Raw genomic sequence first — 251,103 nt, 5'->3', positions numbered from 1 at the left:
TCAGGTTTGGGGCTACGAAGTGATGCATTGAGAGTTACTGCTAATCAAAAAAGATGGGATATTAAAGCTCTCAGCATAAGCAACAAAGATTGCTTGTCCCACCTCCAATACCAGCAGCTTTGGGTGGCTCACAGCACAAGTCCATCCTGGGTCACATGCAAAGGTTTCTGAGTCCCTGAATCACTTTTTGGAGAGAGGGAGGAAACTTTGACATGTAAGAACAGATTCTGAACCAGCAGAAACAAAACCCCAACCCTTTGTTTTGGGTAATGTTGTAAAATAATGAAATGCAATACAAAAGCATCTCATTGTGACAACCACTGCTGCCAATTAATGTTTCATTAGTTACATTATTTTTCCTCTTGTTAATGGACTTAATTTATCACTTCCTACCAGAATTTACATTGAAAGTCAGATATGTGTTTGTCCAAAAAGCCATATGTTATTTTAACTGGAAATGATTTGCAGGAGGAACTCAGATTTGGAAAGCATCCCAACCCAACCCTCTGCAATCAGACTTGCGAAGAGCTGAGATACAAAATAAAGGGCATTCATTTGTATAATATGAAGCTTCAACTATGAAATTAGGGACGCAGTGTTTAGAATTAGATTGTTTAAAATGTATTTTATACGTGCTCTTCTTGTGTAGGATGTGGTTGTATCCTGTTTGTGTATACTGTCATGGAAATGTTTGATATATCTGATATTATTTGGTGTTTCAGCCTCGACATTCCCCCAGCCAAGGGCATGGAACGCTTCACAGGGGTTATTCCTTGTGCTCCCAGGTGCTCTCCTTTTGGTCTTGGGAATGCTGGCATTGCACCTGGAGTATATGGGAGCACAGAAAGGGGAGTGAGATGACTTCAAAAGTACTCTACCTTGTTTTCCAAGGAAGATTTAAGGGCTGTGGTAAACATATCTGTACAAAAGTCCATTCGTTTACAGGCAGCAGTATTTGTGCTGGGAAACGTATCCCACCCGCATCTTTCATAAGCAAAATGTCTTTATTCTGACACACACACACACACATCACAGATGTCTCTTCTACACAGGAATTTGGCTAAAAGGGGAGAAGAAGAGCATCAGGCAACCTGCTGCCAAGTGCCACAAAACTTTTCTGAATCAGTCAATTTCAAGCTGCGTAGAACCTTTCTTCTTTTAATACACGGAACCCCAACATTTACTCAGAGATAGCACGCTTCTAATATAACACTTCACTTTGGGGGATACCTCATTTTCTGTCTCTAAATGACAAAATAAACCTTACTCCCAAAGCACAGGGGACTCTGGTGCTTCACCACAGACTCCGGTGCTCAGCAGCAATAGATGCTGCAGGTGTGTCAGTCATCCCTGCCCACCTCCCCCGAGGTGCTCCAGAGATGTGGGGATGTGGCACTGAGGGATGTGGGTTGAGCTGGGGGATCTGAGAGGTCTTTTCCAGCCTGAATGACTCTGTGACTCTCTTAAGGGTTATCTTATATAGGAAATGCATACAAAAGCTGTGCAGTGATGGAAACGTGCTGCAGGAATATTCAAGCGTGGGGTATTAAACACAACGATATTTAGCATAATGGTTTTATTTTAATAATGGTATATGCACAAGTAGAACACATGGTGAATGCTTGTTTCTTGACAAACTCCAAAGTTGGGCTTTTAAGAACAGAAATCCAGTTTTCTTCAACGTTTTTCAAAGAGCGAAGGGTCCTTTAGAGCTGTGGTTTAACTTGAAGGAAAGGTGATATAAAATCCTTTTAAAAAGGTGCTGGAAAATTAATTACAGAAACTCAAATTACAGCTAGATATTAAAATAATGTGGTGTCGTTGCGGTTTGGTGATCCTTCATTGTTGCAGGATTCATTCTGTGCCTTTATGGGCAGATATTTGTTGATGTCTGGGTATTTGAATGTTGCATTTAACGATATCTTCTCTCCCAAACTTTAATCTTAACTGCATTGTAACAGAGCACACAGCCTGAGTTCTGCTGCACAAAATGCCCTCTGTGCCTTAACCAACTTTAGGGTCCTTTCACCTCCTTTTATATGGAATTTTAGGCTGGGAGGAACAAAAGGATGCACTTTTTGTGACCCTGGAACCCTGTGACCACTGGGAAATCAAAAGGGTGGTGACATGGAGGAAAACCATTGTCCACAGAAATAAGCTCTTCAAGGGGCACCAGGAATGCACAATAAAATCCCAGTTTCCTTTGTGTGGCTGTTTATGCCGACGTCTTGCATCATCCAAAGGCTCAATACGAGACCTGAACTGAAAGAGAATCTTTTGGTTTCTAAGAAAACTCCGTATTCTCCGTAAAGAAACAAACGTGAAGTAGAATCTTTGAAGGATTCGCCATCTCCTCACAAATTAAAGAACTCCAGGGGAAAGAAATTCCTTTCGTCCGCTCTGTGGGAATCAGAGAGGGAGATTTAAATAGTGATTCTGGCGAATGGGAGCAGATGGGGAAAGAACCTGATTCGTCAGAGCTGCAGGACTGAGTGAATTTGCTGCCTCCAAACTCTGCTGTTACCAGAAAGCAGCAGCCTGAAAGGGCTTGAGTAGAGAATCAGTTCTGATCTGACCTGAAATGTTTCAGGCAAAATAAAGGGGGAAAAAAGAAAAAGGAACAAAAGAAAAAGGAAAAGTGAAAGAGAGGAAATGAGAGGAAGAGGAAAGAGAGAAAAAAAATAAATGAAAATAAAAATAAAACGAAAATAAGAATTTGAAAGGGAAAATAAAGAAAGAGGGAGTGGGAGAGAAAGAAAAAGGAGGAGAAGGAGAAGGAGGAGGAGAAAGAGAAAGAGAAGGAGAAGGAGGAGGAGAAGGAGTAATATGGGAAAGCAGCAATATAAAAGTATATGAAAATTAGATATAAAAAGCCCCGTGTACTCCTCACATGGAGGTATCTCAGTCTGTTATGCCAGATATTGCTATGCAAAATGAGATGAAAAATAAATGTTGTTGTTGAAGTGCTTTTCAAAGACTTCTGATCCCGCTTGAAATCAGTGGAGGCTAAAAAGGGGCACTGATTTTACCCAGCCCTGAGTCAGAGCAGCTCCCAGGAACCAATACAAAACACTGGCACGAGTTTTTCTTCCAGTAACGCCTGTTCCTCTAAATGTATATAGGGAAAACATGCAGTTCTGTGGTGCCATCCCAAACCCACGTTGATCTCTGGAGCCCTGAGGCAGATGTGCACACAAAATCCCACTGCAGGATCTGTTCAGTTTCAGCTCTATGTGGAAACATGCTGTGAACTGAACACATTTATGCATCCTGATCGCACTCTCGTGCTTTGCCTTTAAAATTTTGTCATCCCAGTTGGTGAGTTTTGATGTCCAAAATCTACTGGAGTGGTACATGGCAGAAATATATACTTGGGAGCCCTGAGGAGAGGTCTTTTTGCTGCCTTTTAATGCAACATTCGGGATCTGTTGTAACAAAAGGATGCACTTTGCACGACCTTGAGAGCCTGTGACCACTGGGAAATCAAAAGGGTGCTGACACTGAGGAAAACCATTGTCCGGAAAAATAAGTCTCTCCAAGGGGCACTGGGAATCCACAATAAAATCCTCATTTCCAAGAAAATTCAGGCATTTCCATCAGAAAAGAAGGGTAAGATAAATAGGACGTCCTCATGAGCCACGGATCCTTCCCAGTGCAGAATGTTGAAGTCTGTGGCAAACAAAGCCCTGAGGAGAGCGGCCGTGTCCCACCTTGGGCCATGGGGAGCCGGGCTGCACCCCAGTGCTGTGGCACAGAGCACCTCAATAGAGATGCACTGCATCCTATTAATTCACTTTTCTGTTTTCCCCCAAGATCCTCCCCCCCTCCAATTAATCCAAAGTGAGGCGATGCAAAATCGGGTCTCAATGTGTTTTGCGAGGTTTCACGCACAACCTTCATTTTTCTATTACTTTATTCTGTCTTGAGATCTCTTCAGTACGATCTGATGGTTCTATGGGAGAAGAATATCTGTGCCATCTTCAAATGTCAGACTCAGTATCTGCTGACGGTCATTGGTGGCTGCAGTGCTGAAGTGGTTGTGAGAACGGGATCACATCGAGCCATACAGCGGCAGCTTCACCTTTACCATCTCAGTCCTGCAGGAGGCAGAAGTCAACACTTCTCTATTTCTTCATGGCACGAAGGCATTTCTGCCCCCAAGTGCTGCACCTTGTGGGAGTCAATCCAACAGGGACAGTTGTACCCATCGATTTTTATGGTTGATTTATACTTTCAGAGGCTTATCCTGCAAAGATGGATGTGTGCTTCTAATGTGACCCATGCAACCAAAGCCACCTGTGCGCTCCAGGTGCTCACACAACTTGTCTGCACTTCCCATCAAAAGCAAAGGAAAATAATGCACGATTTCTCTGTCTTTGTTAACCGAAGGCCGTATGTAAGGGCAGGATCTGCAAGACAGATCACTTCTTTATTAACTCCTTTCAGTGCAGATTCTCAGCCTTTGGATATCCCTACGCATCGGCTGTAATTGTGGCTTGTCTCCCCGCAAACATCAGTACGGGATGTGATGAAAGGCACGCTGCAATGCTTCTGTTCCCAGGGCTGAATGGCCAGAATTTGAATGTTTTCACTTATTCCTGCAAAGCCGACAGCGCCGAAATGTAAACTGCAAATTTGCCTCAACCAGTTGCATATGGCTCCTGCTTCACCAGAAAGTAATTGGATGCCATCAGATGTGCAGTAAACCCTAACGAAACGTGCTGTCCTGGGAGGTGTCATTCATCTGAAAAACTGCCCTTTTTCTGCATCGATTCCGTGGGCTCCGTGCTATTTGGCTCAACGAAATCACACCGCAGAAGCACTGCCTTCAAAAGAAATTCTTTCTTTTATACAGCGGGAGGAAAAACTCGCTCAAACGTGGGAAGGGGGCTGCCTTCCCGAGGCCGATAAGCAGGAAAGGGCTGTGTTTGGCCGGCAGGAATTGTGGCGGTGGGAGGGCAGAGGCACCGTCAGTACAGCACGAGCGGTGCTGCAGCGATCTCTGTGCGCCGAGCAGCGCCGCTGAGCGCCGATCGCGGAGCGGCTGCGCACCGCTGAGACGCTGCAAACTCATCGCCCGTAAACGCGTCGTGCGTGGCAGCCCCGTGGCTTCAGCCCGACGTCCTTCTCTTCCCCCCGGTATTTAATGTCGGGCTCTGGGGATACTTTCCTTTTCACTCCTAGCGATGTATTTCGGCCGTTTGAAGCTTGAGGGCAGAGCCACGCCGGCTGCTGGGGGGGGGGGGGGGGGGGGTTACGCTGCTGCTGGAGTTCTTGGCGGGGGGGATCGCAGCTCCCCTCCTCACCCACACACTGGCACCTTATTCTCATAAAGAGTTCCCCTCCTAGAACGGTTTTATTATTATTATTATTATTTAATATTTTCCCCCAAAATGACCATCTCAGATTTTTCTTATGCAAACTCAGCCTCATTTCCAGGCTGGGCTGAATCTGGGTGTTCTGTTCCTCTGGGGAAGCCCCTTATCTCACCATGTTCAGCCCAATCATGCTCTTCTTTGTGCTGGGGGTCCTTCAGCCCATGCCTTGTTTTCAGCCCAGCCTGGTCAGAATGTGGTGGCCACAAACTCTGCTTTGTCATGGACATCTCCTGTTGTGCTCCTCAAGTCCTGCCATGACCTCACATGTGCCACTCTCTGTACCCCTGCCCCTTTGTAGCAGCAGTCCAACAGAACCCATTGCCAGAACCACAGCAGTGTGTCCAGCCAGGAAAGGGGAAGGGGCTGCCTTTAAACAAGAGTAAGCTTTTAGCTGGAGAGTGAGGCTGGGACCAAGTGGCACAGTGGGTACAGAGGGACCTCATGGTCTTTAACTCAGATCTTCGCAATGGGGAAGCAGGGAAAAAAGCAGCCAATGTTGCAGCTTGTCTTACTGTAACAGAGTAACAGCTCAAAAAAGAATTAATTTTAAGTGTAACCTGCAGTGAAACAGTAATTTATTGACTCATTTCTAAAGCGTCAGGGGGTGCAAAGGAAATGTATTTTGGAAATCCACATCTCATCTAGAAATGACTTGAAGTTTATGCGCTGTGCAGAAGTTGAAAGAAGCACCATTCTGCTCCACTGACCCGAGGGAGGAGATGGGCACGTGCACCGAGTTCTGCTCAGTGCTGAGACCGAAGGCTGCACGCTCACTGGGCTGAACCACACCTGGAAGGCACCCATGCTGGGACTGGGCATCTGTCGGACTGCAGCCACAAAGCAGCCCTTGGAACTCGTTTTGGTGGAGAGCTGTCAGGGACTGCAAATTGATGGAGCCTGCAGGAGCTCTGCACGCTGCAGTGAGGGCCTGAGCATGTGCTGAGGAATGGGGTTCATCGTGGGGAATGCTTTCCAGCTCTTACGCCAATAGGGGTTCTTACAGAAGTACAGGTTGACACGAGATCTCACAGTGCATCCTGATGGCCAGCTGTGGGGAAATAATACCTCTGAGGAAGCTCCCAGAGGGAGGAGTTGTGCACTGTTACAAAAGAGAAAACTGCTTTGTGAAGAATCCTTGGGAATGTGTGTGTGACATAACACGTTGTTGTAGATCCCAGCTATTGAATTCTTGGTAATACTTGGTGAAATGGGGAACCTGTCTGGGAGGAATATGCCCGTTTGGAGTGGAAGGAGAGCAGCTGTAATACAACAAACACCGTCTGATGAGAAAGGCCGGTCTCAAATCAGAGAGACTAATAGTATTGTTTGGGGATGGATAACCCACCATCTTACCAACACAGCAGTGTGCCCGAAGCTGTGTGCGTCCAATGGGACTAAGCCTATCTAGTAAGAACCTGAAGGAGAAAATACACAGCCACATTGGCTATGTGTGCAAAACTCCATCTTGAAACAGTAGGTATCGACGTGAAAAAAAGATTCAAAAGCTATTCCTGAGATAGCTAATATGGGAAGCATTTTCAACACAGCCCTTCTATATTGTATGGGGCCCCACCCTGAGCACACAGCTTGGGTCACTGACTCAGGCAAGTAGCTGCACTGTCAGTGAGATGGCTTCTATCCAGCTTTTAGGGCCAGTTTGAGCACTTATCTTCAGATTTCAGGACTTTACCCACCTGGAAGAAATACACAAAGAGCTCCGTGCTGTGAAAGGAGTTCCTTTAACTTTTTCAGTGCCCCAGTGTCAATGAAAGTGGAAGGAAGTGGCAGAAACAAAACATACATTGCAGCAACTGCATGGAATTGCTGCACAGAAGCTGAATTTCAGCCTGCTGGATGCCGAATGCAGGACTCAGCACTTTTACGTATCCACTGAGCTACGGAGGTACACAGGAGACAGAGCAGCTTGTGCTCTATCCCTTTGCATTTTGTTCCAATAAACGTGCCTATCTTAAATTGTCAAAGAGCTCTTAAAACTACATCAGCTCGCGGTGATCCCCCACCGCATATCAGATGCACAGCAAACCTTACATTATTCATTACAGCAATCGATACTGCGAAAGAAAGGAAAATAGACTCAAACTCCTCGCCAGCTCTGTTTTTCTTCTGACCACAACTCATTTCCCATTTCATGCATACACTGGTCTCATTTAGGAGAGGCTTTGTGGATCTTGTAGGTATATTTTGCACACCCAAAAATGCAGAGAAACGAAGGTTATCCATCAGTTGCTCTTCTATAATAAAGTTTCTCCAGTGAAGCAAAGCAACAATTGAACTTAAGAGGTGGTTGTCAGTTTCACATCTGTTTTAGTCCAAAAATGGCAGAGGGGTGAAATCCTTTGTCATAAAAACGTCCTCCACTTTTATTCTCAGCTGCTGCTTAACAGAGAAGTGCAAATGCAGGGGAAGGACTCAGAAAACAAACCTGAGTTGATTTTCTCAGTGACGCTGAGGGGAAAAAAAACTGCATCGATATCTGAAAGTATTTCTGTTTATTCTGTCCTCGCGGGGGGAAAATGATGTTCATCCTCCGTATTAATTAATTAAGTGTATTTCATCCTTTGTATTTTCAGGTCCAGCAGAGACAAGGCAGCAGTGCAGGACATGTGGCTGCAGGTATGTGGGCATCCTGAAGCGGGCAGAGGGTGAAATGAAGGCGAATCCCCCTCAGTAAGCCCAGTCCTGCATGGATGTAGCAGAGCTGTGCTGGGGGAACTGCAGGACAAGTTCTGCTCCAGGTGGGACTGGGAGAGAGAATCCGTGCTGAGTGACTAAATCGCTTCTCTCGGATGTATTCCTCTGCATCTCTTGTTTCTCTTTAAGCCAACCCTGAGATGTGCAATGTTCACTGGCAGAAAGTTCAAGCACTCCACCTGAAGCAAACTGCAGGTGTGGCTGCAGCATCATTTCGGGCTGCCTTCTGGTTGTTGTTTCCTTCCCTTGCTGCATCCAGAGAGCTCTGGGGGGGTGAATGAATCAGTAACCAAATGAGATGCAACAGATTTATCTGCAGTGCTGAGAAGGGCAGCGAAGGAAACAAACACCTTCTTGGTATGTACGCATGCACAGGATTCAGTTATAGGGCAAGAATCCAAACGTTGGCAGGTCTGTAGAAGAGTGAGCTGCATCCCTTATTGGGGAGCTCTTTCCATGCTGTTGTGCACACACGAGTTTCTGGGACACCTTAGGTTTCATTACTGCATTAAAGCACCGTTCCATTTCTGCAGAGGCACCAACAACGCACTAAGTCATCAGCGCTGGGTTTGAGCTCTTTGCTCTGTTTCTCCACTCTCAGCTCAGGACTTCATAAAGGTGCTTTGGCAAAGAGGAGAAAACGTGCCTGCTGAATATCCTTGAGCACCCCGTTACAACCGCACATCCCCGCAGCTCCAGCCCAGCAGCTGTACCACCACACGAAAGTTTGCAAAGAGGGATCCCAAACGTTTCCACCGCTTCGGGAAGAAATAAAGCCGGGATCTGGGAACCCTCCTGCCTGCTGGGAGCCCTTCCATCTCTCAAGGAGCGCTTTGACACGGTTGCTTTGTTTTAGGCCTCACGCACACGCGCATGGGGAGAGGCCGGGCGGCGCGGCCCAACTCTTCCCCAAAACATGGCAGGACTTGGCTGTGGAATGTAAGGGGGAAAAAAAAACCAACTAGAGAGAGAGAAATTAAGCAGTAGTAAATACCGTTGGGACAAAAGCCCCTTTCTCGTGGCGTACCGAACGCGGTACTGATAGATGACTCCCGGTTTCCATGGGGACCTTTTTGTTCCAACTTCAGATCCCGGCGCGCAGGGCGATGCCAGGAACCGCCGAACCCAAGGAGCCGGGGGGACGCGGGGCGAAGCCCTTCGCTATCGATGGAGCCACGCTCCTATTTCCTAAAAGGCGGCTACCCCTAATCCCGGAGGCACGGCGGGGCACAATTAGCACATTTTTAGCATTCCTGCGAAGGCCGCCCGCCAAGGCGCACCGACCCCTCACCCCGGGTTGCGGGCTGCTCGCGGGGCCGGGCTCCAGGGCCACAAAGCCCCGCGCGGGGTCGGCCCGCAGCCCCACGTAACCGCGTGCGGGTCCCCGGCCCCACGCAGGCTCTCGCGGTGAGCCGTGGGGCGGGCGGGCCGGGGTGCCGACGTGGGTCGGGCCGCACGTAGGCCGAGTCAGGCCGGGGCCTCTTTCCTCGCGGGGTTTTCACCCCCGTGGGGCCGCGTGCCGCCCGGCGGGGCCGCGCTCTCAATTAGCGGCGCCCGAGCCACGCGTGGACGCGGGGAAGCGGCGCGGAGCCGGGAGCCGAGGCCGCCGCTTTGGACCGTAAGGCGGGAGCGGCCCCACGTGCGCGGGGACCCCGGGCGCGCGGCCCCACGGTACGCAGCCACGCGTGGACCCCGAGGCCGCGGGTCGCGCTCGGCCCCGCGTGGGGCCGGTCCGGCAGCAGCCCGCAACCCGACCGGCTCGACCCGCACCGGGAGGAAGAGGAGGCCGGGCCGGGGAGCGGCGTCCGCAGCTGCAGGACACAATTAATTATGCTAATGGCGCGGGGAGCGGATGTACTTTTTTCCCCCTTTATTCCTCTCCCTTTTTTTGGCTGGTCGGTGCGGAGGGAGCCGCCCTGGGCTGGGATCACATGATATTGTCTTCGCGCCACTTTCGTAAAACCCTTTTTATTCCAGGGCTCCGCTCCGAGGTACCGTGTTTATCTTCCCGTTCTCTCCCCTTTCTCCGCTCCTTTCTCCTCTCCCTCCCCAAACCCCACCGCGGATCCGCCGGTGCCCCCCGTGTCCTCACACGGTGCTTTTCATCGCTTTAGTTCATTTTTTTTTCTTTTTTTTAATTTTTTTTTTTTCCTTTTTTTTCCTCCTTTCTCTCCCGTCTCCTTTCTCTTTTCTTTTCCCCTCTCCCGAGCTCGGGTTGCACCGCGATCGTTGCGTTCCGGCCTGGGTTGCCGCGTGGGGTCCCGCAGCGCCGGGTTGGGGGGTTGAGGCGGCGTGGGGGGCCGGGGCAGCTCCCCCCACCAGCACCACCTGTAGGAGCGCGCGGGGCTCGGCCGCCCGCGTGGGCCCGCGGCTCTGGGGGGTCGTTGTGTTACCGCCGCGCCCCCCGCGCCCGCACGGCTCCGGGGCTCCAACAATGGACGGGACCACGGGGGGGGGGAGAGCGGAACTTTGGGGCTGTGTGGGCGGGGGGTCTCCGTAGCGGGACGTTGAGATGAGGGGGCGCCGCGCGGACCCCCCCGTCCCATCATGCGGTGCGCGGCTCCGCGTCCAGCAGCCGGCGGGGAGTTGGGGGCCAAGGGGGTTCGCGCGTGGCCGGCGCGTGGGGGAGGGGGCGCGCGCGGCGAGCACATGGCGGCGGCGAGGGGTGGGGGGGGCAGCGGAGCGGCGGGGCGCATGCGCGGCGTGCGGGGGTCGCTGGGAACTGTAGTGCCCGGCGCGGAGGGGGGCGGGGCGGGAAGGGGAGCGCGCCACGAGACAGGCACAGTGCGCGCGCGCGCGCGGAGGGGGCGGGCGGGATCCGGACCACGCGCTCGGTGCCGCCGCCGTCGGGGCGCCGCGATCCGGTCCGCAGCGCTCAGGCAAGAGACGGAGGGGAGGGGGCGGGGGGGGCGGCAGGGGAGGGGAGGGCTGAGGGCTGGGGAGGGGCCGGGAGCGGCGGGGCGGGAGGCGGCCGAGGTGCCCCCGTCGGGCCGGGACAAAGGGGCCGCCCGCGGCCGTGCCGAGCCGCCCTCGTCGCCGGTCGGCGGTGGGGGGGAAGGAGGCGGCGGGGAGCGCGGTGCGGGGCGGGCGGCGGAGCGGCGGTTGTTGGGGGGGGTTGGTTGGTTGGTTGCGGGCGGCTTGGCGCGTTTTTGGGCTTTGAATGGAGGACTGCATTTCCCACACTGCTTTGTTCCTTCGCTCTTTAATCGCGGCGCGCGCGGCTCCCGGACGGGGCGGGCGGCACGTGGCGGGGCGCGGGGCTGAGGAGCCGGGGGGTGCAAACAAGGGGCGGGCGGGAGCGCGTGGGTGCCGCTCCGCTTCGGGGGAGCCGGGGGGGCAGCGTGCACGTGGCTGCCCGCTGCGGCGTGAGCTGAGCCCCCCCCCACCGCGTCCCGCTGCTGACAGCGTGCTGCTGGACAGAGCTTTAAACCGCCCCTGTGCCCTTCTGGCACGTGGTGCTGCGGGGAGAGACCGGCGCTTTGTGCCGCATCATCTGGAGAGCAAAGGGGTCCAGTGTCAGCTCCCCCCTCCCCTCAGAGCTGGGGCTATGGGGAGAGGTCAGGGCTCTGCCCGTGTGCTGGGTCCTTGCCTATGGCCTTTTAACTGCGGTTAAGGCAGTGGAAGAGGCCGTTTGCACCTTAATTTAAGTGGCAATTTGCTGTAAACTCTCCACTGTTAAAGTCTCTGAACCACTTTCTGCATTTGGCCTTCAATGGGCAAAGCTCTGCTGCACGCACCTTCATTCATCCTCCTCTTCTCTCTTGCAGGTACTGCCACACCACGAAGAGAACAGCTTTGCTGCGGGAGCATCCCTCTGCTGATGGGCCTTGAGTTGTGCAAAAGTGCTTACAGTGCAGGTAGAACTCAGCACCTACTGCAGTATAAGCACTTCTGGCATGACCATGGCGATGCAGCGCTGGAGCACGATGGGAGCGGTGCTGCCCTCCTCGTGGTCCTTGTGTTAAGGTGCATCTAGTGCAGTTAGTGACGTAGCGTAGAATCTACTGCCCTAAATGCTCCTTCTGGCACAAGCTGCTGCCTGCACGCCCGGCACCACGCGACCATCCCTCTGCTCAATGCTTACCATCTCACAGCCATTTCGTTTGGTTTCATTGAAGGCCGTTGCTCAGCTGTGTCCTAGCAGTATCAAAGTGCTCATAGTGCAGGTAGCTTGGCATTGGACCTACTGTAATGTGGGCACTTACAGTACTGTTAGATAAAGTGCGTCCCAGCTCAGGGCAGCTTCTGGAGAGAAGATGCCTTCTGGAGAGGTGCTGCTCACAGTCAGTTTTGCAGGTTTGCATCCCAGCTTGCTAAAATTGCTGTGCAAATCCATGCAAAACTGACTGGTGGTGGTGAATCAATGGTGAATGGTGGGGGTTGAAGCTTTCTTTTCCTCTGCCGATCTGAAGATGCCTTGCGCTGGTTCCTCCGTGGGTGGGGATTTGTTGCATTACTTGTAGCTGTGTGTAGAGTATTGCACTTGTCCCGGCCTGTGGAGGAAAGGAGGACTGGTCTTCAGGCTGCACTGCTCGGTGTTTGTTTGTCAGCACGGGAAGCTTTGTTTTGCTGTTGTCGGGTGGATCACGATGCAATTTTGATTAGTTTAGTAGGAGAAAAATTGCACGGTATCCATCTGTAAACCGCAAGACCTTCATCCGCTGACACAGCTTTGTCAGTGGGCAGCTCTCGTGGTGTAATGGCCGACCCAAAGGGATGGGGAAGGAATAAAGCTTCAGATCCTGGGCTTTGTCTGCCTGCATCCTGAGGTTTGTTGTTTAAAAGGGGGAAAACCAGCTGGGACAGCTGCGGACGTGCAGGGAAACCCATTGGGAAAGTGCTTCTGTAATAACGTGGAAATCACTGTGGTGGACTTAATAAAGAGACTGTAAAACAAACCTGGTGTTTCATCGTGTATTCCAGTGCGGTGTGACTGCAACAGGGGAGCACTGAGGTGCAGGAGACCCTTTGGCTCATGGGTTACAGCCGTCTCCTCCCCTTGGTTTTGAAGAAGGTCAATGTATTGCAGAGCTCTTGCTGCTGCTGCTCTGCTGGGGGTGGGGATGTTTGTTCTCCTCGGGGTAGCAGCAGAATGTCCTCAAGTGAATCCTGCTCATCCTGGGGTAAGCGGGTGCTCCTTCCCTTTGTGAGCACGGAGCCTGAGTTGTGCTGGGTGGGCAATTCATCTGGAGGTGGACAGCTGTGCTGCTGGAACCTGCTGTGTTGTGTGGAAAATGAGTTTGGGACTTCACTGGCTAATAGGAACTGTTGAGCATCTCTGGGAGACGTTCACTAGCAGGTTTTCGTGCTTTGCTGCGTTAAAGCAAGGTTCATAGCTCTGTTATGTGGCACAGCTGCCCCAGTGGGCTGTACCAGTGGGTTGGAAGCTCTTCCCCAAGCAAAACACCTGAGACCTCGAAGGGTTGTGTTGGTAGCCTGCATGTGGGCAGGGCAGCAGAGGGGCTGTGCACCATGGGGAGCTGCTGAGGGATGGAGCAGCACCGGTTGGACAGTGAGGGCTGGGAGCATTGGAGTGCTGTAGCTTGGATGCCCAGGAAGGGAACGTGAGTGCTGAGTGCTGCTGCATTGGGGAGGTGTAGAGTGGGGCAGCCCTGCACCGCGTTGGTGCCGTTAGAGTGAGGGTTTCCCCGCAGTGTTTCTCAGTGCTGATGTACCCCAGAACCTGATTTGTGGCTGCGTTGTCATTTTCCTGGTGCTTCTGGGAGCTGGACTTGAAATTCTCAACAAAGAGAGGGGAAAAGGTGCTCCCTGAGTGCAGAGCATTGACCAGGTGTGAGCAGGGCAGTGCTGTGGGTGAATGACTTGGGTAAGGGTGGTGGTTTCTGTTGCAGCCCACAGTTGGCTCTGTTAACAGCTGAGGTGTTTGCATTTCTGAGCACCTCCTCAATCAGTTCTGGGCAGCAGGGTGCTTGCAATTTGGACATTGGAGCTCAGATTGCTGTCATCTCGGAGGCAGCTGGATGCTTCCACAGCTGCAAATCAGTGCTGGCAATTGGAGGGAGTGGGATGCTCTGCTCCACTGGGAGCTGCTTCTGCAAAGCTCCTCTTTGTGGCAGGCTGTTACAGAGGGTTTGGGTGCAACCAGGTGGAGCTCAACCACCTGGGAGGGCTCTTGTAGGACATCCCCACGTCTCCTGCTGCAGGGTTGGGTGCTTGGGAAAAAAAGAAGGAAAGTGGAGAAGTCTCTGTGGAGCACCAAGTTCTTCTGCATGTCAGAGTGCCAGCATAGCATCGGCATGCTGCTTTTAAACCAGGTTTAATTATTTTCCTGCAGGAGGTGTTGCAGCTGCACTGGGGTTGTATCTGGGAGCAGGGTGGTTGTGGGGTTTATAGGCAGGAGGGGCCCGCACAGGGGTGAGGCTTCTTGTGGACACAGGCAGCTCTGCCCTGGGAGCTCCTGGGAGCTTATTTGTGTCAGTTAGGAATGGCTGATATTCTGCCTCCTCCCAGCTGTGCAGTGATTTCTGTTGTTTAACGTGAGCATCCCATGGGCACGCATCTTTTCTCTTCAAGGAAATGCGTTAAAATCATAGGACCTCCCAACTACCGTTTGCTTTTAAAGGATCTTCTGCTTTGGGGGTCTCAGGGTGTTTGTATGGCACACCAACAGTCGTGTCACCGGGCTCAGAGCCTGGGCGAACTCTCGTAACCTTGCTCCCAAGTTACTTTGTTCCAAGTAATCCCAGCAGTTCTGCGGTCTGCTCGGATGGATCTTTTCCCCTCTTCCCGGGCCGTGGCGGTGCCGCAGTGCGGAGCGGGGCGGCCCCGCGGATCCCACCCGGTTCGGTGCGATGCGATGCGGTTTTGCCCACGGCACCGTCGGAGCGCTACGAGAAACCTCGTGCGGAGCGCGCCGGGCTGAGCTCTGCCGCTTCTCCTGCTGTAATAAAAGACGTGAGCGCCATCTAGACTTGACGCTCTTGCATTCCCCCGGCCCGTTGCGTTCATTTTCTAGCGCTGCTCCGAGTCTTGGTGGGTACCTCGGAGTTGCAAAGTGCCACGGGGACTTGATTTGCGCAAGGGTTTCTCGCTTCAGTTTGCGGCCGTGGGATCCTATCGGGACCGTGTCCGCCGTACTCACCCCCCATCCAAAGCCTGGGGTTCCAGCGCTAGGGATGTGCAGCTGTCAGTACTGCACATAACTACGTTATCTTGATGAGTTCTAGAGTTTTGAGGGTGGGAGGCGCTCCGGCACGCCTTGTTTGTGTGTTTGATTATGCTGGAGCCTCCCACTGGCGCTGCATCGTGCCCCTGCGGTGCTCCTCGTTCAGCGCTGTCCTGCTGCACTGCTGCTGCCTTTCAGCGCTCTGCTCTGAAGGATTCGTTCGCATCACTGGTGGGAGAATGGTTTGTCCGGGTGGGGAAATGCTGCTGTGGGAGGTGCCTTGGATCTGTCACTTCTGGCTCATGACTTCGGGTAAAGCTTTCACCACCGGTCACCATAAGCAAATACTGCCCCAGGAGGCTGCCCAGAAGTCCGGCTGTGATGGGAGAGTGGCTGCTTTCCCAAGCCAAGCCAGTGCTCTTTTGGACAGTGTCGTTAGAGATGTTCTGCCCTTCAGCTAACCACAAACAGGGCTGTTCCCCATTTTGGATGCTGGTGATGAGGACTTGCCTTTGCTTTGCGCTGCCTTCCCCAGGCTGGTGCTGTGGGGATGGGGCAGGGCGACATGGCTTTGCTGTGGGGACGGTGCTGTGCTGGGCATCCACGGGCTCTGCCTTGCAGCGTGGAGAGAAGAGAGCTATGGAGGTGGGAGAGGAAGTTCGGTGCTGGAGGTGCAGGAGCTATGAGACTCTGTCCAAAGGCAGCTGGCTGCTCGAGGCTCCTGGTCCCCCCTGCTCATCACACCCATGGCCAAGTATGCTCCCAAATTTCCAGTCTCCTCATTTTCCATTCGCCACATGAGGGCAGGCTGTTTCTAAGTAAAATACAGCAGAAATCTCCTGTTTGCACTGCTGACGTTCCTCAGCACAGCTTCACTCCTGCTCGGGGCAGTCGGGCACCAGCTGGGCTGCGATGAATGGGGACAGAGATGCCCATGTGTGCAGCATCAGCCCCAGCACTGCAGTCAGCTGAAGAAAAGAGGATAAAACCCAAATCCCGTGGTGGAGGGATGTGATTGCTGGTGGGGAAGAACTTATCAGGTGTTATTAACTTCAAAACATCAACCATGAAAGAGGGGCAACATCTGTCCCTTTGCAAACAGCTCATTGCTACCTTCAGCACAGAGTGAAGCCACAGAACTGTACAATTCCTGGCTTATGGGCCAGCAGTGTCATTCTCTCTGTTTCCTGGTGCTAGCTCGGTATGCTGATTTCCTGCACTTCTTTGCTGCTGCTCCAGGAGTCTGAGTCTGACCCAACGGCAGCCCCAAATCCAAGGCAAACCTGAACAAATCTGCTTGCAGAGCTGTGTGAGGTTGGTGCAGGCACAGCAAAGCTTTCGAGGGGAAATGTGGCCTGGGGGCAACGCACAAAGACTGAATGCCAACAGGAAAATCCCCCCCTGGCTGCTGTGGGGCCAGGATGTGGGCTGGGGCTTTAGCACGTTACACCCAATGACTGCTGCGATCGGTGCTTTTCTAGAGCTGAACCTGTGAATGCACAAACCCTCCCAGTATGGTGTAGATTTCCCAAGGAGATGCTCATCTTCTAAATCTGCAGATGCATGGCCATGGAGAAGGGACAAATAGGGCAATCTGTGTCTTTATGGCTGCCAGACAGGCTGGTATTGCCGATGTGCCCCCCTTTGACAACTGGTCCTACACAGCCATAACAGATGCTGACATTTCGCTATTGTCCCCGAATTAAATGTCAGGTTATTCCCATTCAAATCTGGAAGTGAACGTCGGGGATTCCATCTGCAGCAGCACATCCAGCTGCCTGCAAAGCCAGCGCTCCCAAGCAGGTTTTTTGACAGTAGGTTCACGTGTGTGCTTGCTAGCGAGCGGTCTGGGTTAATTAATGCCCCCTCCAGACATTATAACCTGTGCAAGTAGGGCAGCTGAAGGGGGAGGCTTGCTGGAGAGCCTGGGAATGAATGGCATTGAGTAATAAGGAATAATTTGAGGTGGGTGTATTGTTGTTATTACATTTAGTGGTAGGGTTGTTTATTTTAGTGGTTATCCCCCCCCCACTTCCTCACGCTAGATAGGTGAGCTTATGTTACACAGTAAAAAGGGATTGGTTTTCTCAAGAGATTGCTGATTTTCTTTCCAAATCACTAAATTCGGGTTTTATGGGATTGCTCCTTCGTTTGTGCAAAGTCCTGTGCTCAGGCGGTTAGGCAGATCTCATCACACAAGACTATTAAATGACCTAATTGGATGCGTGTTACTCGTGCATTTCCATCGGGGGTGTCTAATAAGTGTGGAAATCCATTTGGGGATGAAGGGGGGAAGTTGGGAATTGGGGGTATTCCAGCCTAAGTTAAGGGGGTGGGAATTGGCTGCATCCCAAAGCCTTTCTGTGAGGGATGAACCCGAGCGTCCCCAGCACTGTGGGAAGTCAGCAGGTGAAGCAGCATCTCTGCAGTGTTAAATGGCCATGAATCCCTTGCGAGATGCTGGACGTCTCTTGTGTGTTCCATGTGGGCTGTCAGTGGTGTGGGTGTGAGGGTGACCCCAGCACTGCAATGGCCCTTCTGTGTACTCAACACTCCACAAAGCAGAGAAAAACTGTGACCCTCACTTTGCTAATGGAGGTGTGTGGGAACACAGCGAGGAAGGAGATCCACCAAACCCAGCAGGGTGCGTACTGCTGCCTTTGGAGAAGGCGCTATGAGAGAAGGGGGGCACAGGGAGGGAGATCCACTTGGCTTTGACTTTGTATTACTTAAATTATTCACTTGCCCCTGAAACAGCCCGTTGAATAATACATTTATTTCTAAATGCTTGCACTTAGCCTGGGATTCAAATGAAGCCCCGAAGTGCCACGGATGCTGGGTTTCCTTCAGAGATGCCCACTGTGCTGCTCTAGCTCCCAACGAGGCTGGTTTAACAACCCAAAGCACCAGCACCAACAACACGGGGTTCACTTTTTGGTTTCTCCAAGCCCCGTCTGTCAACAGCTTCATTTCTTCTTCATTAAAGTGGCGCTCTGATTAATTGCTTTAATCCCTGAGTTTTACAGAAGAGTTCGATGTGCCCTATACCAGAGCTACGCAACAGTGGTGATCCCTTTATTTCCCATTGAAACATGAGCACAAGGAGAGATTTTGGCACTTGAGAACTTCTCTTAGAGGCACCCACGGTCCAGCTGTGGGTCTGAGCTTTCTGGGAAGGACTGGAGGGGTCGGAGGGTTGGGAGAAGCTCAGTAGAAGCTTTGGCAGAGCCTCATAACCACGCAGCTGGGGACGGCCTCTGCATGAGCCTGGCAGAACTGCGCCTCTAATATATCTCTTCACAGACTTTTTGCATGTAATATAGAGCATTAAAATAATTTAATAAGGCATAAATCAGGTTTTACTGCCTCTGCATAGAAAAAAAAAAGAAAAAGAAAAAAAAAAAAGCATTCCTGGAAAGGCACCTGCATACATCGCAGCCTCCTTCGGAGCGGGAGCAATTTATAGATCTAATAGCACTTCTGTTGCTTCTGCTGTAAATCCTACCTGGGAGCATGTGTGCTCTCCACGTTGTGCAACGGGACTTGTTGTACGGTGTCGTGCAGTGGTACAACAGGACTGCTCGCTGCGCTGCCTATTGCATCAGCCACTGAACCCATGCTAAGGAAGCGTGGCCTGACAGCCCTGGGCTGGCAATTGTTAGCAGTGCTTTATTTCCATAGGGGAACTCTCTGTGCTGAGCTCTTCCTTGCCATACACCACAAGAGGGTTCCAGCTCTGAAGAATCTCAGTGAGTTATCAGCTGCTGCTTTTGGGGGTGAGGGAAAGGCTGATGATTTCTGGATCTATCAGCATACCTGTATGGTGCAGATGGTACTAGGTCTCTCCTATGGTACTAGGAGAGTGGTTAGGTCCTGGAAAAGGCTGCCCAGGGAGGTTGTGGATGCCCCATCCTTGGAGGTGTTCAAGACCAGGTTGGACAGGGCTCTGGGCAACCTGATCTAGTAAAGGAGTATGTTTGGTGGCCCTGCCAGGCAGGGGGGTTGGAACTACATGATCCTTGAGGTCCCTTCCAACCCGGGTCATTCTGTGATTCTGTGATTCTGTGTGCAAGGGATACAACACCCCGCCGAGGAGGGTGGGATGTTTGCTGCCTGGCAATCCATCATATTTCCCAGTGCCCCATGACAAATGCGCTTCTCTTTATCCCATCAGCCAACGTGTGAGTACTGTGACATTGCAAAGAGCTTCTCCCTTTTCCTTCTCCATGAATGGCCGTGGAACCCTGACCTCACAGCTCTGCAGGGCACAGAATGAGATGGCAAGGGCCACTTGGGCAGGTTGAGCCACCCGTACCTGCAGCCCTCGTTTCCAGCAGGGCAGGATGCACCTCCAGCACTGCAGCTGGACCAGGGGGAGTGCAGGAACCACATCGATATCCGGTGAGTGCCTGCTGGGGAATGCAGATCCTCTCCTATGTCTCTCCTTGGTGTTTTAATTGATTCAGTGTTTTCCCAGCGGAGCGCTCCGCACGGGTGTTTGATAAAATCAGCTGCAGATGATGCTGCCGCTCATTACTTCCAGGCTCAAGGCAGGTGGATGATTAAGTGACATTTTTACTGTGTGAGCAGTTGTAACAAGGGAAATTATCCTCCTGGATGCGAGACAACGACTTGGCTCCTGCTGCACCTGCTGGCAGCGAACCCACCCGGTGACTTTGCTCTGCTCTTGGAGCAAAGCACATTGCTCAGCTCTAGGGCAAACCCTGGGGGTCGGAAGGATGGATCCCATGGGTGTGCAGGGAGCTCTGGGCTCTCTCTGGTCTCTGGCAGTGCTTTGGAACACAATGGCATTTTGGGGCTATGGATGGGGCGAGCTGTCCTCTAACTCTTCAAGCACTCCGTGATCTGAGCAGACCCCTGAATGCCGCCCATTTAGCACCGTGCAAAGTTGTCTGTGCTAATGGCACGCCTGACTGTGTGCTACCTGGAGCAGCAAAAGCAGCCGTGCTGCAGAGAAATATGCACAGCTTTGGAGATGAATGCAAGACATGCTCGAGTGCTTTTTAGACAACTGTTAGTTGGACCATAAACGGAATATAGATTGCAACAGCGTGGAGATAGGAGGGCTTCAAATGCCGGCCTCCGCGTTTTGCATTGCAGTCTCGTTGATTCCTAAAGCAAAAAGAGCTTCTTTCTGTAGCAGAAATCCAAACAGTTGCAGGAACATTGCAAATCCATCAGGGAGCTGCAAAATGGTGCAGCAACTCGCAGAGCCCCGCAGCTCGCGCGGCCGTGCGTCGTTTAAGGAAGACAGAGCGACGCGAGCAGGGACAGGATGGCTCACAGCGCGGGGTGGGAAGCAAGGCAAGCGGGCTGATCCTGCTCGCTCCGCACCGCAGCAGCACCGGCTGCACGTCGGGCCGGGTTGCGCAGGTGGGAGCGCTCCGTGCAAACAGCCAATGGGCTCCGGGGCGGTGCTGCGAGCGGGGGAAGTTTTGCCGGTACCGGGGCTGGAGCCAATCAGAGCTGGGCGCGGTTCGGCGGGGTCCAATGGGAGCTGGACGGGGCCGCTCCCGGTGCTCGGGGCCGGGCTCCGGTCCGCGCTGCCCCGCTGCCGGGCGGCGGCGCGTAGGGCAGCGCCTGGGCTCCCCGGGAGGATGTCGGGGAGCGGCGGAGCGTCGCCGCTGTTGGTGCTGTTTCTGCTGACCCTGACGGCTCCGGCGTTCGCCCAGCCGGTGGGGGAGGCCGCCTGCCGCCCGGTCAGAGCCGCTTTCCAGGTGCTGCAGCCCGGAGCCAAGTGGGTGCCCGAAAGCCCCGTGCCAGGTGAGGCCGCCCGCTGTTTCCGCTGTGAGCGGGTGGGAAATAGAGCCGCGCCGTCCGCTTTCGGCTCCCGGGGTGCGCCGTGGGCACCGCGCGCGTGGTTCGGCCGCTCCGCAACGAGAAGTTCTGGGGCGTCCGTGGGAGCGCTGCGGTCCCGTCGAGGGGAGCGGCTGTGCTCCTGATTGAAGGCTTCGGTGGGAGGACGGAGCTCCCTGCCTTCAACGGGCTTTTCTCAGCTTTTTGGGAACTGGGGAGCGTCGCTTCCCCAGGTGTGCGGAGATGGGCGCGCTGGGGGAGCTCCGCGCGCATCTGCCCGGTGCCGTGCTGCTGGGATGCTGCCCTGCCCCGGCCTGAGAGCAGACGGAGAGGAGAGCAGAGGCTGACGGAGCTGCGGGAAGGAGCTGCTCCCGGAGCCCCGAGGGACGCTCCGCGCGCGGTGCCGCACCGCCGACACGCCGAGCGGTTCCGCTGCAGCGCACGGGGACGGGAGAAGCGGGGGGACGGAGTGGCATTGAGCCCGCTGTGTTTGCGGGCGCCCATCCACAATGCTTGTGGCTGTAGCGATGCCGCCGGCTGCCAGAGATGGAAATGAGGGCTTCCCCTCGCACCTTCCTGTCCTTACAGCCCCTCCTTACGGTTCTGGGCTCTTTCCCCAACGATCCCAAAACAGCGGCTCTCCCCCTGCATCCCTCGGCCCCTGGCAGCAGAGAGAGAGGAGCGCTGGGAACAGCTCGGGGCGAGGCGTTTGCATGGAGCGCTGCGGGGAGGGAGCTGCCCTTATCACCATTAAAGCGCTGCGTTCTGCTGTCTGTAATCAAATGTTTTCCCCTGCTGCTGTGGAATGTTTGCTTTGATCCCCGGCTAATCTCAGAGCTCGTTTTTACGGGGAATGTGCGGGGTGGGGTCCGGCTTCTGGAATGCTGCGGTGCTCCCCGGGAGCCCTCACTGCTGGTCAGGTTTTTTGGGGGCAAGGAGTTCCCCTCCATCTTCACAGCCCACGGGCAGCGTGGCTGTGTCTGCTTCCAGAGTGCTGCCAGCTTGTTGCAGTGATAAACTTCCCCTGTATCAAAGTGAAAGCGGGTTTTACATTTGCTGAAGTGCATAAACTTGATCATAATTAAAGCAATGACTGCTCGCTGATACCTTGGGTCTGGCCCATCTTGCACGAGTCTGTGCAGTAATTACACTTCAGAGTGCTCGCTTCTCCTGCAAGCAGCTGCATCAATCTCAGTAATGGGGGAACATCACTCAGGCACTATTTCCAGGCTTCTGTTTATTGCTTTATTCCTTTCATGCATCTGTCAATTAAGAAAGAAGTTTTGGAGTTCCTGGTCGCAAATCACCATGGAATCAGTTCTGAGATCCTCTGCCCACAGATCACTGAGGGCTTATACGGTGTATTTAAAATGTGGGTTTGGTTTAGTTTTCTGACACAGAAGGAAAATCGAGGAGTCCCGTCTTGCATGGTGAGCAGCTGAGGTCGAAGCAGAGGAAATGCAGGAGAAATGCCACTGGGATGTGTTATAGGATCAGTGCGTATGGGTGGGGGACGTCGGCACAGCACTCCCATAGGGCAGCCCGGGCCTGCCAGCTCAATGCTTCTAATTAAAATAATAAAATATAATTAAAAAAAACCTAAAGCAACAGAAAACCTGAGCACCTCTGCTAAATGCAAGGGAAGCATCGTGCTGTTTCATGGCTGGGACTGATGCTGTGGGAGTAATTCCAGCTGAAGGCAGCAAGCTCTGCAGCTGCTGGCCTGGGTTCTGCAGCTCAGGGCCGTGCTCTCGGCCATTCACATTGCTCTGCATTCCAGGTGATGCTCTGGCTGTGGAACCACTGCCCGTGGGTTCCCTGGGTGGGTAACTTTCCATGCACTCTTTGTTTCCCTGCTCCAAAGCTGATGGTTTTTAGACTGCCCCTCAGTCGTCCCCTGGCTTTAGGGACTGGGCTGGTGATTGACCTGTGTGGGATAGCTGGGGGCTGCCACCAGGAATATGTCTCAGCAGAAACACCCATGGGTGGGTCTGTTTCCTCCTCTAGGGTGCCGTCCTCTGTGGAGGAAGTGAATATAGATTCTCCCTGTGAAAACAGAGGTGATGAACCTTTTGCTTCTGCACTGGGATACGATGCTGTACCATGGGCTGACCCAAAGAGTCGGGCTCACTTCTCTTTTTCCTCTTCCTAACTCTGGAAGCTGCTGTGTGCCAGCTTAAGGAGCACAGATCTCAGTGATTTCCTTTAGATACAGGGCTCCTGTTGTGCCCCCCCCCTGCTTTCATTCCACTCCTCCTGAGTGGGACTAATGGTCCCCTCCCCGTGCAGCTTTAACATCTTAGCATACTGGATAATTGAGTTTTCTGTTCTTAATTATTTTAGGCCTGCAAGTTGCTCTCTTGATAGTTAAGAGCAGGAGCAGAACCCTAAAATTTAGTAACCTCCTCAGGCAGTGCTTTTATAGTCAGATCATTAATTTATTATTATTATTCTTATTCCAAGGGTTAATTTTAACAACATCCTGAACAGAAAGTCTTTGGGATGACTGTAGGGCTTGTGCACGTGACTGTAACAAATGTGTACAGTACCCATGAATTAATTCCATATTGTTGATGGTGATGGGCTTCATGTATTTTCCTTCCAGTGGGAGGAAGATCTCGCATGGCATCAACTCTCTCTTCTCTCCATAACCTCTCATTTTAAAAGAAGAGATGCTATGGAGTGGTTATGTTGGTGTGGAGCTCATCTGGCCATCCATAAGGATTCAGGAAGAACCCATTTCACAGGCCTGGTGAAAGATGGAGGAGAACAATTAAGCAGAAATAAACACCTCCCTGTTGGACCCACGCTGTTCCAACTGTGATCACCCATCAAAGGGGGTTGGCTTATAATTTGTCTCTCTTTCATTGGGTTCTGAGCAGCCACGTCTCTTTCTCCCCAATGCTGGGCATTAAAAACAGGTGACAGGTGCTTGATTGCTAGTGTCAATTAAAAGCAGAAGGCAGCAATATTCCTATGGGCACGTTATGGATCAGCCCCAATGCTCCCAGCACAGAGTGTGGCATTCACCAGGGACCTGGCGTTCACCAGGGGCTGGTTCTTATTTTGGCAGTACTGGGGGGGGGAATGTTAACCTGGGGATATGACAGGGAAGCACACGGCTTGGCTCTACTTGGTGGCAGGGCTGGAGCCGTCTGGGGGCACTGAAAATCCACTTGGACTCCTTCAGCATCCCTAAGGCACTCACAGTCTCCCACAGATCATCGCTGGGCTTTTTTTTTCCCTTCTTTTTATTTTTGACATTTAATCCACTGAAATGATTTCCGCTGCTGCTGTGCTAACCACCTATCTGCGGGAATAATTGTACATCAAAGTCAAATGTAATGCTTTAAATTCACTCCGCTACAAACCTCCCGTGTTGGAAGGAGGAGGAAGAGTCAGGGTGCTCCTAAAATTGGTTCTGTCAGCCAGGAATGCTTCCAGAAGCAGCAGAGCATTTACGCTGCTGCTCCCCAAGATGGCATAAATGGCACAGGTCTGGTGAGGGGCACGGGGGATAAAACCTGTTGGAGTAATGTGTGGGGTCTTTTTCTTTCCGAAAATGAAATTGTAATGATCTATAGCAAATGGAAGAGGTCATTTGCAAGGGCTGACAGTGGTATTAGGAGGTGTAATGGCTTGAAACTTCAAGAAAAAGGGGTGTATGTAGGTTGGGAGATAAAAGCAATCTTAATGGCAAGGGCCATTAAGCAGCGGAATGGGCTCCGCTATGGTATGGCACAGCCGTCACGGAGGTGTTTGGGTTGGAGGCAGAAGTGGAGGGGTGTGTTGCGAGGCAGGGGCAAGACTTGGTGGCCTGTGGACACTGTGCCATGGGGTGTATGCAGCCCACATCCCAGCAGGCTGTCCCTCATGGCTGATAGGACCCATCCTGCCTGCCTTGCTGTGGTCACCGAGACGCTTCTGCTCACTGGTGTCAGTTGCCTGTCTCTGTAAAAACGTTTTAAGCTGTCAGAGTTAATTCCCAGGTTCTCTCCTCCTCCCCCACGACTGCCCTGCTGCTGCACGTCTGTCTTTTTTACTTACTTCACAAAAATAAAAATCCATTTAAGGGGCGAAATTGGCTTAATTGCCAACAAGAAGGATGGGAGGTGAGCGGTGACCTTGGTGCTTCCTATCCCCGGCTCTCGCTCGCACAGATCTCTTAATTGCCAACTCTCTGATTTCCTATATTGGTATTTCCATTAATCATAGAAAGCTTTTTCTTTTAATTTGAAGCGTGTCCTAATATAATAAATGTAGGAGGAAATAAGCCTTGTATTAACAAGAAATTCATGGCTGTATCATAGTGTTAAAGGGACCACTCGAAGTCTTTTTGTGGTGTAAATGGACTCAAATACCTCTTTAACTCACTGTTCTATAACTGCTTCTTTCATTAAGGCAGTGCCTTGCTGCAAAGTGATTTGATGGGCTCGTATTTGGCCAATGTGGGAAATACCTGTCACCCCCCAACCGCTGAGGTCCGCTCTTTGGTTACCAGCAGGGCTGGCTCTCTTCTATAGCTCTACCATGAAATCTGTGCTGTATGCAGAAGGGGAACCCGAGGCTGTGGTTGGGATGGTGTTGTGCTGCTTCCCAGTGTGAGTCCAGAAGCCCCTTCACCACACATTGCTTTGCTGCAATATTGGCATTGGTATAAGCTCCTCTCCACGTTGCAGACAAAGGGCTTTGTGTCTTCCTTCCCAAAAGGCTGTGTTATGAGGAAGGACGGGGTGCTGCTGCCAGCCCTGACAGCTGCTGCTTCTCTTGACACTGTGCATGATTCTTTTTCAGCAGGTACACGATTGAACTGACATTAATATTAATCCTCTTCTTCTGAAGTACACCGGAAAAGTGACTTTTGACACTTTCCAGTAATTAGTCAGTGAGAATGTGGTAAAAGACTTAAGGAAGGAGAGAGAAGCCTGGAAGGACGCATCATCCTCCCGGAGCAAAGATGAAAATTACCCAACTTGCTCAGCTCCTTTTATAAGGCAAAAAATCTGTAGCAAAGGGGAGGACAGTGAGAGCTGAGGGGCTCTGGGGGCACTCAGCCCTACCTGGGCTGTCTGTCACATAGGACAGACACCTAATGCTGTTTTGGGGCAGTGCTCAGCCTTGTGGGGAGCTCTGGCATGCTTGGGGTGCTGCGATTGGGGTGGCAGTGGCTGAGATGTGAAAGCATCCTGCTGCCATTTGGCCCCTTGTAGCTGTGTCTCGGTGGTGTTTGCATGGAGGTGTTGCTTACTGATGGAGTTTATAACAGTTGCATTGAATTGGTTTTGCATGCTGAGGGCTTTTATTTTTCTCTGGTATGAGCTTGTTATCCCATTTGTGTCTGCTACTGAAAATTGATTGAGAACGGGACTTCTTATTACTGCTGCTTCCAGCTCATCAGCTCTACCTTCTCCTGTTGTCTGAACAACAAATGATTCTCTTTCCTCTGGATTGTATTGATGATGTTTTCTAAAACATAAACAGATGTTGCCTCCCACCTCCAGGCTTTTTAGAATGCTAAACCATACAAGGTGCATCACCTCCCAGTGCTTCGAGTGCAGCCTGGGGTGCTGGAGCAAGCCATGTTCCCTCTGCTGCTGTGTCCTGGTTTTGTTTAGTGCTGATGTCCCCATGGTATGTGGTTGCACATCAGCCTTTGGGAGTGCTCGGTGTGCCTTAGGGGCAGTCCCTGCACAGTGGGACAAGTGTGAGTGAAGCGCTGAGCCATGGCTTTGCCTTTTGCACTGGAGGGAGGGGTTGGATGGGGGAAATGGCTGAGAGTGCTTAGGAGGTGTGTGCGCCTTAGAAGTTTGCATTAAAAACTAACAATAACATTCTTTTGGCTTCCTATTGTTACTGCTGTTGCTGCGGATGCAAAAGGATGGCTATCACAGAGAAGTAGCAGTTGTTTTAAGCTAGTTGTATAAGTCTATGAAAACGATGGGCGTTGTGTGTTGTACTATTTGTTGTAAACCCACAGCTCCAAGCCCTGGCTCCTTCCCCCACCTACCCCTCCATCTCTGCCTCTCCCCGAGGCTCTTGCAGCACACAGGAGGCAGCAGGGCGCTGCTCTGGGTCACTCTGCACCATGCTCCTAGGGAATGCAGTATGTGGGAGCTGCAGCAAGCATTGTGTTGGCATGTGAGCACAGCAAGCTCTCAAGTCTATTGCTCTGCAGTCCTTATCGCCCTTCTCCTTTGGCCAAGCAGCTTGCTCAGGACGAATTCTAGAAACACCATCAAACAATTACTGCAGCAATTAAAATGCATGCAGTTGATTTCCCCTCTGCTTGCATCAATTCCAGCTCCTAACGGGAGTTCCCTGCCCTTGTCTGTCTGCAGGGTCAGACCTGCAGGTATGTACCCCCAAGGGCTCCACGTGCTGCTCGAGGAGGATGGAGGAGAAGTACCAGGCAGTGGCCCGGCAGAACATGGAGCAGCTCCTGCAGTCCGCCAGCATGGAGCTGAAGTTCCTTGTCATCCAGAACGCTGCCGTCTTCCAAGGTGAGCTCTGGGGTGGTCTGGGTGTGCAGTGAGGTGATGTGTTGTCTTTGAAGCGGAGCTAACCTCTGATGGGTATGTTCTATTCTAGATGTGTTCTAGTTTGCAATACTGAGATCTGTAGTAATTATTTAAGGGCCTTTATGCAAGCAAAACTTACTCCATTTGTTGTTAATGTGCATTGAAATGTTTGCTTGTTTGTTGAGTGCTCTCCTATGGGGGTTTCGTCCTTCAGCGTTAATAGCATTTTTGCTTGTATTTCAACCAAAAAAAGTCATGAGCAATGAAGCATTTCCTTCTTCACAATATTTTTGTATAGTAATCAGACTTCTTTTGTTCATGCCTCACAAGCAGCAAGATCCAAAGCTTTCTGAAGTCTGTGGGGTCATGGCAAAGCAAGGGGGGTGACACCCTCTGTTATATGGGTCGCGCTGCTGCTTCTTGAGAAGGCTGACTCTTGCTCTGAGGTTTATTATTATTTTTACAGTGGTTTCCATCCTGGCCATGATAGCCCCTTTCCTGCACAGGGACTGTTCTGAAAAGCCTTGTTGGGTTGCACTGCTGCTCTTCTTGGTGGTGGTGGGGAAAGAGCATTTAATTGCAGAATTCCTTCTAAAAGAAGGGTCAAAACTAATGATGGTATATTTTACAATCCCATTGTAGAAGAGGAGTTTCTAACTGGAGCCCATGTGCTTTTTTCAGCTACATCATATCAAGTGTTTTGAACTTGGAGGGGGATGATTCATTAGGCGTAAAATTGTTGGCTTCTGTTAGCTTCAAATTTAAAGGCACGAAATTTGTTGAATGCTTCTTTTAAAAGAAAAGCGGGTGTTTTGCTGCTTGTTTGTGTTCTGACAGCTGTGCCACAGCTTTAGGAATGGTCTGACCTCAAGAGGTGGCAGTTGGATGCTAAGCCTTTTGGCACCGCTCATGGTACGGGAAAGGTCTCTGCTGTGGGCTGCAGGATCTGAGGCTGTGAGATCAGTGGGGCTCCGAGCAGTGCCAGCTCTTAGCAGGGAGAGCTCTCTCAGCTCCTCTGCACGGATCCTCCTGCTCTGGGGATGAGTAATTGCACCGCTGTCTGGAGCGGGGTGATGTGTTGGTATGGAAACGTATCCCAACCGCTCCTATTAAACACAAACATAAAACCTGTCAGAGTTCATTTAAATATTTTTAGCCTGGCATCCAAGGGGACCGCTGGTCTGACAAGCAAAATCTCACCCAGATGTTATTATTTTGCACTAAATTTGATTTCTTCTTGCTGAAGCCAGAGCTGCATCTCCGCTGATAAAGATCAAGGGAAATTGCCTGGCGTTTACTGAAGACCTCATCCAGGCCTATCTGTTACAGCGCTCGCTTAGCAAAGATTATTAGATTATTAGTTTTAGACCCTTGGGCTTTCTCTTTATTGCAGTTGAGAAGGAAAGATCCCAACAAAGAACCTCTTCCTTCACAAAATGTAAATGGTACAATTAGCGCCTGGCTTCATTTTACAGGCGCTTCTTTGAGTTATGAAGATGATTTAAGTCATGATTTAAGTCATGATTTAATCCTTTGGAAACTTGCTGAGTTTGACAGTGTTACAATTGATTGTATCTGCCTCCACTTCCATGGTGAAAAGTACTTTCTTAAAGAAGGAGCGTGGCACTGTGGAGCGCAGAAGAACCTCACAGGGAAAAGGACATCTGTGCCCACTGTGGTGTATGGGACTGCTGGTGATGTCCCCATCCACCAAGTGTGACAGCTCCCTTGGGAACCCAGTGGGAGCTCGCAGGGGGTATAGAGATTGCAGGGGCTTTTGAGATGCTTGTCTCAGAGCAGTTCCTAGGAAGTCTGCACAAGTCAATGTGGCCAAACCTGCTGGCATCTCTATGGTCGTCTCTTAATCATGGATTCTCTTTGTCCTGACAGAGCAGTGGCGCGAGGAGGACTTCAGCTCCTCTCCCCTCTTGTGTTGCAGAAGGAGAAAGGCAGAGCTGTAATTCTTGGTCCTACCAGACAGCTCTGCAGGCTGTAAATCCTCCGTTAGGCATAAATGCAGCCATTCTGGTTATTTATAGTTATTTACGCTATCCATTCATATCTGTCGGGAACGAAGGCGGTTTTGACGTTGCAAGCTTCTATCAGGTTATCTTTAATCAGTTTAGAGGCACCTAAGCCACAAATATATCAAATAGCCAATCCTAATGTCGGAGTCCTCGAACGCATGACTGAATTATTTATTTTGTTATGATGAAAATGTCTGGGCTTTATTGAGTTTTCTTTGAAGAACTTGATTCTGCTTGAAGTCTGGAAGATAAAAGATCAGCGATTGTCTCTCCAAGTTTCTTATTCCAAATCCTTCAAGGCTTTTCATTTTTCACGAGCTGCTGTTACTACTTTAGAGTCAAGGTGAGGGAACGGAGGTTTCTTTTCTTCTCTTCAACAGGTATAAGTATATAAGAAAACCTTTTTATCTTTACTAATTGTGCCTTGTGTGTGTAAATCCAGAATGTGTGCAGCACTGATTAGGCGAGAAGAGACTGGCTGCGTGGTGGGAGGTATTGCATGGTGATTGTGAAGAAGTGTCCTCTGCTATGAGTGCTGCTGAGCAGGGTGTTGTCTCATATGGAATAGAACAGCAGAATTGTTAAGATTGGAACAGAATGACAAGATCAACAGCCCTACTCCATCCCCACCATTGCCCATCCCCAGGTCCCCCAGTGCCACTGCAGCACCACTCTTTCTGAGAAGAAATTTTTCCTTATACTCAACCTGAACCTACCCTGAGTAGTTTAATGTGTGTTTTAAACCTATGAAATCTAACAGTTTTTAAGGTGTTGGCTGTAGGAAGGGCCTTGAATGGGCTTTTAACATCATGCTAAATGGGGAGGGGATGATACGGAGCTAGGGAACAAGCCTCTATCTATCAACTTCTGAGTGTATATGCAACAGAGGAGTGCTGGGGGCTGGGAAGTCCTGGAGCTGAACCAGCCCTGTACAGGGAGGGTTTGCACTGGGGACAGAGTGGTCCAAGTGTGCCATAGATGTGGTGTATGCATGGGATCTGATGTCCTTCTGAGAAAAAGCATGTAGACGTGATATGTAGGGATGTGGATTAGTGGGCAATATTAGTGGTAGGTTGGACTAGGTGATCTTAGAAGTCTTTTCCCACCTTACTGATTGTGTGAAGTAGGTTTGGGCCACCGGCCAGGCCTTGTGCACTGCTTCTCTAGTGCAGGAGAAAAGGGATTATGGTAAATGGAATCAATGTAAAAAAGATTCTCAGTAGTAGACCCATGTGACATGCGTGGGGGGTCAGCTCTGTGGCTTGAGGTGTGCTGTGTAATGTTGACCCTTGCTTGTGGGCCTCTAGAATGTTCCTCTGTTCTAGAGGGGACTCAGAATGGATTCATTTTTGGGAGAGAATATTAAAATTAGAATTGGACTTTACAAGCAAATAAGTATCACAAACAGATCTCTGCACCATCTGAGAATTCCTCTTCTACTTAGTTCTTTGCTCATTGATACCCTGATGCATCCCTCTTTGCATCTCTGCGGTGATGTTTCTTCTCTTTGGAAACTATTTGCTTTACCCTGCTTTTTAAATATATGTATATCTTTATTGTCATTAATGCGTATTTAAAATAGCAATTGTCTGGCTGGGTTGTCATAGGCCAGTTTTCTGCCTTTGGCAATAGTTCCTTTGATTCTTGCCAGATGCTTTGGAAGCCCAAAGTTTGTAGTGGCAAATGATGATGATATGTTTCCCAGGCTGATACCAGCGCTATAAACTACTGATTACAGGTAGGTGGAAAGAGCTGTCTGCATAATGGGAGATCTCCAGTTGTCGGTATTGGTCTATGGAGGTAATGTTTCCTTTCAAATAACCAGAACTTACTGTTCATAAATCACAGTTAATCTGTTTACTGCAGTACCGCGTGAGGCTGGGAGTCTGAAGTGTGCCATAATGCTTAGCTTTAGGAGCACAGCGGTAATAGGAACAGCCATTTCAAACGATTTGAAATTGGGGGATCAGCAAAACGCAGAACTTTGTGGAAGCTCTGGGCATTAAAAATGACTGCTGAGGATTGATGAGTTTCTTTAACAAATTGTAAAATCCATCATGCAGGAGTTAGGGCATGAAACTGCCCTCCTGAGCCGCATAAACCACGGGTTTGGAAGTACTGCGTGACAGTGCACGCTGCTGGGAAGAGAGGTTTGGAAAGCTGCTTGGTGTTGCTTTTGTTTCTCCCTCTGGCTGCCTGGATTTCAAATGCCAGCACAGCACTGGTGCATGGCTTGCAAAGCTCAGGGTGTGCTGGGTAAGTCCTGCTCCCACCAGGAGCTGGTGGTGCTGGGAGGGTGCAGCCCAGGGGGGAGCTGGGTGGTGATGTGTGGTGTGGCATTCCCCGTGTCCTGTCTCTCTTTAGTTCCCCTGCAATTAAATACTGCTGATGCCCTTTCCCTCTGTGGTGAAATGAGGCCTGGAGGTTAATGGGGGCTTTGCACAGTTGCCTACATGCAGCTTTAGCAGATTTTAAACACTGTGCTGGATGTCTGGGCTGGGGTGGACACCAGTTCAGGGAGTGTGGAGGAATTCCTGTTATCTGTGAGCCTTTCTTCTTCTATGGGATGCCGTCCCCTGCCAGCTTTATGTCCTGTGATGCTCTGCTTCCAGAAGAGATGTAGCCCTTTTGCAGAGCATGAAATGTACAGAGTTTGGGGTGTCTACATCTGCAGGTCTGTCTGCTCCTAATTACGCTCAGAGCTGGGAGTCTCCATCTCCAGGTAGTTCAAGTGTTAGCATTCTCTAAGGGCCTCCTAATGATATGAAGTAGTCAAATTACATCTTCCCCTTTGTCATTCCACTCAGAAATGGGCACACCAGTATCTTCCATCTCTTGGCCTGTAAGGATAAATAGAGGCATTCTTGTTGCACAGAGTACTCAGAATGCAAACGAACCGGTTTGCAAATGCTGGGGAGGGAAGGGAGGAAGAAGCCTGCACCCCACAATGAAGGCAGAGACCCATCTCTAAAGAAAACCTTTTGCTAGATTGCCACCTGTTTTACTTCTAAAGGAGTGTAAGACACAATGATAAGGCAGCCAGTGGTGTGTTTCACCTGGTGGCGATGAAATCGTGCAGTGCCAATTAAACTATCAATATGCTGTGGCTCCACGTTCTCTGCAGTGATGTTGGTCACCTCAGGTGCATTACTCAAGTTGAGTTCACCACTGATGTGAAATCAATTTTAGTGATTTATAAGCTTTTGTTAATCTGTGTTTTCCTTCTTTTCCTTTTCCTTTTCCTTTTCCTTTTCCTTTTCCTTTTCCTTTTCCTTTTCCTTTTCCTTTTCCTTTTCCTTTTCCTTTTCCTTTTCCTTTTCCTTTTCCTTTTCCTTTTCCTTTTCCTTTTCCTTTTCCTTTTCCTTTTCCTTTTCCTTTTCCTTTTCCCCTTTGAAGACAACACGTTGCTCAGATACTGAGGGCAGATGAGAGCTTTCTACATGAGTGGTCCACAGAAGTCTGTAAGTTCTGAGCTCACTTAAGGTGCTGAGAATCCAGTTCTGAAGGTTTGAGCTTTATCCTTCAGCAGATCTGAAATGACAGGAATGTGAGTCTGATCTTTTACTACTCAGTAGCTTGGCATTGACTCGATTCCTTTGGCACAGAAGAGGCACGCCTCTCTGTACTCCTCCCAGTATCAAAGGGCAGCAAGGAAGTGTGTATGTCACTCTACTACTTGGAAACAAAGCAGACACCTCTCATACTAGCAGCAGGGAGACACCTGAGGGCTTGCACTGAGTTCAGACTAATGTGTCTGTGGTTGATGCTACCTGGGGAACCCATAACCCTGGGATGCTGTAGCTGATGCTGGTCTGAAGGGTCTTGGGAACTGTAGTCTCCTACAGCAAGGGTGAGTGCTTATGTAGAGCTTGAGGTATGAGCCTGAGCAGTGTGATTGTCTGACACGTGGCCAACCAAGCTGTGTTGAAAACATCTCTTCCTCTTAGAATAAAACCTCAGCTGCAGCTGTTGGAGGACGTGTGCTGAGTTGTGTGTGGGCAATTCTGTGCACAACAGGGCAGAGGCCGTGTCCCTTCTCCCTCTAACAGTGCTGAGTTTTGGCACTGATGGAAGAATCTCCAGCCCCCTTTTGCACAGATCTGCCATGCTGAGAATCTTTTCAGCTCTATTTCATGCTATAGACCAGATGGATGGCCAGTATGGTGAAATTAGTTCTTCCTCCCTTCCCTTTCTTGTCTTTACTCTCCTCCTAGATGTAGCACCTGGAAGTTGTGTTGGTGCTGCACAGGACGAGTGACAACTGGCACATGGAAGTAAGCGTATTGCTGTGAAGTGATGCATTTATACATCAGTGCATTTTCTCTGCCTGGTGACATGTAGGGAGTACTGCATATTTAATACTTAGAAGAGCAATTGGCCAAGAAATGATCTGAGTTTGCACTTGGAAAAACAAATCATGTAAGCCTGTTGGTTAGAAAGTGAGGTTTGAAAAACCCAACCCTCTGAGACAAGGCAAAACAGACAGCAGTGTAGATCAGTGGTAAAAGAATTCTGTTGCTGATCAGCTCTTCCCAAATTTGTCATCCTCACGTCAGAAAAATCTATGACAGAGTGTCATAAAGAAGCCATTTTTAAAGTGGCAGAGATCAGTAAGGCTGCATCTGGGATTACGGTTCACGGCTTTGGAAATCACTTGTTGAAGGAAATCGATGAGTAACAGGTTGTAGTGATGCAGCGTATTTGTACTGGTCAGATTCTTGTTATGACTGCAGTGAAAAACGATGTTATTTTTTTTAGGGAAAGGAAATTAAAAAGGTCTAGTAATCCACGTGAGGAGATGAGCTTTCACATTCTTTCCTCTTTCTTTAGTGTAAGCCTATCAGATCAACGCGTTCTCTTGAATCTACCTCGTAAAGAAATGAAATCAAATTGCGACTGAATTTCCAAGGAATTATATCAAAAAGGCGTGCGTATTTTACTGCCTTTTAATTATAAAATTATTTCAGTCTGCTTCAGCCTCTCGTGCGAGTGGAGACGGTCTAGCAACTGTTCTTAAATATTGGCTCATAAATTCCACATACTTCTTTAAATGGAAGAAAATAGCATCCCACGGCAGGGTAACAATTAGCACTTGTGCCATTAAAAATCTTTACTGGCTAATTTTGATGCTCAGCTTCTGTCTGGGTGAGGGTTTCAGGAGTGTTATTTATGCCACTGCTTGTCAGGGGAGTGCTTGGTCCCTGATGTCCAACTGCACAGCTGGGATCGACCTCCTTGTGAAACCTTTGGGAGTTACGGGGTACTTAGTGAGCATTAGATGGGGGTCTTTGAGATGGCCTGAGATCTTTTGCTCATGGTGTGAGGCACTGCATCCCTCTGCTCTGCGGAAGAGGGCTGGGATAATACAGCTTGCCTTGTCCTTAGGCTGTTGGTTTAGATAATGGCCTGGAGATGATATGAATAGCCCTGTATGTTGTGTTCTGCTGCCTGCAGAAAAAAAAGATTCATTTTCTATGGGATGTGGTTCAGAATCTACTTTTTGGACTACAGACAGTATAAGATTATTTTGACTAGGTTGCGTAGGCATTTACCTCGAAGATGTAAAGCATGCCGAATTACTAGCATTAAATGAAAGCAAACACTTCACATCAAATGAGAATGCAGTCTTTGAACTGGCAAGAGGTTGGAAACCATCTATTCCTCTGCCTTGTGATGCTTAGCTGTGACATAAGCATGAAAAATAATTAGACTCACCAGTAAGTAAATATTCAGAAATGAACCACATCTTGTAGTTGCAGAGCCAATGGAAGGTCACCTCTTCAGATCCCAGCGGTCCCCTTGGCTTTGGCTCAGTCAACAGCAAGACCACAAACCTGCACTCAGTGAGATGTTTCTGAATGTTATTGAGGATGAAAAGCCTATGAAGTCTGTGAGCAACTCAGGCAATTTCTGCCACGTCCGTTTGGTTTCTTCCGTCCCTGGAATTAGAATACAGCCTTTAATTGTAAGACTATGTTCGCTTTCCCACAAGCTTTCTTCCTTGTGTAAGGGCATGGAACAAACACTGCCCCTTAATGAGCCACCTTCTTTCTTCTCATTGCTTTAGGTCTTTTTCTTAAAATACTGTGAATGTTTCCCTTTTATTTTTGTGGTGTCAGTGCTGTACACCAGGAAACAAAGTGTGTCTTTGTTTCACAGATGGAAAACTTGAAATTCTCAAAAAAGAGCACATTTTTGACCTTTTTTGACTGCACTCACCACAGCGTAGCATTGGGTATTCAAGATGTAGTCTTGACTTGGGGTGCAGCTTCCTTCTCTACTGCTGGCTCTGTGCAGTTCACACCTTACAACTCCTGGAGCTGTCAAGGCTCTGGAGAAGATGTGTCCAGTTTCCAAGCACTTGAACTATGCTTCTTTGTAAGTTAGCAAAAATGAGTAGCAATGCATCAAAATCCAGGCACTCTTTTAAAATGCAGGAGCTTGAAAGCAACAACAATAATATATTTCAACTCTGACTATTCCCCACTCCCCTCTAACGACAAGTGAGTCGGATCTGGACTCACGTCCACAGGTACAGCAAAAACCCAACCCAATCGCATCCCCAAAACTGTGACAGAAGAGTTCATGTCTGTGGGCTCTCGCAAAATGCTGTCGGAACTCAAGTTCTGTTTCTAAGCTTGGGAAATACTTCAGCTAATTAAAGAAAAGGTCACCAGGATTTTGTACTGCCTTGTTCTCAGAAGCAGCTGAACCATTTAGGCTGAAATGAAGATTTGCCCTAAGGCAGACAAGAAGCATGCAAAGTTGCAATCCAGATGGTTGGAGCTAGGAAAAAAAATAATAGGTAAGCAGGAATAGGATCTAAAGATCAGAAGTGTTAGGCAACTGTGATACATGGGGCTACCAGCACTGCCTGCAGTCAGTTCTAATGCTTTCTGCAATAGACGTGTAAATGAAGCTGTTGTACTGCTCTGTGGTGCATTCAGAGATTTGGAGGAGACTCAAAAGCTGCATTTCCAAGTGGCTTTGCAGAACGTTGGGTGGCTTTTTATCCTCTGTAAGTATAGCATTAGGAACGTGTTTCTTCCTGACAGCTAGAACTGTGTGAGCAGAACTGCTCTGTCCATTCCAACCTTTTTAGGTGTCTGTGTAGCCGTTAATTAAGACCATAACAAGTCTTGCTAATAAACAAATCTTTGATAAGCCTAATTTAGGACTGTTCATTGCTGCATCCACAATGCCAGTTCCTGTTCTGGTCCTGTAACTTGCCATGCATTTTGTTTATGAAAGAAACAGCACAAGTGAGTGTGAGCATATAAAACCATGCAAATTTTCTTGCACAGAAAGCATTTCAATACCAGTGTTTGAAGTCTGTGGAGATTAATCCAGCGAGCTAACTTAGTTAATAGTTGAGAGATATCACTCATGCAAGGACTTGAATCTAAGTGCTATGAATGTTCCAAAAATATTCTATGTTATGTAGTGTGTCTGGGAGAAATGGAACAAGAAAAGAAGGAAAATAGATCCTTCCTTGCCTTCCATCCCTCTCTCCCTCCCTGGAGCTGCAGAGTATGCTGCAGAAGCCCAGGTCAAGCCCAGCATCACTGTCTTGTCAATAAAGTGTTCAAATCTGCAGTAACACAGCTGGTTGTGGTTCAGTGGGTGATAGTGGAAGAGCCTCTGGTGGGATGGGGCAAAGCTTCACAGAAGTTGTACCAAAACTGTGCTTTTGAAATGCTCATGGTTGAAATGGGGAGATTGAGTACCAGGTTGCTGCATTAGTGCCAGGTATCAGTGCTACAACCAGCTGTTAACTATGTCAAGTGATGAAAGCAGGCAGTGACCTGAGCCCCCTGATCTGCAATGCTGTAAAACTCCAGTCGAAGTGGCAGCGATGCTTCCTGAGGCCAATGGCTGTCGTTCCTGAGCCTTTTTGCAGTGGCTGTCCTGGCAAGGCAGAGATATATCTCCTCTTTCCTGCACATAAGTGTTTTTGTAGAGGTCTGAAAGTGCACATAACTCACTGTGATATATTGGAAGGTTCCAAGAGGAGGGTTTGTGCCTGTGCTGGAGCTGAGGCTGCAGTAAAGCAGCAGCAGCAGCTAAGCTGAAGGGTAAAAGGGGACAGCAGCAAGACCCTATGTGTTATCCCTGAAGGTGACCTATGCCTTGTTATGGGCAATGTGCTGAAAGGAAGGCCCCGAGGGGTCTCTTTGTTGGACAGGTAGTGCTGATGTCCAGGACTAAAACTTCGGGCTACCCCCACTGCATGCATCAATATGTAGAGAAGGGTCTTAAGACCGGCGTCTGAGGGTCTAATCATGCTTCCCTGCTGACCTCCAGGCTGCGTGCCCTTTTTTTCCCCATAGAGCTGTTCAGCCGGTTCCCGAGGCAGGAGGACTTGGTTCCCTGCTCTCTGTGTTTTTAAATATCCCCTTTATGGCCCACTGATGCCAGCCCCCTCAATGCCTCCCCTGCTCTCTGCGCAGCACCCGGCTTCCCCCTCCCAGGGTGAGATGGCTGAAGAGGTCATGCAGCATTAATAGGGAAGCAGATCTCTGATTTTGTTCCTGCTTATGTACTCTGACATCCCTGACGTTTTGTGAAGTGTGAAACGTTCTGGAGAAAACAACTTGGCTTTTACTGAAAAATTAATTACCTTGGCACTTTCCCCCTTAGCAGTGGGCTTTTGTCAGAGGACAAAGGCACTAACGATGGGGGAACGGATGAGATAGTAAAAGGACAATGGTAACATTAAAGAGAGAAAATCTGCATTAAGATAAAAAGAGCTAATTAAGCGTTGATTATCAGGGAGCAATGTAAACTCTTCAGAAAGCATTACCTTCTGTGCACTTACTCTATAGAGCCAATTTATATACCTGAGTTTATCTGCTTCATAAATTAGTCTTTCCTGTAATTACAGCTAACGGTCTATGACTTGCCATCCTCTTCAGTAGCGTTCTTCTCCTCTTCTCCTTAATGCTCAGATGAACCCAGTACAGCAACGCATGCAGGAGTTACAAGGAGAAGGAAAGTGGATGGGCTTTGTGCATTTCTGAAAAGCTTTTGGAGCTCTCATCTAGCAAAAAGGGGAAGGGGAAGTAAAATACCACAGAGCTGCACTCCTGGTTCTTTCTGACCTTGTCAACAGTGGTTTTCTTTCTGTCCTCTCAAAGGAAGAGCTCATCAAGGAGCTTTGGTTCAGTGATAAGGAGATGATGACGTGGGTTCTTGCTGAAGTTTGGGGCTGCTGTCCACCTGGATGATGGTGGTGTAGCACTGTGTTACAAATACACACAGCCAGAGCATCATGATGAGCTCACGGGGAGCTGTGGTTTCAGTGTTCTGGCACAAAAAAGGTAGGAAGGAAGAACTGGAAATAAGAAATAAGTAACTTTGCCCATGTCTCTGGTGGCCTTTCAGACATAGTAAAGCATGAGAGGCATAGTAGACAGTAGAGCGGAAGAACAGATATTAGTGCATGTGTAGTCAGCCACTATATTCAGATTTTGATCTTCAGTCTTCAAGGAGAAATGGAACAAGAACATGGGCTGATATCATGGAGAAAGAGAATGCTTATTGTAACTTGAAGCTTGCTTGGCCATTAGTACTGTATTAATGTTCCCCTGCTTCTAATGATATGAGGAATACTGGATGCACTTAAAAGAAATGCATGTCATTAAAATGGTATCTGACAACAGTTCTTTCAGTGCCTGTGATGCGTTTGATTGTTAATACATATATAATGTAAATGATCAGAAGATAAAAACTCCCTTTTTGTCTTTCTAATGTTTTCATCTGCCTATTAAACAAATGATATGGGAAAGTGAGTGATCCGTTTCTTAGTACAGTGCTGTGTCACCCACATACTTTGAAAAGCTTAATAGCGTAAAATGAAATGTTCATGGTTTGTTTATTTTCCTACTAACAATGACATTTTAGGCTGAACCGTAGTTACTCCTTTACAATGCAGTTGTGTTGTCCTTACTGCTTCAATGTATTTCTTATACATTACTGTTTTGTTGAGCAGTATGTCGGGATTTTAATAAAGGTTTTGAATCTCTGTGGCAGAGGAAGGATTGCTCTATAGGGCTGAATTCTCCCTTACAGGAAATAGTAGTTGATTTTGCAGAACGATATAGTTGCAGTACTTAAAGGGAGCTGACAAGAAGGAAGGGGACCAACTTTTTACACATTCTGGTAGTGATAGAACAAGAGGGAATGGCTTTAAACACAAAGAGGGGACACTTAGGTTAGTTGTTAAGAAGAAATTTTTTACTTGGAGGGCGGTGAGGACCTGCACTGCTGCCCAGAGAGCTGTGTGTGCCCCATCCCTGGAGGTGTCCAAGGCTGGGTTGGATGGGACCCTGGGCAGCCTGAGCTGGTGGGGGGCACACAGCCCATGGCTTGGAACTAGATGATCTTCATGATCCCCTCCAACTCAAGCTATTCAATGATTCTGTGTGCCCAGCCCTGCTGTGTCTTCCTGCGTGCCATCTAACTTCACAAATTCATACATAATTAGCAGGCCTCTAGTAATAACGTTATTTAAAACCCAAGGTTAATGAATGATTACGATAAGGGTTATGTGATATGATTGCAAGAGCTAAATAATGAAGATTTCAGAAAGCAGTTAGCATGTGTTTGACACACTGCCTGGGGAGGAGGCAAGAATCTTGTTTTAATCACTTAATAGCAATTTAACAAGCAAGGCGGTGCGGTAGATCGGGGGATGTTAGGAAGTGCAGGATGAGCAGTGAGTAGCATGGCGTGGTGAATAGCAAGCAGCAGCTAGGAGCTTTCCTTGCACAGAAAATGTCAGATTTTTCAAACTTGAAAATACTGACTTGAAAGGCAGCCCCCTGTTTCTCCCAGTGCTGGATTTGCCCTTCTTGTTACGGTATTTTTGCATGCAGTTCCCTGAAGCATAGCCCTTTTCTTTTAGGAAAGAAATGCCATCTATTCTTGCAATGCAGAGTCTTGAGCAGATATAATTGGTGGCTGTAAGGCCGGATGCCAGCGCTTCCTTTTGCTTTCATTTCGGTTGCCTCTTTGAGGAAAAACTGCAGAGATGTCCCTGGGTGCATGGGGCAGCTTTTGGGTTTTCTGTTTCCATTTTAATTAGGGTCACATCCAAGAGGAATGAAGCGTTTGCCATTCACCCTCTGCAGGCATTAACAATTCCCACTCTCAGGCAGGAATTTTGCTCTGAGAGCTGACACTGTGTGCTGGCCCAGATAAATGGTCATGGAGAGAGCTCTTTCTCCATTGACATTCATGCAGTATGGAGTCTATGGGACCCAGTGCTGTGTTGCAAGTCGGTGTGGACGCTCAGAGGGAAAGGCTGTTTGTCAGCTGTAGGGCTGCACTGGTGGCTCTTTGCAGTGGTAGAAAGTTGAGGATAGAAAGTCTTGTTGTCTTTCAAATCTTATTTTCAGTGTTTAAGTTTTTTTTTTTTTTACCCCTTGTAAAATGAGTTGAGCAATTGTTCCTGTATTGGCAGCTGGCTTGTAAGTCAGCTGCTTGGTTGCCAGACCAGGAGGACACGGAAATGCCTTATAAGCACTTCTACGTTTTGTGATCATTCTAATTCACCAGTATTTAGAGCCTCATTGCATTGGTGCAGTGCAAAATAAAACACAGTCTGACAGGTGCCAAGACAGGCTCAGGAGGAATTCATTCAGTCAGTCTTGCTAAGCCAGGGGTGTCCCTTATGGCAACTTACTTTTGCTTGGTGTTTTTACGGACCCTGCTGTAGCTGCCATTCATCTTGCTTGGCTTTTGGGCTGGTCTTCCAGTTGCAGCGTTTCTGTGGTTAGTGAAAGGAGGCAGCCCTTTCTCCCCATGTGTGAGGGACAAAACTGTTTTCTGTATACCTCCCTCTCTGCCAAAGTCCTACCCTGAATTAGTTGTGATGCCTTCGTAAATATTTTCAGTGTGTAACACAGCAACAGTGGCACTGTGTAAAGAAGCCAAGAAAAAAAATCAATTCCTGGGAGTTCTGTAGAGCTAGACAGAAAAATGCCTTGTAGCTAAAAACAGATGTTTCAGCAAAAACCAAAATGTCACAGCCTCTATTTTTCATTAAAAAACAACAACCAGGCTGTCGTCTTCCACCCTTCCGATGGTGTCTGCAGAGCTGCCCTTGGCCAGGGCTGGATATATTGGTATGGCTGTGGCATTCAGCAGGAGGGTTGCATTGGGGGGCTGAGCTCTGAGCACGCCTCTCATGCTCCCCACTTGCTCTGTTGGAATGAGTGGCACAGAAACGTGGTCCCTTATGTTGATGTTTCCTTTGAGGGCCAAAGCACGTGGCACTTGGGTGTTACCCTGAATGAGTGGAAGTGGAGCAAGGGTGATGGGGATTTACAATGACAAATCTGTCTTGATGTCTGTGATTATTATTATTGTTTTTTTTCTTACAATGGAAAAGAAGATTGTTGCTTTTATGCTGGACGAATTTCTGGACTCTTGGGAAAGCTTGGAAAGTCTGGCTGGCACACCTGCAGTGTTGCTCCAACATGAGCATCCCTCTGTTCTTTAACACCGCTGTCTCTGCTGGGAAAATCTGTGTCTCTCTTACAAACTAGTGAAGTTTTAAATGAAGAATCTAAGGATTGGATTTTTCAAACAGCTCTGTGTTGTGGTAGGACAGGGATTAGAGAATCGCTGCTCTGTTCTTTGCAGGGCTGGTGCAATGGCATTTCCTCTCCTGTTTGGATTTCCAGGTAGATAAGACGGCAAATGGAACGAACCCAGCATTCTGCTCCTGAGAGCTGGGCTGGGATTTTTATCTCACTGGAGACTGTTGTCTGTGGTGTTGTCTTTCTGCTGGAGCCCCCTAAGTATTTAATAGGTGCGTCGGTTTCTGAGATTGCAAGTGCTTTGCCGGAAAACCATTTTGTATGCTGATATCCCCTGAGGGAAAGCTACGCTCGGGTTTTAAAAAGACTAGATTCTGTTTCACCCACCTTATATTATTATTACAAATCATATTATCTTAATTAAACAGGGATCCACGTAATAAAGAATCCGTTGTGTTGGCAAAAATTAAAGATGTGCAGGAATCGCGATCGTGTTACAATAATTGCCTCAATAGTAGCATTAATGCTTTTTCACTTCAGTTGCTCCTTGTTGATTGAACAACCTTTTCCGTAGGCTATAAATCTCTATGGCTCTGCTAATAAAGAACTAAATAGCCTAATAATGTTTCCAAATGTAGCATTGCTTCACTGTTTTAGGAGAAGGCAATTTCTCATTCAAGCTGAAAGTCCAAACTAGAAAGGATGACTGTATGGGGTCTACACTGAGACTTACAACATTGTCTTCAGTGTTCAACTACTTCTGTAGGAGATAGGGTCAGAAATCTAAAAAACAATCTAGCAATGGAAAAATGGTGTTTGTTCATTTAAAGCAGGAGGTCAGGAATCCCAACTGACTGCGTTTGAAGACGGTGCTCTTTCTGCCAAGTCCCCACTGCAAACAGAAGGGTGCTTCAACGCGCGTGTGGCAACTCTGACATGGAATGAGGGTTTCATACAAGTGAAGCACAGCTTTGCACCCCCTGCTTGCACATATGCAAAGTGCCTGGTAGAGATGTTGGCAAACGAAGGAAAGTGGGTTTGTAATGTTGTTCCAGTTGGTGGGCAGAAACATTTTACCTATTATTTATTTTGTAGCTAGAATCAAAGATCTTATGATTGTTTTATTTTTCTTGTAATTGTGGCCCAAATAAAACCCCCGAGATGCTCAATGCTGCATGAAGGGACCAGGAAGTGTTTAGTCACCTGTAATTGCTTGTCAGGTTGTTAAAGGACTCCTTCTTGGAATCAGAGAGGTGAGGTACTGACACACACAGCTACTGGTAGCATTTACTTTTGGATCCCCTTGACACAGCTCAGCAGCACCGAATGCAACAGTCAGCTTCTTCTCTTTTAAATGGTGTTGCCTGTTGGGTCACGTTTGTCCTATGGCATTTGTTCTTCTGCAGAGTCAGCGAGACATCTCTGTTGATGAAGTCACTTTGTGGTCTGAGAGTTTAGATGACCATAAATTATTGTGAGTTGCTGAATTGAGAATGCGGTGACCCTACAGCATTACCCTCCTGTAGGGAGTACCCTGAACTCATAGCCCTGTGAAAGACATCTCATCTCAAACTTACCCATTCTGCAGCCTTCTTTACAGGAAGGGGACTGTGCAAGTGCACCAGGATCAATGCTGTACCCCGCCATGGGGCAGAGACCCTGGGAATGCAAAAGCTCCTGTTATACAGGGACTACAGTAAGCAGAGTTCTTCTCGTGCTATTTTTCACATAAGGTTAGGGGAGGAAAAAGGTTTGGGGACCTGCAAAAAGATGAACTGAAGCAGCAATGTGCTGCGATCTGTGCTGCCAGGCAGCACGGTGTGGTTTCCCCACAGCAAGCAGCGCTGCAGCCTGTTAGCGCTGCTCCTCTCTCCTTGGAGATGGGCCCCAGCTGCACTCCTTGAACTCGGGTTAATCTGCTGGGTTCCCAGCTTGTTAATGGACTGTGAAGTCTGGCTCCTGAAATCCTTCAAAAGTCTACGTGTGACCTTTGGTGGCTTTTTCTCTCTGCCTCTGGGATGTAGCAGCTTTCTGCCGGCTGGAGGAGGGCTGATGTTTTTGCAGGGAGCCTTTCTGAGGGTTTGCAGGCTGTGCAATGCAGCGCTGCTGAGATTCTGAACGGGGCCAGCAGGTCTGGAGGGCTTAGAGGGATTTTATATGCTTTGTGTTGCAAAAGCAAAGCGCTGGAAATGGGCTTCACCCCCCAGCATAGAGCAGTGGGGAAAGTGGGAGAGCTGCCCGCTGTGCCAGTCTTCCTTTGGAGGGTGTGGGGAAGTTACGAGGATGCAACAGACAAAAACCAAACAGGGCTTAACCTAAGAGAATAGTGTTAAGCTTGTATGTACTTGATCCTTATTTTGCCTGCAGTCCACTTACATTTTAGCCTTGCTGTCAATTTACACATGTTCTGATAAATGCCTCCTTTCGGTGTAAAGCAGCTTGGCAACATGTGCCATTTTGATTAGCTAAAGTGAAGATTTGCTTTGACACGTCATTTCTTTTGTTCCAAAATGTCCTGACAATTCATATCTGTGGCAGCCAAACAAGCTGATTTATGTACCGAGCTATTGTTCATTCCTCAAGTGTCACTGCCAAATGAGCTGGAGTCTAAGCATTTGATTCCTCCCCACTTTGCATGATGGGAGGTCCACTTTGCAATAATGAAAACAGTTTTCTTGCAAAATTCAATTAAACAAAATATCAACCATAAATCAGAACGGAGCTCTCATGGAGTTCCCATATGTGCCTATTGCTGCAGTGATCACACCGGAGAAGAAAGATATTAATTCCTCAAACTATTGTCTTTGTCTGTTGATTTTTTCTTGTCACGCTCACACCTTTCCAGGCTTGTTCTGTTTCTGAGATGTGAGTTCAGAGGAGCATCAATGCCTCCTGTCTGAGCCCAGCCATCTTTGCAGTGTGGCCACGCATTGGGGCTGGTGCTCTTCCTCAAGTCCTGAAAACCTTCTCTGCTAGAAACAACAGTTTTGAAACAAAAAACATCATTACATTTTTCTTTAGAAATTTAAAAGGCTGCCAGTGAAGCTTTTAGCGTGGAAATACTTTTTTTTCCTATGTTAGAATAAGATGATATGAATGGCTAATGAGGAAAGGTAGGTTAAAATAATCCAGATACGTCTTGGAAAATCTATTTCAATTATGTTCAGTGTGCTTTTAGTGGAGACTATAAATTCTAAAGAATTAAGGGAGCCATAAAGATAAGTGTTACAGGAGAGTACGCCTCACATTTCACCTTCAGAAATTAAAATATTCGCTGTGAATTCAGATGTTGTAAGGGTCGCTGCATTGCTTGTGGTCATTAATAGCAGGAGGTGACCGTGGGGAGAGCTACGGGAAACCATTTCCCATAACGTGGAAATTAAACGTGCAATTTACTGAAGATTCCCTTCCTATGAAATGGTGTGTTAATGCCAGATTGTGTGCTGAAGGGAACTTTGCTCTGTGTTTCAAGTTTGCACACGGACGGGCCATCTACACTTCATCTGCTTTGCCTGAAGCAGTGTTTACACCCACAAAGCGTGAGGTCATTTCTTATTAATTTGGTTTTTTTTTTGTTCAGTGTTGCTGGGCAGAGAGGAAGACAAATGAGTAACCAAGGTGTTAATGTGGGGATGTGAGAGTTACACGGTAGGTCACTGGGGAGCACCGTGCCATGGTGTGTGTGTGTGCATCGCTAGGGCTGTATGTGTGCCTGTTAGATGCTGTCTGCTGCTGTTTAGGTAAACTTGGCTTGACGAGTAGCAGTTCATTCAGACACCTTGTTGCATTGCACTCCAAGCCACTCCCAGACTTTCATAGAACAGCACTTCCCACCAGGAAGACAGTAAAACCAATGAGGCAGAGCACGCCCAGCCTCCTCTTCATGCCCATGAATGGGAGGTGTTGCTGTAATGTAATACATTGCATAATGTTTCTGATGGTGAGAGCTAGGGCTGCAGCTGGTTAGGCTGAGCTTTAGGATGCTCTCTTTAGCGCTCCTGGTATTCACTTGCTGACAGGTATCTGTGGGTTGCCCTCCCACTGAACTTATCTATGGGGGCCTGGATTCAGGGGTGCTCTTTGGAGCTGTTTGCTTGTGGCTTCTCTCCTCCTTGTACCAATAGACCCCACACATAGCATTTGGTTCAAGGAGAGAGACTGGGGATGTGGTAATGTCACTTCTTTTTCCTCTCCAAATGGCTGTTGGAAACCAAGCTGTTAGGGGTGAATTGCTCAGAGAAGAAAAGAAGTGCATGCTGCTGATGTGGGGCAAAGAGCAATCAGTTCGGTTTGGTCTAAAGCCACATCTCAATGGAAAGCAGTACAGGGGATGAGGTGAATGGTCTCAATGGATACTACAAATGGAGACCGGACTTGAGTGGAACTGGAGCCCTGTGTGAGCCTTCCTTAACACCTCCGTGTCCAAAGTTGCAGGGTTTATGCTGGGAGATGGGTTGCTGTGGCTTTAATGGATGCTATCAACATGCACGATGCTTTCTCCTATGTATTAAATTAATGTGTGTTGGTAAGCTTACGGGGGTACTGCTCAAACTGACAGAACCAGCCTGGAATGATTACCAGATGCCATGCGCAAAATGTGTCTGTTAACAAGAATGATTTAGGGCGTAGGGCTCACAGGGTGTTATAGCATCCAACAGCACATAACTGTGAAATATTAGCTTCTTCCTGACATCATTAAACGTGATGGATCTCTGCCTCTGACACCATCCTCCAGTGAGCAATGCTGTAAAATGCACGGCTAATGCAGAGGTGTTTGATTTTGGGGGGTGACGTGAGAACTGCAGACACATCTGCTCCATATGCAGGGCACTTCTACCCTGCATCTGCCCTCCTGGTGCTGCCCTGAGCACTGGGATGTTTATGTGCTCAGCTTCTCCTTTGTTAATTATGTACACAAGTGTCAGCAGAGCCTTCCTCTCTGCGTTTGTTATTTCCTCATCACTGACACAGAGGCATGTGTGATAAAGACTCATCAAAGTTATCATTACGGTACACGTAGCTGCACTGAACTGACTGGTTTGTCTGTAAAGCTCTTTTTGACCTGACTCCGTTTCTGGCTCCGTGATTCATTACTTACTTTCCCATAGCACTCCCTGCTGAAGATCGCACTTGTCTTCTCCTCTTGTGTTTAATTCATGATCAAAATAGATTAGTGTTCATACTTGTCTTGCTTTTCAGTGCAGTGCGCATAGCAGCAGCTTAAAAATAAAAAATCCCAACAAACCAACCCCTCTCAGTATTAGAAATAACCTCAATACACTTCAGACTCCAGTGCCTGACAGCTCCCTTCCACTCAGAGCCTTTAGGTCAGTGCCTGTTGGTTGTCCCTGGGCTGATGGGCTTGGGGAGGGGGTTCCCATGATGGCTGTCCATAAATATCACTTAAACCTCCTGATGTGAATCAATTGCTCAGAGCTGGATAGAGGAAGCAGTGGCTTCCCAAAGGCTCTGAGCTCCCCCAAGTCTATCATTCTCACTACTGCTCAGTGCACCTCCTTGCCCTGCTACTGTGTCTACAGGCAGCACTTTGGGGTTCTTGTGTGTGTTGGGTTCTGGGGGAAGGGGCAACTGTAGGGAGCTGTGGTGGGCACGAGATGAGAGTGGGTGTCATCACGCAGAGACCTGGGTGCTGTGTTTCCAGTGCCAGCTGATACTCCAGAGTGAGCTGCCTATGCAGGCTTGTGTATTTTTGTTATGACTTTCTGCATAGAAAAGAAACTTGTGAGATTTAGATGAGGAGGCGATACAACTTAGTGTAACGCCTGGTTTTGGTGATCAAAGGGCTTTGGGCTTGTTCCCATCCCTTCCTTTTATTCTGCAGAGGAGTGGTGGTTTTTAACTGTTTTCAAAGATTAAAACATAAATATATATGTATATGTATGCATGTCAGTGTGCGTGTGTATTCTCTAGCTTCAGTAGGCTGTAAATAAACATAGCAACTGGTTGAGTGCTGCTGAATGCTGTGATAACTACTGAGTACTAAACGACATTGAGATGAAATCCCGTATGAACCTACAACCGCTGCCAAGGTCGGGGTTTAACAAAGCTTGTCGTTCCTGTGGTTTAAAATGCAAATTGCATGCAAGGTCCCCACTGACCCCCTCACAGCGCTGAAGCTTTTTCCAGCACAGAAGTTAGAGCATTTCTCCTGGAATTAGCAAACTCTTCATGTGCTCTTGTGAATTTGGCCATTAAAAAGATCCTTTAATTCCATTTAGACACTTTAAAGCTTAATGGTTAAGAGCACTGGTAACTTTCTGGCAACACGTGGTGTGATGTTAAAGGCAGGTCCTTGCTCCTAGGTTAATGCAGTTAATAAAGTTTGCTTCCTCCCTCTCCATTTGAGAGCCTTGCCTGGTATCCACAGGGAAAACTCAATCTGAACTTGCTCTACAGTCTAAGACGTCAGGAGACAAATAAAATGAGCCTGCCTTGTTTTTATTAATGGCCTTGATTTTTAGGCTGACGACTTATTTACTTAACACAGCTGATGCAGGGAGTGCAGGCTTCGGTACCCATAAATCCTCCCACTCAGAACAGTGTGCCTGCCTGTCCTGAACCCTGCTCTCCTCAGCTGTGGCCTTGCTTCCCTTCCAGGCCCCCATCTCACCATGGCTAGGTGAGGTTCCAGCATGCTATGCTCATTCTGGTCTGCTTTGGGATCAGCTTTTGTCTTCGCTGCTGGTGGGAGGTTTGGGACATGGGAACCCCAGTGCTAAGCGGTAGAAAGGATAAAGTGGAGAAAGTCATTTTATAGCGGAATAGCTCCTGGGAAACCTCGTCAATCTTTGCCTGGATTTGTAAGCAAACATGACTTGTGCTGATGCTCACATGGCTGGTGTAGGGGAGCAGCGTGCAGCCTGTGATTTGGGCTGCAAGCGGCTGCTGTGCGCTGAACCACTGGCCAGATGTCAGCTCCATCAGTATAATAGAATCTATGGAGTTGCAAAGAACCCTTAAAAATCATTTAGTCCAACTCCCCTGCACTGAACAGAGATACCCACAGCTTGATGAGGCTCCTCATATCCTCCTCTTCCTCCTGCTTTTGTTTTTTTTTAGGCATCACAGAATTAATTGTCTGTATTGGATGTGTTTAAATAGTGGCTATTAGAAGGGAGAGGCTGCCCAACTAATGATGGGTCTAAAGTAGAATATTTGTCCAAATGTTGTTGCTTACTCCTTATGCTTAACAGCTTCTGCACCATGTACTGTGCTGCTCAGTGATTATGGAGCTGTGCTGATCCAAAATCACAGCTCTGCTGTTAAAAATACGTTGTTTCACTCCTAAGGACAAGAAGACTTTCCAAATCCAAGCAGGCGTTGTCTGCCTTCAAAAGCGTTCACAAAAATCGGTGCAAGAGGGGAAGTAATAAAATGATCCTTTTTCCTTTTTTTTTGAGTGAAATTAAAATATGGCCTTGCTGCAGATGGCTGACTGCAGTGCAATGCCCCATATGCGTGTGTGCAATTACACATTTCATCTTGATGAGTTTGATGCGTTTATGGAGCTGGCTGTTTGTTTGTCAGTCATCAGCTTAAGCCCCCTTTCCCCCCCCCCACCTTCTCCCCCAGTCCCTGAAAAAAGCAGGGCTGTTTGTAAGGCTTTAGCTCCAATTCCCACTCACCTGACTGACAGATATTAGCATATTCCTTTGGAAATGTGGCTGGGGTGTATGTGTACAGCAAAGAGCAGTTGATAGGGCACTGGCAATCGCAGCTCGTCTGTTAGTCATTAAGCTCAGCAAGAACAAATGTGTCTGCATCAGATAACGAACACAGAGGCAATGCTGGCAGTGGAACCTCTGCTTGAGTCTGAAATCCTTTGTTTCCTAATAAGGCCTCAAATATGAAGTGTGGAAATACCTTGGAGAGGATGTGCCACTGGGACCTCCTTGGTCCCAGTAATGAGGGTTATTGGACTGAATGAGCTGTGCTCTTCCTCAGTGCACTATAGAGAAGTAGAGAAGACGTTTATTTTCTTCCTGAATAACTCCGGGACAGTCACCCTGTCCCACATCTCTTACCTGTTGTTACTGGAGATGGACTCTGGGTGTTTGATGAAAGAAACCTTGTGGAGGGTGAGGTGGACCCACCGTCCAATGGACCCGTCCACTTGGGATGTAGAGAAACACAATGATTCTTATGGGTCCCTTCCAAATCAGGATATTCTCTGATTCTTTAGGGAAAAGCAGCAGAATGCCAGATAGCATCCGAGTACACACTGGGAACAGTTCTAGTCCATCAGCTGCAAAAACGATCTTGTTAAGTAAATACCTCTTTTCTACACACAGCATCTATTTCAGTCTTCATGCATGTGCCTGCATTGAGGGCTGAGCTATTGAAATAACTGTAAGCAGTGCATGCGTGTGCCGTGGGTGAAGGCAGTCGGTGCCTCATGGTGTGCAGGAGGGAGCTCTGCTCTGCCCGGCGTGGCTGGGTGCTCCCTGCAGAGTCACTCTTGATGCTTTGCAGACCTGGAGGCATTGCTGTCAGGTGGGGCTACAGGCAGAAATGAATAACCCCCATGTAAAAGCTCCCACTTGCAGCAGAGAAAAGACACTGTGTCTGTCCTTGCTCCCCGTCCTTTGTGGTCCCGTAGGTGTACCAGGGCTGGGGACCACTATGGGACAAACATGCTCCAGAGCACGCGTGTCTTTGTGACCTTCAGACAGGGAGAACAGCAGGAGCTTTAATTCAGGATTGTGAATTCAGCTTGTTCAGCATTTCCTTGGGTGTCTTCCAAGCAATCGGGCTCAGAAATTATTTTAAAAAATATATACATTTTTTAATATATTGCCCCAGTGAGAACAATAACTGAGTAATGATTGCTGGCTTGCTGCTTTTACCCCACTGTACTCAGCCTCGGGGGTGATCTCAAGCAGCCCTGGCCTTGCTTTGGTGGCATTGTGCCTTCCTCTGCTGTCCTGCCCACTGCAGGACCTGATGCAGCTGTGGGATGGGGCTTTGGGGCAGCCCCTGCTGGGGTGGTTGCTGCATCCCTGCAGCAGCTCTGTGTTGTATAGGGAGCTGTAAGCTTATCTGCTTCAAGGTCCCTTTTGCAGCCAGAAGGGTATCTCTCTGCATGATACTGCTGCCATTTGATCCATGGGATTTTATTTTGTGGAGAGAAGAGGAAGACATTCCTGCCGGGGTGAGTTTCCAGTTGTTCTCTTGGCAGCTTATTAGCCCTGGGCATTCTTCAGCATGTTGGTGACACAATCACCACAACTCTTCTCTGCAAGGCTGCAAAATGCTTGTTTCTAAATGCAGCAGATCTACAGTTGCTGTCTCACAGTGCTACATTTGCCATCCCAGTCGGAAGGTCCCAGTGATGGTGCAGCCAAGCAAACAGGGTGGGCAATGCTTCAAACCTTTGGCAACACAGAAGAAAGAGAGGAAGGAAGGAAGGAAGGAAGGAAGGAAGGAAGGAAGGAAGGAAGGAAGGAAGGAAGGAAGGAAGGAAGGAAGGAAGGAAGGAAGGAAGGAAGGAAGGAAGGAAGGAAGGAAGGAAGGAAGGAAGGAAGGGAGGGAGGGAGGGAGGGAGGGAGGAATGAAGGAAGGAAGGAAGGAAGGAAGGAAGGAAGGAAGGAAGGAAGGAAGGAAGGAAGGAAGGAAGGAAGGAAGGAAGGAAGGAAGGAAGGAAGGGAGGGAGGGAGGGAGGAATGAAGGAAGGAAGGAAGGAAGGAAGGAAGGAAGGAAGGAAGGAAGGAAGGAAGGAAGGAAGGAAGGAAGGAAGGCAGGAAGGAAGGAAGGAAGGAAGGAAGGGAGGGAGGGAGGGAGGGAGGGAGGAGATCTCTGCACAGGAGCGATAACTTCTTGCTGTCTCCCATGCTTGGATCACTGCACCCCACGATTGATGCGTTAATGAAGAGGTCAGGAGTTGGAGTCTGAGTGTAATGGGCCAATATCCTCTGCTGGAAAACAAGCAGTGATGGATCCGAGCTCCTGCTTTACTCCATGCAGCTGTCCCAACTTGCACTTTGTGGCATCGTTCTGAAACCCTCCATACTTGATTGTTCAAAATTATTTTAAATCATGATTAGGCAGCTAGGAGTTCTGCAAAATGCTGGTAGTTACCATTAATGCCATTTTATTCGTTAATAAACACTTCTAGATGCAACTTTCATCTTTAATACTCAAGCATCAGAAGTGCCTGAAGAGGAAAGGAAGAATCCAGAGATCTGATAAAAGCTTTTAATAAACGCTTTCTGTTCTGCACATAGCGAAGGTGTTCTTATCCCCATTCTCTGAATGCACTGCACTGGGGCAGCAGTGTCCAAAGCTGGGATGGGGCTGGATGTGCTGACACCAGAGGAATGAGATCGGAATAGCTCCATCACTGTGCCATTTGCCAGGGACTGCTCTCATTAGAAGTTGACTTTATTTTCTCATGGGGGGGAGGGGAGGAGTTAATGACCACCCTCATTTTTGCTGCTGCCCTGCAGATATGGAATAACCAGCAACTCCTTCATGTTAGTGCGGGCTTTCAAAAACAGTGTTTCGAAATGTCAAGTTAATGTGCTCTGGGAACAATGAGATTCAAGGACCCAGCGTGAGCATCAAATTGCATCTGTTGCCACAAGGACTTTTGGGATCCTCAGATGGAAACACACTGGGGAGGTTTTGGGTGGGTTGTTGGTTGTTTCGGTTTGGTTTTTTTTTGCAGTCTTTCTTCTCAAAGCAAAGTTTCCTTTTTCTCATGCCTGTCCTCACCACGAGACGCGGACCAAACCTGTCTGAGACGGCAGATTAAAAACGAAACCCTCATGAATGAGCAATGCAGCCTGCATTTTTTATGACAGAGGAAAAGCAAACCCATTTTAAAATGTGCATATTTTCTTTTTAGATAGAGGGGAAAAAAGTGCCTAAATAGGCGGGCTGTGGGTGTCGATAAATATTTATTCCAAAGAAACAATCTCTGAGCGGAATGCCTTATGCTTTTAGGCAATTAGAAAGCAGCGTTTGTTTTTCAGAGTGGAAGCAGTGTTTTCCAGGAGCTCTTGGAACGTGGCCACTGCCAACGGAAAAGCTCTGCAAGGGGTTTTTTGCCAAGTAATTGCACCAAAAGGACACTCTGATTTATAGGAGGGATTGTAATGATCCTGAAATGAAGGGGAGGAGAAAATGGAGTATCAGCCCAAAGGCTGCATGTGTTATAGTGAAATCATAGAATCACAGAATAGCCTGGGTTAAAAAGGACCACAATGCTCATCCAGTTCCAACCCCCTGCTGTGTGCAGGGACGCCAACCACCAGCCCAGGCTGCCCAGAGCCACATCCAGCCTGACCTTGAATACCTCCAGAGATGGGGCATCCACAACCTCCTTGGGCAACCTGTTCCAGTGTGTCACCACCCTCTGGGTGAAAAACTTCCTCCTAATATCTCACCTAAACCTTTCCTGCCTCAATTAAAATCATTCCCCCTTGTCCTATCACTATCCATCCTTGTAATCAGCTGTTCCCTTTGCTGTTTATACGGTCCCTCCAAGTATTGGAAGGCCACAGGGAGGTCTCCCCAGAGCCTTCCCTTCTCCAAGCTAAACAAGCCCAGTTCTCTCAACCTTTCCTCAGAGGGGGACAATCACCTCCCACTCCTTTTTTTAATGCAGCCCAGCACACAGTTGGCCTTCCGGGCTGCAAGCACGCACTGCTGGCTCATGCCCAGCTTCTCATCCACCAGGACCCCCAAGTCCTTCTCTGCAGGGCTGCTTTCAAGGAGATCTTCCCCCAGTTTGTATAAGAGCCTGGGATTACCTCCAAACCAAGTGCATCACCCTGCAGTCCTCTGAAGAAGCTCAGGAGCTGTGTGAGCCCATGACACTGGAAGGCTGCAGCCGTGAGCAGAGTGGGGCAGTGAGTTGTACATGAGCAACCAGCAAGTCACTTCCTTCCAGCTTCCCTTTCCTGATGTTTTCTTGTTCATAGTTCATGGGCACTCATACCTTGGTTAAACATGCTTTGACACCAGCTGTTCTAAATGAATTTGAAAGAGCTACGAGGAATGCATACACACCAAGGCCGTATAAATTAATAATTATCAAAGTGCTTTTGCCCTTTTCTGCCTCCAGAAAAGAAGCGAGGAAAACTTTAATCTGCTTTTTCCTCTTTTGAAGTCTCCCATACAGGATTTTGCAGATAATTTCAGGGTCTGTTGTTTTGATGGCAGCTGGGAGCTGAGTTGGTCTCCCTCATCTCTACATGTGAATGTTCATTTCCAAGTGTGTTTGGGCTTATAATTAGGACGGTGCAAATAGTGTAATCATGAGATGCTCAGAACCTGTAATTATCAAAACTTGGTGTATGGGGGATGTAGAAATCATGACAGCGCTGCTGTCTGGCTGCCAACTAAGAATGGGAATTCAAGCTGCATAAATACAGAGCGTTTAGGCTGGAAGGTTCTGCTACCATCATTGCAAGGGAAATGAAGAAAGTGCTCACCCATAACTTTTCATTAAATAACAACTGAACTTATGAAATGTTGGCACCACTGGAACAATTGATGTTTTCTGTTATTGATGAGCTGGACTTTATAAGAAAGCTATCTCTAAGAGTCCAGATCAAAGAGGCTTTACAGTTGGAAAATACCTCTAAGATCAAGCCCAACCCCAAATCACTCCCACCGTGACCAAGACTATGTCCTTCACTGTTACGTCTCTACAGTTCTTGACCATCTCCAGGGAAGGTGAACCCACCACCTCCCTGTGCAACCTGTGCCAGTGCCTCACCACTCTTTCAGGGAAGAAATGTTCCCTCATATCCAACCTGAGCCTCCCATGGTACAATGTGAAGTGATCAGCTCTCATTCTGTTACTGCTACCTGGGAGAAGAGGCCAACCCCTCCCTCCTTACCACCTCCTTTCAGGCTGTTGTAGAGACCCCCAAGGCTGTGCTCTGTGCTGTGTGCCATGGTGGCTGGAAGGAGGAGAACCCAACCTGTCTGTCATGGTGCCTCAGGCCGTGAAGACATCAGGCAGCCTTGTAAGTCCATTGTAATTTTAAACCATTTTGATAATGCTCCCCTCAGCTTTAATGTTACACATCCCTGTGTATGTACCTCAGTAATTGAAAGGGATATTGGGCAAATTTGATCTGTCTGGCTTTGACTTATGCTGTCCTTATCTTGGCCTTCGTGTCATTAAGAAAAAAATTGGTATTGATCTCATACTATACCACTACATTGTGCTGCAATTTTTCTTCCTTACTAGTAGAATATAAATCGATAGAAGGCAGCTGCTTGAGACGTGGGCCAGAGATGGTGCTGTCATTTATATATTGTAAATTCAATGATAGCTGATCAAATCAGTGCGTCTACTGTTCCAAACCTGACATGATTGAATTGTCAATAAAAAAGATTTTACAGTAAGGGAAGGAGAGCTGGTGGTGTAAATGCCTGGAAGCCTCACAAAGTTTGATATGAAATGAACCAATAAGGTAGGCTATTACAGTACAATTCCAACCACTGAAATATTTGGATACTCGTGTTCTCACTTGGAAATGGAGCTCTCTATGGGGGAAGCCTTTCATTACAGCTTGTTTGAAAAGTAATTACTTGGCGACTGTGAAAAAACGGATGGCTTCTTCTGAAATGAAGATAGCTCGTGTGTAGGGAAGAACTAACAGAAGCAGGGTAGGACTTGTCTGAACAAAACGTGTGTAGTTCCACTGTCTTGGGTGGAAGGTCTGTTTGCTCAGAAACAAATGGTGCGGCAAGGAGTGTGGTTGGTAGATTTTAGATTGATCCATAGGTGAGGCTGGCTCTGCTCTTCTGTAGAGCCTCTGTGAATGTGAAACCAGAATATGGTCCAATTATTTCCTGGACTAGCAAAGAACAGCCTGTGACAAACCTTCTTCTGAATCTTTTTGTGGGAATTGGGCTGGAAAAGTGGCCTTTTTTCCAATTTCTTGGTGTGTGACACCGCTGCCATGTAGAATCAGGCAGTTCAAGCCTTCTCTCCATGCACATCATCCCTCCATCTGAGCTGTGTTCTGCTCCCCTTTTTCTGTCCTCAGCTGTTATTCGGACCTTGCTGGTGGTTGGCAGCTTCCCGAGGATGCACTAACTCAATGACTTGTGATTGACCACACGCTTAATCTCTTTATTGTGTTGCACCAATTTAGCTAAATCCTAAATCCATTAGGTGCTCTCAAATTACTTTACAAGTGTCCGGAGGAGGTGTTTGCAATAAATCCGGTCTAATTCTCCCTGCAGACAGGGTTTTAAGGCTTCAGTTCTGGGCTATTAGGGGAGCAGAGTGCTGCAGGAGTGGGTTTGCACAGGAATGTGAAGGGTGAGAAGCAGTTAAGCCTTTCTGTTTGCTTTCTGCTGCCTTCCACTTGGTGTTGCTGCCTAGTTCATTTTCTAGATGGAGAGAGCAAGCCAGAGAGTGGAAATGTGGGCTGAAAAACCCGCTCTGCTTTGGTATGGAAGTGATGTTCTGTTTGTTTACATGGTTTAAAAAGCACCCAAAATCTGACAAACCTACCAATACTTTGTCTTATTTCTCCCCTCTGTCTTTTACCCTCTCTAAGTACAAATAAATAAGGTGTGTTAGTGCAATGAGCCTTTCTCTGTCTGACTCCTGCACGGGCACAGAAGTGGGAGCACAGGGGCAGAGCTGAGCTGAGAGGCCTTGGCACGAGCTGGAGGGCAGCAAATTGCACCCACTTCAAGTACAGCTGCCACAAGGCTGGTTATTTGAGCCAGACCTTATAAAAATAAAAGACTAGATTATGTTTGCAACGGAGGAAGACCATGTGCAGTCAAATCCGCATCAAAGTACCATTGGAAATGCTCACCTCCTGCAGTGTCACTGACACCTCTATTTATTCGGTCCATGATTTTGATTTCTTTCTGCTTAGAGCTGCAGATACACCTCCCTGCTCAGGGTGTTTGCATGGGGACAAAGTGGAGCAGAGTCCCGTTGCTCTGGGAATAGCGGTGCACACACACATGAGGGATTTTTGGCTTTTAGTGGCAGTTGTTCACATTAACTGAAGCTTGCAAGTCCCAGGGAGATGCTGGTAACATTCTGCCTTAGCGGGGGGGTAAAGATGAGGGGTGAAACATGAGCGTTCTTCCTAGGAAAGATGAATTTGCAGAATGTTTTGCTGTCTCATTTCAGTGCAAGCATGTGGTTTTCGGTTCCCATAACCTCGGGGCATTATGAAATCGTGATTAAAGTCCTGAGAACAATGCGATCAGCATTAAAATTGGCAGTTCTGAAAAATGATACGTTGTGAGGTTTCACTTAATTTGCCTTTCTTGTCTCCCAGCACTGAGGGTCACATTTTCAAGCTTTTTCCCACAGCGTCGAGAACCCGGTTTGTTTTGGTTTTAAATTCTCAACAGAGATCCTACCTTATCCCGTTTGCAAATCTCTTACAGCAGATTCTGCAAGCAGTGAGAGCAGTTCTAGCACTTGGCAATAGGCTCAGCTTCTATTGAAGGTGAAGTTTTCCTGCAGGTCTCATTTGCTGGAGTGAGGAATGCTCTGGTTTTAATCCTGCCTGTATTTCCGTACTCATAAGGTGACGAAGTATGGAAACATGTGCCATGAAAAGAGCAGACTTGCTTGGTAAAGGCCTGTGTAACATGTATCTCCGTTTGAGCTCTTTAGGGAGAAAATAGCAGAGGGGTTGAAACTAGATGATTATTATGGTCCTTGTCAAACCAGGCCATTCTGTGATTCTATGATCTGCTGTATATACAAACTGAGCAGTAAGGAGATAGTGCTCTATGATGGGAAATCAGAAACATAGCAGCTAACTCTGGGCAGCAGATGTAGGTGGCACTAGTAGCTTTGGATGTTGCTACCTGTGTTATTTCATTACTTTTGCACTCTCTTTACCTAGATAGTTGATTTATTCGTATACATCTAAAGAATAAATCACTGTGCAGACTTCACGGAGACTGCACACAGAACAGAGCGGCTCAGCAGGGCACGAGAGATGCATCTGGGTGCCTGGAATACAGAGGTTCTTTGGTTTGGTTTGTGTCTAAGTGCTCTTTGTTTAACTGATAGCTGCTCACTTTGTTTAACCGATAACACATGTTGTGCTGTTACTGGTCTTGACCTTTTCCAGTTAAACTGGCTTAAAGTGGAAGTGTTTATGAGGAGGCTCTGCAGCCCTGGCGTCCGTGGGCTCTTTGTCTGACCCAAGGGGGGACTCAGTGTCTGCCAGGAGTTTGCACAGAGCTGCAAGTTTGCAAACTTTTAATGGCTTTTGCTACAGATGACTTCTAACATTCCCCCCCCCCCACCCCTCCTACCCTCCCCCACACTGTTGCTCTGAGCAGGAGCTGCTTTTTCCATTGCTAGTTTTATTTTTGTCACTGGGGTTTTATTGCAGTTTCAGATATCTTGTGTATATAAAATGCCATCCAGTTGGCAGCAAGTGAAAAGGAAAGAGGCTTTTCAGCACGAATTCAGGCTTAGTGAGCGCAGAAGAAGGATGCTATTTCCTCCTATCAGGATACGCTTTCCTATTTTAAGAATGGGATGCAGTTTGCACAGGGGATGCTCACCCCTCTTTGTGGCAAGAGCCAGATTGGTTCCTGGTGCTGGTCTCAAGCATGCAGGTCTTTCACTCAGAGAGCTTTCACCTCGAAGTGATTAAGCTGTATAGGCGTGGGCATGGCTCCGGGCTGCCAGGCTTTAATTTCTCCTTCCTTCCCCCCACCTCTTCCATATTGCTGTTGTGGGAGGCTCTGCAGCAGTGGATGCTGATGGGAAGATGCAAGCTCCCCTCTCTCGGTGCCATCAGAGGAGCAGCAGCAAACAATCAGCTCTGATAGCAGAAAATGGGCCGGCAGAGCACCTTCTCCACGGGCTGTAACAACTCCCATTACTCTGTTATCAAGAAGGATCCGTCTCTGACATGCCTGAGCCAGTCGGTTTAAGTGCAGACCTCACAGGAAATGAATCTTGTTGATTCTTGACAAGAAAACACGAAGATCTTTTTGAGGGAGAAAGTTTTTCCTGGAAATCATGGGTGGGCTTGGAGCAGGGAGCAGGATCGGGTCAGGAATCTCTGAATTTGACCCTGAGCTTCTTTCCTTTGAATACTCTCCTCTCCATGAATATAAAATATAAACACAGTCAGGTCCTGAGTTGTACATCTGCTGTTGTTACCCCTCAGAGATGGCAGCGCTTCCATTGGGACGGTCTGGAAATCTGCCCTTTTATTTGGTGGTGAATGTGCAGGAAAGTGTGCAAGCACCTACCACTAACACGTTAAACACCCTAACCCTAGTCCTGTTTGGCCAGCTTGTGGAGCCGTGTGTCTTTGAAATGACCCTCACGGGCTCATGCCCTCCCTGTCCAGCAATAAACTCATTCCCAGGACTAATGGTAAAATTCTGCAAGGTGTGAAATTCCTGGCTAGAATAGATTTACAGTAAGTTAATAGGTTTTGCAGCATATCTCTTGCAACCTATTTGTGGTAGCATCGTTTTAACATGCAGAGTAATTGAAAACATTGTCAGGCGATGGGATTTATTATCCTCTTCAGCCTCTTCTTCATGCCTTGGAAAGGCTTCATAATAAACAGTGCTGGCAGTAAGGAAATATCTTGTGTGGAGATGTTCAGAGGGGAAGTGACTCTGTTAATTTTTCTTCAGAAGAACAGATTCCATAGTTAGAAGTGTATGCTTAGCAAACACTGCCATGGGGTCATTTCCTAGGGGAGGGAACCACTTTTCCCACCTCCCTGCTGCCCACAGTCACAACTCATGCTGGTAGATACTACTGTGCTCTTAGCGCATCGCTGGTGTCCATCTGTGCGGGATGTGTGCCTTCAGGAGGCACCGAGCTGCAGAACACACGTGTCTGAATGTGGCAGTGCCGGGGATGAATATTTCATGGCATCAGACAATGTGTTCTGTGTCATTTCCACACACAGCCCTTGAAATATGCAGTCTTTACTCCGAGAGGTTGATGCTGGAAGCATCCTTTGGAGAAAGTGTTTACTTTTTGCAAGCGTTATTTGTCCTTGCTACTTTTGTTATCATTATTTATAAATCAAAACTTATATTGATCCGGGGATTATGCGCTTAACCACCTCTGAGAGCGGTTGCTCTATTACTGAGCAAACCAGCTGCCATCTTAACTTTTGGTAAATTTATCGATCCGTGCTCTTTGTGTTTCTCTTTAGAAAAAGAACGAGATGAATTTTAATTTACTAGGAAGGCAGCTGAGCACGTGGCCCCTTCTTCAGCAAAGGATTTACTCCTGTGAGGATCTTTGGAGAGATGAACAGTACCGTTACCTTGCAGGGGATTATTCACGATCATGGAGGAAAGTCTGTTCAGAGAGAGCGGTGCAGCCTTGGATTGATTTCTGGCATCGGTGTCTGAGTTGCCTTCTTGAAAGCCAAATTCGAATCCTGCACTCCAGTTATAATGAGAAGGAGTAAGAGAGCAATAAAACGTTTCTTTTGGGGAAAGGAGCGTTATATCAAATCCGGTCTCAATCGTGGGTCCTGCCCATGCATCACTCCAAAATGAATGAATAAAAAATCTAATGTGGGAGGTTGACTCAAGTTAGTTCACAGGTAGAGTCTAGTTTTTGGAAAGGGCCAAGTCTGGGAGCTGGGGTCTGGAGGTGGAGATGGTGCCTGGGATTGGTGTGTCTGGGGCATGTTGGGAGTGACAGCGCTTGGGCTCCTGAAATGATCCACACTCTCATCTCCATGCGGGAAATCCCCATCCTCCTGAGATGTCTTTAGACAAAATCATCCTGACATCACTAAATTGCTTTTGAGAGCCTTGTCACTGCTCTGTCTTAGGAAGAGCCACTCTTTAGGGGAAGAAAATTACACCGATATTCGTTGCTGTTAACTCTGTTGCTGAGCAAATGCTTTTCCTGAGTTCTGAGAGGACAGGTAGGAAGCAAAACCAGAAATAAAGGGTTTGAGAATGAAGTGCTTTAAAAACACCCAACAGGTGCCCTCAAAGAGGTGCGAGCCCTTCATGTTACTATAGGGATCAAGAAGTGATTTTCTACCATTTGCTTTTCATCAGACAGTTGAGATAACTTTAAAGAGAATTTGGCCAGGAGAGATTAGAAAGGAAGGAATTTGCTTCTTAAATAAATAGTCTGCTCTCCATTGTTGGAGACTTAACTGGCTGATAAAAGCATGCTGAAATGAAAGGGAGCCTGGAAAACCTGCCTCAGATCTGCCTTGCTCTGAACTGAAGGAGACCAATGCACTTCCACAAATCTTTTTTCAGGTTTTTCCAAGTCAACTTAACCCAGTGGCTTGACTTATCTTCATTTATTCTGATGAATAAAGGAATTTTCTAGTTAGGCAGTGCTGGAAATAGCTTCTACATCTTAGTTTAAAATAAATGGAGGAGGCACGCATGTTGGTGTCCTGTGTTTTAGGAAGAGCTGGCTGCTAGATACTTGCCTTGTAAATTTGAGAGGGAATTTATAGAATCACTTGTCCTCTGTTTCAAACACATTTTGTCCATTTAAGTGGCAAGCTTTTGTATTTGCTGTCATTATAACACCGTTATTTTGGATGTTGGAGCCTCCAATTAGTAGAAGTGTGGCTAGGGGTTGACCAAGAGCTGGTTTCTGGGGCACTTTACCTTTATTTTTTCCCACTGGTGGGTGGAGATTGTCATCTCTGCAACAAAATGGAGAGAGAACAGTGATGTGAATTGGAGTGTAAATATTTGCAGTAACAACGGTGAAGGTGAGAGTTCCCCAGTGATGTGACATTAGCTCTGAGCACATTATTGATATAATTACAACCCAACAAAAGCTTGGTGCTTTCAGTGATTTATTTTGTCCTCTTGGATTGGTTTAATTAACTTTTTCCCTTTACAGGGAAAGAGGAAGATATGAAATATTGGGAGTGTGCATATTTCTGTGTACAGCCAAAAGAGAAATGCTCCTCCCTGGCCCTGAGCCCTGCCAACTCTGTGCTCCCACTGCCCTCTGCACAAGTGGATGGTGCAGATTATCATCTTCTCAAAGCAAGAGTCTCCAAATAGAATCACAGAGTCATTAAAAGGTTGAAAAAGCCATCCAAGATCATCCAGTCCAACCCCAATCCACCAAGCCCACTCTGCCATCCATCTGCTGCCCCTAAAAAGAGAGCCACTTTCTTGCTGCAGAAGGCATCCCTCTCTGCCTTTCCTTCTTGTGCTTTCTCAGCTTCAGCTGAGCCCGCCCTTATTCCCTCCGCTCCCCTTGGCTTTGATAAAGAATCATGTTCATCCTCCCCTCGTGCCAGCCTTGACTGTTTGCATTTTTAACTTTGTCTTTATTAAATTTTCAAGAATCTCTTAAGCATTCGCACATCTGTCAAGGCACAAAGCAGAATATTACTTGATGCTCCGAAAAACAAATTATACAATAGATGTGCAACCCATATTTAATCAACAGGGCTGCAGATGCATGTTCAGGCACAAAGCTCAGGAAAGACATCTCCTGTGCGGAGTTATTTGTCAAGTGGTCTTTCCTGGGAATCCTTCTTGGGAAGCCCACATGGAGAATGGCACCTCAGAGCCCTGACATGAAGTGTTTTGTGTGCAGGATAGAAATAATAAACGCGTGAGCTCGGTGTGACTCATTGCTCAGCAGTCGGACAGCTACCTAGAGTGTAATGGGAGCGTGTCCTCGAGGCATTTCGAGTGGGTCTAATGAGGAGTTAGCATGCAGTATTTTTGTGAAAAACTTCAGGGAGTGTATTTCCAAATGCCGGGGCACTAAATAAGCCATACAATTAAAATAAATGGGTTTCGAGCCTGGCTTTTTGATGGGCACAGGTAATTAGGAGAAGATGCTGATGAGCAAAATGGTACGGCTTTGGCTGGCGAGCAGCTCTGCCTTTGGAAACCTCCTGGGGGGAGCACGGAAGGAAGGAGATCCCTCTGATCTGGAGAATGGACACAGACCTCTCCTCTTTGCTCTAACGGTGATGGAGCAGTGGGAGAAAATGTGAGCCCTGATGGCTTAAATGTGGGAAGACAGAATAATTAAACTGTTTTAATTTCAGTTACAAATGCTTTGAAGCTGATCTCATAATCCTTGGGAGCTCGAGTCCATAAATTTGATCATGACAGCATTGCAAAAGTAATCCAAAAGGCTGTCTCATAGTTGAGGGGCAAAAAACCCATTTCCTAAGCTTCAAATGTGTTCAGAGAAACAAACCTTGTAAGAGCAGCAGTGGCACCATCAGATGGGCTTTGTAATGCTACAGACAAAAGTAATTGTGCTGCCTAGAAGAGGTTTTGTCTCCAGATAATGTTGTTAAAAAACTCGCACAGTAGTGTAAATCATAAAGGAACAAATCTGGAGTCTGCTCTTATTGCTGCCAGGGGAAAAACTCTTGGGTTTTGTTTCCTTTCTGCTCGATATACTGTGAACCTTTTCCAAGTTTGTAAATAAATATTACCTGCTGTTTGAAAAATGACTCGCAGTTCGTCTCCCCAGCAGTGCCTGTGGCAGCCAGGCCATTATTGCAAACAGTTGTTTCTCTCTTGGTGAGCTCCTTTGTGTGTCTTTCAGGAATACAGGCTGCCATGAGGTATTAAAAGTATTTCCCTCTCCAGACCTCACTCACACATGGATGCCTATGCCTGCTTTCTCAGTTTCCCAGCAGTACCACAGCAATTGCCATGTCAGAAAATGTCTTGGTGAGCTTACAAAAAAGCAAAAGTTGGGGGATTTTCTTGATGAACATTGGAATTTCCATCTGTGAATGCTGAAGTGTATGTGGTATGGGTTTGGTTTTTTTTGTGGCTGAGCATTTATTTTAAACGTATGGGACTCTTGATCATCTGAAGCCCTGGACCCAAAGTTAGGGACTTAACCTGATTGAATTAGGAATATATGAATTCACGTACCACAGAATCCTGGTGGAGATGGCACCCGCCCATATGTGCCAATGTGATGGTGACACAACATTGTCCTTCCTTCTTGACCATTGCAATTCGCCCCCAGGTGCTTGAGGGGAGCCCTGCTGAAACAATGAGAAGAGCTCAGACTTTTCAGTTGTTACTTGATAAATGCATTCTGGAGTAAAGGTTTCACTGTTTTATGCGTCCTTTGTGAGCCCTAATAAACCACCCTTGCCAGAGCTCGTCACCAGATGTACAGCACAGCTATGGAGGTTTGCAGCTGGGGGTGCTCTGCCTCATGTCCTGCACCATTAGTTTCACCTGGCAATGAGCTGCTAGAATAATTAGGTTAGAAAAGACCTCCAGGCTCATCTAATCCAACCATCCATCTATCACCTGTATTGCCCACTGATCATGTCCCTCAGTGCCACATCCCTGCTGTTCTGGAAAACCTCCAGGGTTGGTGACTCCCTGGGCAGCCTGTGACAATGTCTCACCACTCTTTCAGAGAAGAAATTGTTCCTACTATCCAACCTGCACCTCTCCTGGTGCAACTTGAGTCCGTTGCCTCCCACCCTGGGACAGAACAGTGTGGCTGAGCTCTGTTGTGTGTGCACGGCTACAGTGATGGAGGCAGAAACATGTAAACTGTGTGCTGCCCTGAAGATGGGTTCAAGTCTGCCAATGCGCCCCATCACTGCTGCCAGGATATTTGCTCTGCTTCAGCAAGAGCTGAGGGCCAGCTTCTTTAAATGGCTGGGTTTGAACATATCCTTGAAATGAAAAAGAAAGAAGAAGAAATAAAAACCAGAATTGTCCCCCAGCAATCGGGGCTGCAGGAGTGCCGTGCTATGAGTTTTTCCCAGTAGCAAAGCCCTGAGCATGGGGGCTGACCCACACACTTCCCTGCTTTGAAGTGCTTACAGCACAGCCCTGGATTGTGCCCGGTACCTGGGTTTTAGTGCCCTTGTAGCAAACACCAGAGGATTTGAGGGTGAGATATTTTGGATCTGGGAGACTTTTAGGGGGGACCAAGTTGTATTATTTCTCACATCTATTAGCAGGGCAGCAGGAAGCTCTGTGTGCCTTTGTTGTGCCTGTTGCGCTCTCTAATGGGTATATATGCAAAGGCTCTGAGGCTCATGAAATAGGCACTCTCAGGCAGCTTGATGAGAAAAACGATGTGTGTGTCATGACCCTTGAAGCAGTGGGACTGTGTGTGCGTGCTGCTCTGATGCACACTGCTCTTGGTTCCTTTCTGCAGCATCCCTCGCTGTAGGAGCCTTGAATTGGAGCCTGGAATATTTTTCTAATCAGCGAAGGGTCTCTCAGCTCTGATGCTAACTTGCAAAGCACAGAGGAGCGAGGAGTGGGAAGAGGGGATGACTTTTTCTTAGGGAACTCACAGAGAGGAGGTTAAAGTCGAGCCGTGAGCACAGCATGAGAATCCCAGCACTGTTAAAAACGCTGCCCCAGAAAGTGCTTTGTGCTCTTTGTTCAGGCAAAAGCTATTCTGGTGCTCTTGAGGATAAAGGAGAAAAAAAGTTTCATAATCCCTGTGTCCTATTTAAAGAAACTTTTTATTTTATTTTTTTATTTTTTTTGGCTTTAAATCTTTCTATAGTGGAGCAGCCAGAATCTGCATTCCTACTGTTGCTTTGGTTGGGTTGCTGGAACCAGGAGGGTGGAAATGTGGTCTGAATGGCAGTGTTTGGTCATTTGTGTTCCAATCGGTGCTCACAGCGTAGCTTTCTGCACGCTGGTATGGGAGACAGTGGGGAGCATCAGATCCCTGTGTGCATGGTGTGTGCCTGGCAGAAGCAGCCTGGAGTCCTGGGGGTGGTCTGGGAGCTGTTGGGGATCCAGCACTGCCTGTAGCTGTACTGATCCTGGGCCCCTGTGTGGAGGAGTCAGACCACGCACAGCTGCATCTCTGACTTTACAAAGAGAAAAAAAAATAATGAAACTTATGGCTTTAAAAATTAAACACGCCCTTTAATTATTGAACATGGATAATTTCCATGCAAATCGAGCCTGGGTGCATGTTTCCACAGTGACATGGCTGAGAGCAGCTGCAATGTGGGGTGTCGGCGACCTGTGGGCTCGGAGTTTCAGCACTGCTATGGGCCACAGAGCTGCTGTGCCCAGGGTGGGTAAAATGTGGATTCAGGAGAGCTGAAGAGCTGCAGAAGCCTTTCAAGTGGCATGAGGACATGTGGTGCTATCAGCTGGGTCCAGATCTCCTTTGTGATTAAACTCCTACATGTTTTACTTTTCGTAATGGAACATGGGTGTTTACTCTTTCCTGATTTTGAACACCGTGTAGATTGTCAAACATTTATCTCTGTCTTAAATTGTCTGAAGATAGAATTCCCGTTAATTTCAAATCAATATGGAAGAGGGAGGGAGCGAGATTGCAGTCTAGCCCTTTTCTTGGATCAATATTTTCTTTAAAAACTGAAATGTTAACTAGATCCTTGTTTTTGCAGTTTTGAAATGCAGCTCATGCTTAAAGGATGTGGGCATTCCCCTGGAAATCGTAGGATCATGGAATCATTAAGGCTGGAAAAAGACCTCCAGGATCCCCAAGTCCAACCCCAACCATGCCCATCCCCGCATCCCTCAGTGTCACATCCCCACAGTTCTGGAACACCTCCAGGAATGGTGACCCCAGCACTCCCTGGGCAGCTGTGCCACTGCAGCACCACTCTTTCTGAGAATGAATGTTTCCTAATATCCAAATGGCTGGTGATGATCAGTATTGCAGCAGGCATGGCTGACCCACACTGGTCAGGATGGGAGCAGCCTCTGCAGCAGCGATGGGACCTGAAGTTATCCTTCCTGTTTCCAAGCTCATTTTCTAATCACCTCTTTCATTTTGTTTTGCAGAAGCCTTTGAGATCGTAGTGCGGCACGCGAGGAACTTCACCAACAGCATGTTTAGGAACCACTACAAGAGCATGGGGCCCAGAGCTCTTAAGTTTGTTGGAGAACTTTTCACAGATGTCTCACTGTACATATTGGGCTCTGACATCAGCGTTAATGACATGATAAATGAATTTTTTGATAGTTTATTTCCTTTGGTCTACTCCCACTTGATCAATCCTGGCTTCCCGGATCCCACGGTGGAAATGACTGAATGCTTGCGGGCAGCCAGGAGAGACCTCAAGGCCTTTGGTAACTACCCGAAGATGATGATGACGCAGGTGTCCAAGTCGCTGCAGGCCACGCGGGTCTTTCTGCAGGCACTCAACCTGGGAATTGAGGTGATAAACACCACTGACCACCTGAAGCTCAGCAAGGAGTGTGGACGGGCGCTGCTCAAGATGTGGTACTGTTCACACTGCCAAGGGCTGCTCCTGGCCAAGCCCTGCGCCGGGTACTGCGGTGCGGTGACGTATGGGTGCCTGGCAGGGGTTGGTGAGATTGACCGTCACTGGAGAGATTACATCAGCTCCTTGGAGGGGTTGACCAAGGGCATGCGTGGTGTCTATGACATGGAGCACGTCCTCCTGAACCTCTTCTCCCTGGTGCGGGATGCCGTCATCTACATGCAGAAGAATGGAGGAAAGATCTCAGCAACCGTGAGTTGGTTTTCTGTGCTTCTGGCTGTAGCAGGGCTCGGTTGTGTACTGAAACCAAGCTACCCCTTTCCTGCAGCCAACAATCCCCAAGGGCTCACATTTCCAGCTCCTTTCTCCTTTCATCTCAATTCTCTGTTTTAAAACGTTTCAGAGCACTTCAAACTGGTGTCTGAGGGAACTGGGCATCATAATCACAGAATCAGTAAGACTGGAAAGGTCAGCTGTGGGGAAACTATTAGGTCAGGGCTTGAACTGGTGATTGAACACCTGGTGAAGTTGTGTGATTGGCCCGGGGAGCACAGGCAAAGTGTTTGCACCTGTGCTCCCCACTTGAGCAGAAGGGATGGACCCAGGGTTCAGTCCCCCTGGGCTCAGATAAGGGCCAGCCACTGAAGGGAGAGCGTCTTTTGGACCTGGTCTGCTTCTTGAGGAGTGCTGAATGGTCAGAGAGCCCATACATTGGTTGGGTGAGTTCAGCTCTTTTATCTGTTTGTGACATGGCTCAGAACTGAAATTCTGGATTCACCCTGGCATTAGCCTTGTACGTGGGATGGGAGATCAGGACCTGAGATGTTTCAGAGTCTTTTTTCTTATTGAGATACTTTGGGTAGCTCTTAGAGGACCTGCTTTCCAACTGTCCTCAGACTCCCTGGTGCTCCAGGGGCTGCCCTGATAACTAGCAGGGAATGGAAAACCCTCAGTCATTCAATTAAAAACTTGTGTATTTTCTTTGAGTAAATAATGCCGCAGGAGCCAGAGTTGCACTGCCAAGTGACTGCTTTGTCCCAGCATCCTGGGAGGTGGATGGAGGCCATCTATGTTTCGAGGGTTGTGGGTTGGGGTAGGGAAGAAAACAACTTCTTCCTCTTCTAACGTTCCTGAAATCTACCTCTGAGTAGATGCCAAGTGTAGGCATATGCCTAGAATCAGAATGATTAAGGTTGGAGAACTCCTCTCAGCTCATCTAGTCCAACCACCAACCATGTGTCTCATCTGTGCTTGAGTGCTTTTCACTGTACTCAAGGAGGCCTGGTTTTCCTCATTTGGGTAACTGGTTCTGGTCACGGGCTGTGTTTAATCCCAGGGTTGAAGTTATTTACTACTCATTAGGAAAGACCTGATGCTTTAAAAGCACGCCGTGTGAATTTCTGAACCTCCTCTGAAAGTGAGGCTTTCTTGTTTAGGAAATACTGCTGTTCTGGTTGAACACCAAGGACAAAAGGAACATGGTAACATAATGTTTATTTTGCAGAGGAGGCTTTCTTGAGAGATATAGTTGATTGATCTGTGCAGGTAATGTGGAGCTGGGGATGGGGGCAAAGGTGTTATGCTTTGCTTAAAGCCAGTGATGATTAAAATCTATCATGTTTCCCTGTTAGCTGCTTGTTCCTGTCATTCTTGGCTCCTGTTTACAAAAGATCTGTGTTTATGTAGGTCATCATAGTACTTGCACTGTAAATAACTCTTATCTTTTTAGGGCTTTGGGAATGTATTGGATTATGGATTTTGAGCTCTGTGGCATTCAGCCAGCAGCTCTTTTCTGCTGTTTTCTGTGCCACTTTTGCTTGGTGGTTGCCTGAGATGTGTCACCACGTTATTTCACAACCCATAGATTTTTGTGGTGGCACCTGGGTGGTTTCACAGGGACCAAATCTCTGGGGAGTTGCACCTGTGTGTGTGCTCCAGCAGTCTGTGTTGTTGTGTGATCCTAGAGTGATTACAGTGTTTCCTCTCTTGTACTTCTAGTGGCACAATGTTAAGCATGCATTTTTTGGCATGGCAGTCCCTTACATTGCCAAACACTGAGACCTTGATCTGTCGGCTGAGGATGTGTTTGTGGGAGGATGAGTACACAGTGCACTGCTAAATTCATAGCAAGCAATGGCAGTGGAGGCAGTACATGTCCATGCTTTGCCAAATCAGTATATAAACTGTCTGACTTTATGATTAAAAAAAGCAACAGCACAAAGCCACTGAGCACTGCAATACCATTCATTGCTTTCATATTTGATTGATAGAGCAGTTTGAATTCTATACTAACTATAGTTAGGTACTTAAATGTAGCTCCTCTTGATTATTTAATACTTGTGGTGATCCTGTCATTTCTTCTAGAGATGTTTCTGAGTTATAACAGAGCAGAGGAAAAACTTCAAGGCAAGCAAGTCAAGTGTCTAGCAATTGTCACTTAAAGAGAATGGTCACTGGGGTTTTTAAAGCCTGAAGTACTGCTGTGGCTCAGCTAAAACTCTTGTGTCAACCAGAGCCTGGAGTGACTTCTTACAATTGAGCTATGAGCTGCTCAGTGAGGAACGGGGTAGTGATGGAGGAGCTGGCAGTTATAACACAGCTCAGTTGGGATCTGAGACATACATCTCTGCCCTTAAGTGATAGAATGCAATTTCTTGTAGCTGTGCTGGAATGAAAGTTTCTCTGTTAAACTTATTGGTACATATTGAGTTTCAAAGAATATACCTGGAAGCAAACAGTTGTATTTACTGTTATCCTGTAAATATGATTGGCTTTAGACACCACTGTCATATCAAAGCCTAAAATGCCACAGGAATTTTCTTTGAAAACACGGGCTTTGCTCTTGTGCTGGCTTGTTGTTTCAGCTCACTTTATTTCTGACCTTGGCATGAAAGTTCCTGTAGGCAGAGTTGAACTTGCTGTATGTTATGAACCATAAGGGCAGGTTATTTGTCACAAAATTCCTCTGGAATTATGGAAAACTTATCTTCCATGCCCATAGGAATGATAGCCTAAACATAAGCATTGGTTCCCTTGTCTGTCTTTTGGGCTTTTAGTATGGTTCTTATGGCACCACTTCTTTCCAATGTTTTGGGTCTGTGTTGAAAACGTGCCTGGTGCTTCTCTGTCTTGTTGCTGTTTTAACCATGAGTGTGATCACTGTCAGCTTCCTACCACAAACAAAGACAATCCAACACAGCACAAATAAACTTCATGAAATATCCAACAGCCACACCTGCATCAGAGACAGTAAGTCTGGGTGTCACACAGCTGACATCCTCTGGAGACCTCTGCCTGAAGCCAGCATTGCAGTTTTATTTTGTAAGGTTGCAGAGCTGAGGTGAAGATTATTGACTCAACACAGACAGACTAAGTCAATATTTTTCCCCAGTGCTTTTTCTCCTTCCTGTAACTTATTGGGGTTTTGGACCCATTGTAGCAGAGTGGGCAATAGGCAGATTGTACCCTGGTGAGACCCCTGTGGAAATAGGTGGGTGGCTGGGGGTGAGACTCCATCTCCTACACCCTGAGCTGAGGATGCTCTGCAGGTGTAAGTCATCAGAGAGAAGGATTTGGATTTCAGCTTTGCTATCTGCATTACACTGTACATCTGGGAGATTTACCTGCTGGTGTAATTGATGTTGGATGTGAACGCAGTAATGTTTGTAGCACAACTGAATCTAGGAATGGGAGCAGGTTGCAAAGGAACATGAGTTCTTTCTGGTTAGTTCTACAAGCTCACAGCAAATCATGTAAAACACCAGCAAACCTACCACTCAGATATCTATCAGATTGCATTTCTGGGTGCAAGTACAAATCCATGAGCTGATACTGCTGCTGAGTCTCTGCTGCTCCCCTCACAGTCACCACAGCTCTGTCAGAAGCACATGCCCATGCACAGGAGTGAAGTTCAAGGCTATGTAAGTAAAGGAGCTTTTGACAGGGGTGGGAATGCCCTGTCTCCATACACAGTTATTAAGTTCCCATTGGTGTGGGTACAGTGTGTGCTTCTGTTGGAGGCAACTGACTGGAGGCTGCACTGGCGAGGTGGCAGCAGGGAGCCTTGAGATGTTTTCCTATCTTCTAATGGATTTCTTTCTGTGCTGGGGCTGGGAAGAGGCTTCAGAGGGAAGCTTTGAAATGGCAGTGTGGTTTGCAGAGTCATCCCCTTTGAGACGCTGAGATGGGTTTCTTTGTACTTTTAATGCAGCACAGCTATGGGATGGGCAGCTGGCTGCACTGCCTCTGCGTTTTCAGTTTCGTTATCAGAAAAGTTTAATCCTCTGGCTGCTCGCCTAATGCTGGTGGCCAGCTTCCTTTTTTGGCTTAAAGCTAAATACAATGAGGCATGGATTTCATTAAGCCCAGAGCATCTCAGCTATCCCAAGGTACGTTCATTGCATGCTTTTGTTACCCATCTTGTGATACGCAGTATGATGTGCCTGATAAGGGGCCAAGCAGGTGTCTGTTCTGCTGCAGGGTGGAAGTGAACCCAGTCATCAAGGACTGTATCAGCAAAAAGATCCTCTGAAAATTCCTTGGGTGTATTATTTTGAGGAGATTCAGATAGTGGAGATTTTCTGATAGCTGGGGGAGCGTATGGCAATGCACTGACCTGATTTGGATCTATGCATCCCCATGTTGCTGGTGGCTTGGCTGGTGCTAAACGAGTAACGACAAGAATTGAGTTATGAGTCTGTATCTTGCTCATGGGAGTGACTTTGGTGCAGGTGCTCTTGGCCACCACTTGCCCCTTGGCAGGAGTGAAGCTCAGAGGTTATTCTCAACCCATTGAAAACTGCATGCCTTGCCTGCTAGGGAAGAAGCTCATTACAGCTATGCTGTTAATTAACTTGCTGCTAACAAAGCTTTGCCTCTAGAGGATGCAGGGTGCCTCACATTGGTCAGCCTTGCCTATGTTCTCATGGGCACAGCAGTGTGCTGCTGTACCTCCTGCCCATGCTGAGGGCAAAGTGAGGCTCTGGGGGAGTTTATCACCTAATTGGGTCTATCCATGGTGGGTGGAGCTGTGCTGAGCCGCTAGGTGGATGCAGCACACATGACCATAGTGCAGTAGGAGGAGGAGATGCCATTAGATGTCAACATGGCTTTAATTTAAAGTAGTGTTTGATTTTTTGCTCCTATTTGTAAGCTTTTCTATTTTTTTTTCTTTTTATTGCTTTTTCCTCTGTTCTTTTAACTGGATGTGTTCTAGCCTCTGGCGTGCTGTGGCATTTCAATGGAATTTGCAGTGAAGCTTTTTTTAATTAAAAGTAGAAGGTGGCTGCTGGCAGTGCCCCCTGCCCCCTATCTCCCCCCCGCCCCCTCAGCATAGGGAGCATCCTTTGACAATGTGTTTGATGCCAAACCCAACCTCACACCGAAGCTCACACGAATCTTCTCATTGACTTCAGTCAGAGGCAGATCACACACAGCTGGTGGCAACTTTATGGTCTGCACTGTGAAAAGAGCTTGCTAAGGCTGCTGCATTTTATGGGAGGGGATAGCACAGGGCACCCACTGAGCCTGGCTTGACTTCATTTCAGATGCTGTGTTGGGCATGGCATGAACACGATGCGCGTGGTGGGACACCCTGCATCTTTTCTCAGCTTAAGTCAGGAGCGCACAGATTTGTGCAGGTTAATTAACATCTCTGTGTACCTGTTTGTGCATACTGGGACTTGGCCTGCTTCTTGTTTGAGTGGAGGGGATGCTTTGTTGCTGTGCAACTTGTTTTCCCCAAATGTTTAGATGTCTATTTAGTTCTGCCATGCCCTGACATCAGTGCTAAGAGCTGGCAGAGGAAAGCTGTCCTAACCATTGGAAGTGATGGTATGCAGCTGTGCAGTGTTACACTGCTTTCTTCACTGCACGGAGCCCTGTTTCTCACTCCTCTTTCCTGGTTATGGGATGCTTGGGATGTCGGAAAGGAGAGAGCTGGTGCTCAAGTCATCCAAGCCAGAGTGTATTGTGGGGGGGGAGGGGGATGTTGAGTATCTGTGCTGCTTGAGTTCTGGGCTTTAGGCTTTGAAGTTTCAAGCTCTCATTTTACAATAAATGGTAATAGTCAAGGACATAATGCAAGGTCTTGAAATAATTGGATTTGAGGTGGGGAAAAAAATGAGTTTCAGGCTGAACTGAAGATCACAGTGTCAGAAAAACCCCTCTGGGTGTCTTGAGGCTTCTGCCACCTGTGAGAAGCACTGGCTGTGGGAACTGCCTCCTCCCCATGGTCTGGAGCACTGGAGATGAGGTCCCAGCTTGAGTGTTACGCTGAACCTCCTCACTGCCCCTTCTCAGTCAAGCCAGCTTTGTGCTTGGAACTCTTTCTGAGATCCAGATTTAGTTTACCAGAAGGATGCTTGTGCTGGAGCATGGCAAAATGGGCTGGCCCTCAGGAAATCTGCTTCTACAGCGTGAGTTGCATCGCTTCGCATTTAGCTCTGTCAGAAACATCCCTATGGACAAGACTGCGCCTTCTGTGCTAAATGGGGAATCAGGGAGCTGTCTGAGTCTTTGTCAAAGGTGGTTGGATGTCTTTGTTTACTCTGAGTTTACTTCCAGTGACAGTAACTCCTGTGAGTGCTGCTGCCTTATGACTGTAACCAACTCCCCCATTAGCAATGCTGATGAATGTGCCAAGAACAAAACAGAAACTTAAAAGTGGTCCTCTGCAGAGCAGAAATAGCGCCCGGAGCCACCCATGCAGAGCAGCAGCATTTTATTTTGCAATGCAGAAAATGAGGTTCTGGGTTGCGATGAATACTCTGCTTCATTTTGAATTCTCTGCCAGCGTGCAGTATGTGCTCAGAGCAGTGCGTTGTATCATTTTTACATCTTATTATAAAGTAGCTTTGAGGTACTGGGCACGGAAGATACCATCTACCAATATGTTTAACTGGAAGAAAATTGCAAAGAGATGAGGCCAATATTTCAGCTGTCCACTGCTGTCCAAGCTGTCCTGTTGGCCTCTTTGCGTTGCTGCAGAGCAAGCCAGAGCCCTTCTCCATCTCTTCCTGTTGGGTTCCCCCACTAATAAGTCCCTGAGGGTGCAGGTCCTGCTCTCAGATGTATGCATGAGGGTGAAGTTTGCTGCTAACTGCATTATTCTGTGAAAGGCTCATTTGAGTGAGAGGCTGCAGAAAGCTGCCTGCAGCCACTGGGGCAGAGTTATTTCTGTTTGAAGAGGAGAAAAAAGGAAAATCCAACCAGCAGCTGGTGAATGTAGCAATTCTTTATGCAGGTATATCTTTCCAACCTAATCAATTTTCACACCTAATTCTCTCTCTCTGTGGTAGAGACGATGCTCTCAGGCACTGACTTGAGAGGGATGAAGTGAGTGAGCCTACTGGTTTCTGATGATAATTTGGGGACGACTGAGTTACTTCTCTCTGAAACTTATTAAGTCTTGGATAGCACATATTGATCTGTGTCATGGTACAAATCAACCTCATGCAACTGCCCTCCAGAGCATCAGAAAGCAGCTACTTCTTCTACTGTTTCAGTGGTCTGCCCTGGGTTTTTGTGTTATCCTTCCTCTGTCTGAGCAGCTCAGGAGGCAGGGAGCTGCCTGAGGGTGGTGGGGACTGAGGGCTGTGACACTGGGGTGTCTGACTATCAGCAGTTGCAAGATGGTGCCAGGAGCTCAGAACAGATGGGACCAAAAGTTTTTGCACTGCAGAAATTGCTCTGAATTAAAGAATCGTGCATATTGGAAAAGACTTCTAGCATCCCCAAGTCCAACCACAGCCCACCCCACCATGCCCATAGGCACATCCCTCAGTGCCACATCTCCATGGTTTTGGAGCACCTCTGGGGACAGTGATCCCACCATTCCCTGCACAGCTGTGCCACTGCAGCACCACTCTTTCTCATAAGAGATTTTTCTTGCTATCCAATGTGAGCCCATTGCTCATTGTACGTCACTGCTTAAAAACCAGAAAGCACTTCAGGAGCACTTTCTACTGGGAGTCTGTTGCAGAGTTTGTATCTCTGAGTTGTGAAAGCTTGCAATGTAAGTAAAAAGTGAAGATGACATGCAGAAATGCAGTGAAATTATTTGATCTGTTCCAATCCAGTGCTTTTTTTCCTCCCTTGTTTTGGAATCACTGGATATGAGCTGATTGGAATTTGCTTCTGGTGATCGAATTCCAGCCATTGGTTCATCAACATCAGTAAAGGTGATGTGATAAGAATCAGATTCATCCCACTTGTCTGCAAACAGCCTATTGCGGAATGAGCCACTTTAATATATTAATCAGACATATAAGGCAGCATTGTAACAAGGTTAAAAGTGCACACCGATTTCCATTATAAAGATATTCTCAATCAAGCAGAACCTAATCTACTGCTGTAAGTCACTCTGTAATTCAATTGTACTAACCACAGTGCATGTAAGAGCAAGATGTGTTACAACAAAGTCTACGAAAAAGCCCTGAAGATATTTTCTATAAAGATGTTTATAATGATTTACATTTTCAATAAGCCTGATTTGTCTTCAGGAAGAGCGTAATTCCTTTATCATGGGTAAAAATCTAATAGGAGTCTTTTTACCTTGTCTGCCGTGTTTTGGGTAAATTATCTTGTGCTGACCTTTAATTGGATTAGACAGAACTTGCTGTCAGGAAAAGGGGAAAAGAAAAAAAAGGAAAAATTAATATGGATCCAGTAGCTCCAAAACTAAGAAATCAAAAGATGAATAACAAGCTCTTGGTGAGGGATGAAAGAACACAGGGCCTTCCTGAGCACTTCATTGGCCTTGGATGGATTAATGTTACCGCAACGCATCCCTGCTGTGCTGAGTGATTTTTACCACTTTCTGCCATTAACAATTAGTGCATCTCTGTTGTAGGCTTTGCCCCAGGAGGCTGCACTGTGGCTGTGGGCACAGCCTTGTGCACCCCTGGGCTGGGAGGTGCTCTTGGGGAGGCTCCTATGCCCCCATAGCACATCCTGGTGGTGCTCTGAGCTTAGCTGAAAATCCAGTGCTTGTTATTACTTAGCAGGAGATGCTGCTGAGCAGCTGAAAAACCTCTGGTGAGCTTTGGTGCATCCAGCCTGGTTGTTTTAGCAGAAGGAGGTATTGAGAATGGGAGAGGTGGCTGCTGGGGTCCTTCCTATGGGAGAGTTACAGGCAGTGGGGTTATGGTCCTCAGTTAGGGATGGCTGGGGGGCACTGGGGGGCTTTGGGGTTGGAAGGGTTTTCTGCACAGCTCCACTGCCCCTTCACAGAGTGGTGTTTCATAGCAAAAAGCGCACCCAGAACCTTTTGGGATTTGGTGCAAGAGTTCATTGAAGTACAGATCTAAGAAGCTGCGTATACCAGAGAGCACAGACCCTCCTGGATTACAGAGTGGCTGTTCTTTGTTACCTGCTTTGATATCACCAGTTAAAGCAGCGATAGCAGTAAGCCTGGTGTGCTCTGTTTTATATAAATATTATACTTGCTATTGGATTCCTGATAGAAAGAGAACTAATTAAGGAGATGGGATATCATCAGTAGATTTTTCTTCCCTGAGATTTTATGAGCTGTAATTTGAAAAGAGCCATATTAAAGTCATTGAGAAACAAGTTAATGCTGCGTTTCTGAGAATATTACCCTTCTACCCAAAGATTATATTCAAGAACAAACAGTGTACAGTAGCTAATTGCTAGCTGACACATTATAATGGCTTTATACTTCCCCAAATTGAATCAGTCTGGTTAAAGAAAAAATGCCATGCAGTAACTTTTTAATTATTCAACAATGTATTTCTCAAAGAATAATTGAATTGCTGCTCGAGGCTGTAGGGAGCAAGTTGGACCAGTGGATATTGACCACATTTGCAACCCAGCTGACACTGATGCTCTTAAATAACCTCTGCCAGGCTGTCTCCAGGTTGTTGCCTTATGTTCCAGGCTGATGGCAGATATCTGTTTTTCCTCTCTAGATTAAGCTGCTAGGAATTAATTTCTCTGATTGTTCCTTTCTGTAGTGCTGCAGGCAAAAAACCAAACAAAATAAAACCCCCAAAACCCAGTGCAATATTAAAATCCACAGAAATCTGCAAAGGAAACCTATTAATGGAGTGAAGGAAAACAGCAAATGCACCTTCCATGCCTTGAGCCCTCATCTTGCAGGAAGTGTGGAGATATGGCTCTGAGGGACATGGTTATGGGCATGGTAGGATGGGTTGGGTTGGACATGGTGATCTTAGATCTGCCTTTTCCACCCTTAATGATTCTGTTTGTGCCTTGTGCTGTTTCTCACCAGTGTTGGTGGCCATGCAACAGGCAGAGAAGCAGAAAGAAACTTGGGATGTTCTTGGTGGAAACTGGCCATCCCTCAAACCACTTCCTTGCTTTGCCTCTCAACCTGTTGAGTTGGAGAAAGTAACCCTCTCTGCAACAGGACGGCCTTGCTGGGTCATGCAACAGAGGTGGAAGGGGTGTAATAGTGTGTACATTGAGTTTTGTTCCTCAGCATGACTTTGGTTGGCCTGGCTCGCTCCTCTCTGTTTTCTCTTTGCTGTGTTCTCATCATTCAGGCAATTCTGCTCCTCTTTCCAGGAATAAAACTGAGGCTTGGTTGTCTAAGAAACATCATATTGCATGGATCTAACTCAAAAACATAACGGGTACGTTAGTGTGCAATGGGGCCCTGTTCCAGGAAATGTCTCCGCTTGGGGAAACTGCATCAGTGTGTGCTGCAAATGAAGCCAATGTGTTTTGTGCTTGACTGGTTCCTACTGTTAGCTGTGCTGGGACTCCAGTGCGTGCCCTGTGGTCTGCTGCCCAGGTCTGTCCAGAAGAAACAAATACTCTGTTTTGTGTTAAACATGGAATGAACAAAACACTGGAGGGAAATGCTGACTTCAAAAGTTGTGCTTTAATTGCATGTCATAGATTATAAATGCAGAAAGAACAACTGTGATCATTTAGTCCAACTTCCTCTCTACCTATAAATAACAATAAACAGCCTTTTGCTTAAACACAAAGCAGCTTTCTCTGGTGGATTAAATGCTGCATACTGGCGGTGCTAGAAAGGAAGAACATCTTGTTTGCGTTATTTTATGCACATTTGTAAGGCTCTGCTCCAACGGAGGTCATGGCTCCTTTGAGCAAAAGGGCATCGGTGCAGCAGAGGAGTTGGGTCAGTGAGGGTGGGAGTTGGGTCAGTTGTGCTGGTTTATGTATGTTGGGTGCTGCTGGGAATAGGGTGCCATGCTGCAATGGGAATGCCTTGGCAGCCCTCTGTTTGAGCCTGGGTGCAGGTGGGTCCTCCCAAACACCTACACTCCAGATGCAGCACTGAGTCTCTGCAAAGCATCTTGTGGCACTCTGCTCCGACTGGAGGATGCAGTGAAAACTGAATTGTGTGGCTCTGTTTCCTTCTTACCAATCCATCCTCAATGCCCCTGAGGTCCACGGGGCTTTAGTGGTGACAGCCCCCTGGTAATGCACTGCAGGGGTCCTCCAGCACTGCCCGACCTGGTGTGACAGGCACTGTTATTCTAAGCATTAGTGTTTGTGTGCATCTTACACGTTATAGTACTGCATTATTTAAAGGCAATGCATTATTGAACAGTGCTCTGCTCAGCGTGGAGGGCAGGTCGCTCCCTGCCACCCCTGCTGCTCTGGCTGCTTGGTCAGAAGGCTGTTTTATGTAATCCCTGCAAAGTGATGTCTGAATCGTGGATCGTAATGCAACAGGGTTGATTAACAGCAGCGCTCTATTAATGGGGAACGTTAGAGAAATGTGTGCAGAAGACATCTATGTTGTCACACTGCATTCCTGCTCAAGCGTGTGAAACCACGATGGTCATTACTTACTTCATAACGATGTGCTTCTGAAAATGAAGGGCTGTAGATTCATCGTTATGCCCATAATCATATCTTTTGCTGTGCAGAGAGTGAAGGAGTGGGGAATTCTCTTTCTCATCCTCCTGACAAGATGTATATAACAATGACAGGCATAGAATAAGGACGTTTGTCCGAGCTAAATGTTTATTCACTTCTGTTTAATCAGAATGGGTTTGAGAGTGGGCCACAGTCCGTGGAAGCAGTGCAATCACTCCAGCACTGTGGCAGATTTAAATCAGTAATAAAAGCCCTGGGGAAATTAACAAGACAAAACATTAACCACAGACTAAACATTAACATATATTAGCATTTTTATTACACCTGTAGAAATGGCAAACGGGCTTGGTTACTACTATTAAAAAGTTTATGTTCTATCCCCCATCATCACAATGTATATTTTGTTTTAAGCCCTTTAGAATTTAATTAAGCTGATTTCTGTCGCAGCGCTTGAGTAATAGACTTCAGGTTCACTTTTATGGTGACTTTGAAGATAAAGAATGCCTTTGCCTCCTGTTTATTGTGCTAATGATACGTATGTGACATTTAGCAGAGCGGGCTGTGAAAAAGCCACAAGGAGAGGGGAGGCATCGCCAGGGCATGGAGCTGCTGTTCTCACAGTGAGTGGCTCAAATGGGATCCTGCGTAGGATGATGCTCAGGGCTTTGTGGGTTCTCCAAAGGCAGTGTGTATTCTTGAGGTCTTTGATGGTCTGTTCTGAGCAAAGCTGCCTACTGTGGCAGATCGCCCTTTCCGAGGCTGTGTTCAAATCACTTACAGTAGTTAATCGCTTCTCGGTTAAATGTGCGGTGTCTCCCGAAGGGAACTCAGAAATAGGTATAAAATGACATACGTGAACTGCAGAGAGTGGAGAAGATTGCAGGAGGAAGCCTTTAAAAATGAGGCCATCCCCTTGAGGGAGAGGAAAAAAAAGGAGGGGAAAAAAAAGTTCTGTCTCTTCCCAGAGAATGAATCTATAAGCAGAAGAGTTCACAGAGAAGACAAATGGAAACGCAAAGTTTAAGCAGAGGTCAAATATGGGAAGCTGTCCTTTGGAGCAGAGCTTGTGGTCTGGATGGGAAGCTACTGCAGCAGGTACCCAACTTGTCTGGTGCACTCTCATCTTCCAAGAGAGAGATGATAAACTTTTTAATCTTTCCAGAAAGCTTGTAGGAAATTACCTTCAGAATGCTCACACCTCCAAGAGGTGGTGCTCAGATTGGTGTGGAGCATCACATGTGTGCTGCTTCCTAGCTGTGGGTGCCCAAGGCTGGGTTGCATGGGGCCCTGGGCAGCCTGAGCTGGTGGGAGGCATGCAGCCCACAGCAGGGGTTGGAACAAGCAGGGCTTTAAGTTCCAGCCCGTCTTCTGTGATTCCCGTGTCTCTATTGCAAGTCAAGTCCTCTGGCACCTCTAAATTAATGGAGGAGTGCTGAGATAGGCGGATGGTGCTCCATTAGGGTTTTCCCTGTGCTCCTCTCAGATCAATGCTCCTTCCCAGGCAGAGCCATTACCCAGCCCCTGGGGAATGAGAGACAGCTGCCCACTGCCCGTGGGAACATCCCTAGGCTGGGCTGCCCTGAGGCTGTGGGGCAGATTTAGGGGTGTGTGGTGGTCAATAGGAGGTGGTGTGATGCTGCATTGTGTTTGCTTGGAAAATGCTAATGAAATCAAGGAATTAGCAAGTTTATTAACGAGATGGTGCAGGGAAACCTAGCTTAGGCTGTTGAAATAGTGGTGGTGTTGGGCGCTTGTGAAAGTTTGGGGCTCTGGGAAGGTGTGGTGTTGTGTGCCTTGGCAGCCATTTTTAATTCTCATAAAAACTAACCCAAAAGCCCTACCCATTTTGCCTAAAAATCACCCTGCCATTTTATTATTCATTTCCTGTAGTGCAATGCTTCAAGCTGAAGCCTATTCTGGGACATGAAATAAGACCGTAACGTTCTCACACTGAATATGCTTCTGATAAGGACTCGTGTGTTTGTGATGCCTCTGACAACAATCAAGCCACAGATCCATTGGCTTCATTTTGTGGGTGTGCTTTGCATTCCATGTCTGTCCCTTCGTCCCATCTCAGACTGTCATTTTCTGGCCTCTAAAAATTTCAAGCTTGCGTTAGAATAGTAATAACGATCAGGAAGAGCTTGGGGAACAGAGTCCACGTGTTTTATTTGCAGTAGGGATGCAAAGAAGGGAAAGAATGGAAACAGACTTGCTGAGATGCCGTCCCAGGACCACTGGTGGCCCAGCAGGCTGCAGCAGATGGCTCGTGAACGCCTTTCCCCCCTCCAACGCGCACACGATCCTGCCCCTGCAAATGAGCAGGCAATCTGTTACTTCTACATCTCTCACTTTGCTTAACGTTCAAATCCCAGCTGGATTTTTGACTGAAAAGTGACAATCATTTGGCTGCGACTTCGCAAGATGAGCTACACATTGGTGTGGTATTTTACTGAGAAGGTCAATTGGTCCTTGAATAAATAACTAAGTAAGAACTTGCAGCACATGCTGGCCAAACTTTCCAACTTCATGCTTGCCAAGATTACATCTGCTGCCCTGTTTTGGGGCCGTGTTTGTGAGAGGGCTGCAATTTGGGGCTCTATCCCTTGCACTCTCCTGCAAAGCTGCAGTGCTGCCTGGGCTCAGCTCTGAGGCTCAGCCCAAATTGCAGTGGGGTTGCGTGGCCCCATCCACCCGGGTGCTTTGCTTTTTGAAGTGGTGCCTCAGATGGTGTCATTGTTCCTGCTGTCACTTGGGCCCTCCTCTCCCATTCAGCATGCTTCAGCATCCTTGGGGAAAAAAAAGCCTTGATCCTGGCCTTGCTCTTCTCTCAGAGTTCAATGGGCTTTGCCAGCTGAAAGGCCACTTTCAAAGAGGGAAGGGGGGCTTTTCAGAGCTGAGGGGAAATCAAAGGGAATCATCACAAATGGCTGCTTAAAATAACCAACCTTTTCCAGCGTCTCTCCTCTGCTTTGCATTCCTATGTGGAATGTGGGTGTGATGGTGAAGCCTTTGTTGCTGCTCATTTTGTGCCCTCTGTCTCTCAGTGTCTGCATGCCCTGTCTTTCTCCTTTGGGGTTTGAAGCAGATCCCATCTCTGACCCCTCTACTGTCTCAGAGGGCACCGTTTGGGATGAGATGTGCAGCACCCTGTACATCCTCATAGAATCGTTGGAAGGGACCCTTAAAGGCCATCTGGTTCAACTTCCCTGCACCGAGCAGGGCTGCCCACAGTGCTTAAAGCCCATCCACCCTGACCTTGGGTGTCTGCAGGGGCACCCACTGCCTCTTTGGGCAACCTGTGCCAGTTCCTCACCACTCCTGTTGGAAAAAGCTTCTTCTTTTTTTTTGGTATAAATCTCCCATCTTTTAGTTTGAAACTCTTTCTGCATGTCCAATTGCAACAGACAGAAACTGCAGTGCCAGGTTTCCTGTGTGGCTTCGCTTTTACTTTGCACCCTATGGCATCCTGAGCAAGGAAACGGCCACTCTTGATAACGAAACAGGTGACACTTCTAATTTATTTGCCCACCCAAATGCAGGGTGTAATTGAATGGAATTAATCTCTTCTTGCACATCAGATGCTCTTAGCTTTGGGCAGTGGGTGTGCTTTTAATCTGCGTGCTTCTCAGGGCTGTTCAGCTGGTTGCCTTGCTGTGATGTGGAGCTCAATGAGGTGCTGTTGGGGTTGTATTGTAGGTACGTGGTTCCAAGCCTGGATATGGGAGGTGGGATGAGGCTTAAAGAAAGTGGAATCAAAGTTGGCTGTGAAGTCTTTGTGGTCTCTGAGCCTTCCCTAAGCGTGCCCAAGTCCTGCAGAAATGTCAATAGGTTTGATGGGTTGATAGCTATACTTGGACAATCTTAGTAGTCTTTTTCCAATCTCAGTGATTCTGATTCTAAGCAGTTTAGAAGGCATTTCCTAGCGTTGTGTCGGCTTGGTGGTGCCATGGTGGGGTAGCTGTCCATTGTCAGCATCCTGCAGAAGGAGATGGGCACAGACCCGCCTGCAGTGGTATTGCAGCAGCAGTGCCAAGAAGCTGGCAGGGAGTCACGGGGCAGAGGCCATGTGGGAGAACTTTAATAAGGTCTTTTGGATTCCTGCCACTGCAGCCACTTACCGAATCATCATCTGTATGCTAATGACCTAATTTGTGTCATTAACGGAGACCTGTTAATCAAGACCTCCCATGGCATGACTCAGCTGGAGCTGCAATGCTTGCTGTATTTTAGGCCATGATTTTCTTTCAATTAGCAATGATACGTATGATGCTCATCCCTGGGTACCAGCAGCATGAGCTCTGCAGATGCGGAGCTGCTTTGAGCTGCAGAATGGAGGGCTCAGGATTTGCCTTTTGAAGGGAGGTGTTTCCTAAGAGCCTGGCTGGAGAGGTGGAGCGTGGTACCCTGAGGTGCTGTGAATCTGGGGGAGCACCTTGAACATCGTCCTGCCAGCGTGAGCTTAACCCAACAGAAGGGTGCTCGTTCAGGAGTTAAACTGCATCCTTATGACAACAGTTTGGTTTTGGGCACTGGGATGTGCTTGGGAGGGAGTCCATCATGCATCACTTTGGTCTACAGACTGGGTGTGTACATCCTTGTTGGGACGGTGCCGTCACCTTCCAGGGCAAGATGTGCGACATCTTTAAAAAGCCTTATAGTCAGACTCAAGTGGGTCTGTGCTCACAGGGAAATCAAGTGCGTTTGTGTGTTTCACTTCATTTTTGTTTTTTCCCCTTGGAGTGGGACATTGTAAGTGAAGTTAGAATTAACATAGAGTCCTAAATTCATGGTGAGAGTGATTTGGGAACTCGGGGGTTGCTGGAGGGAGGCGGTGTAGTGCAAAGTTCCTAACCCTCCAGGCAGCAGTGTACATTTGTTGTCTTCCTTCAGTACTTAAGGCCCTGAAATTCCCTCAGGCTGTGGTGTTTATGTGTTCCAGGTCAGCCGGCTCTGCGGTCACGCTCAGCAGAGGCAGTATCGATCCACTAATTACCCCGAAGACCTCTTCATTGACAAAAGAGTCCTGAAGGTGACTCACATAGAGCAGGAAGAAACGCTGTCGAGCAGGAGGAGGTGAGTGCACAAAATGCCATTTCTGGGTTTCCTGAGCATCGCTGTCGTGCCAAATACACCCCCAGGTAGAGCTGTAGGTAGAAATGGTGGCTGTCAACTGAAACATTGCATGAAGCAACATGCAGGCCAGTGGCCTTATTTCACTCCTGTGCAGTCTTTCATAGTAGTTCAGAAATACATACAGCCTTCCACTGCATATTACGAAGCGAAGCAGGTGCTGTGCCTTTACTGCTGTTGTAAATACAATAAAAATCTGTGCAGAAAAGGGCATATTCAGTCCTTCTTGTACCTTGGGGATGGACCAGCTTGGAGCAACAGAGCCACATTCCTGGTATGGTTCCCATGAGATAGCAGCAGGACTCGCATTCCTCCCTTGTCTCGACACGTTGGATATGCTGTTTGAGGACTACGTAGCCTAATGAGATCTGCTGCAACAAATCACACCAGCTCTTACCTGCAGACATGGAGGAGTTTCTCTTCTCCCTTCCCTGCTCGGAGCTCTAGGTGGTGGGAAGGCTTTCTTCTTTCTGTTCTCCCTGATGCTGCTTGGGTGTGCAGGATGTGTGGAGCTGGGCATGATGTGAATTAGCTTAAGGTTGGTGGGACAGCAGACCGTGTCTTATTTTGTTGTGCTTGGTATAAGGGGCTGGACTTCTCACAGTGCAATATGTGACTGCAGGAGGTGGCTGCCCAAAGATCTGTGCAGGGAGGTTGCTCCTGAGCTCCCACCCAGTGTAAGGGCTTTGGGTTCCCCAGTTAAACTCTTGTCTATTAGAGTGGACCGGGGAAGATGGGCTGCGGTAGGCTGGCAGGCTGCGCTGCACTCGGCCAGGGGAGGGCTCGAGTTCCCCCTGCTTCTGCTTCCACCTCCGCCTGCAAAACCCAGCGCAGGGCTTTCCCTTGTTTCGTCTGCCCCCAGCTGGCAGCCGGGAGCTTGGGCTGGAGAGTAGACGCCGAGTCCGTAGGAACCTCAGCAAATCCTTGCTCCGGGAGGAATAAATATACTGAAGTGCAGCCAGGAGGTCGTGGGGCCAAGTCTGACCTCCTCCAGTTCCCTGATGCTCATATTCCTATGCTTTGTACAACATTTTCCTAATCAGACTTGCTGTCGTTTCCCAGTGACAGCTGTTGAGTGCCCCCAGGTTGCCTCTTCCATTGCAAGCTGCAAAGACAGCTGCATCCCATGCCTCATTTCTGGCTGCTGTCAGAGCCCTGTGGTTGACCCATGCCCTGGCCCCTCTGGACCTCTGCTGGAAGGGGTCTGCCTGGGCCAGGTGACCCTGGTGCTGCAGAGGGCTGAGGTCCTGCTGCATCCCCTCTATAGAGACAGTTCTGCCCTGAAAAGCATAGATTCATCCCTTGACTGAATATCAGTGATGTATGATGCTGTTTGAGGTCACAGAGAAGGCTGATGCTTTGTGGCCTGTTTGTACCCTGCTGTCCTCTTGTTGTATTCGTCTGTGTTGACTGCCTTCACTGGTTAAATGCCATCAACCCCATATTTTCTTTTTGTGACTGAGAACCAATTTTTTTCCTCTTTCTTCCAGAGAACTGATTATGAAGCTGAAGTCTCACAGTGATTTTTACAGCAGCTTGTCAGAGTACATCTGCAACCACAGCTCTGCTGTTCAGAATGACACTGTTTGCTGGAATGGGCAAGAAGTCGTGGAGAGGTGAATCATTTCTTCCTTCCTTTTCCCCAGCACTTCTCATCATTTTTTATCCAGATCAGGACACTGCTTATTGCCTTAAGAAACCTTTGGCAGAACTGGCATCTGCTCGTGTTGCAGCTCAGGTTGATGTGCAAAGCATGGAGGGGAGAAGTGGTCGTGTGCCGCCCTCCACTGAGCTATCTGTGCTCTGCTGTGAAATCCCTGTGGCCACAGGCAGGTTTCATTGCAGTGAGCCAGAGAGAGGGAAGAGCTCAGCACAGCCATGCACATAGATTATGGGGTGGGTATATGGAGGGGCATGTGCAGGCTGCGCTTACTGTGACGGTGGTAACAGAGAAGACAAGAGTGGGATTAACAGCATAAAATGGAGGGGGGAGGAGGGGAAGGTTAATAAAAATGGAGCATTTTTGTGCAAAGAACGTCTCTTAGAATGTGGAAATAGAACTTGGAAATGCTTTTTTTTAATTATTATTATTACATTTATATCTTCTTTAATAACCCTAATTTGGAATGCATCTTTTGCTGTTAAGTCATTTGCATAAGGGAAGAAATAGAAATAAAATCAGGAAGCTGTGGGTTGTTGAGGTATTAATTATAACTTCTTGATTCGGTAACCTCCGGTGGTGATTAACCTGCACTTGCAATACTGGCCTGAAACAGTGAAGGGACCAAAATAGCATCAAAATGTATTTTTATAAGAATTATTTGAACATCTAAGATTGTGACCTTAGCCAAATGGTGCTGCTTCACGTGGAGCTGAGCCTGCCAAAATGGAGTGCTGAGGGTGCTTGGGGCTTCCCGGCTGGGGATCTCATTCAGGGAATCTGAGAGCATTCCTGATAATCAGGTGCATTCCAGGTAACCCCAGCCACCAGTGTGTTCATTCAGCCTTTTCCCCCAGAGGGAGCCAAGCAGCTGTTTGCTGCATAGAAGTGATTTTGCAAGCTACTCTTAGAATACTGTGATGTGCCTGAATTTCTGGTGCGGTTACAGCTGTTCTGCTGGGCTGATGTGCAACTGTTGGGCCTCATTCAGAGTCCAGCTTGCTGCTTTTCATGAGGAACGTTGTGCTTTTTGTATCCTTGGTTTCAGTTTCAGGCAGTTGAGATGACAGTTTGTTCTGTGTGTGTTACTGCTCTCACAAAGGGGTTGGAATTTCTGGGGTAAGTGTGTGACACAAGAGCCCTTTGGGTGCCTGGGACAGCATAGGGATGGATGGGTGTGTGCTGTGCTATTGTATGTGGTGCTTTGCAGATGATGGACAAAGCTGGTTGAGCATTGCTATGTCAGTGAGGTCTGTGTGGACCCATTGGGGCTTTGCTGGTGCTCTTGTAGGGCTTGTGGCCATTTACCTCTCACATCCTTGATGTAGTTCCTAAGTGTTAATGAATTTAGAGAGAAACCATGGGCCAGACGTGTTCCGTGCCTTTCTGCTGTGTCCCATTTCCCATGCTAAGCCCTGAACCACCCTGTTTCCTCCTTGCCCTTATCTCCCTCTGCCCCGATGGAGCACAGCATGTGCCTTTGGGACTCCAGATGCAATGTGCTCTGCTGATAGCTCAGTACTCACCCTGCTTTCTGTATTTTAGCTTTTAAGTGATGCCTCCCAGATTTTCTCTTATGTTATTTTACCTTGTGGACCTTTGTCCGTCTAATTTACTTCTCCTGGTTGGCCAACTTAATAGCAAGAATTTGTCCTCCTTCGTGGATTATTAGCATGTTAACTTTCCCTTTTGGGGTTTTAAGGTGTGATGCCTTGGCCTGTCAGAAGGAATAGCTTGCCAGCTGTACGAGGACAACAGATTCCCCTGCTCATGCCCTGAGCAGTGCCTGTGTTCTTGCTGTGCTGAACAGAAGCCAAAGCGGGAAGGAAAGAGAAAAGGCAACGAGCTGCTGTTATTCAAACTTTTCAGTGTATAAAAGAACATCCCATGCTGTGATTCCCACAGCTGATGGTCCAGCTGGATAATTAACTCATGTAAAGCCTTCAACTTAAGCCAAGTGGGTGCTGAGATATTGAACTCAGCTCAGTTTCTCTGGGAGTTTGAATCTCGGAGGTGATTTGAGCCTTACATATAGCACCGGGTTTTTACAGCATTTAATACTAAAAGCCTATTAAAATCTAGATTCTCAGAGTTCAATAATCTGCTTACTCTGGTATATTCCTTCCAAGCTGTTCAGAATAGAATGACAGCAACATGTGCCCGCTGCAGAACTTGTAAGTGCTTTAAGTATTACTGTTAGATATTACCATTTCCAAATTGCTTCAGACAAACTGGTGCGTTAATCTAAATCTAAATCACCCGCATAACTCTTGTTCTCCTTATTCCAATTCCAAATTAATATATTTTTAGCACCTTGCCAGATCCTCTTCTTCAGGCGAGGAGTCTCAGATTTCCCTGTTTTTGCCAGCATGCTGTGGTTTGTTTTAATCATACGAATCATAAACAATGAAAGCACAATTGGAAGCAAGGGAGAAAAATGAGATTCTGTAATTGGAACAAAGGAAATTCCATGCCAGCAATAACCCTTCAGCTTATGAAGGGTTTGGTTATTTCTGGCAGCGCCGCAAAATATCTGATACAATGGAGTCCCCAAAGAGGGAGGCTGCATAACTTTTCAAGCACATAAAACACAGCTTTGTAGCAAATGTAAGCTATAATGAAAGGATAGTAGGCAAATTCAGTGGGTTATTGAGTGGCCATAATTGTTTCCAGAGTATTTCAGAAATGAAGACCATGAATCTTCCTATATTAAGCCTGCTGCTTGGTCTCAGGTTTAACCAATCCTTCCAGAATCTATTTGTCTTGAACTGTACTGAGCTGATGTAAGAATGGAGGGAGGCTTCGGGCTGTCCTTTTACACTTCAATCTCCCGTTGTTTGGCAATGAATAATGCAGTATTTGCTGTTCTTACCTGAGACTTCACGTTTTAATAAAAGCTAACATCTGCAGCACGCTTACCGCCTGCAGTGCAGCGTATCGAGTGGGTTGGAAGAGGCAACGCTGTTCTTTGGCAGGGAAATAACACAGCCAAAACCTCAGAGGGTTCTCACGGCAGTGAGACCGGGCTGAGAGGAAGGTGGAATCTGGAAACCCACCAGAAGATGTCTCTCTGATTTAGGTCTGAGTGCTCCCTGCTGAGAGAGCTGTTCCCTTCTGGCTGCTTTTGAAGAAACTTGCTCAGAGTGGCTGGTGGTGTAAATTGGCTGTGACTTTTGGTATGTGCCCTTTTAAGGACTCCTGCCCTCCAAAGAAGCAAGATTTGGCCATTGAGCTGGGGCCCTGTTCTGTAGCAGTCTGTGTTGCGTAGATCTGGTAGAGGAAGAGCCTGCAAAGGATGCTTGCTAGTAAATCGTGCAGCTGAATTTGAGAAAGTACTGTGCAAGTGGAAGGCAAGCAGAAATTGGTACTTGGATTAAAAAAGAAAAAGCTTACTTTTCTGTTTCTAAAGGGTGTAATTCTTTGTTAGGCTTAGAAGATTACTTTCTCCAAATCATACATCAGGCTTTGCAGTAACTCATCTCTAATCCTAGCATGGCCAAGAAGGATGAACACACATATTACTTTTATTGCCATAATTTTAAATTACGTTTGTCACCTTGTCTACCTTGCTCTAAAATGAAAGCCAAGGAAGAGCTGCGTTTAGACTTGAATAACCAAATATTCACAGAGATGTTTGTGGGTGGTGGGGAAGAATGGAGAAAATCCCTTAATGTGACTTCACCCTTTGGCACTTATATCTGGGGGATGAGAAGGAGAACAAAGGGTCCATTGCTGTGCTATCCTTACAGAAGACTTGAGCTCATCAATGTTTTCATCAGGTGGTTGTCATTTAAGTTGTTTTTAGCAAGGACTACATGACATTTGTCTTTGGAGAGTACCGTGATCCCAGCAAGAGCCCATCCCCAGGGAACCTGGGCAAGCAGCTGCTGCTGACTGACATAGAGGCACATCAAAAAGCAGGGTACTTTGAGCTTTGCTTATGAAGTGGAAGCCTAGCCATGCTCACATTGCAACACTGATATCCCTTCAGTGCAAGGCTCCCATGACCATGGGGTGGACTTTACCCACTGTGTTTGCTCTCCGGTGCTGTTGTCCCCATGGCAGAGGTGTATGATGGGGTTGGTGGAGCTGCACAAGCAGAAGGGGCTGTGCTTTTGGCATATGTTAAAAGTGACTCAGGATAGCTCAGATCTCTTTTTTTTTCCTTAACTGTGGCTGGGGAACGCTGGAGGAAGTGAGCCCACAGAGGAACTATGTGCTAGGAGACCCTCATCCTCCAGCTCTGTGGTGTCTCCAAAAGCATCTCCCTGTCTTATTAAGGTCCTCAAGGGCCTGACTGCTTGGCCCAGGCTGCAAAGTGAGATGCCAGCTGCCCTTTGTGGCATTTCAGGAATGCTTGTCCCTCGCTGAAACTGAATCTCAGGGTCCTTAAGTCTTGGTCTGGCAGCATCCTGCGTGCCTGAATGCATGGCAGGCTGCTCCTCTCTCATACAAGCTTGGTACCTTGCTGTAGCTTCCTTCCTTCTTTCCTTATACGTGACCTCATATAGGTATAGAAATCCTTTCTAGCAATGCTGCTTGAATTTCAGAAGGGCTTGCACCCACTCAAAACTGAGCTATTGAGTTTCTTCGCGTAAAGCTTCTTAGGAGAGAGACTGTAATAATTCAGGTATGCACCAAACAGTGGCTCAGTTCTGCTCTTACTAAAAACCTGTGGGAGATTTATCCAGCTCGTTAAATCACTTAAACCACAGGAGATTTTTCCACTTTAAAGTGTTTCTAAATTCAGTTCACAGCGATGTGAAAAACAGTAATTCCTTTGGCACTGTGACAGCCCCGCGTTGGTACAGACGATTGTGTTCAGCCACCAGATGCGTTCCTCGGGTTGGCACAGTGGCACGGAGTGACTCTGAGACAAATAAGGAGCAGGTTGAGTGGTTCGCTGCTTCCAGTGCTTTGTTCCCCTGCAGGGGGTTAAATGCACTTCTGCGGAGCAGGGCCGCTCTGTGCTTGCGGCAGCGCTGGCTTCCCACGAGATGGAGCTCAGAGCACGCGGTCCCAACTGGCTTTTGGCCGGGGGCTGTGAGCTCAGCCTGGAAGAAACCTCGGTCTGAGTGGGGAAATGCCATCGTGAGCTGGCAGCTGTTATGTCTTGGGTGTATCTGTACTTGGTGTGAGGGGAGTGCTTGGTATGGCGGGATGCTGATGGGGATGTTGAGCGCTTGTGAACGGGTAACCCCTGCTTGGGAAAAGCTTTGGTTGGTGAGGAAATCAACTTCAGCACTGTATTTGTAAATGATGTGAATACTTCAGCCTGGAGAAGAGAATCTGTTGGGGAGACCCAGTAGCAGCCTGTCTAAAGGGGCTGTTAGAAGGGAGGGGACAGACTTTGCAGCAGGGTCTGTTGTGATAGGACAAGAGGAAATGATTTCAAACTAAAAGAGGGGAGATTTAAATTGGATATTGGAAGTCTTTATATTTTTTCCATTAAAGGCAGTGAGGCACTGGCACAGGTTGCCCAGGGTGGTGCTCCATCCCTGCAGACAACCAAGGTCAGGCTGGATGGGCTCTGAGCACTGATGGAGCTGTGGGTGCCTCTGTTCATTGCAAGGGAGTTGGACTAGGTGGCCTTTAAGGTGTCCTTCCAATTCTCCCTGGCAGCGTGGGGTGAAGCACTGATGTGTGCACATGGGATAGGAGCTGGCAGATGGAAGCAGTCACTATAGTGGTTGGAAGCTGGGTATGGATGCAACAAACAGGAGATGAGGCATAAAAATACTCCTCAGGTTTACCCACAGCATCGGGAAAACAGACATACAGTAAGGCAGACTATGCTTGGTGTTATCTTGGCAATCTTGCTTTCGTAGGCTGCGCTGGGTTCTGGCAGCGTGTGCTTGGGTTGTCAGCTCTGGGAGATGAGGGCTTGTTTTGTGTTTGTACAGTGCCGGGGCCGTAACTGGGGCTGCAGGGAATGCAAACAACCCACAGCTCAGGAAGGCAACAGTGTGCTGCAGTGAGTGGTGCTGGCCTCTTACTGAGCTCCTGGAGCCCAGGCTGAGGTCAGTGTAGGTGTGCTTGCCTCACATCCCAAGTGTCACAAGCTGTTACCCCAGTACCTGGAGTGCTTTTCTGCAAAGAAAGGCATGCTCTGATTCCTGTGATTTCAATTTGTTTGCTAATTGCTGATGAAAAAGCTGAGAGCTGGCTTGGCCATGCTGTTCTGCAGATCATCCCTGTGACCTGCCAAGGGAGGCTGCACCTGGGGGTCTCCCAGCTGCTCTCAATCTGCTTCCCGTGTGCTTTACTGGCATGCATCATGCCCATGTAAATCCAGGATACTGTGTGGTGCAGAGCCCAGCATCACACCAAGTCAGGTTACGTTCTGCCTAAGCAGTTACTTTGATCCCCCAAGGCTGGATCTCATCAAAGACTGAAATCAGTTTTGTTTGACAACACCTATTTTCCATTAGCGATGTTGACAGCATTAATTATATTCTGATGCTTTAATTCTTTATTATTGAAATCACACATCAGCGATAGTCATTATTTTGCAAGGGGTTGATGTTATGCTAATCAGCTCGCAGCTAACTGGGTCATCCCACTCATTTTTTTTGGCTGTGGGCACACTACCACTCTTGTACTGGAGTCTCTGTGGTCTGCCAAGACTTATTTTAAACAAACATGAGCAAGCCAGAATTTCTCAGCCAGCTCTCTGAGGACTCTTGGGTGCAAGCTATGTGATAATATTTATCCCTTTTGTATATTGTTTAATGTCTTCCTTGGTTACTAATGGACTGGAAAGGAGTTCATTGTCCTCAAGTGATGCAAGTACATCATCTTGCTTCTTTGCAAGGGCAGAACAGATATTTATGGGAAACTTTTGCTTTTTTTTCTGTGTCATTATTAACTGTTCTATTCTCTCCCTTTTTGAAGGGACTGGTACTTAGTTTTGTTTGTACTGATCTCTGAAGATCTCTTCTGTGTTAGCCCATTGGATCACAGTCTCTTTTGTTCTCGCCCCTGCAGGTACAGTCCCCAGATCCCAAGGAATGGAGCAAAAGCTCAGCCTGGCAACCACGAGGGGAAGATGAAAGGTCCTGAGCCAGTGATCAGCCAGATCATTGACAAGCTGAAACACATCAACCAGGTTTGTTGCAGGCCTGCCAGCAGGGATGGCTCCAGAGTGGGTGGTTTCCAAATCAGTCTGACTTCCCCTATGCTGTCTTTGGGCTCAGCCAAACAACCCCGGGCAGCTTTGGGTGCAGAGCTGGTGCCACTTTAGCCCCACTTGTTGGCAGCACATGTGGCAGATCCTCCTTCAAGCCCTTGGGCTAACTATAGGTGCATTTGGGATCAGCCTGTGCCTAGGTGCTGGTTGCATCCCTGTGTTGCACCTCTGCTGGGTGTTCATGCCTGGCACAGTGCGAGATGGTTCTGTTGTGGTGTCCCTGAGCATATGGTGCTGGTGCACATCAATGTGGCACGTGCCCAACATCAACTCTGTTTGAAGTCCCCTTTTACATTGCAGACAGAGAGGGTCACTTTCTTCTTTGCTATATGTCCTTGCAAGTCCTTTCCTTGTCACCGCAGGAACAAGCGACCACTAAATAGGGATGTGGCAGAGCTGGGTGAGATCCTTTCTGCCATGCTGGGAGCTTCCTTCCCACGGTCTCAGACCTGGTGTCGTTGCAGAGAGACAAGCAGTATCTTGTCTCTACCTATTATGCCAGCCCAGGTGAAGTTTGTGAACAAGCCCCACTGCTGCCAAGGGGTTAGGGGGCAGCTCTGCACTGTGTTCAAGTGATGAAGGCTGAGAGCTCTGCAGAGGAAATCACCTTCCACACAGTGCAGCTGCTGCGGGGAGAGAGTTTAACTTCCCAAAGCTCTCCTGCAGCATTGCCTGGAGCCAGCCCTGCCTTCACCATGAGCTAGACTGGGATCTGGCTCTGCAGCCTTTGTCACTGTGTCACTCTCAGAGGGGATCCTACAGGCTGACAGCTTGGACTTCTGTGCTCTCTGATAGCAGCCAGGCAAACACTTGGGTAGTAATTCTGTCTTCCAACATGACTGAGCTTCCCACTCTCCCCCAGGAGAGCTTTTCCTGGTGAGGACATTGCCCACAATGGCCCCGATGTGATGCTTTTAGCAGTGGCAGCTTCCTGGGGTTCAGCCCAGCTGCACCAGGGCCGGTGGGTCGGGAGGGCTAAGCTGCCTGAAGTTGCTGGCATAGCGACTTTTCTGCTAACCTCTGCTTTCCTGCTCCCATGGCTGCTGGAGACTGTTGTGACAGCAGCTCATGCTAGGGGCCCTGCAATGCCAGCACGCCTCGTTAGCTGCTGCCTGGGAGTGGGGTGCTTGGGGTCCTCAGCACACAGTGATGGCAATGCAGCCATCATGTGTGGAGCTGTGCCATCTGCCAACAGCACTTAATAATTAAGGGAAGGGGGAGAGGCGAAAATAGCATAATCAGCTCCCTAGTAAATGGGGTAGAGGGCAGGCTTCAACCTGCAGGTGATAATGATATTTTGCCGTTCGCAGTGAGAAAGTCGCACCGAACAAAACATGGTTATTAGTGTACTTGAAACTGCTGACATAAAGTAGTTGTGAAATGCTGGCTGCCAGATTAGGTCAAGTTAGGTCTTTGCTGAGCAGTTCAGGCTGCCAAGGAGCTGAGATTTGTGGAACGAGAGACCCTGGGTAAACACAGCTCGGCTGGGTACAGCTGTGTGCAGCCCTGTCCTATGAAAAACAGGGGTAAGTGGGTGAACATGGGCAGCCTCTGGGCTCTTATGGGACCTTCTCTTGTTTGTTCTCCTGCAGTATCAGGTTGGAAAGTTGTAGTGTTGTGGGGAACGGGTGAATTGTTTTGCTTTGAGCAGCAGAAGTTGTAGAATTAGAAGAAATCCCCTTGGAAAGCTGTGTTTGAGAAAGAGGGAAAATAAAATAGGGAGAAAATGGAAAGTGGTTTGTGAAAATTGTTTATAAGCATAGATATTGGCACTGAGGATTGATGGTAAGTGACTTATATCCTTGTAAAGTATCATGGAATCATAGAATTGGAGTTGGAAAGAACCCATAGGGATCACGCAGTGGATGTTACTTAAATTTGGGATTTTGGGTGTCAGAGCTCACCATCACACTTATTTTCTTGGCCTACTGAAGTTTTGTGATCTCCTTCACATCTGGAACACATCTTGAAAACCAAAGAAATAGGAAATGTGGAAGGAGCAGCTCTGGATGAATTACAGTTGTTTTTCAGGTGTTGGCTCCGGATCTGGGAAGCAGTGTGGGCTCCTGGGGTGGGGAGGGCTGAGAAATGGTGCATTGACCCAACACGATGGGCGGTGGTTTCTGAGGGCTTTCAAACATCTGGAGCCTTGAAGAGAAAAGAGCATTCATAGTGCTCAGAGCTCTATCCTGGATTCCTGTGTGATGGTGGGTATATTATGGGACAGTTACGATTCAATGGAATCCTCCTCATTTTTTTGTGTTGGAGGGTGCAGTTCCTGAGTCCATGCAGGTGGAGAGCCATGCCAGTTGGTGCAGTTCTCGTTAACTTCAACCTGCCCATGTCATTGAGATAACATGGATGTTTTCAGTGGGGCACCAACTGGAGATGGGTGAGCTTGTTTGGTGAACGTGTTGCTCAAGGAAATCCTTAGTTCACATCTCCTCAAACGGAATCTGGTTGAGTGTAGGCAGACAGCAGGAATTCTCTTCAGACTTCTCCAGTTTGAAATGAGTGTTGTTGGTGCACCAGAACCAAATGCAGAGAGACTGAAAAGAGTGCAGAAAAGTGCACCCAGAGAGAAAAGGAAGCCAACAAGTTTTCCAGCTCGCATTAGTGTGGCCTGAGCACCTTTTATCACATGAAAATGAATGAGTGAATGAAGTGTGGCCATCTGAGCCATGCGTTGCCTCAGGTCGGTTCCTTCTGGATGAGTCACGCTTGGTGCCCACTCATCACATTGTAACTCCAGACCATTTCTGTTTGGTTTGAATGTGAGATTGTGGGTGGTGCTATTTTTTTTGCACATTGGTGGGTGAGATAGTTTATTATGGCTGTGTTGGATGTCAGGATTTCTTTTCGGTTCTGTTAGAGGTCTACCAAGTTGTGATTTGAGTTATTTTTGCTCTGTGCCCACAGGCACGAATGGCCCATCCATAAATATTAGCGTTGTTATCTCAGCTGGGAGGCCAAGGGTCACCTTCAGGAAAATGAGTTGGAATCAGTTCCTAACTTTTATTTCCCAGAGCGAAGGGGGTCTGTTTCTGTCTAGAAGGTTTTTCACTCATCCCACACGTGAGAATATATTGAAGTGGAAAGGTTATTCATTGTCAGCATGAGGTCTTGCTCCACTTTTTTTGTGACTTGGTAGCATCCCTAGGCAAAAAGCAGTGTGCAAATGAGTTATTTCCTCTGCTCGCTCAATTCTCTCCCCACCGTGGGGATGGGCTGACAGATGGGAGCTTGGTTTGAGCTTTAACTTACCTGCAAAACAGCACGGTGAGCTGGGACAGTGGCTGTTCCTGTTCTGCAGGTGGGCAGATGTAGCAGAGACATCTCATATGAAGTCTGGGGCAGAGCAGCATCTCCCAAAGCTTAAGCTTCTGCCCATTTCTGATCTCTCCCTATGCTTGGACCAATCCTGTTGTTTATCGCAGGACCATCTCTAGGAGGAAGAACGTAGTTTTAGAAGAGAATGGGGGGAAAGAAATTCCCTAAAAATGAAGAATAAAACCCATAAAAGGAAAATTAAGTGAGAGAGATGTGCCTTTACAAGACTGAAGGGCCTGTAAATGTATTGTACGTTTCCAGACACTGGAGTTAAGGGCTCATTTAGAATATTTCAGATATACTGGAGTCTGACAGTTCTTTGGTTTCCACATCAAACAATCTGTAATTTATTGCCCCGTATAGGGACTGTGTTTTTATCATATTGCAAATTCTCTAGCCAGAAATGTAACTACCACATAAGCCCTTGAAAAAAAACAAAAAACAACCCTTTGGGGATCAGAATCCAGGCAGCGTGTTTTCACAGACCCTGAGAAACCAACTTTGATTTATCTCCTTGGCAATAAGGGGAGCGCAGGGTTTCGTGGAGCGTTACGGCTGGGCAGGATCCCGCTGCCTCTCCACATCCATGGCTCAGCCCTGCAGTGGGAGCCGTGTGAACAGACCCTGTGCTGCTCTTCGTGGGCTTTAGGGGAGGATGAGAGCAACGTTTCCAAGTTTTATGAGGCTGTAAAGCACAGAGCTCTAGATGGAGGGGAAGGAAAAAGAAAAGTGGGCAAAGAGGGGTGAATGGCTGAAGACAAAATATACTTAGTTTGCGAAAACATGTGCCAGAGGTTAAATAGCTGCGTTTGAAGCAGGTTTGATCCACCAGTATATCTGATATTTGTTTGTGGGTTTAATGGCCTGTTTCTCGGAGGCCTGGCTGCTGGGAGAGGGCACGGCAGAGGTCACCCAGAAGTTAATTTGGAAGGAGGCCAAAAGGCCACAACTTGATTGAATCAAATGTAAACAAAACAGGCCTGGGAACAGCGCGGTACATCCGAGGGATGGGGATGGGAGTGGCAGAGGGTCAGATCTGGTCCTTGCGTGGCGAGACCCACACATGGGCTGTTATGGGGCAGGAGATGGCTGTGCTCCCAGGGAGGTGACAGGGGCTTGGGAACAGCCTTGTGGGTGCTGTCTCTGGTGGTTCAAAGTGGGGAAGTCCATTGGGTGTGTGGTGGTAGAATGATGAGCTTTCAAGGCTGTATTGCTCCTTCACATTCGGCAGAATCATGGCTGTGTCCTGCCAGGCTCAATGAGCTTCATTGCTCCCACCCTCTTTCAATTCCCTGGCCAGATGAAGCAGCGTAATGATTAGAAGAATGCACAAGCTCCCATATTGCTGAATGAAGTGATGCACGGTGCTTGTCTCTTGAAAATACACCATTTAACTTGCACCAAAAATGGCTGATTTTCCACTTTTAAGCTAAAAAAGTTAACGCTACGATATCTGAAGTGCTGTATATGTGTAATATAATTTATCAAGTCCTCAAAAGAAAAGTTAATAAACACAATAATTGCTTGGACACGCCTTTTGTTCAACATTATTAAACAGTTTGTAACAATTAAAATATTAAAACCACATGTTGTTGAAAGCAACCAGACGTTGCAATTATTTTTTACTGAGGCCATTAAACAAGACGACAGAAGATTTTTATTTTAATGATAAACGCATTTTGGATCAGCTAATTCCTCCTTTACTGCACAAAATACTGCATAGCTCCACCAAGTCTAGGCCTGGTATTTAAGGAGCAAAAGTGCTGTCCTCTCGAGCTTTGCCTCCACTCTTGTTAACGCACCGCTGTAAATGCTCTCATTGGAAGCAGCAAGTAGAGGATTTAGTAAATCAGGGGAAGGGTGACCCTCTGGAAGCAGAACATAATTAAATTGGAACGTATCTTATTGTTTGGTGACGTTTTAAATCCAAAACCATTCTTCCTTTCCTTGCTTCCAGCACGCCAGCTATCACGTGTCAGGGGCGTATCTGCAAACATCCCTATGTTATCGGCGTGGCTGTGGGAACGCTGTACCCGCAGGTCACCCTCAGTGGGTTTTCCTTAACAGCCTGAGATTAATTGAGCTCGGTGTGTTTGTGCGGGTGGTTTTAAACAGATGGCGACTGGCTAACATGTAATCTGGGCTGCGTCTGCTGAAGTTCCTTGCCGGTTTTGCATGTGGTCTTGCCATGACATGGAGAAGCGTAACGAGTACACTGTTGAGCCCCACGTTTTTACTTCTTGTGGCAGTTAAATATGCTGAGGAATGCGAGGTATTTCCCGTTTTAAGTAAGGAAAGGGAGGTAAATAGCTGTGTTTCTGGCAGTGCTTGGTGACGCTGGGACATGGTGGTGCTGAGCATCTCCTGGCTTCTGGCTGCCACTGACCCATTGCTTTTATCAGAAGTGGTGGCAGAAATCCTGTCACTATGCAAGGGACCAATTTTTGGAGGAAATGTCTGACAAAGGAAAGACTCGGCCGTACCTTCTTTTTGTTAGTGCCGCTTTCCTGTCCAGTGGTCATTAACAGTGTTCCACCTCTTACCACTGTCAGATGACTGTGGAGCTTGGCAGTGACCAGGAGCAGCCAACCCTTCCCATGCAGTGACACTCTGCTCCTGGCTTTTCTCAGCAGGGCCAGGAAGCTGAGGTGGCTGAGCTTGGGTCAGGATTTTGGGTTGCTTCCACACCACTTTGTTGTTCAGAGTGTTTACGTAACGTAAATAGCATTTTATTGCTCTCCTTCCCTGAAATTCCCTGGTTGCTGCAGTCTTATGCAAGAAGAGGGATTCAACTTTGCCCTTGTGGCTTCAGCCCCGGGGGGACCGTGCGAGGAGGCAGGTGCCTGGTGTGTGTCCTCCGAACAATGCGGTGGAAATCAGCTGGGAAAAAATACCTTTCGTTTTCTTTTGTGTCCAAAACAAGCAGCTGATACACAGCAGTGCTGTAAGACAAACACCAGATATCCTGTACCAGCACCGGGGTTTATCCTGTTGTGGAGGAAACAAACCTGGAGGAATCGTTGTGCAGCAAGATGCAGTGGATCTGTTGATAAGAAATTAATGCTCAATTAATGTTATCGTGTGCCTCATTAACTGTATCGAGTACCACCATGTGCTGTGGCTCAGACTGAGAAGTAAGATCAGTAGGTGGGTCCAAGGTGGGTATCTTCCCTGTGCCCTATGCATGGGACAGCAGCATCCCTGGTTCTGTCAAAAGGCCTCTCTGGTACGGTTCTTATTTGGGGCATTTCTCCCCAAAATTTGGCTTAACAGCAAGAGTTTAAAATGTGATCCAGACTGAGGTCATGGGAGTTAATGTTCCTCTTCATGAGCAGGCGTGGAGGTTCACCCCGGTCTCCTTGGCCACAGAGCAAATCTGATCACTTTTTTTCTTTACAAAAAGACTTTGCTAACAAAAACAGTGCTTTTAATTCCAACTTGATGGTGCACAACTTTACAGCAACAAGAAGGGAGGAAAGAGCAGCAATGTTGGATCTGCTGTGGGGCAGCACTGTCCTGCTGTCCTCCTGCCCCAGCCTTCAGGTGGCTTTGCTGAGAGCTGCCCTGGGCTGTGCATGAGGCATTTGTTGTGCAGTACAACTTGCTCTCTCCCGGGAGCTCTCCCTGTGCTCTGCCCCATGTCCATGGAGCAACTGGTTACTGCACAGCCCTGAGAGCCAACCATGACGCTGTCAGAAAGTGTATGACACTTTATATGGTTTAAGGGATGAATAATTTGTCATCTTGCTTCTTTTGTTGCAGCTGCTGATAATTAGGCTGGCCTGGTGCTGGCACTGCACTCCCCTCCTCGATGTGGCTGCTGTAACCTGTGTGTGTCACTACACCTGTAACTAACCCTCATTCTCAGGAGGGCTCTGTCAGTTAATGCTGACGCTCGTTAAACTTCTTAGCTTGCTTTTGACACGTAACTAACTGCAAAGGCCAGGTGATATTTTAGTGCTCTTGCTGTTGTACCGCGTGCTACCAAGGATGGCCTTTGCAGCACATAAAACTTAAGAGCAAACACAGGAGGTTGGATTGCAGTGATATTTATTGCTTATGGCCTTGGCTGGCTGTATTGTGAGGGAACTATATTAAAAGGAAGAAAATGTGCCTGGCTGTTCTTCCTGGGGACACGTGTAAGGAGATGCTGCCTGGTGGAGCACTGTCAGTGGGAGGAACTGAGGACAGCTGGCTGCAGGTGGGTGTCCAGTAACCAAGGGCTGTCACGATGGGCAGGAAATGACTTTGTATTCTTGGCAGGACCCATAGAGTGCCTCCTGCCTGTGAGCATGGAAGGAGCGAGTTGACCTTTTTCGGCAGCGCATCACTCCTAAATGTGGAGGGTGAGATTTGGGGAGGTGAGTATCAGGCCTTCCTCTGCCAGTGTCGGGTCTCTCTGGGGGAGGATATAAAGTGACCAGAGTTGAGCCTAATTTAGCTGGTGAGCTGTGACAGCTGGTGGCCGTGCGTTTGGTGGGGGAAGAACCACCCCAAGGCATCTCCCTAGATGCTGAGCCTTGAGGGTTATGTTTTTGATAGAAAATAATGGTGATGATTTGCACCCTGATGTTTCAGCAGTGTTCATGTTGGTCCTTGTCTTATTCGTAGGCCTATCCTAGGAGGCACCCTTAACACTTGAAAAGTTGTGTCCTCAAAATTAGATTTTCTCCTCTGACTCTCAGCAAGCAGCAGCCGTGCTCTGAGTGCAGAGGAGAGCGATGACCTTGCCCAGAAGGCAGCCCAGCCATCAGCCATTAATTAGGGACCAAGGAGGCTGGAAAGACCCCATTCCTGGGATTACTTTTGGTCTGGTTTGTCTCAGTTGAGTGCCTGTTTAATGTGAACTACATAAATACTTGTGGCAGTGGTGCTGGGGGCCCTGGGCTCCCCGTTCCAGCTGAGTGCCTTCCTCAGCACTGCCAGCATTGTGTCCCTGTTCTGCCTCCACGATGGGGCTGGGGTATGGAATGGTGCTGCTGGAGGGAGCCCACAGCTCCCAGGTGCTCAGCCAGACACCACCTGCCCCTATGCACCCTCAGGTAGGCAGGCTGGCTGCTCTTTCTTCTTCTCTTCAGTGCTGATGAGTTTAGGGATGTTTGCTATGAAGCCTTCCTCCTTCTGCAGGGATTAAATCTCTGCTGAGATCAACAGCTCTCTAATTAACCTTGCATTGGGGTTGCCTCATCAGGCAGTAGCTAACTGCCACATGGGGTGCTTGTACAGCTCTGTGGGACTAACAGGGGACTATCTGAAGTTATTTTCTGGCCTTTGGGACAAAACAAATGCAAAAGTGAGGCTAAAGAGAGCAATGCCTTGTGGGCAGTGGCACCCTCAGGGTGGCACTGTGGGGCTAGGGGTGCATGTTCTGGCAGCAGGTCAGTGCTGTGTACAGAAATATGAGATCTGGGGAGTCCCTCTCTGCTGGGAGCTCCTAGGGAGAAGGGGATGCTGCCGGGAAAGAGGTTTGTTTGCAGAGTGGCAGGATGAAAACGGGGGGGGATAAATCCTTCCGGCACAGCTCCAGGCTCACCACTTCCTACCTGGTGCCAAGGATGAGCTGTTTGCTCACAGGCAGCCCCAACAGACGCTGCTGACAGCTGGTGAGTGGCTGTGTGTGCTGGAGCCTGAGCCAAAAGGAAATCTCCCAGCTGTGTCACTGTGGGTTGGACTGGGGGGTGGGAGAAGGTGGTGGAGACCCCTCCAAAAATATTACTAACAGAGCTCAGAGAGTGTTGGTGGTACAGCACCTGTCTGTCCTTCCAGGTGCTGTAGTGTGGGATTATGTTGCACTGAAGCTGTGAAGTGTGCATGGTTGAGAGGCAAAAGCACCATGCTCCTAAGCTAGGCATGTGCATCTGCCTTGTGCTTTTAGTACCCATCCCTTAAACTGAATATAGCATCCTGATCCAAGCACCCACAGGCTGAGGGCACTTTCCCTTTGTCCATCTCTGCCTTGGCACTGGAATGAGAGGATGGGGATGAGGTGGTTGGTAGCTCCATCTCTACTTGTTCTCTTGTTCCTTGTGCTCCTGCCTTTAGAATCATAGCCTCTGTATGCTACCATTCTGCTGGTATCATAGAACATCCCAAGTTGGAAAGAACCCATAAGGATTGTCAAGTGCAGCTCCTTGTTGCTGCTTGCTGTCTGGTGTTTTATCTTCTGGTGATGTGTGCTTTATGCTTTCCTGGATGCCTTTTGGATGGCACAGCAGGGCTGTGCTCAAACACAACCAAACAAAATATGGAAAATATGGATAACAGCGATAGGTCCTGGCCCGTGTAGGTTCCCACACCTCTCCTTTGCTCAGCTGCCAAGCTCCTGAAGGGTGGCTGCTTGGAACAGAGAGAAATGGGTCCATGTCCTTCTGCCTAGTGATGCCGAGCAGAGAGGAAGGAGATGGAAAGGCAAATGGCACAACTGGCTCCTGGGTTGAGCACCAGAAGCTCTCACCATACCTGCAATGGGGCACGAGGTGCTTTGGCTTAAGTGATGCCAAATCTCCAGCAGTTTTGTGTCCTGTGGCAGAGACTGAGGAAATGATGCAGGTCAGCTAGAAAAAGTTAAGAGCAGCTGCAGTGGAACTTTTGCACAAAAAGTTGTGTTTCTACTTTAGCTTCAGTGACTTGGTAGCTTGTAGGAGCCCGATCCTGGCAGGAAAAGATCCAGACAGACTTCTAGAAAGTGATGAAACATTACCTCCCTAATGCAACAGTGTGTTGGAGTTAATGATTGATTTTGGAGTCTGAAGGAGACCTCTGTTTAATGGAGGTGGGCAGAGGTGTGTAGGAAAGGATGATGAAGTACCAGTGGTAATTTGCAATGAAATGCAAAGGAGCTGCTCCTCATCTCCAAGAAGATGAGCAGCATCTGCAGCACTGGCACTGATGTGGCCGCAGGACTGGGCAGGGCTGGACCCTGCTCAGCACTGCACTGTTCTGCTCCTTCCTATTGATGCCATAAATAGCTGTGGGGTGGAAGGGGAAGGAACTGCCTACAAGGCGAATGAGCTGATCATAAAGCCCAAGTAATCTTTTTCCCACGTGCCCTGTGATGAATGAGCATTTGTTCGGGTCGGGGAAGTAATACTTTCTGCAGTAGGGAAAGCAGACAGAGGCCAGTCCCTCTGCCCATCCTGGTGCCAGTAGGGTTTAACTTCCACATCCATGGGCACATCCTACCCCAGACATCAGCCAGCAGTCACCAAACTGCAGTGATTCATAGTGGCTTGGTAGCCTTTTCTGATGCCAACAGAGATTTACTGTCCAGTGTGGACTCATTTACTGCCAACATTTAGGGGTCTTTATCTGTCTTGCTTTACCCATAGGGATGTTGTCAGATTTGATAGCTAATCTGGAGTTAAGCTGATGATCCATAACATAGGGCCACCCTTTGGCCAGTAACTCACTGCTGTCACTGGCTTTTTCAGGCTATCAAAAGTAACCAGACAAACTGCTTTATGGAAGCTGAGAGCATCTCCTTGGAGTCTGCACAGCAGTACAGGGGGCTCTGCTATGCCAGTGGTACAAGGTGGGCGCAGCAGAGGTTTCTCCTATTCCGGGAAACAGCATTTTGAGAGAGACAGAGTAAAACACTTCTTGTTTTTGGTCGAAGAGCGCAATATATTACCCAGTATAGCTTCAGCAGTGTACAAATATGAAATGGTTTGAAGTGTGGGGACGTGCAGAATTTGCTTTTTGAGCAGCTGATAAAACTGCTGACGTGCCCAATTCATTGTTTTTTCAAGCACTGAAAATGACTTTTCCAGATCCAAAGCCTGCTTCCCCTTTATTAATGTTTGATTAGCAATTGCTCCTTGTTGTGCTGAGCTTGAAACAGGAGTACAATTAGGAACACGTTTCTCCTCTGCCATGTCTGCATGGCCAAGATGTATCCAACTGGAAGGATCACCATGTGGGCCACAATGGGCCCTTCTGTCTGGGGCTGATGCAGTCAGCAGGGCAGTGGTATCTGTGCATGCACACATGCACTTACTCTTGCAAGACAGACCCTGCTGTTCACATGTATTTTTAAGGTTTTAAATTCCCTTATTTGTAATGGCATTTGGTACTCTGTGCCAGGGAACATTGGGTATCTCCGTAATGTGTGTTGCATTTTGTTGCTGCCCAAGATGGAAAAAGCTCTCCAGAGCTCAGAAAGAAGCAAGTAAAATTGATGCTGGTGATGTTGCATTGAGTTCTGGTTTGCGATTGCTTCTGTGTTGCCAAGGCCTTCTGCCCACAGAGAAGATGAAAAGGAATAGAGCTGGGAAATGGGAAGGTGGCGAGGAGGGCATCATTGAATTCCATGATGAGGGTTGGTTAAATAATAAGGGAAGTATTTGCTAATAAAAGATAATTTTTTCCATGCTATTTCCAGAGCTAATAAGCAAAGGAAGTGGAGAGAATTGATTCTCCTTGTTGCATGCTTGTGTATGATCAGGCCACAAAACTCAAAACACATGAGTTTTCAAATAGTCCTCAACTTCAGGCTTTTAAAATGGGTTCCTTGCCTTGGTTCTCGCTGGTGATCAGATAATGACCTTCGTAAGCAAAACAACTCCAGCTGTATTTCATAATGGGAATATACTTCTGTACATTGTAATGAGCTGTTAACAGGGAACAGTATCGTGTGAAAATCTGCACGTTTCCCATGATGCTGCCCTGATTTAAAAGCCACCCATAAATTAGTCAGTGTTGCAAATTTAAAGGTCAGGATTGGCTACAAGATCTATTTTTCTTCTCTTAGACAATGTTTTCAGCAGGCTGGAATTTAAAATAGAAAAACCTGACCTGCTGGGACTTGTAAGAGTTGGGTGGAACGTGTGGTGGCCTTTGTGTTGGGTATCTGAAAACGAAGAGAATGAACAGCTTTGCTCCTCCAAGCTCCTTACCAAACCTCCATTAGGATGGCATCCAATGTTCTGCCCGCAGTCCTTGAGCTGAGTGGCTATGAGGTGCCTAGCAGAACAAGAGGTTGGTTGGCCATGCTGGTTTGGTTCATGGCATGAAGCGCTGTGTGGCTGAGCACCCAGAGAGTTTCTGCTGTGAAGCTCTTTGGATGTGAATGCTTGATTACTGAATGTATATTGCAATTCTGAATATTATTTTAGCTGCAAGATCAGTCTCCATCCTCTCCAGCTTCTTAGGTTTGATCGTATTCCAGAGGCTTACTACAAACACGCAAAGAATTTCAGCAAAACTCAGTGGAACACTTTTATTAAATTCTTTCAGTCATGCAAGCTAAATTAAATGACAGCTCTGTCCACCGAAAGATTACAAATATCAATCAGACTTCTCCCCTAAACTCGTGAAGGAATTAAATGTTTTTCTAAAAGTCTTCTATTCCCCTTAATGATCTGTTTGGCTGTTCTCTTTGCTTTTACATATTTTTGAAGTCTGTTGAAAGGGATGATTTCTGCCCTAAAGGAGCACAGTACTTGTATCTCACGGCCGATATTTCATCTGAATTTGTGGACACAATTCTGGTATTGCTCAAATTGATATTTGCAATACTGCGAGCATAGTTTCCAAGATGAGAAAACGACTGTTGAACTGCAGTCCAAGGAACACAACGCTGATTTCTTTTCAGAGACGGGAGATTAATGATAAAAAGTATGTTGCAGCCTTCCTTGTTTAGGTTGAAAGTGGAAAAACAAGGCCAGGTGGCTCAGGGGGCTGCTGGGATGGGGAGCTCTAAGTGAAGTGGTTGTTAAGCACGAGGAGTTATAAAGATTTCAACATACTGTTGTCTGTCCAACTCCAGCTGAGTCATTACCCCACGTTGCTGCATCTGTTTGTGTCTGGTCACTGCGTGGTTATGAATAATGGTATAAATCACGCTGGGACACCCTGGGGAGCTTTCCTTGCAGAAATGCTCGGCACGCTCTTCTGATCTTGCTTGTTGTTTTTTTTGGGGGGGGAGATCACAGGACAAACTGAGGAACAAATATTTGTGCCAATGTCCACATGTCTGGTGTGAGGGTAGGATGTGAGAGCAATGAGTTTGGACACAAATCCGGCACGTGTTTGAGCTGGTGGATCTTGTAGTTGGAAGCATAGGATGTGGCCCATGTGCTTCTTCCCGTGGTTACGGTGCAGATGGGAGATGGGTGCCCCACAGACACCTCTGAGACGTGTGCATGCGCACGGGCTCCCACAATGAGCACTCTGGTTTACACTGGGTACATTGCAGTGTATTTTTGCCATTATGGTTTAGCAGAGAAGAGCAGATATGATTGTAAACTCTTACAGCTGGGTAATTGTGATTAAGTTGAAGCTATCTCGCTATTACATACTACTTTAGTGATCACCAGACTATGTATTTTCCTGTCTCTTACCATAGTCTGTACACCACAAGACATGAATTAACTGTAATGTTAGGGTAGCAGTCATCTCTGTTTGCTATTTAAGGATGGAGAAGCTATGTTCAGTGATCCGAATATAACTTCATAAAGCACGCAGACCGTGCTGGGTGGCTGTGCAATGGTTCAGTGTGGCCATGATGTTGTGCCAGCTGAAGCCATGGCACCCAGCAGTGCTCTCTATATGAATGCCCAAGATTGTACTTTGAGATTCCCACCCATCACTAGGTTTCCTGTCTGTGCTATCAGGGAAGGACCTTGTGGGAGATACTGCTGGCCCTGCTCTGCTGATAGGACTTTGTTGTGCTTCACACTATGTCAGTGACCCTTGAATCACAGAATCACCAAAGTTGGAAAGACCTCCAAGATCATCCAGTCCAACTGTCTACCCATCATCAACATTTCCTACTAAACCACGTCCCTCAGTACAACATCTTGCTGTATGGGTGAGATGATGCCCAGGTAGGTTTGCAGGGCTGAGGCTATCCTGATTCTCGCATGCAACACTGTGCCCATCAGACACTGGTCAGCTTATGCTTGGCTACACTGAGGCCCATGTGTTGTTTCTTGGGAAGTTCCCATTTCATTGTGGCTACCAAGGCTGAGAAATTCAGCTGCTAATTTATAGCATGCCAAGAAAAAAAAAAATAGTAATATGAGAAAGAGTGATTTTAATGTATGAAAGCAACTGAAAAATTCTAATATTTTCCCACCCCTGTGAGCTTATTAAATCTGAAACTATCCCAAAACTTAATTCTCTCTGCCAGAAAGCTCCTTATGCCTCTGTTATGGGTAATGGAATTTATACTGCTGAGGTGCACGGTAAGGTTCCTGCTGGTGAACTTCATGCTTCAGGTGCAGTGGGAGCATCCTGCAGTGGTAGTGCACTGTGGCAGTGAGTCCTAAGTTGTGTGGGGCACGCTCGCTGTATTTTTCAGCTGATATGCTGTGATCTGAGCTGTGCTATTAGCTGTGTGGTTGACAAAGTCTGTGTTTATGGTGTGCTTATTTATTACTGAAGTCCCTGTTTTACAGCATTGCAAGACTCGATGGATGCTGTCTGTTCTTGGCATGCGTCTGAATGAGCCACGGTGCTCCTTGGTCCCGCAGCGTGAGAACCAGCAGGTCTGCGTGCAGCAAGAGCAAGTGCACGCTGTGCCTCTGAGTTTGACTTCTACAAACATTTCCTAAGCACTGTGGGCTGTCTTTGGAGGGGAGAAATGCAAAGAGTGATAAGAGCCGTGTTTGGTTTGCGTGAGGTCTGCCCCACGCTACGCCCGGCTCTGTACTGGTGTATGTATGGATATCACTTTTTTCTTCTTGTGGTCACGCAGTGTTCTGGGAAAGGCCTGTGAGCATCTAAATAAAATAAGGCTCTGGATTTGAGAACTTGGGCAGTCTGAGCTTGGATGTGCCAAGAATATGCATCTCTGAAGCTGATTCAGGTGTGCAAGGCTGCACATCACCTTTGGGAAACATATATAAGGGAAAACCCTCATCCTTGTCACGTCCCTTTGTCTCCCATGGGTGATGCTCAACGTGGACCTGTGCAGCAGAGCTGTGCCATGGTGCTGCTCCCCACAGGGTGCAGCAGGGAGCTGGAGCAGTCTCACTTGGAGCCATTTGTTTTTCATTACACTATGCTGCTCTAATATAAACAATAAGGTATGTGGACACTGCTGTGGACAGAGAGCCAGATGCTGAAAGCATTCCTCCAAGGCTGTATAAACTTCAGCAGCTAAATATTTTAGGAACTGTTTTCTAAGACTTGCTTAATAGTTTAAAAATATAACCTAGATTCCAGATATTAAAAAATGCCTTGAAAGGCACGCATATTGCTGCAATAGCTGGAACCAACTAAAGCCCTGAAGTAAGCAGAAGGCTCCCATTTTGCAATATCTTCTCTGTTACTTATCCTTTTTCTTTATTATTATTATTTTTTTTTAATGCAGAGATTAAACTTGAGAGGCTTTTAACAGCGTAGCGGTAGCGATAGAAATTTTCAGCATATATTAATGGTCTGACTCACGCTTTTTCAAAGGGAAGCTGGGTTGGTGATGAAATCACTGGGTTCTTTCAGCAAGAGCAAAATCAGGAAAGTCAGTGGGAAGAAGAAGGCAATATCTTAAAGATGTGCCTAATCCTGCACGCACTGCACGATGGTGCTGAGAGCTCCCACCCGTGGCTAAGAGCAACCCTGACCTTCAGTGGAGGTATCCAACCCCTGCTCAGTGATGTGCAACCTGTCAGAAGCAGTTAGGGCTTGAAAGCTTTGGAGCTGTTTTTTGCTGATTTTGGCTTTGCTTGGAAATGTCGGAGATGCTTGATGTGGATTATGGGTTCTTTCACTGCACTGCTTTACCTGGTGAAGTCAAATCCTGCCTTAATCCAGCACTTTAGAAACTCGTTTCTGTGAGCATCTTCTGAGTGCTCCCATTACTGTGCTGCCTGCCCCAGGCAGGGTGATGCTGGGATGAGGGCTCTCTGCTGTGGGATTTGCAGCATACAGAGCTGTCCTGGTTTCCAGAAGCGGTGCCAGAGGGATCTGTCATTTCTTGTCCCTCATGCTACCCCTCAGATGGGCAGTAATCCCTGAGATCGGCTCCATGATGCTTTCCAACAGGTCACTTTATGTTGATCTGGCAGCATGAAGACTTACAGTGGTGCAGCAGTAACCGAGCCCGGGGCTGAGTTCAGCTTGCCCTTGATCATTGGCCTGGGCTCAGCTGTGCCACTGCTTCTGTGTCTGACTTCCACTCAGAACTCATCTAACTCAGTTCTGGAAGTGTGTTCTGCTGCTGACCTGTGGGCTTTGTTGGCTGGTAGATGTCCTTCTCCCAGAGGAAAACCAAGTGATGGAGTTTCTCATGGTGGTGTTATTTCTTTCTCCTGTTTGTATTGTTGAGGTTTTGTGTGCATGTTTGCCCATGAATGAACCAGAGCCCTTCAATGCTTTGGCATGAGGCACGCACCAGGGTCATATAGAATCATTAAGGTTGGAAAAGACCTCTAAGATCGTCAAGTCCAAGCCACCCCACCAACACTGTGCCCACTAACCATGTCCCTCAGTGCCACATCTGCACGTTCCTTGAACACCTCCAGGGACAGTGACTCCACCACCTCCCTGAACAGCCTGTGCCTATGGCTCACCACTCTTTTGAGAAGAGATATGCCAAATATCCAGTTCTATGGAGCCCTATCACTCACTCCTGCAAGCAGAAAGTGAGGAAGTAGGGAGGGTGGTAGGAGTTGTTCAATAACCGTGACACATCCTGTTTTCCAGCTGCTCAAAGGAATGGCTTTGCCCCACCGAAAAGATGCAGGCAAAACTCCAGAGGAGGAGGAAGAGGAGAGCGGAGACTGTGATGATGAAGACGACTGTGGCAGAGGCTCTGGGGATGGAGAGCTGCGAGTGAGGAACCAACTTCGGTTCTTAGCAGGTAATGGGGATAGTGGTTCTGGGGGGGGTGGGTGTCCTGATGCTTCATGGCTACGTAATTAGTAAGGTCACCTCTTTCTGGTCACCCACTGGAGGTGGAAGTGAAGGTCCATCTGTGACTTGAGCAGTTACAGAAAGGTGGGTGGGTGCCTTCTCCTGACACCCTAACCACTGCCATCCTCCCTCCTTCTCACACAACTGAGACCACCACATCCATGGTGGGCGTGTGGTGTCTGCCGGTTGGCAGGCTGTGGCTGGAAGCTTGACCCAATTAATGCTGGTCCCAGCTCTGTGCTCTTGGAGAGACCAGACAACCGAACCTGGATAAAATCAGCTTTACAGCTTTGAAGTTTAAGAGGGAAATTTGGGCTCTTAAACGAAGCACAGATGTTTATAAACGTCCTTCCATTGGCCTGGGATAATTAAAATATCCTTAATGAAGTGAGAGCTGAAATATCAAATGCCCGTTTCATATCAAAGATTATTGACACATTATGTAAAGTATATAAAATACATATATTCAAATATTGGTTTGGAGAAGGAAAAGGCTCTTTAAGTTTGCCAACCCAGGTCTGAAAGAGAAACGCATCATTCAGAGAAGGATAAAATGCCCTTTCTTTCATCCAAGTACTCAATATCAAAGTGCATGCTAAGGAAACGCAGGTGATCCATGTTGTCCTGAGCTGAGTGCAGAGATACGTGTTTCATTTTCCACCATCTTTGCGTCACACTTCCATGCTATTTTAATGTGTTTCTGATTTCCTCTTCCAGCCTTTCCCATAATATCATCAGCTGTGTGTATAATCCTCTCTGCCTTCTTCTATCTCTGTAGGCTGGTTTAATCACTGTATTGATCCCCAGATAACCTGCCTGTCTGGCAATTTAGACCTCTCTTGTCACTGCGGTATGTGAACATGTTACATGAAAAGAGGGCTTATCCTCCCTGTGCTACTCTGCTGGAGGGTGTTTGCTGCTGACTTTGCTAAGAATGGGTAAATATTAACACAGTGGAAAAGCAGCCATGGCTTGGGGCATTGTGTCCTGGCAGGTTAAGCCTATCAGGCTGCTGGGAGAGCTGTGTTTGGGCAGCACAGCTTCTGGGCACTGGCTGGCCTGGCGGTCAACACTGTGTCATGGTTCTGGCCACAGAGACTTTCTGGTTCTTCCTCAGCTGTGTGTGCTATGATACTCATTTTTGCATGCGCTCTCCCTTAGAGAAGAAAGGTAAAGTTGATCTGACAGTGACAGAATCGTGTTTGGTTGGTACTGGATAGACAGTGACACTGTTCAAGTTTTATGTTGGAAACAAGCCTGGGAAAAGTTGCTGATGGTGTGGAAATACTTTCGACACTCTGAGAATATTTCTTTTTTTTTACTTTGAAGGGGGTGTTTTTCAATTATCTTTTGTTCCATCGTATCATATGTACGTAACACAAAATAAAAGGGACCAGAAACCATTCCACATCTCCCCCCAGTTCCACAAATTCTAAATTCTAGGTTAGCATGCCGACTTGAAACGATGCCAGGCTTTGAAATCTGGAAATACTTTTTGCAGTGAACTTCTGCATTTGGCGTGGCTCTGCCTCCCTCCTTCCCGAGGTGGTTGCCCTGTAATAGAGACGCAGAGACTGGGAGTGGCTGGGATTGAGTTGCTGAGGTTCCCTGCGGCAGCATGAAGGCAGCAGGGCTGGATGGCCAGCAGTGCAGGTGTCCTAGCAGAGTGATCAAGCATGCACATTCTCTTTAAATGCATTTCCCTGCTCACCCTCGGGTTTGTGGTCAGGGAATGCATTTGGGTGGTTGGTTTTCTTTTTCTTAGCGGTCTGATTCAGCTCAAGAGGAAGTATCCCTGGCCCCGTGATAGCAGCAGAGAACTCCTCTGTTGCTGAGTGCTGGCTCTGCCTTATACATGGCTTTGGCAGGCAGCTCTGCTGCACGTGTCCTCTTGTTATCCAAGGGCAACGCAGCAAAAAGCACGTGGTCCTGCAGAGTGAGGCTGTGGGCCACGTCTGGACGGCATGCCATGGCTTCTTGACCCTGCCTTAAAATCTCATTTGCAGTGGGATCACTGTGTAAGATAAAGGCTTTAACGAGACACATTACCATTTTGCTGCCACTGAGTGCTTACAGTGTATTTGCTGTGTGCAAGTGGGTGCTGGGTTTGTCTGGAGGTTGGAGCAGAGTTGGCCAGACCCAAGGTCTTTGCATGAGAAGATGCAGCACCCAAAAAGCGGGTCCTTGGGATGCTGTGTCTGTGCTGGTGGTTGAAGTGACCCATGGAGGTGGTGGAGTCACCATTCCCAGATGTATTCCAGAACCGTGGAGGCGTGACATAGAGGGATGTAGTTATGGTCATGGTGGGGGGTGGGTAGGGCTTGGACTTGGGGATCTTAGGGGTCTTTTCCAGCCTTTATGATTCTGCCATGTGGTTCTCCTGCTCTGCAGCGTGGGTCTCCAAAGGTTTGGGAAATGTGGAGATCTAAAAAAAAAGGAAAAAAAAAGAGAGCAAAAAATCCTCAAACAAAGTCACTCTTGAATACAGCCCAGTTTTGATTTATCGCCTGTTGTATAAAATGCTACCTTTGTTTCCTATTTATAATGACCCTGTAATAACTGGACACTCAACGTAACCTAATGATTTAAACATACTTGTAAACTGTCAAGTCAAAAGTTTGTGAGCGACTATAAACATATGTTGGTGAGTGCTGTATGCTAATAAATTCATTATTGTGGTGCCCCAGTGGGAAACATGGAGATGGCAAGCTTTATTTATTTATTTATTTTATGATAGGTCTTTTATTGTTTGTCACATCTGCAACATATTAAGGATTTTGAAGGCAGATAATGTTTACAATAAGAGGAGGATTGAAAGCCTTCCAGCTCGGTGAAGAGCGCTTCCTGTTTGTCAATGGAGTAACCGTGGACCCGGCACCCTGTGCACAGAGCTCCAAAAATAGAGATGTGTCCAGACGTGTGCGTGTATTTACGCCACACCAATGGCAAAGCATGCCAGTGAATAAATCATAGCATTTCCATCCCCTCCAAATCATTAGTTGGTGTGAATGTATTCCAGAAAGCTATGCTTACAAACATCCTCACACTGCTGAGATCAGTCATCCTACGCTGTGTACCCAAAGCAAAGCCTGGGGAAGCTGCTGCTCCAGACAGCCACCCACTAATTAGCTCACCTCTGGCATTCTCACTCATGATGCCACTTATAACTGCTGAGCCGACTGCCAGTAAGCCTGAAAATGAAACATAGGTGCTGAAGATGCTCCCATGCTGAGCAGCTGTAGTAGGAACTGGTGTTGCCCTGAGCTGCCTGTAGGCTATCGTGGAGATATTGGGGTGGAAATGTGCCTTTTAGTGGCTGGAGGAACACCCGGGAATATCTTAAGCGATCCAGCAAGCAGGGTCAGGGGACAGGGGGAAGATTTACCCTTCCAAAGTATCTGTGTTAGGCAGTAACAAAAGTTGTCTTGGGAACAGATGGATTTGGCAGCACTGAGTAGAAACAGTTTATCCTGAGAAGGGAAGTTGGCCTCATCCCATGAGAGGTATAAGGATGGATGTGTGCAATAAAGATATATAAGGATGGTTTGGTGGTTTGTGTGTGTAAAACAGCTCTCCTGCCTGACTGCTCCGGCTGCACAGCACTGGGTGTTGCCTTTCTCATCTTCATTCGTTGCTTATAAGGGCCAAGGGAGTTTGCAGCTGGAGCCCTGTTTGCTGACTCGGTTCTCAGGGTGCATCTTTTCTGCCCCCCCACCTGTTTTCTGCTCTGTCTCCTCTGTGGGGTTTGTCTGCAGCCCACAATGAAACCCAGACATAGCACAGCCCTCTCTTTTCCGAGATCCATAACTTCTTAATGGTTTCTGACTTGACCACTGGTGCATCCACTTTGCAGAATTGTTTCAGAAAACCTCATCCAATACCTTTGGTTGTGTTCCTCTCATTACCCTGCTTTCTCCCACTCTGTGTCTGCTGGTTCTCTCTCACTGCTTGGAGGCAGACCAGCAAAATGTAAAATATTTACAAGATCACCTCTTCAGATTCTTTATTGCAGTGCTTGTTTCTCTGTAAATGCCTTCGGGGTGCCCGTATCCGAGCCGTAGGTATCTGCTGATGCTGCTCTGCCTGCTGCCTGGGCAGCCAGTTCCTTTGGTTGTTTATCTATCTGCTGAAAAAGACATTTTTAGATACCAGATTTACTTCAGAATACCCCATCAGCAGAGATGCTGCATTACAAGGCATCCATCCTGTCCCAGGGTGAAAAAAATGGCCAGGCCAAATGTCAGCTGGATTATCCCAATGGAAGTGCTGGAATGGTACCCGCTAAGACAGTGCAATAGATTATTGCTTTACTTTGTTTTAAGTGTTTATGTTTGTTGAAATTTCTCCTTTTAATGAATATTTGATTGGGAGTCAGGTGTTCTGTTCTTGTCCAAATACAAGTGAGGAGAGAGGGGGGGTAGCAGTCTGATGCTGTAATTGAGTGTCAAGTTCATTAACTCACTATGGAAATCAGCAACGATGATTTTTTTACTGGTAGGCTTTCAGAGCAGGGGTGTTTCTAGCACTCTTCGGTTGGCTGTTGGTGGTGATGTGGGTCTGCCGGGCCTCTTGGTATGCATAATGTGTACATTTTAATGGTTGCTTGTAAATTCAATGCTGAGAGTTCCTCTGAAGGACTGGGAGGTCTGAAGGAGGTTCATCTCTTAAAATAAGAATGCACTTTGAGGTAAATTATGTGTATGCAAAGAACGTTTATGAAATTGGCAAGAAAATCCACTGGATATATTTATCCCATGCTCTTATTTTTCTGGTTTTTAATTGTATTTTGTTTTGATTTATTCTTTCAAACGTTTTCAGTGTTGTGGTTGTAGGTGTGAATCAGACTGAGCAGTCTGCATCTTGCATCTGTAGGAACCAGCTTCCACTTTGACCCAAAGCAAAGAAAACACAGCAGGTTTATTAAAGCAGGATCAGTGGAGGGCATTTAAATCCCTGATAGTCACCTGACCATGAACATGTGTGTCACAGTCACAGTGTGGGTGGAAGTTGTTCTAAATACTTCACCATATACTTGACCTCAGTATATGGTGACCGGTGGACATGAAGCTTTGAAAGGTGTACTGAAGGTCAGATGAAATTGTGTACTGCTTTCACGCTGTACAAAGGCACACATCTTTGTAACTCTGGGATTGCTTTCTCATAATGCCACGCTTCTGACAAGAGCTGTTCCTTCTATTTGGGCTTGAACATGGCTGCAGTTCCGAGTTAACAGTTCGTGTTATGACTGAGTGTCTGAGGAGACACTTTTCAACAGTGTAATTTGGGAGCTGATGTATCTTTAAAGCGTTACTGAGTACAGCATTTTACATGACTGAACGCATCTGAACAATTTCAAGTATGCAAAGATCTGCCCAGTTGCAGTGGTGATAGTCATATTTATCCGTAAGGAATGATGAATCTGTTCTTCTGTGGCTTGAAAATGCATGAATTCCTCTGAAGCTGGGAAACACACTTCCTAACTCAATACTAACTTCTTTTTTTTTTTGTGCCATTTTTTCTTCCAGGAAAGACAAAATAGCTTAAATGGATTTCTTTTTAAGGGATGTCAGTAAGGGGATATTTCAGACAGAAGCAGAACAGGTGGTTCTTGCTAATGGGCTGACAAGATAACCTTACACCGATAGCCAGGGCATCGTATCTGTGCTGGTTGCTGTACAAAGAGAGGTTTGTCTGTGAGCTCGATAACAATACAACATGTTGATTGACTTTTCACGTAGGAGAGAGTGCCCCTTTCATGAGTGGCTTAGCTTTTACTAATGCCTTACTGCAGGTAAGCTGATAAGAGTGATTACAGGGATGTAATAAATGAGGCTGTGGTTTGCGGCCCTTCTTGGTGTGGCATGAGATCCCAAACTGGAGTCCTCTGGAGCATGCCAGTGTGGTCTGGGGTCTGGGCTGCAGGCAACAGCAAGGTTTGAATGGGAGCCACACCTTGTGTACTGTGTTCCATTTTGGGCTTGCAGTCTTCTGAGGTCCTTTCCAACATGAATGATTCTATGATATGTAGCAGGGACACCTGGAGCTTGTATGGAATCAAGAATATGAGAGAAACTTATGATACAAAGGTCCATCAAGGGCTGTTAATCAGAGCCTCACTCAGGATGTCCTTGACATTCATCTGCCCAGCAAGCACACTGGGGGAGTTGTGTCAGGGGCCATGAATCACCACAAGGGTTTAGGAGGGAGCCCTGAGATCTCGGCTGTGGTTGCCACCTTGTTGTAGTTCCGCTTGACAAGAGAGATGTTTGAGAAGACAGATGCTGTTTCAGGTGAACCACGATAGTCACCTCTCCTTGGAAAGCTTTTGGTGACAGCCTTCAGAGCACTCTTGAGCCCTAAAGAGAAAAAGGTGAGGAATGCTGAAATTCTCCAGACTGTCTTAAAATTCCTGATGTCTCAGTTCCAATCTTTGAGCAAACGTGTTTGCTTTACACAGGGTATCTTGGCCATGACATAGCAGCCCAAGCTGCAGCATCTGAAGGCTCTGGCGCTTACTGAGATGTGATCATATGAGATCCAGCAGGTCCTTGCTTCCTGCAAATGGAGCATCAAGCTCTTAAAAATAGTTTTTCAGGTTTTTCTGTAAGCATGTGCTTACATACATGGGCCTGATCCTGGGGTCTGATGTTGGTGGTTGATGCTCTCCAATCTGTGTGGGTTTTTTTAGCCCTTGTTGAAAAGATAGTGAAAAGAGAGACAGGGATGTTCCTCCAGAGAAACCTCTCAGGACTCTGTGTTGTTAATTCCTTTATTTCTCACTTCTTTCTCTCTTCTCTCCAACCCCTGCTTTACTGTAATTGTGAGTAAAAACAGCTTGCATTTGGGTCTGACCTGCAAATCACTCGTCAGTTCCTGTATTACCAGGGCACGATCGGTTACTGAGTCAACACCGCTCCGTTCGCTTTCAGTGCCTGTCAGAAACAGGGGAATTCATCATTCGTCAGGAAGAAGCTCTCTTCAACTGCTCTGCATTAGCTGTGACCTGTGTGCATGCATCTGCCAGCCTTGCTGGGGCCAACACCAGCAGTAACACGAACAGAGCCAGGTGTATCTGAGCGCTGGCTCTGTTGATTCCCCCGCAGACCCCCACCAGCTCCACGACTCCTCATGCATGAGATAAATGAGCTGTGAGCTGGAGGGGAGATGTCCTCCTTCTCATGTGCTGGATGTTGGTGGCCTGTGCTCTGCAGTCACCATCCAGCCTGAGCTTTTGTGGTCTCCAGGGCTTTTGTGGCTTGAAGTGGAGTGCAGATGGGTTTATTCGATAGCAAAAGATTTCTTGCAGACATGCACTTTTGGATTTGCAAAAGCCACATTCATCAGCCTCGCCAGCTTGGAGTTATAAGGCATATCTTACTTGGGGCTAAATGGAACTGCCATGCAATATTTAACCTGCTGCCATGATGCTCCTAGAGCAGGTTGGAAGCTTTCTGATGGGAAGCTGTGATTTGAAAATGCCTCTGTGCTGGAACTGAGCTGCAGTGAAGTATGCTGGGATATTGGACAGGTTTTTTGTTTTGGAAATAAATTGAAGCATCTCTCTCTGCTCCTGCAGCAGAGAAATGCAGAAACAGCCTGTTTGCCCATATCAGGATGTCAGCTTGTGCTCTGGAGAGGCTTTTTGTCTATAAGTGTGCTTCAGATTACGTATTTAATTATACCACAGGAAAGATGAAATTCAAATGAGTTGATGGAACTTTTGTTGGAGTCGTATGTTTTGGCCTCTCCATGTCAGCTTGCCTTTTCTTCTTCTTCTTTTTCTTTTCTTTTTCTTTTTGACATATTTTGCCTTTGTTCTGCTTTGGAACAGTAGCGCATTCCATGTTGGAATGGAAATCTGGCATTTTGACCGGCTTCTGTTGTTTCAGAAAATGACTTCAGTGGTATTTAGGCCCCTTGACAATATCTTACTGTCCCGGATGCTCCCTGCATGGGTCCCCCTATGTGGGGCAGCTGCAGCAGGAGCCTGGGTCTGCGCCCAGCACACGTCATGCCTGCAAGCGCAGCTGAGGACATCGCTTGCCAGCAGCGCCTTTATTTTCCCTTTATCCAGAGGCTCCGTCTGGTTGTCCTTCCCTGGCTGCTGAAAGCCTCTACATGCCCAGAGTGTTGCTGCACCCCTTGGCCAGCTGTTCCCTTGCACGATGACGTGCCATTGTTTGCTGCTGGCCAGATGTGCTGGGATGGATGCATGGTGGTGGCAGGTACTGCTGGCTGCTGTGGCTCATCACTTGCTCAGAGCTCCAGCTGCTTTGGCATCCAGACAGACTACCAGCATGTATGTCACCATCTCAGGTTCAGCACAGGAGGCCCAGTAGGATTGCTAAAATGTAAATCACAACTGTGATGTGATGCTCGTCCTTTTTCATTTGTTTTTTTCCCCTTCATTCTTGTTTTAATGGAGTCTCTGTAAAAGCACTGGACTTGGAGCTCTTTCGGAGTTCTTGTGTGCTGTGAATGCTGAAGACACTTCCTGCATGGGGAGTCAGACATCTGCTGCAGCATGCTGTAGGACTTTCGTGTGATGCAGGCTGCAGCTGGCAGGTGGGAGCTGGTGGTTACAATCAGAGTCTGAATAACATCCTCTGCCTCCCTGATAACCTTCCTCTGAGTGCTCTGTGGCTTAGGTACATTTGTTTGTCCTCTTCTGGTTTCCATGTAAATAGTTCTGGTAAAAAGTAAAGAAAAAAGTTTCATTGTGTGCTCCCTGAAGTCAGAGCAGAACACAGCCTGCAGTGTTTCTTCCTCTTCCCCTGATCACATAAATCATCTGCTAACGTGAGTGCAGAGGATGTGAAAGAACGCAGTTGTAGCAGAAATGCTGTCCTCTGCTCTCAGGCCAAATCTTTTGCTTGTGGTTCAGTGTCTGTTGTCAGTGGGCAGCTGATGTTGCGTTTGGTTGCCACTCCTTGCACTTGTAGCTTTATTTCTGCTGTTGCAATGACAAAGAGAGGCTTGAGGTGCACCCGGTGCCACTCAGCAAACAAACACGGGGCTGTGTGCAGGGCTCTGCCCTCCCCATGGTGCTCTTACCAGTGCAGCTTAGGTGTGTGTAGAATCATCATAGAGTGGCCTGAGTTGCAAAGGACCACGGTGATCATCCAATTTCAACCCCCCTGCTGTGTGCAGGGTCGCCAACCACCAGACCAGGCTGCCCAGAGCCACATCCAGCCTGGCCTTGGATGCCTGCAGGGATGGGGCATCCACAGCCACCTGTAGAGCATAGAGCTGCAGTGTGTTGCCACACTGGGCTTCATGCTATCGGCAGATGTTAAGTAGGCCTCTCTTATTTAGCAGCCTTAATTTATTGAATCAGCCAGCAGAGCTCTATGGGAAGTAGTGCCAGAAAAGGGAGCAGAGCGAGCTGTAAGTTTCCAATTTCTGCTGGTTCAGGCCCCTGGAGATCCGTGTGATCTGGTGCATTGGAGGCAGCGCTATTCCAGTGACTCATAAACAGATGTGCCCAATTTACATTGCAGCTTAATACCTTTGTTTAAAAAAGAAAATAAAATGTTTTGGTTTTTTTTTTTTTTCAAGACAAATGTGTTAAAGCAGATGTTTCCAGTAAAACAAATACTTGCGTGATTTACAAACAGCTCCATCCCTGCCAGAATTCATTAGAAAATGTGGAAAGAAGAAAAATGGTTCTGTGTACTGACAGATACAAGAAAACTGAAAAGAAGATAGCAAGGAGGCATTTCTCTGTGCAGAATGGAAGCTGCTGTGCTTGGGGTGGGAAGCAGGAGGTGGGAGGTGGTTTCAGTTGCTAGTGGCAGTAGGGTTAGCTTGGCATACATCGAAGTGCAGCAACTTCTTTGTAAAAATACTTATCCATGTCCCGTGGTGTCAGATATGGAGTATTGGGGTCACACTGTGGGATTGCCTGGGGTTTCCTCAATCACCTCCATCCATTGGAACCTGCTTGGCCACCCCTACTCCTATTCTTCTCCACTTTAAGGATTGAGAACAGTTTGCTGACATGGGACCGTGCCCTCTCCTATGTTACTATTGGTGGGGCTCCTGGAGCAGAGGAGGATGAGCTGGGAGACACCTGATGACTGCAGCGGTGCTGGGTGGCACCTTAGCACCTAACAGCGGTGCTTCCTTCTGCTTGCCTTTGGAAGCTCAGTGCTTAGGGTGCAGGGTGGGAGCACAGCTGTGCTGGTGGGTTGCTCTCCCCTTGCAACCCAGTGCTTGCTCTGCAGCAGCTTACAGTGGGTGATACAGGACAGAGGGGCTTTCTCACACTGAGCCATCCCATGGCTTTGTGGTATTCCGAGCATCCTCTGCATCCTGCTGCCTTCCTCTGCAGCTCAGCTCTTTTGGGGCAAACCTGCAGTGCAGGAGGCTGTGCTGGTTCACCTGCTCCTCCGTATTTCAGGAGGTGAAGGCTCTGCCTCCTCAGGCATGTGCTGAGAAACTCAGTCACCTCCGGTCCCTTTGGTCCTGCTTTCCGCCCGGCTCCATTGTGGGGCTGCCGTCATGCGGTGCCTGCGAGCCCAGCACTCATGTTACATACAATCTGACACCCCATGTGGTCTTAATGGGTTTCCCAGGCTACAGCTGCAGCACGGCTAGCACTTCTTGTGAGCTGCAGGGGCTGCCAATCCCCTTTTGCCATCCGGCTCCCCAGTGCACAGATATCATATTTTTTTATGCACTTGTCACCTACTTCATCTGGGCATTTATTACTAAAGAAACAGTGATTTCCTGGAAGAGCTGAGGAGCTGCTTGTGTCTGTGGGCCTGCAGGCTGCTCATCTTGGTGCAGGGGCACTGAGAGGTGGCTGCAGGATGTTGCTTCTGGTGTGTTGGTTTTCCATGTCTAGCCATAGGGAGCATTGCAGAGCACAACCTCAAACAGTCCCTATGCAGGGGGCCATGCTGGGACCCGTCCGGAGGAATTAAAAGCATCCTGGAGAGGGGGGGATGCTGCTGCAAAGCAATTGGGACACTCGGGTGCTGTTCCATGCTCTCCCATTGATGCTTATGGATCCACGTTGCAATCTCCGCTCAGCTTTAGTCATCAGCAAATGGAGGCTTTGCTCAGCTCTCAGGGACTGTGGGGCTGCAGTGCTTAATTAATCTCTGCAAAGCAGAGAGCGTAATTAGCGCCTGCAGTGAGCTGTGAGGCCTTGGGGTGGGATGCAGATGCAGCCCCTGTGCTTTGCAAAGCAGCTCTGTATGGCCAGGTCCATGGGAGCTCCCACTGCTCAGTGCATGCACTGTGCAGAAGTGTCCTGGAAGGGCCACTTGTCACAGCTTTGGGGTCTTTAGGCAAAGTTGCCTCGTGTAGCAAAGTGCTGATTTTATGTTACACCATCCTGCAAAAGAAAAGAAGCAAAAAAAAACCAACCCAAAAGAAGTGTATTTTGATAGCCAGGCAGATCTCCTTCCTGATATCCATAGAGCTCTTTTATTTTTCTCCCTCTCATTGTCAGCTTTGTTTTTGTGGGTGTTAAACATAAAGGAGAGGAGAACAGCTTGCAGGTACAGCGCGTTCCGGCACCGCCGACTGTCATTATTTAATGATGATGCTTTTAAGCAAGCTTTGAGAATCACCTCCTGGGCTGTGAGCTGTCAGATGGAGGTGTGTGCTGGGCAGCATCGCTGTGCCACACGTCGGCACGCACATGCTGGGTGATCCGCAGCCATTCAGCAACGGCGCTGCTGAGTGCTACCAGGAATAAACCAGCTCTTCAAACGTGCCAATGTTTCGCTCCGTATCAGTCAGGCAGGATACTTTGGAGGCAACAAAATGTAAATAGAATGAAATTCTTAAGCAAGATTATTGATATGACAGGACTAAAGAGCTCGGAGTTCTGTGAAAAGTGCCTCTTTTCATCCCTCTAATAAGTCCATTACTTGCACTCGGGAATATTTTAAGGCCCTTTTCATGCTGAATCTAGAGTTGAGCATGCTTTGCATTTCAAGCTTTGTCTATGAATCGGTAGAAGCCAAAGTTATTTCTGCTTTAAAATAACAGGAGCAGGGAACAGCTAATCTCCTTTCATTCTGAGTCCTTACATTATTTTACTGGACAGAGTTTGTGTTGGCTACAAAACAGGGCATTCACAAAATCTATGAGAAGGAATTTGGTCTAAGAATGAAGCCTAGATTGCAGTATGCATAAAGGCTCCTTCTCCTAAGGCCATTAAGAAATTCCAAATCTGAGCTATTTTGAACAGCGACATTAAATTAGCCTTGCTAATTCCAGTAATTCAGACCGATAGCTGAGTTTACAAATCTACTGGATGAGGCCTTCCCATAATTACAATCTCAATGTGCTTTTCAGCTAAGGTGAGTTGGCTCTAAAAAGATAAATAAATAAAAGGGGGGAAAAGTTTTTTGCTTTTTGTTTTTTCTTTCTGCTCTGGCTTTTGAGATGAACATCTCTAAAGAAGAGTTAAATAGTTGTATTGCACCAATAAGGCATTCTGTGTCCTGGGCTGGAAAGTTCATTTTCCTTCTAATGTGTGAGTGCAAGAGGAGAAAGGAGGCTGGACTTTTCACCACTTTGTTTTTTCTATTGTCTGCATTCAAAGGAACATTGACACCGCTGGTGCTTGGCTTGGTTCTTAACTGTTTATTTACAGAGTGTGATTTCTGCTGGGGGAAGAAAAGGTCTGGCTGCTTTAGCCTCTCTCATGAGGAACAAAACAAACCACAAAACAACAAGAAATAAGCAAAAGCTTTGCTGGAAAAATCCAAGTGGAAGCAGGTGAAGCAGCGATACAAGCACCCACCCCACTTCTTCCTCTGCAGAAAGTGATTTTCTGACCCTCACATGGCTTGCCGTTCAAGAAGTGATGGAGAGGTTCAGAGGATATGTTTTCAAAGCCATAAGGCACACAAACATGAAGCAAATAAAAATTGAGCGTGTTATTTAAAAGGGTGTTAATTTTATTAGCACCGAGCGGAGCTAATATAAAGGCGAATGGAAGTATTCACATCAGCACTCAGCTCTGGCTGCAGTGTTCATAAAACGTCCTTTTGATCAAGCAGTGTTTTGATCCTTATTCTGTGAGCATCATTCAGAGTGACCGGGCTGCAGCTCCCAACAGGCGTCTGCAGCTGCACCAGTCCTTGAGCAATATCAGGTCGGGAACTTGAGTGCATGCTCTGCTGGGAATGCTAATATCACCATCGTTCTGGTTGTTCCAAACAAGAATGGCAGTACAGAAACTCTCACAAAGTGGAAATTCCCAACAGGAAATTGATCTGCTACCACCATCTGTGTGTCAAGATATTAATCTATCAGAGTAATAATCAGCACATGCGTGTCTGGGCTTTCTCCAGCTGATAACGTCGTCACCATTGGCATAGCCAAGGGGAACATCTGGGTTGTTAGAAGAGTGCCTTGATTCAAGGGGATGCTTTCCAGCTGGGTGCCCGCAGGGGTGAAAGTCCCTCTGTGGCTGTTGTTGGACTACTGCAGCTTGCAGAGCCAAAAGAAGCTGTGGGTACCCCAACCGTGGAGGTGGCCAAGGCCAGGTTGGATGGGGCCCTGGGCAGCCTGATCTGGTGAGGGGCACTCAGCTCATGGCAGGGGTTGGGGCTGGATGGGTGTTGACATTCCCTCCAACCAGTGATTACACTCTTCCCCAAAGCCTGATGGGATCTGCCTGGAAAGACATGAAACAAAAAGCATGAGGGAGGCTGGTGGACATCTCCCCCTTTCCCCGATGCAGGGAGATTTTCACCTGCATTCCCATTTCCAGTGCACATTGGGTGAATGCAGCAGATAATGCCCCAAAGCAGCGTGAAGGGCAAAATCATTAAGAAACACCCACTGGCCACCTGCATACAAGGAGTGTGTTGCTACTGGGAGAGAATGTGGTTGTGCATCGTGTGCAGGAGGAGCACCGTGAGCCTCTGTTCCCTTTCTTGGGAGGGTGAGGAGAGGAGGGAGGCTGAAACGTGCTTCTTGATTTCCAGGAAACTTCTATCTTTAATCTCTGTAATCCGTTTTATAGAGGATTTCGTGTTTTTCAAGGGATTTACAAACTGGATTACGTAGCCTTTTTATTTTGATTTTCCACTGCGATTGTGACATTCCTGAGGCTGAGCTGCGAGTGCTGAAGATAGGGTGGAGGGGGAGGAGGAGCTCCTGGACCTGGAGCTTGGAGCCTGTTGTGTTGTCCCATCCTTACCTCACTGCTGGGCTGATAGCTGCAGCCAAATTGCTCCTGAGCAATTTGGGTGCTCCTGTGTGACCGTGCCTGGGGAGCCCCTTGGCTCCAAGGGAAGAGTAAGTGAGATGGCTCCAGCTCTGCACTGTAGCCCTGGTGTCCTGGTGTTCAGCTGGGGTGACACTGGGTTTCCCGTGGGCACAACCTCTGGGACCAGGGTTTGTGTTCAGCCCAGGGAGCCAGAACGAGCCCCGGGTTTGTGTCACATGTTGTGTGCACCCAGTAAGCAGATGGGTTTAATTTGGGTCTCTCTTGCTGCAGAAGTGCAAAGTCAGATCCTGGTTTCAGGATTCAGCAGCTGTTCCTGGGGCTCCTTCCAGCACACAGCACAGTGAACATGACCTGGAGCCATTAAAAAGTTCCAGTCTATGAACCCAACTCTTCTTTTTCTATATAAAGTGGGAAAGCTGCTCATGGTGATGTTTCCCAGGGCCTCCAGCATTACTCCATTTTTATGGATTGGAGTTACTTTAGCTCCGTTTTAATGCCAAGCCAGGTTCGTATGCATTTATTTATTTGTTTTAGTAGCTTAATGCAATGAAAAACGCTGGGCAGTACTGGAGCCTCTCAGTTCTCTTTCCTTGGCAGTGCTCTCACCTCAACCCATGCTCTGCGTGCGCTGCCTTTCACTCCATGTTGGCTGTTCCAGGAGGATGAGAAGCACAAAACCTTGGGTTGCTGCTTCAGGAGTAGGAAAGATGTGTGCCAAGCTGTGTGTGTGATCATACCTGCCTGCTACCGGTGGACTGAGCCCATAGGGCAGTTCTCAGCCCTGATTTTTGGATTGTCACCTGGATCCTCACCCCAAGTGTTTACCTTGGCATCATGAGTGGTGGCCTGGAGGAATCTGGTTTTTGAGTGTACTAGTATATTGTGCAAAGCCTCAGTCCCTTCTTATTGACGAAGCACTTCTCTGGTTCCCTCCTTCATAGAATCAGTAAGGTTGGAAAAGACCACTATGATCATCACACCCAACCACCAACCCATCCCCACCATATCAACTAAACCGTGTCCCTCAGTACTACATCTCCAGGGACAATGACTCCTCTTCTTGATGCCAAGAACCCCAATCTCTATGGCCTGGACATGTTTCAAGGCTAGTTCCCACACACAGTGAGTCACAAAGGAACAGGTCAGATGTCTCCGGGTGTCCTAACACCGCTGTGAGTCTTCTGATTGAGCGTTGAGAAACATCCTCCTTCCCCGAGGGCTGCTTTTAGCTGGAGCTAGAACCATTGACATTTCCCTTAGGTCTGCATCTTGGCGGGTCTTTGTAGTGCATAGAGGTCACCAAATGTCCCCAGCTTGGAGGATCAAACGTCAACAAGAGCTGCCTGTCCTGGTCATGTTGTAGCAAAGAGTTTTGGCTACACATGCCAACAGCAGTTTGAAGATCAATGTGTTGTGCTTTTCACTTCACTGTAGTGCACGTGGAAAGGATGCAGAGTGCCTCCCTCAAGCCCAGGTCAGTCCCATTGTGGAAGAGGTCCTGGCTACACCATTAATTTCAATACCAGCATAGTCTGAGGGTGCGAAGATGAAGAAAAGTTTGGTGTGATTAATTGCTTTTTCATCATTAGAAGAAATTTGGAGCATTTCAATTTGCTCTGCTATTCCCAAGGATGTTACCTCCCAAAATCAAGACTGCCCTAGATGTCTCAGGTGGGAGCAGAGTGTTCAGAAGGGATCACATTGTGGGTTTAGGCCTTGGGGGTCTCCAGAGATCGGTGCTGGGAGCAGACTAGGTGATCTGGAAGGACACTGACCCAGTCACATACTCCTGCCTCACTCTACATCTGTTCATAGTCTATTGTTTCCAGCTTTTCCTTTCTTTCTCCTTGACTTGTGCCTTTGTGGATGCTTTGGGCTGTTCCTGGTTAGCTCCTTGTTCCTAATTCTCTCCTAGCTCCTTTAGGTAGCAGGTCATTTCCCAGGCAGTGCATCTAGATATCGGGCAGGGGAATGAGACCCAAGAACTCTGACTCTTTCAATTAATAATGCTAATGAGATTTGTTAATTTTTAATAGATTACATGAATATGTTCTGCTAAGCATGCTTTTGTGGCTCTGTTCTGTGAATACAGTTCAGAAACCCTTTCACTTGCTGCCAAAGGAAAAATGATTAATGCAATTGCAAATGCCAGATTCTCTTCAGGGTAAATCTAGAGTGTACCAAGGAGCAAAGAGGAATTTAATGAGCGTATTTTTGAAGTAAACTCAGCCCCACATCAGAAATGGTAGTTCTTCCTCTCCTCTGGCCTGAGTGGGGTGGAAGAGCAGAATTGGGGTTATGGAGCAGTCCCTCTTCCCCATGCCGTGTGGCATGTTGGGCTTTTCATCCTACTGAGAGCCTGAGGGCATCCTTGGATGAGACTTTTGTGGCAGTACTGGGAGCTGGAGGGCTGGATGTGTGTAATGGCTGTCCTGTAGGGCTTGTGGCCAGTTGTCCACGTACCCTTTGTCACACACTGATCTAGAGCTCCTCACCCTTCCATATTGAACCCCGCACCCTTCCCAACCAATCTCCAGAGCCTGCTTCTTCCACGTGCTGGTGTCCCCATGGTCTCTGATCCCTCCCTCCATTGCTGCTTTCTCCATCAGTGCTGCTTTACTCTCTGGATCTCCATGAAGGCATGTGCTGCTGCCATGGAGTGCCTGGCAGGCGAGCAGGGCAAAGCTATGGTTTGCAAATCAGCAGTCCCAAACCCCGTTCCTTTGGGTTTCTGCCCAGGAAGTTGGTTTTACCACATGCTGCTGAGCTGCACCATCTCCCTTAGCCACATTGCTGGTGGCAGCAGGATGATGCTGAGCTGGATTTTTTTTTTCTTCCCTCTAAATCCACATTGCCAAGAGCCGCACCTCCTAAATTGCTGCGGAGGAGGCAGCAAAACAGAGGCACAAGACCATGCACATGCTGCGCATCCATCTCGGTGATCTCGCTGCCATGCCAACACAAGCATCGTGGCTCCACTCAGCGCCGTAATTACGCACCACGCAGCCGCACCTACAGCCGGGTTCCTCCTTGTGCAATGGCCAATGGTAAACCTGTTGGCACTTCAGGATATCTGGTAATAAACCAAAGGCAAAACTTCCCTGAGGAGGGGCCTTCTGAGGAACTGAAAGCATTTTGGAGGAGCGGAGGGTTGGAGATCCTGACTCTCTGTGTAGTCATGGCCGTGTGTGCTTCGTAACTCTATGGACTTGTCCAGATGTTGTGAAGGCAGAGGTGTGCTTACAGTATGAGCTGATTGCATGGAGAAGCCAGGTAGCTGCAGGCTGGTGTGAGCGGAGCTTTTGTGTTCTAACAGGATCAGGATGTGATGCAATTGGACTGTTTTTCTGGATTTCAGGTGCAAACACCGTGATGTTCACTGTGTTCCCCGCTATGCTCCTTTTGGTAGCATATGCTTTCTTAGACCAGTCCTGAAGGACACATGCAGGTAGATGTTCACAACTGACCATGAGAGTGGCAGGAACCCAACATGCTGCTCTGCTGTCAGGTGTTCCTACTGGATGTGTTCTGTGCTGATTGAAAGTACACATTCATGATCCATTCCTTGCTCCCTTCACGCTGCAGTTTCCATCATGTGCAAACAAGGGCTGTCACCACGTCCCTCCAGGTCCCTAGAATGGCTCAGCAGCCCCATTTTGCGATCATGCTGCATTATGCATGATGCTTCCACATCCCCTTTGCAACCCCAGCAGCAGCAGGGCTATCAAGTGGCTTTGCAAAGCGGTTTCTGTGCACGGCCATCCATGATGAATCTGTTACTATATTAGGTCCATTGCTGAGCCATCTGCCTTGGCAGGCGAGATGACATTCCCTGGCTCTGGGCTCTCCTTTCCTGTCTTGGCCACAGAGCTGCCCATTGGAGCCAGGCACTGCCCTCTTTGATGTCATCTGTCAGAGCTGGGTTTGCTATCACTTATTTGCTTGAAGCTGTCTTGCCCTTTTAGGGGCAGAAGAGGCTGTTTCAGGACGCATCGGTGTGTTTTGTGCAGGAATGTGCCTGCCTGCTGTAATGCTCCTGGCATGCCGGTGCTTATCCTCCTGGCTTTTTTCTGTGCCAGCTGCAGTGGAATTTCTTATGCCAACTGCAAAACAATCCCTGCCCGGTTTAGCTGCCTTTTGTAACTATGCAGATCAGGAAAAAAGGGCTTCTTCATGAATTGCACCCAATAAGCTTGTGCAGAAGCAGTACACCTAGTCCTAATCCATGGGAGAACATCTCAGCTGCATTTTGAGGATGTGTAAATTGTGTGTGTCAGCACTGGCAGCAGCTGGGGCAGGGAGCAGAGCGGCAGCTTTCACTGTCCCGGGAGCAGCAACATATCAGAGGGGCTTTGGTTATAAAGGGGGGAGTGGTCTGTGCTGGGCTAGGGGTCTTGTATGGGCTACAGAAGGATGCCAGGAAACAACACAGCACGCTCTGCTCGCAGGCAAAAAAAATCACCGGGCTAATGATTGACTGTTATTTTAAGGGGATTATCTAATCCGCAGCCCAGAGGACAAGAGGGGCCAGAATGAGTGAAGATTGGATACATAATTAGCACAGATTGTTGGTAATACCCTCTGGGCTCCAACTGATTATGAACAGAAACAGATTTTTTGAGTTCTCCCTCCTCTCTTGCTCCTCTCCCCACCAAAAAAAGCCTTTGCAGCCATAGGGCCACTCTGTGGTAGAAGCTGTTGCAAATAAGAGAGGGTGTAGCTGGGCTCGGACTTGGTCATCATCTGGCCTCTGATCAGTCAGAGGAGAATATCTTTTATTTCATCCTCCTATATATCAAAGACCAGAGGGAATGGCCTTATATTGCTCCGGGGCGGGGGGGTGTTCAGGTTGGGCATTAGGAAAAGCTTCACTGAGAGAGCAGTGCTGCAGTGGCACGGCTGCACAGGGAGTGTTGAAGTCACCATCCCTGGAGGTGCTCTGGATCCATGGGGACGTGGCACTGAGGGACGTGCTTATGGGCATGGTGGGGTGGGGTTGGACTGGTTGATCTTAGAGGTCTTTTCCAGCCTTAATGACTCTGTGATACTGAAGGTCATTAGAAGTCAAATGGAATGTATTTCCACCAGTTGCAGGCCCATTATTAATACAAAATAAAAGACATATGGCTAAATCCATTCGCTTAAAGATACAGCTGAACATAAGCCCAGAGGAGGAAGCAGTGCAAGGAACATTTGAAACCAATGCCACACCCCAGCACAAAGCTTTGAAGCGGTTTAACAAAGCTTGGAAAGCATCTCTCAAATCTCTAATGACAAGAGGGTTTCTGTTCCCTTTCTTTTTTTCCCCTTTGGTCAAAGAATGAATGAGAACATCAGCATCCTGGCTGGGCTGAAACCTCGTGATTTGAAAAGTGGTCTTTGCTCACATTCAGGTGGAATCAAGCAAGAAACAAAACACTCCAGTGGTTAAAGTTTGAAATCATCATTTTGCTACTCTTCTTGGGTTGGACCTTTCCCAGAGGGTTCAACTGCTGCACCCTGTGCCTGCCCTGCCCCATGGAGGTGTGCACAGAGCTAGGGGCAGCAGCCTGAGGGTAAAAGCAGGAGAGCTGCAGAGAGGAGGAACTGCATTGTCTGTGGGAATCTGCTGGAGGCGTTATAGATCATTTACCAGGCAGGTTTTGCTTGCACCTGGCCTTCTGTTCTCCCTTCCAGCAATTTCTGACCCTTCTTGATGGCCTGAGCCACCTCACTTGTCATACTGATATTGTTATGCTTTTGTTTTGTAGTGTTTGTTTGGGGATTTTGATTAAGAAATATTGCTGCAGTGTTTGCCTTGGCAGTGGTCCTCATTGGGCTGATGTGGCGTTTTTTAGCTGGAGTGTTTGTTCAGCCTCTTGGATTCTTTCTCAGGGGTGGGGTGGGGTGATCCAAGCCCATGAGTATGCTGTGATCCACGACGGCTTGTGAGTGGCTTGAGCCAGGTCTTCTGATGGAAGCCACCAGTTTTCTCCGCGTCCAAGGGCCAAGCTCTGGAGATAAGGCCAGCAGGCTTAACCAAGAGCATCCAGGTGATAAACTAAACAGGGCAGAGCCTGCTTTATCAGGGAGTTAAACTAGATGATCTCCAGAGGTCCCTTCCAACCCTTTCCAGTTCCTTCTGTAAGGTCTGCCAGGACTATCAGAACTTTTACACAGGATGTTTTCTTGGGTGGGAGCTTCCATGTGCTTCTTCTCAATGTCCTCATGTTGCAACAGCAGCAGGCTGGTGGCGTGACATCCTCTCACATTCCTTACTCTCTGGTGCTTTGATGAGGTGGACAGTTGATGGGATGGGTGTGCCGAAAGTGCTGTAAGCAACATATTTCCTGCATGCTTATGAAAGACTCCAAAATGCAGAGGTCCTCACAGCAGGAGGTACATGGTTTGGGGGGGATATTTGTGCTGGCCAGGATTTCTTCACTCATGAATCCATCCTTTCAGTGCGTGGGGAGCAGATACTTTTTGCTTTGCTGATCACCCACTCTTGGATGATTTTTGGGAGCATCACTTCAACAAGCCAAATCCTCTTATCTGGAGCTATTGGAGTTGGTCCAGGGGAGGCCACAAAGATGCTCAGAGGGCTGAGCACCTCTCCTGTCAGGAGAGTTTGAGGTTGCTGGGGGACTCCAGCCTGGAAGGCTCTGGGACACCTTCCAGTACTTACAGGCAGGAGAGAAACCAACTTTTTTACATGATCTGATTGCGACAGGACAAAGGCAAATGGTTTTAAACTAAAAGAGGGGAGATTTAGGTTATTTGTTAGGAGGAAATTATTTGTTCAGAGAGAGGTGAGGCCCTGGCACAGGCTGCCCAGGAAGCTATGGATACCCCATTGCTGGAGGTGCCCAAGGTCAGGCTGGATAGGGCTCTGAGTAACCCCATCTGTTGGAGGGCACCCAGCCCATTGAAGAGGAGTGGAACAGAATCATAGAATTGCTCAGGTTGGAAAAGACCTTCAAGATCATCAAGTCCCACTGAAACCCAACCATACTACCCTAACTCTAACAACCCTCTGCTAAATCACGGCCCTAAGCATCGCATCCAAATGGTTTTTATACACATCCAGGGACGGCGACTCAACCACCTCCCTTTCCAACCCAACCATTCTATGATTCAGTGATCTTTTCTTTCTGGAGCACCTTAGAGTTGTGAATTTTTGGTTTTTCAGACTTGAGGTTTGCTGTGGGCTTCCAGGGTCTGGATGGTGGGCTCAGGGGATGTTACTGAGCTCTTCTGCTTTGTTCACCCAAGCCAGGCTGCTCCAGTGCAGGTGGGGCTGGGTGCTCCCCACACCACATATGCCACTAACCAGCTTTCTCCTTCTGCTTTCAGAGCTATCATACGACCTGGACATGGACGACACCTCGGCCAACAAGCAGCTGCTGAACCAGCACAACAAGGATGGGGCCGCTGTGCCCAGCACTGACTCCAGCAGTGCAGCCCCATGCCTTGGCCCTACTGCTGCCATCACCTTAGCCCTGCTGCTGGGCTGCTGGCTCTGAGCGGTGCTGCGGCACTTGATGCCTTCCCATCCCTTTTCTTTTTTTGAATGAGGAAAATGTTCAGAACCTCCCCTGGAATATATGCACATTGCCAAAGTCAGGGCAAAGGACTCGAGTGGATTTTATAAAATAAAATGGTATCTTCACCAAAAAGAAAAAAGGAAAAATAAAAAAAGGGGGTCGTTCATGGTGAATAGTAAATACGTCACAGTGTTTTTTAAAGATAATCCTGTTTAATATAAGAAGGTTGATATTAAATTGTCCCTATCAGTTTTGGAAGACTGAGCTCTGCCTTGCCTTTAAATGGAAGAGCACATTTCATCTTGAGTTGCTTGAATGTGCATGGGGTAAAGATCACCTACGATTTATGAGGTACTCTCAGCAAATATCAGCCCTCTGTTCGCAGTTGACTTAATACAGACTTTTTCTGTGGTTGAGGCAATTTTTGTACTCTCTCCAAATCGGGGAGTCACCTCAAGGCACCCGGCCAGGAGCAGAACCCGGCGAGACTGGGAAGATTGGATATAAGGTCAAGGAAGAAAGGTGCTGTTGGTACATGTGCCGGAACCACCAGGTATTTGCTAGCCTTGGCATGGCTCTGCTGCCACCAGCCCCAGTGCTGCCAGGCAGGCAGCAGCGAGGGAGCCGTACAGCAGTCGGGAGTGAGGATGGAGAATGGAAGTGCTGCCTTCCTCTGGTCTCCAGCTGTGGGTCTCCAGCAAGGATGCCCATGTGTGCAACGCCCTGGTGGAGCTCTTTGGAGCAAAGCACCACCTTTCCCATGGGAAATCTGCAAATGCAGCTCCAGACAAAGGACAGACAGCGTGGATGTGTGCACTGCTGTGCTTTACAGGGATGAATAACGCGTCCAACTCACTGTGCTACAAAGGAGGAAAAGAAAAGGATTTGCAGGATGCCAGAGGCAGATGAGACTCTTGCTCAAGTGTTTCTTTGCATGTTACTTTGCTTAAGCTGTCTCTAAAATAAAGGTCATTTGCCCTAGACATGGTGCACAGCAAATAAGCTCCCGATGTGCAAGGCGATGCTCGGCGTTATGATGCTCAGCACTGGTCCTGGATGGGCAGCTTGGAATACCCAGCTCAGGGCCTGGGGCACCACAGAAGGGCTGGAGTTAGGCTGATTAAATGGGCAGGGGCCAGGGAATGTTTGGTTTGATTCTCAGCCAGAATGGTTACATATTTCAGATTAAGATGCTGCTTTTACTGGAGTGATCCTATCTGCAGTATCTTAAGCTGCAGTGTGTGTGTGGACATAGGCACGCACACAACCACACTCACGTGCATGCTTTAAATATTTGTGTGCCTCTGACCTTATAAAAAAAGAAAAAAAGAAGAAGAAGAAGAAGAAAAAGGAACTGTATCTTTGAGAGAAAGCATGTAAATCCAAACCACACAATCAGATGGTTTGGAAAAGGGAAACTTTGCCTCTTCTTGCTTTGAAGTGGTGGGGCTGATCTCACTGATGCTGATTCAAAGCCTTGTGACTGCTTTCCATGCCGTGATGCTCACACTGTGGTGGAGAGGGGAACTGGGAGCTCACCTCCAGCTCTGCATGAGGATGGGGGGTTTCCAGCAGGACCCAATGGGTGGGGGCCAAGGAATTCTCTCTGCACTTCAAGCCTCCCACTGCCCTTCTCTCAACACTGTGCTTGGCTGTGCCCATGAGCCTCCGCTCCCACCAAAGGGAATATGTGATGAGAGCCACTCGTCACTTCTGATCATTTTCTTTCATCCCCCTGGAGTACTGGGGGTTGGAACAGGAGGGCCATGGGGTCTGCTCAGAGGGATGCAGTGCTGCTGCCCCAACATACATCTCTGGGACCAGCATGGAGGATGTTCTTGCCTCTAATCCCATGCTGAAGGTATTGTGTGTGCTGCTTCCTGCTTGGATAAACAGCAGACAGCGCAGGCTGTGTCTCGCTGGGTATCTTACAAAAGCTGCCTGGTTTCCCTGCTCTGTGCTGTTGCGATGTGATGTTGATGCTTGTCAACAGAAAGCCTCTCTGTAGCATGCTGAGCCCATTTTCTCAGTGCATGGACATGCTGTTTAGCAAAGCTATGTTGTTTGAGACTTTGTTATGAAAAGAGATCACAAAAAACAGCTTTTGAGCCTTATATCTGCCAAGTCTCTCAAATAACACATGATAACTTGGGGAAAGCTGTTGATTTACACCCTGCGGTGGGTTTGTATTTTAACAAAGGTTTTGCAATAATTTATGAGCTTCATCCAATTATTTTTTTTTATCCCTGAGAGTGGACTTAGAATCATAGAATCATTATGGTTGAAAAATCACTAAGATCCCCATGTCCATCCCCAACCCACCCCTCCATGCCCATCCCCACATCCCTCAGTGCCACATCCCTATGGATCTGGAGCACCTCCAGGGCAACCTGTGCCACTGCAGCCCTGCTCTTCTGGAGAAGTTTTCCCTAATATCCAACCTGAACCTCAGGGAGGCTGATCCTTCTCATCCTATCAACTAAACCATGATCTTCCCGCATTGCCCTGTTGGATGGTGGGCTCCCATCACTGAGCTCTGTATGGACTCTATCACCACACCAGTGCTCAGCCCATGACGATACAAATGCTCTCCATTGAAGATGGAGCAGCAGTGGCACAACACCGGGTTGGTTTGCAAGCAGCCTGCAGAGGGTGGAGAAGTACCTTATGCCAGTGTCTGGAGGTAGGATGAGATTCCAGCACGTGTTTTACATGTGTAATGTACTTCTGTACTAACCATGCATCGAATTTTAATGTAAAACCAAAATATTTCTGTTGGATGAGAAGGCCCCATTCATTAATCAATTGACTAATAGCCACACTGTCATCTAACGCACTTAACAGCTGCTTGAAGCAGCTGCTGCTCTCAGCTCTCGCTGGTTTGAGAACCGAGATCTAGAGTGCTTCAGTTCTGTCTTTCAGGGGAGTTATTCAGGACTGTTCCTTCATCTGTGCCTGCAAAGTGCACTCTGGAGCGGGGATAGAGGACAGGGCTGCTGGTGCTTCCTGCTGCATTACAAGCTCTGCCTGTACCTCATTTGCTGCTTTAGTGAGGACCCAGGTCTAGAGGTGTTGAAATCTGCAATTGGAGGGGGAGTACATGGGCCGTCCCGCTGGAGGATGGTCCTCAGAGTGGGACTTTGGTTTTTCTGCCTCTCATTGGGTCATGGTGAAGAACTGTGATGTAAGAGATGCTGCAAAACAAGTGAAAAGGTCCGTGTGAAGAGGTTTTGTCCATGTGACTCAGGTAGTGGGCACCGACCTGCTGCTGGGGAGGGCTGAGAAGTAAAACTGGGCTGGGGGAAAAGGAAAACCCCACATAAAAAGCAGCCACTAACCCCCTAAAGAAGCTCATCAGAGCCTTACTGAAGGACATTCCCTGGAGATGAGGTAACTGACGTTTTGATACAGACAGATGAAGCAGCCCTGGCGTGTTTATACAGTCAGAGAGTTTACTGCATTCAAAAAAACAAAAAACCCACACCAAAAAAACACACACAAAAACCCTAACAGAAAAGCGGTCAGCATTAATCAAATGTCGTTTATTTTGTCAAACATTGCATCCCTTTGAAAATAAACATCTTGGTGCTGTTTTGCCCAAAGCGTGCTCAGAGCTGAAGCTCACATCCAGCCCTGGGCTGCAAGAGGTTCTATCTCCCCCTGCAAAAGGCTCCGTGGGACAGCAAAGGCACCATTAGGGCTATGCAGCATTATTCCTGGTGCTCCTGGGCAGCTGGAGGCACGCAGAGGCTTTTCCTGACTGCCCTGCCATGTTCCCAACATGCAGAACCAGTCTGGGACTGCAGCAGCCTGTATCCCATTGGTGTCATATTCTATTACCGTCCACCGCGTCAGCAAATGAGAAAATAAACACGGGGCAGATAGCAAAGCAGGAGGCTGATTAATTACCAACGTGAAGGAGAGCCATGTTTGTGCACACTCTGGTGAGGAGCACACTGAAGTGCTTGGCCTTCCCCGTGGTGTGAAATGGTGCCGTTGTGGAGCACAGGCATCTCGTGGCACTTCGGGATGTGCCAGGCGATGCTCTGTCCCTGTTGGTTATGGTTAATGCTGGAGGATGGCTCTTGAAGCTGGATCTCAGCAGCTGACAGTGTTTTCTGAGAACTTGTCATCTGGACTTCTTCTAGCAAGATTCCTGGTATTGGGTGGAATCGTTCCCGTTTGACAGGAAAACAATGTTTTCTGGAAGAAAAAAAAGAGATGTAGTAAAAAAGGGATGATGGTGGTAAAATGACTCATGACGTCCTTCTGAGACCTGCAGCACCAACCAGGACATGCCCTGGGGTGCCCTGTCGGAGCAGAGCAGCCCTGGTGTAGTGCTGGGCCCATCCCTCGGTGTGTGCTGCCAGCAGGTGCTGCAAGCGTGGGGGACACTGAGCAATACTGGAATGGTACTGGGCCAAGCAGCAAGGGTGCTGATTGGCATGGGTAAGTGCAGGGGCATCAGGGCATGTAGGAGGACACTGATCTGTGCTTGTGCCCAGCAGCACCTGCCTCAATTGCTGCCTCTTTGCATGGGACCATTACAAATGCTGCTGCCCTGTGCTCTTCCCCAGCCCAACCCAAGCTGCAGGGGCAGCAAAACAGCCTTTGTGCTGTATCCTGCCCTTCTGGGGGAGTCTTCTGTGTTTAGCACATGCCACAAATGGCTTGACCATTCCACCCTTGGAACAGTTCTAGGAGTCATTCTTGGACACAAAGTTCCCTATATCCATTATGCCTCATGTGCCACACTCAGCCCATCCTTGCCTGGTTTCAGTGAGCAGCGATCTGGGCTTGCAGGTGCATAGAAAAATTAAACCCTCTTCTTTTTCCTTTAGCAAAAACGGCTTAGGACCATTCCTACCAGCACCCGCAGCACTGTCAGGACTCATTGCTGTGGAGTATTGTTCTGCGTCCCGAGGGAGCCATTAGAAAGAGGATAAAGTGTATTTGCCATTGTAAGAGAAACAAATGAGAATTAGACCATGAATCACTCACTAAAGTCAAACATATGGAGGAAAAAGAGGATTTATTTACATCTTTCTCTCACCCTCCAAGAGCATGGGATGTTCACAAAGCACCAAGCAATGGGGATGTGCCACAATGGCACTGGGTCACAGCTCCATCCCAGCGCTGGAAAAAAACTGTGTTTGCACTATTGGGATTTTCCTTCAGAGCTGTGGTGCTGGGGCAGAATGTCCAGACAGGGAAATGAGCCATAGCTGTGTGCAACAGCTTGGATGCAAATGTTGAGCAGTAGTCTATCTGCTGGGGAAGGAACAAATATAGACGTGGGTCTTGCACCTTTTAAACACTGCATGTCTGCGGACTGTGAATGTGGCTATGGGATTTGCATGCTGCTTTATTTAGTACTACATACGCTGCCTCGTGTTTACAGAAACCTCCCCTCAGACACCAAATGTGCAACCACAAAGAAAAAAAATAAGTTAAAAAAGAAAAAGGCACAGAAATAGAGGCAAGCTCTTGTCGCCAGCTCCCCCACTCCATGTCTGTGGTGGTGTTCAGTGGAAGCCAGCATCCGACCTCCTGCTTCCCCTCGGGCTGAAGGTTTTCTTCCCCACTGATTATTTGTCTTTGCCGGGGACCAAAGGGAGAAGGCTGCAGAGGTGGAGGATGGCCCCGTTTTGCTGTGGGGCACTCAGAGGGTGCGGGTGCCATGTGATGGGGGAGGGGTAGCAGCTGCCGGGTGTCACCTCCAGAGGGAATGTAACAGAGTCATCTCTAGGGATAGAAGGAGTGCTTGTGTATGCTGCCATAACAGTGATAACTGTAATGATGATATCCGCAATTACAAGAACCGCGCTGCAGCTCAGCCTGCTCTCTCGGACCTCCGTGCCTCTTGCCTGAAGCATTTCATAGAGCTTCGTGACCGATCACTTGAGGCCGGATACACATCGCTGGGCGAGTATGAGGAGACTAAGCGGTCCCTGATGGGTGCCAGACTCGGGCAGCTCCGCGGTGGAGCCCCGCAATAATCCCATCTCCCAGTCCAAACTCCTCGCGTCCCTCTGTCCGCTGTCTGAGATAAGTGGATTCCCCCAGCGCCGCTCAGACAGCTCTTACCACCTCTTTTACACCGCATCACGTGGCGCCTGGCTGCAAGCTCTGCTGTTTGCTCTTGATCTTACTGCTGTCAGTGTGTGATTGGTGTGCGGATGTTTGCCAGGGCTGCTGTCAGGCCGGGACCTGGGCTGCGCTGGCGGAGAGGTTGCTATTCCTCCTTAGCCATTCTTATTGCTGCCAAACCCAAGTGGGACCCGGCTGTGCAGGTAATGAAATCAGTGCAGGAGGAAATGAGTGCATCATTCTGGCACATTTCAGGGGGGTATCCCCGGGTGTTGCCAGCCAGATCAGTGCCACAAATGCTGCTTGTCCACCTGGCCAAGGGATTTGTGTGGCCAGTTAACCAAAGTGTTAAAAAATAATGTTCTCAGTGTAGTGTTCTCATGTAGCGCTGAGAGCTCATCCAAGTGTGCACGTTGCTGATGCTCACCCTCCATCACATCTCAGCACTCGGGGGCTGAGCCCTGGGCACTGTGCAGTGCTGAATTGTTGGCCGTGTAAAACACATTTCTCCACTAGTGAGTAGAGTAGAGCTCGGAGCAAGGCCAGGTGCTCTTGCTTTTGAAGCCCCAGCACTGCTGGTGCAGATTGCAGCACCTATTGCCAGACAGCAGCCCATTGCTTCAGCAACGTGAGGGAGAACAGGGAAGATGGTGAAGCACTCTGGGTGTGCTGCAGCTTTTCCATCTCCGCACCTCCTGCTTTCTCCTTCAGCAAACCCGCTTTGGGATGGGACCCTTTGCCCATCCAGCTGCACGATGCTGTACTTCAGATGTGGCTGCAGCGACTCAGGAGCACTGTGAGCCTTTGGGATGAGTGTGGCTTAGAGCCCCTAAGCAGGAAAACACCCCCAGGAGCCACCGTCATTGGAAATGTCACAGTATCATCAACCCAGCAGTGTGCAACTGGTGAAGGAGGCCCCAAGGAAACCTGGCCCACTTTAGGGACCAAATTAAATTTAAAAGAATTTTTAAATTAAAAAACAAAAAAAGAATTGATTTGGAGTTCCATCCCTGCCATCTGGTTTTGCATGTTTGGGGTGTGAGCTTTCAGTTTTCCTGCTGCAGCTTTGGGACTTGGGGGAAAAAAAAAGCCTAATAAGAAAATTCCTCTTTAAAGAGCTAAGACAACAATCCAAGCGCTGGGCACTCATGTTGTGTATTGTGCAACCTGGATGGCAGGAGCTCAGCACACTGCGCACTGTCAGACCTGTCACAGCTCCATCATGCTCTGCTTCCTCGACTTCAGCTGAGATGCTGTGCGTCAAAATGCATTTTTCCATGGATAACTTTGGTTTGGCCGTCAGCACTGAGAAGTGCAGAATGTTTTCCCCTCGTTTAGGAGCCTGGGCTGAGTATTCATCCCAGGGTCTCCATAGGAGCAGGCAGTGGGGAGAACAGTGTGCTGCCAGGAGGAGATCAAGCTGCTTTGCACCATCCCTGGATTTGCCATTTTAGACCAGATCAAGGCCAAAGGGGTGCAAAGCAAGGATGCAGCAGCAGGTAGGATGCCGGCCTCATCCCTGTGCCTCCACGCTGGGGACAACCAGGAAGCACATTAAAGGAGCAGTGCTGCTCCCACTGTCCCTATCCCATATGGGGCACACTGCTGGCCCTGTGGCCACCCACACTGCCACACACATCCATCACTCAACCCCGCTGAACCTTACCACTGGCCACTGCCCTGACCCCACCATCTCCCTCTCTTTCCCTGTGGATTCAAGTGCAAATGCCTCAGGGCTTCGTGCTGGACAGCCCCTGGAACCACGGCCGACATCCCATGTCCCTCCAACTGTGTGACTGCTCTCCTGGGTGATTTACAGCAGGAAACTTCGGCTGCGGTGTAACAAATGGCCAAGTGGTTTCCCTTTTTTTCTTTCTTTCCCCCCTTTCTTCCTCCTACTGCAATAAAATGACTCTCATTTTCCCCCCTTTCTCCCCGATCTATGCCCAAACCGCAATATCGGTTAAAAATATCATCTGCAAAAAGAAAAGGCAAATAAATGAGCACATCAAAGCCGGCTGCCTGGGGCCATTCTGCTGGGAGCAGCACCAGAGCCGGGTGCTGGGCCCATTATCTTGCTGATATCTAATGCCACCACTTCAGAGGGTGAGAATGGAGCTTTTTTTTTGTACCCGCTGAGCGCACCGGGAGCACAAAGGACGCCATCCACTGCAGCTCCCGAGACATGTTGACACGTTGCTCTCAGATTTCATTCCTGAAAATCTGGAACTTTACGCTGAACAAATAACACGATCTTTTCCCTTCATCTGGAAAGGATAAAAACAATTGCTGGCACTCGGAGCAGATCTCGCTGCTTTTTCTCCCTCCGCTCTCCTCACAAGCTCCAGTTTGCTGCTCGCAAGTTCCAGCTTGCACATTTCCATCTGAAAACTTTAAACTGTGGGGGCTGAGAGTGGAGGGGAATGGGAATATTAAAAAGAAAAATAGCACTCTAGGAGATATAAAGTCCCTGGACGAGGTGCTGGGTGCTGCAGTGAGGAGGGAGCTGGGACAGGCTGCACTGGCAGAAGGGGATGGTGAAACTCGAGGTCAGTCTTGCCATGCATTGGTTCTTTCAGTCCTAATCTCCCTGACTCCAGGGTTCTGTGAACCTACAAATGGGGTGCTGTGTTATCTGGCTGCTGGGAGGCTGCACAGATATTGGGCAAAACCCTGTTACTATCTGAGTGTGTATTTGGATTTACCCATTTCCAAGTGTGTCCTGCTTCCTGTCTTTTCCCTTTTCTCCTTGTTGGCTGTTTTTTTAGTCAGCTACCATAGCCCTGTGCTAGGACTGATTGGGCTGCAGGGGACCCTCCTGTGCCACTGTCATGAAGCAGGACACCCCTGTGGTGGCAACAAGGGGGACACAGCCTGGGGACCCTCAAAGCAGAAGTGGCTGTGGCCAGCCCTGGAGCGACGCTGAGTGACGTGAGCTTGCTGGGAATCTGCTGGGGAATATTTTTATCCGCTGGGTGTGAGCGCGCTGCGCGTCAGAGCCATCTGCTGCACAGTCGTTTTGGGGAGAGCTGGGAAGCACAGGCATGGAAATCTGTGCAAATGAGTGCATTCCTGTGCCCTTCAAAGCTCTGTGTCCCCAAGTCTCCTCCACGGGTGTCTGGGGACAGGACAGGGCCGACTCCTTGTGCAGCGGGGGGGAGAGATGAGTGCTCTCATTCCCTAAAATGGAGATGGTCTTGAGCTCTGTACAGTGAGCCCCATGTCTTGAAAACAGTTTTGGGAATGGGGTGCTGAGTGAAGCATGGGAGCAGCCCCATTGCACCACCCAGCCTGCTCCCCATCGCCCTCCTTACATCTTTCCAGCTTGGTTTGGTTTGCACTCTTCTAGGAAGTATGCACCTGATGTACAGCATCCCTACCGCAGAAGACATTGAGAGGCAAAGCCAGAGCAGCCACAGCAGGATGTTTCTGTGTGCTGGATGGGGCGAAGGAGTCCTGGGATAAAAATAAGCAATAAATGGAGACATCAGCTCACTCTACAGCACTGGATCTGCTCACCCTAAATATCAGGCTGTTGACATTCGAAACGCATATTCAGAGCCTCATTTTGCAACAAGCAGAATCCCCCCCATCCTTGTGGCAGATGCCAGGTGACACAGCTTTGTGCTTATTTCCTCCACCCCTGTGCAAGGTTTGTACCAGTTCCTCCAGAGAGGATTTAAAGTTGTCTGTGCCATGACAGAGATGCACTCAGTGCCCACCATCAGGATGCCCGAGCTGCAGGAGGAAGTCCCCAGGAGCTGCAGCTCTGTGTCCTCAGCCTCCATCGCAGAGGGCCGTGAGGTGCTTTGTGGGGCTGGGAAAGAAACATTGAGGCTGGTGATGGAGACACAGCTGGGGGAGACCTTGAGGGAGGTGGGAAGGAGATGCAAGTGAGACGTTTTGCCCCAAAAGAAAACCCAACCAGCATCTTCATAAAACTAAAATGGAAGCTTTCGCCTCCACTCTTCTCCTGGGAAACAGAGAGAAATAGGAAAGGGGATGAGGTCGGGGAGGTTCATTCTGCCAGAAGTGAAGAAACACTGCAGAATTAGGGAAAATAAACAGTGAAAAATGTCCCTATTTTTTTGTTTTTTGTTCAAGGGAGAGGCCACTTTTTCCATTCCTTTTAAACAAAGTTGTTTTTTTTCATGAAAAATTTCAGGCACTCCCATTGTTTTGCTGCAGCTTTTGATTGAACTATTTGATCGAGCAGTCAACAAAACCCTCCGTGTTTTTCAGGAGGTTTCTTAAATCCTGCCGAGGTATGGGATTATGGGGAACAACAAATGGCAAAGCTGTCTCTAACCCCACAGACTTTCTCCCTCTCGTTTTCTCTCTGGCTTTGGAATAAAAAATGCAGCGCTCCCCGCTGAGTTCTCTTTAAAATTCACATTGTCTCTTCAAATAAAGGCTGGGAGGGTGAGGTAGCACTTTGAAAAACAGAACTCGGTCATACATCGCAGGGCCACATCCTGGAGGATTATTCTCTCTCTCGGAACACTTTATAACTTCATGAGAACTTCAGGCCTGTCTCGTCCCACTGGCCCCATGCGTGGGGGGGTGACTGTCCCTAAGCTTTTCCACCTGTGTCAGCCTCTCCATCGTGGTGCCCTCTCACTTTCCCTCACTTTTTGGGGTGATTTCCAGTTGCATCCTGGAGCTGCTGGCCTTGCTGCTGAAAGGCTTTGCCTGAAGGATAGTTTGTGTTCCTGTAAGCAGTGGGAACCCTGTGCGTTCTTCCTCCACCCTACCATGTGCTGTGGGGTGTCTGAAGGCCACAGGTTCCCGTGCTGTGCCATGGTACACATGGGGCCACAGTTGGTTTGACTAGAGGAGCACTGGGGGTCCTGGTGGTGGTGTGGGAGAGCTGAGTCCCCTCCCCCATCCCTTATCCTCTGCCAGAGAATCCTTGAATCATTAAGGTTGGAAAAGAGCTCAGAGATCCTCCAGTCCAACCCTCAGCCCGTCACCACCTTGTCCCTCAATACAGCACACAGCTAATGAGACACAGGCTAACGAGCTGCATTTAGCAGTGGACCATCCTCAGCAGGCCTTTAGCAGACTCTGAAGCAACACTGCAGCCTGCTGAAATTAGGATGGTGCCTCTCACACCTGCAGAACCACTTGTGTGATTTTCATTGAACAGCAGCGGGCAGAAGGGCTGGGCTGAAGCACCAGGTGTGTACACAGGGGCTGCCCCCAGCTCTCACCCAGCTGCCTCGCTTCTGTATTTGCAGGGCTGTGAGCACACGGCTGAGCATCCCACACATGTAAGCTCTGCTCCTGAGGCTTTCCCCCGCCTCACTCTAGGAAATAGGGAAACGGTGGGGAAAAAGAAAAAGAAATACAAAGGAAAACCAACCAACCAATGTCAGTTTTGACGAGTGCTTCATGAGCACCGTTCAAACCTGTCACAGCGATGTCAAAATTCATCGGCTTAGTGAATGCATCAAACCTGGAGCAGAGCAGCAGCGTTTCCAGCTCCAGTTCAAAACGAACCAGCCCGCACCGAGGGATTTTGCTCCCCTGGGAACCAGGTAGGGATCCCGGCAGCACTGCTGGGAGAAGGCGGGTCTGGGCCGGGACCGGGCGCCGGGGAACGTCTCCCGCTCGGGACGGGCGTGCAGCCGCGGGTTGGGCTGCGAGCTCCGCTCCACCTCTCCGGGCGGGTGGATCCCGGCTCCTGAGTTTCCCGGGGGCTGCAGAGGCTTGTCCCAGCCCTGCGCGATCCTGCTTGGCTGCCGCCCTCCCCGCCTCTCTCCTCCCCCCTTCCACCCTCCTCCTCCTCCTCCTCCTCCACCTCCTCCACCCCATGTGCTTCCTGCCGGGCCAAGTTTGCAGAGCGCCGCCGCACGCACGGCCCAGCGGAGCGGAGCCGGAGCGGAGCGGGGTGCACGGCAGCGGGCGCGGCTCCTGCGCGGCGCGGGCTCGGCGGAGGGCCGGCTCCGGCTTCGGGCCGCGCTCCACCGGCCGCGGCCCCGGCGGCTCCCCCCGCCCGCCCGCACCATGCCGCGGCGGCGCGGCTCCCTGCCGCCCCTCGTCTGCACTTTAGCCGCCCTCAGCCTGCCGCTGCTGCTGGCCGCCGAGCCCCGCGCTAAAAGTTGCTCCGAAGTGCGGAGGCTCTACGCCGCCAAAGGCTTCAGCCACAGCGAAGCGCCCAGCCACGAGATCAGCGGTGAGTCGGGGGGGGCGTCGCGGCTCCTTTGTGCTCGGAGCCCCGCGCTCGGCCGGGCCGGGCTCCGCGGGGCGCGCTGCCTTCCTGCTGCCGGGCTGCGGCTCCGGATCCCGGTGCGGCTCCCCGAGCTCAGCCGGGCCGGGCCGGCGCCTGTTGCCGGCTCGCTCTCTCCCGCAGGCGGTGTTGCGGCAGCCGTTCCCACTCCGGAGCCGTCCCGGTACCGCCGGGTGAAGTCTCACCGAAATGGTTTCTTTTTCTTTCTTTCTTTCCTATTTATTTATTTATTATTATTTTTTTCCTCCTTGTTTCTTTCCCCCCCTCCTCCCCCCCATCCCGAGGTACTCGCGCATCCCGGGGACAGGAGTGCTCGCAGCCGGCAGCAGTAGGAAATGGTGGCTAATGTGCTCACACCCCAAACATTTTATTCTTTTTGTTTCATCCTTCGTCTCCCTCCCAGGGCTGCTGCTTTTATTTCCCCTTCTGAATGACCTACTGGACCGCATTCTCCGCGGAACAAAGGAAGTGCCTTTTTAGCTGGAATCCTCGGAGACCACCAAGGACTCCGGCTCATGCACTGCAGTTTCGCACTACTTTTAACAATAACAAAAATGCATGACTGAATGGTTCAAAAATGTGGAGTGTTAGAGGCATTCATTTCAGTCTGGGACGCTGTCACAACACAGACAGACCCCGAGTAAATACCTTTAGATGGTGGATATAAGAGTTGGGGGTAATCTTTAGCATTGGTGCGCCCTCCAGTTATGCATACATTATCCTTTTCACTGGGGCTCTGAAATGATTTCAATCGGATGCACTTTTATGTTGGCAGGCTAATGGTACGCGTTTCTCCCGTGGCTGAGTGAAATTGAGGGCCCTTTTTACTTCTCCAAGAAATATTTTAATGAGAAACGTCTGACCGGTTGCAGTTAAAATAGTCCCTCCGCCCTCCCTGCTTTGGGAAGGTCTGTAATAAATGGGTTTATCTTTGATTTGAGGAGCGGGATGTGGGCAGGTTTCCTTGTACACCCGCTGTCTGGAAGGTTTGTCCCAGTCCTGATCTCATAGGTTGGTATTTAAGGTGATGATCTCTGGGGGGTGGCAGGCTGAATCCTGATGGCGGTGCTCGTGGAGCAGCTCCCTTTGCAAGGAGGGCTCAGAGACGTGTGAGGAGCAAGGTAAGGTAAGGGGCTTTCTGCTCTGCCAAACTGAACGCACCACCTGGGTCATGTCACTGTGCTGGGGATGTGGGAAAACTGCATCTGCAACAGGTCCTGTGCAGTTCTGCGTTCAATGTCACCCACCCCACGGGCTGATCCAGGCTTGGTGGAAGGCTCTAAATGCAGTGCACTGTGTGCTCCTTGAAAGTGTAACGTGCCTGGAGTGCTGCTGCCCTTGGAGTTTAACCTTGCGTGGGGTGCAACACCTGCTGCAGTTTCATATTCCCCTGCAAACGTGGTGATTTTGGTGTGTGTGGTGCTAAAAGGCTCCTGACCCCCCCCTGGGCTGCTCCTCAGCCATTGTATGCAAATGGAGAAGTGCTCACAGCTCATCCTGCTGCTTTGGGCTTTGTGAGCATGCAGGGTGTCTCCTGTGACCCTAATGGGAGCTGAGATCTGACTTGGGGACAAAAGGTCTGCGGTGCACACCGTGCCTCCAAAAATGAGTCATCAACCAGACCTTTGGTCTGCACTGGTGATTCAGGTGATAGCAGTGTGCTCTGAGATGATGTGTGTGAGGGAAGGAGTCCAAGTCTGTTGGGTTCTGTTTCACGTTTTGGTGCTGGTTTGCTAAGCTGGGTCCCATCCTGCAGAACTGCTTCAGATCACGGTGCACAGCCAGGCTCCCTCTTGTGTCTCCAAAAAGGTGCTCCATGGGCTGAAACAAACTGCTTTCTGTAGGGTTTCTATGCTGTCAGAGCAAGGCTTACCCAGCCTACAGATCTGCTGGCCTTGAGTTGTCAACATGCAGCAGTGTGGGCTGAGACATCTCTGCAGCGAGCTGTGTGACAGCAAGTGGGACGTGACCTCACCTGGTGGGTACAGGAGTCCTTCCAGGACATGGTGGCATCTCGTTTGGGTATTTCACCTTATTGATGTTCACCCAGAGCAGCAGGTTAGTGCAACGTTGTGCTGGAATGGGCTGGTTCTTTTATTTATTTACTTCTATCCACACCGTTGCTGTTCTGGTTGCATTAAATGGGCATTTTTTGTGCATAATTACCAAGGAGTTTGAGTTAATATTTATTCAGATTAGGTTTAGAATATGGTATAACCTGCCATTTACATGTGTTTTAATTATATCTTGCTGATGAAGGTGGGCATTGCTGAAAGAAGAGCACAGCCGGTCAGCTCTTTGCTTCATGGAAACGTATGCGAGGTGCTCTTTGTAGCACTGAACACAGGGATATTGTTTCCTTTCATTTTAACCTGGTGTTGGAGGTGTAAAGAGATACTGCCAGGAGAAATCTGTGCAGGGGTTTTTCCGAAGATGAGGCCTGTAGGAACTCCTGCCCTGTGATACTTTGTGTCACGGTGATGGACAGTCTTGCTTCTGTTGCACTTAGGGCTGCCTGATGTGGTGTTGTGGAGGGTTGGTTGTGGCAACTTCCCTTTTGGTCTGCTATAGGAAGCAAGCTGCTGTGTGTGTGTATGTGTGTGTGGCATCCCTGGGTATTCCTGTAGGAAGAAGATGTTTCTTTTCCTCAGTTAAAAGGAAAATAAAAGCTCTTGCTGATAGGTGGAAGGTATCACCTGTTAGCCTGTGGGGGTGTAATGTGCTCCCATCTCCTCATTTCCTCCTGTGGAGGTTTTAGGGGAGTTCCTGAGTCAGATTTGGAAAGCATTGGCTTTTAGGTGGCTGCAAGTAGGCAGAGCTCTGCAATCTTAGGAGTGATGCTTTTGTTTCTCTCATTTAACCCAATCTCATAGAATAGGTGTGTCTGGTGGAGGTGCATGGGAGAGGTTCTTGTGGCTGAGGAATCTCTTGGCTCTCAGCTTTGGGCTTTTAGGATCTTGCCCGAATCTGCTGTCCCATTGCTGTAGTTGTCACCTGAATGTTGTCACCAGTGTCACCCAGCTGTGCCCTCCTGGGCAATGGAAACATGCTGTGGGGTTGGGGGTGGGGAAAAGGGGCTCTGGGGAAGTAGCTGGCCCCAGGGAGCACTGAGTGCTCCTCACACTGCCTGAAGGTGTGCCTGGCTGCCAGCTGGAGCTGGGGCTGCTGTCTCCCACCCTGGGTAGCAGCGTGGTTCCTTGTGCATTAATAAAACGATTGTCCATGGGCCAGGAGGGAACCATTGGAGAACAACCTTGCGGCGAGCTCGGAAAAGCAAACGAGCAAAAAAACTCTGGCAGTATTTTTAGCCACTTCTAATGTCATCGAGCAACTGGGAGCAGCGGGGGGCAGCTGGCAGTGTGCAAACACCCGCTTGGGAGCAGAGAGACTGCTGGGAGATGGGGCAGAGAGAGCTGGGGCTGCACTGTGCTCCGTCAGCCTGCAGAACTGTTTCATTACAGCGGTGCGTTGTGTCCTCGTATGCAGTGTGGTTACCGGCAACTGAGCGCAGCGGTGCGGGCTGAGTGGGAGTATCGTTTTCCTTGGCAGACACTTCATAGAAAGTTCTGTTTTTTCTGCCAGAATAAGCAGTTGTTACATTCCGTACGATTCATAGTCTAATTATTATCTATTGTTAAAATCGCCTTAATTATCAGATGTTTCCTTAGACGTGTAGCTGTTTATTAAAAGGCTGAATGGGAGTGTGTACACTGCGCAGCTCAGGCCTCCTGCACAATGTTTTTAGGACTGTTTTGTAATTTCAGGGAGATTTTCTGTGGCTTTCGTATGTCAACAGGCTTTTTATTCTCCCCGAGACTGCAGCAGAGCGAGGCGCCGGGCAGAGCTGTCGTGCTGTGGGATGCTGTGTGATGCTGTGTCTTCCTGCACTGTGTGTTCATCCCTTCTGGGCGAGGAGCAGGGAATGCTGAGGCTGAAATTGGGCTGTGAGCCATGGGCATGAGGTGATTCTGGTGGGAGAAGGTTTGAGATGAGGGTTTCTTTTTTCTTGGAGGTGTAGGTAAGCAATGATGGAGGCTGGAAGGGTCCCAGCAGGGTACTGGTGTCTGTAATGGTGGGGTGGGTTGGCAGCTGCTGTCCTGGCTGTGTGCAATGGGTTTGTCTTCGGGGTGCAGCTGGGTCTGTATGTCGATGGAGAAGGTTTGGGCAGCACCGTGATGGAGAATCACGGTAGAATCATTAACATTGGAAAAGACCACTAAGATCTCCCAGTCCAGCCCCCACCCACCCCACCGTGCCCATCCCCACATCCCTCAGTGCCACGTCCCCATGGTTCTGGGACACCACCATGAACGATGACCCCAGCACTCCCTGCTCTGTCTGCTGCAGAATCTTTCACCCCCTTCCAAAAAAGAGCGATCCTCGGGACTCATTCCCTGCTTTTGTTCTGCTTGCCCTTTTTTTCCCATTCTCTCTCTCTCTTTTTTTTTTCCCCTTTCCTTTCCAAGGAAGTCCTTGTTAACCAAAAAGCTCTGTGCCCCCCCCTCCAGCTCCCGGGGGCGGGGGGCTGCCAGCACTGGTCTCCGGGGCAATAACCTCCTCGCATTCCTCGCATTCCTTCTGCTTTCTCTTTCTTCTGAGATTATGAAGATAACTTCCTTCTCCCATTGCTAAGCAATGTGAGGGCTCAGGAAAACTCTTGAATTCTCGCCCCTGCTCCCTGAATTACCTTGTGAGCTCCATGAGCTCCCCTGTAGCAAACTCTTCCAGTCTGTTTGCTGGGATTTGTGCATCTCTGGAAGGAAGCCGCTGCCTCCTTTATTGTTATTTCTAATCGCCAAGCATTTTAATTAAAAAAGAATGACTTTGTTATGGCCTGTCTCACCTGCTTCCTAGTTTAAAGACTTTCCTTAGTGTTTCGTGGACTACTTTCCCTTTCCAGCAGAGGTTTTTGGGATGTCCACCCTTCTCTCAACTGTCTGGACCAAAGGATTTTGAGGGAGCGTTTCTCTTAATGTTTCCAATTGTGAAGAGTTGAGAATTGTCTGGATTTTAAGCAAATTCAGATGGGAGCAAACAATGATGAAATGTTTAAAATATGTTTCAACATTTTTGTGGGAATAGGAACTGCTCTTTTATGGGCCAGCTTTCAGGAGGTGAAAATATGTGGCCCATACACATTGTCGGCATTGTTGCTGCTTTTCTTCCTTCTTATTTTTTTTGTGTGTGAATACTCATAGGAAATTGGCTTTGGTAATTGAGTTTCTACAGAACCACAATATCCAATGGCTGTTCCTTCCCTGGGGTCACAGTTAGGTTAGTTGAAGTACTGCGCAGGAGGTTTAACCTCTTGTGGTTTGTAGTGCTATTCTAGAAATTGCTGGTGATTTGGGGGTGTGTGAGAGCAACAGCTTCACAGGAAAACCCCAAATGTCAGGGTGTCTGGATTTCAGAGAGCTCTGCGAGTGCCAGGCACCTCGTGGTGCCTTTGGAAGAGGCAGCCCAAGTCTTTATGGCCCATTGACTCTCCTTTAGAAAGAAGCTGGAATAACTGTCCGTGTATTGTTTACCTGCATTGACTTATAACATCCTCCTGCTTCAAAACACCTTTGTTTTGGGTCCTGCAGATGCCAAGCTCGCTGGGTCGCATCGCTCTGCAAGGCTGGCATCCCCAAAAACTATGGGATTTGGGGGATTTTTCTGGCAGGAAAGAGCCAGCTTTAAGAAATTATGCACGAGGGCTGGAGCTTGGTAGCATTGACTGTTAGGTATAAAAATCCCTGTGCTGCAGGATGCGATGACAGGCAATGATAAATCGCTCTTGGCTGGTGCTACAGGTTTCAATAATGGTGTTTTAGAAAGATTACATGGGTTTTAATACAAACTTCTTGCTTCTCTGTACTGTTCATTTTGTTTCCCTTTCTGAAGAGCAGAGCCTGTTTGGATTCAATGTAAGGATGGAGCCAGGATTTTGTTGGTTGGAAACGCTGCTTTTTACTGTTCCTACAAACATGAGGATCTTGTTGGAGTGCCTTTTAGCCAGCTGGCTACAGGGAGCTGCTTCACAAGGTGCCTTGTTGTTTGTTTGTCAGCTTGGAAGGTAACTTTGCCCCATGGAAGATGAAAGCTTCGCCCAGTTCCAGTGGGTGCTGTTACAAAGCAATTTCCCTGAGATAGGGAAAGACTTTGTGTGATAGCAGCGAGTGGGGAAACAACCTCGTGCACATACCCTGGGTTTCCTCGGCCCATTCCCATGAGAGGATAGGGCATCAATGTGATCAAAGGCACCAGAACAATTAGAAACCTGCTGAAAGTGAGTTCCCTTGCCAGGTGTGCGTGGGTACCTGGCTTTGCCTTTGCTCTGAGTTGTGGAAGGTGGGGTTAGTTTATTTACTTAGTTTTGTTCCCAGTGAGGTTGCAGGAGGATAAAGGACTGTTTCTGTAGCTGGGGTCTGCCCTTTGCTGGGGCGTGGGAATAGCAGTGTGTGTCTGTGGGCTGCTGCTGCTGGCTCCTGGTGGTGCCAGGCAAGGTGTTCCCCTTACTGTGGTACCTGCTGTGGTGGCAGCAGGCCTGGGGCAGAACGAGGTGACTCTGGTCCCACGGCAGGGCACAAACCTTGTGTGCAGATAAGGGCATAGCGGTGCCACTACTCGTGTTTGGGTGGAAGGAAAGCAAACAAGCTGGGTTTGGCTCAGTGCAGACATTGAGCTGTGGGTGCTGTGGGACCATGTGCTTTTTTTCTTACTAGGGGGAAGAAATTGCTTTGGTAGCGTCTGCTCATGATTCAGTGCTGTTTACGTAATAGTTGAGGTTGGCTTTCATTAGCTCTCATAATAAGAGAGCTTTCCTTTAGCACAGTTACTTGATGGTTTGGTTTCACAACATCCCACTGTAGCACAGAGGTGCTGTGGGGACCATCACACTGGGCTGTGTCCTCTCTGCAGGCACAATGACACGGTCACTGCTCCTTACTGCAGCTTCTCAAAGAGCCAGGTAATGGTTTGGGTCACCTGGGCTTCTTTACAGAGTGGGGTTTCAGTCCAGTTTGGGTGATTTCTCAGTGCAGTGTTTATGTCTGCACTAAGAACTGTTGGTTTTAGCTAGTGGTGAGGGTGGAAAAACCATCAACCTGCTTCCACCAGCAGAAAAACCAAGGGTCTGTTGTGTATTGGAGACACCAATTTGCTCCGCTGGGGTTGTTTGGCTGTACCATGCATCCTTGCCCATGCCAAGGAGGGGGGCTGGAACAGAACGATCTTTAAGGTGCCTTCCAACCTAAGCCATGCAGTGACATTCTTGGATTAGCTGCTGATGCCTCACCTTGGTGCAGCCATGTTTGCTTTTCATGTGTGAGTGAAGGAAGGGTGGTGTTGGTGCACAGCCAGCGGCAGCTGCTGCTACCTGAGCAGAGGTGCTGGAAACTGCTGGGGATGCAGCCCAGCCCAGAGTTCTGTAAATAAATAATGCTGCTTGGCAGAGCACACAATAGCCCAAGTGCTGCCTTTTGACGAGGTTTGGGTCTGGGTGTTTTTTACCATAACAGCGGGTGTGTTGTGAGAGAGGTGGCAATGCTCTCAGCCATGTGGCTTCGGGTGATTAATGTGGGTTAATTGGAGAGCGGTGGCTTGGCGGGCAGAGGAGATGTGGCTGGTTGGAACAGCAAATGGATGAGGCTCGGGGCTGTTCTGCCCCATTGAACCCACCCTGCTGAAGGGATGCAGAGAGCAGAACTTTGCATAACTCAGCTCTCTGCTCTATTAAAGGCTCCTTTATAAAGGGTTGCCAGAACAGCAGCCTTTTCAGCAGCAGAAACCTCCCTTACCGGGAAGGCTTCGAACAGAAACTGGCACTCCTGGCTCCAGGGCTGGCGCTTTCCAGCAATCCTAAAGCTGGAGAGAGCTCAGCGAGCTTACCAGGAATAGTTGTGGTGAGGAAGGGTTAATTTCTAGGTATCAAAATACGCACAAAAGGTTAAACGGGACTTCCTCCTTGTCAGTGAATTACGGCTTTAAAATATTTGCATTCTTTCCTGAAAGATTTAGGAATAATTATATAGCACTCAGGGGCAGGGCATTGCCAGATAAACTTAACAACTCTATAATTTGTACTCGAGGCAGGGTTTCCTGTAAATGATAGCTTTGTTTAATTTTACAGTGCTGCTTCCAAATGTTTGCAGGTTATGAATTGCCAACCAAACTGGACCTGTGAATCTGGAAGGGTGTTTGTTTGTTTGTTACTGGAGATGACCAAAGCTGCTGAATTAGGCAAAAACTTGGCATCTCTTTTAAAATGTGGAGGTATCCTTTCCCATGCAGGGATGCTGAGGTGGGCAGGTGAGAGCACGGGGTGTGCAGCATTCCTGCTGCATGCAACAAGGCCCTGCACTGCTCTGGGTCCGTTCCTGCTCGGCATTTCTTCCTCTGGGGTCGGGAAAGGAACGCCGCAGTTTCAGGATGCATACTTTATTTCCATTACTCAAAGCTGGAGTCATGCGTGGTTACAGCCAGAGACACTTCGGCAGCTCTGGGGATAACAAGATAGCTGACAGATTGGAATGCGGATTTATCAGGGGTAAAAACTGGCAAAATTCCTTATTTCTGATTCTTAAATAGAGCCTCCGTGCTTCTGCTTCACGAGGCCACCATGAGCTTTAACCCTTCGTGTTTCCCCAGCAATATGCACTGAGCTGCATCCATCCCTGTTTTCTTTGACAGCGTTGCTCAGTCTCAGCTTGTGGGTGTTTTGTTTTAAACAGTGAATCTCTTCCAGGAATGTTTTCAATAGGTTTTTATTTTCGAGTGCAGGACTTTTGCACCGCACGAGTGGCTGAATGACCACAGAATGTAAATTTTACTGTGTATTGCCTTTGGACCGGCAGTTTGAAGGGCTACAGGACAGTTAACGCAGCAGGATTATGCCATGAAATGTGCTTCCTTCGGGTTGGATTAATCTCCATTTCTTTTGGAGCAAATCATTTCTTTTGGAGCAAATCGTGTTATCGGCTTTGGTTGCACTTTGCTTTGGAGTTACTTTTCCCAGCCTTTGCTAGGATCTGTATGTTGCTATGAGGAACAGGTCATCTTCAGCACTCTGGCTTCATAGTGATACACCTGTTTTAATATTCTGAGATACCAAGCAATGTCTTCTAGGGAAACAAGTTAAGAACGTCCACAAGTCGAATAGAGCAGAATCCCCCATTTTATGGGAGCTCGGTGCAGAAGAGAAGTCAGGCTGTTCAGCAGGAGAATTCCAAGTTAAAACTGAACCTGGTCCTGTCTGCAGGGTGGCTGTGTTTGGAGCTGGTGGTTGCTGCTGTGGTTGTGTGTCTGCCCTAGAGGAGAATGAAATGAATTTCACTTTTTATTTCAAAAGGGGAGGATTGCTCAAGGATTGCAAAACACTTTGTTTTGGAAAAATGGCTGTTTGGAAATTGCACGGGAGCAGGAGAGGGGCTGCCTCTGAGTTCTTCTTGGCCTTTTGATTGCTGCTCATTCATGGGACTGGTCTGTCCCCACGTGGACACCCCGATGCATGGGACCCCACGTCTCAGCCCTGCCATCATTGCTTTGTGTCAGCACTGGGCTGGTAAATGCCTCCCCGCTGCAGGACTACTTGTCCTTCCTCCATTCTTTCCTTAGCTGAAAACGTTTATAGAGTGCTGTTGCCTCAGGTGGTGCCTGGGTAACAAAGCAGCCCTGGGGTGAGAGGAGGGAGTCCTCTACCTGCTTGGAAAGGACTGAAATAGCAGGGAAACATCCAATTCTCATTAGCACTGTTGACTGTCCCAGGATGGGTTAGGGGTGGTTCTGGCATTTATGTCCCTTTGCTGTACCAGCCCCTTGATATGCAGGCATAAGATCCCCAAGTTCAGCCCCAACCCACAGTTGTGTCCCTCCGTGCCACATCTCCATGGTTCTAGAACACCTCCCTGTGCAGCCTGTGCCAATGAGTTATCACTCTTTCAGAGGAGAATTTTTCCTACTATCCAACCTATCTTGCCATTATTGAATCTCTTTGTGCTTCCCTGTGCTATTTGCCTTTCTGTAAGCGGACTTTGTGCTGCCTGGGACAGGGATGGCAAAGGTCCTGTTTGCAGTTCCCCCAGCTGAGCCAGGCTGATTAGGGACATGCTTCAAAAACAAAATCAAACATTTTTGATACCTACCAGTAATGCCCCACTGGAGCATTAAGATAAGATTCTGGCAGCTGGGCTGGTTGTTTTCCTACCCCACTGGCTGAGAGTCCACTTTGCTGCTGATGCCATGGTTGTAGTGTGAGGTGAGGTGGCCAAAACATGAGTTTGGTGGTGGGAAGTGTATGTGAGACCTGCGCTCAGTGCTGAGCTCTCCCAGCCTTGCTCTTACCAGAATTCCCACAGAACTTGTGGTAGTTTGGTGGTTACAGGCAGGAGACCTTCTTGGGCAAGGTGTATAATTGATAAGACGAAAGGTAATGTCCTCAAGTTGCCCCAGGGAAGGTTTAGGTTGGATATTAGGAAAAATTCCTTCTCTGAAAGAGTGCTGAGGCATTGGCATGGGGCTGCCCAGGGATGCTGTGTAGTCTTCCTCCCTGGAGGTGTTCCAGAATCATGTGGATGAGGCACTAAGCGACACGGCTGTGGGCATGGTGAGGTGGGTTGGGGTTGAACTAGATGGTCTTTGGGGTCTTTTCCAAACTTAATAATTCCATGATAGGGAAATCAGAAGGGTGGGATTGTCTTAGAATTTAAAGTGGCCTCCTGTGTTCTCCAGCCCTCCTTGTGGGCAGTTGTCTTCTGCACCCTCCATCCGGGACCCCCTGGTCCTTCCTGGGAGAGTTTTACTTGAACAGAGCTGGTGGCAAAGAAGCTGGCTTCCAAATTGTTGAAAGGATTTGAGAGCTATCTATGCTAATTGAGGAGGAGTGCTGGTGTGAACCCGCAGGCAGATAACACAGTGTTCACAGCTGCATGGGATGGCAGATAGGGCTCCGTGGGGGAGGGAAGGGGGAATTTTTAATTCTGATATATCCTTATCTTAATCCTCTCTCCCACTCCCCCCTTCTCTCCTTTTGCTGGATGGGTTAAACCTCTCAAGCTTACCTTTGCACAAATATGGATGGCTGCCTGGTTCCAGGCTGGGGGAATACATGAGGGGTCTGTTCCACCAGCAGGATGGTTTTTGGACATAGGTCACATTATGTGGGCTGAGCACAGTGCGCTGCTTGTGTGAGCTGGGCGCCTTGGACAAGAGATACCCAGGCAGTTAGAAAAGGAACGCTTGGTGAGAGCAGCAGCCAAGGGCTTAAAAACACATTTTTTTTCAGGTAAAAAGCTTATTTACAAACTCTGCTGTGGTCTTAGCTCCGATGTGATTTATTTAAGGAGAGATGAAGCTGAAATGTGAGAGATGTGGGCATAGATTTGGACTGTCACCAGTGCTGGGGGCTGCGCTCTGGTCCCAGCACTCTTCCTTCAAAACCATCACTACGGGCTGCCTGTGATGGCACAGGGCTGCAGGGATGGCTTCATCCCACGGTGGCCCAATTTCAGGGCATTTCAAAGATCACGTTGTGCTTTTGGTGCGGGACTTCCTCTGTCTCCAGTTGCGCTGCTTATTTGCCTTTCTGCCTGTAACATTTTGGGCTCAGCCATGTGTGGTTTGAAGGTTTGTCATATTTACACTAGCAGTTCAGCTGAAAAGCAGCTTTTCTTCCTGGGAAAAGCCAGGAACCACTAATGTGCAATCTTTGTGTATAAAGTTGCCTTTCTCTGCTTATAAACAGTGGCCCAAGGATGGATGTGCAGTTGGACCTGTTTAGATTTAAATCTGACCCACCTCCTTGTTTTTTGTGCTGACTTTCCCTTTGAGGAAGATGTTCTTTCCTACCTTTTGCCACTGCAAAAGGTGTGAGTTTTTAACCTTTAAATCTGAAGAGTTGGGTCTAATTGCAGTGTCCTGCTGTAAATGGCATTGTATGATTTTCCTTGCAGTGATTTCCCCATAACGCACCAGTTGCTCAGGAACCTCCCTTGTAGCCTTCCTGTTGGTGGCCCAGCTGACTGGGTTGGATGGGGGCTGTATTGTGGCACACCTCAAGGTGTAATGGAGATGGTGAGTGCTATGGTTGGTCTGTCTGTCTTCCATTCTGTAGAGAAAACGGGGTGTTTATGGCCATCTCTGGTCTGCTGAGGTAGTTGGTGAGTGGAGTAAGGCTGTAAGTCCTTGTGTCACTGAGTTAAGTTGGGGTGAGTTTTTGTTTTATTTGAGCTGTTGGCAGTGTGAAGAAATAGAATATCCTTGGACAAACGTACTCTCCTTTTAAGCTGGCTTGGATGCTCCTTGTCCTGTTTTTGATGTGTCTCCTGCCAAAAGAACGCAGCTTTCTCAAGCTGGATCCTGGGTTACAAGTATTTGATAGATGCAGAGAGCCCCTTGCATGTAACTATAGCTTCTGCTAAGTGTGGCATCAGGAGTGGGTGAACTGCCCTGCATCCTTTGCCCGTGGAGCATCCTGTCTGAAACACTGGGTCCAAAACCTGGACAAGCTGTAGGTCTGGTGTGCCACAGAGAGAGCTGTTAGCTGGTGTTTGGGCTGAGAAGCTTGTCCTGTGCTGAGCTGAACTGGGGAAATAGCTGGGCAATGGCAGACGTGGAGCAGAGTGGGTGCCTTACCTTCCCCTGGCTGGGAAAATGTCTCATGGAAAACATTCAGCTTGTAACTGAAGTTTCATTTATGTCTGCCAGAACCTGCTCTTGGACTGAATGTTGTTTTCTAAGCAAATGGGGCTTTTTGGTCCTTGAAGCTGGGAAGACTGATTGCTGTACCGCCTTGCAGTCCTGGGGAACAGATAGCCATGAGCTGGTGAAAGCAGCTGTGTCTCAGGTGGATAGCAGCACTCCAGAGCTCTCTAAGCTCCCTTGCTTTGCAAGCACTGCTTGCTTATGTGTGTGCTTCCACAGAGCTCTCTGGTCGCCCCTGTCCTTCAGACCACAAACTGAATGTTAAATGCTTCTTAAGAGCCAAGCCATCTTGGAAAAAAGTATGAATGCAAAACACATCTGAAAAAGTCAGCCTTTTGTGTATCTTTTTCCAGTGTCTCTTAACTTGCTGTACATTCTCAAGTTATCTGCGCTGTTACTGTGCTTGGCAAGCCCTGTAGGCAGGGGAAGTGCTTATTCATGTGGGTTTTAGATAGATATAAATATAGTTGTGAAGTAGCATTGACACACGGAAATGTTCGAGGATGCTTAGAGAAGAATCAGCTGTTTTGTGATAGCTCTGTGTCAGCTCCTTACTCGGATTGTCTTTGCACAACCCAGTTGTAACAGAGAGAAAAGGATATAGAAAGGGATGCATATTTCTTTGGCTTAAAAGGAATGAAAAAGAAACGTCCACAAACCCAAACACACACACACACACTCACACTCAGCAAAAGTTTTGCACGCATCAGAAACAAAGGCACCAACATTTGCTTGTCAGAGCTAATAAAGTGTGCTTAGATCTTAATTTTTCTGCTTGATTTCACAAAGTAATTGAAACTTCCTTTTTGCTGCAAGGTCTTTCCCCCCCCCTTTAAGTAAGTATTCTTAAAAGAAAGTCTTTTGGTCAGTGAGTTTATGGAATTTTGCTGGGAAGGCAGACGCAGTTTGAGCTCGTTGAATAAGTGGTCAGTCAAAGCGCATGGGGAGGAATCACTCGTGTCTGCAAGTTGTCCCTCCAAGTTGAAAAACACCTAGAGCGAATAAACCTTGAACTAGAGGTTTTCTAGGAGCCTTTGAGCATGTAAGTGAAGCTTTTGTAATCACAGTGATCTGATAAAAGCTTAAAAACCCGGAGTACCCTAAAGAAAAGAGTAGTTAGAGCTGAGGTGACATGCCACATATGGCAAAGCGATCTTGCTGCCTCCTGGTGACCTGCACAAGAGGTGGATAACTCAGCTTGAGGGGTGAGGGTGCTGAAGAGATGCCATGCAGCACGTGGCCATGCCGTGCCCAAAAAAGCTCATTTAAGAGCAAAGTTTGGAGGAGGGACAAAGCCTTTGTTACAGCGAGGGAAGTCTGTGGCTGTGCTTTAGGAGCTGGCCGGCTCCTCATCCTCCAGTTTTAGTATGCAGATCACATAAACGTTGTGCCTCACCTCCCAGTAAGCATGGCACGTTGGGTTTTGGAGGTTAGAATAGGGAGGGCCTGCCAAACTGAGAGCAAACAAACAGCGAAGACAAAAAAAAAAAAAAGAGAAACACAAAACAGCAAACCCAAACCCGCAAATAGAAAACAGACCTTCCAGACTGATTGGCTCAGATTTATTTGAAGTACCACAAGTTAGCATCATCGCTCCTCTGGGGTGTGTCTCAACTCGGGCAATATGTTAAGCATGTGGTATCCAAGAAAATCATTTCGCAAGGAACTATATGGCTTTGTTTGTTCGTTTTATTTCTAATTCTTGTTGTTCTCGCCTTAAGCTTTGAATGGGAAGGATTAGGGCAGCCTGGGAGGGCTAATTTGCAGTCTTGACGTGCAGGTGCTGTTTGTGAAGGATTTGCTCTCTGTGACACTTCAGTTTCAGGGAGGCTTTTCCTTGGGCACGTTGAAGGGCTCTGACTGTTTGCTATAACTTCTTAGGCACGTTACTGTTAACTTTTTTCCATGTCCCTGCTGGAAGCAGATTTAAGAATAATGATGCACTTATTGGCTTCAGGAGGAAGTGGAGAGCTGAAGAGAGCTGCTGATAAGGTCTAATTTTACTTTTGGTTCTCAGGGTGTTTGGGCTGGAACGTGCCTCCTACCTGCAGCAATAGCTCAGCAAAGCAGCTGTAATACTGATTTCACAGTATTGGCTGAAACACCAGAAAGCTCCAAAGCTCCCAGTTGGAGGAATTACAGCTTCAGCCTATTAACAGCTGGCCATTAATTGGCCAGGTCTGGATGCCTGGACCGGGCTTGAAATTTTTAAGCTGAATCCCCTGCATGACATTTGTATTGTAAGAATGCCTCCCAAGGAAAAGCTGAACTTCCTCAGTGTTTTTGCCTCTCCTTTTTGGGACGGAGCATTGGGTCGTGCTGACACCATCTAATGCATTTGTTCTATCAAAGCTGTGGAAGTTCCCTGCCGCTCGGGCAGCCCAGTTCTGATGTTCTCTCCCATCCCAGCGGGTTGTTTATCTTTGACCAGCGGCTTGGATAAACTTCCAAAATAAATTAATGTAGCAGCCCCACTCGGTCTCCTTTGGCGGAGTGACTCAAATGTTATGCATATGAAAGCAGCCAGACTTCAAACGCTTCCCTTGGACAAAGTTTCCATAGTCGTCTCCTAGTGCGGCAAAGGAGAACGTTTCCTTTGCAGCAAATCTTTATATATATGTATTTAATCCTCCCTGCTTTCTGTTTTCATTTACCTCTGCTCTGCGCTCTCAGCTCACACCTGTCTTTCTGATTCAGAAGCAATCAGTGACGATCACTCGGTCTGCTGGCATTGCAGCCCTTGGGCTCGGGTTGGATCCAGGGGTCAGGCTGCGGGCGGTGGAGGCTGAACCTCCTGCTCTCAGACAGCACTTGCTTGCACGCAGGAATGCGGTAACAGGATTTAAAGGAAACATACAGAACTAACGAGGATTAAGGCTAATTGTCTGCCCCGTTCTGCGAGGGGTGGCAGGATGTGGCCAAATGGGGAGCGATGCAAGGGGAAAATCCAGTGGTTACGGTCTCTTCGTGGAGGATGTGCGTAGGTTTGGTTGGTTTGCTCTCCGTGTGAAGGAATGGAAAGTAGTGGGTTGGAAAAAAGTAAAACAAAGGGGTAGTTCTTCCTTCTTGAAGGCTTTGACTGTGGTGGAGCAGGCATTTCTGCCGTTGCTGGTCAACGTATTCCGAATGGGTGGTTCTCACCATGTCTGGGTTCTGTTTCAGCTGGTGTTGCTCTGTGCAGGGAGGTGACATCCCTCCCTGCCAGGCCTCAGCTGGTGCTGATAGGGTGGGCTGATGGACCTTGCATGCCACTGAGTTTGTTTTGAGAAATGCCATAATGGTGTCAGAGATGTTGTGGGTATCTTGCTTCTCCAGGCAGTTCGGGATGGGGGCTCTGGTCTTGCAGGGGCCACTGGTGTCTCTTGGCTTGAATAAGGGAAGATTTGTGAGTGTAGGTGGGCAGTGTTCCTGAGAGCAATCATTCTTCCACCATCCTTGGGCTTTAACCATTTTGGACAGAAGCGCTCAAAGCTCATGATTTGGAGTCTTTGAAGCCTTTTGGTGAACAAGGCAGATGTGTGGCAGCAGGGCTGGGTGCCCTGTTTCCTAGCACTGGGTAGCTGTTAGGTTATTAGCTGGGTTTGGCTATGCTTCAAGCCTTAAAGCTTTTTGTCTTTTTTGTTTATACTTTCCCCAAGCAAATGAATGATGGTTCTGCTCACAGAGGAGATGGAGCATTTCTCCTGGATGCAGAGCTTTTTATCACCCTTTTTTTCCCCTGTGAAGGATGGTGCTGGGTGCTGAGGTGTAGGTGGCCAATGGTATGTGGGTCACTCCATGTCTCTAGCAGCTTTTGGTCAGCCCTGGCTCTATGCAGCTCACCCTCACTGTCCCCCTTGGCCCAAAACAGCCCTGTGAAAGGCAGGATGAAGGAGCCCATCCTCATGGATGGGAAGCATCATCCTACAACTGTGTGGGGTTTTAGATTTGTACACAGTCCTTCAGTGCTACACTTTGCAATTGATGTGAAGGTGTTTGTTTTTGTCCCCTTCCAGAAGAAGTTTACCCCAGAATGGCAGCAAGTTCTACAGTATCTATTATAGCTCTTGAAATTATGAATAATCTTTGTGGAAGTTGATTAACCTCTTTGTCTCGTGTCCCAATTTATAGATTATGCAATTGTTTGTATAAAGCCCAGAGTAATATTTTAGTTTTAAGTCAAAAACAGGAAATGCTGGCTGAATTTCATGGACTTTGGCTTTTACTTAAGGGATTAAAAACATCTTTATGATTTGGAGCTTTCTTAGGTTTTTGCTTGCGTTAAAGCTGCTGGCTCCCATGCTGTTATCACTTCCATTCCTCTTGGTGCACTTTAACTCATGGACACGGCAGCTGCATTTTGGGCAATGGTGCATGCTTGTTCTGCTTTTGCAAACAGCAGCTCTTTGCTTCTTTTGAGCTTCTGTGTGGCATCCAAGGGTGTTGGGGGGCTGACCACAGGGGCACAGCACTGCTGGAGCTGAGCTGAGCCAGCAGATGACCGTGCTGCTGGCACGGCCCAGGTTGGGTACATCTCACAAGAAGCCACTGTGTGATTCTGAAGTGTGGTTTTGTGCATCGAGGCTGGAATCAAATATGTTTATAAAGAGGAAAAAAAACAACTTGCTGGAAAAGCTGTTGGTGCCGGGGTGTTGCTGTTCTCTGCTGCCTGCCTGTGTGTGGTGCTATGCTGTGAGTGGTGAGCATCCCGGGAGGTGCGTGCCGGTGGGTCTGGATGATGAGGGAGGAAAGGAGTTGGAAATGTCACGGGAAAATGCTGTTAGGAATGAAAAATATTCCAGTTCACATAACGGTGTCTGTGGCAGAATCCATTTGGGTTAAAAGCTGCCTTTTTTGGCAAATATCCCAAAGCTTTATGGAAAAAAAACAAATGAGCAGTTTTTTTGGCTTTGTTTGCTTTCTTGATGGGGGAATTTGAGGAACAAATGAGAAGTCTTACAAAGAATAACTGTCTCCCGGCCAGATCTCTTCTATTTACTCTTCCTTGTGCCCCAGGCTTCAGTAATTCTGTGTATTTGCTGTTCCAAATGGATTTTCTTTCCCTTTTAATTGCATAAAATTATACTCACTGTGAGTATAATTTGATTGTTTTCTGTTTGCTTTGTTTTTCTGGGGGGGGGGGGGAATGATGATGGTAGAGGGCATGTTATCCCTGTAAAATCTGCTAGATAAGTTCTGTTGAATTCTGAAGTCTGACTGCTGACTGTATGCAGGTTTTTAATGGGGTTTTTATCATGACTGTTTTATTTTTGGGTTTTAGTGTATCCTGCATTACTCTTACAAGAATACAGGTGGTGGGACAGGGACGGTCCTGGGGATGGATCTTCTGTGCAATGTGTGCATTGTTTTCCTTGTCTGAGAAGTAAACAAACAAGCAGGACGACCACAAGAGCAACAAAAAAGGGATAATTTTCATCACAAATTGCCCGTTGTGTACCACATCTCACTTAAGGCACGTATGCAGAGGCACGTTACGAGCACAATTTCATGCCTAAGGAATTCAGTGATAATAAGGAGGATTTGCATTTCCCACATTCTCCTTCAACAATGTGAAGTGGGGTTTTTTGGTTTTGTTTTCTTTAATTAAGAAACAATTCTTGGTTTTCATTGAAGTTTTCTGTTTTAGCTGGAGCCAGGGAGAATCCTCCAGTTGAGCAGGGCTCTTTTGCTCTCCAGGCTTCCTTAAATAATATGTTTAATTATGTACGTTTTCTTCTTGCCTTATTTGTATATTCAGGTCTTTGTGTGGTTTCTCTCCCTTTTGATGTTTGCAGAAATGCATTATCTTCATCAGTCTGGTTTACGTTTGGTGCGCCACTAATTGACTCAATATCCTGTTTGTGGAAATGAAAGTGCTCTATCACAGCAGAGTTTGCCAGGGTGTCAAGCCTTGCAGCATTTAGGCCACCCTGCTGGGGAGGGAGTCGGTGTGGAAATGAAACAGCAATGATGTTATTCGTCAGGTAAGCAGGTTTCTTGGAGACAACTGGAAGGCTCGCTGATGGTGTTGGTGCAGCGTTGGAGCCTTCTGGAGCCTCCATAGTTACACCTAGGCCTCACTCTTGCCCAGAGTAGGGTCAATTCTTGATGTTTTGGGGCAGCTGAGGTGGGAAATAGGCTTTCATCTTGTTTTGGTTTTAAGAACTGTATTAGGAGCCTGGGATTCCCTGAAATCTCTCATGTTGGCTTCAGTGTTGACCTAGGCTTGGATTCTTCATGAACATACCTGTGTTTAGTTTAATATTGATTACTGGGGTGCATTTGGCAAGAGGTAATGACTTCAAGTTGTGCCAGGGGAGGTTCAGCTTGGATATTAGGAAAAAAGTTCTCAGATGCACTGGCACAGGGATGCCCAGGGACTGGTGGGGTCACCATCCCTGGAGGTGCTCTAGAACCATGGAGATGTGGCACAAAGGGACGTGGCATGGTGAAGTGTGGGTCGAGGTTGGACTTGGTGATTTTGGAGGTGTTTTCCAACCTTAATGATACTCTGCTTCAGGGCCATGCTTCTTTGACCAGAAGACAAGCGTGACCATCAACATTTGGCCTCAAATGGCTGGAAGGCAAGGGACCTCTTTGTGTCCTAAGTTGCTCTTTCCTGAACAAAAATTAAGGCTCCTTAATGTGCATTTGGCTTAATGTGCGCACACAGACATAAATCTCTCTTGTTCTTTTCGGTCCCTGACCCTCTTGGCAGTAAATTTGCAAACCTGAAGCTGTCAGCAAAGCAAAATGGAAAAATAAAAGCCAGACAGACCTTGGTTGTGTATGATATTTTAAGTAACTGTAGGTACGCGCGATGGAAATAATTAGAGTTATTTGTTGTGTTGAAGGGAGGTATGTCGCCGAGGCATTGTGTGTGCTGGCATTCCCCATGCCTGCAAGATGGATTAGCAGCTGAGTTAACAGACGCAGTAAAGCTTGACCGAAAATAGTTCACTTGTTGTTAAGCGTAGGTGAAAGGGCTTTGGTTTGGGTATCAAAGAGTGTGTTTTGACTGCTTGACAAGTTTGCAAGGGGGAGGAAAAAAATCATTTCTGTATTATAAGCTTTCTCTGTGAGTCTGGGGAATTTTTCTGTGCCATTAGAGTAATCAGCAAAAAACTGAAACACATTGATTAATAACCTAAGTGGAAGCGCATAGGAAACAAGTGGCTTTAATATTAATAAGGCAAATAAAGCATTTATATAAAACGGTTGCTAATTGAGTGGGATGTTAAATACACTGCACATTGGCATGCATTGCCAAATTGCTCTACTTCCATAACCAGCCCTCAGAGCTGACTGAGAGAGACTGACCTGCATGAGAATGGCTTCTGGTCTCAGAACTGCTGGGTGGCTGGAACATGGGCTGGGCAGACAGACAGCTGCGATGGTTGGATGGATAGAGGGTTCCTGGGGCTGTGAAAGGGCTTGATGTGGAAGAGGTGGGGAGGTGGTTGAAGTGTGCAAGCTCTGTTTGAAATTGTGACTCAGGTTGGAAATAGCATCGTGTGCTCAGGAGCGTCAGGGAGATGTGGTCTGAAAGTCCCAGCCTGGTCAGACCTGCTCAGAAGTTTCTAATTCTGTGGGCCGTGGCGGATGCGTTGCCTCTGTTAGCAGAATCTCAATGCTGTTTTACATCTCTTCCTTCCTGGCACGCGACCATCTCTGCAGGAGTATTCTCCATAGGAAAATAAACACAAGTGCCAGAGCAGCACTGCTTTAAAACAAGCAGTGAAGTCTGACCAACTGGTGGAAAAGGAAAGCACAGATAGAGCCATCCACTCAAAATTCAAGTGTGCTGCTTATACCAGGCAACAAGCTTGCCTTCAAACGTTATTCGTATGTGAGACAGCCCAGGAGAAGGCAGTAGGGTTGCCCTGGGTGTCAGGCATTGCCTATTTGAAACTTAGTATAATTTTGCCTAAAAGATTACTGTGACAAGGTGCTATCCATGCTTGTGTAGCACTTTTTGTGAGCAAATATCTGAAAGCATCGCAAGCAGCAATGGGAGCAACGCAGGCCCTGCTGACGGCTTACAGGCGTTATGGGCTGTTCTGCAGGTGCTGAGCATCCCCTGCCCCTGTAGCCAGGAAAACTGGCAGGCTTCTGGTGTTTTGGGTGCAATTAGAGGTGGTCAGGTTGGGTGGGTGGTTCGATAGCCGTGTCTTTCTCGATGACTCCATGGGAGTCGATCACAGTCTCACATTTTTCTTTATTCTTTTTGTCCCTTGTTAAAATGGGGCTGGAGCAGCAGAGCTGTGCTCAAGGGTGATGCTAGTGTTTCTTGTCATCTTTGTTGGGGGGTTTTGTAAAGCCTCTGTAGCATGTCAATTATATATGATGGGTGGAAGCCTAATATTCTGTGATAATTAGAATGTAAGTCTAGTGTGAAATCGGATTAGAGTCCGGCATTACAGTCCAGGATTCCTTTTGTAGTAGATTCAGAGGAAGTCATAAAGCTCTTTTAAAGATGACACGAGCTGATGTGTACCAGAGGGGCAGTGGTGGGGTGTAAGATGAGGTGCAGGTGACCCTGCATGCCCCTCCTGGAACTGCTCTCGCCTCTAAATGCTCCACCAGCCTGGGTTTTTGCACACAAGCACCAAGTCCAACAGCAACATCTCTGACCATAAAGTGCTTTTGGCTCCTTGACTGAGCTTCAGTGAAGGGCTAGGCTGTGCACAGGAGAGTTTTCAAGAGGTGACATCTCTCTGCCTCCCAGTTAATGGCTTCTGAAAGTTGCTTTTGCAGCCAGATATACTTGAAGTATGAGCTTGGTCAGGGCAGTGAGGAGCAGGGTGGGAATGGCATGTTTAGCCTGGGAGTCCAGAAACAACATTTTGAAAAGGTCTTGGAAAATTGTTTGGTGAAGGGAGCTGCTTTTTGAGATAATGGAGCCCCTGAGTTCGTACTGCACAGTTACTCATTCGATGAAAACATGTTTTCCAACATGTTGCATAACAGTTGCTTGATTTGGAAGAAACTTCATGTGCCTAGAGCCTGCTAAATGTGGCGTTTCTGTAATGGCTTAAATAATAAGTTTGTGAGATTACCTTTCTGAGTGCATTTCCTTACATCTACAGATGGTGACATTGTGTACTGTTGCATTTCTATCTTTAACCCCTGTTCCATTCCCCAGAGGTATATTGCTAACGAGACAAGGAGCAAGCTTAAGCTTCTCTTCTAGTTTTGGTCCATTGTTTCTCTCGCTATATATGTGTAATATAAAATAGATATAAAGTCTTGCTGTGACAGGCTATGGAAAAGATCTGCCACAAGTCCTTGACAAGTTGCAGGTATGGTGCACATGTGCAGTAGATATTTAGAGTAGTTCTCTGCTACTTAAGCTCTTTTTGCCACACAGCCCTCAATGTGATGATTGCAAACCCTGACAAACAATTCAATAAAAGCGTAAGTTGAAAGGAAGCTGTGGCAGAGTTATATTTTGCTGGGCTCATATGGTGATAAATTACAAAAGCTGCGGAGTCTTTAACACTCAACAGTAGATGAAGGGTTGCCTTGTATGGGCATTGTTTGATGAGTATCAACTTGAGAAATAATTATTGCCAAATGTGTCCTTGACAGCGAGCACACACAATGAGTGCTCTTTATGTAATATACATAAACATTAGATGTCTGCTTAAGTGGGCCTAAATACCTAGTTTTTCACTCCTTTTCCTAGAGGAGCTCTCGCTGCTAGTAGGAAGACCTAAGAGTGGCATCTTGGTTTGAGCTCCACGCTGCTGTGTTCTGGGTGAAGCTCGCACGTGGCAGCAAGCCCTGCATATCGGTGCTGCCCCATATGGAGAAAGCAGAGAGCCCTGCGAGCTGGTATGAAGCGAGAGCTAGAAATGAGGTTCCTCACAAGCTACCAGTGGCTGTTGCTTCACTCAGTCACTGTTACAGAGGTGCTAAGGGGCAATCCTTCCTGTGGGAAAGTGTGGGCTTCAGGTGACTTCTCAATGCCATCTTCCACTGTGGCATAGTAAAGCTTCAATAAAAGCAGCCCACCGTCCTAAACTTTCTGGTTTTTTATTTACCACTGAGTAAAACAGTGCATCCTCCCCTGCATTAGCACTCAGTAGCAGGAGCTCCTCAGCTCCAGACAGAGCTAATTCTTGATCACAAGCCAAGACCACATAGTGCTGACATGACCGAGAAATATCTTCCATAATTAGATTGCTTGGTCATTCATTTTTGAATGCCTGAGTTGCATTTTGGAGAGTAATTTGTTAATGATCAACCAAATAGTAAATCAGGCTTGTGCAGATCCTATCAGTAGTATTCTTGCTTGGCTTTGCAGTGCGTACTGGAGAAGCACCGTGCAAATCTGAGACAAAAGGGATTAAAGAGAGGCGTTGCTTTTTTTTCACTTTGAAACGTTGGCTCCTGATTCAATACTCTGAAATATAAAACAATGTAATTCTTTTTCGAAGGCATCCGATCAATATTAGGTTTATTTATAACCTCACAGGCAAAAGTTGTTGCAGTGGCGAGTAAGCAGCAGGTTAATCTAATAGAAAAAGGCACTGTCAGATAGGCGAGATGTTAACTTCAGTTTAGTAGCGTAAATAGACATAAAAACCATTCCTTGTGTTTGTTGGGCTTTTAATGGTTTGTGTTGGTTGTTGTTTTTTGTTTTTTTTAATCAATCATTAAATTGGAGCCGTTGTTAAGCACCGCTGCTCTGGGGATCCCGAGGTATTTGTGGACAACTTCAGGAGCGTCTCTGAAGTGCAGTGAAGAAAAAGAAATCCTGCTGACAGTGGGCTTGAGCTTGCCAAGTAGGGTAGAGGTTTGCCCTTCCAACACAAAAGAATTACAAGTATGTAAATTGTAATCACCAAGGGAAGAAGCGCTTAATGAGAAATGGTACTGAAATCATGGAGTGCGTGTCAGCTAAAATATTCCCATCTGAAACCTAGGAAAGAAAAAATGAAAAATTCAAGTGTTTTAAAATGAAATGGGTTTGACATCTCAAGTCTAGCTGTTGCTCTAGCAGTAATTATCACTTCGCTGCTATTTATTTGTGTTCTGCAGTGTCAAGGAGGCTTAGTCACGTATTGGAATTGGAGCAAAAGGGATGCAAAGTGAAATAGCGTGGCCTTGCCCGGGGATTTGCTTGGTTGAATGATGGCTGGGGAGGCAGACTCTGTATGGCCAGGTCTCATGAGCACCGTGCCTTAGTCCCCATGCAGTGTGCTTGTCATTCTCCTTGGAGAAACAGGAGTGTGCAAAAACGCAGGGGAAAAAAAAGTATCTAAGGAGCCAGTGAGGTTTTTTTCCTTTGTTTTCTGATGGCTGTCTAAACAGGGATGTTTTCTGTGCTGGACTTTGAGCAGCAGACAGTCTCGTGCAATAAATTAGTTGTGGCAGAATTATCTGTTGGTCAAGGTCTCTCTGTAATGCCTGAGAAAACAAACAAGTCCTGTGGCACAGAAGGAAAACTGGTTTAGGAGAGGGCAGTCATAGAGATGGGATGTTTGTGTGTGTGTGTGTGTGTTTAATTAATATGTATGGTTTTCACTTTTGAAAAGTGGTCTGGAAGGAGAGTGGCCAACATTTCTAGGCAAGAAAGTCACACGTAGCGCTGTGAAGGTTTGGTAGCTGGGTGAATCATGCAGTTGTAGGCCAGATCTGGTTGCCTCGATCATGGTCTGACTTTGTTTTGCACAGAGCAAAAATAGCTATCGTTTACTGCAGACCTTTCTGATGGGGTTGCAGAGCAATTGGGGTGGCTCTTCAGACGGTATGTAGTGACACTCTGTGCCCTGCAGCCCTTGGGGTCAGTCTTGGTAAGCTCCAGCAGTGCTGGAGGTTGTTGCTAGACCTACAGTGGAATTCCCTCCATCTGTTTCCTTGTGCTGAGGCACTCGGGGGTAAGGGAGACACTGGAGTCCTTTACGATTCCTCTGGCCAAGCAATCTTGAGCCATAAGGCTTTTATGAGAGCTGATTTTCAGGGTGAGGGAAGAAAAATATGTTTGAAATCTGCAAAACAAACACAGTTTCACCCAAGATGATAGAAAACTGTAAAATGAAAAGCTGGGAAATGTAAAGTCTTTTCACAAGCAGTTAGATAAAACAAGTTGATTTTCATATCAGTGACATCTTTGATTCTTAGAATACTTCAGTGATAGTTGAAAGGAAGGAGAAGGAAAAAAGGATTTTTCTGTTCAAAAAAGGACCAGTGTCATTGATGTGGTGTATTATGTATTAACTGAGTGAACTGAAAGTAATTAAAACACCCTGGAGACGGTGCCACAACGGGACCTCGCACGCTGACCTCCTTGTGTCACAAAGGGAATTCCTCTAACTTAGAGTATTTTCTTCTCTGTTTTTAAGGCGACCACTTGAAAGTCTGCTCACAAGCCTACACGTGCTGCACTCAAGAAATGGAAGAGAGATACAGTCAACTGAGCAAACACGACTTCAGAAACGCCGTCGTAGAGCTTAGTAATCACTTACAAACGATGTTTAGTTCCCGATACAAGAAGTTTGATGGTGAGTGCAGAGACCTTGAACTTACTTTCCTTTGCATAGAATGCTAAGAATTCCCATCCTGTTGTTCTGTGTGCAGTTGCTCTTCTCTGCCTCCCCCTTTGCTGGGGAAGTTCATGACTCATTGCTCTGGTGTTGAGGGTAGCGCATGGCTTCTTTTGCAATCCCATGCAAGAGAAATATTTGCTGATTACGGTTGTTTGTTTCCTAAAGAGAGATCTTTTTCTGATTAATCTTCCAAAAAACTGTACTGCTGTTAACTTAAGATTGCAGCGAGTTTGTTTGTATATCCCTGCGGTGCATGTGGTTGTAACGTGCACATCTCACAGACCCTATCCACAAAAATGCGGATCTTTCCCAGTCTGTTATGAACCAGCAGGGTTTGTATCAGCTCACTTAGCCTTTGGGGCTAAGTAGAGCAGCAAATAAATAAATACAGAGATGTCTTTGTGTGGAAACCGAGGGTTCAAGTGTGATGCAGGGTCAGAAGCAAAGTGAACAAAGTCTCGGCCGAGTTCCCATCGCTCAAATGACACCAATTGCTGACTGATAAGCAAATGTCTGGTCTCCGTGTTGCCCTCAGATCAGCAGAAGGGCTGTGCTTTCCTCATAGCCTGATGGAAGAATCTCCCTATTGAAATAGCTGGTACTCACCTGTGCCAGTGTCCTGTATTCACTGTGTGCCATAGCATCATGCTTGCTCCTGCATGGGCTGTCCTTGGCAGTGGGGATGAGGTGACACCTAGATGCTAGTGAATGTATCTGATGAGTTAGGTGGACTGGACTGGTTGTCAGGACTTTGTTTTGTGTCCGTATTGCATCACTGCCATCTGTTAGCAGAGGGTGATTCCAATGCACAGTTGTTTTTTTTCCCCTTGTTTGGTTGTTAGTAGAGAATCCATGTGAACCAACACCCTGAAATCTGTGCCTTGAACCTCCCAGAGACTTCCTCTTTGCTGCTGCAGCAAGTAGCAGCCCCTTTCCTTCAAAAGAAGTTGGCACCTGTGAGAAAGAAAAAGTCCCTGAGTATGAAATTGCAGTGAGTCAAAGTGAAATTATGCAACCCTCTTGATAGCATCTAAATCTACTAGCTGAGTATTTCCCTCTTAAACCTCTGTTGTCTCTACCTGCTGCTACACCAAAGGGGTGATAGAGAGAGAACCAAAGTGTCTAGACTTGCAAGCTTATTAAATAAAGAGCAAAGCACTTAATGAAATCCAGTCCATAGATAAGCCCTTTGAAAGAGGCCAGAGGAACAGCATCTGCTTCACCTTAAATGAACAACGAGGCTTCTGCATGAAAAAAAGGGCATGCTCAGTTCACAATATTAGCATCCCTGACATGGTGCAGTTGTGTTGCTCCTTTTGTCTTCTCGTTTTCATGGTGAGAGATGGCTACAGGTCTGTGTGACAAGAGGAGGGCATTAAGCTAAGTTGGATCCCTCAAAGCACAGTGCTTCAGTCTGGGGGAGCTTTGATAGGGAGCCCTGCGAAGCTGTTCTGTTGGCACAGCATGGTTCTGCCATCAGCAGCTCTCAGTGTGCCCGCTGCCGCCCTCACCACTGTGGCTCCTCTGATCTTAATCCTGGGAGTCCTTGAAAGGCAAATTTGGAAGCGGATAGAGTGATCCTGTTCCTGGAAGCTAGATTTGCTGTGCCCAGCCTGCCCCTGAAGCATGCTTCTCTGCCCTGTTTGAAACTAATGAAGGAGAATTAGCAACTTCTTAAGCTTGTCCCCAAGCCTGACGCTCCCATCTTTGAGCATTTGTTAATATCAGATCTAAATCTTCATTTGCTGTAGACAAAACTGATGGAGGGATTTTTTTTTTTCTTTTTAAATCTTACCTGGGGTGGAAGCAGAATTTAACTGATTACCATCCGCCATTATTTACTTCCTGGAAGACTTTTAATCACAACTGCCTCCCTCTTGCTGGCCGAGTCACCTGGAGGCTGATTGCACCCCATTCACAGGGTGCCATCGGTGGTGGCTGAGCAGTCCCCCTCTCAAGTTGCCAGCCCTTTCTCTTTCTTAAGATTCCCTGCAAAACATGGCGAGTTTCTGGAGCTCAGTGCTTGGACTGCTGTGGTGGTTTGGGGTGTTTGTGTTCCCTCCTAGGGACTGATAGGCTGTTTGTGGTGCTTGTTTCCTTTCTACAATCTCAATGCTGAGTAATCTGGTCATGCATGATTTGTTTTTTGCTTTGCACGTTTGATTTCTTGTCAAATGCCCTTTTGTGGCAGGGGCACATTCCTTTTTCTCCTTCTGGATCAATTCTCCAGTTTGCCAGCGCTTCACTAAGTTGGTCTGACTTTTCTGCCCTGAATATGTGGCATTCCTGTCCTCTACAGGCTCTGCAAGGACCCATTTTAATCCCTTACACAACCAGTTAATGATAGTTGTGGAGGGAGCAGAGACTGGGAGAAACGCTGCTTTAAGATGTTTGTTGCCCCCCAGTGATTGTGGTTTGGGTGTATCTTTAAATCTTGGTGCACTCCAAACATTTTTTTCAGTTTAAATAAATTGAAATAACTGGAAAGAAAAAGGTGTCTGGAACACAAAGCTGGAGGAGGTGGTGTGGCAGTTGCTTGTGTGCAACATGTCCAACTCAAAAGAGGAGGAGATGATCAAGCTTCATGTATTTGCCCTGAGCGCTCAGGATGAGATTTAAAAAGCACATGATCCCCCCCCACAACTCTTCCTTTGCATGGCTCCTTGCTCCTGTTTTAGCATTTGGAGTTCTTTAGGGCTGCCTCATTACCAGTAGCCAGATCGGTTTGAATGAAAATAAAGCTGACAGAATACAAGCTATACATCCTCCTCTGCTTAATGAGAAATCATCTACATTGTGTAGCTGGACTGAACAGACAAAGATGAGTTATTGCAGAGACCTAAATTCGCTTAACTCCCAGCAAATGGAACAGTGACTCCCCTCGCAGGGTCACATCACTGTGTTTGGTGATGACACTCCAGGAAGCAGCTCTCTCACAGCAAGAAGCAAACCGTGACCCCACAGCTCTCTGGAAATCTTTGGTGCAGGCTCTCTGGTTGCTAATCTCTTAGCCTTGACATTCAGGTCCAAGAGAAGAGGCAAATCTGTGCTGCCTCTGCTATGTGCTTGACCTTTGCAGCAGTTGCCACTGTAAAAGGACAGTCCTTGGATGGAGGCGGCAGTGCCCTGTGGCTTTGGGAGCATTTTACATCAGCTGCTTCTCGATGTGATGTTGGAACGGTTGCCAGAATTGCTCTGATCTGACACCAAAGCCGTGTGCTTCAGCAATGGATTATCTCCTCTTAATCAGGAGCACACAACAAGCTTCTGATTACCAGTCCCCAAACGGCTGGCCACAACTCATTTCAGCTTCTCATATGTAACTGTACAGCGCCAGGTTCTTGTGTGTGTGTTTGGTTTGCAGACACAGGGAGAAGACCAGAGCTTTGGAGTCCAATATCTTATATATCCTGTCTAAATATTTGCTTACAGCACAGCTCTGTATGCTGTGGGGGTTTCTCCTGTTGTAATTTAAACCTAGCCCAGCCTCCGTGTAGCAGAAGGGTACATATTTCCAGCAGTAAGGGAAATACTTTTTCTAATAAAGAATAGGTGCTTTGGGAGTTGTTGGACTCTCCATTGCTAGATGTTTTTAAGGTGAGGATGTGCTGGTTTTTGTGGGTTTTTTTTCCTAGTATATGTGGTGTCAGATGCATGTTTACTTCGCTTCACTGAGAAATTAGTGGGTGATGTTCCCTGGCTGTATAAACATCTCCCTATATGACAACAGCCATGGGATGCAGGAGGAGTGCTCTGGTGTGATGTTTGTCCTGAGCTGCCACGGAGCAAGCCGTGCAGTGTGACCACATCTCATGGCACAGCAGTAGCTGCAGCCTTTTTTCATCTTTACCTCATAGTGCCCCTCCGCTCTCCCAAGGATTAATAATTTTAGAAGGATTAATGGTGACATTAAGATTGTTTAAATGCTTGATCCCTTCTATTAAGCTTGAACTTTCATCTCCACTGACCTTTCAGGCTGAAGTTTTCCATGCTGGAGGCAGTGGTTTGGGGAAGATGAGGTGAATGCCAGAACAGAAATTGGGCTCAGCTGTTTTGAGGAACTGGAGCAGGGCAGGAAGCAGCAGATAACTCTTCTTTAGCATTTCTGCTATCCTGTTTCTTCCTAGATAAGCTGTTCTTCAGATTGTTTGCTTTTGTTAAAGACGCCTCCTGAATCTCTCAGAAGATCCAACTGTTGTGCCAAGCCTGTTTTAGGGAGAAATTCTGTTTTCTAGGTTCATTGCACAGCAAACAAGGGGAAAGCAAATCCCTAAAGCCCTGTAAGCAGAGGGACTGCTAAATGACTGCTGTGAAATGCTGGCTGGTTTGTTGCCGCTGCATTTAAACCAAGTTCTGTCTCTTTCTTCAGAGTGCTCTGTTTTTGGGGAGCAAGATTTTACCTCCAGTGGCATTTAAGAACATTATACCCAAGGGGCAAACATGCAGCAGGCTTGGTGCTCGCTGTACCCCAGAAACAGGAGGATTTGCACAAAACTACTCAGCCACAGCCGGCATCTGGGAAGCTATTAAATGCTGAGTGTCCCATTTCTGCTTCGCTCCTCCCCACTGCCCCCTGACTTTTCCATTAGTATCAAAGATAAAACAAATATGAAAGTGTAAAATGAAACCCCGGTGGGACAACAAGCGGAAAGAAAGTGAATCCGAGCAGCAGGAGCTGGGCAATGGTCCCTAAGGGGCACGTGGGGCCGCAGGTTGGGTTCAGTGGGGTTATTTCTTCTGGGCTGGAGGTAGGTCAGGGCTGACATAGATTTTGAGAGGCAGGAGTGAGACATAACTTCTTTCATGGTCCTTTGTCCCCTTGCAGATGGTGGGTAGCTCACATACAGCATTTAGGTTGCTTTGTTCTATGCATAGGGTGCAGGCAGCTGCTGGAGGAGAGCCAGCCGCTGTCCCAAGGAAAGAGGAGAGGCATGTTCCCTTCATGGAGGCCTTTTCTCGTTGTCCTCCATCTTGGTGGTCTCCTTCCCACTGCTCCGGACGGAGCTGAGACAAACACTGAAAGATGAACCCTGCGTCTGTCCGGTTCCTAAAGTTAGAATTTGGCAGATTATCAGGATGCTACACCTGACCAAAATAACTGCCCTTTTGGGACCTTACTGTCACATTAACTCTTTTATCAGAAACTGCCCGCAAGAGCAGAGAAGTGGGGCTTTGTCCCGCTCTTGTGCCAGGGTACCTCATGTTTGTGGCACCTGCAGATCTGTTCTCAGGAGTCCCTGTGCATCAGGAGTTATGCAGAGGGACTCTGGAGTGGACCTTTAATGGCTGTTGTGCAAGAGCTGTGTGTATTTTGAATCAATTTTTGAGGAGACAGCTCTGCCTTTAGAACCTTGCATTAACGTACAAATGACATAGTGGTGTGGTCCATCTGCTGCCACACGAGAGTAGGCGAAGGCACAGCTTCATTTTGTTCCCCTCTAGAAAGGATGGTCACAAAACCTCCCATACCAACCTGGGTGGAGAATGGTGGGATGATCCCTCAAGCTTTGCAGTGAAAACCATTGCCTCCTGCTGAGAGCTGGTCCTTCAGGCTTGGTTTTGGACTTGTGCTTGTCTGGGGTACAGATGGAGTGATTTAGGAGAAGCAGAAGGGAAGCAACCACCGACACACTTCCTTTAGAAAATCCCACTTGTGGGTTTTTGTTTGCACTTTCCCACTCACGCCAACAATAATGAAGCAAATTGTCTGCTTTCTCTGCTCTCACTGCCCTGGAAGTTTGTTTATTCTTGTAGCTGGCTCCTTTCCATCTGGAGATCTTTAAAAAGGTACAAAAAAAAAAAAACAAACCACTATGATTTTTCTTCTTGTTCTTTGAGAAGGTTCACAATGCTGAGCTAACAGTGAGGGGGAGCCGACCTCTGCTTTGGGAGGCTCACAAAGATCCGGAGGTCACAGCATCACTGTGGGAGGAAACCCCATGTAGAGGGAATCTCTTGCCCCACAGGTGAAGGGGAAAAAGATGAGCTCTATAACTGAGTGAAGGGTTCAGCTATGGGCAAGACCACTTTCCATGTGGGCTTAGAGGAATCAAATAGTCTTCTTTCTGCCATCTCGGGTGCAAGCAGTTCTGCCGTTAGGATTGCAGGTAAACTTTTCTTATGCTTTTGGTTTTTTTCAGAAGACAAAGACGTGGGCCGCACGCTTTGTACTTGGCTACAGGAAACGTGTCTGGTGTTCTCTGGTTACTAATTGCTGTCAACCTGTCAATGAGCTATTGTTTGTCTGTTTAAAATTAACTCTCTTTTCCTCCTTCCTGCACAAAGAAATCACCTAGCAATTGTGCAGGCTCTGGTTGCTTGTGTAGTATCCGGAGCTGCTCCCTGGATGCTGATGGAGCTGGTGGCATTTGGGTTCTTGCAGTGGGCTTGAGAGCATGATATTCCCTTGGAGCTGACTTGTGCTGCTGCCTTATCGGTGTTACACGTACCTCAGCATCCAGCTGTTTGCACACTGGGTGAAAAAGAGCCCTGGCTCTGCCTGGGAGAGCTCAGTGCAATGTGAGACGGAGGGAACTGAGGTTAACAGGAGCGACAAAGCTGGCAGCTATTTGGCAGCGAGGGTCCTCCTCAGGTTCTTCAACAGCAGTCATAGGAAGGGAGGCTTAGAAAAAGATGCAGGTGTCAAACACCCTTGAGTGCTCCAGTTAACTATCAATTCACGCAGGATGCATCTCAAAGGGACTGCTTCAAAGTTTCACAGCTGCTGTTTGCTGTGTTGGGGTGGGAAGCTGGTGTTTTGGTACCAGCTGGACCATCAGTTCTAAAGCAGCTGGGAAGTAACAGGGGAATGGGTGTGGTGAAAATTAGCCAGGAGGAGACTGGAGGGCAGCAGTAAGGGAGGAGTGCTGGGGAAGGTGGTGTTGAGTTGTTGTTGCTGGGCTGGGAGTTTGGGATGAAGAATGTTCTACTGGTGGGTTAAACCACCATAGCAGGTCCAGAGCAGGAAGTGTGAGCAAGGAAAGCCCCTGGAAAAGGAGGTGAGGAGGATATTAAGCTTGTGTTTGTCCTTCAGAATGCACCAAGAAAGGACCAGAGCACTTCCGCTTTCCTAATTGTTAGGATGGGTGTTAGGTGGAGCAGGAACATGATGTACTGTTATTTGCTTCTTGAACCACAGAGTGTAATCTTGATACCATTCAGTGCTTTCTTGCCCCCCACCTCTTTCATTGCTTCTGTTCCTTTACCGAGTTCGATTGCTGTGTGGTGCTGCTCTTGGGATGAGCATTAGCTTTTCTGAGCTCCTGCCAGCCCTGGGGTGCAGATGAATGTTTTTGGGCCCACCAGAAACAAGGGTTTCCTTCTCGTTTGTTTGTTTTTTAAATGACTATTTTTCTCTTTTTTCCCCTCTGTGACGTTGTGTCCCAGTTGTTGCTTTCGTCTTGGAGCATTTGAATAATTAAGCAAAGTTGTGGGAGATTTGGCAGTGCCTCCCAGCTCTCTGAGGCTCACATATCATGGCTGTCTCTGTGACACTGGTGTGATTTAAGCCCGTGTTTCTTCTAACTATGCGGAAGAGTTCTTCCCATGTCAGTAAGTGCTAACACATGTTTGAAAACAGGACAGAGGAACAGCTTGTGGATTTGCCCTGCCCTTCCTGAGTTCATATTCAATAAATGTGTTAACACTATGTATTCATCGGTTTCTCAGCACTTCTGGAAAAAGGTTGTTAAGCTATGGTTTGTTTTTCCCTGGTGGAAATTACAAATGTGATATATGTAATGAAGGAAGTGAAAGCGTATTAAAAGTAATGAGGCACATTTAGAGTAGGTGGCATAGCTGTGAATGGCTTCAACTTTGAGGTGAAAGAAGCTGTGAAACATTGGTGCCTTTTCCTCCCAAGGCTCTTCTATCTGTCTGCCGTGAATTCTGCATGCATCATAGGAGGAGCTGTAGGGTGGGCTTTGCATCCACAGATGCATCTATACAAGGGGATGGGGATGGCCCCTCTGTGCTGTGGCTTGGGCAAGAATGTCTGCAAGGGAATCCATCTTGCTGCTATGCACTTTTTATGAGTAAACCATTTCATGGGAAAGTATAATTAATCTCTTTGTGGCAGCACTCTGCTGCATACACTAGAAAACGTCATTATCTATGCAGACAAGCAAATTAAAGGTTTCGCTAAGGCAGACAGTCCTTAATTAATCATCATCTGGACAACGTATTAAAAGTATACCTGAAAGGGCGGGTGGCAAATTATCTAAAACTAATTAGTTGTGCCCATAAAAATGCAGCATATTCCCTCCGTGCGCTTGAACCTGGCTTTATTTGTTTCTTAAGGTGTGTCGAATAATTGTACATCTACCAGTTTGCATAAGTTGATCTGGAAATCTTCATTAGAATAACTCTAAGGCCAGTTTGAAAACATGGCTGTAAAATAAGCAAACCTAATGCGTGGGAAATTTAGGGTGTCTAAAGGCTGCTGGGAAAGGAAACGTGGTGTAGCCCTGGTTTGGAAGGATGCTTGTACACCCAAACACTGCCAACAAAGGGGCACCTGTGCAACGTGGAAACTGGAAGCAAAACTTAACACCCCAGGGTGAGCGGCTCTGAGTTGAGCTCCAAGGGCTCCTGGATTGGGGCATGGAGGTTGTGCTGGGGCTGGAGGCAGCTCAGGCTGGCAGTTCTGCCCTTCTCAGCAGTGTTTGTAGGGAGATGCCAAAACAGGCTGTGGCTGAACTGCAGTGAGCCCCTTTGATGTGTTCTTCTAATCTCCAGGAGCTGCCTTGGATTTAGGTAGGGCTGTATTGTACTGCAGAGGGCTTTCCCCATCCAAAAGCCATCTAATATGAAAATCCCACCCTAAATATTGAAAAATGTTAGCACAAGGAATAGGAAAATGCTACATCCGTTCCTCCTTGAGGATATTTTCAGATGAGACCGGTGAACTCAGCGTTAAAAAACAAAAAAGAAGTCCAAGGAAGTGGATTTATGGTCTGTAGGTGGAATTTGCCCTGTGCCCTACGGTGGGTGGGGTGGTTGTTTCTTCGCATAGCTGATGTATCCTCAGCTTGGAAGGGAGATTGCTTAGAATTCTTCTGGCTGTGGAATCCGGTGTAATGTGGAAGCACCTTCAGGAGGTGTTGGGTTACAGCCAGGGCTGGTCTGCCCTCAAGCTGCTAACAGGTGATTTCTTGTATTACCTGAAAAAAAGGAAATTGCCAAGTAACTGTGGTTAAATTTTCCCATTGTGGAAATTTGTTTTATGGAAGGGCTTGTTTAAAAGCAGGAATTCCTTTTCCTCCAGGACTCTTGTTACAGAAATATCAGATGCGTCGTGTCCAGACTTTCTTACTTTTTCCTCACATCCTAGCTTTTCCCCTGAGTGCTGCCATTGAAATTCTACACTGAAATTCAAACGTGTTAAAAAATAAACATAGCCCAGCGCTGTCGATTGCCTGCCTGCAGATTACATCCTTTTCTATCTCGAGAAGTTAATTGCATTATAAATGTCATCTTCCTTCTGAGCAGCGAAGTCCATAGGGGTGCAGGGGATGTATTTACGAATTTCAGAGTTTCATCCTGGAGTTAGAAAAGATTTCCTGGCTGCTGCCATGGGGCAGCTCTGCAAATGGCAGCCCTGGGACCATCAGAGGATGGTATGGCCAAGCCCTGCTCCCTTCCTGCTGGCACTGTCCTGAGTGACAAGGTGGTTTTCCATCAGTGGGTCTCAGCCGAGGTGGGGAAAGTAGTAAAACGTGCAAGCAGAAATAAATTCGCGAGGAGTGTGTAAGGTGTTGGGAAGGCAGCATTTCTTAGGGAGATGACAGCTCATTATACACCTCCTTATAGTTTGCAGTGTTCAGTGAGTTACAAATAACACCGATACCAAACACAGAGTGATCGGTATAGGTGCTCAAAAGCGGGCTTTCAGGAGCACTGCTTGTGGAGTGAAACCTTGCCTGATGTTGCGTGCTGCTTGCTTTTGTCTGGGGGGCCACCCCATGGTCTTTGAGTTTAAACAAGATAATCGGGAAGCCAGAGCGAGGCTGACATCTCTCTGGATAGCAGAGTCTCGGAGAGCACTAGCAAACTATGATGTGTCGCCTGTGAAAAATGTTTGCATTTGACAGCTTTTCACAGGAAGCCTGTCAGAGTGATAATTTAATGAGTACAGATTGCTTGCAACACAGCTGTAAAACGTGCTTTTACAGTGCTGTAAAATAAGCAACCAAGTCCTTTGTGTGTTTGCTTTGTTTGAGAACAAGTCAACTTCTAATACAAATGAAAGGTGGTCATTTATTTTACCCAGCAAACAGTCAAGACGTAAGAGAGGAATCTGCCATTTTTCTTCTTGTGGTGGCAAGGTTAATGCTGGGTTATGCTGGCGTTTGCTAATCAGCTTGTTTCTGTGAAGGGCAGGATTAATATCTAATGAGACAGACTGAGTTACCAGTCAGATTAGCATGTAAGTCATAAAAAGGACTTTTGGACTTTCCTGTCTTTGCTGCAGACGTCTTTACCCCTGGTTTGCACAGGGAAAGGGTTGGTTTTTTGCCCCAAGCTGATTTGTTTAAGGGGAGAAGGAAGACCCCTTGTCACACTTTTGGTGTCTGTCTTGCTTTGGCCTCCTGGGCTCGCACCCACCCAGCACCCTCCATAGACCAGGTCTTGCTGTGTGGCCCAGCCATCCACGTAAGGCCCATGGACCCCAGCCTACACAGCCTGGGATGTGCTGGAGAGACTTTGCAGGATGGGCACCAGCCCTGCAGACACACACTCTTCTGTCCACCTCCCCTTCTTAACTGGAAAGTGGTACTTGAACATGTATTTTCTGACTGTGAGAATGATTTGCTGGCTCCCGAGCCAGAACCGACAGCTTTGCACCTGCATGGTGCTTCCTTCGGCCATGCGACACGTGGGGCTTTCAGGAGTGGCTGGTTTTGGTGGGAAGCTTTCCTTTCCTCTATTTACCTTCCTTTTAGGCAAGGAAAAGCTGTTGGTGAGAGGACTGCAGGTGCACAGATCTGTACAACTATTTAGGTTTATGTTTTTTTTCCCCCTTTATTTGTTTTTTAGGATAATGAATGAACGTACCCGGATTTAGCCGAGATTAAAATTTGTGAAGGAATGAACTACTCTAAAGCTTGAATCAGTTTATTCAACTTTCAGTTCAGAGCATAACCAATAATTAAGTCTAGGCAGAAGAATGAATTGGTTATGGCACTAAAGATGTATTGCTTGAGATAACTTTCTTGGCTTAAAATGCTGCATTGGGTTCCTTTAGGCCAATGGTTGGAAATATGTAGTGGATTTCACATCAATGTCATTTTGAAATACAGTTGTTACTGAAGAGTTCTGCTGATGCATCTGCCAGATCTTGTGCCTGGTATGAAAGTGTTTAAGTAAACAGCTTATTTAGTGATATTAAAAGGTCTGAGCTGAGGAAGGAAGTGAGCCTTCAAAATGATTAAGTGAATTAGAAATTAATATACACCAAGCTAATCTCTATAGTATAAACTCAACAGAAAAAAATCTTCCTGGAGAGGAAATGCCAGTCATGGGAACGAAAGTGGAGGTTCCTGCTGATATTGGACAGAGGACGTGTCGGGTGTTTGAAATCAATCTCTTCTTCCCTGGATCATTTCTCTTGTGCTCCTAAGAGGCTGCATTATATACAGCTATGTCAACCACCAAGCCCCATGACTTTGTTCGTCAGGAACTCGAAGAATGTTTCAGTTTTTCCAGAAAATGTTTTCTGTGTTAGTCTTTGTTTGTACTGGACCACTTTGAAGACTAAAATCTGAACTTCAGCATACTTTAATACATTTTAACAAGGTTTAAATTCACACCACGCCAAAATATTCTACCCCCTCCTTCTAACAACTTCTGGCTTTAAACATTACTCCTTTGAGGATTAAAAAAAAACCAACAGAGGCATGTTTTATTAAAAAATATTTATTGAATATGAGTCATAGAAAAGCAGAGGTCAGAATCCTCTATTGCAGTGGCATGCATAAAATAACCCTTTCCTTAGGCCCCCCTTGAGGCTGCGCCCTGGGTGCCAATGTCCTGCTGGGCTCGGAGCACACGCATGAGCACCAGCAGAACTGTGGCTTTTGTTTTCCTTAGAGTTTTGCAGGTCCTGCTGGGTGGGCAGAGACAATTTCAGCTGTGAGGAGTGTATGCTGGCCACCAGCCCATGGTGGAAGTCCCTGTGGTACTTATACTTGCTTGCTGTAACTCCCTCCTGTGCCTATACAAGTGGAGTTGTGTTCCAAAATGGCCTAAAATGCTCAGTGAATCTCTCCTCTATTATTTTATCTCATCTGACAGATATCCAAGGCAAAGATTGTCAAGTAGGGTGATCTTTCATCAGACCTACTAAATGCTGGGTTTTCCCCTTTGAACCGCTGCCACTGAGAAGGGAGCAGAATGTCTTTTCACTTGTGCTGATGAAGATCGGCTTACTAGCAGTGTCCAGTTTGCCCCGAGCAGTATCTGCAGCTCCCTCCTTCGGAAACGAAGCCTTTACCCAAGCGTTGCATCTTTGGCAGCACTGATTTGGAGGGGGTTGTTCTTTAAATTGACCTGGCAGATGCATGCAGTGTGCCAGATGTCACTGGGTCACCTTGCTGCTGGCGTCAAGAGATGTGTGCGTCACTGCCGCGATGCCGTGACGGTGTTCCAGCAGTGGCTGCTCTCCGGCACCAGTCTGTCTGGTGTTCTCAAAACACTGAGCTGAAGCTGGCCTTTGCTTCTTGAAAGCCATGAAACCCAGAGCCGTTCTCTGTCAGCTGAAAAATCTCTTGGCCTTCTTGTCAGTGTCAAGCCTTTAGCCCTTGGATTTTGAGCAAATTCTGGCTTAATTGCACTTTCTTTGTACTGCCACAAACATCTGAAGTCCTGTCTGCAATCAGAACCAATTACATAATTAGAGACAGGCCCTGCCCTGAGATCTGACAGAGCTGAAAGAGAGGAGAAAGAACACAAAGGTAGACTTTTGGGTCTGTTCTTAAGAATGTACTAAACTTGTTAGTTTTTGAGGTCGGTTTATCATCGTTGCAGAAAATGAACTGACAGTAATTAAAATGAAAGATGTGTTTGTTTAAACCAGCTTTTTTAGAACAGTTCTTTTTTATGTTTTACTTTCGGACAGTTTGGGGCTTTAGAATGATATTTTTCAAGATGGCTGAGTGGTAACATAAGAAACTGCTTAATTTTTTTCCATTTTGCTGACTTTTGTAATGATATTAATATGGATCAAAAGGTATTTCACTCATCCAAACCTTAGGAGGGCTTAGAGAGTGGTTTTCAAGGGTGATTGGCTTTATGAAAAGCAAGCAAGGATTTTGAGAAATTATTTGAAAATTAGACATGGAAATGATTTAAAAATCAGTTTTGTCTGAGTCTCCTTGTGCTGCAGTTAAGCAATGTGCAAACGCTTAACCCGATGCCAACATTTACCATGGCTTCTCTTGTTCTTTCCTAGAGTTCTTCAAAGAGCTTCTCGAGAACGCAGAGAAGTCACTGAACGACATGTTTGTGCGGACGTATGGCCGGTTGTACATGCAGAACTCAGAGCTGTTCAAGGACCTCTTCGTGGAACTGAAGCGGTACTATGTGGGTGGTAATGTCAACCTAGAGGAGATGCTCAACGACTTCTGGGCACGCCTGCTGGAGCGTATGTTCCGGCTGGTGAACCCACAGTACCACTTCACGGATGAGTACCTTGAGTGTGTCAGCAAGTACACGGAGCAGCTGAAGCCCTTTGGGGACGTGCCACGCAAGCTGAAGCTCCAAGTGACTCGAGCATTTGTGGCAGCCCGCACCTTCGCGCAAGGCCTTGCCGTCGCGAGGGACGTCATCAGCAAAGTGTCTGCGGTGAGCTCCGTCTTGTGTTTATGCCTCCTTCCCATGGGTTGCGTCTTTCCCTGTCATCACGCTTCTGCAGTGTGCTATGGATGCGCTTGGCTCTTCTGTAGGTGCCTAAATGCATGATGGATAGTTGAGCACAGATGGGACTGGTTTCTATCTGTTGGTAGGAGAGCCCAGCTGTGTATTTTGTGATAAGAGTCACGTTCTGCCCATGAGCCACCACTGTCCATTACTTTAGGCCAACAGTAGGGGTGTTTCCCTGTTTGGTGCTTGTTGTCCTGTGTACAGAACAGCAACAGGTTGGAAATTTAAGTCCCATCTGCAGTGGAAATAAACATGTTTGCTTGTGTAATTACCGTACCTTATTAATATTGCCCTCAAATTACAGCGAGTCATGGATCTTATGGGCATCTATTATGGAGCAGCTGATGATTTGTTCCTTGCTCCCAGGCACGGGGGGAGGCTGTTAGCATGAACAAACAGTACTTTTATGATAACAGTAAGCTGGAGCCATATGTGCAGGACAAGAGCCTGTTGTATTTGGTGCCATGCGTGTAGCAGAAGTCAGGTCTCAGACTTCCACGGTTGTCACTTTTGAGTTCAAACTGATATATTATTGTCTGCCTGAATGTTTACCTCTCTCTTCTCATAAACCACTGTAGAGTGTGCTCAGTGGGATGACTTTGTTTTCTTCCCTGAGACTTGTCTGTCATTTAGTCTGAGTTGTGTGGTATATGGAACAGATGTATTAGGTAATCCCCTTAAACTGATTGTGCAAGATAAAAGAAATATTAGCGATTTCCTTTTAACAAACTCAGCTCATTTCCTGTGGTCTCGAAGATTTAGCATAATCATTTAATCAAGCAGAGAGGTTTACTTTTTCTTTACCTAGGTGCAAAGTAATAAAGCACCAGGCTGGGAGGGCAGGCAGGAGTTTGAATCACCCTAAGTGCAAGGAGAAAAAAAAAATCAAATAGGAAAAAAGAAATGAGGCACTCTTAGAAGAAGAATGCAATTTTGGAGGCAGCACAAGGAGCTGTAAGTGAGATGATCGCTCAGATTGCTTTGACTTACAGGGATAATGTTAAAATACTCTGCAAAAAAAAATCTGTTTCCATGTTCATTTGTCTTGAAGAGCGATGAGAAAAATGGTCTGTGATAAGCCTTGCGTGTATGTGAGAGGACAGAGAATGTTAACAAGGGAAGATTTTTTGTTAATATATCCAGGTTCCAGGAGTATGTTGCCAGTGCCAGTTGTTGTGGGTACTTGAACATCTTGGCTCCTCATTTAATATCAGTGACACTCATATGCATCTTTGTGCTGCTCTCATCTAGCTGAGGGTGAGCACTGGGGGGCAATATGGGTGTGATGTGGGGTTTCTTTGATGAGATCACAAAATTCTCCAGTCTCAGAGATGCCATCCTATGGGGGGAAAGGAGTTGTGGGAGGGAGGATTGGTGCTGGATCGGTCCGAGTGTTTGTTTCCACACCAGATCATGACAAAGCCTCCCAACCTCTTGGTTGAGGTTTCAGGTATGGTTGCTCTTCTTTCATTTCTGGTTGCTTGGTGTTGTAGTAGATATCACGGTCAGTAAGAAAGGGGAAAAGAAAATGGAGTTTTCAGTGCTGGGCAGTGAAGATGAAGCATTTGGGAGGTCTGGATGCTGAATGCCAGTATGGCTTTGGGGAATGTGCAATCACTTGATAGACAGTAAACCTGTGTGAGTGAGGGATCGTGTTCGTACTCCATCTGCTCAGAATTCATCAAAATGTCTCCAGACTTGACACGGTACCACAAGGGCTACGTTGCTCGCATCTGTTACGAATCAAAGTCATGAACCCGAGGTGGCACTGTGATTTCTTTTTCCCTTTTGAAGGTCCTTGAGTATGTAGAGTTGCCTTCAACTCTGGAATTAATTGCTTGAGTGTGCAAGGTTATCCAGAGACCCACTCAGCTGCAAAAATAGCTCGTGCTCCATGCAGAATTACACTTACTGCACTTTGCACTTCGGTTTCACACATTGCACTGCAGGTCGTGCAGCAGATCTGCTTTTTGGCGTGGGAGCAGAAGTCTGCTGCTGAGTATCTAAGCTTTAGTTGCAGCATTGGAAGGAATAATCTTTCTAGTAGTGTTTTACTCTCATTCAGTGAAAACCTAACGTCACGTTTCTGTAAGACACAATTGGGAAATTCTACATGTGGGTTTAAAAGCGAATGTTTTTAGGCCTGCTGCTTTGTGGTTGCGTTTTGGGGTTTCCTGCATTACGTATAGATTAGTCCAGCTTTGCTGAGCTCTATATAATGACTTTATTGTCTTTGCTTCCTTATTATTTTTACTGAGGAGCTGTAGTGGGATAACTGCTTGTACTGGGGATTAGCTGGAGGGATAAATCTTCATCTTTATGAAAAAAATGTCCAAAGTGATGCAAATTACTTTTAATGCTTCTTGTAACAAGCGAGTCAAAAATTCGTAATTGAAAATCCTCAGGAGGAGAAATACAAACTACTGCGAGATCCAGCTGTTTTTTGCTTTCAGGTGGTGCTGTTAGGAGAGCAAAGAGCACTTTACGGAAGAACAGCACTGATAGCTTTTTAATGATACCATATATTTTACGTCTTCACTAGGGAGGTGCATTTAGAAGGTATCGTTCTTGCATTAGTTGGGGACAAAAGGGGAAAAGAATACTGAAAAGCTGCAGATGCATGATTTCAGAGCCAGAATTCTAGAACATAACTTCAGTTCAGCACTGATGGGGTCAGAAGGTATGTGCTGCTGCCCAAATACACTGTGAGAAAGCGATATGGTTTTCAGAGGAAGCACAGATTCATTTATTTATTTTTTCCAAACTGCATCTATAAAATACACTTTAATTTTCCAATCAGGTCTTCCCCCCTCTCAAATTTCCTAATTTGGGCCTAAAGTACAAAGTTCTCCAGATCTGTCCTGAACTGCAAATCCAAGGGAAAAAAAGCCTGGGTTGTTGCTTCTGGCTGCTTGAAATGTTTCCTGTGTGGGATTTCATCTGTGGCTGGCTGTAGGCCCCCAATGCTTTCCTTTGTCATCTGCTGAAGACTGGTGCTTTCTCTCTGACCTTCCTGCCCCTGCCTTTGGGAGACGGAAATCTGCCCATCCCGTAATCATTCGCTTGCTACTTAGCCCTTGACAAGCACTAAAGTCAGCAGGCTTAAATTGCTGCCAGCGTTGATATTTCCTGCCCCAGCTGAGAGGGCTCTTTTCTGGGGGAAAAAACAGAGCAAATACAGGCCAGAGCCCAGAGTGCCTGAGGAAGGGTGAGAACCAGGAATCCTGCAGTTCTCAAGCTGCAGATATGTTTCCTTAATTGGTGACAAGTGGTTAAACCCATGTCCCTGTCTGGGGTCGTGACACCTTTGAGGGCAAAATGCCCGGTGGCTCATTGGGTGCAGGTATGGGACAGAGGTTCCTGTTGTTAAGGGGGAAGGAAAAAGTGAGGAACTGAGCGCGTTGTCAGCATTTTGTAGGGTCAGGAGTAGCATGCTTGACCCATAGTGTAGCAGAGAAGGTTTTGTTAGAGGTCAAGAGTCGGAAGCAAAGGCCACTGGAGGATGCAGAGGCACTGAATTGCTGCATTTGCGTCCCCCATCTCTCTGCAGAGGTGCAGGTGGAGACATGGTGGTGGGACCAGGCTGCTGTTGTGCCAGTGGGGAGAGTTTGCTGCAGCTACCCTGAAAATTTATGCTGATAAACTACTGTCTTGGAGGTTTTTACTGTTCTTTTCCTCCTAGACTTACGTCTGATCAGAGCAGTGAAGGCTCCCAAATCACTTACCCTTTGTGTTGAAAGCCATGTGAGATGTAGTTGTCTCAACGCAACTGAGCTTCTGGAAAGGGACTTCCAGCCCATCCTCAGGAGCCCTGTTTGTTTTGTAAGGGACAGACAGCAGCTTAGAAGTTATAAGCAAGAAATGATATTTAGTTTGGAAGCGCAGATACAAACCATGTGAAAGAGATGCACGGGTTCATAAGAAGACTGCACCTACTTTGTGATCTACTGTCCTCAAGAGACATTAAAAGCCACAAGGGAGCTGCTGGAGGTGTTTGTAGTGGGTGGAAGAGCTGCTTTGGTATCACCATTTCTTCCCTAATGAAGTGTGATGATAGCAGCCGAGGAGGGAATTCTCTTGAAACCATTTATGGAAGCTAGCTATGGAGGGGGCAGGTAACCTGTTTTCCCACAGCTGCTTGAAAGCTGCAGAAAGAGCCCCATGACTTTTTAACCCTCTTTGCTCTGAGCTGCTCATCTCCAACAAGGCATCCAGAGAGCTCAAGGTGAAGTTAAACCTGCATGAACCAAGTTACTGTTGGCCTTTGTGAGCTCCCTTACCTCCAGCTGGTAACTGGAGTTGCTCCTGCCCTTTTTTTGCATGGATGCTGAATGTAATTAAGGCCTCTATCAGCAGAAATATGCGGTCAGTAAGCTCTTAATTCAGTAAATATTGTGCCCCTCCTAATTACCATTTGGATATAAAAGTCAGTAGACAAACATCCAATCTCCTTTTGTGCGGCCTTCACCCTTGGTTTGATTAAAGGAGAATGTGTCCTTAATCCTTTCCCAAAAGGAAGTTCATGTTCCTATATCAGATGAAGCCAGGCACCCCCTGGGCATGAACAGATCCTCCCAGTGAAGTGACCAGGACAGAAATGATGTTTGTTGCTTGTATGCAAGCGTTGAGAGGAGATGAGTGAGGGACAGATGCTGCTGTTCTGTGGACAACTGAGAACCAACCTTAAGAGCCAAGGAGCCTTTTTAGTGTTGCAAAGAGGCCTCCAAAGAGTTACATCCAGACAGCAATTTGCAAACTGTGGGGCTGTACTGAGGGGCGCCGTGCACAAGGACATTGCCTTCCACGTGCCAAGGGCAAACATCAATGCAGAAAACAATACGAAGCAATGCTCCACATCAAAGATGACCCTGAGAAGACCTGCCAAGAATGTGGCTGCATCTGCCTCAGCTCCAGTCATTTGAGGGTCTGAGCTAGGCATAGCCTTCAAAGCATACTTGAGCAGCAGTTATTGCGGGTTTAAGGGGCTGAGAGCATGCATGGATATGGTTGTGGGTTTCGAGCTGACGGCACCATGCAGGAGCATTTCAGTCTGCTGGATTTTCTTCTTTCTTTTTCCATCTTTGCCACTCCCCACGCTGTGATTCGGCTCTTAATTCTGAAAGCAATAGGAGGGATAACTAAGGAAGTCTTTTGGTGTCGTTGCCAAAACAAATGGTCTCACTGTTTGGCTCTGTTAAGCACACAAAAAGCTCAGAATCTTGTGCTGTGTCTCTGGGTTGTGGAGAGAGGCAGGTGCTTAGAGAAGAAGCTGGGTTTGGAGGGTGCTTGTGTTTGGTGGCATTGTGTGGGATGGTGTAATCCTATGGCTGATGGAGGGCAACTACTAAAGAATACAGAGCCTTCAGGATGAGCATGCAATAGTCTCCTTTTGACACATTAATATTAAAACTGAGCAGTTAAAGTGCATGGTGCATTGGTTCTCAGGAGCTCTGCTGTTCCTACCTTTGCAATGTCACATCTACAGGCATTGAAGGAGGGGAAGAGAAAAGGCAAACTGAGTCGAGAATTAAGTGTAAATGCACTCTTGAACTTTTCCTCACTCAGAGGTGACTGTAAGCAGACAGATGAAATTGCAGAAAACATCACTGTGGGTATTGAATACTGATGAGGCACAGAGCTGTGCTGTTCCTAAATCTCTCTCTTAAATGTGCTCTGTTGTGCAACACCTTGGAGGCCCCGATCTGTGGTTAAATCAGATGCTTTCTAAATTATTCATGCACTAACACTGGGCCAGCGGAGTCAGTTAAACACTGAAATGTGCTGTTAATTCCAAAACACTTTCGTTGGAATATTTGGGTTGGGGAAGCAAACCAAGAACCGCCCGAGTGATCTTCTTCACAGGGAGCTGAGTGACTGGCGCGTGCTCTTCCAAAACACGGAGTGGAGGAAAATATTACACAAGTAAGGCTGTGTCAATCCCCCAAACCAACGATGCTTCACTTGTCTTACACTCACCTGGAGCATCTCACGGTCCTTCAGCTGGTCATGAATTCTTCTTTCCATGTCACCGAGGAGTTGCTTTTAAAATGTTCTTTCTCCAGCATTGCCCTGATTTGCTTTTTGTGAAATGAATGCAACATAAATCAAAAGTAATTTTGCTGCGCTTATTTTCAAACAGTTGGATTTTGTTTTCTGGTGGCTGTGCCGCTGGCATGGCAACGCTGTAACTGTGCAAGCTTGGAATATAAGAAAGCCTGAGTTATCAGAGTTATTATAAATAGCTATTAAAGCTGACAGGATTTTAAATGTTGTTATTAACATTCTTAATGTTAACTTTAGGGTAGTGAGAGAATGAAATGTGGCTCTGGCAGCTGGTGGGAGTTCCCTGCCAGGCTGCAGCTCCTTGCAGAACCACATCTGGACCTCTGTCATCCCTTCTCAGCTCTTCCCTCCCTTAGGAGGAAGGGAGGGGCAAAGAGGCTGGTTGGGTCTCTGAGCCTTTTCTGCTTGCATGAATTGGTTTTCTGGAGCTTTGGTGGCTTTATGTAGGTTGTTAAGTAGGCGTTTCCCTTGGTAGGTGGGTGCTTCAATGGTGAAGTTTCTACCAGCATCATGCATCCAGGTGCAAGTGCAAACTGCTAGGAGAAGGCTGAGGACACAGGGTAAAACATGGGAAACTTGTACAGATGTGGTGAATGTGATGAGGTATCCACGAGGCCTGGGTTTCGTTACACAGAGCACGCTTCCCTTTAACAGGAACGTGATGCCTCTTCACCTGTCAGCATCAGTTGGGGTGTATCTCAACAAATGCGGTATGAAACATTTGAGTTAAACACAGAAATCCCATAATCAGCCATTTTCCCCTTTTGGTGGGAAAAATCTGTAACTTTTGGAAGTTTGTATCCAATACGAATGTGAAGATGGGTGCCAAAACACGTCTGTCGGCAACTTTTAATCTTTGCATTTGACAAAGCATATAGACATAGGCAAACTGTAATTTCCACGATGAAACCACGGGGTGATGGATTGCTGCAGTGGCATGAAACGGCACAGCAAGGAAATAAATTGCACAAGATAAAAGGAGGGGTTTGGAGTGCATTTACTTCTATTATAAGCTTTTAGAGGCTATGTGCACTATGGTGTACTACCTGGGTTCAAATCTACCGGACTTAAATCCTCTTTGGCAAATAAAGCTTTCTTTGGGACTCAGCTTTATTAGAAAGGAGATCACTTGGTTTTGAGGGGCATTCTAGAGTAATGTTTGAATGAACTTAAGTTGCTTTCCAAGGTAAACACAACCCTAGAACAAAGCATATCTGGGTTTTCTGTTACATACAATGGTGTTTTAAGAGCTTGCACCTGGCATGGCAGAGTGAACGTTAAAAGCCTGTGAAGAATTGCCAGTGCAACATATGGCACATCCCTCTGACAGATCCAGAATTGGTCTGGACTGGGCATGGGCTTGTTGCCAGGGGTTAAGGTTCTTGTTGCAGTGATACGCAGTAGTTAAGCATTTATCAGTGTTGTAACGATGTGAAATTGCTCTTAATCTTCCCCGAAACCCTTTCTTATAGGCAATCTCTATTTATACTTTCCCGTTGTTCTCTAAAGCCATAAAATGTCAAATCAGGACTGGTGAATTCCCCCTTTGTCTCCCTCCTGCAATTGTATTGCAAAATAAGAGCTTATCTATGGGACTACATCCGTCATAAGCTATGGCTCCGCTGGGCAGTCACTGTGGGCAGAGGTTTGAAGAAGCCCATGTTTTGCCATGGGGTTTATCTTAGTTTCAGAATGATCCTGTATAGGGAAGGAAGCCAAACTCTGCTGGTTTTTAAAATCAAACCGTGTCTTTGTGTTCCAAGGATGCATGCAGCACCTAATATCAGCGAGCGGCCGGTGTCTTCTCCTGCAGTGGAACGTGGGAAGGCAGCTTCGGTTTCCCCTGCATCTGCTGGGATCCATAAAGATCAACCCGATGAAATATCAAAGAGGGGTGGATGCTGCAAGGTCACAGCCACTTGGTGTGAACAAGGAGCCTAAGATGGGAAGGCGCTGGCTGATGGTTTTTCATAACATGCTGTCATGTGGTCCCTTTCATAAAACCTCACCTTTCTGTCATGGGGTTGATGGAGTCCTCAGTACTGCTGAATGCTGCTCTAGCATTTGGCTAAAGAGCATTGTGGTGCTATGAGCCTTTTTCTGATTTTCTTTCCAAGGAGGATGCAGGGCACTTCGATGAGGATGAGCAGTGGTAAGATGGGCAGGATCTGCTTACAAGCCTCTGCTAAGCACGGGGATCCTGGCACTAACTGGATTTTTGTTAGAAAAGTGGCAGAAATGGGGGTCCTTCAGAACTCTGTCTGTGGGCGTGAGATGCTGTTTTGTTCCTTCTTCCCCCGTCTTTAGCTTTTTTGCTGTTCAAGGACTGGGCCATCTGGCTGGCAGATGATACCTTTACATTTGTCTGTTTTCAGTTTTCCTACTATAAATCATCTGATTTGGCTGTTTTCTGTTGCATGAGCTCTTCCCAGCGTTTGAACTAGCTCTGCCCCAATGGGGAGCATTCTGCTGGGGCTCCTGCTCCTGCTGCGCCTTCCAGACAGCCATGCTCTGAAGCCTCCAGATTGGATTCCCGTGCTGCCACAAGCAGCTCTCTGCGCTGTGCACCACGGCTCCATTTGTTCCACCAAATAGGCAACGTGGGGTCTTTTGTTAGAAAGGGTTTGGGACCACGTGTGCTCCTGCCTCGGTGCTTTGAGTTCTGTCAAGTCCCTGAGTGGCTCAGCTCAGCCAGCAGGATGAGGGACAAGCATTCTTTGTCCTGCTGCTGAGTGCGGCATGATGGTGGAGGATTTTGTCTTGGCCAGGCACGCGGTGGTTTCTGACGGCATTTTGCTGTCTGCCTCTTTAGCACGGAGCTATTTCTTGGGATCTTAACTCATGTCTCAGAACTGTCGTGGTCCCTCTGTCTGGGTTGTGTGAAGGCATCTCACTTCCTTTCTAAAAATTCAAGTGGCTCTTGTTGACAGCAGCAGGCTCAGCCACCCTGAGTGACTGAGTAGTGGTAGCTGCAATCAGTGCTCCTCACGGATAAGAGGGGTGCAGATGATGCCTGAATGATCGTTCCTGGCCAGCCAAAATCCAGCTTAACCACAGAAAATTGTCCTTCAGTCTTTTTGCCTGGTTTCTTTAAATGTTGAAGAGAAATTGTGTTCTTTTTGGGCTTGGCAGAAAGACAACAGATTTCTGTCCTTCCTCGTTTTTTGTAAGAAATTCTGCTGCCATTACTGGCAAAGCCAGCCTGCCCCTGGGGGAGATCAAGAGGTGGAGCTTTGTCTGGAGCCATTGCTGGTGCCTGGGGAAAAGTGAGAGCACAGGGCAGGTGATGGGGATGCCTCCCCTTGGGTGTTCTTCTGTCTTCCAGAAACTGCTGCTCAGAGACCGGTGGAGATGGAGGTGAATGTGGTAGTTCTGTGTGGATCTTTATTCCATAGATTTACACAGTCCTGAGCAAGAAGTCTGCAGAGGTGTGCCACATGTACCAAATGACCTCTCCCCTTCCTCTGGTGCACATGCATCTCCTCCCCTTGGTCTTGGATCACAACCTATTTCGGGTGCTCTATGTAAACGCCTTATAAGAGGTCACAAGTGCGTTGCTTAAAAACTCTGGAGACTGTTTCTATTTTGTCAGCGAGTCTCCAGTCCTGACTTAATTTTCCATTTTCACATATAGCCGATCGGCCCTCAGACTGGCTGCTGAGGGGGAGAGCGTGTTCAGTGCCTCAGATGGGTCTACCATGCAGCCAGCAGGGAGGCGTGGTGCTGGTAGTAGTGCTTTGCAGGCAGACAGCGTGGAAGTTGCTTCAATGAATGTTTTGAAGCCAGGCCAGGGAGTGAATCAAACATGAATGACCGTGAGTCATTTCTGAGAACAACTCTGCTGAGGGTTCAGGGGTGACTCGATGACCGCAGATCGCTTTGCTGTCCTTGCAGTGCAAGGAGGGGACCCACAATGTCTGTCTGGGTGTGTTGTAGTGCTGATTTCATGCTGCAGAGGGGAGGACTGGCTGCGACCCCTGCGTGGTAGGTGTGCCGAAGGAGGAGAGCCAAAAACCCCTCCTCCACTTTCCAGATGCTTGAAACCACATATATGTGGAGTTGTGATGAATCTTGATTGCACAGCTCCATTCCCACCAGCCCCGTGGCAAATGTGTGGGGTATTCTGCTTTAGTGACCGAGGACTAATTTTCTTCTCTTTTTCCTCTTTTAAAGGTGAACCCTACACCACAGGGTACGCAAGCACTGCTGAAAATGATGTACTGCCCACACTGTCGAGGTCTGATATCAGTGAAGCCATGTTACAATTACTGCTTTAATGTCATGAGAGGCTGCTTGGCCAACCAAGGGGACTTGGACGCCGAGTGGAATATCTTTATGGGTAAGGCAATTTGGGTTAAAACTGCATGTAAGTACACTCTGATATTATGTCCTTCCTGTGTACGGATTTTGACAGTGGCCATGTTTGCTACAGCAGATTTTAAGTTGTGTGAGGCAGGTATCTTTTTCTTTCACGTCTCCGTATACAGTAAAGCTCTTGCAGTTCATGTTAATTTCTGAAGAAATGAAACTTTCATTGCACCAGTGACCTCCATTGCAGCAAGCTTTAGGAAGGTGGAGCTGCCATGCATTCGTAGGTTTGGAGTGTCTCTTCTTCACAGAGTCAAAGTTGGAAAAGACCTACAAGATCATTCAGTCTAATCGTCCACCAGTCACCAATAGTTCTCACTAGACCATGTCCCTCAACACAACGTCCAAATGTTCCTTGAACACCTCCCTGGACAGCCCATTCCACTGCCTGACCACTCTTTCAGAGAAGTAGTATTTCCTAATGTCCTAAATCTCCCCTCGCGCAGCTTGAAGCCATTCCCTCTAGTCCTATCACCAGTTACACGAGAGAAGAAGCCGACCCCCAGCTCACTGCAACCTCCCTTCAGATAGTTATAGAGAGCAATGAGGTCTCCTCCTCCCTCTTCTCCAGACTGAACGATCCCAGCTCCCTCAGCTGCTTCTCATAAGCCCTATGCTCCAGACCCATCACCAGCTTTGTTGCCCTTCTTTGAACGCTCCAGGGCCTGGATGTTTTTCTTGCAGTGGGGGGCCCAAAACAGGACACAGTACTCGAAATGTGGCTAACGGTATGTAGCTCCCCAGGTCCTTCTTACAACCCTTCTTGTAGATGGGAGTCACGTTGGCAAGTCTTTGGGACCTCACCAGTCAACAAGGAGTGCTGATAGATGATGGGAAGCGGCCCAGCTGTCACCTCTGCCAGCTCCCTCAGTGCTTTCAGGTGAATCTCATCCAGCCCGTGGACTTGTGGCAGTCCAGTTGGAGCAGTAGGTCTCTGCGTCCTCCTGAATCGTGGGGGGTTTTGTCTGCTCCCCAGCTGAGACTACCAGGTCAGAGAGTGAAGTACCCTGAGGATAACTTTAAAGACAGACATAAAGAAGGCATTCAAAACCTGTGCCTTTTCCTTATCCTCAGTGGTCACAATCCCAGCCTCATCCAGTGAAGAATGGAGGTACTCTTTAGTCCTCCTCTTACTGTTGATGTATTTCTAAAAGAGTTTCTTGTTCCTTTTTACCTCAGCAGCCAGGTTGACTTCAAACTGGGCTTTTGCCTTTATGATGTTCTCCCTACACATCTTAACAACTTCTCTGTACTCTTTCTGAGTCACCTGTCCCTTCTTCCACAGGAGGTAGATTCTCTTCTTCTCCCAGCGCCTCAAGAATAGCTCCCTATTCATCCATGTCTGTCTTCTTCCCTGACAGCTCATTTTGCAGCTCAGGGGGACAGCCTGCTCCTGTGCCTTTAACGCTTCCTTCTTGAAGAGTGACCAACTGTCTTGGACCCCTTCACTCTCTAAGACTGGATCCCAGGGGACTCCCCCTATTAGTATTCTGAACAATTCAGTGTCTGCCCTCTGGAAGCCCAAGGTAGCAGTTATGCTGCTCCCCCTCCTGGCTCCACCAAGAACCGAGAACTCTACCATTTCATTTCATGGTCACTCTGTCCAAGACAGCCTCTGACCTCCACATCTCCCACCAGACCTTCTATGTTTGTGAATAGCAGATCTAGCAGGGGAACTCCTCTCTTAGGCTCTCTCATCTGCTGCATCAGAATGTTCTCCTTCATACACTCCAGAAACCTCCTAGACTGCCTCTTCTGCACTGTGTTGTATTCCCAGCATATGTTGGGGAATTTGAAGTCCCCCATGAGGACAAGGGCTGGCAATCGCACAGCTTCTGCCAGCTGCTCATAGAACACCTCGTCTTCATCCTGGTTCGGTGGTCTGTAGCAGACGCCCACCAGGATGTCTGCCTTGTCAGCCCTTCCCCTGATGTTTACCCATAAAGATTCAACGTTATCATCCCCAGCCACAAGCTCAGTAACTTGCTATAGCAAGAAGATGTGTTGTATGTGCTATACCTCCTCTGTCTTGATTCATCACAATGTCCAAAAGCCTGGAGGCTGAGCTAGATTAAGACCTCTAAGACTTTTTGTCTGCTTCCAAGGATTTCCATCACAAAGCTCTCATATCCTTCCCCTGGTTTCTCTCTCTAATGTACGTACAAGCTGCTTTTTCCATATGACTCCTTGCATGTTTTTGTCACCATACAGCTGTCCTTCCTAAAGCCAGTTTTCTTGCTATGCAGTCTGGGAGGCTCCATCAGCCGTGGTGAGCTTTGGGAAAAGCTGTAGGCCTGTATTTTACATTAAAAATTTGAATGGAACATACGTCTAAATCCATTTCTAAACAGCCCATTTGGCGCTCAGCCACCGTCCTTTAGAAATGTTGATAGGCTGTAAGTGATGCTCTGCAAGTACTTTTGCCATCGTCTTCCTCCTGTTTCTTTCTGTTCCACGTTTATAAATGGTGTTATTTGGTATGTGCAATAGACTGACAAGTCAGATATGTGAATAGACTGAAATGTTAAATTTTCCCTTGGGTCAGGACAGCAGAATTTGTGGCATGTCATGTTTTGGGGGCACAGGCAATAGTAACGTTCAGTGTTTTCATTTGTGCTCCTTTTCAAGGATCTTGGTTTATCTGTGGAAGAGCATCCTTTGGGAGCAGTCTCTTCGCTCCAGTTATGTGTGCTGAAGTGCACGTGTGAAGTTCCTGCAGCTACTGAGGAGGCTGCGGTGCTCTTCCAGTCCTGCTGTTGGAAAAAGGAGCTGTTAGAAAGAAAAGATTTCCCTTTCTTTAAGCCGTGAGATTAAAAAATCAGAAAGGCGGGGGCAGTTGCTGATAATTGGCATCTCAGGCTGTATTCAAATCATAGAACTTGTTTTCTCATGTTTTGTGCATTGGCTTTTCACGTAACTGCCTGTGCCAACTTACTTGTGTGCAGGGTATTATTTTCAGAAGGTGTATATTTTTGCCTGTATATTCCATGTGGGGAGTTAAATGTGACACTAAATTGGGTTTCCAAGTCATTCTCTGGGAGGCTGACACCCCCCTTCTTCCCCCCACCCCCCCCATTCCTCCCAGCCCTCTTTCTCATGAGAATATTAAGTATTTCAGCTACAATTGTTGCTGAAACAGCTCAAAGCCAGGAGACTTGCAAACATCTAGTCCAAGTAGAAAAGAGGAATCCCATGAAAGGGAAGGGCATAATGCCAGAAAACAGACAAAAGCACAAGCAGCTAATTGCTGTAGGTGGTATGCAAGTAAAAACTAAACTTGGAGGGAACCAGTGAGCCCTGTCACATGAGACTGATCAGGGACTGCGTACAGTAATTAAGATTATTAAACATGACAAAATAAATAAATACGATTCCAGGATGGAAGCAAAACTTCTTGCAGTGCTTCCTCCCTAAAGGGCTTCTTGGCCACTCATTACTTAAGTACAGTCTTAAGCTTTGTTACATTTACTGGCAGTATTTGCTACTTTCTTTGCACTCTGGGCTGATTCTTGCAGTGGAGTAAAGATACTGGAAACTGGAGCTGCTCTTTCTATGGCCAGTTTAATAACCGAAGAGGTGCTGGTTACATTGCAAGCTTTTTTTTTCCATCTCAGTTTGACTCTTGAGGCAAATGAACTTCAATAGATCGCGTGTTTGAGGGGGAAGCGTGCGACAAACGTCCTTTGTGTATGTTTTTAAAAGTTCAAAAGGAAAAAAGCACAGCAACCCAGTTGCACGGGCTCTGCTGTTTTACATTTTGGGCCTAAATACCGAGTTATTTATGACGTGTCAAAAGTAGATTTTTTTAAACTAGTAAAATAAAGATAGTTGAAGGGGGAAAACTTGTAATGAATACTGGAAGTACGCGCAGAGTTATATGGGAGTGTAGAATAGGCATCTGCGTATGCTTGTGTTTGCGCTTGTGTTCGTGCTTCTGTTTTTGTTCTTTAAAAAAGCACCTAATTGATAGGATTATTTCTCACCAGAGTATGGCGTAGCATTGGTTCTTATCTTTGCCTTTCCTTTTCTTCAGTAACCCTTTCCTCTCTGTGTCCACCGCCTGTTTTCACCCGGATGGACAGTGCTTTATAGAGTTAGTGGTCCTGTGTGAAAGTCACCTATGTAAAGCTTTTCCAAAACGGGGATGTTGAGCCTGTAGGTTTTTCAAGACAAAGCCTTCTTCCTGCCTTCCTTCTGCAAAGTACCATTTAAAGTATGAAATAACGGCCAAATTGTACTCTTTTTTTCTCTCATTTAGCTGTCTTTAAATTATTTCGCCACCCATTCTCAGCACAATTGCACACCAATTAGACAGGGGTATACTTTGTTTCAAACAAGCTTTGCGGTGGGGGGTGTGTGTAAGGCTTTCCTGAATGAGCGGTGTTAATCTCCAGTGCCTTTTCATCATTTTTCTTTTTTCCCCCACAGAGATTTACTCCGATCAAAGATGTAGAACTCAGGCTCCATATACATATCTGGAGTACTGCTTTGGGCAAAGAATTTTTCCCTTTTAAAAATAATGATTGTTGTTAATGAATGGTCAAGGTCTTCCCCCCTCCTCCCCTCCCCTTTTAAATCAGATCTTGGGGTTAAGGCTGAGGACTGCCTTTTGTTCTTCAAGTCAGACAGTGAGGCTGAAGATGTGGGTTTCTGATTATTTGTGGCACAATGCGAAAGAATTGCTTTCCTTCATGAGAGTGAGGTGCTTTGTCGCCAAGGATTGTCTCAATGCCAGTAGCAAGGACAAATGTATGCAGGAGGAAAAGGGTCTTTAAGGCATGGAGCTGTACGGTGTGGTGTTTTTGTTGTTCCTCCCCCCTCCAAATCCACTTCCATCTCCCCAGCGCAGTGAGGAGGGACACTCTTTGTCACGCTGTGTGTTTGTAATAGGTGACCAGGGTACGTTTTTCACTCTGCCAGACTTTTTTTTTGTGAAGCAGATCAAACTTGTTGAGCCACCTTGCCCTGCCTTATAAATGTCAATTACTTTGAGCTGGAGCTGGAGGGGGGTTGAGGAGGGGAAAATCCTTTGGGGAGACAAGTTGCACCTAGGCTTTATTTAGGGTTGTAGTGCAACTTGCCTCCCCTCTCAGAGTGCCGTGATGCTAATGTTATCTTGAATCCCAGCCAACCTTATTAATGTCAAATGTGGCTGCCAGAGAGGATCCACCTCTGGCTCTGCCTGCTGGTGGGGACACCAGCCAGCTCCTGGTGGGAGGTAGAGGTTTGCAGGATGGCCCCCAAATCAAAACAAGAGGGCTAGGTGGAGTCCCCTTCTCCCCTCCTTTTATTTTCTTTTTAATGAACATTTATTTCATTTAGTGCTACTTGTCAATATCGATCCCCGCTCGTGAAGAGCTACAGTCGAACATATTCTCAAAAGGCAATTATTACTTTCCTTATCTTTTATAGGCAGCTTTGGCAGCTCTGCTGGAGGCCGAATGCATTTTCTATATCGGCAGTCAAAGCAGAGGCTGCATTCCTTCTCTGTGATACATGTAACGCCATGGCACCATCGGTAACAAAGGGCCCAATTCGCTCTACATTCCCATGGTCTTGTGTATGGCCTGCCCGGCTCAAAGTTTACAAAGACGCCAAACAGCCAGAAGAATCGGGGTTTATGTTTCCTTTCAGTCTTTCACAAACACTTTATTGATCTGCGGCCTTTCCTGGCCGCTCGGAGAATTAAGTAGTTACAAAATGGAATGATTTTCTTCTTTTAAAACTATGCATTTTTGTGTGGTTTTTATTATCCACCCATTCATAATATTTTTATTCGAAATGAGCAGCTTCCTCCTAACTGTGATGGGACATTCTTTGTGAGCGTGAAAAACCCCAAACGCTTTGACAGTGATGAACACATTTAAGCTGTGCTCCACTTGTTTACAAAAGTCTCCATTTGGTAGCACATCAAAAGCATTTTTCTTCCCCCTTGGCACAATGGTATATTCATGCTAGCGGTCATTACTCAGAGATTTGAAGCATCACTTTATTGGAGCCCACCACAATGCAGTCTAAGATTCTTTGTTTTGTTTGTTATTACCTTCTTAAAAAAAAAGGAAAAGAAAAAAATGCATTTAGTTCAGACCTGTTTGTAGTCACTGACGGGCTGAATTCCAGCCTTGCTCCAGCATTAATGGCAGTTGTGTCCATCTGCAGGGTGAGGGTGTTTCCTGGGTGCTGAGCTCCTCGTGGGTTTTGTCTTTAAACATTGCTTGGATGGCACCACTGGTTCCTCTGATGCTGCATCTCTTCCAAAGCAATTTTTAGGTTGCCGTGATCCGCTGATCAGTCCTTAATTAATGCCCATCTGTTCTATAATACAATGAGTTGTTGTTACAGACTGCATTTCTAGGCTAGGAACGCTTCTACAACTTGTGTGGTGTTTTTGGGACGTAAAGATGTTTTACATTTTATAAGTATGCAAGTAGCTCGATTGCATATATTTATAATCTTTAGGGTGGTGGCTTTTTATTTAAAAGGAATTAGACACTATTAGTAAGCTGTTCCACACGCAGAGCGTCTTTACAGGACTTGAACTGATAAGCAAAGGCCTTAGAAGTTTTCTGCTTTTCCTTAGTACCTTTCTGCACTTTGGGGGAGAACGAATGTCACAAGAAACCCTTTTCAAGAGAAATTAATAGACTGAATGTGAAATACCTGTTTCTCCTTAATGGAGGAGAACTGGCGTATCCTCAGGAGGAGGGAGGAGCTCCTTGGGAGAGGGCTTCCTCTGGGCCATTGCGTCACAGCGGGGGGAATTCAAAGAATTCAATGCAACTGCAAAATTAGGAGTTTGTGGCATAGCAGCATGAAGCGATGCAGGAGAGGAGTGAACAGTGCTTTGGGAATGGAAAGAGTGCAGAGAAAACAATGCAATGGGCAAGAAAAGATGAGTGCTTAGCATGAGATGTGTGCCTGGAGCTGCCATTTAAAGGGTGACTCGGAGAAGGCTTGAAAGCAGTGCAGGTTGAAATCTTCATCACTAATAATAATTTCCCAGAGGAAGTAATGGAAGCTCAGTAGCTCTTCTGTTTAATGATGTTTTTGATGAATACGTGTGTGCCAGCACAGGAAGACTGACCTAGTGTTGGCTGAGGGACTTTTCCATAGCCCCTTTAGTAGACATGTGCCAAGCATTTACCCTGCTCTCCTGCCGTCTTCCTTGTGCAAATTGTCCATGTAAGGCCAGACTGTGCAGTCATCTATCATCTTCTCCTGGCACAGCAAAGTCTGAAGCTTTTTGTAAGGGCAAGGCTGCAGTGTTGGTGCTCTTGGGCCCTCCCGTGTTAGTGTCATCTTCCAGACTAGCACACGGACCCCGGTGCCTTTCTCTCACTCAGCGCTGAAAGCAGTCTCTGAAAACAAATGACACAAGGAAACCTATAATAAATAAGTATGGAGTATGGAGAGGAGGGTTTTAGTAATGCTTGTTCTAATGGGAGTAGCTGATTACAGACTGCCTTCTGGCAGACTGCAAAGGCTGTCCTTCATTTAGTGCTGCTTTTGATGTCTATGAGCCCATGGCTGGGTGCTGGCAGGCTGGGAAGCACCGACAAGCAGCCTGGTGATGTTCCAACCTCTGGGAATGCAACAGAATGTTTCCTGGAGAGATGTGTGCTGGTCAGAAGTGACACTGCAGTAGCACCTCTATGGTCCTCACTGACCAGGTCAGCGCTGCATCTTGCCTCAGTGTCTTGTTCACATTGTGTAGTGTGAAGTTCCAAATGCCAACACCATGTTGCCTTTTGCAGGTGTTGGGGGGGGAGGGAGGATGTTGGTGAGCGTTATTGTTGAGACAGCTCTATTAAAAACCTTTGCTTCTCTTTCTGTGTTAGGTTCAATGCTGCTGGTAGCAGAGAGGCTGGAGGGGCCTTTTAATATTGAGTCAGTCATGGACCCCATTGATGTGAAAATTTCAGATGCCATCATGAATATGCAGGAGAACAGCATGCAAGTGTCTCAGAAGGTAAACAGACAACGGGTGCACAGGCTTTATTTATCTAGTCTCTTATGTTCCCCTATTCTAGTTGACTTGTTTTTTTTCCTTAATGCCTTTTCAAGCATACAGAGAGCTATTTATTATATCAAGGGCTGGGTTGCAGACCTGTGTTGGGCTCGAAGTGGAGGCCTCTTGTGAGCTCCTATTTTCTCAACTCATTTCTTTCCCTTGCCCAGGTTTTCCAGGGATGTGGCCAACCAAAAACTCTTGCACAAGGCCGAGCCGCTCGCTCCGTCTCCGAGGGTGGTTTCAGCGCTCGCTTCAGACCCTACAACCCTGAAGAGCGGCCAACCACAGCTGCAGGCACGAGCTTGGACAGGCTGGTGAGTGCCCCATCCTGCTGGTACCTCTCAGGTGCTGCTCCCCCATGTTGAGCAGAGTGCTTTTTCCACTGGTAATTTATAGGGTATTTTAATACTCCTTGGCCGTCTTCAACTCTCCGAGGGGTGTAGTCTGCCCATGGCTCTGCATGTGAATTACCTCAATGCTCGTGTGTCAGAAAGTGCCTGTTTTAAAGGCTTTGCTTATGAGTAATATGTGTTTGAAGAGCGGTGTTTAATTTTGTATTAAAAAAGTAAATCAACCATCAAAACGACGCAACTTTACACGCAGCCTAACGAGCTGGCCTGTGCACGTCTGTTGTGATAAAAATACCTTTCCAGCTTCACTTTTAATGAGTCTTTGGTATTCTGGACTGTGTCCTGCATCTCTTTTTTCTTTTTCTTTTTTTTTAATAGGTTACTGATGTGAAAGAAAAGCTGAAGCAAGCCAAAAAATTTTGGTCATCTCTCCCTGGCAATATTTGCAGTGATGAAAAGATATCTGTGGGCACGGGCAACGAGAATGAGTGCTGGAACGGGAGCGCCAAGAGCAGGTTTGGAGATGTGGCTGCACTGGGTGAATGCTCCTCTCCCTCCCCAGCCATCCCCATGGGCCAGCCCAGCACTTTGAGCCCTCTACTCTTAGGGGCTTTCACACAGGCTGCTCCATTGGCCCTTCTTGTAGGCAGGGGAACTTGAATGAATCATAGAATCATTTCAGTTGGAAGGAACCTTTAAAGGGCCATCTAGTCCAACTCATTTGCACTGAAAAGGTATGCCTGCAGCTCAGTCGAGCTGCTCAGAGTCTGGTCCAGCCTGACCTCAAATGTTTCCAGGGATGTGGTATCCACCACCTCTCTGTTCCAGTGCTTCACTAAAGCAAAACTAAAGGGTTGCTTAACCCCTGTGCGGAGGTTTGTTTTCATATCTATCCAGATGCAGCATCTCTCTGCACCTAGATATCTTCCCAACTACTTGTAGATTTAGGAAAGTGATATGTAGAAAATCTTGGCCAAAAGATTGGGGATGCTTCTCCTGCAGTGTTGCCTCCATGTTTCCAGTCCGTGCTTCTCACACGATGCTTACCAGCAGCTGTTGCTGGGTTTCTTGCTGGGCCAAGGAGATGGAGACTGCTGAAAGATCAACTTCTGTGCTTCTTGAGGACAGTGGCACAAGGGGACCAGTGGTTTTCATGCACACTTTGTATGGAAAAATAGTTAACAAAACTTTTCCTTTTTTCATTTCATTAAGGAAGAAATTACCAACACATGGGTAAACCGAAGGATTTCTGTCATATGGTTTATGTAACTGTGTAACTTCTATTTTGGAAATAGACATTTCTTTTCCTTGTTTGCTTACTGAAGAAATAAGCAAAATCCAAGATGTTCCATTTAAAAAAAAGTGCAGAGTTTTCCAGCAGTTTTTCTTCGCTTTTACAGTTTTTGCTCCTGATATTTTGAGGCACAGGACTGAGCCACGCTGCATTCACTTTTCACTATTTCATGGGTGTCTGGAACTCCACATTGCTCAGCTAGGGTAATGGTTTGGGACTCTGTCAAAAGAAATGACTCTACCTCTCCTGAGGTCTTGTTCACCAGCAGCTTCTGCAGAGGTTTTCACAGCAGATGTCCCTGCTGCGCATGAGGTCTGGCACCAGCAAGATGGAGACTTTGCAGAGCTAAGCAAGGAGTGGGGGGACCTTGGGGGGTTCTGGCCCCTGCTGACTGCCATTCTAAGTGGATTGGACTTCACTCTTAACCTCTTATCTCTATAACTCCAAGCAGCTAGAAGTGTTCATCCACACTTTGGTCTCTTGATCTCTTAGCAACATGTGTTATTGATAACAAATAGTAAAAATAGACCCTTAAAAATTTAGGGTTTTAGCAAGCCCTTTAGATATATGCTTACATCTCACTGCCTGGTCACTGGGATCAGAAGAAAGAAAAGTGTTATATCTGTGATCTGTAAGATAAAAGATGTCAAGTTCTGTTGTTCTGTAGGGACAGTTACTGCAAATACCTGTTCCAGGAGATGTATTCTGGTGGGTTTTGTTGCTCAGCCTCTCATTTAAGCCAGCAGATTGTCTTTGTTGAGGTGCGCAGCAGTGCAGACCTGAGCATGCACAGCTCCTCAGGCAGAGCAGGATGGCTGTTGTCTGCTTCCCTGAGCTGGGTTATGTTATCTCATTTTCAAAATCACAGATGTTTTTCCTGCTGGGGTTATTAGAGAAATTACATCTCATGTCTGTGTGGTAAGAAGTACGTCTCTAATACCGCAGCTTGATTGCAAAGGCACATTATGCAAAGCCAGAATGTCTTTTGCCTCCCACAGTTCCCATAGGTTTCTTGGGTGTAGCTATGACCCCAAAGGTTGTTTTCCCAGAAGCGTCATCTAACTGGACATCAGGGCAGCTCAATGTCTTGTTTGCTGTGTTGCCTGCAGCAAGCTGATTTATGCTGTTGCAAGCTATTATTGTTATAAACCTCCAATCTTCCTTTATAGTTTTGTTGTTGTTGTTGTTATTGTTGTTTTTTGGACTGGGGATAAAATTCTTCCCCTTAGCTTTTCAATCACAGGAGCAAAGAGTTTGTGAAAACGCTGCTTGATTTTCTGTGCTTCCAAAGGCTGCAAGGAGGGTAAAGAGCTGGAGAAGTGCTTTGTGAGGGCTAATGTGTGGGAAGGAAGCATTAGGCTCAGGAAATCACCAGAGCTTGGAATGGGGGGTGGCACCACTGCATTTCCCACTCTCACCCTTTGGCGTGGTACCCACTGAGGGCAGCTCCAGTAACGGCCGGAGTGGTTTTCTTATAGGTACGACTTTGCGGTGACTGGAAACGGCTTAGCAAGTCAAGTGAACAACCCAGAGGTGGAAGTTGATATTACCAAGCCAGACATGGTGATTCGTCGGCAGATCATGGTTCTGAGGGTGATGACCAACAAGCTGAAGAACGCGTACAGTGGGAACGACGTTGACTTCATTGACGTCAGTACGTTTGCTGTCATTTGCCTTTTTTTTTTACTGGATTTCATGCTAACACACTGGGTAGCTGGTTAAGTGTCAGCTATCTGTAAGCGTGTTAGCAAGGAGGGTGGGGAATGGCATCTCTGAAAGGGGGCTCATCAGTGCCAAAGTGCTGCATACTGCGAGGCATCAGCAGTCTCCTTATACCAGGAGCATTGTGGAAGTATCTGTGCGCTTGTTGTCTTCTTCCTCTCCCTCTCCCTCTCTCTCTCACCTCTGCCATTTGCAAGCACAGCACTGAGCTGCAGGAGGCAGAGGGCTGCAGCATGTTTCTTTCCTGCAGGTGAAGAGAGCAGCGGGGAGGAGAGCGGCAGCGGCTGTGAGTTCCAGCAGTGCTCCACGGAGTTCGAGTTCAACGCAACTGAAGTTACTGGCAACTCCAACAAGAGTGATAAAAAAGTGAACACTTCTGCCGCTCCCAGAGGCGGTTTATCACAAGCAGCCTTGTTCCTTAGCATTTTGGTCTTGGCCGTGCAAAGACAATGGAGATAATTGTGCAGCATAGGGAGAAAAAAAAAAAAAGACACTTATTATCAAAGTTAGAAGGCACCTGCTTTCACTTTTATACCATCTAGTGACTTTGCTTTTTAAGTTAATGGACAACAGTGTACAGTTTTTACTATGTTGCCACTGGTTTTAAGATACTGGTATTTTTTTCCCTTGCTATTCTGGGATTAACAGGAATGGGGCCTGTCTGTCTGTCCCGTTCACCAAGAGTCCATGATAGAGGTGGATAACAAACATGTATATACAAGCCTGTAGTTAGCTCTGCATTCGTCTTTATCACTTTTCTTTATTTTTTTTTTTAATTTTATTTTATCACATTTCTTACAAGAAGAAGAAACCCACGGTCCTCTCTTGGCATGTGACAAGTATGTGTTTCTGAAACGAGGAATATCTGTACAGAAGCAGGTTTTATTTATCATGTTATCTCGTGGGGAAGAAATAATTACCAAACGAGCAGAAAACGTGTTTCATGTAGTTAACTTCCCATTTATCCGCCTTATGTTTAGTTGCCTTATCTGGAAAGAAGTGGAAGTGATTTGTCTTTATGATGTGCTGAAAGAGAAGATGAAGGCGGAGCTGGTCAGTGTGCCAAATGCCCTTTTTGCCCATTCTGGTGGTAATGCCAGGAGCAGGTTGTGCTTTCTTTACAGCATGTTTGGTTACATTGGAAGAGACTGCGGAGAATTCCAGTTTTGTGGATGCTAAGAAGAGTTATCGTGTCTTTCCTTTCCCTGGATCTTTGCAATTAGCTGTAACTCGTGTAGGTCAGTTCCCGACATGCATCCCTCATGGGAATAAGGCATTAAACTTGTTCAGTTGGCGGCAACTTGTCGTGTCACAGATCCAAATGCCAACATGTGTCTTGACTGCAGATCTGTTAGATGAGCGCTGGATTAATTATTGTTATTTTTAGGAGTACTTTGCCGAGGGTGAAGCAAAGGGGGGCTGCTGGTTTTGTTTTTGCAGCTTAGGTTGGGTGCAGGAGGGAAGGACCAGCCAGGCAGAGCTGCAGTGCTGCAGACGGATGGGGGCAGGAGTTGGCTGGGCTGAAAGTGCCCCTTTTTGGTGCCCAGGCACTGAGTGAGCACAGCTTTCCAGCACTGCCTGAGGTGCCCTTCTCTCTATCTGTGCATTTTGTGTTTGGAACAGTGATTCAGTAATGAAAGAAATGTGTGTTTTTAAGGGGGGGGGGGGGGGGGAAATAAATAAATAAAAAGGAAGAATTTAAAGAGTTTAAGGGGGTGTAAAAAGGAGTCTTCAGAAAGACTGAGAATTACTCCGCATGTCTCCTGCTTTAGGTATGGCCTTTAGGTCTGGCTGGGCTTTGGGATCCAGCCAGGAACTCAATCCAGAGAGAGAGAAGGTTTTCTGTATTCCAGCCTTGTGTTGTAAGGATAATTTTCTATTTTTATATTGAAGCATTAATTACTTGTTAGCTCAGGGTCAGCGTTATATTCAACTTTATTTTCACACCAAATTTCTGCAAAGCTATAAAGATGAAGTATTCTTGGCCGGTGGAAACAATCCTGGAGGCTTAATTTTGCTAGAAGTAGCCCGTTATTTATTAAAACATGATGTTAGTGGGGTAGGGATATTCTGGCTATTTTTCTTTAGAAAATAAATCACGGAAGCATAAACCTGAAAAAGTTATAAATTTATGTGTGGGAAAAAATGGATTGTAAATAGCTAAGTTGCCTTGCGAGGAATTGGAAAATGTGCTGATACTTAGAAACTACCTCAGTACTGAGGAATTTCCTTTCTAGCTTTGAGTGCTATTACATTTACATGGTAGAAGTGAATCTGGTCTCCAATATGTAGCTGAAAGAGTTATCCCTATAGACCTTGTTAGATTGTTTTTAATTTAGAGAGTTGAACTACATCCAGCTGTTTTCTTTCAGCTAAAGTTCCCTAACAAAGAGAATTTCTGAATTAAATATTGCTGATGGTTTCCATGACTTTTACTGATTTGTTTGGTTTCATGGCATTTTTTTCTGATTGCCCTTTAATTATTTAAATGGCTCTAGCCATTTGAATTTTAACCCTGAAATAAACAAACCTTAGATGCACTACCATTGTAAATATACCACGCTAAGGTCTGACTGGATAACCCTTCTGGCTTATACCCAGCTGGCAGGCCGGCAAAGTTAAAGGAAGAAAAAATATATATATAAATTAAACTTCTTCAGAGCTCAGCGAATGGTGGAACAAAAGGCCTTGTGTTCAGAGTGGCTGACTTTTCCAAGATCTCAGTTTTTTGGCGTAAGAGTTCATCTGTCAGAACCTGGCTTGTAAATTCTCCTGCTTTCGAGCCTTCTGCCCAGCGTGTACGTAAAGAAGAACGTTTCTGACCTTACATTTATTGTTTTACATCTAATTGCTTACTAATTATCATTCACTAGTGTGGTAAAAGTGGACGATGCAAAGACCTGACGTGCGTTTTAAACGTGTCCAGCTGATGCTGTTAACAGCGCAACCATCCTCCGCTACATCAAGGACAGATTTGTCACCTGGGGCTACGGGAAACAAGAGTAAACATCAATGTAGGATGATCAAAAGTTGTGTTCCTGCTTTTATTTTGTGTTCGTGTGTGAAATCAGCTCTCTGACATGAGCTTGTAAACTAAACCATACGGGTGGGACCGAGGCGGGCTGCTGGCTAGCCGGAAGGCATCTGCTCCATTCCTTCCAGTCTTACTTGTTTCCACGTAGCCATTGCCATTATGGCCATGCTTTTAAAGAACAATTCCCATGCATAAATTGATTATTGAAATGAATGAAGTACTAGTGGGCTTCAAAAGAGAAGGTGGTGTACTTCCAGAGTCGGAATAAAGAATCCAGTGAGAGGAGCTGCTGTAATTTTGATTATTTCTGAATCCTGATGGTGCTGAACTTTCCCTTGTCATTCTCTTGTTGCTTTAGCTGAATGCAAGACCTCTTCCTCAGTGCTGGCTCTTTGCTCAAACTGACATCTGGTATCAGACACTTCAGAGCAAAGCATGTAAAGAAAAAAAAACCCTTCAATTTCTTTGGATGTTTTTAATGTAGTATGTCCTACCTGTGGCCCTGTTTCTCGCCCTACCAGTGCTGCTTACACCCTCTTCCTTCCTACCTCCCTGCTGTGAAAGTGGTGATGCATTCTGTGTGCCTGACCTCATGTCAGTTCTGCTGCCTTGGCTCACTGTCTTTGCTTTCTAGCACCAACCTCAGCATTTCTCACCTGTGGAATGCCCACTCGCTGGCACATCCTCATCCTGGGAGCAGCAGATGGGCAAGTCCTGCCAACACAGAAGCATCCCGGGGATGCTGAGCAGCGAGGGATGATGCCAGCGGGAGCTGGAGGGCATCACTGCTGCTGTAAGCCTGAATATCCATCTCTCCCATTAGAAGAAAACAAATGGCGCCTTCTTTTTGCAGTCTCACTCCTGGCTGGTGAGGATCGCACCACGGGGTAGGATTTGTGGCCAAGAGTGAATGCCTCTGGGCCAGCCCTGTCCCATGCTGTCCTTACCAGTGCCCCTGGGCTTGGTGCTGCTGTCTCCCTGTCCTGAGTAGTTGTGCTGCATTCCTTAGTGGCATTTTCTTTCACACGGCAATGGTTTAATGATTTAAGGTGATCCCTATCTGCACGATATATGTTGATCAATGACTGTGTAATAGTGGTGGGTTTCTTGGACCACCTGAATGTAGTCCAACCTAAGTACTACCAGTTCATGATAACACTGTTCCAAGCACCACTTTATTGTTTGGCTTTTATTTTGCTGCTATGTTTGGGTGGTGGGTTTTTCTTATTTCTTTTTTGTTGTTACAATTTTAAAACCCTCTGCCGTGGTTTGTCTGAGGGCATGTAGCAGTGTAAATTGCCTGGGAAGACACAGCTCTTTACGGGCTAGCTGTAATTCTGGGTCAAGTGTGCTTAAATTGCTGTAATTTGTATCTAATGGATTACATGGATTGAGAGCCCTTTTATAACTGTTGGAGCAAGGAGGGGCTGCCTGCTTAGAGAGAAGGGGAAGGCATTCTCTTTGTCCCTCTCCTCTGAAAGGGACCTTCCCCTTTGGCAGCCGCGGTTTGGGCAGCCAGCCGAGATGGGGCCTGGGAGAAACGTTAGCCATACCTAGCAGGTGGTGCAGAATTACCAGGTAACAAATGCACATTTAGACCCTGCATGTGACCCCATGCAGAGGTTGCTGGCATTGCATCTCAGTGCTGCATTGCCTCCCCCCACCCCCCATCTCCCTCCCACTGGGTGCTGTGTTTCTGGAACTTGCTCTGCCTTGATCCCCACATCCCCTTTGGGATCCTTCCAGCCCACTATCATTCACATTACCTCTTGTTTCTGTGTTTACTTGGCTGTTTTTTCCCACAGTTCTTGTTCTTTGCTGAGGATCCTCTTGTTTTTGTTACCTCTGCAACACATCTCCTTTTAACTCCCAACCACAGAGCTCTGTACCTGTTAAAACAAAGAGTTTTTGTATTGTTCCCAAAGCAGCTCTCAAAATCTGCCCTTGTTGCACGTTTCATAAGCCAGTTTCTCTTGGAAGCTCAGGACAGGCCGCGCTGTTGGGAAGGGCAGCAATCAGCCGACAAACCTGCTTGAGGTTTTGGTCCAGCAACGCCCACCGTGGTAGGGCTGAGGATGGAGAGGACCCTGTGGTTGTGTCCCTGCATCAGTGCCGGATCTCCAGCAGAGGATGAGTGAGATGACAGGATCCTGAGCTTTGCTTTGAAAGGAGGCTCGTTTGAAATCAGCGCTCTGCATACCTTGCTTTGCACCGCCGTTCATCTTCGTGCCCTGCTGCGTCGTCTCCTGCTATGTGTGCCATTAATTCCCGTAATCTGATGCAAATCAATATGCTAAAACCCTCATTAATTGGGTTACTGATTTATACTAATGAGACTTAAAATCTCAGAGAAGGTTGAGGGTATTTGTTCCTCCTCTAAATGGCCCGAGGAGCTATTGTCAGCCCCACAATGCCTGGCCCTTGGCTGGGCTGCTAATTGCCTCGTGACTGTATTTGCATCAACATAATGGTGAGGATGTTAGCGGGAGTTAAGACATCCCATCTTTTCCTTGGAGCAGGGAAACTCGGGATTAGCGGGGTGGAATGTGGCTGCCCGCATTGCTCACAGCCCCATTGTGTAGGGCTGCCGCTCTTCACCTACCATCCATGTCCATAGCTGCTTCCATCATCTGATTTTTTTCTCTGAGCTTTACAAGTCTAGCTGTAAGATGAGGCCTGCCTGCAACTTGGCACAGTAGGAATTGGCCAGGCTTCGTTTTTTCTTTCTCCTAGTGGGAAGAACCGGTGATTATTTTTAGAAGAAATTGTTTTGTCTGTTAAGTTTAATGGGTTGAAATGCTGTTTAGGCATTTGCAAGCCTTCAAAACAGCTTTGCTGAAAACCCCATTTAGAATCATCAATAATACAGTAAGGCCGAGGATCCCCAGGGACAGGCCACTAAGACAATAGCTGAAGCCTTACATTTATAAAGCTAATAGTTGTACATAGTCAGCCGTTTCCCCAACACCAGTGCCACACACGTTCCTGCTCTGTGCAAGAAGTGTGTCTGAGGGCTGTGAAGTCTACAGGAGGCTTTTCAATGATGTTAACAGGAGCTGCATCTGCATTTCCAGGGACTTTTATCTAGGCAAGGTCATAGAAAAGTATCAACGGTGCTGTTTCAGTAGAAAAACTGTTCTGATTTAACAAAGAAACTGGTTTTCTTTTTGCTTTTGTTTTGGTTTTGTTCGTTTGTTGCCTTTTTTCCCCCTTTTATTTTTCTCCTTTCCTTTTTTCTTATTTTCCTTTTTGTGCCTTCATTTAAAGCCCCATGATGGAGCGAACGTGTATCAGAGCTGGAACGGGCAATCCCACAACCATCTGTGCCTTTATGGCTGGGCTTTGGAAGCATTTCTCAGTGCATTTGTCTTCAAACCACCCCTCTGAGTTTGGGGTGACTGCTCACCCTGCCTGCCCTGGTTGCAGGTAAGGAGTTTTGTGCTCCGGTGCACGCGTGGGTTTGTGCAGTAAAGCAAAAAGCACCTCCTCCTCCAGTAGGACCAGCTCCTACTGAAACAGTCCTAAATGAGTTTGTTGCTGGCTCTGGATTTTCCATGCTTTCTTTTGAGGACGTTCCAGGTAAAATGTGTCAGGGAATGAGAGGAGGCACTGAGTGCTGGGAGGCAGCGGTGCCTGCATGGCTGGGACGAAGGTGACGTTTGGCTTCATTTCTGGCTTTGTTTCTTTTGCTGTTTCCACGGGGAAGAAAAACAAGAATGCCCACATTTGGAGAAGATTTAAAATACAAAACTGCTATTTATGCGTTATGAGGATGTTAGGATGTTTGTGCCTTCGGAAACGTTAGACTTTGTTATCAAATAAGCATTTGTTGCCACAAAGTAATGGGATTTGGGGGTTTGAGCAGGGACGGTTGAGGAACAGTGTGTATGCAGGAGAGCAGCTCCCTACAGGCAGCCAAGGGCCAAGAGGGGACAGATTACAAAGACGCTGTTGTCTTTGACAGAGGTCTTCCAGAGCCTCGTTGTCTGAAAATAGTTAGCCAAACAAATTAGGTGTGTTTTATTCCCTGTGTATTTCATGCTGAATAACTCTGACATTTGGCTTCCTAGCTAAATGGTAATGTATACACAGCAGACAGCTCTGCTGGGCCTTTGGTGACCACCCCAGCATCACTCCTACTTGCGGCATCCTCCAGATGACTGCAGGACTGAGGCTTCTGGAAGGCTAATCTTTCCCATGCATGGAGAATTAGGAGAAAGTTCTTCTCTGAAAGAGCAGTGAGGTGTTGACACACAGTGAGGTGCTCCAGTGTCATGGGGATGTGGCACTGAGGGACGTGGGGATGGGCATGGTGGGGTGGGTTGGGGTTGGACTTGGGGATCTTGGAAGTCTTTTCCTACCTGAATGATTCTGTGGTCCAGTGATGCTATGAGTTGTGTACAGCCATGAGCAAACCTGAGTTTTGACCTGTCCTGATGCATGCAGGTTGTATTCCATCCTTGGATTATTATCAAAACCATTAAAGGGGAAAAAACCCTCCTCCAGTTCCCTCATCACACTCACACTGATCAGGCAATGCAAAAAGCAAAACAAAACGGCATCTCCACCACAGCACTGACAGTCAGGGCTGTGCAGGAGCCTTTCCTGATGAAGGCAGGGATTTGTGGGACCCATGCGAGCAGCCCCAAGCACTGGCAGCAGCTGCAGCTTGGCCAATTGCAGGCAGTGGTTTTGTGGCTCTGCTGGCCCCGCACCGAGACAGCCGAGTGGTTTTAACAAGAGCCACGTAAGTTAAAACTGGTTTTCTCCTTTTGAAATTAGGGGCAGACTACGGCTGTTCAGGTTGCTTTTTTAACTGCTCCAGATGTCAAGCACAGCTCAGCCGAGATCAATGCGTAATCCAAAGGAAATACTACTAATTTCAAAGGAATGTGGTCAATATTTAAATGTTTTGGATCTTTTTAACGGGTAGACGGTGGTAGTGGTCTGGCTGGGCTTATTAACTCTACTTTTGCAGCAGTGATTCCATTAGCATGAATTAATGTCTATTAACGTTATTGATTTTCATTTATTTTAACATGCGGGCCTGTGACGGTATTAATTATTTCAGACATTCTCCAAGGCTGTGGTGAGTCAGAAGCTTGTTTAAGGCCTGATCCCACAAGCTTTTATCCCTCCAGTTGCTACTTAAGCCCTGACTTTGCTCCAAGTCTATGGAGCGGCTCCTGCTGCCTCCAGCAGTGCTTGGGCTGAGCCCCTGCCTGTCCCCCTCCTACCCCATGCCCTGTCCATGCATGGCTTAGGTGAGTTTAACCCACCACTTCCCGAAAAGAAATCATCCCCCTAATTGGGTGTGCAGGCACAGGGAGACAGCGCTGTTGTCAACCTTCAGTTGAAAGTGGAGTAGATCTGGCCTCCTATTAAACTATCCCCAAATCAAGCCCAGGTAAGCTTCTTTTTTTCCCACTTCTTGACTTTTTGTGTCTATGAAACACACCAAGTAACACAGTTTGTAAGGCGAAGAGGCGCAGCGCAGCCTGTGTCTCTTTTTTGGTGACAGAGCTTTCAACTTTTTTCATACCTTTAAATAAATCCATCTCCTTTATGCCAGGTTGAGCACAGCAGCTCAGCAGCACATTGGGGGAGAGAGCTGTGTGTTGAGAGCGAGAAAAGGACCTGTTTGTCAGCAAAACAAGAAGTTGACGACTTGCTTTCTTCACAGGCTCTGCTTCCAGTGGCTGTTGAAATATTTTGCTCACAGAGGTCACACATTCTTAGCAAAGGATGGTGGCTTTTTTGGTAAGGATATTTTTCAAAGCCGAGTGATTTCCATTAAACAAAAAGAAGTTTGAGATCGTTGGTGAAAATTACAATCAGATGAGATGTATTTTTGGAAAGAGTAAAAGCTCAGGAAAAACACAACCCCCGGTGCAAAAAGATCTTGGTCTGCGTCAGAGAATGCGCCCCATAAAACAAACCCTTTAGTTCCTTTGTCTGCAGAAACCTCACCCTTTGTTCGTGCCTAAGAAAAATGTTTCTTGTTACTGAGAGTGTGTTTGTCTTGCATGAAAAAATGTTTCTGTGGGAGATGTTTTGCATTCGAGTGACGCCAGAGAGCCAAAACGTTGAGCTGTGTTGGCCGTAAGACCGCAAGCTGATGAAGCTGAAACAATTAAATTGAAACCCTTTGGGGAAATGAAAGGATTTCCCCTCCCTCTCAAGGCAAGTGGGGCTTTCTGCATCATGCCAGGCTCTTCTTTGGTGGGAAACGATCCCGGGTAGGCGATATTTGAGGCTGTGTGGATGTGCACCGCAAGGGCTGAGCACCGCAGGACGGAGCCTGGTGGCACTGCTGGCCCCAGCTGGGAGCACATCTGGGACGCACATCTGGCGCTGCGCAGCCCGTCTGCCCGCAGACGCTGTGCTATTTCTGCCTCCATGCACTAGATGGCATTGCCAACTTAGCTAAGGGGAACGGGCTGTGCCTGGGGGCTGGCAGAAGGCTGTGCCAGCCACCCCGTGGTCACCGTGGCACCACTGCCCTCGCCTACAGCATCCTTTTGGGTCAGGTCGTTGCCTTTTGCTGTCTACAACTACAGCTTTGCATCAATCCTCAAAACTCTGCTTTGGTGCTTTCCTGGCTGTGTGTGCTGGGCTGAGATTGGTGACAGGTGTTGATGCATGAAGATCTGTCTGGGCAGCGTAGTCAAGCAATTTTAACCTGGTTCCTTAGAAATGATGCTTGGTGCTGAATGTCTGGCACGTCCTGAAAACAGAGGAACTGTAAGCCTGTGCGCCTTCCAAAACTATCACTTGCTCCTTGCACTCTGAGCTTGTTTTAAGGACCAAAGGTATTTGTAGTTATTTCTGTGCTCCTTTATGTCTGCTTGTATCTGTGCTCCAGGGTGTGCTGTCTGTTATCAGAACAGCTGGGGCTGTGTAGTGCACACTGGGTGTTTGTGCTCTGAGCACTTCCAACCTTGCCAGAGTAAAAAAACCCTTGTGATATAGAGACTTGGTGACACAGCACTGCTCTGCAGACTTGCAAACAGCCTTTTGCCTGCATGTGAGTGAGCGGTTGGTTGTGAGGAGAGCTGCTCACACCTTTTAGTTGGGGCATTTCAATTTGCATGGATGTCGAGCTGGCTGCCTTGCCTCCCAGTGCAAGGCTTTGGGCAGAGCTGCTCTTGGAAAGCATGCACTGGTGTGCAGCTGAGCTCCTTGGAAGAGGAACTTGGCCTCAGAGTGTTGTTTGGGCCATTGTAGTGCTGTCAATCATCGATTCCTGGTTTCATGCCTTGTTTTGCATGAGATATATTTTCCATGATCTTTGGCTCTGTTACACTTTCAGAGACATAAAGCTTTATCTGCAGCAAAGGGCGAAGACAGCTTTGAGCTGCACTGTATTTTTTGGCTGTTTTGTTTTGTTTTTTTCTCCAAGCAAAGTGGGGATGCTAATTGTCTTAGCAAGTGAAAAATCTGCCATCATGAAGAATATAAATTTACCTTTTTCCTCCCCATCTGTTTCAAAGCTCACCAAGAATACAGGTCAGCCCTGAGTGTTCCTATGGACTTGTGTAAGGTGACATGCTCAGAGAACCAGAACATCTGTACCTGGGGCTGTGGTGTGGGCAGGAAATGTGCATTTTTACTGCATGCTCAGGAAAGGAATCTCATTAGATTCATGTGATCTCAGAGCAATTATATTCCCTGTGCATAAAAAAAAAACCAAACAAAAAAACAACCAAAACAACCCAAAAAGCAAAAACAGGCCTCAGGCTGTGCAGCATATATCTTTAAGGCAATGAACATACTGGTTCATCATCTCTAATGTCCTTCTTAGTGGGATGTATTGAGACTGTGTGTACGGGCATAATCCTGGAGACTACGAAAATGAGTAAGTGGTTGCAGAGTATCAGAAGTCTTCAGCTTTATTAAAGGGGATGGTCATTCATAGAATCATAAAGATTGGAAAAGACTGCTAAGATCATGTAGTCCAACCATCATATGCATAAACTTGGAGCACCGGTGTCCAGATATCACCATTTTAAGGTCATTCTGAGCCGTGTTCATCTGCTGCATGAATAAGTGCAATGCTTATCTTTACGACTAAAACTGTGTGAGTATTTAGTATTGGCCCTTGCTCTTCCAGGCTTGACTGCTTTCGTTTCACGTTGCTCTTTAAAGTACGGAGGTCCTGAGAAAATCTTTCAACAAGGGTTGCTTCTGCATGACCTTGTGGTGGCTTTGTTTGCAAGAGGAGGTCAAGAACGCTTCCTAAAGTCTACCCAAAGCCTTCCCATGTAGCATTGTAGCAGTTCCTTTGGCTCCATAAGGTGTGCTGGTGGTGAAGTCTGGTGTAATTCTGAAAGGCTGCAAAACTACAATGTTCTCAGCCTATAAAAGACCCAGCCCACCATGGTGGTGTAAGCAGGCAGAGGTGAGATGTGGTCTTCACACGTACTGGGGCAATTGCTGTGTTGTGGCTGCAGAGCCATCTCTGCCTCCAGTTAGACTCTGACATTTGTGCCTTCATAACAGAATTTATATCTAACAGCATGTTTCAGGATGTGCTGAAGACATGATCTGTCTTTCAGTTGTGAGCTCTAACTTAAAATTACGGCTAAGCCTCTGCTGTTTGGTATCTAGGTGAAGGTTTGATTATCTAGTGAGAAAGAAAGGAAAAAAAACCCGAGCATACGGTTCTGAGCAGCAGGTTTTATCTCAGTGGATTTTGTTTGTAACCTCCTTGTGGAACTTAACAGAAAATTAGATCTCTGTCACCGAATTCTTAAAGGCATTAAAAAACACTATGGAGAAGATCTTACCTTCCATCAAACTCCACTCCAGTGACTTTTAAAGAATGCAGCTGTTTCACTCTTTGAATTCTTTCAGACTTTTCCATGGGGGATACTTCTCGTTTTGCAAGCAGTTTCCCATCAACTCAATGTGTGTGCGTTTCGGGGGGAGGGAGAGGGATAGGAAAGGCATTTTGTCTTGGGGAAAATCTCATGTGCTCAGCTGGAGCCCCTTCCTGCAAAGCTGCTCTCCTGAGGCCCAAGGAGCTGCTTCAGTTCCCATAGCTGCTCCTTTGCTCTGTGTGCTGGGGAGTTGGAAGTGCCCCCCTGGGCACAGACAATGTGGTCACACCGTGCCATGTGTGCAGAAGTAGAGCTGGTGGGTTCCCAGGGCCAAACTCCCCAAGGAAGTCAGACTGCAAACCTCCTCCGTGCCCCACAAATGGGAATGTTTAAAAAAAAAGTAAAAATAAAAGAAAAAGAGAATTATTTCATGAAATATGTTTAGCGTTTGTTTGTTTAGCTTTTGTTTTGGCTGGTGATGTCTTTCCATCTGAGAAAGACCCCTCTGGGTAAACACTGATGGCCCAGCTACGGGTGATGGATAAACATCCCTCCTCTTTCCATGACCACCCGCACGTACCCTGGCAATCAGACTCCCCTTTGAAAAGCTGGACATTTTGTCTTCAGTTTTCCCATACCTGGTCTTAGACCAAATGATAGTCGTTTAAAGATCTGGTTTAGGTCCAGTCAAGTGGCTGCAAAGGAAGAAGAACAACGTGCTCATTCCAAGGGAAAGGTTTTCTGCTGTTGTCCTCCAGACTGCAATGCCTGGTCTCAAGGTGGGATGGTTTGCCTTTCTTCTAGCTCTACCAAGTGACTTGGTCCTCAGCTGCAGCGTAGGATTGTGGTGTTCGGTAAGGAGTAATGGAAATGTGCTCTACTGATATTGACTTGTAGCTGATGTATGAAGAGTAGGATATTTCCTTGTGTTTTTCCTGAATAGCTGTGCATGACTCTGAGCTTAAAATGCAAGACACATCGTCATTTTGTGGGCATTCTTTTTCTGTCTTTAAGTGTATCTATACCTGAAGTGGGAGAAGAAGAGAGAGAAAAGTGAGATCTGTTGGCCAGTGGCTTTGAACAGAGGGTTGACCCAGCAGCCTTACTTGCAAATCAAGGCAGCTGAATGGAAGTAAAACGAAATTATGAAAACAAAAACCAATGGAGGAGAATCATATTTCCTGGAGGGCTTTGCTTCTGCTGGGTGTGGTGGTCTCTCTTGGCTGGGTGTCGGGCTGAGCTCACCGCTGGGCGGTCACCACCAAGCTGGCCATGAGCGCGTGTCCCACTTTGTTCTCAGTGCATGGGTGGGGTTTTTCCATGGAACCTGAGAGCTGAGCACTCCACAGTGCTCCAGGCTGCCCCTTCCCTTCTGCAGCATCAGCGTTAGTGCACTATCCCTTTCTTTTATCTGGGATCTGTTTATTTCATAAGTGCTAATCAGAAATATGTGCTTTCTGGCATCGCTCTTGCAAATACTGCTGGGACTTGGCCCTGCGGGCATAATAATGGGGGAAAAAAATCTAGGCTGAGGAATGCCGCCTGCAATGCCTGTGTGTGAACGTGGTCAGACTTCAGCCCTTAGTAAGATCTACCAGCTCCATCAGGATGCAGTGTGGAATCCAAAGAATGGCTTTGGGGGGTTTTCGTTTGGCTTCATAAGAAAATGGTGCTTAGGTGAGATTTACAGCATCATCCTATCTGATTGTGTTCCCTACTCTGAACAGGTTTTGACCCAATTGCCTGCATCCATCCCTCATGGGTAAAAGGCACAGAGATTGTGGTTTAAGCTTCATGAAAATAAATAGCAGAGTGGTGGAGAGGGACACAAATTGGTCCCCTTGGGCAGGAGATCATGGTGTGAATCTCAGCTGTGGTTAGTTGCCTTCAGAAAACCCACAGGCAAAAGCTGCAGAAAGCTAGGTTGCCTAAGTAGTGCAGCTCACAGGTCTGCTTGTTTTTCTTGTACTTGTGCCTGCAAACAAAGCTGAAATCTATCTTTCTCTCTTTCCTCTTCACACGTTTTCACCCCATCTTGGAAGTGAAATTTGTTGCAGACGAGACCCTTGCCTACTAAAAAGACTGACCTGGAAATAAGAAAATGACAGCAGGATAATCTGGGATAGTTGATGGAAAACCTTAGGTCAAGTCTAAACACCAGCACAGATGAGTGGTAGCAGCCAGGTGGGGAGCAGGAATGCTGCTGGTCACCTCTCTCAGCTATTGAAAACCATGTGAGGTGGCACAGAAAGAGAAGCTAACAATGAGTCTGCTGCCATTCTGGGCACTCGAGTCATTGTGGTTTAAAAAATAAATTATCATATAAATAGCTGCTTAGGAATGTCAGCCTGAAGACCACAAAATCTCACCAGCTCATAGCTGCTTTGGCTTATGTAGCACCATGTCTGCTTGTGGAATGTTTTGGCCGCGTGTTGTAAAACCGCTTCCTATTTAAAAACAAGAGGGAAAAAAAAAAGAATAAAGCCTTTTGTCAGTGACAACTGCTGGTGGTTTCCCAGTGCCTCTCATTCCAGGAGGATGAGCATATCCTGACTGGTTGTTGCATCCTGTCTTCAGACGGTCCCACTGCTGTGGCCCCAGCACTGAGCACACCGGTGCTCATGTCCCAGATGCTCAGAGGTGAGTGGGAGCAAACCCAGGTTGTTTTCTGGGCAGTTTTTGTGAAGTACTGATGCATTTTGGAGAGGCAGAGCAGAGTGTGGTGGCGAACAAACAGATGCTTGTGCTCCTGCAGTTGCACAATACCACTGAGTTTTTGTGTAGCAAACTGCCTCTTCTTGAGTGGCATCCTGTTTTGCTGTCTTGAAGCAAAGCTGAACACGACCCTTCTGAATCTGGCAAGTTTGTAGTGTGAAAAAGTGCAAAGGCCTTTGATAAAGGCACATCTCCAGACCCTGTGCAATGGACAGTTAATAACAGTGTTTCCATTGGCTTTATTGGGAGCAGGATCAGATACCAACAGCGAAAATCCACCCAAGAGAATTGCTGTGAGTGAACTCCAGCCAGTCATCTTGAACATAACCTCAGTGTTTTCCCATTACACTGATTCTGGCCAATTAACTGCTTATTTGTTTTGTTCCTGTTTGGTTTTGTTTGCTCTACTTGCTTATTTGTGACTTCCCTTCAGGAAAAAACCACTGGGAGGTGCCCCATTGGCGGCACTGGGAGGTGCAGGTGGTAACCATCCTTACCACGTTATTTTCTCTCAGACTTTCCACCAAAGTTCACAGTCCCAACACAAAATGTGAGAATGATGTCTCTTATCACAAAGGCATTTTCCCAGCGTGGCTGAGCTGTGATATGAAACAAGCTGATTTTCTCATGAGAGGCGAGTAAATCCTTGGAAGTGTTATTTTTCTAATGTTTTATTTGAAAAGTCCTAGCATGACCTTTTCTTGATGTTGCTTTTTTTTTTCCCCCTCTTTTTTCTTTGTAAAAACCCTGCAGGATTGTGATTAGCAAGATAATGAATACCATCTGCTTTTAATCAATTCCTTCCTTTTCTCCCAACCCCTCCTAACTTCTAATATTAATGGAAACAGATTTGAATACTGCGAGGGGCCGTTCTGGGAAGCGATTGGGTATTTACTAGGTGAAAAGTGAAATTGCACAGGTTTATTTCATGGGGTAGGGCATTTGACAGGTGCAATTTTTCTTCTGAATGTGTTGCATTCCTGTTTTATAAACCAAAATGCATGCTGACATATGAGATTATAAGCCTGCATGGAGGGAAATTTTAAGAAGGGGAGGTGACTGCCTTTGCAAACCTATGCCTTTCCATGGAACAGCTATTTGCTTCTACACTGATACGCCCAGTGGTAAATGCCACTTATTGCTAAGCCAGGTAGGCAAAGGCAGTAGTCTGGGTGGAAGGAGTTGGTGCATCACCATTCCATGGTTTTGCAAGTTTTGATACAAATGGGACCTTCCCTGCTCGGCTTCCCTCAATGCCTGCGCATCCACATTTCCATTGCATCCATTTATTTTGAAAGCTGAAAAAATCTGAATTCATCTGCTGTCAAGCCTTGCTTCAGATCAAACCTTTCTGTCCCCTGGATAGGAATCAATTTGATTTGTGCTTTTCTCTTAGGTTGGAATCAATCATCCTGCTCTGATTTGAATGACCGTTTTACCCCTCTGAAGGTTCACATTAACAAGCATTCCTGGGATGTTTTCTTGATTGGGTTCAAGGTATTGTGCGTTCCCATCTGTCCTGGCTGATTACGGGCCAGCTCTGCCAGCTAATGTTGGCTGGGAAGCATTTTCTTTCATGCATCGCTCCAAATGGGCCCTGAGAAGTGAAACTGCTATTTCAACCACAAACATTTCAAACCCAGCTCCAAAAAGAGGAGACACAGGGAAATGAGGAAGTGCTGAATGAGGGTCCCTAAGGCTTGGGGTCTCTGGTATCAAGCAAAAATTGTCTGTTACCTCCAAAGACTATAGTTAGCACTGGGCTCCCTGGGAAAGTTTTAACTTCCACAGCCTTTTCCCTAATCCCTTGTTACAGGAGCTTTTGGGGTGAGATGTACATGTAATGCCATTGATGAGCTCACACAGATGCAGACACTACCCAGCAACGCTCTGCTGTTCCTTGTTCTGTTTTAGTATCAATCATAGAGTCATTAAGAACGGAAATACCGCTAAGATCATCTAGTCTGACCATCAGCCCATGACTGTGACTGCTCCAGACTGTGTCCTTCTGTGTGTCATCTACCCATTTCTTGAATAGCTCCACCACATCCCTGGGCAGCCTGTTCCAATACCTCACCACTCTTTCTGAGAACAATTTTTTCCTAATATCCAACCTAAGGAAGAGAGTGATGCTGGTGTAACATCCTATGCTTCCTGGGGATGTGGAGCCTGAAGAGAGTGAGTGTGGGCTGGGATGCAGCCAGGATGTCACTGGGGCAGGAATGCAGATCTTACTGGGGTATTACCACAGGTGGATAATTGTGCTTCTCTAGGAGGATACTTTGCCATATGCACAGCTCGGGGAGATCCCTGCCTTGGAGAGCATTCCCCTTGGAGAGCCCTGGACAGGGTGATCGGAGCCTGCATCCCATCCCTGCTTGAAGGATGCTGCACACCGGCTGGACAGCCTGTAGGGTTGCATGAAGGTGAGACAAAAAGAAGAGCTCTTTTATGAGGCTGAATAAATCAAAGCATGGGATAGGAAGGAGGGGGGGGAAGAAAACACTTGTGCTTTGCTGAAAAACCTTTTTCTGACACTTATGGGTGGTGCTGATGGGGTCAGGCAGAAGTGAAGAATGGCAGCAGTGGCAGATGCAAAGACCCCTCACTCTTAACGCCTCTTTCTCATGCTTTAGACTTAAAAAGCATCCTTGTTGCTGCTCCAGGTGGGTGTGGAGCTTGGACGTATGTCAATCCCTGCATTTCTGGCCTCAACGAGCTGCCCTGGCGCAATGCGATGTCACTGCATGGGAATGCACGTCCCTGCACTGGGACAGCTCTGGCCAACACCAGATACCCTTCCTTCCTGCCTGCTCCCATGGTGAGGATTATTGCTTTTGGCTTCTCCTGGCTTTGAAAGGCATCCAAAGAGCTCAGCTCTTGCGAACGGAGAGTGGAGACAGAAAGGCTCTCCCCGCCTCACCTGTTTGTGGTTATTCAGCTCCCTCCCTTCACGCTTTGGCACAAGAATGGCCTGAAAGTAAAACAAGAGGCAAGTTCTCCCCTGGCTCAAAGAGCTGAATGAAACCCAGCCAACGGGGCCTATTGAGACAGCATCGAGACAAATGTCAACTTTAACACAAAGAGGCTTAAATGACTGACACAGAAAGGAATAATCTCGGATCTGTTTTCCAGGCTGCTCCCCAGCATTGCTGTGCTGCAGACGGAGACAATTTTCAGTTCCCCAGAGAGATTGGATAGCCAAAAAAAGATACTCGGTGGTGATATGCTATAAGTCTAGGTCATGAGAATGGATGTTTGGAATAATGACAGAATTCATTATAGGCAAACTAAATTAAGAGAGTGTCTTGAGAAACATATGGGGAGGAAATTGCCACTGCAGCCCTGCAATGTGTAGCTTTATTTCTCATTGTGCTGGGCTCTCCCAAAGGCCTCCATGGAACAGGACGGAGGGTTATCAGAATCATTTTGCTGCAACTGTGAATCAGTTGCTTTTTATTTTTGTAGATGGGAGTGGGTTTTGAGGTTATTTCCCTCTGAGTTTTCAGGAAAAGTAAAAGTAATTGAAGCCCGTAAAGAATGGGATTCCCATGAAGGTAACAGCTGCCTTCTTCCCAGAGGTGGTGGAGAAGGGAATGAAGTCCCGGTTGGTGCCTTGCCAAGGCACACCCGGCTCAGCCCCTTAGCACTGGAGTGTGCAATAGCATGGGTGCTGCATTCATCCATGCAGATCACCTACAGCATCCCTGCCTGTCCCTGTGCCAGGTTTGTCCTTTCCTGGAGCTTGGTGCAAGAAGGAATGGTGTTCTAAGCAGTCTGCCCAACACCCGTCCTCTGCTAAATAACAGCAAATGTTGTTCCAGGCTCAATTAGTAGAGAATTAAAGGATTTAGATTCAATTAACGTGGAGCATTATGGAAAGATTTACTTATTTTTTCCCATAGTAACCTGCCTGCGTTCTTCTCCTCCCCAGGATCCGTTAATCAAGGTGACAAGGAAGAGCAGGGAGTGGTGAAGGAAGGCAGTGTTTGAGGAAGTCTTGGCCAAGGTACAGTGCTCCAGCAGTGCACTTAATGAGGTAAGTGAGTGATCTCAAAGAGCACCTTAACAGAGATCTCTGTGGGTCTGGAAGACAAGAGCTATCATTCAAAGATGTTTGAACTCCTCTTCTTAAATTTCTTTTTCCTCAGAACTCCTTTTAGAGTAGGAAAGGCTTGGAGTTGGGTCCACTGGTAACTCAAACCAGATACGTGCGCGTATATGAAGTGTGTGTGCGTGTGTCTCTTTAGTGAAGCGTTGGCACTTTGACTGCCACCGAGCTGGCGGTGATGCTGGGGGGCTTTGCCTTCTCCTGGGTGGTTTGGGGAATGCCGCTGGGGGCTCAGACAATGCCCTAACCCCAGGTTTTCTGCCTGCTCTTAAAAGGATTTGCGCTTGCAGATAGCTCTGATTCAGTGTGGAAAAGGGAAGGGATGGGGAAGCTCAGAAGAGCTGACAGAGGCAAAAAAAAGGGTGTGAAATTCATGCTATCTGGTGTGTCTCCTTTGATGTGTCACGAAGAGATTGTGCAGGCGCTCAGAAGTGAAGGGGTTAAAGCGTTTCTTGGTAACCATTGAAATGGGAGCTGTTATGGTCTATTTAGGCAATGATCTGTTACAATATCAATGGCATTTTCGATGGCAGTGTCTCCTATTCTTCTATTGAAATCACAATAGCTTTGGAAGTTCATGGCCACGGCAGTCTCAGAGACAGATTTCTGTTCATTTTTCTTTGTTGTGAAGATTTTTTTCTTTTTCTTTCTTTTTTTTTTTTTTTTTTTAAAGTAAATTAACTCACACAAATGCGAAAGAAGCATCAAGTGTGTGACCTTTGCACAAAAGCTTCAGATTTGTCATTCTCTCTCCTTCACTTATTCCGGCGGTCTCAGCAACGCCGCGATTCAATATGCGGCACAGCTTGTGAGCTCTTGGGCTACCTGGGCACAAATGGCTGGGCAAGGCTGAAGGGACAACGTGAAATCTACATTTCTATGCCGTTGTCAGCTTCTAACACTCAAGGGGAAAAAGTCAGAGCTGGGGAGAGGTTTTAGCTGCCTGCCTCCCATGCATTGAGATGGAATGGGAGCCTCCCGGTTCTGCTTCTTTAGAAACCAGGGGTAATGCAGTCCCCAGGACTGTCTGGAGAGGTTACTTGCCCATCCTTCACTTTGATGATTGATGACAGTGGAGAAGCTAATGATATTTTATTCACCTGTCAAAAAAATTACTTGCCCTGGGCAAGGCAAGGAGAGCGCGCCAGAATGTTAACGCTGCCCTTTTTAAGGAACACATTTATCCCATTTCCCCTAAAATATTAGCTGAAAGGGAAAAATGCCATCCTGCTGAGCCCATTGCAGTGGGGTGTTGGTGAGGGGAATCTCTCCCACCTACAAAGTGCCTTGAACTTTGTATTGGGAGCATGAAACGTGCATTACAAGTGCATTCCCAGGGGCTCCCCTTGGCCTTTGCCCCTCACTGCCTATGGGCAAGCAAAAGGCACCAGGACATGCTTAGAAATATCCCCCTAGAGAAGGCAAAGGATCTTCAGATTGAGAGAGCCCCCAGTAACCAGCTGTGCCTTAAACAGACTGACTTGAAACCTGTAATACAGACGGCTTCATTGTATTTTATTCCACTGGTGTGATTTATTTCCATTGTGTATATTTAGGTTTCTTGATCTCATATTATTAACATCATCTCTTTTCTATCAAGAAGTGAACAAAACGTTACCTGCTCCTGCTGCTGCCTGATGCAGATGGGTTTTCTTAGATCTGAGAAGCTGCATGTAATCAGGAGCCAAGGCATTGCAGTTACCAGGTGAAGGGTCTGGAGCACCAGTCTGATGAGGAGCAGCTGAGGGAACTGGCATGGGTCAGTGTGGAGAAGAGGAGGCTCACGGGAAACCTCATTGATCTCTACAGCTCTGTGAAAGTAGGTTGTGATGAGGTGGGGGTCAGCCTTCCCATAGAGGCAACAGCAATAGGATGAGACGTGGTGGCTTCAAGCTGTGCCAGGAAAGGTTTGGGTTGGTTGTTAGGAAAAGTTTATTCTTCCAAAGAGTGGTGATGCAGTGGCACAGCTGCCTAGGGAGTGGTGGGGTCACCGACCCTGAAGGTGTTCCAGAATCATGGAGATGTGGCACTGAGGGCTGTGGCTATGGGCACGGTGGGGGTGAGTTTGAGTTGGACTTGGTGATCTTGGTCTTTTCCTGCCTTGATGATTCTATTGTTTGACCTGCTTGCATACAGCTATGGGCGTGTCTATGTCAGAGATCCCCATGTGAGTGTTTCTTATGGCTCCAAGGGAGTAAAATACATTGAACGTGAGTCAAAATCAGAGTTGTGGAAGCTGCCAAGACTGCCACCATCAGCACCGTATCATAGAGTCATAGAATGGACTGAACAGGAAGGGATCCTTAAAGGCCATCTGGTCCAGCTCCCTGCACTGAACAGAGATGCCCACAGCTCCATCAGATGCTCAGAGCCCCTCCCAGCCTGACCTTGGGTGTCTCCAAAGATGGGGCACCCAGCATCTCTCTGGGCAACCTGTGCCACTGCCTCACTACCCATATCATACAAAACACCTTCCTTATATCCAGTCTAAATCTCCCCTCTTTTAGTTTGAAACCATTTCCCCCTGCCCTGCTGCAGTCTTTTCCTTCTTTATTACATCCTGTGCTTGCAGCACTGGTTGTCTCTAGATAGAAGTAGTGTCAGCCCAAAGTCACCCTGCCTGAGATCCCCTTCTGTTTGCAGGGGGGGACATCCCCGTGATGGAGCACTCTGGGCCACCTCCTGGCATGTGCTCCTGAGCCTTTAATCATCCACAGCATTGGCAAAATGTTTCCTCGAGGAGACAATTGATAAAGCAGATGAAAAGGGATCTAAATTCCTCGTCAGGCTCGAGCTCTCAAAAGCTGCATTCCCGCAGCACAGAGCAAAGCGCAGCCATATGAAAGGTAAACATTTCATCTTTGTGTCAGAGCAGGTAGAGATGTTCAAATTGGGATGCAAACTGCTCGCAGCAGCTGAACTAATCTGAAGTGCCATTAAAATTCATCACAAAGAAATCCAGTGCTGCAAGAAATGGCTTCTTCCGACCTATTTCTGAGTCTGCTGTCTCAGGGTGCTGCTGTGGTGTGCCGCAAGCAGGACATGGGCACAACTTATCATGGCCTATAGAGCTTCAAAAGCATTTTAAGCAGTTTGTGCTGGGCAAAACACAGCAGCAGCCAGGTCCAGGTGTGACTGCTGCCTACAAGTTGAGATAGAGAGTCCCACAGGAGATGGGATTACAGCCATGAGGTGAACTGGACGGCTTCTCTGAGGTTTGACTATTAGTATTTATTGATTTACTTAAACCAGGTCTTAGAAATGCCAGTCTGAGCTCAGGGTCTGGTTACAAGGATGTGCCTCTATTTCACACTAAGAAACTTGTCTCAATGTTTATCAACTCAGGTTTAAAAATATATGTATGTGAATACAGAAAGAAAGGAACACGCAGTGCAGCTCTTGCAACGCGCAGGCTGCAGTAAATGGTGATTTCAGCATCTTTCTTCCACCTCTGTGCAGAACACCAAAAAAACCCAACATCTTTTTTGACATCACTGGTGCAATTGTGGAGGTAGAAATGGAAGTTAGAGCAATGAAAGGTGCTGCGTGGCAGGGATGCCAGGCTTTGGGCACTGGGAAGTGTGCAAGCTTGAAAATCTTGCTTGACTTTTTAATGTTCTGCTTGTTGTGGTAATTCCCGTGTTGGTTTTGTTCCAGACTGACTGATCCCAACCTCTGTAAGTCCTTCCTGCTGGAAAGCAGCAGCCTGTGTATGAACTAAGAGCACTGCTGTGGTGGAAGTCGCCTTCGTAACAGCTTTGATGCTTCAATGCTTTGTACAGGAGGTAGGATTTGGTAGCCTGCTTCCTAATGAGAGCAGAATGAAACCCAGATTCTTGAGAGAGTAACCATACACCTCTGGGAAGAGCCACCAAACAGCCAGGTTGATTTGTAGGGCTGTGGGTTTGCCAGGAAACCTCCCTGAGCTATTACTTTAAATTGCCACTAAGTGGCAGTCAAGTAAAAATTATGGTAAAACGAAACCCCCAAATAAATATTTCATCTAACGTCAGCCCAAGGTGCAGCAGCATCAGCAGAATTCCTGAGCCCTGTGGTGCCTGGGAAGCTACACCAAGGGAGGAGATGGCAATAAGAGGGATCTGTGGAAGTCCATATGGATTTTCCTTGGGAGATGTACAGTGTGCAGAAGGGTGAGCTTCCTGGCTTGTTACAGGACCACAGAATCATTCAGGCTGGAAAAGACCTGTAAGACCCCCGAGTCCAACCCCAGCCCAGCGCACCGTGCCCATCCCCACATCCCTCAGTGCCACATCCCCACGGCTCTGGAGCAGCTCCAGGGATGGTGACCCCACTGCTCCCTGGGCAGCTGTGCCACTGCAGCACCACTCTTACAGTGAATAGATATTTCCTAACTTATCACTTTTAAAAAAATCAGCCTAAATAGGTTTGGGACATCAATCAATTGCCATAAGCATATGCATGGTTAGTATAAAGGAAGGGGAAGAAGGCTTGCATTGTTTCCTTCCCTCTGTAACCGAGCAGTATGCCAACCACTTACAAAACTGAGATTCCCCCTGGGTAACACTTGACTCTGATGCATTATTAACCATTTTAATTTGTAAGTGGCTTGAAGATACCCAGGTAAAGCAAGGCAGAACTAGGTCAGCTGCACTGAGCAGTGGCTTTCATTAGCAGCTGTACAGCTCTGTCACCTTTTGTGAATCTCAGGGAGCCCGGGTACCTCCCCTGCTCTGCAGTGGAGCTGGATCGGAGATGACCTCTTCAGGGAGAAATGGTAATGGGGAAGTGTTGGTTATCTGAAACTTTGATCCAAAAAGACAGGATCCCAGGCACTGCGCCAACCTCCTCACATTTAGAATATTTTAAGAGGAAAGTCACATGCACAGCATACATTTTAATGTTCAAAGGACTCTTGAGATAACATACATATTTTTTTTCAGGCATAAGGCAAATAGCAGGAAGGAAAAGATGTGTATCACAAAGTCATCTGAAAACGCTGGGGGGAAAATCGGTCTTCCACCACCAAGTGCTCTGTGTTGATCCATACTGCTATTTCTTAATGTTTTGTTAATCCAAAGGTCACAACGAGTGTCCATGTTTCAGCTTGGAGTCCGTCTGTTTCCATCATCGCCTTTGTTCAATCTTTGAAGGGATGGGAGGATAAAAAAAGCCTAACTTTGCTTCAGAATGTTGTGGGTTTGGGAAGATTCAATGTTGAGATGAAAACGCTGAGCAGAATGTGCCAAGATGTGTGAGCTGTGCTGCTCGTGGACCTAGGAACCCATTCCAGGTGATGCTCCTGACATCCCTGAGTTTCCTAAGGGCTTTTTAATTGCCATAGTCTTCATTTACAGCAGCCTTCTCTGCTTTTGAGCAGAAACACTGTAATGCTGACTAATCAGTTTATTTCTCATTGCTTCTTTTTAGGTCCTGATTTACTCCTTGGGGTTTCTTGGTGGTTTATCTCAGCCCAGGCTCAACCGGAGTCTGGGTGCTGACGCCTTTGTTGTTGCACTGCCAAATAGCAGCAAGCTGCAATAGTATCAGCTCAGCAATGATGTGCAGACACCTGGAAGTCCCCCAGCAAAGCCATGTTGGGCAGTGAGTCCTGCCTAGGCGGCACCCCTGGAGCTGACTGCATCCCATATCTTGCCAGGTGTGCACCTGGCATTCACAGAGGTAAGTGGAGCTGTCTCCAGGGATTTTCTCTCCAGCCTGTGACATCTCTGCTGTCCCCATTTCATCCCTGAGCACACTGGGAGCGATGTGCGGTCTCCCAGCTCAGTTCCTGCGCTGCTGGGTTGGCTTTGCTTTGTTGAATGCATTTGTTTCATTGGAAGTCAAATGCTTAGCAAACAGCAAATGAGCCCACGTCCGAATTTCTTCTGCTTCCCATCTGGTGGCTCTGCTGCTGGTTACAAACTCACATCATCGATTGCTTTTTTTTCCTCACCCAACATCTCGGTAGAAATTGGATGCATATGAGCAAAACCAGCTCTGTCTCAATATATTCACAATACATTTCTGATGGTTTTAACCTTGTCAGCAAAGTAACAAAATGGATTGGCTGCTTGAAAGCCTGCGGCTCTGCTCCTTGCTGGTGAGAGCAGAAGGGGAAATCACCTTCCACTCTTAAATCTGTAACTTCTGCCCTTTGCATGATGATGAACCGAAGTATCGCTAGATCTCCCTTTAAACTTGGTGGTATAAAGGACCTCTCTTACCAACAGGAGGAAAGACTTCAAATGTGTGATTGCCCCATTATCCTCAAAGCTGGGCACCTCCTGAGGCCTCCTGCTGAAACAGAGCCTGACAATAGAAGAAATACAAGGAGCTCAAACCAAACAACACAGGGAGCTCAAAAATGCACTAATGTAGATCCAGTGGGGAGGTCTGGCCTTATGGTTCCCAGAGCCCTTTTGTGAAAGCATCAACCACTGATAGTTTTCTTTCTTGTGTCTGCGAAGCGCTGGCATGTCTTTGTACTGTCATATTTATTTTCTGTGCATGTCTCACAGCTAAATGGGACTAAACGTTGAGCTATGACTTGGTGCAATTGGGCTGGGCTACACGGGGTTGTGATAGCCTCAGTAGATGCAGGACCTGTTGCTTCTGTTAATCCTCATGGTTAGCTCCTGTATGCATGGAAGGGTAGGAGAAAGGAAGTCATTTCTTCCTATCAATATTGCTGTGTTATTGTGACAAACATATCAGAAAAGTCCAGGAAATCGTGGCAGTGAGCAACAATAGCTGATCGACCACACTGGTCACTGTTCCCTTGCTGCAGATGGGCCGCGTTGAACCCAGTGACACAACTGCTACTAATGCTGTATGTGTGCTTGGAGAAAGTTTGCTGTTGCACTCTAGATGACAGGGTTGAGGGATGGTGAGTGTTCATCTGCATCTAATTGTGACAACAGCGCAAGGCCAGGGAGTTCATGCCCAGCAAATGAGAGCTAAACAAACACACTGTTGTGCATGCCTGGTCTTCTACTGATTTCTTCCTCCCATGAGAATAAATAAATAGGAGCAGTGGTGATACCACTGAGTCCTGAGGCCAGCTCTAATCCATCTTTCCTATTGCCTTGCTTATGTACCTACACATTACAGCACAGGAAAACAGGGAGAGGAACACATAGTGATGTGATGGCATCCTTTCTGGGAGGCATGGCCATGATTTAGGGCAGAGCTTCTTAGTAATTCACTGCTTTAAAACCGATTCAATTAACAGAGTTCACTTCCAGGTGCTTTTAATATGAAGGGTGCTGTTGAACTGCTGTTGCTGCTTCCTCTCAGCCTTTGCTTTGGCTCGTTTGATTTACAGATTTCCTTTCTCATTAAAAGTGATGGTGATATTAAGCCCATGAATCCTTGATGGATTTCAAATTGAATAGTGTGAGTATTGTATTAATGCAGCTTAGCTGCAAATAAAGGAGGAAATCCATTAAGCGTGTGGCGTGCATCATAAATATTCCATAACAAAAGTGTTAATGTAATGATGAGAAAAGAAAATCAAAGGTCCAGGAGTCAGGAAATGCCCAGTGCTGAAAGCTCGCTCTAGTCTTCTCTAAGCTCTGTTTTAACAGCCTTGCTGTTGGAAAATAGTTGTGATAAAGGCTGAGTGGGCTCCTCATGGAGCACTCTGAGCAATGCACTTTAATTGATATTGGGTTTTTTTCTGATGAGGCTGAAATCTTGTGCATGTTTAATCCAGAACGAAGTCCTGTGCACCACAACTGCAGGAAGGATGTGGGGAGCCACGGTCCTATGCAGCAAATCTGTGCCTTCAAGTCTGCTTCAGGTGTTCACATCGAGACCATCATCAGGTATATGTAGTTAAGAGTTGCCTTAGGAATCAACCCAGTGCATCTGCCTCAGAGTCTGAAAACACTGAACTGAGCGTGCAAAGCATTCCGAGCAAATAGAAAGAAATGCAGCACATTGCTGGTGTGAGGACTCCTCTCCACCAGCCACAGAGACAAATGTTCTGGCTGGGCTTTAATAGGCACATTCATTACTTGTGCAGCTATGCACGCAGAGACAAGGACAGAGTAAATCCAACCAAACAAATGCACACCCACAGAAAGCCCTGCAGTGACGCATGCTCGCATGGAAGGTGAATAACGTACTCAGGCACATTCATAATATGCAGCCTGCAAACCTCCCCCATTGTAAAATACTCCCTGCTCCCCACACTGGCTTTTCTGGCTTTGGATGTTTTTGTTTTTTCCTGCTGCAAAGTGCAAAGTTTTCCAGGCATTTTCCTGCTGTGATTGTGTTCTTAACAAAGAAGCTGGTTTCTGGGGCTCCCTGCTGCACAGCCTGGCCCTGGCTGTGCTGGCTTCCTCGGGTGATACAGTTCCTGGGTGGGCAGGATTCTGTCACCCCAGCTCAGGTGCTAAGTGTAGGGTTATCTTTGTAATTAGCACTCCGAGTTGTGTTTTTTTGCAGAGGACCCTGCAGCACCTCAATGCTGTCATGCTCTGCAGAGTTGAGTGGCTGCTGGCTGGGGATGCTGGCATGGAGGAGCTGGCTGCTCTGCACTGCAGCACTGGGCTCCCTGCAGGCAGAGCTGAAGGCATGGGACTGGAGCCTCACCTCTTCTCAGGGCTTCCAGCTGTGGCACCAAGAGCACTGGTCACCCTGGTTGTCCTGGCACTCATGTCAGATTGTATCTCCAGACTCAAAATAATCTAATGTGTTCTTTCCCACCCCACCCCCATCCCCCTTTAACTACAGCTCGGCCACTGTTACTCACTTTCATCGTGAAGAAGCACCCCAGCTGACTGATGCCTCTTAGAACCATGGAACTGTTAATGCTGGAAAAGATCACCAAGTTCAACTCCAGTCTATCCTCACCAAGCCCATAACCACGACCTTCAGTGCCACACCTCCATGTTTCTGGAACACCTTCAGGGTTGGTGACACCACCACTCCCAGTGCAGCCCATGTCACCGTGCCATCATTCTTTCGGAGAAGAAATTTTTCCTAATATCCAACTCTTTGAGACCAAAGTGGTGATACTTGTTATCAAACTGGACAGAAGGGATCCGAGCCAGGACTGGGCAGCGGGGACCATCTTTCTGTCCTTTCACATGTCGGTGCTCATCCCGGGTCTTTTCACCCACAAAGGTAAGGTGCCACATGTTTCTACACTACAGTGAGCTGACAGTTGGGCATTTTCTTGCCATCACTCTCTTGTCTTCTGACAGTGGTCAGTAGTGCTGGGACTGGGACTCAATGAGCAATGTGGTTTAGCAGGTGTCGTGGTGATGGGCTGATGGTTGGACTAGATGATCTTAGCAGTCTTTTCAGACCTTGATTCTGAGGTCCAAATGTCTTGAGGTTTTTGAGCAGAAGGCAGCAAAAGATGGCTTGTCCCTTGGGGACACCCAGCCCAGAGCCCTGTGCCCTTTGCTGGGGAACAGCGTGGGCTCTGGATGTGGCAGCAGTGGAGAAGCAGTAGGCAGTGACAGAGCTGGTTTGTGTCACTCCTTCAGCCCTGCCTGTGAAACCAGCTGGTTTCTGCAGGCTGCTTGCAGAGGAAGATGTTTTATTAGAGTGTAAAGAAATTCCGTGTGGTGAGCTAGCATGGTCAGATGTCCTGCATTCACAACAGAAATGCAGCTGCTCTGTAGATCTAACAAGATGTTGTGCAACGTGATGGATAGATGTGATGCATGAAACGTGATGTGTATCTGTGGAAATAACGTTAGAAATCCTAATTCTTGGTTTACTGGTATGAAACACAACTGAAGAAGAGAAATTCAGCTATTGCAGATAGATTTCCAACAACACAAATAAAGGAGCCTTTGCCATGTGTTATTTCAACTTCACTGACCCTTTCCTTCCCAGAAGCTATTGCTATCTTGGTCTTAATTGCCTGTAGAAATTAAGTGATGGGCAACAGATCTCTACAGGTGTCACCTAAAGTTAATCAAGTAGTAGAGGAGGAACAAGTAGGGGTAAGGTAAAAGGTACAAGGTAAAAGGTACAAGGTAAAAGTAGGGGAAATGCAGAAGTACAGATGATCTGTTATCTTTGCAGAGTGCAAGTTACAAATTTGCAGTAGATCACCACCTGAATTGGCAAAGCAGCAGGAATAGGAACACTCCAGTCTAAGCTTGTAAAACAAACCAGTGTCCAGGCTCGTCTTATTTGTCTCTTTCTGACCCATTTAGATTCTTTCCTCTTAAAGGACATTTCTTCAAATGACAGTGTTTAACTAATGCAGAATTCCTACATCTGAAGGACAGTCTGTGATCCAGTCCATTGACTCCTGATTTCATTTAAACTGCAATTCATTATTTTCTTCCTGTGCTCATTCAAGAACCCATTGTTCATTACTCTTTCATCACGCTATGATTGGAACAATTTGTATTTGTCGCTCATACATTGGCCAGATAATGAAATAATCATTTGTGCATCTACACAGTATTTTACATTTATTTTTCACAGTGTAATTCACTTTGTAGGGTCATTTTATCATTCTGGAACAAATTGTGATCTTGTTTAAGCATTTGCTAGCTGGTAACAGTCTGCTACTGCCAACGTCAGGACTCATGTCTGAACAGACAGACAGAATGGCAGTGAAGTAATTGCTCATCCTCCAGTCAACAAAACCAGCCCGTCTTCTAGGAGGAAGGATTCTTTTGCCACTGTCTTTATCCACAGAACAACGATGTTATTAAGCAGTCCTTCCCAAGGTTTGGGTCAGCCCGTCAGAGACAGGCATAATAAGAAGGGATAAGATTACCTTAATAAAAGTGAAACTGGATGATAACGCACCCAGAGCACAATTATGGCACTATTCAAATGAGCTTCTGTTCTCAAGGAGGTCAGTGAGGTTATGATTTCTAGAGGAGTCAAGAGATTAGGAGAATAAACTAATTATTCTGACATGGAATAGATAGAAAGGTGATTGCTGATTGGTTAATTCATTTTTCTTCTGTAAATCTATTTCTGTTCAATTAATTAAAATGACACATATGTTATACTCTCCAAATATCACACACATTATTATGTAAAGGTTGAGTTAGTCATTATGTTGGAAAAGGTCAGGGCTTGAATTTAATGCTGGAGGGAGATACTGTCTTCCATTCACTTGTCATAATTACCACCCAGTTCCCTTCCTACCCGCTGGTGGGATCTCAGCTATGGTTTTCAGTGGGCTTGCCACACAATGAGTTTTGGACATCCATCCAAAGGATTCTCCACCCAAAGAAAGATCAAAGCAAATGAAATAGTCTCTAATTCCGTTCCTTTGGTGTGTGAGCTGAGCTGTATCAGTAGCAGGATGTGTAATTCTGTCCTCACCTATTTCAAGGTAATGCCCGAAGTCACTAGGACATGTGAAGGCTCTTTTGTGTTGGACATCTTGCCCAAATAGCTCCAGGAGGTTTTTGGTTGGGTGAGATGTGAATGCATGGAACAGACCTGAGGTAGGAGTGGATAAACAGAGGACTGGGTGGCTGTGCTTCAGCCTCAGAGCCATTGACTTCAAGATTCTACTGGATCAACTCTTTGCTCCTAAGTGGGTTTGATGGATGCAAGCACTGAGGTAGTTGATGGTACTAAAGCTTATAAATGACCCTTTGTTCATCCCTTCAGCTCCATAGGGCAACGTAACAGCTCAGTGGTCAGCAGGTCAGTGTCAGCGATGAGTGAGCCATAAAAATGAACTATTCTTGCTGTTAAACCTGGAGTGTTTCTGTACAATCATGGCTGGACTCAGAAATAGCCTTGGAATAGCTAGAAACATTTCACTTGGCCACTTCCACCACTGTAGGCATAAGCAAAGAAATAGAAGAAGAAATGAATGTCATTGGGGTGAATATAGACAAGGCACAAAGTGGTGTTGCTACTTTGTCCTGGCAATGACTTAACACTTCAGGTCCCCTGGGAGAGTGGCAGTCTTGGTGCACCTACTATACGGGCTCATTGGCTTTGGCCTTCGGAGCCATCACTCCAGTAAATTCACCCATTTCCCCCAGGAAGCACTAAATCTTCTAAAAATGGAGAAGTCTGGATGGACATTAACTGGCATTGTAAAATAGCTACAAAATATTCCAGGCTATTATCAGGTAAAGAGTTCAAAGATTTGTTTAGATTGTTTGCAGTGGGAATGACTGAGAGGACACTCGTAGCCACGGGGTTTGCCAGTCTATAAACATAAGTCTGTGGTTACATTTGTAAATGTAATGCCTTGTGTTAGACATCGTACACTTATTTTAATGCCCAGAAATACTCTTTTTGTAAATATATTCATTCTTCTTAGTTACACTCCATTAACTGGTGTTTGGTTAACGTGCGTACAGACTGTGTCAGCCATTTTAATAGAGCAAGAATGGGAAGAAAAACTGTAAGACATGAGCTGGCATCAGATTTATCTGGAGAGAGAAAATATCAGCAGAAACAAACTGTCGCAGGATGTTAAAAAATCACCTGCTTCTTAGAGGAGATACAATTGGGTAACGATCCATGGAAACACGAATGTTTCAGATTGCATATCTTCTATTCAAATTTATGACCAGCTGTCAGAGCACTGGTGCCCCTCACTTCATGAGAGGGATTGCTCTTTGCCGAGCAGTAATGAGCAGATTATGGGTGGTGCTGGAAAAAGTATGGAACTCTTTGAGAAATTGCAGTGCATCGTATTAACTTCTCTCTGATGTTAGCAATTTCCCATCATATTGTATTACCAATCACTGTCACTAATATACCATGAAATTCAGATGTATAATGTAGTGTACAACTCAACCTCTCGTTTCAAAGGTTTGTTACCCATAATCCTGCATGAGTCATTAGTAATGTCACTGAACAGAGGAAAACTCATTCACTTCTTGCAGTGTTTCCCCTGCTGGCAAATATCTGACATATTACATGTAGGCACAATGCAAAATTCTCCAGAGAACCTTGATTGCAGCAACGTGAAATGCATGCCTCTTTAATGGGCAGTCAGGTCTACATGCAGCCCCCAACTATCCCAGCATAGCGTGCCCCACCGGATGGCTGAACAGCTGGGCTATTTGATGGAGCATCTATTTTCTTTGCTTTAAATTATTTACCTATTGAAGTGTAGTTTGTAGCATTTTAAGGGCAAGATTATGCTAAGGGGTAAAAATACCCCCACTGAAAAGATGGAAAAATATCTGAGTGCAGTGAAAATTTGGGAAAGAACTTAAAATTTCTAAGAATTGGTCTTCCTCGCAGATACCACTTAGTATCTCATGGCTCAGGGAGGAAGGCCGGCTCCCAGGCCCCTCAGGAGCACACAACATAGGAGCAGCAGCAAGCCATGCTGCCAACTGCATGAAAATGAGACTAGAATGAAACCCAGGTGATGCTATTTCATTCCAAGAGAAAAAGTAAAGCTTCAGAGAGTCTCAGACCCTTGTGTAGATGTGTTCCACAAACTGCCTGAACTTCACCAGCTCTATGTTGGGTCATCTCTCCCATGTGGGGAGGTCACTCTGAACCATGATCCTGCTACCCATAGTGATGTGTTGGGAATATTCATTTAGTTTTGATTTCCTCATTTGTCTTATGTAAAAGTTAAACGTGATGGTGTCAAAGGCCTTCCTGTGCCAAGATATAAGGTGTCCTCTGCTGCCCTTTGCCTACACTCCAAATATTTTGCTATAGAAGAGAGGTAGGTTGGTTTGCTGTGACTTGCTGTGGAGTCTGTTGTCCATTTCCCACCTTCTTACTGCTGGGCTACATGTAGGCCATTGAGTTGTTCTCTCTGCTGTTTTTGCAGGTGTTAGGTTGTCTGGCAGGTCTGCTCTTCTCAAGGTGCCTCCTGCACAGACAGGTGACATTGTCCTCTGGATCCCTAGAGGACAGCTGATGCTTCTGGATTAACTTCAGAGCCATATCTGGAAATGCGATCCTCTTCCTGATCCCTTAGGAATACATTAATGAATGTTTATTCAGCTTCTTGTTTAAATTCAGTCATTCTCGCTACTTACTTTATTTTTAGTCCTTAACATAAGCTATTTCTGTTTTCTCACCATTCTTTCATCAAGTCCAAGATCAGGTCAAGAGCCTCAGAGCTGATGTGTCATTTTGCTCATGACAGCGCTCTGACATGCGGATGCGGCAGTATGTTTGAGGCATCCAGAGAGGAGGAAAAAAGCACATTTAAAGTAGGTGAGGCACATGGCAGGCTGAATAGCAGGATGGCAGCATGTCTGTAAGATCACCTGCCAAGGCACTGCTGTCACTTCTTAATTCCACCTCACGCTGGGCTGTGTGGAGGTGATGCTGCAGCCGTACCCCCAGCTCGCACCGCTGCAAAGCTGCAGTCATTAATGCTGAAGGCAGCGAGGTTCATTGTCGATTCTCCCAACAGTAGTGTGTCAGTCAGGAGACAGGCCCAGTGGCTCCTGCATCACCAATTTGAGTACTTAGCCTGCCAGTCCCAATTTATTTCATGAAGTGTCTGCAGTCTCCAAGTTTGCTAACGTCACGATGGTGATGTATCTATTCTTGTCTCTGAAAGGATGCAAAAGGGACATTAGAGCCAGCACAACTCTGTTAAATACCTTGTTGGCAGGGGATATCAGGAATGCAATCTGCTTTTTAAGCACAACTTGCTAAATATTATATTTCACAGAGTGCATCGTTATTAGGAATGATGCTTGTGACAGTAGCATGCATGGCATTTTCCTCTACATGATCTGGCTGACAGTTTATGACCTGATTGGCATGCCAATATTTTTGCTTATACAAATAACCAGACAGCTACAGTCAAAAGGTAATTAAAAATGAGATCCAGGCTGCTCCCGGTTTAAATCAGGCTAAAGACACAGTGACCCAGCAACTCTCAGTGACACTATCAGCAACATACCGTCCTTAACTCTTGCAGCTTGGCTTTTGTGCTGTTTGGGAGCAAAGCTGTTGGGTGTCACAGTGCAGATGTGTGTTATCTGCAGCACTGTGATCCTACATTGGGGTGCTGTGTGCCTCAGAGTGCAAGGCAGAAACTTTCAGCAAAAGAATGTCTTAACAGAAAGTATCAGTTAATCCAGCTTGGCAGAAAATACCAGTGTATTGGTTTTAAATGTACAGATGGAAACAAAATGTACAGAAGGTATATAAGTGAATGAGTAAAGGGAAAACTCACCAACGGTGGTGCCTTGACCGAAGCAGCTGAGGCAGTCCTCCCTGGTGAGCGATCTCCAAGAGATACTGCTCCAGTGGGAGTCAGCCCTTAAATGAGGTCTCAGAGGGGATGGAGTCAAGCTCCACCCCTTCCGGGAGCACAGCTACATCACTCTCACCTGTGCTCCCACAGCTGACCCCATACTTGCCTCAGCTGATTAATCAGAGGTTCAGGCTGTGATTACCAATCTCCCATACAACCAGCTACAGCAAAGCATGAGGGTAATGGCATTCACCAGTGTTGGCTTTGTTATCCCAACCTTGTTTTGGTGCTCAGACTGCCCTGTGCTGGTTCTCACCCATCCTCAGTACCCCAGGATTCAATTCTGATACTTCGGAAGTCTCAGAGCTATTTCTGGCTGCCTCCACCAGCATACCCCTGCATGGTGTATAAGAGACAGGAGGAATAGCAAGGAAGCCTTCACAGCGAATCCCATTTCAGCTCAGCACCTCTGTAAATTTCAGAATTCGCATAAAAGCACCAAGTCTGTACTGTGATGGCTAAATTGGGCTCTAGGAGAAAATGAATTAAAAAAAATAATAATTAAAAAAAAAATAAAAATAGAAGAAGCAACAGAATGAAATAGAGGAACCTTGAAGTGCTTACATACATCTTGCATCTCCATGTCACGCCTTTGGCAAAATTTTCTGGTCTAATGGCCAGAATGGGTCAAAGTTGTTCAGGTAAAGTAGATGTTTAAAGGTTTCTCCAGACACTGCTGCGGAGCAGTAGATCTGTGAGAAAGCAAAACTTGGACTATGCCTAAATTCCAGCCGTTTATATTTATTGCTAGTTGTCACGGGTCCTGGTCTCATTCTGCTTCTAATGATTATTTCTCACCATTAGAAGCTGCCACAGGGACTAGGAGACACAGGTGAGACCCCAAGGCTGGGCTTGCTTTGCAGCTTGAAGACAGAGCCATGGTTGTCTGTGTGGGGTGTTCAGAGCAGAGCACCATCACCCAGTGCTTGGCCTAGAGTGAGAAACCCAAAGTAGATGTTGCTTAGGTCCTTGTCAGTGCACACAGCAGTGCTGTTTCCTATCGCAATATGTTGTTCAGCTGTGGCACTCACTGCCGCAGGAGACTGGTTGCCAAAAGCTTAAATGGTGCAAAAGGCAATTAGATGAGTTCCTGGAAGAGCAATACAACAAGGGTGATAAAACACACAGAAGTTGCCTCTAGTGTAGAAAGTCACTAAGCATAGCTCCCTGGAGACAGCCAGAGCACACAGGCTGTGTGCCTGCCCTGATCTGAACCTCTTCTTTAGGCATCCACAGCTCTGTGGAGCTGAAGACAGGATACTGGGCCAGGAGGAGACAACCCGGCCATTCTCATGGCAGGAGGTGGCATGTTTTCGTCTCATTTAGACAGCACTGGAAGATGTTACGTCTGTATGACCTCTTTTGTGAGTGGTGTGAGCCCTTAGCATCTCTGAGAGCTGTTTCTGCTACAAGGAATCTCTGCTCAACTTTTTAGGAGCCAGTACTGAGGAGGGTGGCTGTCACTGTGGCATTAAGGATGCAGTTAGTGGGCACCCAACCTTAATGATTCTATCATTCATGCGTCCTGCTTAAGAGCATTGTGCCTATGTTAGGGTTTGCATTGCTCATATTAGCAAGGAGGAGGGATTTAAAGGGGTTGATTTGGCAATTCCACTCTCAGCAGGAGCTGATCCCAGCAGCTCAACATAATCACTGGGAATGGAGAAAATCCAGGAGGTTTCACTAGAACTGAGCAGGAGCTTGACAGCTGGCAAATGCTCGTGTAAGTAGGCAACTAGGAAGTGAGCTGCAGGAGGGTGGTGGTGTTCAGCATCACTCCTGCAAATGTCTCCATACAGCCTGTAGAAAATTCATCCCTCATTGCTAAGCCTACCTCCTCTGTGGTACCCTTCTGCTGCCTGCTCTGGAGATGGGAGGGGAAGCAGTGGTTGTGGGCAGGCTGTGTCCAGCCCCAGCAAACCAGCATGGTTCTTCTCACATGAATCTCTGCTCAGACAGTCTCTATTTCTTTCAATAGAAAATGGACAGCTCGAAAGAGCATGACCATCCTCCAGCGATGGCCTATGAGCCATCCGTATCTTTATGTTCCAAAATCCCTCCCTGGCCTCCATTTCCTGCAGCTTTGCCCAGCGTATGAAATGTAATGCTGAAGTGATGAGTCCACATTCTCATTCTAGCATCAAAATTGGTTTTGTTTTGTTTTCCCTGCATCTAAATAATAACTCTGTTGTCTCAGGATAAGCTTTTTTCAACCTTGGTGTTTTCTCTCGCCGATGCCTGATCACAATACATATTCCTGCTGGACACCGTGCTTTGATAAAGGAACAAAATCAGCAAGTGACGTGTGAAGGATCTAACTACAAGACGTAATATTTTCTAATTTCCTGCATGGCATTGTGCTATTCAGAGTTCCAGAGGTATCGTTTCCTATTATAGACCATATGTAGAGCGAGATACACTCCAGTAATCCTCCGTAGGGGCTGAATACTGAACAATTAAATGTAATGTTATAGAACCAGATTTACAGGAAATGTTTTGCTTTGCTGGTCACTGCTAATAGTGAAGCTCTACGAGAAGATAACATTTGGTTTTCTGCAATCCAGCCTGTTTTTGTGCAGGTTATTTCTGGCTTCCTCTGAAATGTTTAGTCTCAAGGTTCTTAATAACGACTTCTATGTGGATGTTCCTGCAGGCATCCCCACCTGACTGATCACAGGCTTCAGAATCTTGTGGGTGTGTTAATTTGAATTAATTATAGCATATTTGACTTGCCTTTGCTGTAAAATTGACTTGCCTAATTTGCCCAGCAGAAGTTGTCACTATTAAATCCAGAAAGCTGATGAGGATAAATATCTTGGGATTCTGGTGATCCTCCAAAACATTTCAAACAACCCACGCTGAAATCAGTCAGGCATGAGGTCTCATGCCTGTGGGTAGGGCTGGTGAGCATCCAGAAATCCAGGTGCGTGTAAAACCCAAACCTTTTACATTTTGACATTATTCTAACCCAGAGGGGGTGGGGGAGTGAACTGGCAAAAATAAAGAAAGAAGGAAAGAAATAGATAGATAAATAAATTACATTGTAGTGAGGGTGAAGGAATTCTATACTGCCCTACAGAGCCAGACTCCTGGATCCTGTCTAACTTTTATGTGTGGCTGCTTTGTCTTTTTATGTTGTTTTCACTAAGACGCTTCACACCAAGATTAACCCTACTGGAGACTTGACCTCATTGATGCACTACGTAAGCTGCATTTTCATGGCAGGTATGTGGGAGAATATTTCTGTCCTTCTGCACGTGCTTCTCTTGGGCTTTGTCTCTGTTAGTTCCCAAATATGTCTGTGACAGGAAAAAAGATTTGCTCCTGGTCACGAGCAAAGCCAGGGGAGTCTCATAACAGCCACACTACGGTTTTGTGAGGAGGCTGAAATTTCTCGCTCAGACTTTAATGCTGTCTGATTAATAAAACGTGTTAATTTACATCCGCTTGGAAATTAAATAGCAGCTCTGATGGGAGGCACAAACAGCAGCAGTTCTTTTCAGAATATGCAAGAGAAGGTCTGGAGACTCTCCGCATGAACTTCAGGGGTTTGCAGATGTGACGAGCTGCTTGGCAAGCCCTCGTGGGTCACAGATGCAATCGTCTCATCTTCAGAATGATTAAACAATAGATGGCAGGAGCTGTGCGTAGGAGAGGTGGCACAGCCTGAACTCCAACACAAAGCTGGAAACAGCACAGACACTCTTTAAATTTTCAAACTCTTTTGCATCTTATAAGAAAATTAAGGTGTAAATAGGTTAATTACAGTAGCTTAGGGATTTTCCAAGCTATGCTTTCTGTAATAATCTGCACGGTTAGGCTAATGTAGAGTTGAAAAGTTTCGCTGCGTGTTGTTTTAGGCATTTATTTATAGATCAGCATGGAAATTAAGGATAAATACTCTCTAGGAGAACAGAATCAAGGTAAAAATTTGGAAGTAAGTTTACAAAACTTATATGAGTGAATTTAACACAGAATAATAGAACTCATGAATGATGTGTTGTGGTGAATTGGAAGGGCAGTGTGTGGCAACCCAAGTGAGCAAATGGCTTGTAGGAGGGATGGCTGGCTGGGGTGGCGTTAATGAGGCTATTCATAGAATCACAGATTCATTAAGGTTGGAAAAGCCACTAAGATCATCAAGTCCAACCCCAACCCTCCCCGCCGTGCCCATCACCACATCCCTCAGTGAGGTGTGACTTCTTTCCTGAATTTTGCCATTCCAGGGACTACCAATTAGTCCTGATTTTCTGGTTAGAGAAATTCTGTATTTTATTCGTTGTGTTTATTGCATAGGAGCTCAGTGTACCACATAACGAACGTGGGGCAGCTGAGTGATTCTGCTGAGTGTTCGCTCTGATGTTGAAGCCAGTTAGTGATCAGCTACAGCGCTGCTGTTCAAGAAAGTGCTCGTTTCCAGGAGCATTAATTTCTGTGAGTGTAGTTACAGCAGAAAGCGATGGGCTCTGAGATTATTTTATTCTAGCTAGATCTAGAAGTCCCAGCATTGCAAAAATGAAACTTGAAAGTTATGCTTCCCGTAGTATTCTACATTAATTTTAATCATATTATTCTCCCTTTTATGACATGCCTCTCTGGTGCTCGTAAACCAAGAAATGAGTATCATCCACTTTCACTCCAAGTTTACATGATAAGTAGTTAGATGCATAATTTGCCTGTTTCCTTTTGAGATTTAATACCTGACTACGTTATGGCATTAAGAACTGTTTCCACAACTCCGTACGTGCATCCAATCCATTCCCTGCTCTGTGTGTCCTTCACGTCTGTCAGAAACACACATAAAAATCAGATATCACTTATCTCCAGATCAAATCATTCCACAGCCACACGAATGCAATTAAGATAAATGTACTCACAAACCCCCATAGGACTCCACCCAGCCCTGCTAACCTCCCAGCCTACATTTAGAGGGAGAGAGGCAATGTTAGGTACAGTGTGTGCTTTCTCTATGAACTGCCTTTTCCTTTCCCAGTATTTCCTCTCCCAATTTCCTATTGCAACTAACATTTGGTTTACAGGAAAGAAACACTGATTCCAAGGCTAATTGCCAAAGCAACTCCACATATGTGAAAGAAAAATCAATATTGTTGACAAATCCCCTTCTATTTTGCAGTTAAGGATAATTTATTTCCAACAATTCTCAATATCTTTGTGTATGAGCATCAAGTAGGAGGAAGCATGGTAACTGTCCCAAACATTTGGCTTACTTGGAAAACCACAACTCTTGATTTCTTACTGTCTTCTGTTCAAACTCTAGGAAGAGTTTAATAGAACAAAATGGGATTGGATGCACCGTTGAATAGCAGAAATTTAATATTTTCTATATGAAAAAGTGTTTCTGATGACATCTGCTTTCACAATAGTGTTTTACTGAATGATCAGCTTGGACAAGAAGAAGCAATGGTGGATCACCCTGAACGAGATGCCAAATAGCTGCTAATAACAGGTAGCTTCTTGATTTCTTATATTTCTTTCTTGCATTGAGTCCCATCATTCTCAGTCCATTATGCAGAAGGACTTGCTTGCTTAAAGGGAAGGACTTCTTGCTTAAAAGAAGGACTTCTTGCTTAAAGGGCTCTCAGTGTCACAGAGTGGTGGCCAAGACCTGGGTGCTTCTTTAACACTTGAGCAGATGGTGTGAGAGTCAGCAGGGCTTTGCTGAGGCTGGAAAGCTGTCACAGAGCCCTTCCAATGGCTGGCTGCTGGGAAAACCCAAAGGGCGCAACTGGGACCCCGAGCAAGTAAAAAGCTAATTACCATAGATGGAAATTTCTTAATTGGAAATGGACCATGGCTGTGGAGCAGGGCGTCCCAGAGTGTGGAGCAGAACTACTGCCACAGGGCTTGCTTGCAATGATGCATCTGGAAAAAGACAATATGGGAACTCCCCGAGTGCTCTTGCAATGTTTCTGCTGGACCTCTTGGCTTCGTGGCACTGAAAGTCCCCAGAGAGCAGAGCCATTTGCAGCCACTCTGTTGGTAACCAGGTGGGATGTTTTCCATTTTAAGTCCTGGTTTTGCTCCTCTTCCAGCTGAATGGTACTTAGAGAGTGGTTGTGAATTTTTCCATAATCTCTACAGTCTTTTTGGGCTCTGCTGCCCTAATCTTGACGGGTCTGCATTGAGTGTTTCTATGGTAACTCCCTGGGGATCTTTCTTCTTATCTGGGTGAAGTTAACTGGAAACAAATAAATACGTTTGAGATGAAGTGGGGTTGGAGAAGACTGCTGTGGCCTTTGGAGAATGGTCTGGGATAAGTGGAATTGTTTGCAAAGTGTTTTTTCAGGGGTCAAAGATTGTGTTTAAACTCCCCTTGCCTCCTGTGGTGCCACAGGGCAGTCCCAGACAGAATCATAGAATAGAATCACAGAATCATTGCTGGAAAGGACCAGTAAGATCTCCAAGTATTCCAACCCCAACCCACCCCACTGTGCTCATCGCCACGTCCCTCAGTGCCATATCCCCACGGTTCTGGAGCAGCTCCAGGGATGGTGACCCCACCACTCCCTGTGCAGCCTATGTCAGTGCCTCATCACTCTTTCTGAGCAGAACTTTTCCCTAATATCCAACTGGAACCTCTCTTGGAGCAACTTGAGGCCTTGAACCTCTTGGCCTTTTGCTGTTACCTGGGAGAAGATGCTGACACTGAGGTAGAGGCAAATTTTACTGCACTGAAGATGTTTAGCCAGGAAAAAGGATTTTCACACACTGTTTGAGAAGATCAATAGTCCCTGTTATAACCGAATTATAACAAACCTGATGTCATGTCTCATTAGTGGGCATCTCTGTGTGGTTTCACATACAGAAGTAAGGGAAGACTGTGGGTGATGCCCATCTGCCACCTTGCCCTTGGGGATACCAGGGAAGGGACAGTGACTGCCTGTCCAACCAGTTCTTCCCTGTCCTCTCATTGCAGGGCTGTGGACCGCACCTTTCCCAGAAGGTGTCATAATTAACCTCAGAGCTCTTTTCCTTTGCATTTTTAGATGACATTGTTGATGGGCCAGCAGCTGTTTGGAAGCTGCCAGACCTTTGCTGCTTGGTGAGCGTTTCTCTTTGAGCTTGGGAAACGTCCCCAGTGGGAGCTGTGACCTGCCACTGCTGTCACCCATGGGAACGCAACACCTGCAGACACCAGCCGGCTCCTTCCCACTCCTTCATCTTGGAAAACCAGCCGCAGGTTGCTTATCATCAGTCCGAGTTCTAAAGCAGAGATACTGATTCTGATCTGCAGCTGCAGCCAGGCTTAAATCTTGATCTGCAAACGGTGAGTCTGAGCGCTGAGTGTGCAGAGACATTATTAGATTATTAAATCAATGACACTCAGGTTATTAGTCACACTCATCCGCATTACCTGACACTGTAATGATGTTCTATTTTTACTTCCATCCTGCTAATGTCCCAGAGGTACTGAAATTATGACCAGAAAATTAATTTCTATACATTTGAACAAGAAATAGAAGTATAGGGAATAATCTCACACTGACGGTATAAATCCTGGTGGAGTTGTTTAGAAAAGCAACCAAGAGAGGGCTGAGAATGGTGCCACGGATGCAGCCTTCTCTGCATTCAGTGCCCAGCTCTCATGGATGCTCTGGCTGATAACTGGGCCAGGCTATTTCAGTGTGTAACTCATTTGGGGCAATTAGGACTCGTGAGCTGGCGTTAATGATCTCACTCCCTCAGCCAGTGCTTTCTTTTAGAATCCCTCTGTTGTCAAAACGGGCTGAAATCAAACCCACGAAACAGAAAAAGGCCAGCACATGGCAAGATGTTGTTTATGTTTTCAGAAATTACTCAAGTGCAAGCAAATTACCATCTCAGCCCCCGAGCTGAGCAAAGGAGGGAGGCTCGATCCTCCAGTAGCCTGCATTGGGTTTTCTCTCTGCTCCACGTGGAAACCCCTACAAGGATGTTGAGCATCCATCCCACCCCATCTGACCAGGCAGCACCAACACCTTGCCCCTGCGGCCAGGGAGATGAAAAAAGTGTCTCAAAGGGCTCTCCTACCCTTTATAAATACCTGAGTGGGATCTGCAATGGGGTACAGGTGTGGGTTGGTGCTGGAGCAGGATGAGGACAGTGCCAGCAGGGATGGAAAGCAGAGCACAGGGAAGGGGGCCGGGATGGGGACCCTGAGCAGCAGAGTGGCTCTCCATTGCACACACAGCTTATGGGGAGAAGCATATGGTGAAACATCCCCCAGGGAAAGCCATTCTCACCCTTCCCCACACCGCCCACAGCCCCAGCTACTTGCAGTTTCCCTGAGCTTATTGAGTACTGGGATCACGTCTACATATTGCTTAATTACAGCTTGGTATGAACGAGTGTCTTAACAGCGCATTTATTTCATGTTTGCAATTAATGTGGAAACAAGCGTTGGTGCTCGCTCTGCCCTAAATGGAGCAGGGAGATTTCCTGAGATCTTCTGGTGAATAAAAAAAGAGTGATGTATGAGCCCCAACATGTAGGCATGCACTGATGGTATCTGCTAAGTGCATGTTGCAGGGTGTTCTCATGAGCAAAGTTTGTAGTAGAACCATAATGAGCTGTTTAGGTGTAATTGAAAGGTGGGGGGAGAACTTGCATGGAAATCCTCCTCTCCAAGCTTTGGGAAGCCTGCTAATAAGACATAAACACCTAGCAGCTCAGCTGGAGCACAGTTTGTTCTTTGGTTAAACATTAAAGGGGCATTGTCAAGTGGTTTTAATTAATTAGCTAGGCTTTAAATGAAATCAAATCAATTTGGAGCAGTTGGGCTCAAAATTAGAGATGCTTTCACCTGGTGAAAAATGTCCTTTAATTGCCAAATGTCTTAAAAGTAAAATAAATAAATAAATAAGAATGCCTTTAAGATATTGCATCTCTGTATCCCTGGAGGTGTTCCAGGACCATGGGGATGTGGCAATGTGGGACATAGCTATGGGCATGGTGGAAGTGGGTTGGGTTTGGGCTTGTGGGTCTTAGCAGCCTTTTCCAACCTTAGTGATGCTGTGCTTCTATGATTCTGTGTTTTCATTGGTGTCATTGCTGACCACGGGAGGATGCTGGTAATGCACGCTCAGCCTGCACCATCCCTGAGCTTTCTACCCACTTTTGGCCATAGAGGCACTGGGAGTTATAAAATTCCTCTTGTGCTTTTAGGAAAACAAACACTGTTCTTGATATTGACTTTTTAAAAGCAAAAGAATTGAACAAAATGAGAGCGCAGGCACTTCTTATTAGGTCTGCACAATGCCATATATTATCCTTGATGCTTTGTGTTAAATTTAGGGGGGGAAAATCAACACCAACTCCCTGTGACACAATAGGCTATAACTGCTGGAAGCCGTTATGGGCTATTATGTGAAGCCGTTACAGTCTATTGAGTAAATAATCTACAGATTAAAGCTTTCTAAGTACACAGTAACTTGATAGGTAACCAAAGAAGCCATTACAATATGTCACGTCAATAAGGGGAGGCTTAGGGTTCCTCATGCTTTGTGCAGCGCCAGGTCTATCAGTTGGAAACCAAAGCAGTCGCCTTTCGAAAAACCAAACCGAAACAACCAAACCGCAGCACAGCTTTGCTCTGGGGCTGAGGATTTGGAATTGCAGCAAGGGCTGAGCGTGCAAAGCGGTGCTGCTCCTGATCTGCTCACCCCTTCCTGCACCGTGAGCACCCACGGTGCTCTGCTGCAGAGTTTGCAGGTGCACAGCTCAGTGCTTCCCCAGCCCCATTGCCCCCTGCAACCCTCCCACCCAACCTCGCAAAACTTCATCCTCCCTCCAGCATTTAATTACTCCGGGTTCCCAGTCTCGCCGGTGTGTTTAATATGAGCTATGTAAATTTCTCCCAAGAATGATAGGATTTTGACAGCCTGATTTGCCTCGCAGGCATACTCAAGCCAGCTCATTTTCTCTTCCCTGGAAATTTTTGAGTGGTCGGGTGGCATTTGATTACCATTGGCTGGCATATCTGAGCTCTGGGGTTGAGCATGAAGATATTTTAAATTTAATAGGTTTAAGATGTCATTATTTCCGTGCTGATGAATTTGTAACTTGTAACCAGAGAAACTTAGAGCATTTAATGAACTTATTTAGTTCATGGTGAAAGCTTTAAACCCAATCCCAAGTATAAAATTAAATCATGTTGGATAAAAACTAACACCCAGAAGCTAAAACTGAACGGGGTAAATGAATGAATTTATAAAGACAGAATAAATACAGACATAAGGCACCTAGGGGACAGATTTACTAAGACTTTTTGCACTGTTTTCAATGGGGCTTGTAATAACATAAAAGAATTAAATCTGATTTACTAGGAAGGATTTGTACGGTATTTCACTGCCTGCTTCCCGGTGCCAGCAGCCCCTTCCCCATCGCTCCCACCATCAGCAGGAGCTCTGGGCACAGCCAAACACGTGGCAAAGAGATCTCCAGCTTTGCTGCAACCGGAGAAGAGAGCAATGCAATCCAAGAGGATCAACAGCACCATACTATGAAAATCAATTCTAATTCTAACCCAGTCAATAAGGAGCTGCATCGCTGCATCAGATGGAAGAGGGATGGGTCGTGCCGTGGTAGCTTTGAAGTCTCCTTCCCAGACCCACTGTGCCAAGGTTTTACTGGGTATCTTTCAAACCATACAGAAAAAGCATCATAAAAAAGATGCATTTCAGTTTAAAAGGAGGAGGTGAAAGAGAAGAATAGGGAAGCAAGCTAAGAAGATACTGGAAAGAACATCGAATTAGAAACTATATAGTTGCATTAGTGCTACCTACAAGCAGATATTGCTCATTTGCAAATGCAATGGAAAGTAAGCAAGCAAGACAATACTGAATGATGGACGTTAGAACCAGAGACCTCTTTTAAACATCTCAAGAGGATTTCATGGGATCCTGGACTGGTAAAAGACTGGAAATAAGGACTGGGAATCAAGTCCTGTCAGATTTTACAATGGAAAGTTCAGAAGAAATTCTATTGTGCTACCCACAAATGAAGAACAATGGGCTTTAAATCAGCACTTGCCTGTAATCAGGATGTGCCTTTATGGCTGCTCCTCTCCAAGCGCTGGTACCATCCTCATGGGCTCAGTCCTACCTGAAGGTCTGTTTGCCAATGGCAGAAATATCAATGGAGAACAGAAGGTACAAAGAAGGCAACAAATACCTTTAGAAACAGGAACAGAAGGATCAGCCCCTTCCAGTCTGAATGGTTCTATGAATGGGCATGGTGGTGATGGTTGAGCTTGATGATTTTGGAGGCCTTTTCCAACCTTAACCATTCTACGACTCCATGACCCTATATAGGAAAAGCTAAATCTGCTTAGGGCTCCAGATTGAAAAGGATATGATTAAAAGGAGGAAAAAGGTAGAAGCACGGACCGTCCAGAGTGACACGAAGGTAGACAGGGATGAGCATTACTCTGTACTCTCCCCAGACTCCTGGTCATGGAAGAAGAGGGTTTGTTGCTTTCTTTCTTTACCTGGAGGCACAGTGCTCAGCTGTACCACTGAACGATCGGCTGCCAATGCAGCGGGTCAACAATTTTCCAGCAGAACAGTTTTTTGAGCCACTTTCTATTGGGAAGCGCTGATTTGATGGGCTCAAGATGCTTTGTGGGAACACATCGATGCCATCAAGCCGTCAGCAGAAGCCAGACATCTGCCCAGTCTCCTTGCCTGCTGCCCAGCTGGCTGGCTCATGGGGACAGCTGGGCTGCCGCACTGCAGCCAGCAGCATGCCTGATTTTTCTTTACTTTGCCATTAGTTCATTTCTATTCCTTTTTTTTTTTTTTTAACTTCATTTGAACCATTCTATTTTATGCCCGCTGTACTTGCAGCACTAAAAGTGCTCCATTGCCAATCAGAATACCAGACATCAACTCAAAGTGCAAGTC

General features: G+C 47.1%; 2 protein-coding genes across 2 annotated transcripts; both read left to right on the top strand.

Moving 5' to 3' along the window:
• The first annotated feature begins 20,774 nt into the window (after positions 1-20,774).
• GPC3 (glypican 3) lies at positions 20,775-133,378 on the top strand. Its single transcript, XM_072334887.1, has 8 exons — positions 20,775-21,000; positions 27,372-27,533; positions 66,886-67,580; positions 84,109-84,242; positions 85,790-85,915; positions 92,947-93,067; positions 110,126-110,282; positions 131,874-133,378. Exons 1-8 carry the CDS (start codon positions 20,835-20,837, stop codon positions 132,041-132,043), a joined length of 1,731 nt encoding a protein of 576 aa, XP_072190988.1. The 5' UTR covers positions 20,775-20,834; the 3' UTR covers positions 132,044-133,378.
• A 10,613-nt stretch (positions 133,379-143,991) lies between these two features.
• Positions 143,992-206,989, top strand: GPC4 (glypican 4). Its single transcript, XM_072336186.1, has 9 exons — positions 143,992-144,332; positions 169,397-169,555; positions 183,051-183,442; positions 193,757-193,922; positions 201,790-201,920; positions 202,130-202,276; positions 202,691-202,827; positions 205,085-205,260; positions 205,579-206,989. The coding sequence occupies exons 1-9, from the start codon at positions 144,164-144,166 to the stop codon at positions 205,785-205,787; spliced, it is 1,686 nt and encodes a 561-aa protein (XP_072192287.1). The 5' UTR covers positions 143,992-144,163; the 3' UTR covers positions 205,788-206,989.
• The last annotated feature ends 44,114 nt before the right edge of the window (positions 206,990-251,103 follow it).

Source organism: Excalfactoria chinensis, chromosome 4, assembly GCF_039878825.1.
Source record: "Excalfactoria chinensis isolate bCotChi1 chromosome 4, bCotChi1.hap2, whole genome shotgun sequence".
In the NCBI taxonomy this organism is placed as follows: Eukaryota; Metazoa; Chordata; class Aves; order Galliformes; family Phasianidae; genus Excalfactoria; species Excalfactoria chinensis.
The sequence above is the reverse complement of the archived record's forward strand: the minus strand, read 5'-3'. Positions and strand labels throughout refer to the sequence as shown.

Excerpts from the sequence above, each read along its gene's own strand:
- GPC4 (XM_072336186.1), top strand. The coding sequence starts at position 144,164 with ATGCCGCGGCGGCGCGGCTCCCTGCCGCCCCTCGTCTGCACTTTAGCC. Across the intron at positions 169,556-183,050 it reads CCGATACAAGAAGTTTGATG|AGTTCTTCAAAGAGCTTCTC; the intron begins GTGAGTGCAGAG and ends GTTCTTTCCTAG. Across the intron at positions 205,261-205,578 it reads CGTTGACTTCATTGACGTCA|GTGAAGAGAGCAGCGGGGAG; the intron begins GTACGTTTGCTG and ends TCTTTCCTGCAG.
- GPC3 (XM_072334887.1), top strand. The coding sequence starts at position 20,835 with ATGTCGGGGAGCGGCGGAGCGTCGCCGCTGTTGGTGCTGTTTCTGCTG. Across the intron at positions 27,534-66,885 it reads GAACGCTGCCGTCTTCCAAG|AAGCCTTTGAGATCGTAGTG; the intron begins GTGAGCTCTGGG and ends TTTGTTTTGCAG. Across the intron at positions 85,916-92,946 it reads GGGCAAGAAGTCGTGGAGAG|GTACAGTCCCCAGATCCCAA; the intron begins GTGAATCATTTC and ends TCGCCCCTGCAG.